Source organism: Podarcis cretensis (assembly GCF_951804945.1).
Source record: "Podarcis cretensis genome assembly, chromosome: 14".
Lineage (NCBI taxonomy): Eukaryota > Metazoa > Chordata > Lepidosauria > Squamata > Lacertidae > Podarcis > Podarcis cretensis.
The window spans coordinates 15,916,966-16,158,262 of NC_137183.1; the positions used below are offsets into that span (position 1 = coordinate 15,916,966).

At 42.6% G+C, this 241,297-nt stretch overlaps 5 protein-coding genes and 3 long non-coding RNA genes across 18 annotated transcripts; 4 read left to right on the forward strand and 4 right to left on the reverse strand.

Moving 5' to 3' along the window:
* Positions 1 to 8,240: 8,240 nt before the first annotated feature.
* On the forward strand, positions 8,241 to 48,240 carry SPPL2A (signal peptide peptidase like 2A). 3 transcript variants are annotated; one of them, XM_079954265.1, is made up of 16 exons: positions 8,241 to 8,885; positions 14,250 to 14,369; positions 14,937 to 15,119; positions 16,246 to 16,329; positions 19,641 to 19,774; positions 20,879 to 21,027; positions 24,002 to 24,098; positions 27,101 to 27,202; positions 27,591 to 27,672; positions 28,994 to 29,068; positions 30,241 to 30,297; positions 30,627 to 30,680; positions 31,080 to 31,179; positions 33,411 to 33,488; positions 33,590 to 33,750; positions 41,917 to 42,098. In XM_079954265.1, exons 1-16 carry the CDS (start codon positions 8,358 to 8,360, stop codon positions 41,962 to 41,964), a joined length of 2,052 nt encoding a protein of 683 aa, XP_079810391.1. In that variant the 5' UTR covers positions 8,241 to 8,357; the 3' UTR covers positions 41,965 to 42,098. The 3 variants fall into 3 exon arrangements, with proteins under 3 accessions (XP_079810391.1, XP_079810390.1, XP_079810392.1); XM_079954264.1 differs by lacking the exon at positions 41,917 to 42,098 and adding an exon at positions 45,319 to 48,240 and having other exon boundaries at positions 8,247 to 8,885; XM_079954266.1 differs by lacking the exons at positions 30,627 to 30,680; positions 41,917 to 42,098 and adding an exon at positions 45,319 to 48,240 and having other exon boundaries at positions 8,247 to 8,885.
* On the reverse strand, positions 47,299 to 49,729 carry LOC307203556. The gene is made up of 2 exons (XR_013833288.1): positions 48,861 to 49,729; positions 47,299 to 48,400 (listed from the first exon to the last, which is right to left on the reverse strand). It is a non-coding gene; the product is annotated as an uncharacterized lncRNA (long non-coding RNA).
* A 485-nt stretch (positions 49,730 to 50,214) lies between these two features.
* Positions 50,215 to 66,051, reverse strand: LOC307203529. 2 transcript variants are annotated; one of them, XR_013833248.1, is made up of 4 exons: positions 65,965 to 66,051; positions 60,003 to 60,083; positions 52,821 to 53,835; positions 50,215 to 50,438 (listed from the first exon to the last, which is right to left on the reverse strand). It is a non-coding gene; the product is annotated as an uncharacterized lncRNA (long non-coding RNA). The 2 variants fall into 2 exon arrangements; XR_013833249.1 differs by lacking the exon at positions 65,965 to 66,051 and adding an exon at positions 65,626 to 65,645.
* A 32-nt stretch (positions 66,052 to 66,083) lies between these two features.
* Positions 66,084 to 140,067, forward strand: TRPM7 (transient receptor potential cation channel subfamily M member 7). 2 transcript variants are annotated; one of them, XM_079954149.1, is made up of 40 exons: positions 66,084 to 66,262; positions 93,204 to 93,283; positions 94,859 to 94,897; positions 95,830 to 96,028; positions 96,824 to 97,037; positions 97,850 to 97,974; positions 99,471 to 99,642; positions 102,428 to 102,602; positions 102,855 to 102,978; positions 104,207 to 104,279; positions 105,664 to 105,764; positions 106,479 to 106,613; positions 108,148 to 108,201; positions 108,730 to 108,870; positions 110,300 to 110,434; positions 111,019 to 111,299; positions 111,900 to 112,128; positions 113,275 to 113,430; positions 113,523 to 113,666; positions 113,774 to 113,902; positions 114,574 to 114,858; positions 116,388 to 116,562; positions 117,332 to 117,458; positions 118,243 to 118,427; positions 120,875 to 121,007; positions 123,353 to 124,464; positions 126,384 to 126,460; positions 127,839 to 127,898; positions 128,087 to 128,183; positions 129,431 to 129,498; positions 130,418 to 130,455; positions 131,376 to 131,401; positions 131,796 to 131,846; positions 131,926 to 131,991; positions 132,635 to 132,918; positions 134,116 to 134,198; positions 134,327 to 134,532; positions 135,934 to 135,985; positions 136,433 to 136,539; positions 138,144 to 140,067. In XM_079954149.1, exons 1-40 carry the CDS (start codon positions 66,260 to 66,262, stop codon positions 138,272 to 138,274), a joined length of 6,072 nt encoding a protein of 2,023 aa, XP_079810275.1. In that variant the 5' UTR covers positions 66,084 to 66,259; the 3' UTR covers positions 138,275 to 140,067. The 2 variants fall into 2 exon arrangements, with proteins under 2 accessions (XP_079810275.1, XP_079810276.1); XM_079954150.1 differs by having other exon boundaries at positions 66,094 to 66,262; positions 123,353 to 124,056.
* Positions 140,068 to 141,838: 1,771 nt separating this feature from the next.
* USP50 (ubiquitin specific peptidase 50) lies at positions 141,839 to 152,414 on the forward strand. Its single transcript, XM_079954368.1, has 7 exons — positions 141,839 to 142,105; positions 143,647 to 143,847; positions 146,569 to 146,764; positions 148,507 to 148,713; positions 150,655 to 150,797; positions 150,959 to 151,091; positions 151,940 to 152,414. Exons 1-7 carry the CDS (start codon positions 142,053 to 142,055, stop codon positions 152,129 to 152,131), a joined length of 1,125 nt encoding a protein of 374 aa, XP_079810494.1. The 5' UTR covers positions 141,839 to 142,052; the 3' UTR covers positions 152,132 to 152,414.
* A 560-nt stretch (positions 152,415 to 152,974) lies between these two features.
* On the reverse strand, positions 152,975 to 187,668 carry USP8 (ubiquitin specific peptidase 8). Of its 3 annotated transcripts, XM_079954216.1 has the most exons (20): positions 187,497 to 187,668; positions 179,906 to 180,105; positions 179,282 to 179,426; positions 178,735 to 178,820; positions 176,244 to 176,394; positions 175,289 to 175,340; positions 173,809 to 173,953; positions 172,343 to 172,505; positions 171,213 to 171,357; positions 168,502 to 168,734; positions 166,605 to 167,213; positions 164,261 to 164,350; positions 163,669 to 163,749; positions 163,083 to 163,345; positions 161,583 to 161,795; positions 159,395 to 159,605; positions 155,381 to 155,617; positions 155,084 to 155,226; positions 153,821 to 153,953; positions 152,975 to 153,639 (listed from the first exon to the last, which is right to left on the reverse strand). In XM_079954216.1, exons 2-20 carry the CDS (start codon positions 180,007 to 180,009, stop codon positions 153,454 to 153,456), a joined length of 3,390 nt encoding a protein of 1,129 aa, XP_079810342.1. In that variant the 5' UTR covers positions 180,010 to 180,105; positions 187,497 to 187,668; the 3' UTR covers positions 152,975 to 153,453. The 3 variants fall into 3 exon arrangements, with proteins under 3 accessions (XP_079810342.1, XP_079810343.1, XP_079810344.1); XM_079954217.1 differs by lacking the exon at positions 187,497 to 187,668 and having other exon boundaries at positions 164,261 to 164,347; positions 179,906 to 180,101; XM_079954218.1 differs by lacking the exons at positions 164,261 to 164,350; positions 187,497 to 187,668 and having other exon boundaries at positions 179,906 to 180,101.
* Positions 187,669 to 194,434: 6,766 nt separating this feature from the next.
* LOC307203527 lies at positions 194,435 to 197,894 on the reverse strand. 2 transcript variants are annotated; one of them, XR_013833246.1, is made up of 2 exons: positions 196,412 to 197,894; positions 194,435 to 196,064 (listed from the first exon to the last, which is right to left on the reverse strand). It is a non-coding gene; the product is annotated as an uncharacterized lncRNA (long non-coding RNA). The 2 variants fall into 2 exon arrangements; XR_013833247.1 differs by having other exon boundaries at positions 196,384 to 197,894.
* Positions 197,895 to 198,114: 220 nt separating this feature from the next.
* Positions 198,115 to 223,836, forward strand: GABPB1 (GA binding protein transcription factor subunit beta 1; the record flags this gene model as incomplete). 4 transcript variants are annotated; one of them, XM_079954343.1, is made up of 9 exons in its annotated part: positions 198,115 to 198,258; positions 205,407 to 205,514; positions 206,814 to 206,981; positions 207,675 to 207,869; positions 208,847 to 208,994; positions 209,385 to 209,498; positions 211,381 to 211,566; positions 213,781 to 213,896; positions 220,805 to 223,836. In XM_079954343.1, the coding sequence occupies 8 exons, from the start codon at positions 205,407 to 205,409 to the stop codon at positions 220,955 to 220,957; spliced, it is 1,188 nt and encodes a 395-aa protein (XP_079810469.1). In that variant the 3' UTR covers positions 220,958 to 223,836. The 4 variants fall into 4 exon arrangements, 3 of the variants coding, with proteins under 3 accessions (XP_079810469.1, XP_079810470.1, XP_079810468.1); XM_079954344.1 differs by lacking the exon at positions 198,115 to 198,258 and adding an exon at positions 198,443 to 200,114; XR_013833220.1 differs by lacking the exon at positions 198,115 to 198,258 and having other exon boundaries at positions 220,805 to 221,826; positions 221,969 to 223,836.
* Positions 223,837 to 241,297: the final 17,461 nt, after the last annotated feature.

Below are 241,297 nucleotides of genomic sequence, written 5' to 3' on the forward strand. Positions count from 1 at the left end.
AAAATCTTTTTCTGCCGTTTAAGTTGTCCATGGCTGATTTCCTGTCCTGTGATAAAAAGCCTTCTGTTTCGACCGCCAAACCTTTCAGGGGAGCATTTGCAACCGTTTGGCACCATTTTTGAGTGAATTGCCGAAAGTCAGATTTTTGATGAAATTGTTACCCCGGGGCTTAGGGATTTTTTCAAAAAAATCTTTTTCTGCCGGTTAAGTTGTCCATAGCTGATTTCCTGTCCTGTGATTAAAAACCTTCTGTTTCGAACGCTAAACCTTTCAGGGGAGCATTTGCAATCGTTTGGCACCATTTTTGAGTGAATTGCCGAAAGTCAGATTTTTTATGAAATTGTGACCCCGGGGCTTAGGGATTTTTTCAAAAAAATCTTTTTCTGCTGGTTAAGTTGTCGAGGGCTGATTTCTTGTCCTGTGATTAAAAGCCTTCTGTTTCGACCGCCAAACCTTTCAGGGGAGCAATTGCAACCGTTTGGCACCATTTTTGAGTGAATTGCTGAAAGTCAGATTTTTTAATGAAATTGTGACCCCGGGGCTTAGGGATTTTTTCAAAAAAATCTTTTCCTGCGTTAAGTTGTCCATTGCTGATTTCTTGTACTGTGATAAAAAGCCTTCTGTTTCGACCGCCAAACCTTTCAGGGGAGCATTTGCAACCGTTTGGCACCATTTTTTTGCACCGTCCAGGTTTGAATAAGTATGCCGATCTCACCTCAATTTCCTTTAAGAAGATGGTGTCATTCATTTAACGATTGATATCAAATGCCTCATTTGTTGCTGTTTTAAACATAATTTTTTATTGAAATGTTTGTACATATGTGTAAATGTACTGCTCAAAGACATCTGCAGAGTTGTGACAAAAGGAAATACTGGTAATACTGTTGAAATCACTGTTCTTGAGTACAGGTGCTGCCACAGTTCTGATGTTCATTAATTATCCAGTGCAGTGGTCTTAAATACTTAAATTAAAAGGGCTGTAGTTCAGTGGCAGAGCGTCTGCCTTGCAAGCAGAATGTCGCAGGTTTCAATCACTGGCGGCATTAGGTAGGGAGAGATTCTTGCCTGAAATCCTGGAGAGCTGCTGCCAGTCAGTGTAGGCAATACTAAGCTAGATAGACCAATGGTCTGACTTTTATGGCAGCTTCTTATGTTGTTCCTAATGGCTGCATTACTGATTGGGTAGTGTTGTAGATCATTAAATGGCAAACACAGCACAAATGAAATTGTACCGATTTAGATCAAACATGACACACATATAGTCATACCTCAGGTTACAGCCGCTTCAGGTTGTGTTTTTTCGGGTTATGGACCGCCGAAACCTGGAAGTACTGGAGCGGGTTACTTCCGGGTTTCGACAGTCACACATGTGCAGAAGCGCTAAATCGCACTTTACGCATGCACAGAAGCACAGAATCGCAATCCGCACGTGCACAGACGTGGGTTCCGAACGTGCATCCCGCACGGATCACGTTCGCAGCACGAGCGTCCACTGTATACTAAAACATTTTTGTTTTGTTTTTTTAAAAGGTATTTATTAAAGTTTTAAGAGGTACAAAAAGAAAAAGCAAAAAACATCATTTTAAACAAAAAACAATACAACACATCCCAATAGATAAAGAAAAAAGGATAAAATACAAAAGAAAAAGAAAAATAAAAATAAAAGAGAAAAAGCAGAGAATTAAAATCCATTCAGCAAAAAAGAAAAACAAAGAAAAATACAGCAAATCTTCCCATTACTTATCTTTCATTAGCTTATTTCCCTGACCTCCTCACACCTCCCTTTTTTGCATTCTAGATCGATTATCCATTTCAGCAAATCCTTTCCCTCTTTTCAAATTTTTGTCCTGTAATTTATCTTAATATTAATATAGCTTTACTTTCCCTCCTTTCACCAATTAACAGTCTGTTTTTTCCTAAACCTTTGTAACATTTCTGCTAAAATCACATAAAATCATTCCAACATCATTCTAACATTCATTAATTTTACAATGTTTCTGTAAATAGTCTTTAAATTTCTTCCAATCTTCCTCCACCGACTCTTCTCCCTGGTCTCGAATTCTGCCAGTCATTTCCGCCAGTTCCATGTAGTCCATCACTTTCATCTGCCATTCTTCCCGGGTGGGTAAATCTTGTGTCTTCCAATATTTTGCAATAAGTATTCTTGCTGCTGTTGTGGCATACATAAAGAATTTTCATTTTTGAAAATTAATTTTTGTTTTAAATGTTAAGGCTGCCTCAGAATGAACAATGGTGTTCCATCAATATTACGGTAGATATATCCATGATTATTACTACAGGTAAAGGTAAAAAGTAAAGGACCCCTGGACGGTTAAGTCCAGTCCAAGGCGACTATGGGGTTGGGGCACTTATCTTGCTTTCAGGCCAAGGGAGCCAACGCTTGTCCACAGACAGCAGTTCAAATCCCCGTGACAGAGTGAGTCCCTGTTGCTCTGTCCCAGCTCCTGCCAACCTTGCAGTTTGAAAGCACGCCAGTGCAAGTAGATAAATAGGTACCGCTCCGGTGGGAAGGTAAACGGCATTTCCGTGCGCTCTGGCTTCTGTCACTGTGTCCCGTTGCACCAGAAGCAGTTGCCATGCTGGCCACATGACCTGGAAAGCTATCTGTGGACAAACACCAGCTCCCTCGGCCTGAAAGCGGAGATGAGTGTCACAACCCCATAGTCTCCTTGGACTGGACTTAAACATCCAGGGGTCCTGAAATATACTCAGAGTCGCGAAATGATTTCATGCTCTTTATTCAGCTCATAGTGGTGAGGAGGAATGAATGTAAGTCCCCTCAAAGTATCTGCTTTATATACATTATTTACACAATGGGCTGCACATGATTGGCTAACTCCGGAATTCTACTGTAAGCCAATCAGGTTGTGGATTCACTTCTATCTGGAGCATGATTGGGTAGTTCCTGCCAACCAATCATACTGCTGCATTGTTCTAGGACCAATCAGACTGCTGCATTCCGAATCCTATTGTTCTAGGACCAATCAGACTGCTGCCTTTTGGATCCTATTGTTCTAGGACCAATCAGACTGCTGCAGTTTGGATCCTATTCAACTCAGTACATAACACCCCTCCCCTCTAAGTTCCAGTCCTGCCCGGGAGGTCGCATTCATAGTCCTCGAGGTACGCCGGTGGCCTACGTGTGCGTTGCGGCCTGGGGTGTTCCCTGGTCCGGGGTTCAGGTTCTGGCTCGTGTTCCAAGGATGATGGCTGTGATGGGGCTGTTTGGTCTGGTGCAACCGGCTCGCTCAGTCGTGGTTCTGGTTCCGGTGTCCTTTCGGCCTCGCAGGTCCTCTCTGTATTTACTGATTCTGCCTCTCCTGCTGTCCCCTCGTGCTCTATGGGCCTCACTACCCCTCTGTTCCCTTGGGACTCCTCTGCCCTTTCCTCCTCCTGGTTTTCTCCTGGGAATCGTCGCCGTATCTGGTCGCAGTGGCGGCGCCAGCATTGCCCCCATCCGTTAGCACCTCATACGACACGGGGCCAGTGACCCTGGTGACTGTGGCGGGTACCCATGCAGGGCCTGCCCCAAAATTCTTTGCGTATACTGGGTCCTGGGCCTCGAAGGTCCGGGGGTTCCTGCCTTCCCCCACCACTACCTCATCCTAAGCTCTATCGGGGTGAAGGCGGTCCAATCTGATTGCAAGGCGCCGACCCATTAGTAGTCCAGCGGGGCTCCGGCCAGTCGTTGAGCTGGGGGTGCTGTGCTGTGCTAGGAGGAATGTGGCAAGGCGGTACTCCCAATCCCCTTGCATCATGCGGCGAAGGGTGTCCTTGGTGGTCCGCACCATGCGTTCTGCTTGGCCATTGGTGGCAGGGTGGAATGGCGCCGAACGGATGTGGCGGATGGCGTTCTGCGCTGTGAAGGTTTGGAATTCTCCTGACGTAAATGCAGTCCCGTTGTCTGAGATGAGAGTGTCAGGGAGCCCGTGGGTTGCAAACAGCCTGCGTAGTACCTGGATGGCTGCGGACGTAGAGGTGGATGGTACCAGTGCGACTTCCAGCCATTTGGTGTAGGAGTCCACCACTATGAAGAATGTTTTCCCCTGAAAGGGGCCAGCGAAGTCCACATGCAGGCGTGACCATGGTGCTCGGGTGGACTCCCAGGACTGGACTGGGGCCCTTGGGGGATCTGGGCGGGATTCTTGGCAGGCCTGGCAGTGTTTGACCCAGGCCTCTATCTCTCCGTCGATCCCCGGCCACCACACATAACTCCTGGCCAGGGCCTTCATTCTTACTACCCCTGGGTGTGTCTCGTGTAGGGCTGTGAGGACCCTTTTGCGGAGGGGCTGGGGAACAACGACCCTGCTTCCCCATAACAGGCACCCCTTGTGGGCCGACAGTTCATGTTTGCGGGTTGTGTAGCCAGCGAATTCTGGCCCGGGGCTGCTGCTGGGCCATCCCCTCCACACCCAGTCCAGGACCCGGGAGATGACCCTATCTTTCTGGGAATGGTGTGCAACTTCTTGTGCCTGAATGGGGCGGTCGGGAAGCAGCTCAAGGCTCATAACCTCTTGTGCAGGTGCTGGGTCGGGGCCTGTTTCTGGTAGCGGTAGCCTGCTGAGGGCGTCCGCATGGCCCATCGCCTTCCCCGGACAGTGAATCAGTGCATACTGGTAGCTGGCAAGGAAAATTGACCACCTGAGGACGCGAGGAGACAGCACTTGGGGGGTCTGCTTTTCAGGGGCAAACAAGCCAAGCAACGGCTTGTGGTCAGTCACCACGGTGAAGGGCCGCCCGTACAAGAAATCATGGATTTTTTTTACTCCCTTCACGATTGCCAGACCCTCCTTGTCGATTTGCGAGTAGTTCCGCTCGGTTGCGTTGAGTGTCTGGGAAAAGTATGCCACTGGTACCTCTCTTCCATCCGGGAGTTGGTGTCCCAGGACAGCGCCAATTCCATAGGGCGAGGCGTCGCATGCTAGCACCACCGGCAGCCTCTCGTCGAAGTGTGCCAAGACCAAGTTTGAGACAAGCAAGTCCTTGACTGCCTGGAATGCGGCCTCCTGGCGCTGACCCCACACCCAAGGGGCCCGCTTGTCCAGGAGTCTGTGTAGGGGCTCCGCTACCGCCGCCTTGTGGGGAAGGAAGGAATGGTAAAAGTTCAATAGTCCCAAGAAGGCCTGAAGTTCAGTCTTGTTCTTGGGCGCTGGGGCATCACAAATGGCCCGTACCTTGTCCCCAGTCGGGTGGACCCCTTCTGCGTCCACCATAAATCCCAGAAAGTCCACCCGAGGCACTCCTAGTAGACATTTTTCCCGCTTCACCTTGAGACCCGCCGTCTGGAAACGGTGCAGAACGGTGCGGAGGCGGTCCTCAAACTCCTCTGGTGTGGGCCCGGCAATCAACACATCATCGAAGAAGGGGGTGACGCCAGGAATCCCTTTAAGTAGAGAGTCCATTAGATTCTGGAATATGCCTGGTGCCACGCTGACACCGAATTGCAGCCGCTTTACCCTGAATGCTCCTCTGTGCGTCACAATCGTCTGTGCCTCTGCTGTGGCCTCATCTACTGGCAGCTGTTGATATGCTTGGGCCAAGTCCAGCTTGCCAAAATTTTTTGACCCAGCCAGGGTGGCAAGGACATGGCTGACCACTGGCACTGGGTATGCGTGGGCCGTGAGGGCCTTGTTTATGGTACATTTGTAGTCTGCGCAGATGCGGACTGAACCATTAGGCTTGACGGGTGTGACAATTGGGGTTTCCCAGGGGGCATTAGGCACCGGCTCCAGCACTCCTTGCTCCACGAGCCGGTCCAATTCCTCATCTATACGGGGTTTCAGGGCGAACGGGACCCGGCGGGCCTTGAGCCTGACCGGTCGTACTGCGGGGTCAAGCTGTAGAGCAATGGGGGGGCCCGTATACTGTCCCAATTTCCCATCGAAAACCCCCGGAAATTCCTTGCATATGGCGTCCACGTCCACTTGTAAGCTAGTGTGGTTCACCCCGGTGACGGCTAGCCCCAGTGGTCCAAACCATGCCAATCCCAGTAAGCTAATGTAGGGGCCCTTGACCACCAGCAATTCCAGTTGCCGCGTCCGCCCTCGGTATTGCACCCTGAAGGTCCCCACCCCCATTGTGGGGACCTTACGTTTCTGGAAGTCCCGGAGGGTGAATAGGGCCGGCCTGAGTTTGGGACCCCCAGTAGGACACAGTTTCCTTAAGGTCCTTGCCGAGATTATGGATAGAGTTAAACCCGTGTCAAGCTCCATGCGGCATGGGGCCCCCTCTATCTGTACGTCAACAAAAATTTTCTCTACGTTGGGGTGGGGCAACTGGTATACCTGGAAGTCCGTGAGCTCTGTTGAGTTGCCTTGGTGCGTTGGGCCCCGGGACCTGGGGCTCTTGGATTGGTCATCTGATGCCTGGCGTCGGGTGGGCCGAGCCCGACACACCCGGGCGATGTGTCCCAATTTTCTGCACTGCCTGCACTCTGCGTTGCGGAAACGGCAGGTCCTCCTCTCGTGACTTTCTCCGCAGCTTGCGCAGCTTGCGTTCCCTCCTTCTCGTCGAGGCAGCTGTGGTATGTGGGCTGCTTGAGTGTGCTGCTGTACTCAGTGCACTTCCTCCCTGTCAGATCCTGAGTCGTCGGTGAGGTCTTCGTGGTGGACCCTCGGTTGGGACGGCTGGCTCGGCCGTGCCTCTTGCATCGACCTCTCAGCAGCTTCCGTTGCCAGGGCCTCCTCCAGAGCAACCTGGAACGTTAGGCCCTTCTTAGCGTAGAGGCATCGTTGCAGCTTTTCATCCTTCAGGCCACCGACGAGGCGGTCATGAAGCATGTTCTCCAGCTCTGAGAAGTTGCAGAACCGGGTGGCTTGGCGGAGAGAGGTCACAAACCCAGTTATGGTTTCCCCAGGGGCTTGCCGCTTTGCGTAGAAGGCATTTCTACGAGCCACCACTGAGGGCTGTGGCGAAAAGTGCCCCTTCAGCTGTTCCATTATTGTTTTGTATGGAACAGTAGCGACGTCTTCAGGCGCAAGGAGAGCCCGGGCGATTTCAAACGTCTCCTCTCCGCAGACGCTGAAGAATATTGCCCTCTTCTTGGTGTCTTCTTCATCGGTGACCCCTTTAGCTTCTAGGAGGAAGGTGAAACGGGAGGCGTACGCTTCCCAGTCTCCAGATGCTGGGTTGAACGGTGAGAAGCTGCTGTCGGTTGCCATTCTGAGTTCCTTGTGTCCCGGAGCTGAAGCCTGGATACACGGTGCGAGGCAGCGGTGCGGCAGGTGGCGGTGCTGCGGTGCTGTGTGTGGCAGTCAGCTCAGCGGGATCCCACCTTCGTCGCCAGTGAAATATACTCAGAGTCGCGAAGTGATTTCATGCTCTTTATTCAGCTCATAGTGGTGAGGAGGAATGAATGAAAGTCCCCTCAAAGTATCTGCTTTATATACATTATTTACACAATGGGCTGCACATGATTGGCTAACTCCGGAATTCTACTGTAAGCCAATCAGGTTGTGGATTCACTTCTATCTGGAGCATGATTGGGTAGTTCCTGCCAACCAATCATACTGCTGCATTGCTCTAGGACCAATCAGACTGCTGCATTCTGAATCCTATTGTTCTAGGACCAATCAGACTGCTGCCTTTTGGATCCTATTGTTCTAGGACCAATCAGACTGCTGCAGTTTGGATCCTATTCAACTCAGTACATAACAGGTCCTTTACCTTTACACCCAGAATCACCTACACAAACATGGGAAATCATAACATTTCTTCTCCTTCCTGTCTCGAAACTCATGCTTGGAGCAGTGATTTCAAATGTAACATTTGACTGTGTAACCTGAGTACCATATAAATCCACTGGATATTAGTAGATTCCAGTAGGGCAGGACCACACCTGGGGCAAATGTCAGGCAACCTGGAATGTCACATGCATCCAAAAAGGGCAACATTGAGCGCATGATTACCAAATATTCTGAGTTTTACTAGCCTCAGCAGAACATGCATTCCTCCTGTCCAATATAAAGATTTGGCAGGGGAGCGGGGAATATTACACTATTAAAACAAAGACCAAAAGACTTGTCCTTGGGCCTTTTGAATAATAATAATAACTCTTTAAAATTTAAAAATCTTATGCCCCACTCATCCTCCCAAAAGGGAGCTCAGCTGGGCTTGCAACTTAAGAAAATATGGGGAGGTGGAAAAAAAAGGAGAATTTCAAGTGTTTTTAAATTGTGAAATTGGTCTGGAGAGGTTTCATATGGAGCCATACACCTAGTACCGCCTTGTCTCCCTTACAAAGCGAAAGGGAAGAGACACTTCGGTATTAGGCGCGTGTTGTTTTGGCTTTTGGGCAACTCTGAACAGGCGCAGGAACCCCGCGAGGAATTCTGAGTATGCTCAGAGAACCGTCGGCCGCTCACACTCGCCCCATTTCCTTCCCCGACAGCCGCCAACCCGCGGGGCCTCAAAAAGAAGCGGCCGTCTCTTTCCCCCCGCTGCCCAAAGGCCTCGAGGGCTGCCCGAGAGAGAGACCTTCGAGACATCTTGGGCTTCCCCTCAGGCGGGCCGCCTCTCCCCGCGGCGAAATCCCGCCCAGAAAAAGGCGACCCGTTTGGGACTCGCCGCCTCAAGACGGCCGGGCGAAACGAAAGGAGAAGCGGAGGAGCTCGGCGGCGGCGGCGAGGAGGAGGGCGGCCGGCCGGCCTCGCGGATACGACGAGAGAAACCGGGGCGTGATTTCCTGTGGGTCTGTTTGTGAGTTAAGAGAAAAGAGAGGCGCGGAGGGAGGAGAAAGGCCGCAAGGTGCTGCGAGGGAAGAAGACCCGTTTCCAGACCCGGCGGCGGCGGCGGGGAGTCGAGGAAGGAGGATGGGGGCCGCCCGGCTGCTCCGGGCCGCCCTTTGGGGCCTGCTCCTCCCGCTGGTAAGGGGTTTGCCTGGGCCCGGAAGCGGGCCTCCGAAGCAGCGGGCGCCCGTCGTGCTACTCCGGGGTGGCGGTCGGGGCGGCTTCCTGAGGGAAACATGGGGAAGCTGCCCTAGCGAGGGGCGTTTCTGAGGGGCAAGGGGCTCGGTCCCGTGTGTGTGTTTGTGACACTGGGCTCTTCGAAAATGCCTCGCCACGTAAACAGAATCACAGCCCGGGACTAACGAAACGGTGGCTGTGGGTAGATCTGAGGGGTGGGAAGAAAAAAGAAACCTCCATGGCTATTGGTAGGACGGGGTGAGGAGCAAAGCGGTCCCGTGGCCATTGCCGGCGCTCCCGGCTTGCCTCCCTCCTCCAGGGGCACCGGATTGGGAACTGAATGTGGAATTAGAATCAGTGGTTCCCAACCCTTTTATTTTTTTTTGCCATGCCCCACCTCAGCACCTCTAAAATCCTGATAGCTCCCCCTCCCGTGACATATTATTCTTATTATTCAAAAAGGGAGCTCCTATTTGTGTGGAGGACGCCTAGAAGGCCATTCACTGTTAATAACTCATTCTTGAATTGTCCCCCTTAAAAATCAAATTGCCTCCATGTTGGGAACCACAGAGATCTGATGGGAGATGGTGTGGATTTTATTTTTATTTTACCTGGCTGTTCCTATGAATTCACAAAATGCCTCCAGTTCTAGTAGGTAGGACTTGGTTATGTCAATCAAAGATTCCAGGAGGTAATGATGGGTCTCTGTGTAGACGTTTGCTGTAGGTGTGTACAGTCATACCTTGGGTTACAGACGCTATGGGTTGTGCGTTTTCGGGTTGCGCACCGTGCTGAACCCGGATGTACCGGAACAGGTTACCTCCGGGTTTTGCTCTTGTGCATGCGCAGAAGCGCTAAATTGCACTTTGCGCATGCGCAGAAGCGCCAAATTGCAGCATGTGCGTACGCAGACGCGACACTGCGGGTTGCGAACATGCCTCCCGCACGGATCACGTTCACAACCCGAGCGTCCACTGTAGATGTGTGTGTATGTACAGTGGTACCCCGCAAGACGAATGCCTCGTAAGACGAAAAACTAGCAAAACGAAAGAGTTTTTCGTTTTTTGAGTCGCTTCGCAAGACGGATTTCCCTATGGGCTTGCTTCGCAAGACGAAAACGTCTTGCAAGTTTGTTTCCTTTGTCTTGCAAGTTTGTTTCCTTTTTCTTAAAACCGTGCATTCACTTCGAGGAGCAACTCATAGCACGCGGTGTGGTAGCCTTTTTTGAGGTTTTTGAAGACTTTGGTGATTTTTGAAGCTTTTCCAAAGTCCGTGCTTCGCAAGACGAAAAAATCGCAAGACAAAAAAACTCGCGGAACGAATTAATTTCGTCTTGCGAGGCACCACTGTACATGCACCCTGGCATGATCTCATTCAGTGGCTGTCGGGATAACCGCAAGTCCAGGAAGCAGGTCAAGTTTTATCCTTGCCCCCCCCCAATGTCCCCAAGTACAGCATTCCCTCTCCCCTTAGAAAAGTGCTTAAAGCACCCCCCCACCCCGCTTTCAATTTTGTGAGGGAAAGTCAAAGGGTGCAATTCACACCATTAGGTTTGGGAGCTAAACTTGCTCCTTGCCTTTGGTATCTGCAGGCAGGCATTGAGAATTATGCCTGAGACTTTATCTGCATCACCCCAACCAAGGTTGTGCTATTAATGTGATGCAATGGCTCTTAGATTGTTACCAGGCCTAGATTTGTATTTGCAATCACTAATGCGGTTTTAAATAAATGATTTATTTGTTAGTTAGATTTCTGCAGCACCCTTCAACTGAGGATCGCACTGTGGTTTACAGTGTAAAAACACAAAAACACATAAGGTAATAACAATAACACCACATGCACTTTAAGATTACTTAGCCAATGACCTGGGAAGAAGAATGTATTCACCTGGCATCTAAAGATACGTAATAAAGGTGTCAGGCAAGCCTCCCTGGGGAGAGCATTCTACAAGTCAGGAGCCAACACAGAAAAGGCCCATTCTCATGTTGCCGCCAGCCGGACTTATTGTGCAGCACAAGAAGAAGGACCTCAGTTGATGATTGTAGGGTCCAGGTTGGTTCATATGGGGAGGAGTGTTCCTTGATGTATTGTGTCCTGAGTCATTTAATGCTTTCTAGGTCAAAAGTAGCACTTTGACTTGGGCCCAGAAATTGGAAGCCAGTGCAGTTGGGCCAGGATTGGTGTTCTATGCTCAAACTATTGCCACTGAAGTTTCAGAACCATTTTCAGAGGCAGCCCCACATATAACAAGTTACAGAAATCTAGCCTAGACATTACTAGAGTATAGACGACAGAAGTTAGGTTATCCCTCTCCAGATAGTGCAGCTTGGGCTACCAGCCAAAGCTGATGGAAAGCACTCCATGCTACCGAGGTCACCTGATCTTCAAGGGATCCTGAAATAACCCCAAGCTATGGACTTGCTTCTGCAGAGGGAGTGCAAACCGATCAAGAGCAAGCCACATCCCATTCAAATGGTCTAGGGAACCCCCTACTAACAGTGCCTCTGTCTTATCTGGAATGAGCTTCAGTTTGTTGGCTGTCATCCAGTCCAGGCAAGAAAACGGTCCAGCACATCCCATGCTACACCTACAGATGTAAAAAAAAAACAGAAGTAAAACATCAGGAAGAACTTTCTGTTAGTAAGAGTTGTTTGACAGTGGAACAGCCTTCCATGAGAGGTGGTGGATTCTCCTTCCTTGGAGGTTTTTGAGAAGAGGTTGGATGTATGTTCTGGTTGAGATTCCTGCTTTGCAGATGGGTTGGACTAGATTAGCCTTGGGGCCCCTTCAAACTCTACAATTCTAAGATTCCTTTATTCTAAGTAGTGCTGTGTGTCATCATACTGGAATCTTGTTTGGGAGTGAGAGGTTAGGGGGGAGTTGCAGGTGAAAAGTTTCAGGCGTACTACTCTTCTGTTTCTGAGCTGCAGCTGCAGCTTCTAGTGAAAAGTACAATTGGGAGGAATACATTCTCTGAGAAGCAGCAGTTCTTGCTTTTTTATTACACACATTCTTTATTGTAACATGAAATTCTGTCCTTGGATGAGTGTTAGAAATAGGACTTGATTCTGAAATATTAAATAAGTGTTTGCTGAAGCTTTTTAAATACTCTGCAAATCTGTATGAGGCAATTGATCCTTGATAAGTATTGTTACTATACTGTTACAATCTGAGAAATCTGAACATCCACAAATACCAGGGGTCAGCAAAATTTTTCAGCAAGGGGCCTCTCCACTGTCCCTCAGACCTTGTGGGCGGCCAAACTATTTTTTGGGGGGTGGGGGTGGGGGAGGAACGAATTCCTATGCTCCACAAATAACCCAGGGATGCATTTTAAATAAAAACACATTCTACTCATGTAAACACACACTGATTCCCGGACCATCCACAGGCCGGATTTAGAAGGCGATTGGGCCAGATCTGGCCCCCGGGCCTTAGTTTGTCAACCCATGACTAATACTGTTGGTACTGTTTTCATTTCATCTTTTGTGCAAACTGTGTTTGGCCTATCAAATCCTTGCTTCTTAAACGAGGGTATGTTCAAGTTCTGTGCACCTTTGCGCAAGCCTGGAAGCTGCAGTTGACCATGGTTTCCTGTTATGTTTGGACCAGGAAACTATAGTTAATGGCTTCTAAACAAGCCAGGATTTCAAAGCATAGTTTAAAGTTATCTTTGTTTGGAAGACCTTAACAGTAGTTCCTGTTTTATGCGTAATGGGAAGCTCTGGTTATCCTTGTCTTGCTGGTTGGTTTCCCATTTCACGCCAAGGCAGGAGCATAGGTACATGAAAATCATGCTTAATAATCCAGGATTTTATGGTCCCAACAAGGAACTACAGTGGTGCCCCGCAAGACGAACGCCTCGCAAGACGAAAAACCCGCTAGACGAAAGGGTTTTCCGTTTTTCGAGGCGCTTCGCAAGACAAATTTCCCTATGGGCTTGCTTCGCAAGACGAAAACATCTTGCGAGTCTTGCGAGTTTTCTCCCTCCCCCCCCCCTTTTCTAAGCCGCTAATTCGCTAAGCCGCTAATAGGGATGCTTTGCAAGACGAAAAAACCGCTAGACGAAGAGACTCGCGGAACGGATTCTTTTCGTCTTGTGAGGCACCATTGTACTGCAATGCACTACTATATGTTGGGCTGCCTTTGAAAATGGTTCAGAAACTGCAGCTGGTGTAGAAACGGTTCAGAAATTGCAGCTGGCCAGTTGTTGACTGGGGCAGGACAACCGGAACATGTAACACTGATTCTGGAACAAATGCGCTGGGCTACCAGTGCTCAATTCAGAGTACTGGATTTGACCTAGAAGGCCTATGCAGCTCAGGACTCCAGTGCTTTCCCCAGGAAGACATGCCTGGCACCATCTTTTTCTATTTTAGGCACTAGGAAAGGATTTTTCTCTTTACTCAGGCTTTTGGCTATTAATTAGAATGGTGGAATGGGATCAGTAAGCCCTGATGTGTTTTATCTGTTTAATTGTGCTTTTTAATTTTCATTGGATGTTCTTAAATGGTTTTAATATAAGTCACCTTGGGTCACTGTGAGAAAAACTACTAACAAATATAATAACTCAATGAAATTAACGTGTATCAGTTTATCAAGTATAGGGATTTGGATTGTTTCACCCTTTTCTTCCTGTCTTTATTTGTTCATGTAGAAAACTTTTAACCTGCCTTTCAATACACACACACACAATACAGGGATCAACAATCAAATCAGTAAAATATCCATAATAAAATAAATAAAGAAGCATATACAGTGGTACCTTGGTTTAAGAACAGCTTAGTTTATGAACAACTTGGATTAAGAACACCGCAAACCCGGAAGTAGGTGTTTTGGTTTGTGAACTTTGCCTTGAAAGCAGAACATGTTTCGCTTCCTGTTGAGTGTGTTCCCTTTGTCAGTTGAGTCCCCCGCTGCTATGGGAAAGCATGCCTTGGTTTAAGAACGGACTTCCAGAACGGATTAAGTTCGTAAACCAAGGTACCACTGTATCAGTAAATATGTGTCAGGCTTATGCAGATTTCATAGTGCAAATTTCATAGTTTTTAATATGTTGTAGATCAAGCACATGCCAATGTTAGAGTCCCTTTCCCTCATGTTCTTAACATATTAATCTTTCAGTTTTTTGGGGGGTGGGAATCTGAGCTGTATGAAAATGCTCTGAAAGGCCCTGCTGTGTTCCTAGTATTGGGATCCTAGTATTATGCTTTTATAAGAAATGATTTGGCATTGCATAATCTAAAACCCTTTCAAAATGATGCTAGTCAGCATTTTCATTCGTATTTTAAAGTGGTTAATGGAAAAAATCTTTTTCAATTATAGGTCAGCACCGGTCCAGGAATCTTGCATGCAATTCAGATCGATAATCCTCTGTTAACAAAGGACTACTGCATATATTATAACTCTGAGTGGACCTCCCTTCCTAGTGCCTTAAATAACATTGTAAGTAATTATACTCTTGTATTTCCTAAGAATCGAGTGACTTTTCCTTGGGAAAATATGTCACAATCATTCACATCCTAATGGCACAATCTTTCTATCTAGACTATGCCATGTATGGTATGGGTGTGCCAGAAAAGGCCCTTGAAGTAAGGCTAAATCTATGTGTGCAACAAAATGTAGTGAGAATGAAGTGGTTTTGAGGCCTGAAAAAGTAGAATGGTTTCAGATAATAGTTGCAAAAATTCCCCTGGTAAATGAAACTTGCTGCAAACTGATGACTAGTCTGGATGCTGGATTAGAGTTCTACATGCAAGGAGTGTTAACGTGGGGAAAACACGTAGAAACAGTATCCCATGCCAGCAGTCTGAGTGGTACAGTATATACAATATTAAACTAAACCACTAAGGTGTCTGGAAGTACAGTTTCTTTGCTAATGACTTTTCAGCTTCATAGTGTCATGATCTTTATTCCATCTGTTTTCAGTAAATAATAAGGCTGTTAGATTAACTGCTTCAGCTATATTACAGAATTCTCTTGCACTTCCAATCTTTTCCTTTTGCATCTTAGACGTATACAAGACTGGAGATCTTGACCCCCAAATTGCTTTGCAGTCCCTCGGATGCCACTCATGAAACTGTCAAGGACAAAGCAATCGTTGTGTCGAGAGGAAACTGCACTTTTGTAGAAAAGGCAGAGATCGCTCAGAAACTCGGTGCTAAAATGCTGCTCATCGCCAGTGACACTGGCATAGTAAGTTCTAATAGACATGGCTGCTTTTGCATGAAAATGTTTTGCTTAAATTGTGGCGATTGTTTTTGTCGCATCACTGTGGGTTTCATTAAGGTGGCGGTGTTTTTCCCCTTTTTGAATCCGAGATGGCCATCTCACAGTAATCTAGAACTTGTCCAATTTTATTTGGCTCCTGAGGGCCCTACCAAATCTTAATCTAGGGTTAGGACTGAAGGGGCAAGGCTTCGGTCAGTTGCAAAGCAGTTCTATATTTTTGTGGCCATCATCATAAATACCCTTTCCTTCTTGCTGATATTGACGGTGAGAACTGAAGAGGGAAAATATTATATGGGTGATGGCGACAGATAAAAAGCTGGTGTACAAAATGGCACTCATAAAAAGCACTCCTGGCACTGCCAGGCACTTGTGCCTCTCCAGACAGCAATGAGTCCAGGACTGACCCCAAGCTGCACACCTGATTTTTCAGGTGAGTGCCATCCTGGACTGGTTGCATATAGGGCCGTAGCTAGGGGGTGGCGAGGTGGGCCCCCACCAGGCACACAGGTGATGTTAGGGCACAAAATCGGCTTTAAAATATGTCCATAAATTTAAAACAAAATAAAAGAAAAAAAATTCCTTCCAGTAGCACCTTAAAGACCAACTAAGTTAGTTCTAGGTATGAGCTTTCGTGTGCATGCACACTTCTTCAGATACACTGAAGTGTGCATGCACACGAAAGCTCATACCTAGAACTAACTTAGTTGGTCTTTAAGGTGCTACTGGAAGGAAATTTTTTTCTTTTATTTTGTTTTGACTATGGCAGACCAACACGGCTACCTATCTGTATCCATAAATTTAGATATTGAATATTGCCTCATAAGAAATGGTTTTAAATAGAGAGTGAATTGGAGGAGAGGCAGAAAGAAGAGCTAATTTGTCTGTGGCTAGGGGGCGCAATCTGGATTGTTCTGCCAGGGGCGCAAGATCACTTAGCTACAGCTCTGGTTGCATACCATGATCCAGATCTGCCATATTAATATGCAGTAATATGTAGTATAGGCCTAGGGATAAGACAGAATGTTTTGATAGACTTTTAAGTAGAGATTCGTTCAGTAAAGCAGATGCATTATGAGTGTCCTTTTTCTAGGATACTCCTTATGGTAACAAGACTGCAAACATCACCATCCCAATCACACTTGTAAGCAATGAAGATATAATCAATTTGAAAGAGGTAAGTACTTTTCTGGATTGCTTCGGAAAATGGGAGTTGAAACGGGTTTGGAAATGAGATATTTTGATTTCACTTCTGGGCCTCTGTGGCCATCACACAGGGTCCCTGGACGTTTGACGGTCTATTGACCCTGTGCCACCACTGTGACTGCTTTCTTCGCTGCCACCAACCCGTTTCTCACGGGCACACACGGAGTCCAGACAGTTGTTAACATTAACAAATAATCAAGTTTATTTTTATAAGCATGAAAAAGCTTATGGTTTCAGTTAATTTTTCTTGGCAGTTTCTTAATCTTAGTTTCTTTACTGACCCAATGTTACTAACAACTTCAAACTGATTATCCCAACTAACTATCTAACTCCACCTAACAATTCCTCTCACTCTCTCACAACACAGCTCTACCAACCCACAGACTCCCTCTTCCTTCTCCAACTCCCAACTCTCAACTGACTTTCACACAACTCCCCCTCTAACCCTAACTCCTCCTATCAGTTTCCACTGGCCAATCACATCACACTCATTTTAACCCTTTCCTTATGACCCACCTAGGAGACAAACGCCCATACTCTTTCTTCCCTCTTCTCCCCTCTTTCAGTACTTGGTCAGGTGAAATCCAATCAGATAAATACACTTTTTGCAGCATCTCGTTGTATCTCCTTTGCTCTTTTTTCAGTTTCTGATTACTAGGATGGAAATTCCATAGATACTTTGAAGTCTCTGAAAATACCTTGCTATGTTGTCTTGACTTCAGTAACTTGTTTTTTATCTGCTCTGATATGTTCCTAAAAAGGAAAAGAGATGCTGGATGAAACATCTTTTACCAAAATAAAGCACCTTAATCAAGGGCTGTATTCAACTCATTCCTACGCAGAGTTGAAATCAGAGGTCATGACTCACTCATTTCTTTCAATGAGTCTAGGACTTAGTTGGATACAATGACAATATTTGTGCATTATTTTCTTCTCTGACAGTTACTTGACTAATTTCCTCTTCTTTGTTTGTCTTTATCAGCATTAATTTTTACCACTGTGTGTTCATTTTTCATTAGAACACTTGCGATCAGAATGAAGGAGCATGATGTACTTGGTTTATTAAATGGCCATGGTAGATTATGCTTGCAGCTAAAATCCTCTTTTTTGCATCTTATTTTATTCATTTTGTGTTGCTGCTTTTCATACAATGGTGATAAAGGTGGGAGGCAGTTTCTTAGAAGAATACAGTGGCCTGGTTTGCACATTGCACTAAGTGACACATGGCTTAGCACAGAACCCTGGAAAGGAGATTGTGGCTACTCCTCCCCAGTCATTTTGCTGTTCTGCTGTACTGAGCTATGTTTATGCTAAACTAAGCCATGCTAAACTAAGCCAGGATTAGTTTTTCATACAATAATGATAAAGCATGGTAAGCCATGTTTAGCATGTTGTCCGAACCCTGGTTCATCAGTTGGTTCTCTTCACACTAACCACAAACTGCAACCAAGCTTTCTCCTATGATTTATGTCTCATGATTTTGTCGTCTGTGTGTGAAGGAAAAAACTTAAACACATTGCAGAGTTCCCAAAAAATAGACCAGAGGCAATTTCATCCAGCAGAGCTTTACTGAGCTCCCGGTGGAGTACAGGATCAGGTTTAAGGTGCTGGTTTTAACCTTTAAAGCCCTATACGACCTAGGACCCTTGTACCTACAGGACCACCTCTCCTGGTATGTCCCACGGAGGACCTTACGGTCTTCAAACAAAAACATCTTGGAGGTCCCAGGCCACAGAGAGGTTAGGCTGGCCTCAACCAGAGCCAGGGCTTTTTCGGCTGTGGCTCCAATCTGGTGGAACGCTCTGTCACAAGAGACTAGGGCCCTGCGGGACTTGACATCTTTCTGCAGGGCCTGCAAGACAGAGCTGTTCCACCATGCCTTTGGCCAGGGCACAGCCTGACCCCCTCCTTTGGCAATCCTCGCAGAACTCTAGCCCAATGGTTGCCATTGATCTGATTTGAACTGATTTTATAATGAAATGATTTTAGAATGTTGTATCATTTTACTGTTGTTAGCTGCTCTGAGCCCAGCTTTGGCTGGGGAGGGCGGGATATAAATAAAATTTTTTACTATTATTATTACTGCTACTGAAGGCAAATGAGCATAATGGTCACAAATCCAGTTCATTCAGGACTGGCACAGTCCATAAGAAATGCAGTTGCAACAGACTTATCTTAAACTTAACAATAATTTATAAGACTAAACCTTAACACTATGGCACACAGAACAGAACACCACATCAGAACAAAGACATAGAAAAAGAAAGTGAGTTCAGGCTCCTTCTGGCCTTACCAATATAGTCAGCATAACCTTGACAGAAAGGATAACAGAACCAGTTTAAACCAACTGTACTCAGCTTGAAGGAATAACCCAAATGTCAGAAACCTCCTGCTTTCACATAGACAAGCTTCAAGAACCCTCTTGAATTAAGCAGAACAGGAAAGATCTCTACACGTCAGATTCGTCCAGGAGAGCTGAAGCATGAACCTGGGTTCAGACGACACACTAAACCAAAGTGTGGCTTAGCTCATTGCAGCACAGCAGCAAAATTATTGGGGATGAGTGCTAGGCATGCCCTCCGAAAGGTCTGGTGGGGCCTGCTGAGGCTGTGACAAACTCCATTGGGCCCTCCTGCTGCTATGATGGGGAGGGCCCAATGGAGCCCACCTAGCTGCGGAATATTGAGGGGGGCTGGCCCTCACATTAAAATTTTTGTGGATGCCCACGGCCACCCAGAGATGGTCTGGTGCTGCACGCTTGCATGCCAGTGTTAAGCCATGGTTTGGCTTAGCCTGACATGCAAACCAGGCCAATGGGTGAAGATTGAGCTGTGAATAGTTTTGTTGCTGCAGTCTTCTACATTCACATCATGAATGAGACTTGCTTCTTGGTGGCCAGTGTTTTTGTACATTGGAAAAGGGTTTATTCTCTTTCCTGATTTTTTTTTCATGTTCTCCCTGCTTCTCCACTATGTCCTTTCTACAACCTTGTGAGGTAGGTTAGGCTAGCAGGGCTCAAAGTCATCCAGTGATCTTCATGGGGTTTTGAACCTGCATCTCCTCATTCAAAACTAGAACCACCCTAGCTCTTTTCTTGTTCTGGCTGTTTGATGTGCTACAGATGACTAAAATATGCACCTGTAAGCAGGTGGGTTGGTAAAGGAAAGTGGACTTCCTTGCAAGGCTATGTTTCGGAATATCCCAGAATCATGGTCAGATATTGAAATGTGAAGCATCTCCTTTCAACAGACATCTCTAATCCGATGCTTTTATAATTTCCAGGATCTTGGAAAGAATGTGAACGTGACATTATATTCACCACCTCACCCAAAATTTGACTTCAGCATGGTGGCTATCTTTCTAATTGCTGTGGTCTCTGTAGCATTGGGAGGCTACTGGAGTGGAATGGCAGAGCTGTAAGTTTCCTTGGTTTAACCTTAATATATTTAAAAGTTCCTGTTACTGGACAACACATTTGCTGCTACAAAGGCAATTTTGCTTTGTGTGTTTGTTCTCTCTTTCTCTCAAACAGTTCCAGTGGGGATCTCTCTTTCTCTCAAACAATAAATATGTGGGATCAAGGTCCTGGTCTATAAGTTGTATGGGAAGAGCAAAAGATGGTGAAAAATCCATTGATTTGCAACTGGGCAATAGACAGTAGTTAGAGCGTCTTTCAGGTAGAGCTCAGAGAGACCTCCGTCTGAAACCCTGGAGAACTGCTGCCATCCGATGAACAAGATGGAACACACAGATTTCCCAATAAATCCAGTATCCTGTTCATGGATGATTCCATCTGAGCAGGACAACCAGCTGGGTACAACTCATTGTGCCAGAAGCATTCCCGTGGAGAAGGCCCAGTTTGATGGTAGACTTGTGTGGCTTTGCTAAGGGCCTCCAAAAAGCATTATGGTCCACAAAGTCTGATTGGACCAAATTAGTAACGCTGCCAAGTGCACTGCTTAGAGATGAGCTGAGTACAGAAAGGAATCTAAGAATCTCACTAAAGGTGATGTTTATTCAATATAAATATGCATCAAATCTATAACTGATAATTACTTGATTTTTAATTTTGTAGTGTTTTCTCCATGGGGACACTTTGGGCACAATGCCTGGAAAATACTGTTGGCATTGAAAAGCCACATGGACTGTTAAGGAATAGATTTCCTGGAAAACCTCTGCAGAATTTCAAGTCTGATGCTTCTTATGGGCATTTCTCCACCAGAACAACTAGAAAAAGCATTCCTATAGGGAAGTCCTAAGAGCAGGTGTCTTTTGTGACTGAAACATATTAAGTTCATATTAATACTAATGAATGGACTAATAAATATTAAGCTCTGCATATGCCATAAGATAAATATATATTCATTCTATGAACCATGATGTAATCTTGCTGAATGTTGCTTAGTTGAGATAAGCCAATCCATTACTAAAGCAGAAAGAAACACCCACATATTGACCTATGTTGAAAATGGTAACAAGATGCAGTGAGAGCCTATAACTGCTTCTGTTTACCCTCACAGTGAGAGTCTGAAGCGGTCTTCAAATGATGGAAACAGTGACTCATCAGAAAGTGAAGAAAACGTGGTTTTAACTCCTATGACTGCTGTTTTCTTTGTTGCCATCTGTTGTATTATGCTAGTCTTAATGTACTACTTCTACAAATATCTAGGTAAGGAGACATTTGGATTTATTCTGGTCTGACTTTCTGAACTTGCCATGCCTCTTTAAGACTGCTTCCTGCTAAGTTGGTAGCCTTGGGTCCGGGTTGCAAGTGGGGGCTTGATGATTGAATGCCCCATAAAAAAAGAAAGAAAACATTCTGGCGAGACTTTTTCCTGATACGCTTCATTTCTTATAGCGAGGGATTTATTATTATTATTATTTCCTAGTGTTTCTGGAGGAGTCTGGAGTGGTTCAAGCTTACAAACTCAGTGAAAATTGGAGCCCTGCCTCAATTCAACACTGAATTTATATAGTTTTATTTAGTTCTACGTAGGATGCGCCTTCTGTTCTCCTTCTGTTTGATTTTATACAGTGGTGCCTCGCAAGACGAAAAGAATCCGTTCCGCGAGTCTCTTCGTCTAGCGGTTTTTTCGTCTTGCGAAGCAACCCTATTAGCGGATTAGCGCTATTAGCGGCTTAGCGGCTTAGAAAAAGGGGGGGAAAGCGGGAAAAAATCACAAGACTTGCAAAACGTTTTCGTCTTGTGAAGCAAGCCCATAGGGAAATTCGTCTTGCGAAGCGCCTCAAAAACGGAAAACCCTTTCGTCTAGCGGGTTTTTCGTCTTGCAAGGCATTCGTTTTGCGGGGCACCACTGTATATGCAAGCATATTCTCTACTTTTGCCCACAAGGAGGCTGTAGCTCAGTGGATATTTTTATAATAAATACCCACTGAGCTACAGCCTCCTGGGGTGGGGGGAGAGAGAAGATGATAGATAGATAGATAGATAGATAGATAGATAGATAGAGGTAAAGGGACCCCTGACTTAGCGGCTTAGTCATGCTGGCCACATGACCCGGAAGCTGTACGCCGGCTCCCTCGGCCAATAAAGCGAGATGAGCACTGCAACCCCAGAGTCGGCCACGACTGGACCTAATGGTCAGGGGTCCCTTTACCTTTACCTTTTAGATTCCAATGTATAGTTAGCAGAGAAAAAAAAGTTGCAGAATTCCCCAAAAATAGGCCAGAGGCAATTGTATTTCATCCAGCACAACTTTACTGCTACTGAAGGCAAATGAGCATAATGGTCACAAATCCAATACATCCAGGATTGGCACTGTCTAGAAATCCAGTTGCAGCAGACTTAACTTAAACTTACAATAACTTTGTAAGTCTGAACCTTAACACTAAGCATACTCTGTACAGAACACCACAACAGAATGAAGAGAGCCAGTGTGGTGTAGTGGTTAAGAGCGGTGGACTTGTAATCTGGGGAACCGGGTTCGCATCTCCGCTCCTCCACATGCAGCTGCTGGGTGACCTTGGGCCAGTCACACTTCTCTGAAGTCTCTCAGCCCCACTCACCTCACAGAGTGTTTGTTGTGGGGGAGGAAGGGAAAGGAGAATGTTAGCCGCTTTGAGACTCCTTAAAGGGAGTGAAAGGCGGGATATCAAATCCAAATCCAAAGAGAGATAGAAAGAGAAAGTGGTACCCAGGCTCCTTCTGGCTTTTCTTTTATAGTTAGTATGACCTTGACAGAAGAGATAACAGACCCAGTTTAAGCCAGCTGTACTGAGCTTCTCTGAAGGCATAACCCAAACATCACAAAGCTTCTGCTTGTTTCTTTCACACAGAGAAGCTTCCAGAACCCTCTTGAACTAAGTAGAATAGGAAAGATCTCTACACATCAGATCAATACAGTGGTACCTCAGGTTACATACGCTTCAGGTTACAGACTCTGCTAACCCAGAAATAGTACCTCGGGTTAAGAACTTTGCTTCAGGATGAGAACAGAAATCGTGCGGCGGCAGCGGGAGGCCCCATTAGCTAAAGTGCTGCTTCAGGTTAAGAACAGTTTCAGGTTAAGAACGGACCTCTGGAACAAATTAAGTTCTTAACCCGAGGTACCACTGTACTTTCTGCACTAAGAAATGGAAACTGACAACAGGAAGGAGATAGCAGTATGAGAGAGAAGGGGAGAAGCAACTGTCAGCCCAAAGCAACACCAAACCAGGGCAAAGCATATTTCCTCAGGAAAATGCGTAAACACAACAGTGGCTGCAATCCTAGATATACTTACTAGGAACTGAAACGCTGACCTCAGTGGCAGCGTTTACTTCTGAGAGCACATGCTCAGGATATTAGCCAGAGAGTGTTTGTGTATGGTAGAAGCATAAATCAAAATAGACAGACTTAAAAATGTAATAACATCCCAGAGGAGGCAATGTTACATTTCATACTTACATTCCATATTACTAAGAATAAAAAAACAAAATAGTAAGAGATACGAGTGAGGTGAAGAAAATGAGGCAAAGGTATCTGTAAAAGGAAAGCAACATTTGAAAGAGCACAGGCGTGAATTCCAGATTTTCATAGATAACTGCTGAAAACCGGTGTTGTGGACTGGTATTGTTAATATAATTAATGAAATTCCACCAAGCCACATAAGGAGGGCTTTGCCCTGTATAACTCTTAAATTCAATGTTACCACAATGCAAGGTCCAAAATTTCTAGGTTTTCCATTCTGAGCAATCGAAAACTGCACAGCCATTGGTAAAAAGATTAGAAGTGCCTTAGCTCTGGTGTCCATATTTATGTCTTCAGACATAATTTGCAGTGGTTCGGTCACAATGTCCGTAATTTATTTACACTTCGTTCCAAAAAGCATTAGCCAATGGACACTCCCACAATCGGGGACAGTATGCACCCCTGCTATTGCAACCTGACCAGCACACGGGAGTAAAGTTGGGTGATATTTGTGAGATCTGAACAGGTGCCCTGCACCTTCATTATATTTATTTTAGGATATGTTTCCAAGCATGATACAGACTTTGCTGGTCTAGTGGTCCACATAGTCTTCCATTGTGCATCATCAATAATTCCATCCAGTTTGGCATGAACAATCTTTCCCCCCCCCCCTTTGAATAATTTGTAATGGCATGCTTGTATCCAATGTATCCTTATTTCCTTTTTTGTCCAGTGTATGCCGTCATCACAGTTTTCTGCCTCGCATCTGCATCAAGCCTGTTCAACTGTCTTCATGCCATAGTTAGAAAAATACCTTATGGGCAATGCAGGTACAGTCCATAGTTCCATATGACTTTCCTAAATAGCTTTGTGGCTAAGAAAAATTATGTGATTTGGCCAGGCTTTTGGCTTGTAAAATGAATGCTTTCCTCTTGTGTCTCACTTGATGAGTCGACTACCCAGTCGTCATCCTCTCACACCTCCACTTGCTCCCCTGATTCCATATCCTTCTGTTTCCCAGCCTGCTGTTATTCCCCTCTTTCACACAATTAATCTCTATATCTCCCTCTCCAACACCTCTTCCTCCTTTCATCCTGCATGCACATGTGAGCTTGTCTTCCCTGTTCCTCAAAAATCCATCCCTTAACCCACCTTTCCTCTCCAGCTGCCACTCTTCTCCCCTTTGCCTCCAAACTCCGGGAGTGTACTGCTGTTTTAACTTTCTCTCCTTCTCTGCTTGTGACTTCCTCCAATCCAGTTTACACTCTTTTCAATCCACTGAAATTGACCCCAGAAAAATTATTTCTTGCTGCAAAATCTAATAGTCTCTGTTCAGTTCCTCTGCGCTTGATACAGATGGTCTGTTTCCACCACCCCTTCCTGCTTGACTCCTTTAAGCCAGAAGTCTCTGTGATGTTGTCCTCACCATGTTCTCTTCCTATCTGTCTAATCATTATTTCAGTGTTTATGTAGGTGGAAGCTCATTTCCTGTTTTCCTTCTCTTTGCTGTGACTCAGAGAACTGTTCTTGGCTTTTTGCTCTTTTTTCTCAAAATTCTCATCAGTAGTTCCTATATGCACATGACACCCAGCTTTCTGTCTCTATTTCCTCGCTCCAATCCTACACCTCAGTCTTACCAGATTTCTGTTTGTATGCCATTGTCCAAAACTCAATATGCCAAAGACTGGATTTCTCATCTTTCATCCCAAGCCCTTCTCTCCTTATCCATTATGTTACCATATGCCTTGTTGATCAGGCATTCAGCCTAGGCTTTATATTATATTCCTCTCATTTGCTCTCCCTGTTTACTCCATTACCAAGGTTCATCACTTCTCTCTTTATCCCCTCAGCAGAAACTCTGCTTCATCTTCTGGCCGTCTGTTGCTAGACAACTGCAACCTTCTCTTTCTTCTGTGGACTCATCTTGGTCCCTTTATGCCAGGCTTCCTCAACCTTGGCCCTCCACCTTGTTTTGAGACTACATTTCCCACCATCCCTGACCACTGGTCCTGCTAGCTAGGGATCATGGGAGTTGTAGGCCAAAAACATCTGGAGGGCCGAGGTTGAGGAAGCCTGCTTTATGCTACTCTACTGCCACTGGGCCCATCACTTCCTGGCAAATAGAAGGGGAAGAAATGGAGGCAGTGAGAGATTTTACTTTCTTAGGCTCCATGATCACTGCATATGGTGACAGCAGTCACGCAATTAAAAGACGCCTGCTTCTTGGGAGAAAAGCGATGACAAACCTAGACAGCATCTTAAAAAGCAGAGACATCACCTTGCCAACAAAGGTCCGTATACTTCAAGCTCTGGTTTTCCCAGTAGTGATGTATGGAAGTGAGAGCTGGACCATAAAGAAGGCTGATCGCCGAAGAATTGATGCTTTTGAATGATGGTGTTGGAGGAGACTCTTGAGAGTCCCATGGACCTATCCTATCCATTCTTAAGGAAATCAGCCCTGAGTGCTCACTGGAAGGACAGATCCTGAAGCTGAGGCTCTAATACTTTGGCCACCTCATGAGAAGAGAAGACTCCCTGGAAAAGAGCCTGATGTTCAAGGAGAACATTCAAGGGCACAAGGAGAAGGGGACGACAGAGGACGAGATGGTTGGACAGTGTTCTTGAAGCTACCAGCATGAGTTTGACCAAACTGCGGGAGGCAGTGGAAGACAGGAGTGCCTGGCGTGCTCTGGTCCATGGGGTCACGAAGAGTCGGACACAACTAAACGACTAAACAGCAACAACTGCCAAACCACCTTTCATGTCACTTTGATCACATGATGCTTCTCCTTTAAACCCCTGCATTGGCTTCCTTTCAATTCCCAGATCCAACATGAGTTCCTTGCCCTTGCTGTCAGAGCCCTTATCTTATATGTTTGGATCTGCCTGCCAGAACACCTATATAATGCCACCTCTTTCTTCTTCCAATTCCTTCTCGGTATGGCCAGAGACTGAGCTACGAATCAGGAAGTTCCTGTTTCACTTCTGCCATGAGTTCATTAGGTGACCTTAGGCAAGTCATTCCGGCAGCTGCTTCTCTTCCTCCCCTCCACCTCCCACCCAAACCTGCAACCTGGGGGCGGGATAACTATATTTATCGGGTTGCTATTAGGGTTGCAACTTGATAATACACATGAAGTGCTTTGAACACTCTGCAAGTATTAGAAGTTATTACTAGAGGAAGCTGCAATATGCCCGTATTTTTCACTCTATAAGATGCACCCGACCATAAGACGCACCTAGTTTTAGAGGAGGAGAACAAGAAAAAAAATATTATCTCCCTCTCTGTGCAGCGCCTCTCCAGCAAAGCGGGAGGAGAAACGGAAGGGGCTCTGTTTCTCCTCCCGCTTCGCTGAAGGGGCCATAGTTATCAACCTTCCCTTTTTTTGCGGGAAATTCCCTTATTCCAGCGCCATTTCCTGCTGCTATCCCAGATTGTTAGATATCCCGTAGACTGTCCCCGGGACGTGTGAGGCTGCTGATCCCTTATTTTCGAGGCTGCTGATCCCTTATTTTCAAATCTGAAAGTTGGCAGCTATGGAAGGGGCGCTGCGTAGCTTTCCCTCTCTGCGGACAATAATCTCTCCCATTCCTACTTAGAGATGCTGGAGGCCAAACCTGGGACTTTTTGCGTGGAAGACAATTGCTCTGCCTCCGAGGTACGGCCCTTCCTCATACACAAAATATACTTTGACTGGAATGCAAAACCCCCATAGAAAATTGCTCTGCATGATGCCTATAGCTGGCAAGCTGCCCTTGTTGGTATCTGTTGGAGAACTAGATGTATTATTTGCTGTATTTATAACATATTCTTGTCCCGCTTTATTTTTAGGTTTCCATGCTGGGACAGATGCCTCGAAGTGAGACTCTTTTTTCTCGCTCTAATATGCATAACGACATCTGTTGTTTGGGCAGTGTTTCGGAATGAAAATAGGTATGTGAATAGTTCCCAGATTCAGAATTGAAATGATGAGAAATGCTAGCTTTGTTGCTTTCTAAATCTGTGTTGCCTTCAAAATATTTAGGTCAGGGTCCAAATCCTGCATAGACAGGCAGGCCTTTCCATTCTCTCTTTCCATCAGATGTCTCCTTTCCCCCTTCTCTCCCCTTGTCCACAAGCACTGCATATGATGCTATTGCATGAGCCTCTTTGAATCCTGGCCTTACAACCCAATCCTATACATTTTTGCATCAAAATTAATTGCACTGTTTTCAAGGGGGTTTAACTTGTAATAAGTGAGTTGAGGATTGTAGCTTTATGTGCAATATTTTGTCCCTGTGTTTTACTGCAACAATTTTTTTTAATTCTTTTTTTGTTCTAGCTGGGTATGGATTTTGCAAGATATCCTGGGAATTGCTTTCTGCGTGAACTTTATTAAAACACTCAAATTGCCCAACTTTAAGGTACAGTAAGCTTTCCGTCTAGCTAAAATACACAAAGAACACCAATTTCAGAGAGTGTGTGCAGTGTTGGACTGCAGAAAAGGTTGAGTCAATTTTTGCAGCTTAAGCTGTGGTTGGCTAGAGCATCCGATGGAAGTTGACTGTATCAAATATAGCTCCCAAACCCCATCAATTTCTTTTTAAAGTGCTACTGGCTCAGTTTTTCAAATCGTGGTTTGGAGGGCTGGAAATGACCTTGTAGGCTCATGTGTTTATCCTCTTCCTCATGCACCATCACTTTCAGTTTCTTGTTTAGAGCTAACCATAGTTTGCCATGATGTTCAGATTGGCCAAGAATGATTTGTGTTTCCATCCAGACCATAACGACAAACTGTGGTTAGCACTAAACAAGAAATTAAAAGTGAAGAGGGAAGCAAAAGAGAATGTACGAGCTTGCAGTTAGTTTTCAATCCTCTGGACAATATATATTAAATACATACGCTAGATTAAAAATCTGGTAGCAGGGTACGCAATGTACAGTATGTGTGGATGCAATTCAAATAATGGGAATACCAACTACTATTACAAAAATATCTAGTTCTAAGTTGTAGTCCTAAACGTAAGTTTGGGAAGTGAAATAAAAAATGTTTTGAAATTACTTTAGACTTTTATTGGATAAAATAATTCTGTTTTCAAAATGAAGAATTGCTAGTGTAAGCTGAATATTGTTTCTTGTATTGAATTGTATTTATCCTTTATACTTAAACTTTCTTTGATAACCACACTAAACCACACTAAATGGTGGTTAATTCAAATATCAGTGGAAGCTTCCAGTTTCCTCCTTGTGGCCATGCTAGAGGAGGGGGATCTTTTCGGAGATGCTTGATGCATTCTCTTAACACTAGCTAAACCATTGTTTAGCTCTCCAAACTAAGCCAAAGTCTCAGTGTTATGGGCACAAGTTTAACGTGCCTGACTGAAGGAAAGGAAAGGAAAGGACTTCTCTAGTGTTTTAATCTTACTTTCACGGGATCCTGACTATTGTTGGGTACCAACCAAACATGATTTTAAATAATCTCCTTTCACTTTTGAAATGGTGGGTTATTGAACTTTCTTGGCAACTAGCCATAAGTTTGTTCTAGCCATACAGTTCATACATAATGCTAAGCCAGCTTTCACTCAGGTTTGTTCTGGTTGATACACATTGCTTTAAACAATGGTTTAGTGTTACAAGCAAATGTTGCCAATTTATTTAAATAGTATGATGTGATTGTGCTATTTTTGTAAGTGTTAATGATTGCTCATGAGCTTTATAAAAATAACTCTTTTTTTCATTCTCTAGTCATGTGTTATTCTCCTTGGTCTCCTTCTTGTATATGATGTGTTTTTTGTCTTCATCACACCATACCTTACAAAAGTAAGTATGCAGGTTTATAACTATTTTTTCATTAAAGCACACCAATATTGTATGTATTAAAGTGTATTTTTTAATTTTTTTATTTTTTATTTTTACTTTTCAGGTTTATACATTTCATTAGTTTTACAGTCAATTTAACATTTCAAAGTTTGACTTCCTTCCCCCTCTTTCTGTGGTTCCTTAAATGTATTTTTTAAAATATCTCTTGCATATCCAAATTCATCTAATTTGCTCATTTAATTATCTACTTTAAATATATACCAGAACCAGAAGCAGTATAGAGTGTGCATAGAAGGTTTGTTCCATTTCAAAGATCTGGGTAAAGAGAATTGTTTTTACCCTGTGCCTAAATGAGACCAACATGAGGGATAACTGAGCATCACTTGGTAGTTAAATGCACCTGAAGAGAGACCTGACAAAATAGGAGACAAGTACTGGGAATCACTTGCATTTTTATATTTTAGAAATTAAAAAACCTGGATTCTAATGAGAGTGAATCCTAAGATTATTCTGAGCAGTTCTAAAGTAAGCCATGAAGCTTTGGCTCTTGCAGAGTACAGTCTAGAGCCTTTGAGTGGCACTGTGATACCACAAACTTAGAATAACTTCCCAATGTTGTGTTCTGCATAACTCCTGCAAGATAGGCTACAGGACCCCTGATTCTGATTGCCTTAAAGAAACAACCAAATTGTCTTAGTGCCAAAACACAGTAATGTTTGAAAAGAAAACAGAGTTAATACCCACGTTTGAAACTACTTCTTTTAACACATTGAAGTTCAAATTGTTAGTTGGCCTTTTCCAGTGTTGGCGTCTGCTTTTGATTCTTCTGCATCTGGTGAAATTTTATTAAATTTGCACGGTTTCAAGCTTATTTGGAAATTAAACCTGCAGCAGGATTTATACCCAATTCTTCTGCAGAAGTCGACTTTGGTTAATTCTGCTTTTCAAAAAATTAGATCTCTTTCATACTGATCTGTACACTTGGGTTCATGAACCGATTCTGTTTTCTTTTCGTGCATTCTGTTTCACACGGAGTTGCTGAGGAATGTACTGCCAAAATACATTGTAAGAGGATTACATTAGATTCTGAATGTTTAAGAATATAAACAATTAAACCCATGTACTTGCTAAGTGAATGATTCCGTATCACAATGCTCCATTTAAAATTTCAGAGTGGAGAAAGTATCATGGTTGAAGTGGCAGCAGGTCCTACGGACAGTGGTGAAAAGGTAAGCATATAATCATTTGATAAATGCATAATTTATACTCATGCTATGTAAGGAATTATCATATTGTGTTTTCATTGCTGCTACTGCATTGAGTTTGCACTAACGCAGAATCCGGTTAAAGTTTAGCACTTTGCTATCCTTTTGACTCTCGTTACGTGGGATAATGAAAGATGCGCTTAACTCTTTCAAACCAAAGGGAATCTAAAGTGCTGCACTTGGCCTGAATTTTGCCCTAAATATTTACGTGCAACATGTTCACAGAATATAGCCATTTTTTCCCTACCTTCTTTTAAAGTATTAAATGCTTGTTGACTTGGGTTTGATCCTAGAATGATGGAAGCTTGGTGGAAGCCTCTGCTGGGCGATCAGCTCCTCATGAGAAAGTAAGGATTGTATTTAAAATCCTCTGAAAAAGAATAGCATTTGGGATTGGTGGGAATCTCGACTCTCTGTCTCTCCCTTTCCAAATTTATTTATCCAGGGCCTGGATATCAGTGTTCCCCAACCACCCTTAAATTCAGCACTGTTTTTCCTCATTTCATATGGTGCATTTTCTTAACATTCTTGTGCGTAGTGTCTGTTTGTCATCCATATGCATTGTCCTTTTGGTTTAGATGCTTGGTCATCTTTTATACGCTCAGTATCTTGGTTGCTGGTATCTTAGATCAAGTCCTTTATAATCTGAAGTTCTATGTAAACTAGATGAGTAAATAGTTCTGCTTCCTTTCTTCAGTGCCTTTTGGCGTTGACTTATGTGGGATTTTGAAAACACTCTTTTGCAGTTGCCAGTGGTAATCAGGGTGCCAAGGCTGGCATTCTCTGCAATGACGTTATGTTCAAGACCATTTTCATTACTTGGGTACGGTGACATTGCTTTACCAGGTAAGTGACTATTTTTCATCAACTAAGATTAACTCAGCATGATGACCAAATGGAAAAACAGAGAGTTAAGAAATAATTACGTAAAAAAAGACTTCTCAAATACCGTAGAACTGAATGTACCATCTTTTTATAACAACAAAAGAATTTTTTAAAACCCAAATAGCTTGATGAATGAAAAGTAAACAAATAAATAATAAACTGCGTGAAAAGGATAATAGTGGCTTTGGAAAAGAATGGGAACCTTTTGTGACTTATTCGCAGAAACAATGTAAAAGTATGGATTCTTTGGCAGGATTTAAATAAACATATATAATGTAATTTACTGCCAACCTAGCAGTTTGAAAGCACAAAGTGCAAGTAGAAACGGAAATGGAGGGAAGCCAAGGGGGAGAGGGGAATTTATAAAACAATTGTTTGGTTAAGTTGAATAATGTATGGTATATGTATGAAAACTAATAAAAACTGTGCTGGCAAGGGCTGGTGAGAGTTGGTCCAAAGGACCAGGTTGGCAAAGGCTTCTTTAGCCCCATGAACTGCTAGCTTCTAAATCATTCTGTCTTAATTTTAAATATTTTTAAAACAATTTTTACTGGATTCTTACTCCATGGGTAAGAATCTTTTGACTTCTTATTTTTTTCAAATTACCGTATTTTTTGTACCATAACACTCACTTTTTTCCTCCTAAAAAGTAAGGGGAAATGTCTGTGCGTGTTATGGAGGGAATGCCTACGGGTGGCATGCCTACGGATTTTCCTCCTCTAAAAACTATGTGCGTGTTATGGTCGGGTACGTGTTATAGAGCGAAAAATACGGTAACCTGTTTTTCTGTCCATGGAAACAGAAAGTGACTTACAAGGATAGCAAGAAGGAGAAGGAAGTCTAAGATTCAAGTGTGTTATAGCAATATGTGCAACCATTTGGAAGTGGGTGGGATGTTTTTAATGTATTTATTTTTCCTTTTGGTTTTAATGTACCTATGTGAGGTTTATTGTCTCCTTGTTTGGTTGTAAATTGCTTCGGGTTGCCCTGGACAAGATAAAGTGACTGCCAAATAAAATAAATAAAAATGCCCAGACCGATAGCTAAACTGAATCAATACCTGTGACCAGATACATTTAGTTAAAAGAAGCTTTTCAAGGGTAAATGAAGAACTAATTCATTGCCCCCCACCCCCTGCCAAACGTACATTCTTCCTACTGAAGACAGGCATTTCATTTTCAATTGATGAAAATCAACTGCTCTCATCTGCCTAGTAACTATCAATAGATTGTTTGCTACTTTTTCTTTTTGTGAAGATAGGCTTGGGCTAAGGTGGAGAGGTGAAGTAGTAAGGAGTAAGTAGTAGTAAGGAGTAAGTAGTAGTAAGGAGTAAGGTGAAGTAGTAAGGAGCAGTGAAAAGAAAAGGAGAAAAATGGTTCAAAATGCAGGTTCCTATTTTCCACAAAACTACCGTAGGGCTGGTTGCTGAAAGACCCATAATGAGCACATTGTAAATAAATTCCCTCTATAGGTTAAAAAGTTGTCCATTAAACAGTATCTTCTAAAATTAATTTTTAAAAATCCAGCCAGCTAAAAAAACCAGTACATGGTATCCCTTCTGAATGGGTGATGATAATAACAATAACAATAACAACAATAATAATACTGTACTCTAGTTGTAAATTTAGTTGTTCAGTGGTCACATTTTTAGGAATTTTTTGAAATATCAGTGGGAAACTTGATTTAAATTTGTGATTTAAGTTGGGCTTTTTCTTCTTGCTGATTTTAAAATAGGGTGGTATATAAATTCAATAATAATAATAAAAATATAATCATTATTTAAATCAGTGATTTAAATCAATCCATATTGGTGGTAGCTCCATGGTGGGTGCTTGAATAAAGGTAAATGGGGCAAATCCTGCCCTCTTGTAGCCTTCTAAAACAGTAGCTAAGGGTGTCTTCACAAAGGGGAGGGGAGCAAGGCCCCCAGCCCCTTTTGTAATCCTAGGACAGGCACCCCCAAACTCAGCCCTCCAGATGTTTTGGGACTACAACTCCCATCATCCCTAGCTAACAGGACCAGTGGTCAGAGATGATGGGAATTGTAGTCCCAAAACACCTGGAGGGCCGAGTTTGGGGGTGCCAGTTCTATGATTTCCTATTCATTAGTATAAGAAGAGGGGATAGTGATTTTGCTGGCTTCGTTTACTTCCTGACAAATATTTCTGACCTATAATTTTGTGTTTTTTTAGGTCTCCTGGTGGCCTATTGTCACAGGTTTGATGTTCAGACAAGCTCTTCCTCTGTGTATTTCATTTCTTCCACGATAGGTAAACAACTCTAACTCTTAATGGGGCTATATCTACAGTGAAGCCATGAACATACTAGGTGTATGTTACTCAACATCTCTCTTGTTCCTCTCTTTCTACAGCTTATGCTATTGGCATGTTGGTCACATTCGCGGGCCTGGCGCTAATGCAGATGGCACAACCAGCCCTTCTCTATTTAGTGCCGTGCACACTAATTATGGCCACGTTAGTTGCTTTGTATCGCAAAGAGATGAAAAAGTTCTGGAATGGCAACAGCTACCAGGTAGGCACAGTGCATTTTGGTCATTATGTGTTTACTTTGTCCATTAAAAAAAACCATACAGATGGCACACAGATGCTGACATCACACAAATACTTTTGGTTCATACATTTTTAACAGATGGATTCTTTTGGAAGATGTAGCTCTTGCATGTTGCATGATACAAAATAGGGAATTGAGACAGTCTTTTTTTGTTCACGTTAGGGTGTTTGAATTTGCATTTATTTGAACACCTGGCCCTTCCCTAGACTAATAATTGTTTAGTAACAATAACAGCTTGCTTTTGTGTCTCTTTCTTTAGGAGTAATATAGCCAGGTGTAAGGAAAAATAGGAAGCATTTTCCTTCCCTATAGTGAAATTGACAAAGGCCTAGTTCTTATTGAGATGATGCATTTGTGTCTGGTCCGTACCATTGCAGACTGCAGGTGGGGGCTCACATGGCTTGAGTGCTCCTTCATTCAGAAATATTCCCTCCAGATAGAAAGGTAATGTGTTAGGGTTCAGGTTTATATAGTTTTCTTCATGGAGGACTTTCTTTTGCTTTTCTTTATTTCTTCCGTTCTGTACTGCCTCATATTGAAAAGTTTCTAGCCAATTTGAAATGCAAAATCCATAAAATCAAACAGCCATGCAATAAGAGCTTTAGAGTGGCAAATAAAATGACAGTCAAAAGTCAAGGGTTTAAAGGAGCCGGGATGTTTAAAAGGACTGGTTTGAATAAAAAGATTTTTGCCTGTTGTCTAGAAGGTGTGTCTGTATCCAACGCTAGTCCTACTCAGAGCAGATCCATGAAAATTAACGAACCCTATTCAACCCAGGGAGTTTTACCCAGCGTCATCTTTGCTAGGAAAGGTATTTCACAGTTGGGTCACGATTGCTGCAAACGTCCTTTCTTTAGCTACAACATCGCTCCCTTCCATTTTGAAGTGTAGTTGCAGCAGGGTGTTGGCTAATGACCATAATGTGCAGGCAGGTTGGTGTGGGAAGAGGTGTTCCCTTAAGTATTTTGGTTCCAAGCCATTTATGAGTGTGAAGGTAAGCACCAGGGATGCAGGTGGCGCTGTGGTTTAAACCACTGCGCCGCTTGGACTTGCCGATCGGAAGGTCGGCGGTTCGAATCCCCACGACGGGGTGAGCTCCTGTTGCTCAGTCCCTGCTCCTGCCAACCTAGCAGTTCGAAAGCACACAGTGCAAGTAGATAAATAGGTACCACTCTGGTGGGAAGGTAAACGGCATTACCGTGCACTGCTCTGGCTTTGCCAGAAGTGGCTTAGTCATGCTAGCCACATGACCCGGAAAAACTGTCTGCGGAAGTGGACAAATGCCGGCTCCCTCGGCCTGTAAAGCGAGATGAGCGCCGCAACCCCAGAGTCGTTCACGACTGGACTTAACTGTCAGGGGTACCTTTAGGTAAGCATCAGAACTTGGTGGGCTTCGAAGGAAATAGGTAGCCAGTGAATTTAGTCTGAACCCCAAGCTGAGCTGTGCGATTAATCTTAACTATGATTTGTTGGAAACCATCCAACTACAAACCATGGATTGTGGAGCTGCCTTATTTCAACAAAGAATACGTTGAAAGGCAATTTAGGAGCTAGTTGTCGTGCTAAGCTGTGGATAATTCACATTGGGAGTAAAAGCTTGCAAACTCCTTCCTACTTCTTGACCTCAAGCCCAAGGCCCACCTAGGCACGTTCCTATCCCAATAAACTATAGTTTATTGTGGTGTCCAAATGCAGCCAATGAATCATAGAACTGTAGAATTGGAAGGGATTCCGGGAGACATCTAGTCCAACGCCCTGCCATGCAGGAATCTCAACTGAAGCATCCATGACAGGTGGCCATCCAACCTCTGTTTTAAAACCTCAAATGAAGGAGAATCTGCCACCTTTCAAGGGAGGCTGTTCCACTTACTGCCGGGAGGTTTTTCCTGATACAGATCTTTTTGCTAGGGGATATTAAATCCAGAAGCCTCGTCCTACACCTCTCACTGCTGCTTTTAATGGCTTGGTTGCAGTACTGGTGGCTGCCATGTTCTAGGAACGCACAGTACTAAAATATAAGACCACAACATGCTACTAATTATGATGGCTATGCAACCGCCATGTTCAAAGGCAATATGCCTCTGAATGAATGAATATCTGTTTGGTTATTGGTTAGTCGGCTGATGAAGCAGAAAAATTGCAAACTATCTAGTGAAGACTGATCCTTCTTTCCATATTTAGAACGTCAACCCAAGAGGTTCAGCTTCATCCAGTGTGTGCTTTATAGGCCTTTTTAAATACAGCTTTTATGACATCCCGTATGAGTTCTGATTCCCAGAGTCTGTGTGAGTCAAGGAAGCTCTGGTTACTGTCTTTTCAGAGAGTACTCAAGCATAAAATTCTTTGGATTTGAATGATGTTTTTGCCTTTGTTCGCTACCGAAGTTTGCTCTAAATACTTCAGCCCTAGTTCCTAGCTAACAAAAGACCACTCATACCTCAATAAGAAGCTTCATTATTCCGAAGTATTATGTTGCCATAGCGATTGTTTCATATGCTTTTCTCGGCTAGCTCCTTTTTGAAGGATTAAAATTGCTCTGAACTTTGGACCTTTGTGTCAGCTTGACTTCCCTTGGAATGAAAAACGCAGACTTAAAATTTGGGAATCTGAGTGCAGTTCAAATATTGTGCACAGATTAATGAGACCGTTGCTCCGGTCTTGATGCACGCAGCTTGAAGAATTGTTCTCATTATATTGTACTCCATCTATCTTGACCTTCAAAAAAAGTGGTGAGGTATATATATTGATTGTGTGGCTCAGCAAGCTTCAACATGCTTTCATTATGTCATGAGACTTAAAGGCATTCATGTACATTTTTTTTAAGGGGAAGAGGGGCAGCACTTCAATATTGTTTGTGCTCTCTCCAGATGGATTGTAAAGATACTTAGTCCATTTTTTTATTAGGCATATAGGAAGTGTTATACTGAATCTGACCATTGGTTTATCTCACTCACTCACCAGGAGTGGGGGACTTTTTTGGCTCCACAAGCCAGATCCATATCAGGATCTGCCTCCCGGCTCTAATTTGTTGCTATTCACCCGGCAGCTCAAATAACGTCAGGTGGCTTGGTGCTTTGAAAACCATTTTGCATTGAACCAGCTGATAAAACGAAGGGGAAAAACCTCAGTCACCTGCAAGGTGCTGTGAAGTCCTGACTTCAGAGTGCAGCAAAACTGAAAAGGTTTGAGAGACTTCCCTATGGGGAGCTGTTTTGCACGCCCAAATCAAACTGGATGGACTTCTGCTCACATCAGCTGTTAACACAGGAATGTTACTCCTGCTCAGCACTAGGTTTGGGTGCACAAGCGAGCTCTCAGCAAGGAGCTATTATGTGTATCCAAATCCAAACCTCATATCAGCTGATTGCACTAACCCAGCCCTAAGGAGGGCTGACTTCTCTGCCTATTGGCTGATGCGAGGGAAGCTCAATCCTGCTTGATTCAGCTATCTCGTGCATCTGGACCGAGTAAGAGTGACCTACCGCATCTCTGCCGATGCATGGGAGTACAGTCCTGCTTTGCCCAAAATTTCAGAAGCTCCCGGCAAACAGCTGGCCGTTGGGTACTTTGGAAGCTGCACAAGGGGATGTGACGGGTGCTGCCTATTGGCTGAAAGGGACTTTGCAGATGCTGCCAAGGACTGCTCTTACCTGCACCATGGCTGACATCAGAAAGGCATTGCAGATCAAATGAAGAAGCTGGCAGGCCAAATTTGTTCACAACTGACAGTGTATGCTGCCTGGCAGCAGCTCTCAAGGTTTTCAGAGGGAGTCTTTCTTCATCCTACTTGGAGATGATGAATAAGAGTTTGAATTTGATATCCCGCTGTCAGGGGTTCAGGAGCAGAGACACAGGGGAGAGAGGAAACGGAGAGCGAAGGGGAAGAATCTGAGGGCAGCGTAGGGGAGTATGACAGTGGCCGCGAGAGATTCCATGAGCTTCTCCAGCGATTCAGAAGATTCCCAGAGGGGAGCGCCGATGGCCAGGGCAAGGGGGGTCCCAGGGGGGACACACCAGAAGCAAGGGGCTAGCGGGGACTCCCAAAGCAGCAGCGGGAGATCAGGGCCAGTTCCCCCACCAGAGCGGAGTGGGGGGGAAGATTCCCATGAATCAGGGCCAGCGTCTCCTCCAGTAGGGAGAGAAGATGAGTCAGGGCTGGCCACGCCTCCATCGGAGAGTGAGGGAACGGAGGGGAAGTCAGGTCCAGCTACCCCCCCCCCCCGAGGGGGGAAGAAGTGACAGGAGCAGTGAAACGGTCAGAAGGAAGGTTGCCGGCTGGGCGCGCGCGCCAAGTTCAAATGTACAGGCGCGCGGGACAGCAGAAAACCCGGATTGGGAACCAGGTCCTAAAGCCCGCCGGAGGCAGGGGGAAGACTCAGGGGACTCAGCGTCAGAAGAGTCTAGAAAGGGCAAGACCCCAGCGGACAGGAGGACCCAGAGGAGGAAAGAGCAAAGGAAGAGGTGGAGCAAGGCTAGAGTCTTAAACTGGTGTCTGGGGGGAGGAGATTCAGACGGAGCTTCAGCGGTCTAGAGTTTAAGACGTAGGGCTGCACGCCGCGGCTTTGAAATCGAAACTGCGTTTCAATAAAGACTTTTGTATATAACAACGGACTGGCGTTGGTCCTTTGTGAGCTGGGACCTCGGGCAGCTCTGACACCCGCTTTATCACTACCCTAAGGAGTCTCAAAGCGGCTAACAATCTCCTTTTCCCTTCCTCTCCCACAACAAACACTCTGTGAGGTGAGGGAGGCTGAGAGACTTCAGAGAAGTGTGACTAGCCCAAGGTCACCCAGCAGCTGCATGTGGAGGAGCAGGGAATCGAACCCAGTTCACCAGATTACAAGTCCACTGCTCTTAACCACTACACCACGCTGGCTCGCATTGAACCTGGGACCTTCTGGATTCTCCACCCCATTCTAAAAAAAGATCCTGAGCGAAGTGAATTATTATCGTTGTGTGATAGATTTTTTTTTTTTTTTTTTTGGTTGAAAAGTAGAATACAAATGGAAATAATAACAGAATGGAAACAGTTCCCCGATCTCGAATTGCTGCATGGCAAACATTCTGTGCCATTCACACTCCCAGCGGTGGCACAGCTGAGGCTCATTTAAGGTTCCTCTGCAAGTTCCCTGCAGGGTTGGATCAGGTCCCAAATGTGCAGTGTAAAATGTGACTGTGCTTGAGTTAAAACTCACATGACACAAGCTTTCTAGAGTCAGCTGTCCCTAGAGAGCTTTTTACTTGTTTTGCACTGTTCTTCTTGTGTATTAAAAACAAGTGGCTCTCGCCAAGGCAATGAACTCCTCAAGAATATGCTTGTCACAAGGCATAATAAGCAGTTCATAAAGATAGATAGATAGATAGATTCTTTATTGTCATTACACAAGTGCAACATTGCACAGTGCAACGAAATTGGATGTCATCCCTTAAAAAAAAAACAACAAAAGCAAAACAGCAACAACAACCAAACAAACCACATTCCAGCCACACCCACACCCACACCCATCAAACTCCCAGGTCACACTATCGAGTTACAGCATTCAAAAAGGCCACAGCTCTTGGATAGAAACTATTTTTCAGTCTATTTGTCCTTGACTTGATGTTTCTATATCTCCTGCCAGAAGGCAGTAGTGCAAACAGACTGTATCCCGGGTGAGATGCATCCTGCAGGATGTTGTTTGCTTTCCTAAGACAACGGGAACCGTACAGTTCTTCCAAAGATGGGAGAGGATGACCAATAATCCTTTGGGCTGTGGTTATGACCTTCTGGAGCACCTTCTTCTCCCTAGCTGTACAACTGGAGAACCAAGCACAAATACAGTATGTGAGAATGCTCTCTATGGAGCCTCGGTAGAAGGACACCAGCAGTTTCTCACTCAGATTGTTCTTCTTTAAAAGTCTGAGGAAATAAATTCTCTGCTGAGCCTTCTTCACCAGAGCAGTGGTATTTGCGCTCCAAGTCATGCCCTGATCGATAGTCACTCCCAAAAACCTGAATTCCGCCACCCTCTCCACCCGTTCCCCGTTGATATACAAGGGCTGAATGACCGCCTTTTTTGTCCTGTAATCCATCACCAATTCCTTGGTCTTAGCTGTATTAAGAGCCAGATTGTTCTCTCCACACCAAACACAGAGCCGCTCCACCTCGTCCCGATAGGCGGACTCATCCCCTCCTGAAATGAGCCCCACCACCGTAGTGTCATCAGCAAACTTGATGATTTTGTTGCTGGAATAGATGGCTGTACAGTCATACGTATAGAGAGTAAAGAGCAGGGGACTCAACACACAACCCTGTGGTGAGCCGGTGTTAAGGCTAAGGGCTTTGGACATATGTGACCCAAAGTGGTCAACAGTAGCATAACAGCTGTGAACTCCCTAGGGAGATAGGCTGGTCTACATTTAACAGCTACAAATTCCAAATCTGGTGAACAGTGACTGCCCACAGTCTTAGAATTTTTAGACCAGCACTTGTTCACATATACACACAGCCCCCCTCCTTTGGTTTTTCCGAAGTCCATGCTTCGGTCATGACGATGTACCGCACAGCCTTCCAACTGAATAGCTATGTCTGGTATGGACGGTTGAAGCCATGTTTCAATGACAAATAAAACGCAGCAATCTTTTACAAGGCTGTTCTTTGCTGCCTGCAGCCTCAATTCATCCATTTTGTTGGCAAGAGATCTCACATTAGCAAGAAATATGCTAGGGAGTGGTGGTTTAGATGGACTCCTCTGCAATCTTACCAGGACGCCGGCCCGACAACCCCTCCTTTGCCTCCTGTCTCTACGCCGCCTTCGCCTCCTCCCTGGAGGCATAGTAATCCATGGAGAGCCCGGTGGCCTGGCTACTCCCACAGGAACGGTATCTGGGCGAAAATAATCAGCTCTTACAGCTTGTTCACACTGTAACCCGACCTTCAGAAGTTCCTGCCTGCTGTAAATCTTTCTTGCCCGGCCAGACATACTCAGAACAAGTAAAAATAAACAAAAACAAAACGCTGAAAAACAAAGGGAGAGCACTAAGCCACAGCGTCTGTGCGCACCGCCATCTTGGCTGACAGTTGATGACAGTTGATAGATGATAGATCTAAATAATCAGCTCTTACAGCTTGTACACACTGTAACCCGACCTTCAGAAGTTCCTGCCTGCTGTAAATCTTTCTTGCCCGACCAGACATACTCAGAACAAGTAAAAATAATAAAAAACAAAACAAAACGCTGAAAAACAAGGGAGAGTACTAAGCCGCAGCGTCTATGCGCGCCGCCATCACCCAAATATGTGACCCAAAGAGAGGTAGTTAGCACATACTATCCTGAAACCTTTGTAGAAAGGTTTGTGTCAGGAAGACCTTGTTCAAATAAGTGTATTGTTGCTTCTAAAACATTGCATACTTCATTTTTTCCATCAGGGCAGAGGTGTATGGAGGCCTGAGACTTTCCTTTCTGACAGGATACAGAAATGAACGTCTGGCCCAGGGCCTTAGTTGCCTGTTGACCTTGACTTTTGTTGGGTTTCTCCAAATCAATGTTATTCAAACCTTTCGAGGCCATATCTAAAGCACTATTATACACTTTAACAGACATGGCTACCTCTCCCCCAAGAATCCTGGGAACCGTAGTTTGAGTGCTGAGCGCTGTTAGGATACCCCCGTTTTCCTTACAAAGTTACAATTCCCAGAGTGTCTTCACCAGCACTTCCTCTTCCCAGGGAACTCTGGGAATTGCAGCTCTGTGAGGGGAACAGGTGTCTCCTAATAACTCTCACTACCCTTTGCAAATTGCATTCCCCAGGACTCTTTGGGGAAACAATGACTGTTAAAAAGTATGGTGCAGATATGATCACAATATTTTGCAACTGTCCGGTCTTGAGGTTACCAGGAACAACTATGCCTCTTCCGGTAGCAGAATGTGGTCCCATCCAGAACAGGTAATGTCTTCAGTTCCCGGTCCAAGGAACTGCCTGTCCACATTTCCTCCCGTTTTGCTGGAACTCAGCCTTAGCTTACAGACCCTTATCCAGCCCACCTCTGTATTCAGGCACCGGTCCAGGACCTGCACAGCTTCTTCTGACTAGTGCGGTACAGAGAATCAAGAGATTAAATTGTGCGTGATTTATGTTTTATTCTAGACTGAGCCGGCATTAATAACAACGCCTCCAGGCGAGAGGGCAGCCTGATAAGTCAGCCTAAGTGCCAGTGAAGGGACTAGTTGAGGACCGCAATTTGAGGCTTGTATTTAATTTGCACTGTTTTCTGTATTTATATATTTGGATTGAATGCACACCTATAGTTGTTAAGAGTGCCCCGTTACTCGCCTCGACAGCATAAAATAGCTATTCTGAACAGTTTCAGTGATGTAAATCAGAACCTATTCAAGATGTGGACTGGTTAGGTTGCTGCTTTGTTCTGCCTCCTATTCAGCCCTGCCTTAACAATGACACCATCATGTGAATCAGCCCAAGAAAGCATAGAACTGTTCAGAAAGCCTTGTGGGAATGATCTATATTCTTAATGGGTTAAAATCCTGAAATGGAAGTGGAGGTGTTGGCCACACTCCAGTCTCGCAGCTAGACTTGAACTCGGTTCTGCAGCATGTATAAATTATGCAGCTTTAACATGTCCTTATTTTATACAATTTACTTCCGCTTGGCATGAAAAAAAGAAACTATGACTATGAAACTATGACCTCTAGAAATGATACCCACAATCCTCTGTGCTATCTTTGATTACCATTTTTTTCAAGCCTGTGTTGAAATTCCTAGAAGGAATTTTGTAACTCAACATAAAAGCTGGCTCATGGGGTGCTGATTTCAGTTCTCAGTACAGTTCTGCATTCTGTGGTTCTGCAGAACTGGGCAATCCATACACATCCGTAGCTCAGTTAAACAAAACATTCCCACTCGCCCATACTACTTGGGTGTGTTTTGTTGATGTGTTTAAGTTTTAGCAATCATCTGATCATCCTCCGGCCTACCTATGTTTATTTTTGGCTGGAGTTGGCAGCGTGACTTCTCAGTCTGCTTTGTGTTTCAGTCCTGCCAGTACGAGAGTCCAGTGACATTAGATTAGATGTCATTGTGCAGCCAAAAATCTGCTCTTCAAATAAGACCAGTGAAGTGCTTATCTCCATAGGCCTGTTTGTACTGTCTTCCAAATATGTATGGTATTAGTTCAGAGGGCTGCATGTACCCAGGCTTCTCAAGCATGATCTTTCTGCACTGTTCCCTGAGGTATGCAAGCAAATGTTTTCCTTCTGAACAACACTCCTTGGCCATCTGTTTGGTAGCGTTCCTTAAAATTGCCACTGTTGATCCTAACTCCCCTGAAATAGCCTGATTGTAGAAAGGAATTTTGCAGATTGCCATAATTTTGAAAGGTAGAACAAAATCCATGAACCACTTGCTTTTGAATTTCATTTTGACAAGCCCATTGAGTTTTTGATCCATGTTGAATGGTGAGCTTCAACATGGGGAAGTCACAAGAAGTGGGATAGAATTATAATTTTGTGTTATGGAAATGCGGTTTTCTGGTTACTTTCGATGGCATTTTTCTTTCTTTCTCCAGCTTGCCCATTGGAGACAGTGGAGGAATCTAAGTCTTTATGACAGCAATGATTGGGACAGCAGTGTGGTCTCTCCCTTGCAAAAAAATAACAAAATTTTAATTAGTAGCAACCAAGCTAGGAGTTCATGAGTGGGTCTTACTTCATGTGGGAAATGTGATTGATTTTGGTTTTTAAAAACTAAAGGTTTTGGTTTTTAGTTTAGCCTTAAAACTAAAGGTAAGCCAACTAGTTCCATATGTGACAAAGAGAAGCCACACAATTACTGGCATAGTCTATACTTTTGCTTCCTAAGGCGGCATCATGTAGAAAGAAGCCTCCCAGTTGTTGTAGTGGCTTTGTTTCTAAGGAGCTGTACCTCCGTTACCTGCTTTCCAGCATTCGCCATGCTTTGGACAAGGAGAGATGTTGTTTACATACCCTCAAGGCTGTGTTGTTTTTCACTCTCCCTTTTTTTTCTGGGGGGAACAAGAAAATGAAAAGGGGACAAACTGTGATTGCCTATTAGCTAGTTTTGGACCAGCAGCTGCTCAGATGCTTGTTTCCCCATGATATGTTGTTAAGAGGCAAAAGTATGCACTGGACTGAATATTCAAATCCCTCCCCAGTGGCACATGTCTGGATTCTGAGACGATTCTCCTGCAGGTCAACTGCAGACTGAAACTGCTTCACACTTGGCTCTGACCCAGCGTACAATAAATAGCAAATCCTGGCTCTGAACGGGCAACATGACTCAAGTCCACTCCACTTCCGTACCTTTAAAAAAAGTGTTATGAATTACTGCACATAGGAAAATACTTGACTCATTAAAAACACATGCTTTGCTTGCTGAAGTAATTGATGCATGGCAATATTGCCTTAAGCTCTTCTCTGTTCTTTATTTGCAATGTGAATGACAACCTATGTCACTCATATCACACAAGCATAGCTAACCTAAATGTCTTTTATTTTATATTAACACCCAGCTACCAAGTTGGCCCAAATGTGGGTTTTTTTGCCTCTTTTGATTGCAGACTTCCTGGCAGATATATTAATAGATAGTGTAAAAGCCCTTTTTGATGAAATCATTCTTAGTTCTTGTTTTTCCCTTAGCAGTAGACAGACATTTGCCCACTGCAAGGAAAATAATAACCCATGCTAACTATTTACTTTCTGGGGAGTCATGGGTTTTCAATTCCTCTTTCCACACCCTGCCCCTCCAACCCAAAACTCTAAATCATTTGCTAACTTTTTAAACTGGACAGCTTTCCCTCCTTTCGTATTCAGTGTGGATCAGTCAGGGGTTAGCATGACAACAAGTATGGATATCTCATAGCTTAGATGATATATTAGGAATCCATTGTGTGATGTTTAGTAGTTGTAGGGAAGTATGAAGATTTGCATCACACTTTTTCTAATTTATGCAGCTATCTGCTAATTTTCTATATACCCAGTGGCTTTAGACATATGAGTAATATGTCCTTTTCCTTTCTGCTGTTGGTTTTTCAAACACTTCCAACATTTAGGAGGTTTATCTGAGCTATCTGAACTTCTGTAGTCCACTCTTTTAGAATATTCATTCATTCAGCCTTTATTGCCACAATCTTTCAGAATATTGTAGTCTGATGAAGGAGCTAAAAATTTTCTGCTGAAGATTCTCATCAACTCAGTCACTCTCACACTGAAATGTACTTCTTGGAGCAAGGGACTAGCCGGTTTCCATCTTTATTGCAGAACCACCAGCACCCTCCTACAGAACAGGTTTTCAAAAACCTATAGGAAAATTTCTAATGTGCACTTGTGGGAACATTAGATTGCAGCCCAGGACATAGGATACATTCTTTAGCTAGATTTTTTTTAATTTCTTTGTTTGCTGCCCAAGCTTGGTTCAGTTAAATACCCTTGTATCTATTACATAATCGTTTTAACAGTTGCTTCGAAAGAGTGTGCAAAGATTTTATTGCTAATAGTGTACTTGCTCTATTATCAGGTGATGGATCCCATGGATTTTGCTACAAATGAAGAAAACTCAACGAGAGCCAACGAACAACGTGAAAGACAGTAACAGGGCACCTAAAATAATGTATTGAGATTTTCTAGTCAAATATAATAAGAGACTGGTCTAATTTTTAAATTGGAATATTTCTTACAATTTATTATGAAAAGAATTGCCTTTTTTTACACTTGCACATATATTTTTGTGAAACGTTTACTGTTGATGATGCTATCACATAAAGCTCTTATTTTTTCAAGTGCCAAACTAGATTCAATAAACCCTGTGCCTTGTTTACTTCAAAAGCCTATGAAACAGATAGTATTTTTTACATATTGTCCAACTTGCTGCTGTGTATAAGACTCTCTGACTTAATACTTCTTTAAAGGTGTCTAGCTGCGGAGTGGCAGAATCTAGAGCCATCTTGCACAGATTCTTTCGGTAGCAGTGAATAAAGAATTATAATTTGGTTGGACCATAGGTAACAGTGCAATTGTAATAAGGCATGGATTGCCACAAACACAGTGTGAAATATGAATGGTTGAGGGTTAAAATGAGATGGTCTCATCATAGCCTTTTAACTTAGTTCTTGTTGAAGATGGGCAGTTCTTTCACTTCTATCACAACTGTGTTTTGACTCGGTTTATATTCTATCTTTTCAAGTGGGTTTATTTTCTCTGCATAGTTTTGTGAACAGCAAAACAGTTTAAAATAATAAACCTAGAACCAAGAAAACAGAAATGCTCTCCTTTTATTTTAGAACCTAAATTAATGTTTAAAAAGCTTACTTCCCATGCCAGGGATTCAGGATTCTTTTTGAAAATGCCATTAACCCCTTGTTTCAGTAAGGAAGTAGGTCACCAATAATGATTGTTCATCGGCTATTATTCATAAATGGCTATCCTGCTTTAGAGGAAGAAAATGTATGAAAAGCAAATGTAGTGTTCATCCTTATTGTCACTTTGGATTTGGAAAATATTTCACAACTATGACAGCATCTTCAAAATCTTTCTTTTTGAAAGCTGTAATGAAGAAAAAGCTCCAAGTTTGAACAGGCACACATTTTGAAACCAAAGATACTTGGAGGATTCTGCAACAGACTGTTGGCAATGCCTTAGCCGCAGTTCAGAAGTAGCCAGAAATCATGAACCTAATGAGGAACCTAACCTCTTTTATGAACCAGAAAAGGAGATGGGGATATTGTGATTTTAAACTAATCGCGGTTCCCTTTTATATCTGAACTTGAGGAACGGTGGTTTGTATAAACTGTGGTGAGAACAAGCCAGGATCTGAAAGCAGGGTTTGATTCTGGCTTCTTTTCACTAATCATAGTTTAAAGAAGGTGCAGTTCCTCTAGTTCCGATGTCTAAGGAAATAGATTTGGCTAAAATCGGAAGCAGGAGCATTCAAGAGGAGGAGAAGGGGAGGAATTGTCTTCAGGACCAAGACTCGCTATGGCTTGTTAATGCAGCAGAATTCCGTGGCTTCGTCTTACATTTGAAGGCCCTATTCTGCAAAGCGGTTTAAATGTCCCGTCTACCCCTTTTCAAAATGATTCAGTACTTAGAAGGCCTCCCTCTCAGGTGTTTTCCTCCATGTCGTAGTAATCAAATGGAGGAAGAAAATGGGGCCTTACCAGCTAGCCTCACTTTTGTAGCCTTGGCCTGCTATGTGTGGCCAGTGGAGCTGCAGGATAAGGGCCATGGCCCTGCGTTCCTCCTCTACAGAATTAAAGAATCTAATTTTCTTAACTGCGGGCACAATCTACCAATACCTTTCTCCTACATAAGCTCCACAGCAATGAACGGAAGCTTGACAGAACTACCTTTGTAATATTCCTCCTTTACCTCCGGGGCATTCCCAGTAGAGAGAGATCTTTAATGATGGACATTTTTCATTATCCGAAGCTCGCCCACAAAAGGACTAATTGATACAGGAGATGCATTTGAAGTAACCATGGCCACAAAGTGGCTCTCGGATTGGTGATTTACCAATCAGGTTTACAAGCCTGGGAAACTTGAAGCGATAGCCGCTGAGCTGTCTCATCCCATCCCAAAATATGAGCCGTCAGTTTTAAGTTATTGTTTAGTCAACTAATTCGAACACCGGCAGATTTAAGATCTTACGCTGATTGTAGTGAACAACAGAATTAGCCTGAAACATCCAGCTACATTGTGGCCACAGAAGGCTTTTCTCCCTTAAAATGGTCTCTGACTTGGAGGGGCTGAGCCCAAATGGTAGTTAAAACTAACTAGTTTTATTTCAAGTCATGAATGCATGCAGTGAATATGAGAATTTTCTTAACTTGCCTTAAAAAATTGGGAATATAAGAATCTGTCTTTTTACATTACTTTGATGCTGTGTAGATGTAAAATTAAGATTGAGAATCTTATCTGTAGAGGAATATCTCATTTAATCATTTCTAAACATTTCTTGGATTATATTCTGCAAGACGTACAGTAAATGAATTTTTGGGCAGGATGCTTATCATCAACATATACTTTTGCTTTTTTTAAGGGGTCTGTTTGCTCAAGTCATGATTAATATTCAAGGGGTTCTCATGTGCTGGAATTGATTTCAGGGTGTTAACAATATTTGCTTGGATTATTTTTAAAAAAGGATAGTTTAGCTATCATCTACTGAATAGGATGCTATTAATCTAGTTAAACAGGACTGGTGTTGGAAGCTTTGACTAGAACATTAAATGTTTAAAAAATTGGTTGATTTTCTACACTTTATGAGCCTTAATAACAATAACATATTGCTTAAATCATAATGCCATTTACAATAACGATCATTTCTGATAACAACCTTCTTTCTTGCTTTACCTCTGAAACATTGTACATTAATGTTTTTAAGAATGTTATAATTTAGAATATTTGGTATTTAATAAACTTTTCAAACAGGTTGAGTACCATACCATTCTTGTATTTCTTTCCTGGATTAAACATTAAATTAAGGCCTGATTCACATAAACCATACAAATAAAGCGGTACCATGCTCCCTATTTAGTTTCTTTGTGGGCTGTTGTTGAAGACTTTTCCAGTCAACTTTTAAAATATGGTTATGTTTTAATATGCTGCTGCTGGCTTTGAATGTTTACTTTTTAAAAAATGTTTTCCTTTTTTTAATGCCTAACTACATATTCTGGTCACTATCGATTTGTTTTAATTTTGTTGCAATGCATTTTCTTGTGTTTCATAAACAGCTTCCAAGAAGCATGTTTAAAAATAATCTACTAAACAGAATCGGATATAAAACTATGCAGACTGCAAATACGGAATTACATGGCGGGAATTAGGTACATGGGAAGAAATATCAGTGCATGTACAAAACCGGGGAGTTACTGAAATGCAGAACAGATGTGAGAGATGCCCTTTCACTTCCTGTTTGTGTGAGCCAAGCCTAATATTCCAGCAGCAGTCAAGGAGTATATGCATGACTGTGTATACACCCTGCATAGCTTCCCTCCAGAGAATCCTAGGAACTGTACATGGTACCTCGGGTTACATACGCTTCAGGTTACAGACTCCGCTAACCCAGAAATATTGCCTCGGGTTAAGAACTTTGCTTCAGGATGAGAACAGAAATCGTGTTCCGGCGGCACAGCAGCAGCAGGAGGCCCCATTAGCTAAAGTGGTGCTTCAGGTTAAGAACAGTTTCAGGTTAAGAACGGACCTCCGGAACAAATTAAGTACTTAACCCGAGGTACCACTGTAGTTTGTTATGGGTGCTGGGAGTTGTAGCTCTGTGAGAGGTACATTACACTTCCCTGCATTTGGGGGGGGGGGGAGCCAAGTGCTCTATATGTGCTTTGAATGTATGGGGTGCGTGCAGCCAGGAAGACTGAAGCCTTGGAGAAGGTGCATACAAACGTACCATTCTGAAAGCAGCAGAAACACTTTAACTGCTCTATAAACATATGTACTACATCTGCTCTGCGACAATATGCTCTTTAAAAAATTGTTCTGCAGACTTGAACGGAGAAGATCAGTCTGCGGTGGGTACCAATTGGTTAGTGCCGGTGACAACAAAAATACAAATTCCTTCTCTGGAACAGTTTCACAGATTTATTTTATACTAAGGGCTGTGCCACTGCTTGCACAGGACCCTACCATTCACCCCACATTAACCCCCTAGAGCGTCTCTTTCCCACTCCATGCAACTACTCAGCTCACTTTTCATCATCTTCCCAGCCCTGTTTGCGTGACAAGGCCCCAGGCCCCATAGTTCCCTAACGTATAATAAACACACATGGACATGATGATTTAGGTTAATGGGCAAAAATAGACCACAACTTTATTGGTTACAGATGTGAGTGGTTTGACACTTGGTGGAACCAGACTATATCCTAACTCCTGCCTGTCTGCAGGGAGTCACACTAAAGGTAAACCACCAGCAGGGGGAGCCCTATACCGTATTTTTTGCCCCATAGGACGCACTTTTTTCCCTCCAAAAATGAAGGGAAAATGTGTGTGCGTCCTATGGGGCGAATGCAGGCTTTCGCTGAAGCCTGGAGAGCGGGAGGGGTCGTGCGCACCGACCCCTCTCGCTCTCCAGGCTTCAGGAAGCTGTCCGCAAGCCGTGGGAGTGCTGCGCGACTTCGCGGAGAGCTGCCTGCACCCCGAAGCCTGGGGCGTGCTGAGCTCCATGCTTTAGGCTTCTCGCAGCTCTCCGCTAGCCGTGGGAGAGCTGCGCAAAGTCGCGCAGCTCTCCCACGGCTTGCAGATAGCAGCCTGTTCTGGGGGCTGGGGTCGGGGGAAGCTCAGGCTTCCCCCGCCCCAGCCCCACACCTGGGGGGAAAATAAACTTTTTTTTCTTTATTTCCCCCCCAAAAAACTAGGTGCGCCCTATGGGCCAGTGCGCCCTATGGGGCAAAAAATACGGTAGGTCCCCAGCGGGTCCTGGCATGGCCCTAGCCCACGACCAGGCTTCAGACAGGATCCACACTCACCTCTCTGTCGCACTCAGGTCACCTCCATTTGCATTTCAGCTTCCAAGTTATGGGTTGACTCCGCACACATATTCTGGGAGTAACCAGATTGAGGCACCGTATAAAATCTGCTTCACAGCTTTTGCTGTGTTCACTCATATTGCTGCTGGAACAGATTCACCTCCTTTTGTGAAGGGGAAACAAAATCAAAGCAATGCTCTTACCGGGTGCCCTGCTTTTGCCTTTGCTAATTTGTCAAGCGCAGTCCATTTGTTGACAGTGATGAAACCAGATCCTGAAATAGCTGCAGAAATCAACTTCTTCTAATCTGTGGCTATCCATGGCCCAGGAATACTTGGCCTTCCTTTTTGAAAACACCATTACCTTTGACTTCACAAAGTTAATAGTTATATTTCCTGCAGTCATCTCCAGTGAGCAGAGCCCTAGCTGGCATTGTGAGATTAAGACAGCATCATCTGTGCATAAGAAAATTTAAACTTTGGTAGTGGTGAGTTTAGGAGGGTGTGAAGATGCTGAGCCCAAATATGTGGGAAGATTGGCCAAGTATAAATAAAATCAGCAAGGACACATCCTTGCCTAACTGCACAGGTGGAAAAAAGTATGTCAAATCCAATCCAATATAAATAAAAAACTAAAATAAAATAGTCCAATTGTCTTCCAAATTGCAATAATTTTTTGTTTTGGCTTCCCACGGTCTGAATTCCAAAGTGCTTTCAACATCACAGTCCTGCCTCTCATCATCATCAATGTTTTTCATAATTCCATATCGCAATTTTATCCTCCACGTTTTGTCTCTGGCTCTGTGATCCTCATTCAGGTCAGAAAACAGATACTTATTGGAAAATTAATAAACGCTTTAAAAAGAAAAAAGTATGTCAGATAAATGACCAAAAAACCCCACACCTTTAGTCCTGAATATTCTGCAAGGTTGTATGGTTTGCCATCATTTTCTTCAGCCAGCATGGTAATTCTAGTGCTTCCTTTAATCTTGAGCTATGAAACAACTCCACAAGGTGAAGCTGTGGCAGGAACATTCAACTTGGAACATTTCATTATTTGTCTCCACCCAGGACTTCAAACATTCCAGCTTTTAGCAACAATGTGGAACAAGTTAAAATGGAAAAAAACCCAAATTGGTTTCAATGACCTTGTTATCCTGTGCACCACATTTCATGTTGCTATTAAGACAGGGTTTCGTACATGCACTGATTTAACAGTAACAAGAATTTGTGATTAAAATTCAGGTGCTATTTATGCTTGAGTGGTCTGCCTTCAGTGGGAATAGTCTCTTGAGGGCTGTAATTTAAGGACAATAAGGTCAACTAAGAAACAAGAAATTAATGCTTTACCATCTCTCAAACACAATTAATTTGCAATTTGAAAATGTTCTCCTTTAAAGATGCCCATTAGCTTTAAAGATGGAAGCATAAATAGGCAGTAAAATTGGAGAGCTACACAACGTAAAGGTTATTTTCCCACACTCCCAGCAGGCTACATGAAGGAACCCAGTATTTCTTTCGCCAACAGTGTTGTAAAGCTTGAAAAATGAAACACTTGACAAGATTAGTGTAGCTTAAAAAAAAAGTTTCCAACATATAATAAATGAGGATTACTGCAAGTTTTACAGAATATTTCAGTAGGCATAGGAAGTTTTAAGGCCTAATTGGATGGTCGTTAATAGATCTGAACTGTGGATTTTACTGCTGGGTAGAACATTTAATGTATCAGGAAATGCAAACATTCTAATCCTACAAAAAGTACTTGGAGAGGAGAAGACCAAACAAAAAGACAAATTAGGATTATAAATGTTGAAGGGGGATTTAGCTGGACAGAATTGTGGGACGGCATCTTACAATATGTCAAGAAGGCGAACCTTTGGCCCATCAGATGTTGCTGTACTACAATCCCAGTGGGTGGGGATGATAGGAGTTCTAGTTCCACCACTTCTGGAGGGCTGAATGTTCCCCCGTCCTGCGATATGTTTGTAAGATCTGGTTCACTGCAAAGTGCAAACCAGTTTTGGAAAAGGTGAGGCTGAAAAGCCATAAACGCAGACGTCGAGAAAGCAATTTACGTGATTGCAACTGCCCATACTATCTTCCTGATTACTGTCTGATTTACACTTCATAAGCACACACCCTGTGAGTTCTTGTTTGAGACTTCAGCTTAAAAGTGTTTGGCCTATAGCAGGGGTGCCCAAACTTTTCTCAAAGAGGGCCAGATTTGATGAAGCAAACTTTTGAGCTTTTTTTTTTAGGAGTGAAGTTGTTGAGCTTTTTGGGGGGATTTTACCCCAGGAAATAAACTGCCACAGGGGACAGATTAATCTGACCGGCAGGCCAGATTAGGTCCCCAAAACAGACTTTGGACATGTCTGGCCTATAGGAGTAAGCTTTTTAAGAGGCATGGTGGATTTGTTCCATTATTTCTTCAGTGGGAGATATTTGCCGCAATAACAAAGCCACTGTCCTTGTTTTATATTCCCTGTGATTCGGGTGTAAAACTAGGGCTGTGACATGACCTCAAAAGTGCTCCTGCGCCACACCTTGACAGAATCCAGATGGCAGGAACCAAGTGCATCTCCATACTCATTTTGATGACTTGGTCGCTCCATCAACCCCTGGGAACAAAAAGTGACAGATAAAGGCATTACTTTCGTCACACAAGATAGTTTTTAACTTTTATGACTCTGAACTTGAGCGTCTAAAGTGCTCAGATGCTTTATAAGAATTATTCTGAAAATAAAGCCCCCTTTTCCCAACGTAAAGAAAGAAAACCCTTCTGTGTTTCTGGCAAGATTGCCCCTTGTCCCTGTAACACATTTATTTTAGAGGTTTTTCACTGCCTGCAGTAGTTTTATTGCGGCGAGATCAAGTTACAACCGGTTCAGTGAGCTATCAACCCATGAGATAAGAGGTACCCAGGCCAATTTGGTTGAGATCAAACTGATACCGCATATCACCTTCACGAGTAACAGGAATAGAGCAGTGCACACAATTGCCCGAGATTATGTCCTAATCAGCACGTTTTTCAAATTTTCTACCTCCGGGGAATCAACCCTCTATTGACTTTTCTGCTGAGAACCTCCAGGCCTCTCCCACAGAAAAACCTTTTGCCCCAGAATCCTTTGTGATGCCTATTCTTTGATAGAGAGAGAACATCCCTTAAGTACTGTGTAAAGTGTTTTGTGTTTCAAATCTCCCAAGTTCCTCAAGGAATTCTAGAAATCTTCCGTGGGGAGCTAGCTTTCTTGAAGCGGACGCTTATCTTGGAACAGAAAGGTGGCATCCTCTTTGTTGTCTGACCTTCACAGTTGTTCGCCCACCACACCCTTCTGGCTGCGCATTGCCGGGGATGATTAGGTCACAGTGGGATAAGCAGTCTTGTAGAAAGGCTTGCTCACTTTTACTGATGTTCTCATTGAACCATAGGGTTCCTCTGATGACAGTATGAAAGCTGCTGATTCCTTGGTCCCCATACTCACCCCACTTCCTGGACCATGGACCACTGGAATATTGCAAACCACAATTGTTTTTCTGCACGTTACAGCAATTGGAATTCTATAGAATTAAATTTCCAGTACAATAAAACGCAATGTAATAAATTAAAGAAGTAATAAAATACAATTCATATTAATATTTAGTGCAATGGATGCACTAAATGGAGTCTTCCAGTGCTCCCCCCCCCCAAAAAAAAAATGTTTAGGGGTACTCTCATTTTCCTACTCAGATTGAAATACTGCTCCTTAATGAGGCCAAACTTAGATTCACAAAATGTTTAGGGCATAGGTTGCCAAACTAAGGCCCAGGGGTCGGATGTGGCCCAATCACCTTCTCAATCTGGCCCGCGGACGGTCTGGGAATCAGCGTGTTTTTACAGGAGTAGAATGTGTGCTTTTATTTAAAATGCATCTCTGGGTTATTTGTGGGGCATAGGAATTTCGTTCATTCCCCCCCCCCCCAAAAAATATAGTCCAGCCCTCCACAAGGTCTAAGGGATAGTGGACCGGCCCCTGCTGAAAAAGTTTGCTGACCCCTGTTTTAGGGGTTTGCGTACCCCTGTGTCCCTCCCAGAAAAAAAGCACTGGATTCTTCCATCCTGCCTAGTCAGGTTTGTTCCCCTGCTTTTAGCTCTTTAGTCATCTCTTTTTACAAAGAGGCCATGTACACATTAGCAGCCTACAATGTGGCGAAATTGTTTTTTTACCACTGTATATCAAGTTGCATTTGCACATTGCTGTACACACCAGATAGCAGAGTGAGGATGTCTTCGCCCGCTGTGCATTAACGTTATATCTGCAACCTCGCTCCCCAAATTCCTATTAATGAAGCTGTTATCTGTGCATGCACAATGGCTGTCTTGAATGCACACACATTGGCTTAATTGTGGCTTATGTTTTGAAAGTGGATGGAAGCTGCTTTGAGGGGAAACGTATCAAACAGCAGAATAAACAGTAATGTGTCCATAGCCCCAGAATGTTAGGGTTGGGCATGGTGGTAGAAGGACTCCAAAAAACCATTTAGTCCAAACTCATGTAACTTTAAGGTTAAAGGTAAAGGGACCCCTGACCATTAGGTCCAGTTGTGGCCGACTCTGGGGTTGTGGCGCTCATCTCGCTTTATGGCCGAGGGAGCCGGCGTACAGCTTCCGGGTCATGTGGCCAGCATGACTAAGCCGCTTCTGGTGAACCAGAGCAGCACACGGAAACGCCGTTTACCTTCCCGCTGAAGCGGTACCTATTTATCTACTTGCACTTTGATGTGCTTTCGAACTGCTAGGTTGGCAGGAGCAGGGACCGAGCAATGGGAGCTCACCTTGTCGCAGGGATTCAAACCGCCAAACTTTAAGGTTACATGCTAATAATATATTCCTTCAGGTTGTCCATACAGCTGAGCTATCTAAAATAAAATTTGTTTCCTTCATTCACAGCTGACATAGGCCACATCTGGAAACAAGACAGATGTCTAGAGCTAGGCTGCCATTAACACAAACAATAGCAGGAAAATATGTAACAGAGACCTATAAGGGAGTTCTGAACTAATTCAGCACCTGAATTATCTCTGCTGGTATAACTACAAAAGGTGGGGGGGACGGGACGACAATGCTGGAAACTTTTTGTTGTTGTGAGTGATTGGATCCAGTTATTGCAAACCGAGAACTTCGATTTCAAGCATCGCATCTCTGTACAAAACAACTGCTTTCCGTAATGCTGAAGCAGGCGTCTTTGTAAGAACATAAGGAAAAGAAGAGTGCAAATGTGTTTTTAGAGCACTTGAGGCCTTGGGGCAAGGGCTGCAGATCTATGGTAGAGCATCTGCTTTTGAATGCAGAAGGTCCTAGGTTCAAACCCTGGCATCTCCGGGTAGGGCTGGGAAACCCCGGAGACCTGCTGCCAGTCAGTGTAGACAATATTGAGCTCAATGGACATTAGTCTGACTCGGTATAAGGCAGCTTCTTATGATTCTCTGTACTTGCTTGTACATGTTTTTATCCATATGTTCCAGTGGGTTCAATGGGTCTAACTCATAGACGTGCAGGAATTTCAGCCTCAGGAGCATATGGACCCTCTGAAGAGCAAACTGCACACAAATCAATAACAAGTTCAGAGGGAAAACAAACTATTCCCAGGTGACAGTGTGTAAAGGACAGTTCGACCCTGTTTTTGTTATAATCACATCTTGCTGAATGGTTTGGCGATTGCAAATGTTAATCTTCAGACACACACACAGCGTAAAAAAGGGAGGAGGAGCTGGAATGGTGACACTTTATGACAAATGTATTTACAAAAGCACTATGCCAAGTTGACAGTAATTATGACATTTATGAGTGCAAGGATAATACTGGTTTGGGTTATTATATGTTCAAGAGGTCACATTGACATTTCTTGCAGATCACCTGAATATACTCTTGCACTGGGGTGTTACTTAGGGGGGTTTTTTGGGGGGGGGTTGTTGCCATTATTGATATTTTTTTTTGTATCTTTATTTTAGATCTTACTGTGATATATGCTGAAATTGTTCAATTTGGTTGTGTGTTTTTTATGTTTTATTTATTGTATATGACTACATTTCTTTGAACTATGGAGGGGTAGCATACAAATAAAGCTATGTATGTACGTATGTATGTATGAAGAAGAGGGTGGGAAATCTCTGGATAAAAGTGGTTTTCAAACCTGAGTGACAAAACACTCTCCTCTTATGTGATTTTCAGGAACTGGGAGTTCCAACAGTGCAGGTAGAAAATACGTGGCATCCATATGTCACTGGCCAGGCCTCTCTGAGCTCACGGCTGCCCCATTTCAACTGAGCATGGGATCTCAACACTGGTTTTCAACAGATGGGTCAGAAACCACTACCAGGTCACAGCCTGATAGCTGCAGCAGCACCACCACAAATATATACGATATGGGTCCAAATGCATGCTTGGGTTCAAGCTAAGTCTGGGTCTGAAAAGGTGGAAGACTACTGCTCTAAAACAAATCCAATGATTTCATGAAACATGGGAAGATTGGTGATCATGGTCAGCAAAGTGTCTTTCAGGGAAGTTTGTCTGTCATTAATATTCTTTCCATTAAAAAAAGCCTCAACAAGCTGCTGAGAAAACCTATTTCAGCTGTTAGAAGGGTACTGCAAATTACACAATGGTTTCTGAGATAAAACTGCAGCAGCGTGTTAAGACTAAACTACTACTAGTATTGCCATCATTTGTCATAAACTCCAAGACGCAGAACTAGTCTCATAACAAGACTTGTGAATTAAAGTGGGTTGAGTGATAATGGTTTGTCGAATGCCTCTACGTGAGATTCCCTGTCAAGTATGAATTTAAGTCCAGTAATGGAAATCTATACCACGTTGTCTAGTGTTATCCTTAGAGCAACCTGCAAAGGACATTAGATTGCCCTAAGGTTATTCAGGGAATTTTGTAGATGAAGGGAAGACTTGTTACCAAGTTCTTACAGCCACACAACGCTTTGCCTATTGCACCCAGGGGCAGCTCGTCCTGTTTTGCCGCCCGAGGCAAAATGGGAAGGTGTTGCTCCCCTGTTGCTTCTACACACCCCCTGCACTTGAAGCCTGTCTGTGATTGCGTGACTGTGGTGGTGGCTTCTGGTGGGATCTCACTGGGATGTGGAAGCCACTGCCGCTGCTTCTTCTCATTTCTCTGGCAGCGTTGGGGGCAAGAAGGGTGCCCACCACCACAACCATGGGAGAAGTGAGAAGAGGTTGTGGCGGCCATGGTGGCTTCCAGTAAAATCTCACAAGAGTCCTGTGAGATCTTGCCAGAAGCCAAAGCTGCTTCTCCTCGCTTCTATTGGGATGGGCGAGCCCAAGGCAGTGCTGTAGAAGTGAGAAAAAGCGGTGCTGGTTTCCAGTAAGATACCCAGTGGTGGTGTATTGCTTGTGGCGGCACTGGAGAAGTGAGGAGTCCTGGCGGCAGCAGTGGCTTCTGGTCTTGCATTAGCCCTGTGAGATCTTGTGGAGCTCTTGTGAGATCTCACTAGAACCTGGAAGTTGTTGCCACTTTTCACTTCTCTAGTGGCAGCGGGAGTGAGCTCATGGGGTTCTGAGCACGTGCCACACCTTGGATTTCCCCACCAGAGGCAGCTGCCTCAGTCCACCTCATGGACAGGCCGGCCCTGATTGCACTTCAGTGCCTGAGTACGATTCTGTTTGAAACAGGGAGGTAACCTCTATGAGGGACACAGAAACTGCACACCATTAGTTTAGGTGATGTGGGGTGGGGAACCAGGCCCAGCCTGAGACATTTGGGCCCCTGAAGCAAACCACAAAATGGCACACACCTCCCCACCAGGGAAGAATGAAGACGGGGAATAAAGATCTACATTGGGATCTGCTGCCCTTATGGATACTGCTACCCAAGGCAGGTGCCTCACCTTGCCTTGTGGGTGGGCCAACCCTGTGGGGAACCTATGGCCCTTGAGATATTGTAGGGCTACAACTCCCATCATCCTTGACTGTTGGCCATACTGGCTAGAGCTGATGAGAGTTAGAGTCTAACAACATCCAGAGGGCTGCAGGTTTATATAGAATACTTGTTTTGTTGTGAAGGACAGCTAATTTTTAAACACATTAGCTGCAAATAAACGATGTAGTGTTCATAATTCAACTATTCTGTTTCCTTTCAAGCTCCCTCCTGTTGGATTGCTACCAGATGCTTAAAACATGACAGGTTTGAAGCTATGTGCATATGGAATTCAACCCTTCCCCACCGGACCCTTGTTTTGCTTCGTTAGGGCCCCAACCTTACCAACTATGTCTCAGCCTGGTCTCAAGCATGCAAACAGCAATTAAATGATCTACCACAAATCCCTGTGGCTTTACTTTATCATATGGTGTTTTATCTGAAGCTGTAAATTGTGTATGTGCGGTGGGGAATGCCTCAGTCTAATCCAGTGGCATCAGTAGCAGGTGACTCTACTTCTGCAAAACAGAGCCAAGCATACACTTTTGCTATATTCACAACTGTTCTTTAAAGTGTCTGATAATTAATGCAGCATAACGTGGTATGCTGGCATGTAATTTCTAAAGTGGCTCCATGGACAGGATGCAGGATCTGCTCCAGGTATGGTTAGTTCTCTTAGTTCCTAACCTAGCAAAAATAATTTAATTCTAATTCTAACACAATCCATTGTCTCCAACATGGGGATTAGTCACAGCAGTACTATCATTTATTAGCACAACTTGCTGCTGAGGGAGGGGGAACATTACTATTTTACTAACTGTGCTTTGTAGACAGAGGCTGTGTACATACTCCCATTTACTCCGCACCCAGTGCCCTTCCACTGAGCTTCTTGGGCTTGCCAATTGGAAGGTTGGCGGTTCAAATTCCTGCAACGGAGTGAGTCCTCATTGCTCTGTCCCGTGTGCCCTGGCTTCCGTCACAGTGTCCCATTGCGCCAGAAGTGGTTTAGTCCTGCTGGTTACATGACCCGGAAAGCTGTCTGTGGACAAACACCGGCTCCCTTGGCCTAAAAGTGAGATGAGCGCCATAAGCCCATAGTTGCCTTTGACTGGACTTAACCGTCCAGGGGTCCTTTACCTTTTTTTTTTGCATGCGACAGCCACAATTCATATTCAAATTGAGAAACAGAATGACCTAGTTGCGTTTTAAGCTGGCAATGTGCACACAGCCTTAAATTTCCTCAAATCAGCAGATCAGTTACAGTGTACCTGATGGCTTATCTCCTGGGAAAATTCCAGGAAAGGTGTTTGTGCTGTATTGGGCATGTGATTCCCTTTCCTCTCACAGCCACCTCCACTTTTACGTTCCCATACTTACACTGTATCTAATTATTATGGAAGGTAAATGTCTGTTGGTTTCGAAGTATTAATCACCAGGAACTGATACAACACAATTTAGTAGGTATGCATAATGATGTATAATGATGCATCATTTATTTTCAAAGGCACAAATTGTATGGGCTGGGTAAAAGTCAATGACGCTTTTGGTATAATTGATATGCAGGTAGATTCCCTGCTATGCTGGCAGACTAGAGGACAACCATTAAATTTGTTTTCAAGAGGAGTGACTGAAATGTGTGGATCCCCCAATCCCCCACATAGTGCATTATCTCAAGTGTATATAGTCTGCGTTATTCAAGGATATTAAAATGGAAATATTCTGCTTATTAAACTAGTCATCCCCAAGCTGTTTGCTAGCTGCGAACATGCTGTGAGAAATAAATAAATTAAAATCCTGGTCTTGCCTGCTTCCAATCAGCCTCCACTGGAGTGCATGCTATAGTGCAGTTGGATCAAATATAGTTTTCAAATACAGCCCACCCAGACTACAAATAAAACAGAATATCAAGTATGTAAGTTCACTGAAAGGTAGAAACAAATAAAAAGCAAAAAGCAGCAACAGACTGTCAGTCAGGATTTCTTAAAACGTTTTATCCCCAGGGCTGAAAATTACTGAGATCTACCAATGAGAATATGGAGCCAGTCTGGAACCAGACACCAAAGGGAGTAGATGGAGGCTAATTTCGCATAATTAGCTGGCAATTGTTGACATCCTCTTGATATCTAGTATCAAAATCTTATTTTGAAATGGCATAATTTTTTGCTACAGCAATTTCCTTGTTGCCTGGACGTACACTGTTCAACTTTCCTCCAGCCAAGTACAGATACAGTACTGGCTTTAGAAATCTCATAACTAAGGCCATACATTTAAAGCACATGATGTTTAGGTGCCCAATGAAGACATTTTTAATCAGGAAGTTTTTCCCTGAGGTGTAACCCAGTCATATATGGAAGATCACTTTTAGATATGATTTTTTAAATAATTTGAATGGATGGTTTTATTGCTTTAGAGTTTGTTGAATTTATTTTATTGTTCTTAAGAGTTTGAGGTTTTTGTCCCCACCCACCATATTTACCCTGTAATCTGTTTTAATGGCTTCATGCCAGGAACTGGTCTATACATATAATAATTAGTCCCCCAAATCTTAAAAAATATTTTAGGTCTTTCTGTCTTCTATGAATTTGGTGGTATAAATGTGTTTGATTTATTTTAAATATCACTGGCTGGCCTTTACTGCACAAATTTATTCTATCTGTTGAACTGTGAAGAGTTACAAGTGGATTTGAGTAACCTACTTTTTATTTTTTAGATGAGTAATTCTGACTTAGAATATAAACCAAATGCAACTGATTAATTGATTTGTCTGTTGCTGTGGGATCATGTTATAATTTGACTGAAAATGCTCTCTCTCCTTGTCTCCTTGAAAGAAGCTGGTGACCCAATATTCCAGGCTGAGATTTGGGACAACAGAGATGGCACTGGGTTATTACTTTTATCTATGGCTCTAGATTAATAGCGTTCCAGTTATTTTCCAAACATGAGAGAAGAGAATGTTCTGATCCTGATAAGTTTAAAATAACAAAACAGGGATGAGACCAAATTAGCTATAATGTATTTTTTGTTCTGGTTGAGTAAGCTCACAACGAAGGCAGTGAAAATAATCATTACCCATAGCCCAGCACAGAGGTATAATGTGCTAGAAATAATGAACTGGTTTTCAATGCATACTATTTTAAACTCACTTTTGAATATAATTAATGCTATAGTTTAATGCACATTTGGAACATATGGATACACCTGAAGGATGTGATTTATTATTATTATTATTTGCAGGTTTATAAGCTTCTTTACAACCATGTTCATAGCTTGTGAACAATGGCAATAATCTCATAACTTTGACCTTGTAACCACTTGGCCAGTGTTGAGGTGCCAATTTTTTCAGCTTTTAAGTACGACCACTTTTAGCCTATGGTAAATAGTCATGAGAGGCTTCTGCCAAAAGGCCTGATCATTACTGAACATGCATTTGCACATTTTTAAAGTAGGTTGAGAAACAAGGCAGTAAACTAGGATGTAAGCCAATGGGGGAAGCTGCAAGGATTGCTTCACCATGGGCAAAATTTTGGAAATGTCATTCAGATTTATTTTTGCTTTTGGAATTCAAAGAACTAGTTTTCCATGAGGAGCTTGTCGTTAACCTAATGGAATTATGAACAACTGACCATCTAGTAGTGTTGCAAAATGCTTTAAAAACTCCTTTCTGTTTCAAAATCCAGCTTGACATGCAATGGGGGGCGGGCGGGAATTGCTTAAAGTGTGTCTAAAGCCTATTTGGACTAATAAAACGAGTTTCATTGATCTTTGGATCCAGCCCTATGTATACCATTCTTCATTTCCTATTCCAGTTAAGTTTAATGAATGAACTGAAAAAAAAACATTATTCCAGTTAAACAAGTTTATAAGATGGCAAATCCTTCTGCCCATCAAAAGCTTCCTTATACAGTAATTTTAAACATTTATTTGAACTCCTGTCATGTTGTGCAGAAGCAAGTTGCTAAATATTGATGCAAAATATTTCCTGCCCTGAGGGGCCGAGTGTGTGACTTTTATAGTACTCTTAATTTATTTTTGTCCATGGACATGGAATCTGAAATCTGATCTCTCTACTGGCAGTGTAAAAAAGAAAATTAGTGGTAAAAACCTTGCGGACTTTATTGTTTCTGAACAAGAAAGTCTGGAAGAGTTGGGCTTAGCGAGCTTCAACAGTCTCTGTTCTGAGCATTTGTTTTGAGCACTGATGGTTAATAATCTGGGTTTATGAGCCATTTTTTGTAAATAAGGTGAATCCTATACACTGAAATAGTCCACTGAGTTCAGTGGGGGGTTACTCCTAAGTAAGTGTGCAGGTTTGATTTCTAGTCTACAGTTCTCTCTCATGCAATGTAATTCTTACGTCTACGAGCCAAATGGCATACACTCCCGTTTGAGGGACACCTATTTCCTTATTTTGTTGCAATGTTAAAATGTCATTCATTTGAAGCACGGCAATTTTGATTGAATAACATTTATTGTTAGGATTGAAGGGGGAGTCCCCTCATCACAGATAAATGGTAAATGACTGGCGTCTAAGGGGTGCAGCATTCATCTCACTTTCAGGCTGAGGAAGCTGGAGTTTGTCCACAGACAACTTTCCGGGTCATGTGGCCAGCATGACTAAACCGCTTCTGGTGCAACGGGACACTGTGACAAGTGCCAGAGCACACGGAAACATCATTTACCTTCCCGCTGCAGTGGTACCTATTTATCTACTTGCACTAATACTTCGTATCATATCATATACAGTTGTACCTTGGTTCTCGAACATAATCCGTTCTAGAAGTCCGTTTGACTCCCAAAACTGTTTGAAAACCAAGGTGCAGCTTCCAATTGGCTGCAGGAGCTTCGGACTTTCGGCTTCCAAAAAATGTTCAAGAACCAGAACACTTCTGGGTTTTCGGCGTTTGGGAGCCAAAACGTACGAGTACCAAGGCATTCGAGAACCAAGGTACAACTGTATATGATACGATATGATATATCATAGATACATACGATATAGGGTATCCTATTTATTTTGAGTTTCAGGGTCACATAAATTTACTTTGGAGTCCAGGGACATATTAACTTTAGTTCTTTTTAAGTGTAGTGTTTCAAACAAATTTTGGAAACTATTAATCAATGCTAGCATCATACCAATCTTCTATTTTCAGCATTTTGAAGCTGCCTTTTCTCAAAAATATTGACAAGGTGGTTTGCAAAAACCAAACACCATAACAAAATGTAGAAGCATACAATAAATCCATAAACATTGTACAAACTCAGTATTGAAGAGGACATTAAAGCCTACGGTTAAAAATTCTCATCAAGACATCAGGCCCAAAATAAAATAGTAATTATAAGAGTAATAATAATAATAATCTTCTATTTCATGCTGACATATTTACATTGCTCGCTGAGCATACAAAGTAGCAAAATTTTAATAAAAAGAAAAGGAGGAATTTGTGCCTAATTAAAAATTAAAGTAAACTTAAATAATGTTCAAGACTGGATTACTACAATGTGCTGTGTGGAGCTTTCATTGTATTAAGTGTGGAGGCTGCAGGTAGTGTAGCATGCTGCAGCACAATTGCTGACAGGAGTTAACATAGAACACCTCTGCTTAGGGACCTGAACTGGTGGCAGATGTGCTACAGAGCCAAGTTCAAGGTGTTACTATTAGTATTTGAAGCCCATAACAGCTTGGGACCAGCTTGCTTGTGATATTACCTTACCCAGTTTATTCCCACTCAACTGCTTTGATCTGTGGAACTGGCCCCGTTGCAGATGTCACTTAATTCCTGTTCCACATTTCTAAGAAATTGATTTTTTAATGTGGCTGTACCCACGCATTGGCACTCCCTGCCTACTGACACCAGGCAGGTGCCTTCACTATACTTTTTTGGCACCTGCTAAAAACATGTTTGTGTGGAACATGTTTTAATCTGGTTTTTAGCTTACAATTGATTTTACTTAGGTTTTAAATAGTTGGTTTTAAGTTTCTTTACTGATAATTTTACTGTTTCATTCTTTTTGTAAAACACTGTGAGGTTTCATTACAATCAAGCATTTTTAGTGTATAATGCATGAAGCAGGCTAAACAGGATTGCTTTGTACCGGGACAAACAACAGGAGAAAGTGAAGCATCACATTTTAAAGGCTCTAAGGGGGCGGGGCGGGGTGTTGCTCTGTACATGTTGTTAAACACCAGAGACTTCTGTAACTTTATCCTCTGCCTAACAGGCAGGCATTTAGCAGGTGAAACTTTTCCTGGCATGTCTATGAACGAGCCTGTACCATTTCAAACAACGTATTCCGAACAATGCATTTTTTAAATGTGACTGTGAAGTTGCTTTGAATTGTTTTGTTTAACACTGTGTTTTAATAAAGGTATTATTCTACACAACTTTTAGAAGACATCTGAAGGCAGCCTTGCATCGGGAAGTTTTAAATGTTTGATGTTTTATTATGTTTTCATATGTTTTGGAAGCTGCCCAGAGTAGCTGGGGAGACCCACCAGAGGGGTGGGGTATAATTATCACCATCACCATCATATTTTAAAAAACTGATTTTTTCAAAGTTTAGAAGTGTCAAGTAAGAAAAAAATAAAACACATAGCCCTTTGGCTTCCCTCCTTCCCCTTTTGTGGATCCTTGTGTTATAATTATTCCCCCTGCATCTCTTTTAACTTTCCAATTTTTACTAACCCTTATTTCATTTTTTTTTAGCTACAAGTTTTACATCACCCCTGCTAATGAATTTAGTTGTTTAAAGTAGTTTTTCAGGTAAATTATATACTTTCCCCATTATTATTATTATTGTTATTATTTGTTACATTGACTGTTAATTAAGTTCCTGGGACCTTAGGGTGAATGGGAGCATACTAAGTTGAAATGTAAGAAGAGTGATAATAATAATAATAATAATAATAATAATAATATATTGTAAAGAAAATTACTACTACTACTATTTACTTCTAGCTTCACTCCTGCCACCCCGTCCCAAAAAATTACCTCAGTTATCATTATTATTTACGAATGGCTCTTCTAGCTTCGCTCCTGCCACCCCCCAAAATCCCATTATTATTAACATTATTATTATTGATGAAGGGCCTTTCTAGCTTTGCTCCTGCCACCCCCACCCCCCAAAATCCCCTAAGTTATTATATTTAATATTATTTTTACGAAGGGCCCTTCTAGCTTCGCTCCTGCCACCCCCAAAAATCCCGTTATTATTATTAACATTATTATTATTATTATTGATGAAGGGCCCTTCTAGCTTCGCTTCTGCCATTCTATCCCCAAAATCCCGTTTATTATTTTTTCTTCTTCTTTTTCCTACTACTGTACTACTACTACAAAGGGCCCTTCTAGCATCGCTCCTGCCACCCCACCCCCAAAATCCCCTCAGTTTGTTTATTTATCTATTATTATCATCATCATCATAATCACTACTACTACTACGGAGGACCCTTCTAGCTTCGCTTTTGACACCCCCCCCCGCCAAAAAATATTCCCCTCAGCGACCGACCCCTCCTGCTCCCTCTAAGGCGAGCGCGACCGACGCGCAGCTCGTGAGGGAAACGCAGGCCGAGCCAGGAAAAGGCGGGAGAAAGGCCGGGCGGGGCTGCGCGAGCTGACGCGGCCACGCCGCTGCGCTCGAGCCGGGCCAGTCGCACAATTATGAGAAAGAGCCGCCAGGCCGCTCCTGCCGCCGCCGCCGCTGTTGCTGCCTTCGCCGCCGCCGCCGCTGCCGCCGCCCTCCGCTCTGGATCCCCAGCCGGAGTCTCCTACCCCGAGCCTTCGCCGCTGCTCCGGCCGCCCCCTCAGGCGCGACTCCCCGCGGGCCCAGTTCGGAGCGACCACCTCGCGCGGCGGCCTTCTCTCCTCCTCCTCCTCCTCCTTCTTCTTCTTCTTCTTCCCGCCCGGCCCCGCGCAGCAGTCGCCGCCGAGCTCAGCGCCGATAGATGGAGACAGGCCCCGCCACCGCCGAAGCCGAACCACGAGCAGGAGCAGGAGCCGACGCCGCCCGGCGTGAGGAGAGCCAGAGCCGCCGGCGCCGAGACCCCGTTGCCCGACCCTGAGGAGAATGGTGAGGGTGGGGGAGAAGAAAGGGAAGCGAAATGGGGGCCGCGGGGGGGGGTGGGTCTCTCTCTCTCTCTCTCTCTATTGCCTGGAGCTGAGGAGAGTTTCCCCCGAGGAGGGCGCCATAGCCGTCCTTCCCAGCCAGGCGAGGCGGCTCGTGGCTGGGAGTCGGGCTTAGCCCCGGAACCTGCCCCTTCGCGGCTCCAATAAATCCGCCGGGAGCCCTTGGAAGGAGCGAGATGGGGGTCGCCGCGCAAGCAGGTGGCTTTGAGGGGGGGGGCAAAAGGCTTCTGGGCCCCTGCGCCACGTTCCTCCTGTTAGAAAGCGGGCGATCTTTTATGGAGATCCGTGGCGCTCACGGCACTTTTAACAGGAGTAACGGTAGCAGAGAGAGAGAGAAGAAATTATGGGTTCCTGCCCCGAGGAGCATACAAAAGAAAGCAGGGGTAGCAGCCCCAACGTGGTGCTCTCCATATGTTCTTGGACGCCTGGCTCCATGGCTAGTGGTCGAGATGATGGTGGGAATTGTAGTTTAGAGTATTATTTTCGTTGGCTGGATGGTGCCAAAGGGTGTGAATGGAAGGCACTTAGGGCCCTTAAGGAAATCCACAAACGCCTCCCTGATCCTACCACAATGATGGGAACTGTAGTTTAGAATATTATTTTCGTTGGCTGGATGGTGCCAAAGGGTGTGAATGGAAGGCACTTAGGGCCCTTAAGGAAATCCATAAATGCCTCCCCGATGCTACCACAATCTCAGACAAATCGTGCACCCCAAGACTTCAGAAAACAGTAGTAAAGGGGCATAATAAAAGGTAACAAGGCTGGGGATTCCTCTTTCTTCCTCCTCCCCCCCCCCCCATAGTGGAAAAGGATAGGTTGGTCTATTGTGCCCATTAGGCATGATAGCCTTGGTTGGGTTCAGAGGGAGAATGCCATTAAATGCCATTTACTGACCACTCTCAGCCAAACCTACCTCACAGGGTTGTTGTGAAATTAAAATGGGGAGGAGGAGGAAGAAGAAAAACATTGTGTTAAAAAAAAGTCGGTTACTGAGACGCAAGGGCAGGAGAGTTAGACTTCTTTGGCTTGTCGCTTGGAATGAGATGCTGGACAAGAAGGACCTTTGGTCAGACCTGACAGAGAGTTTCTTATGTTAACAAGTCCCTCCCCTCTTAAAAAAACATTTGATTTTCAAACTGAACGCTTCCCACATGAAGAAGATCTGCATAGCATATTGAGCCATGGGCTCATGGGCGTGGGCAGGAGGGGCAGCTGTCCCCCCTCAAGTAAATAAATAAAAATATTTGACTAAAAGTAGAAATTGTAGAAAGATTTTAACAGATTTTTCTGAGCACTTAGGGTCAAAAGAAAGTAATTTAAAACAGCTGTTGTTCAGACATTTCATTCTGAATATGCTAGACAGAACTAGACAGAGGGTGTTGACAGGTGGATGTCCCACCCCCCTAACATAAATCCTTGCAATATCCAGGCTATTGTTACTCCTGGGGTTTTCGTTTGTTTTTTAGTTAAGCAGTTCCTGGAAGTGACACCTTACTACAGTATTTCCATAGGATGTGACTCCTATGGTGTCTTAATAAATCAGAAAGAGGCTAGCATGCAGCCTTTTTTGTAATCCCCATAGATACTATCACAAAAATATGCAAAGCGGATAAGCTTTATCTCAGTTCACCATCACTATGCCTGCCAATCCCACAGTCTACCCATTCAGATGCCTCTAGCATGTAAGGTAGCTAATTTGATATGGGGAGGGGGAAAGGAGGCCACTGGGCAGGAATTCTTAAATATTGTGTACTGCAGCCCCCTCCCCCCTCGCGATAATAGACCACCTTTGCTGTTTGCATGTAATGCTCTTTGATATATCAGGATAACAATTTAAGGTACCATATAAAGTAGGGGTGTGGAATGAGGTATTGTTGGAACCCAACACCCATTAACAATAGCCAGCATTCCCAAAATCTGAAGGTTCCCCACCCCTGACATAAGGGATGGGGAGAATGATAAGCAGCATCTTACAGCTGCCCATAGACACACTCTTAGTTCTGCAGAAGACAAACCTGTAGACACGATACCCATTATTTCCTCAACGAAGTGTTCTCTATCTCCCTGGCTTCCATGTTACTCCAGACAGCAGTGACTTACTGATCCTCTTACCTCCACAACTTCCTACCACGTACAGAGATTCATTAAAAACATCTCTTCTGCCACTTCCGCTCCCTTTCACATATCTGCAGCTAGGCTTCAGCAGGTGTGTATAAAGTGGGAGTGTGGGAGTTGGGTGGATTCTTTGGCATTCCCTTTTCCTGGCACCTGTGATGGCTATATCCACAACAGTTGGGGGGGGGGGATAGGCACATTTTTAAAAACAAGGCCATCCAGATTTGAACACACACCTAGTTATACATCACAGCTCAAACTGGGATTTCTTGCGAATCTTAATGCACCACAAAATTGCACATTTGGAATAGTCTTGAATAGTATCTGTGGATACTGGACAGCTCTTGGAGATTCATAAAAATTGATCACCCAGCTTTTGTAGGGTGCCTAACTAGGCCCCTTCACTTATCATCCCATCACTGGAACTAGTACAATCTTAAGGTCCTAAGATCAGCTCTTCAAGTGCCAAAATATGTTTCAAATGCTACACTATGTCTTGAAACAAGTTTTGTAAGAGCAGAGGCTAGGGTGTGAATGGCCACACAACTTCTGGCTTAGACTATCCTTTTACTCATGTGGCCTTGCTTCCCTAACTTTAAAGGATGGCTTTCAAACAACATGGAAGCAAGCAGTGGTAGACAAAATGCTAACTCTAGGTCTTATCCCACAGCTTTTACTAGGCATGGGCTTTGAACAGGCCAAAAAAACCCATTAAACAGTGTGTGGTTGAGATTGAACATCAGTCAGATCTAGCCAGATCCCCAGATTTCATCATTAGTGATACCAGTAGGTATCTAACCACCTCAATGCATATTTAACTAATTTGAAATACCAAAACAGTGAAGAGCGTTCAGTCTGGCTCATTGCCAGGCTCTCCCTTCAGCCATCCAGGAAGGCCATTTTAGGAAGACGCCTTATGAGGTGAGAAAATGCCCCTGCAGCTCTGAGCACATAGAAACAATTGAACATGTTTTTATCCAGTATTACACAAACATACGTGCTAGGTTTATCCTGCCTATAATACACAAATTTCCAGGGACACATAGGACAATTCCATATCTCCTTACTGCTCCCAAGATATAAATCCTGATATAACATATTCAGTTGCCAGATACTGTGCTGCTATGATTGACATATGTCAGACAGCAGGTCTAAAACTGAAGGTTTGATTTACATGTTTTACATGTTTTTATCTTATGCTGGTCTACTGTGAGAGTATGAGTACGTGTTGCCCTATTGCCTATCTAGCATGTTTTGTTTATGTATGGAGGTGCTTTTATCTTATGCTGGTCTATGACCATAATAAAAATTTGGATTGGATATCTGTGACAACAGCTCCGAGCTTATGCTGAAGTGCGTGTTTCTGTCCAAGCAGAATATAATGAATATAATGCTTCATGCTTTAAGCAAAACATTTAAGCAATTACTAGCAATATTTTGTAAATACCTATTCTCAGTTGAGCTTGAAAGGAAATTTGGAGGTTTCGTTCACTCCTTGGTAAGTTCAGGCCTCTTTTTATGCTCTCCTAGGACTTGTTTACACAGTTAAGGTTCAGAGGTAGTTGGACTGCCTCAGGATTGTCAGCAGAAAGGGCATTTCAGCCGTGTAACCTTTCTGTCAGGTCATTCATAGGTCATTGTGCTTCTCTCTGAAGCTATCACTCCCCCACTAGAAAAAAACAATCCGTCTGTTGCTTTCGGGTGGCGCTGTGGGTTAAAGCCTCAGCGCCTAGGGCTTGCCGATCGAAAGGTCGGCGGTTCGAATCCCTGCGGCGGGGTGCGCTCCCGCTGCTCGGTCCCAGCGCCTGCCAACCTAGCAGTTCGAAAGCACCTCCGGGTGCAAGTAGATAAATAGGGACCGCTTACCAGCGGGAAGGGTAAACGGCGTTTCCGTGTGCGGCTCTGGCTCTGGCTCTGGCCAGAGCAGCGATGTCACGCTGGCCACGTGACCCGGAAGTGTCTCCGGACAGCGCTGGCCCCTGGCCTCTTAAGTGAGATGGGCGCACAACCCCAGAGTCTGTCAAGACTGGCCCGTACGGGCAGGGGTACCTTTACCTTTAACCCTTGAAGAGTCCTTGATGGGGTGGTTTACTCTCTTCAGTCTCTGATCTACCCCTTGAGTGTAAATGTTTATACATGTTTATGGGAAACTTAATTCAATAGGCCTTACTCCCAAATCATGGCGATTGCACTGCAGCCTGGAATAAATGAATAATTTTAAGTAGGGGAGGTTGCTCCAGATTAGGTGACCATGCAAATAGGAGTTGCAAATTATTACTCTCCTTAATTCAGATTTCTGGTTATGTTAAATGATCATGTGTTAACTTGGATAGCTCAGTTGGTAAAGAATGAGACTCTTAATCTCAGGGTCATGGGATTGAGCCCCATGTTGGACAAAAAGATTCCTGCATTACAGGTGGTTGGACTAGATGATCCCTGTGATCCCTTTCAACAATTCTATGATTCTATGATAATCAAGAAGCATTTTGAAAATGGTTTGTTTTCATTCTATTTAGGTGAGTTTATTTAAATGTATGCTAAGACATGTGATACAAAACATACCTTTAAGCTATGTAAATATTAATTATGTCTTTCTATTGCCAGTAGCTCAAGAAAACAACAATCATAGAACTAGAAATCATATTCTTATAGATGTCTGCTGCAGTCATATGTGATTGTTTAATTTTAATTAGGTACTTCAGCAATAAAACTGGCAAATTGAAAATATTGTTTGAGGTGACTTTAAAATGTTACATTTTATTTACATTTATTTATTTATCTGTGGAAATTGAATTTCTTGGGTGTGTTTCTTTAAGAATTTCAGAAAAATGAATCTTGGTTTTTACTGTGCAGATACTAAGATTAGTTACTTGTATTGTGTCAACTATCTGTCAAAGTCAGTACAACTGTTACATAATGCTTCTTTAAGTTTTTGATGTGTATCTTGTTCTGATTCTCAAAACAGTTACAAAGTTACTGTTCTATTTTTAGAGTTTTACAGTCTTTAGTATAGGCAGCAGCTGTTTTAAGTGCATTCAATATGTGCGCAACTGCACGCACACACATTGCGCCAAATCTGGAAGTGACCCCAAAACGGGGCGGGGCGGCCTTATGGGGGTCCCCCCGAGATACGTGGGGGTCTGGAACGTAACCCCCGTGCAAATCAGTCACTGCCTGTAGTTGATTTTTTGTTCTCTGTCCTCATGTTATTGGAAACAATTTAAAAAATAACCTGTTTATGCTCTGTGTAGACAGTTGCTTCTGGTACAGTCTGATAAAAGACTGCGCAGCAGACAGCTTTAACTGTAACTCATTTCAGTTCTTCCTAGTTTACTGCACTCTGCTAGGCCTATGTCATGTTGTGGAAAGAAATAATTTATGGGAAAAGTGCAGATTCCTAAAACAAACATGAATGGTCTTTTGGTTTAAAACAAACCAAATGGTGTTCCTTGGAGTAGTTACACTTTTAAGTTATATCTAAGCTGATACTGTAGTTTCTTTGTTTGTTTTAAAAGGCATCAGCAGACTTGATGATTGCAGTTTGCATAAAATATCTATGCTTCTATTAAGTTTGTATTGCATGAATGGGTTGTGTTTGCACTGAGTAGACGTCAATCCAGGGAGCTGCAAAACCCATAGGAAGCAGTCCATGACTACCTTAAGAGCATGCACATTTCTTCAGTGTGATTACAAGTGTTTAACTTGTAAGTGGGAATTGGACTGAAGCCACTTCTTTTTTTGCAGTTTGTTTATAAGTTGCTATACTTGGCAAATAACATGTTCCCCTGTTTCCTTAATAGTATTGGGGACAATGCAGAAGAGAGAGAGAGACAGCACCTGACGGCCCCCTCCCCCCTAAATACAGTCATGGGAAAAAGAAATTCTTTGAATTCTGTGATTTTACATATGAGAACATAATAACAATCACCTGTTCCTTAGCAGGTCTTAAAATTAGGTAAATACAACCTGACATATGACACCGTGTCATGATTTATTTAACAGAAATAAAGCTGAAATGGAGAAGGCATGTGTGAAAAAGCAACTACACCTTGTGATTCAGTAGCTTGTAGAACCACCTTTAGCAGCAATAAGCTGAAGTGATCATTTTCTGTATGATTTTCAGTCTCTCACATAGTTGTGGAGGAATTGTGACCCACTCTTCTTTATAGAGTTGCTTCAGTTTGTTGAAGTTTGCTGGCTGTTTATGCACCGCTCTCTTAAGGTCCTGCTACAGCATTTCAATTGGGTCGAGGTTTGGACTTTGACTCGGCCATTGCAATACCTTGATTATTTTCTTTTTTAGCAACTCTGTCATAGATTTGCTGGTGTGCTTGGGATCATTGTCTTGTTGCATAATCCAATTTCAGCCAAGCTTTAGCTGTCAGGTGGATGGCCCCACATTTGCCCCCAGAATACTTTGGTATATGGAAGAGTTAATGGTCGACCCAATGACTGAAAGGTTCCTAGGTCCTGTGGCTGCAAAACAAGCCCAAATAATCACCATCATGCTTAACAGTTGGTATGAGGTGTTTGTGCTGATAAGCTGTGTTTGGTTTTCACCAAACATGGTGATGTTCATTATGGCCAGCATCTCCACTTTGGTCTTGTCTGTTCAAAGGACATTGTTCCAGAAGTATTGTGGTTTCAGATGCATTTCAGATGCAGTTTTGCAAACCTAAGTCATGCTGCCATGTTCTTTTTAGAGAGAAGAGGCTTTCTCCTGGCAACCCTTCCAAACAAACTACACTTTTCCCATCTTTTTCTAATTGTACTATCATGATCTTTAACATTCCACATCCTAACCGAGATGTAACTCTTGGGTTTCTTGCAATTTCTCTGAACATTGCACGGTCTGACCTTGGGGTGAATTTGCTGGGATGTCCACTCCTGGGAAGATTGGCAACTATCTTGAATGCTTTCCATTTTGAATAATCTTCCTCACTGTTGAATGATGAACTTTAAATTGGTTGGAGATGACCTTATAACCCTTTCCATGGTTTCATGGGTAGCAACACTTGCTTATCTAAGAGCATTGCTGCTGTCTTTCCTCCTTGGCATTGTGTTAAAAAACACCTGAAAGCTCCAGACCAGCAAACTGCTGAAATTTCAGCTTTTATAGAGGTGGGCACACTTGCTGATGATCAATTAAGCAAGGGCATTTGATTAGCTGTACCTGTCTGCTACTTAGTCACTTAATTCTTATGGAAGCAGTAATGGGGTGTACTTAGTTTTTCACCCATGGCTTCCCCATTTTGGTTTTATTTTTTGTTAAATAAATCATGACACAGTGTAATATGTCATTCATTGTTGTTCATCTGAGGTCGTATAGGTGTTTCCGTGCGCTGCTCTGGTTTGCCAGAAGCGGCTTAGTCAGGCTGGCCACATGACCAGGAAGCTGTACGCCGGCTCCCTCGGCCAATAAAGCGGGATGAGCACCACAATCCCAGAGTCGGCCACGACTGGACCTAATTGGTTAGGGGTCCCTTTACCTTTACCTTTTAAGACCTGCTAGGGAACAAATTACTATTATGCCCTCATATGTAAAACTATAGAATTCAAAGAGGGTGTGCTTTCTTTTCCCCATGACAATAGATACAACCTGAAGAAGAATTTTGCAGTTCAAATGTTTCTTATCAAATTTTCAGTGACGCGACTTTGGGAGCGAAGGCTAACACTATTGAAAACAGAATCTAGATGAAAAACTATTTTGACATACTGAAACACTGGGCCAAAAACCGACATAATGAAATTCAACAGGAATAAATGTTAAATATTGCATTTGGGTACCAAATCAATCAATAAGTTAATTAAAGGGAAAAGTACAGGATGAGAGAGGCCTGCTTCATAACAGTACATGTGAATAGGATATACGTCTCTTAGCTGATTAGCCAGTAGAGTGATATGACTGCAAAAAGAGCTAATGCAGTCTTAAAGGTAAAGGGTAAAGGGACCCCTGACTGTTAAGTCCAGTTGTGAATGACTCTGGGGTTGCAGCGCTCATCTTGCTTTACTGGCCGAGGGAGCCGGCGTTTGTCTGCAGACAGCTTCCGGAGCATGTGGGCAGCATGACTAGGCCACATCTGGCGAACCAGAGCAGCGCACGGAAACGCGTTTACCTTTCCGCCAGAACGGTACCTATTTATCTACTTGCATTTTGACGTGCTTTCAAACTGCTAGGTTGGGAGGAGCTGCGATCGAGCAACGGGAGCTCACCCTGTCGCGGGGATTCGAACCGCCGACCTTCTGATCGGCAAGTCCTAGGCTCGGTGGTTTAGGTTACATTATTAGAAGCATTGTGTCCAGATCACAAGAAGTAATATTTTCAACTATTACCAAGCTGCATCTGAAGTCTATGTCTGCTTCTGGGAGCCATCTTTTAAGAATAACATTGGCAAATCAGAATGTGTCAAGGATGACCTGGATACTGAAGGGTCTGGAAACCAAGTCCTATGAGCAACTGTTGAAAGAGTTGGGTATGCTTAGCCTAGAGGAGAGAGGGTTGTCTGAAGGGTTGCCATTCAGAAGTTGAAGCTGGCTTGGTCTGTGTTGCTCAAGCAGCCTTCTTAATTATTGGGTCCCGTATATTGTTGGACCAACTCTCATTATCCCTTATATTTGTCTAAGTTGGTTGTGGATAATGGGAGTTGTAGTCGAACAACAAATAGGGACCTAAGGTTGAAGAACTCTGTTCTATAGGTCAGGACTAGAACTAGTAGGTTGAGATTACAAGGAAGATTTCAGTTAAACATGGAAGCTTCCAAATGATAAGAAGAGCTATTTGGCAGTGGATATTTCTGGCTTGGGAGGTGGTGGGTTCTCCTTTTTTGGAAGGCAGTAGCAGAGGTTGAATGGCCATCTTTCATCAGTGTTAGGAATTCAGATATACAGTGGTACCTCGAGTTAAGTACTTAATTCGTTCCGGAGGTACGTTCTTAACCTGAAACTGTTCTTAACCTGAAGCACCACTTTAGCTAATGGGGCCTCCTGCTGCTGCCGCACCGCCGGAGCACGATTTCTGTTCTCATGCTGAAGCAAAGTTCTTAATCTGAGGTACTATTTCTGGGTTAGCGGAGTCTGTAATCTGAAGCATATGTAACCTGAAGCGTATGTACCCCAAGGTACCACTGTACTGTATGAGCTAATAGCCAAATGGCACCTTAAACCTAGGTTACAGTTGCCATAACAGAATATCTAGGTGCCACACACCCCCAGTGATGATTTGTTGTTGTTATTGTTGGTTTCATTTCTATACCACTTTAAATTTTACAGAAAAAAATCTCAAAAGTGGTTTGTAATACATTAATATATTTTTATTGTAAACACCAAATTAAACATGTATTAACAATTTCTGCTAAAAATGTGTCACTCATGTGAATTGCCTACTAATTCATGCTTCTCAAAATAATAAATAAAAAGTGTTGCTGATCCTCCCCAGAAGCAACTAGACGTTCTGTTTTGGTGCCCACAACCCAGGTCCCAGAAGCCATTTGGCTCCTAGCTTTTCTGTCCCAGTTTCTATCACTGCTCACTGGGTGACTTTGGGCCAGTCACAGCTTCTTAACTTACCTCACATGGTTGTTTTAGGAATTACTTGAAGAGGGGGGACAACCATGTACTTTTTGGAGAAAAAGATGGGGCATCAAAGCAGTAAATGAGCTCTCCTGCTTACCTGCTTAAGAAAGCTGGAGGAGCCATCCAGATGGAGATATCACTTGCCAACCTGGCATCCAGAGTTTTCCACGTGGTTGAAATTGGACCCATGCCAGTTGCAAAATGCTCCTGGTGCCTGAGGAATTTTGAACACTGTCTCTTAGGGATGCTGTAATTGTATACTGCATTGTAGATCCTTTATTGACCACCAGATGGTCTTTAGGGCCCCTTCCAACTCAAATTCTCCTATATAACACTGCAAACTTTGTTTGATCTTAATAAAACTGGTATTTTTCACTCCCTTTGATCCCCCCCTTCATGGACCACTGTAGATACCTTCTTTACATCAGGGAGATGTTGAATGTTAATCAGAATTCTTTTTCAAGAGCAGTTGTATGCAGTGGCAAGAGAGAAGGAAGTTTAAATATTTTGTTTATGTGAAACTGAGAGTGAGTAGTATTGATTGCCTAGTGTGAAGTGCTGAGTGTTTTGCAAACTTTTCCTTCCAAACAACAGTTCTGTGGGTAGGGCAGTATTATGGTATTTCCTTTGTCCCTCAGATAGGGGCAGTGAGATGGTGCTATGTTCACAGTCAGCCTTTAGTGGTTTTGATTCAGCAGAGATTAGAACCTACCTCCTGGTCTGCATGTGTTATTCTGTCCATTAGATCGTGCTTGCTGTCTGTATTTGATCTACCAAACTTTATCTGCTTGGTTTTTTTTGGGGGGGGGGGAGGGGGGAGTCATTTCTAACTACTTTGGCTGTAGCATATGCATTTTGCTTTGGCTTATTGGAACTAATATTTGGCCTGATGAAGACTTTTAATAATGAAAGCAGGCAGTGAAATTGACTCATTGCAGATTAAGTAACAGTCATCACTTAACAACTTCTTCTTGAAAGAGGCTTGAGCTAAGGAGTAGATGTTAGGTTAGAAGTAAAGTTGTGGGTAGCACATTTTAAGAAAGCTGTTGCATGTTTCTAGTCTAGAACAATTAAACTTTAGTATTGCATTTGAACAGTTTTTTCAGTCACTGTTTGGATTTGAAACTGCTTTCTTATTCTGAAAACAAGTCTCTGCAGGTTTCCTAAAGTCCTTTTACTTAGCCCTCTTTGTGGGGTGTAGGGAATCAAGCTATAAAAATTGAGCTATGTCACCTTAGTAAATTCACTAAGAGCTTAACTGCAGAGCGTAACAATCCACTTTAGAATAACCAAACAGATTCAAATGTAGAAATGGCAAATGGTTCCTGAATTGTATCACTCACTAGTGTGTTGTGCATTGGGTGGGGTACTGAATGTTGAAATGCTCTGCATTACAAAACAAAGAACACTACGTGCTCATGGATAGCTGTATTCCAGGAAAAAGCATTGGCCCCAGCAAAATGTTTTGAATGATGTGAGTAGAAACTAATAATTGTTGCTCTCCTTCTTTCTTTACAATTGCTGAGCTACTGTGCACTGTCTTCTCCCTCCTTCCCCATACTTGTATATCACAGTGTTGAGGGCAAGACGTGCAGCATTTCTAGTTTATTTTTTCATAGACTTGTTGTTGTTGTTGTTGTTTAGTCGTTTAGTCGTGTCCAACTCTTTGTGACCCCATGGACCAGAGCATGCCAGGCACTCCTGTCTTCCACTGCCTCCCGCAGTTTGGTCAGACTCATGTTGGTAGCTTCGAGAACACTGTCCAACCATCTCGTCCTCTGTGGTCCCCTTCTCCTTGTGCCCTCAATCTTTCCCAACATCAGGGTCTTTTCCAGGGAGTCTTCTCTTCTATAAGCATGCTTTAGGAAGCCAACCCCGCCTTCCACCCTCCCTAAATTCCCCCTGTGCCAGGATGTGTCTGCACTAGTGGAAGTTCACACTATTTGTTTCCCACATAAACTGCTTCAACTGTGTTACCTATTTATAATTGCACAAATGACCAAATTCTTCAGAAAGTTATTTTTTAAAAAAAATATTTTCCAAGATTATCAGAAGTCTTTGAACCTGCCCTTAAAAGGAGATGAACTAATTATTTCTTCCTTTCTTCTCAAGCTGGGTTATCAAGTTCACTCCACTGTTTCTCAGAACTCATTCGGCACCACACCTTAACTAGGTAAGGTTATACCCAAAGAATTTGACCTAGGCACTTCCTGCAACAACTTTCATACCCAACAAAAGTTTAACCCAGAGTAATTTTTAACTCAAAGTTTAATATTAGGTTTCGTTTTATCATAATTCACAAATACTTTTAATAAACAATACAAAAATCATACATATTTTTGGCTGCATTCCCTCTTCCATGCAATTGGGCGATTTATAACAGAAATATTACTGGACTGTTACCTACTCTATTAGTGTCTGTCAGTGCTTTGTCTCATTAGCTTTTCACTTAAAAGTGCCCCATGATAGCAGTTTCTAACTTATTTCTTCAAGTATTAAATTTTGACTAAAATAAGTATGTGTTTCTTTTCTTTGAGTCACACAAATTGCTCTCTTTTAAGGAATAATGTGTTGTGCCTAGAATGTATGCAAATTCTAGAGGATGTGGGTGAGCTCCATCATGAAGACATGCCGGTATCAGTTATGCCGGATGTGCTGATCTATCTTGCTTTGTTCATGCTTTCCTTTTTTCACGATGATCTACATACCTATTGTAGGTAACTCTAATAATATTTAACTTCATGGTAAATTTATGAATGAATAGGATATTATTTAGGGACGCGGGTGGCGCTGTGGATAAAACCTCAGTGCCTAGGACTTGCCGATCGTATGGTCGGTGGTTCGAATCCCCATGGCGGGGTGAGCTCCCGTCTTTTGGTCCCAGCTCCTGCCCACCTAGCAGTTCGAAAGCACCCTTAAGCGCAAGTAGATAAATAGGTACTGCTTTATAGCGGGAAGGTAAATGGTGTTTCCATGTGCTGTGCTGGTGCTGGCTTGCCAGAGCAGCTTCGTCACGCTGGCCACGTGACCCGGAAGTGTCTTCGGACAGCGCTGGCTCCTGGCCTCTTAAGTGAGATGAGCGCACAACCCTAGAGTCGGACACGACTGGCCCGTACGGGCAGGGGTACCTTTACCTAGAATATCATTTTAATGGTGATTACTGTTTTACCTCTTCTATATGTTGATATATTGTACAAAACAAACAGTCCATCCGGTCACACTAGCATTATCCTGTCATAGGGAGCTTCTGGACTTTTTTCCTGAGTTCATGTATACCCATGCATACCTTGTGTCAGGACAAGGCCCGGTCTTGACTCAAGACATTCTGCTACTAGAAGCATAAAATTGGCGCCCCTTCCTCATTCCACATACAAAAGCCAACTCAACTGGCAGTGGAATCTTATGACTTGATGACTTGATATCTATCTTTTGGGATTGCTTGGAAATGTCGCCTTTCACTCCCCTTGCATTTGTGGTCATAATAATATGAGGGGGGGGAGGCTGGTTCATGTCATTGACTTGATTGGACTGATTTGCCATTGACTACCGTATTTTTCTATGTATAAGACGATGCTTTTTGCTAAAAAAAGTTAGGCAAAAATTGGGTGTCGACTTATACACAAATAGTGAATGCAGAGGGGGGACGTGCAATTAATTGGCAGCAGTGATTGGGCAGGTGATTGGGGGCTGCGGCAAGGCCGGCTGGCAATTGGTGGCTGTGATGAGGTGGGCTGTGGCAAGTGGGCGGGTGGGCTGTTGGTGGTGGTGAGCGGGCAGACAATTGGCAGCTGCGTCGAGGTGTGTGATCGGCAGTGGCTGTGGCATGTGATTGGCAGTAGCAAGCAGGCAGGTGAGTGATTGGCAGAAGTGACCTCCGTCCCCCAAGCTAAACAACTTAATTTCTTAATTTTGGGTTAAAAAAAATAAGGGGCGTCTTGTGCACAGAAAAATACGGTAATTGTTGATGCTGGCATCTGTCTGTCACAGGAGACAATGGAAGAGTTCACCTTTGGGGGTAAAGGCAAACTGTTGGACAGTTACAGCACCTGCTGTGGCTGTAGAGACTGATATGGGAGAGATATTTAATTGCAGGTGGGTCAGATGAAGGTGTCTGGTTTTACTGCTACATTTGCAGACATCTTTGTAAGACAGAGTTAGTCTGCCAACAGGCCAAGTGCCTGATAGCGGTTTTGCAAGCCAGTTGACTTTTGCTGAGGAGTCCTATTTGAAATGATCATGCATACTCCTTTATTCAAGCTTTGTACTTTGGCTTTAAAAAGTGCTTTTGTGAACTATTTAGTTTACTTTGCATTTGCTTTTGGTGTTTGCCTTTGGCATCTAATCCTGTGCTATATTTCTGTTGTTAATAAAATAATTTAGTTAATAATCTGATTTTAGCCTGGAACAAAGCCCTTCTAAGTCTTAAAGTGGTACCTCGGGTTAAGTACTTAATTCGTTCCGGAGGTCCATTCATAACCTGAAACTGTTCTTAACCTGAAGCACCACTTTAGCTAATGGGGCCTCCTGCTGCTGCCGCACAGTTCTGTTCTTATCCTGAAGCAAAGTTCTTAACCTGAAGCACTATTTCTGGGTTAGCGGAGTCTGTAACCTGAAGTGTATGTTACCTGAAGCGTATGTAACCCGAGGTACCACTGTATTACTAAACTCCTGTCCTAACATGGAATATTTCATATTTGAGTATTGTAGCCTTTGCTGTTGCTTCATTGTATGCAGCACTCTTCCCTCTAAAAAGCATCTTTCTAAAAAGCAGTGCTGTGATTGATTTTTCATTTCACATCAGTTCTGGAATTTCTCAATTTTCTTTTCCTAGTGAATCTTTCTAGTGAGCTCACAATTTGCATTTCCTCAAGTGCAAACTAATGACATCTCAGTTGAAATCATTGGGGTTTTTGAAGAGCCCTGCTAGATCAGGCTGATGGTCTACTATCCTGGTTTACACAGTGGTGTGGGAAGCCCGGGTGGCACCCATGACAGACCCTCAACATTCCAAATATTCCCACCAGTGCCTAAAATTAAAGGTCTGTTGTCTCTATTGTCCTATGCTAATCTCATCATATTGCTGCTCAAAAGTTTATTCTTGCCTAGTAACTTCACCCCTTTTAGCTTTAATCACCTGTGTTTACCCCACAATTTTTGTAATGACATCTTCCAAAGTTTGGGGGTGTGTGGAATCTAAATAGCAGTCCATAAAGTCTTCACGTATCCTCTTGGAAAGTCAGCTGTGCTTTTCTACTTCAAGAAACTGACACATGATGATTGTCCAGTAGGTGGCTGAATTCATGTTTAGTTCACATTTTGTACTATTCCAACCAAGAGAGTACTTTTCTTATCTAACATGTTTATATTGGGAAATGTGCAGTTTTGTAGTAATTGACTTCAAAGTAAACATGCTTCATATTGTACTACTAGACCGTAATCCTAAGTATGTTTATCTGGGAGTAAGTCCTGTTGAATTGCATGAAGCTTTCTTCTGAGTAAATATGCAAAGAATAAGGCTGAAAATTATATAATATGCACACTGTATATTATACAATACTATATGATATATATGTGATATATATATATATATATATATATACATGATATATATGTGGGTGGGTGTGACCACAGAGAGACAATAATTACAAATGTGTGCTAATGTGAAAACAGCTTTTAAAAACACTTTGGAGGACTTTCAAAACAGCCAATGCAGTTAGTCAAGCTATTTTAGTCTGGCTGGTAATTTACTAGGAAAAATATCACATACTTTTCACCTACCTTGTAGCCTAAGGGTAGAGTTTCATGGTATTTTATCATCCTCATTGCCTGTTTTTATTCTGGCACTGTGAAGCTAACAATAAAAACAAAGCCAGAATAAAAATATCATATACATTTTGTATTGGTTGTGGCAGCAGAACAGGATATATCTCTATCTATCATCTATCTATCTATCTATCTATCTATCATCTATCTATCTATATATACGTGAATTACACTCAATTTGAGAAAGTCATTGTCAGGTCTTAGTAATACAGGTCAGATCTGCCTCCTCATCCACAATCAAGTCATGGATGAGTGAGGTCTTACTCCGAGCAAACTGGGTATTCAGCAGCAGCATCCACAAACGAGAGCTGGCTGATAGGCCAACCTCAGTTCCCCAGGTTGGAGGAGGGGTTGACACACAGCACAGTCACCAACTGCCTGTGACATGTGCCCCTTACTTGGCCTGCTCCACCTCACACCTCCCCCTACCCTGAACCACTGTGTTTGCCCACCTCCCAACTGCTCTCCCCAGTTCTCCTCTTCCCAGGCATGTCCCACAAAAACTGAACTTAAAAACATACATATGCATATGTATATACATACACATTCATTCATTTGCACCAACTGTTTCGTTCTGTCTCTAATGTAGACACACACAGTCTCTCACTGTAACCGCTCGCTCATTGCTATCAGGCTTGGAAAAGCCCATATGAAGCTTTTCCAAAGCTAATTTCAGCTCAGGAGCAAGGGACAAGGATGAGAGACTTTAGCCTTGAATGGGAGACCCCATGGGCCATATCAGGCCCATAGGCTGTCAGTTCCCTGTCCATGATATTTTCTAAACGAGGCATTGCCGGGAATAAAAAACCTCAGGGCACAGGCCCATCACCCAAATTTGCGTCTATTTGAATATGCTAATTTGTGGGCCTGGATTCAAATTTAGGCAAACTTTCAGAGGGAGAAAACAGAGTTTTTCTGAGAGTTTTGAGGTATGGTACCAGCAGGATTTTCTGGACTCGGTGTGCTGTATGTGGATTGTAGCCCCCCCCAATCTGTTCGCAAGAACTGATGCTTAAGTACATATTAAAAGTAACTCTAACTCTTTCTGACACAGTCCTTTCTCACCCAAGCTATCCGTTGTGTGTACTTCAAGTCCTCTGTTATCCACACTTGATATGCAGCAACTACAGATCAACAAAACTGGAAAGCAGGAAAATGCCCTATGTGCAGAGTTGATAATTCAAGCAAGTTAGACAAGTTACACATGCATATTATATAACTGAGCAATCAAGCATGCAAAAAGCTTCCCAGAAAAATCCTACCATTTCAGAGATGGGAACATAACACTTAAGCCTGAGAGATGAGTAATGTAAAAATTAAAAAATCCACACCTCCCTTTTTGAATTCCATATGGTGGTGACAAACATCAGGGGAATGCTATTATCTTTATATCACACATGTAAATTTTCCATATAGGGCAGCTGGATGCTCTTTTATCTGGCCCATTACTCAAATGAGTTCAGGGTAGTGTTCATGTCCCCCTCCCCCGTGCTCATTTTGACAACTTTGTTAAAACCCAAGGGGTGAAACTACCTGACCCATGATTGCTCACTAAGTTTCATGGTCCCACAGTAAGCTTCCCCATCATCACTGTGCTGCCCTCCCCATCTCTACAGTCACTCAACTTCCTCACCCCCCCCTTGGCTTTACAAGTATGGGCTGAGAGTGCCCCCCCCCACTTCACATACAGAGCAGATGGTGCTGCTGGGAAAACTAAGATGTTTCTTAATAAAGGGCAGGAGATCTGGGCTCTTGGGCCTCAAGCCTTTTGGGCTCCCCACTAGCAATGGGTTGCATCCAGCTAAGTACTATAGAGAGTAAGCTTATTGGAATAAACCGAAGTTAGTCATGTTCATCAATTTTAGTGGATCTTCTCTGAGTAGGACTAATGTTGTGTTGAAAAGTGCATTTTACAAATGTGATGCTAGATTGTGATGGTGAACTATGGCAAATTCAATATATATTCCAAAACGTTTTTTAAAAAAGCATTTTCACAACTTTTTTTATGTGTCTAGATTTCACCTTAGCCACTCTCCTGTTTGTTGTATGTAAGAGCTTAGCAGATAACAGTTGAAGCTGTCTGGAGATGGGAAAGAAATGTAGTGACCCTTGCTTTCAAATTTGACACCTGCCAAGATATATGGTGTGGTATGGTAGGGTATGGTAATCTGGGAAATGTGCAGAAATATTTGAAGTTTCTTTTGCTGTCCATTTAGCTGGATGATAAGTCTGTCTTGGTACAGGTGATATAGAATGATAGTTAAAAAGGTATTTGCCCAAACAGAGTTACTTCAGCTGCCTTGTGTCTTCAGCAAATGAACATATAGCTTTGTGTGAAGCTGATTTGTTTCAGATAAACAAGAGTTCAATAAAATGAATATCCTACTTTAAAAATGCATGCTTTTCGTTGGTTGCATATTCATTTTAATTCCTGTGTCAGACAAAATGATTCAGAGGTGAGTAGGAAGCAAAGGTATGACTCAGGCTTTTAAAGCTGGTCATGGCTCATTCAGTGAATCAGGAAGATTTTAAAACCCCTTTAGGCCTTTGAAAGAGGATTTGTATTCTTTGAGATGGGAATTCACTACTTGGCATAGGAATTTTTACAGTTGCCATAGCAGTGAGCAAGAGTAAGCAGGAGTAGTAGTATTTCTAAAACTAACACTAATGAGGATTATTTTATTTGAGAGTAAATTACAGCTGGTCAAGTCTCGAATTAAATAAACAGTGAAGGATTAATGTCGATGACCTTTTTATGCTAAAGAAGTAAAGATAGCCATGCTGGCCCATATGAAAAGTTCCAAAATTTATAGTAGGACAGTGTTGAGATTCAGTTTAATGTTGTCATTGTTGTGCAGGATATTTTTGCTGCACAGGCAGTTAGTACAATCTGAACAGCACTAAACAGTATGTTCTGCTGCCCAAAAGCTGCCCAATGGATTTGACTGCTTCTCTGTGTTAAAAATGTGGTTCCCATCAAAGGAATGGCTATTGTACTAGAGGTCTACCACAATTGGATCGCACCCATTACTTTTGTTAGGCCAACCAAAATGTCTCAGAAGTTTTTACTGTAATGTTAATCAAAATAGTTCTTGAATGGTAAGAGTTTTCAGGTTTCCAGCAGTTTGCAAAGTTGATTTTTGGCTCTTGGGTTTTGGGAAGTTAGAGTTTTTAATTGCTATATCTCAGATACTATTGTTTAAATGTGTAGACGTTTCCTTTTTTCCATTTTTAATTTGTACACTGCCTTTCTATATTACAATACACAAGGTGCTTTACAAGTTGAAGAAAGAACAAAAGATATAGCCGAGATCACACACCTTAGAACCATGGGATCCAATACAAAAAAGTTGTAATAAAAACATAAATAACTTATATCAAATATAATATATCCATTAGAATATAATAATACACAATAAAATTAGCCCAAAATATAACTCAAATTATTAAACAGAAATGGACTCTTAACAAACAAATAATTACTAAACTATTATCAATAAAAATAACATCAGGTCACAATGCATAAAATTCCACAGTGCATACAAAAACATGTAAAAGGTTCAAATTGAGAAACAAAGACACACAACTTATAAAATTGTTAAATAAATAAATCTGTGAACTCTTTCTCTCTTCCCAGCTACTTCTGCGGTTCTTAAAGTCATGGTCTGGGAGAGGCCGTGGTTCAGGTTGACTTGATTGAGGGTGAGGGAGGTGAGGCTCTTTTGCCCTTCACTGCTCTTCATAATACATAAGGTCTGTGGTAGAAAGTAAGCAAGACCCATATTTTATTTACCAGACTGATTGAATGAAGGGGTGCTGATTCACTAGCGGCCAAAAAGATTGTGAAAATCTTTAGGAAAAGTTGTATTTCTGAGGTTTGATGGCTCATAACATCAGCCTTTTTAAGAATAAGACCATAAAAAACAATATAATTACTTATCATTAGAAAGACAATGTAATGCAGAATAATGCAACAAAGTGTTGAATTATCTTTATTCTATCAAATGTTACAGCCAAATAAAATGAATTCTACACAGAAAACCAAGATAACTTTTCACCATTTCTGTTAGTACTTGGTGTGGAGCTAGTTCATGTTTTATTTCATGGAAATAATAAAAATAAAATAAAATTTAAAAAATCAGAAAAATGTGATAAGGCATCAGATGCAAGCAGGGTTAATAAAGATATGGGACTCTTTAGGAATTAAGAATACTATACTAATATAGTATACTTTATATTAATCGGCAGTTTGTTTATAAATGAAGGGATGCATTATAAAGCCTAATACATAAATTATTTTGTGCAGCTGGTAGAAAAAAGAAGCGCAAGTTAACAGTGGAGACATTGTGTCTAGTAATTCAATTAGTATTTATTCTCATGTGTCTGACAGCAATTCAAGTAACTAAAGAAGCATAGTTATTAACTCTGATTTTTTATTCAGTGAAAACAAGTACAGTATAGTAGCCCTAGGAATGTCCTTGAGCCTGACATATTTAAGCTCAAAGTCCAACTTTGTTATGGACTCATAGTAATATGTTTTGCTTATATGTTGTGTCATATTTTTCTCATCCTCCATTTTCCATTCATAAAATGAAAAGAATATAAAGTCCTGCACAGAGGAGTTGTGGTTAAGAGGATTCTTTCCCTCTTCCCTCATTGTTGGTTCTTTATGGTAGGGTAAGGGAGAACATACATCAGGCATAGGCAAACTCGACCCTCCAGATGTTTTGGGACTACAACTCCCATCATCCCTAGCTAACAGGACCTGTGGTTAGGGGTGATGGGAATTGTAGTCTCAAAACATCTGGAGGGCCGAGTTTGCCCATGACTGACATACATACTAATAAAAACAGGACATCCCTTGTTTGAACAGTGAGGGAGAAGTGCACCCATTTCCAATCTGGCCAGACATAGATGTGAGGGGTGAGAAGAATCACTCAAACAGGTCCTTGTGTGTAAATAAAAAGCTTACTGTCAGGATGGAATACTTAATTGATACTGTATCAGTTTTGGATTATTAACTCATTGTGTACTTTTAGCTAGCTGTTTATGGGTAATGGTTCTGGGGTAAACTTGCCAGACCTGCTGTTTCAGCTAACCACAGGAAATAATGGGACAGGCCAATGAAAATTTTCAAGGGGGGGGTATAGTTATAAAAATAAGCTGACTTCTTATTGTCAATTTTGTGAAAACAAGTTTAACTGACATTCCCCCTGCCTCTTATTGTGCTTCGCAACGTCTCAGATCTTACTGTTTGGAGAAGAGCTTTAAATATAGCATGCTGCATGAGCTGGCTAGCTAGTCCTTCTTTGTCCTGTTTAAGACTTAGTAATTATAGAAATAGGTAACTCTAAAATTGCAATGAGCAAGGGAGTGAGACGTCTGTTGGGGTTTGTTGAAGTCTAAATGTTTAAACAATTCTAGGAAAAAATATAACGTACCTTTATCCTTCCATCATTTTTTGTATTACAAAATGAAGTAAAGCTGTTTTAAAAACAGGACCAATCTTCAATACTCCTTCTAAAGGTGTCCGTTTTAGTTTTTAAATAAAACTGGGATTTTCTTAGGAAACATACTCCTAAAAACGTAAGTTATTCATGGGAAGCTTGTACATGCAACCTTTCATAAGATAACCTCTCAGATAAGATCTCCTGTATTAAGGGGTATCTCAAAAAGTGAAGTAGATTTTATATTAGAGAGTTCTTTTGCAGCTGAATTTGAACTATGAAGCAGCATTCATTCATTCATTCATTCATTCATTCATTCATTCCTTTTGCCATTGCAGAATAGGAGTTTAGAGGTAGTGATTTGAATTCAGAAATGGAGGTGCATAAATGAAGGAAATATCCACTTGCACCAAGACTGGTATCTCAAAAGTTTGCCAATTCCTAATCCTTGCTGTAGCAGCCACCACCACATGTTATGCTGTTCTATATGGTCCCAGCCCCAAACCTCTCTATGTTGCTTTTTGGGGAGGATGCACAATGAGGTAGAAAAACTCCATTCTGTGAGCAGAACTCTTCTCATGACCATTGGGACCCAAGCCAATAAGGCATAAGCTTAGTTCACATATAATTCTAAGCCAAACCTTAGCTTTATGGTTAGCTAGGCTTAATGTGGACTGGAGTTCCCTATTAACCACAAAGCTTTTTCCAGAACTCTGGATAAAAGCAGTTCATGTGCCCTGATATAATCAAAGTCAGTTGCTACAGTAGCTTTTACACTGATATATGATACATACATTCTGTTTTCAGAAGAATAGCTTTCTGGAGAAAGGTGCACTTTGAATCAGGAGCACAACACACCGGGAGAAATATGCCTGATAAACATAATGCATTCTTGAGGCATCCTCATAGGTGTTTTAGGTGTGCCTTTTTATATATTATTCAGATCTAGTTGAGAACAAAAGTAACTTGCAATCAGTGTTGTAAATTTATGTATGGACAGGAAAGAAAGAAAGAAAGAAAGAAAGAAAGAAAGAAAGGCAGCTGGCGGACTAATTTGTATGTGTGAACTTGGTGTGCTATAATGTCTACCCCAGGTGCACAATTTCTAAAATGAGATTCATTGGCTGGAAGTGATGATAGGAAGATAAGGAGAGCTATGCTTGGAATTTTGGCCTTCCAGCTATTGCTCTTGTACTGTGAGGTGTTACAGTCAACTAGGCATGGGTCACAGCTTAGTCCCATGATCACCATGTGCTTGGTTAATAAAAGTATTTCTTTCAAGTGAGCAATTTATTATAAATAGTGGAAATTTGTGGATTTATAGTAAATGCTTAGTAACAGTCTGTTGTAGAGATCTGTATATCACGATAACTTGTAGTTTGTTTTAAAACACTGCAGGCAGAGCTGTTACATATTGTCATGCCATAGTAAGCTTTAAATTAACAAAATTAACAAAAGATTGTGTCACACTTGCGTTGCAGTGCTTTGTATTTTAAATTTCTGTTTTAGATGTACTTACTGGCTGGGTTTGGGATATATGTTTTTTACCTATAGTACACATAGGAAACAAAGTTAAAACATAATTTTTATGTGTATATCATATTTATGTGTGTGCATTCCCCCTAATAAATGAGTAAATAGCTTTAATATACTGGGAATATTTTCTAGCATGTTTGGGATCTGTACATTCACATCATACTTTTTAAGGTGCAAGTTGGTGTGGAACTGGAGTAATTTACTGTTGTGTGTCTGAAATACAGTATATGATTGAGACTCAGCTGCAAAGTGCCTGCTCAGTCTGTGCAAGCCCAATTTTAATCCCACAATGCACCCCTAAACCCTTTTCCCTCTGGGTTTCTGAACAACGACCTCTGAGGTCACAATCCTGTTAATTGGCACCAGAAACCAGGGGTGTGTGAGGAGAAATTGGAAGGAGCTGTTGCATTCAGAGGAATTGGTGAATACAGATGTTGTACTACAGTGCCTTGTAGATTCTGGATTGCAGGGTCAAGGAAACCTAAATTCACATAAACATGACATTCCCTCAGTGAACTCACAGTCTCCTCCCCATTGGGAGGAGAATAATTGGGAAGCTTGTGGTCTGATCCTGTCTTGTCATGTGTAGAGGTTTGGGTGGGGCTCTGTGTGGATGGAAATTAGTGCCTCACCCCTGCTTTGAATCCGTGGTGAGAAAAGGAAGTCCAGATAGTGTTTTGTTTCTTTTGCAATACTTTGGGCCCTTGTTTTCCTGCAATCACAGCTTCTCTTCATGGGTTCATGGGAGTAATAAGTTCTCTTTTGCGCTTGATTAAGGGTAGTATGGGGATCAGTAATGCTGGCCACAGTCTTCAGTGGCACTTACCAAGTAAGTACATAAAAGATTTACTTACCCAGTGGGATTTATTTCTGCATAAACATAATAGGATTTCACTGACTGCAGGAGGAGAGAGAAACTACTTTGCCCAGTGATGCCCTTTTGGTTCTTTCTCTTAAGCATAATCTGGCTACTGGAAACCTCTTGCAGTTACTTCTGCTTCTGTTACTGAATTGCCCACTGTTTCGCTACATGTGGTACCCCAGGTTACATACGCTTCAGGTTACATACGCTTCAGGTTTCATACTCCGCTAGCCCAGAAATAGTACCTTGGGTTAAGAACTTTGCTTCAGGATGAGAACAGAAATCGTGCTCCGGCGGCACGATAGCAGCAGGAGGCCCCATTAGCTTAAGTGGTGCTTCAGGTTAAGAACAGTTTCAGGTTAAGAACAGACCTCTGGAACGAATTAAGTACTTAACCCGAGGTACCACTGTAGTCATTGCTGCTCTTCTAACACACAAAAGCATTGTGCCATCACACAACAGTGCTTAATATGCGCCACTCAAATTAGGTGGACTTTGTTACAGAAAGTGAAAAGGGCAGTAGACTTATGGGAATAGCTTCACCTAAATGCTTCTGGATCAAACATCTACTCAGATTGCACGATTGAATTATTGTCCTACAGCATGGGTGGGCTCTAGCTGGCTAGCCAGCCATGACAAATCTTCAGTTGCTGTTCTTGGCAGCCACTTTACAGACTCATTAAGTGTCTACCATGATTCATGAATAGTGAATATTTTGGAATGGTTGTACAGTTGTACCTCGGGTTAAGTACTTAATTCATTCCGTAGTTCCATACTTAACCTGAAACTGTTCTTAACCTGAAGCACCACTTTAGCTAATGGGACCTCCTGCTGCTGCCGTGCCGCCGGAGCACGATTTCTGTTCTCATCCTGAAGCAAAGTTCTTAACCTGAAGCACTATTTCTGGGTTAGCAGAGTCTGTAACCTGAAGCGTATGTAACCTGAAGCGTATGTAACCCGAGATACCACTGTATATTAAATATTCAAACATGGATACCAGAACATAATACTTTGGTTAAATATGGCAGAATGTGCATATTAATTTTGATGGATTCTGAAGAATCCCATTTTCTCTTACAGAAGGCTTTTAAATTTTTAAAAGTTTTGGAGGAGAATAGAATACTTGCTTAGAGGGAAAACACCTGAAAACATTCACTTTATTCAAATGTGATAATAGGATGGTACCTGTAATGCTATGTTGAATTATTTTAAGGGCTGATCTCATCCGGCACTTTAGCAGCATATAACCTGTCATCTGCAAAACCTTAAATTAAAGTGAACTGAGCGGTATAAGATTGCTTCTCAAAGGAGACTGCTAGTAGTTGTTCAACATGAATTTCTGCAAAGAAAAAATAAGATGGACCTTGTATCTTGAGCAGGTACTTTTTAAAAAAATCGCTAACTGGTTTTTAAAATTTTAACATTTAAGCTTAATACAGTTTAAACAAATAAGGTGCCTTTACATAGAACAAAATAATAATAATAAGGGATGCAGTTTTACAGTTTTATAGACCTTTGTTAGCTTAGTTTGAAATATCAGAAATTATGCTCAGTATTTAAATCTACTATTCTAAATAATTTTCTTGAGGAAAATTAACTACTGTAATTGTTTTAAGGACTAAATTGCTGATCTACCAAATGTTCTCTACTATTGTATTACGTTACCTCTTACTTTAAATGAACTGAAGGCACTGAAGTCCATTTAATGCTTATACTTTTGTTTGCCACCTTCAAAAGCTTGAAGTCAGCAGGCATGTATCTATAAAGATAGTTTGAAAAGTCTTTCTTACCATTAACACTATGGTATATACTTATTACTTGTCTTGTATTACCTAATTAACAATACCTTGCTTTGAAAGTTTGGCAGAAGAGAAAGGAACCTATCCAAAGCATAGATCAAAAAGAAAAGCATAGATATGAAGAATAAGGTTCTTGAACAAAACTGCAGTGTTACTGGCTTGAAACCAGTTGTAGCATTACTTGGGTCCAAAAACATCTCATGGAAGACTTGTTTTACATCTTGTGTTGAAGTATAGAGGGGCATGAAACTAAATCCACAGATTTTCTTTTGCATGTGCAAGAGCTTATAGAAGCAGAATAATGAGAACTGTTCTAGAGCTTGCTTATTATAATATTGGACAAACTCTTAGAATTCATTTGGTCGTACAGCTGTTCATTATACACTCCTCAGCGCAAGACTTTTAGGGCAGCTTTTATCTACCCAGAGGTAAAGTTGATAAATTCAATGATGCAGATTATTATTATTATTATTATTATTTATTTTAAATTGCAGTTCAAAACTTAGAGTAAGCTCAGGAGATTTTATAAGTGGGTTGGCATCCACATGTTTCTCTGTTCAAGGATTGGTGGCAACTCTAAAATAGATATTTATGGACCTTATTCTTTGATAGATATTCCAAAAACTATTTTTTCGCAGGGTCATAGCACTAAATAGTGTGTGTTTGTTGTCCTTTTGTTTATTCCAACTCATAAACAGCTTAATCAAAACTATTTGTTTATACATTTTATGGGGGTGTTGTCTAGAGTTAATGCTGTAATCCTGTACTCACTCACATAGGATGTTGAAAGAGATTAATGGAACATACATTTCATAGAGGATTTGAAACCAAATAAGTTCTTTCTTTCTTTAGACAAATGTATAAATGTGGAATAATTTTGAAGTGTTGTCCTTAGCAACTTTAGCACTAGGTTCTTCACAGTATCCCAGTGGGATGTGTACTGCCCTTTTATGTTTGTTGTCCTAATATTCATAATATGTATTATCACTGAAAAGATTTTGTCTGAAAATTCAAAATGAATAATATTTTCAAGAATACTTACTAAATATTTATTGGAAAGCTGTGCAATTACACCTTTTCTTTCTGAAGTAAAGCTTAGCCATTTATGTATATTATAAATCCTTTGCTTGCGGGCAGTGTCCCAAACAATTCAGTAGACTTCTTCCAAAATAAAGAAATCATGCCAGCTTCCTCATGAAAGCACTCACACCTGGAGGTTCAATTACTTTATCACTAGGCCGGGAGAATCTTTGATAAACTCATATCTCAGTTCTTTGCCTCTCCTCTACAATGAGATTGTCCTTTTATCGTATTTTTCACGGAGGAGTCCCTTATATCTCACAGCTGTAGTTGTAAAGTTGGTGAGTTCTGTAATCAAAGTAAGCAGAGCTCTTCTCTCACACTTCTTATGAATAAACCCGGCTTCAAAACCTTATAGCAATATAACTCTATAAGAGAGCAATGAGTTAATTAACATTTTGACTGTGCAGGTATTGCCATAACAAACATGAAAAGGTGGTTTGATGAGGCTTGATTTCTCTAATCTCAAAGACAGGCCTGCATAATGGATAGAATCTATGTATGTTTGAAAACATACATGGGGGGGGGGAGTCAGGGAGGCATTGTTTACTCTTAAACATGGGTGGTAGATCCCATGAGAAATAGCTCTCTGCAGACTGTATAATATCTGACATTGTTTTTGCATGATCCTGAAAATACCTTGTTTTACAGTCCCAGAAATCTTGGATAGAAAATACTTTCAACAAACGGGAATGTGTCTACATTATACCAAGTTCAAAGGATCCTCACAGGTAAACTAAAAATGATGGAAGCGGAAGGTTTAACTTTCAAGTATAAATTATGTGCTGTGACCATAAGGATCGTGCTCAGAAAATGAATGTTCTACTCTCTTCTCTCCAATACAGCCCCCTGCACCTGCCTCAAGCTTCTCCTGAGGAATTGGGGAAAACTTGAGCAGAGGAATCTGCAGATGATTTTTGGGAGGTGCAAGGGACTGCAGTGGAAAGAGGACTGGAGGAGTTGACCTTCAGTCTGTTCTGAATTCAGTACAAATTCTGAGTAAAAGTAAAATTTAGCTTTTAAGGTTTTGTTATAATTGAACAGGAGATAGCTAACATTTGTTTTGGTTTGTGAAATATGTTGAAATATATATTTTGCATTCTTTGAAGCCAAAGGACCCTGCACAGGTTTTGCTTTGATCAAACTGAAACACATGAAAAATTTGTTGATATCAAGAACATAAACCGGGAATCCGTTTTGTTTTGTTTTTGTTTTTTTAAATGATTTACAAATATAATAAAACTAAGAAAACAACAATAACAGTACTTCCGACCCACCCTTGTTAATTTGGGACATTTCCAAAATAACAAACCATTTTGTTTTGTTCATTTGTAGCACAAATCCCATCTGGCATCACTATGCTCAGTTGTCTGCTGCCTTACATATATTTTACTGCTGCGGCTGATCTCTGTGTTAAGCAGACCTGGGGTTAAACATAAATTTTTCAAAAATGCATTTCAACACAGTGCAATTTGATGTATCTTCTGAAAGTGCCATTGATATTTTTAACACTGAGCGCTGGATTGCAGCTTCAAACAACTGGAATCTAGTTATTCTTTTCCCAGGGTTTATAATTATCTCTGGGCATTCTTAGTGGCAGCAGTCCCTTCCAAGGAAAATCAGGCTGTACCTCTCTTTACCTGCATTTTGGAAATGCATAAATACTTTTTTTCAAAACAGGCTTTTGGCTAATAGTTTTATGAAGATTTTATGCTGTTGTTCGTAACTCTTTTCTGCAATAAGTTTTTGTGCTGCTTTAAATTGTGATTTATTCACTTACATTATTGTGAGCTGCCCTGAGCTCCCTTTGGGGAAGAAGGGCAGGTTATAAATTAAAAATAATGAATAATTATAACTAAAAAAAGGTATTAAACATATTTTAGAAATTATTTTTAATTTTTTCATAGCTGTCAAAAGATCTCCAAGTATTGAGGGATTTGTCCCAACAGTGAATTTCTGTAGACAGTAAAATCTTGCACTTTTATCATATGTGCATCATATCTGTATTCTATTCTGTGTAACATTACAATGATATATCTTGCGTACAACTATGAGCAGTCATTTTTCTATTATTCTCTAGACCACCTTCGTGCAAACAAAATCGCCCTCATAAACAGTTACAGTGCTTTCTTCTTAAGAGGCATATCCCAGAATACATGACAGGACAGTAAATCATTTGTGGTGTGAATTACAGAAAGTAATAACAAATATATTAAGAATAATCTCGGTCATATTTAGTCATAAATTGGATTTAATAAAAAGTACAGGAAAAATTCTAACTTACTTTATTGTATTCTTAATCATAGATGCCTTCCAGGATGTCAGATTTGTCAGCAACTTGTCAGGTATGATTATGTAAGATGAATCAATTATGTATCTCTTTTGAAAATACTGTTTTAATTATTTGACATAAGTAAAACATCAGAAAGCTGATGGTTCTGTAATTTGTTTAGAAATGACTGGAAGCAAAAGACAAGTAAAAATGTAAAGAAGATTTAATTAAAACATGGAAGGATGTGGGTAGACAAGGGAAACTGGATATAAGTAGACCTTTCACCAGTGCTGGTAGTGAAAGGTATGTTGACCCTTAGCCATGGCTTTCTAGTTCTTGGGTGTTTTATATTTTCTACATTACTATTATAAGTCATCCTATATACCTTTGCTCTGACTTTTCTTATGTGAACTGCTTACCAGATAATGTCAAAGCCTTCTAGCAACTAAGAAACACACACAAAAATATGACCAAACATTAAGTTTCCCCCGCTCTGCCCCTCTCCCCCTGAAACAGAAGATTAATGTATAAGATTTGCCACAAGCCTATGTGCCTAAGTCAGTGGGTGCCAGTAATCAGAGTCTTCTTTTGAATACCATATTTTGATAAAATTGTCCACATCAAATGTGCTGTTCAATGCATGCACACTTTTTGTCAGTTTTTCAGATAAGACATTTGTCCATACGTTCTGTTGCTGTTTCATTGTGTGAAAATGTGCGAAAAGTGATGAGCTCCTTGTAAAGTAAATTGAGTTGATCTTCTATTTTTCTATGCTCTGACAATATTTAAAGGATTTAAAGACAACTGGTTCAGAAATTTTGCCAGAATCGTGCAAATCAGCCTGGATAATTACTTTTTTAAAAAAAACACAAAGTGCACAAAACTATTAATAGATATTTTCATCCTAAATTGATGCATATCCAGTACTGTGAGAATGGACATCAGCTTATGCAATTACCTCTTGTGTGTTTCCCCAATTCCGCAAATTGTGATGATTATCTGCAGGTGCTGTTGTGGTCGCTTGGTCCGCCAACATGCTTGCTTTACTGCCAGCCTTGCCATGAAATATTCAGATGTGAAACTGGGTGAAAATTTTAATCAGGAGGTAGAAGAGTGGTCTGTAGAAAAACATACTGAGCAGAGTTCCACAGATGCTTATGGTATCATAAACTTTCAAGGAGGCTCTCATTCGTATCGAGCTAAGGTCAGTATCAAACGTTCCATATATTGCTTAATGGTAGAGTGGAATAATATTGAAATGAATTTACAAGTGACTATGAAAACATATATCTAAACATGAAGGTAGTAGCATGTAAAGAGATGAGTGAAGTCAAGGTTCCAAATGACTTATTTGCACTTTACATTTTAAATTTATGTTTATGTCCCCCACCCCAAATTGAAGTAATTAGTACATTCTATTATTGTTATTATTAACATTATTATTACAATTTTCACACCACCTTTCATCCAAACACAAAAATACATACCATAATTTTTAAATTAATAAGTTACAGAAAACAAGTTACAGATAGATTATTGAGGTTGCAAAGTTGTTATATCAGTCACATCTTTTAAAACACAATAAAAAGAGAACATTTGAGCTACCTGTGCTATACTGCTTGATTATTTTTTATGGGAAGATCAAACCAATTAACACACAAATAGCTTAATGTTAATTGGAGTTAAATAATATTGACTAAGACACAAAATATTAACAAAGTGTCTATGTTACAGTGTTCACTATGGAATCACCCTTTTGACAAAATGTTCAATGCTTTTGCAGTGTTTACAAATAAAATAAATCGTGTAGTGATTAGGTTTTTAAATATCATTATTGTGACATATTCAGAATCCTCTGGCAGTTCTCTAATTCCCATTAGAAATTTTCATGCATTTGGAATGACCTGTGAAATGCCTATTTACCCTTGCATAAGTATGGTTATAATTTCCTGATTGCATTATTAAAAAAGTTTAACCCTTCCCAACTCTTTTTTGTTAGTATGTGCGGTTGTCATATGACACCAGACCTGAAGCCATCCTACAGCTTATGCTTAAAGAATGGCAGATGGAACTGCCCAAGCTTGTTGTTTCTGTTCATGGAGGGATGCAAAAATTTGAGCTTCATCCACGCATCAAACAATTGCTTGGTAAAGGCCTTATTAAAGCTGCAGTGACAACAGGAGCCTGGATTATAACTGGAGGAGTGAATACAGGTGAAGTCTTGACTCTAAATATACTTTCCACTTCACATGCACTTGAGACACCTGGATATCATCTCCGTATGACTATTTTGATGTCAAATTGGCATCAGTATGATTGCAGTCTGCATGGCCATGGGGACAGCAGGCTTGGAATCATCAGGTGTCATGTTGGAAATGACATACATCCACATTGCCAGAAACTACCCCATATTTTCTGCCAACTAAAGTGGAGCTGCTTATGCTACAGATTCAGAGAGAATAAAGCTACTGAAGGTGGTACTCATAATTGGCTTGGAAACTTGTGCTCCAGCTCAAAAATGTAGGAGTTGAAAAGGTGCCCTTCATGATGATCTGATTGATAACTGAATTTTGGATAAGCAAGCTATGATGTGACACATTGGAACTGTTTCATAAGAAATGCCTTGTTTCAATCCTGCAAGCTTTTGAACTCGGGCATTGTTGAGGGTGTAAAATGCTTACTTTAAGAGTGTGGGTTATAGAAGCACTTGCACACATTGACATCACAGATACACATTATAGGCTCAGTTTCTTTTGGCGAGCCCATTCATGTCATTAGGATTTGTTTGTAATTAGGAAGGCTCAAAACTTAACCTTAATGTTTACACATTTTTACAAGTCTTTCTATAATACAGTAAACATTGGTCTTAAATGTATTTCAGTGCTAGTTGCCTTCTAAGTTGAGCAAAGTGGTTTTTGCTTTTTTGCTAAAGCATGATGTGAACTGAACCATTGGGTTCAGTAGATATTTGCCACAGGTAGAACATACATTTAGTAACACTACAATATTCTTTGATCCTGAACAGGAGTTGCAAAGCATGTTGGTGATGCCCTCAAGGAACATGCCTCTCGATCATCTCGAAAGATTTGCACTATTGGAATAGCTCCATGGGGAGTAATTGAAAACAGAAATGACCTCGTTGGGAGAGATGTAAGTTTGCCCATTTATTATTGTTGTGCTCTCAACAATGAAAAGAAGAAAATTTGTAAGTACATTAAGGCTTTGATCAGAGTTATTCAATTCATGAAGTAAGGTTGTGATGCAAATAGGAAACTCTTTTTGTGAAATGGATGTCACTTCGCCATCCCAGAACCATGTACACGCACGCCCCGCTTTGTGAACACGTTATGTGAAAACTCAACTACCTAAACATGAGGAAATTGTGCCCAAACCTAGCCATATAACTGTACAAACGTATACAAACAGTTGGGTGTGTTCTGAAAGAATCTCAGTGAAATTAAAATAACAGCTTTAAAGAAACTCATTTAGTCCTCTTGTTTGTTTTTTGCATTTAGTGTGCCATGTTCCCTGTCTCTTTTCCTCATTTCAGTTCCAGCTACATCTCCCTGCCAGCGGCACCATCTCTTCCCTTCCCTTCAGAGCCTCCCCTTAAATTTGTCTGCAGAGAAGCTTCTTGTGAGGGAGCAGTGCCATGCAGCATCAGATCTCAATGCTTAACAGCTGTTAAGTAGAAGGATCGGATCCTGCATGGTGCTTCTTCATGAGCAGCTTCCCTTGTGTGCAGAGAACTGTGATCTCCCCGCCAGCCACACCAGCTCTCTGCCTCGCCTCTGCCTTCCTACCCTACTGTAGTTCTTACTGTGCTGCTGCTTCATGAGCAGCTTATATGCAGACAAGTTAAGGGGAGGATCTGGTCCTACACACTGTGAGGCAAAAAGAAAGAAAAAGGAAGGAAGGAAGGAAGGAGACGGGGAGGGCTGGGGGGCGGGGTGGGGAAGATGTTGGGCTGAGGAAAGGAGCCAGAATGACTGTACACAACCAGCAAAAAAACAAGAAAATGACTAAATGACTTTCTTTAAAGCTGTTACTGTATTTTATTTTTGCTGAGATCATTAAGGAAAGTAATTCTCTCAGAGGTGGGGGGCGGTTATGAGCCATGGATTTTTTGTCATTTCTTCTTGGTCAGGAAAACACTGGGGTTTTCCTTTTAGGAACAATTGAAATCAGTGGTTTGCTATGTGAATGCTCACCTAATGAACCAATTCTGGAGAGCAGATTGTGTTTGCAAAATGGGACCTGCGTACATAGGCATGCCAGAATCAATCCAGTCTACTTAAAAACAACCCTGTCTGGAAACTTTGAAAACCTCAGTCTTCCAATGAGATATATTAGAGTAAAAACCATCCTAGCAATGATCTTTGGTTGCTTTTTTTCTTGCCGTGCGCTTACCTCATTGGGATTTTAAAGAATAAAGAATCCCAATTATGAATAAGATTAATGTGTTGATACTTCCTGGTATTACAACTTATTTCATATGGGAATGAAGCAGAAATCTGCAGCTGATGGATAAACAGATCATTGACAATTGGCAAATGAAAAGGGAATTTTGAAGCCTGCCACATTTTGGAGGGAGGGAATCAGGTTTATATCCATGCAAAGGTCTTTTTGTTTTGTTTTATGTTTAGGTTGTTGCTCCATATCAAACCCTGCTGAATCCTTTGAGCAAACTTAACGTCTTGAATAATCTTCATTCCCATTTCATACTGGTGGATGATGGAACAGTTGGAAAATATGGAGCAGAAGTGAAACTACGAAGAGAACTGGAAAAAACAATTAACCTGCAAAGGATCCATGCACGTATGTGTGGACCATGATTAACTAATTATGTGGTGTTGGCCCTTTTTGTTCTATATGCAGTGTGGGGGTTGGAACTTAAGCTGGTAAAAAGTTGCCTTGACTTGCGTTATTTAGGAAGGGAGCTGGGATTGCAGGTTTCACAGCTTCCCCGTATAGAAAATTAACTGCCGCTAGAAAAATAGCAAGTCAGGGAGTGCTGATTTTTCTCATTACCGGGGCTTGGATTATTAAGGATAATTGAAAGAGGCACTCTCCACCCTGCCACTAGAAGTAGTACCTTCCAGGAAAAGCTTTACTACTTCATTTGATTCTCCTGGTTGCATTTTTTTATTATTATGATTGACTTCCCATCATTCTGCATTGCCACTATCATGGTAGTTTAATGAAATCTAGAGTAATCCCAATATAACCAATGCTTGAAAAACAGTTAAAAACAGTAGAATGGTGTAAGCATATAGTAGTAAGAAAATAATTTCAACCAATGTAGACTTGGGTAAATAAAAATATATACTTGCCTAGTGCCGAAAAAGGCATAATAGCACCAGATGGGACTCCTGAGAAGAATTCAGGAATTGGAGGTAGACATTGAAGGGGAGTAGGTGATCTTTTAGAAATCTGAGTCTTAAGATAAGATATGTTCCCTCTGGCTTGTTCTGGTCAGTGGTCTATCAGTGGTATTTTTGGCCAGTAATTTTTTTTTTCAGAAATTCTCAGAGGCAGGCCCCTGAACAATATGTTGCAGTAGTCTTAAGTTGGATATGACTTGGAAATATATAATTGCTTAGGCCTAGGGGTAGGGAAATATGTGACCTTCCAGATCCCATCAGCCCCAGCCAGCAAGGCCAATGGTCAAGACTGATGGCAGTTTAGTCCAGCAACATCTGGAAAGCCGCAGGTTCTCAATCTGTGGCTTAGGCTGTCTTTGCCCAAGAGGAGTCACAGCTGGTTGACCAGCCTTAACTATTGAAAGAGGCTTCATGCCACAGATGCCATCAACATCAAGATTCGGGGCCAGATGTAACAACACCTGCAGGCTGTGAGTCTGATCCTTTAGGATGCAGTCTTGTCAGGAATACCCGCCCCCATCCAATGCATCACACACCAATATCTCTGCTTAAACTGTATTTCATTCCTTTTGAGATTGAATCCTCTAATCGGTTTCAGACATAATAAAGGTGCACAGCAAATAATAAGTGTGAGTGATTTGCACTTCTAGTCTTACTTGCACTCTATAACAACAGAAATTCTTCTCTCTTTGGGGGCAAAAGTTATTGTGAGCATGAAACGCTTAGATCTGTGTGTGAATAACATACGGAAACCCTGACCTTTTTGTACTAATCTGTGTTGCGTCAGTCACAGATTAGCTGTTAAGCATCATTTGTACAAGCTGGCTTCTGGGGAATATAGTACATCTACTCCCAAAATGTTTTTAAAACCAATGATCCTGTTTTGACTAGGAGTTGGTAAAGAGAAGCTTTATAGTGCTTCCGTATTCTGTATTTGTTGTAACTATGGGCTACATTTTTACTGTGTACAGTTATTATGTGTTTACAGCTTCTCTTCCATTTGTGTTTATGCTGACACAGTTGGCTGCAGTTTAATTAGGCCTTTGAAATGTGTAAACCACACTTTAGCCCTTGTGTATGATTAACAGTATTAAAATGTGTGCTACTCAGCCTCTTAACTTGTTTGTGCAATAGAAGGAATAAGGTGAGTCTAATATTATGTTAGAGGGACGTGGGTGGCGCTGTGGGTTAAACCACAGAGCCTAGAACTTGCCGATCAGAAGGTTGGCGGTTCAAATCCCCGCAACGGGGTGAGCTCCCGTTGCTCGGTCCCTGCTCCTGCCAACCTAGCAGTTCGAAAGCACGTCAAAGTGCAAGTAGATAAATAGGTACCACTCTGGCGGGAAGGTAAACGGCGTTTCCGTGTGCTGCTCTGGTTCGCCGGAAGCAGCTTAGTCATGCTGGCCACATGACCCTGAAGCTGTACACCGGCTCCCTCGGCCAATAAAGCGAGATGAGTGCCGCAACCCCAGAGTTGGTCACAACTGGACCTAATGGTCAGGGGTCCCTTTACCTTTTTAATATTAAGTTAGAAATTTTGAGCAGTATTTATGCTTACCGCTGCTGAGGAAGATTAGTTTTTGGTGAAGATTTGTATTCATAGTTAAAATGTATTGCCCTTGAACTACAGAGAATGACTTTTTTGTATATTTTGTATTCACATTTTTAGTTCCCCAAAAGACCTTTCCAATTCCTTTACTTTGGTAGGGCAGTTTCTGCAGTGTGACTGTGTGTGCCTTCAAACCATCACCCTAGGCAGATGCTGAACAAATGTTTGATAAAGTGTGGTCAAATGTTTGATGAGTTCTTGGACTCATGGAGAGTTGCTGAATAAGATTTTCACGTGAACAGAGTGAGGAGCTTCAGTGCTTTGTATAGTCCATATCCCCTTCCCATGACTTGGACGAGTAGAAAAACTGTGCAAAACAGTCAAAACCATGAAATAAATTGTATAAAATAACAAATCCTGCAATTCTGCTTAATTTATACAGGCTGCATAATTGAGCTTTTCATTGCAGGGCTTAGCTTAGCATTTTTAAAGAATAACACTTTTGTTCTAGATATACAAAGCCCTGTGAGTAGCTCCAGTTCTTTATAAACATTCTTTGAGTATAAGTCATTTTTTCTGAGTTGAGTTTTAATGAACTGTGCTGTGCTTATTCTGAAAAAGACATAATGAAAAAAGAACTGCATTTTTTTTTTTTACCTCTTTTGTCTAGGAATTGGCCAGGGTGTCCCTGTGGTTGCACTCATATTTGAAGGTGGCCCCAATGTTATCCTCACAGTTTTGGAATACCTTCAGGAAAACCCACCTGTGCCAGTGGTGGTTTGTGAGGGAACTGGCAGAGCTGCAGACATCCTAGCTTATGTATATAAACAAACAGAAGAAGGAGGGTAAGTATAGGAAGCTGCCTTTTGCTGAGTCAGAACATTGGTCCATGTAGCCCAGTATTGTCTTCTCAAAATAGCATCTGTCCAAGGTTGTTTTCCCTGCCCCCCTCTTGCTACTTGAGATCTTTTCAACTGGAGTTGCTGGGGATTAAACCTGAAACCTTGCCCTCTAACTCCTGAGTTACACCCCCTCCCCTTGATGGGAAGAATACTTCACATGGTTGCCTGTTTCAATTGATTCTTGTTTCGTCTCAGGAATATCCCTGATGGAGCAGAACCTGAAGTCATTTCAACCATCAAAAAGACATTTAATTTTGGTCAGAGCGAGGCAGTTCATTTGTTCCAGACCTTGCTGGAGTGCATGAAAAAAAGAGAACTTGTGAGTAAATCTCTGCATACTATACCATGACAATAGGGTTGTGTAGTAACACTCTTTAGTATTGTACTTTTCTGAATAAATGTTTGATTTAAATCACACCAGCTATGACAAATTAAAATAGACTAGCCTTCCCCATTCCTCCACACCTTGCCGTCCTAGGGCCAAGCTCCAAGGTTCCAAAGCAGCAATGACAATAACTTAGTTGGATGCAACCCCACAACTTGATGCCATGTCTGAGCTGAGCCTCGTTTCTTTCTAAAAAAATATGTTTACGCTTTCCTTTTTTCCATTGGGTTGATATTTATTTTTTTCTTTCAGTCAAGATCCAAAGATCTGTGTTGTACCTGCAGATCTTGAATAAGTGTATTATCAAAACCAATGAAGGTTTTCAAAAACCAAACATAATGCCAATCCATTTTGTGATGATAGCATATTGTGAACCCTGGAGTAGGTTTCGGCTTTCAGACTCCCTATTTGTCTTATGTGTTTCAATTCCCTCTCTTCTTGGTTTATGAAAAGCTGTCATTTGCTGATACATCTGAATTAGCAAATTAAAATTTGTGCTTGCTGTGCAATTGCTATTTGATTCTGTGATGCTGATTTCTAACACTGGCTTGCAAGGCAAACACAAACCATGTCCTGTGATTCATTTGAAACAGCAAAGTATCGTGTTTTCTTGTTTCAAACAAAGAAAGGATGGAGGGAATTGTTATATAAAAATTCAGATCTAACTGTAGGCTCATGCATATAAAGCTTTGGTTATATTTGAACCACTCCACTGCAAGATGAGTGCCGCAACCCATAGATGTCTTTGACTGGACTTAACCATGCAGGGGTCTTTTACCTTAAATGCTTGTCAATGTGTGTAAATTTTAATTATATTGATGTGTTGTGAGGCACATGGCATTAACTTTTATTTTAATTGGAATTTGCTAAGCTTTAAATGGTGGTCTCTGAATTACATGTGTAATAGTACTATATTAGTAGTACTATTCTGCAGTTGTTAACTGTAGAATAGTACTGCTGGTTATTAACTGCAGTTAATTATTCTGCAGCTTCCTTATATGGTTTTGGAATTCTGTATATACAACAGCAGATTATTTTAATGCATTTTCTTCAGTTTTGTTATGGTTTATGGCTAGACAAATGAACTCTTACAAATCAACCATATGTAAAGGAACTATTATGAGATTGAAAACTGCCCCCCCCAATATAATTTTCAAAACAGATCACTGTGTTCCATATTGGATCTGATGAGCATCAAGATATTGATGTTGCAATCCTTACAGCGCTGCTAAAAGGTGAGTTTTTGACCTTAAAAGCATATCATAATTAAGCATGCACTGATTGTTTTTGGGGTGGGGACGATGGGCTTTCTGATTGGACTGCTGGGAGTTGTAATCACTCAGCATCCTTGGAGCACCAGGTTGGCTACCACTGGTTTGCATAGTGTCATCTCATCCTACATAGCCATTTCAGTATAGCTTTGTGATAACTTCATAAAACTCTTCCAAAGTGAGTGCATTGCTTTCTGGATCTGAATAGGCAAACACTTTCTCCCCTTTTCACAGTACCATCCAAAATATTACTGGAGACATTGTTGTGGTTATTTATTATTATTATTATTATTATTTATTTGATTTATATACCACCATTTATCAGAAGATCTCAGGGCGGTGTGCAACATTAAGAACATATTTTAATGAAGCATAATAATAAAAACACAATACAAACCATAATAATAGACAGCATGATAATAAAATAATCATAATAACAGTCCTGCCTCACACACACATTTAACAGGCCGTAGTTTATTTAATAGATGAAGGAATGTTTTTGCCTGGCACCTAAAGTCATGTAATGATGGCTGCCGGTGAGCCTCTCTGGGGAGAGTATTCCACAGATGGGAAGCCACCACAGAAAAGGCCTGTTCTTGTGTTGCCACCTTCTGAATCTCTCGGGAAGAGGAGGACATAGAGAAAGGCCTTGGTTGACAAGCAGAGTCCAGGTCAGGTAGCATGGTGAGAGGTGGTTCTTAAAGTATTGAGGTCCTGAGCGATTTAAGGCTTTATGGGTCAACACCAGCACTTTGAATTGGGCCCAGAAACTGACTGGCAGCCAGTGCAGTTGGGCCAGGATCAGTGTTATATCCCCAAAACATTTTGTTCTGGTGAGCAGTCTGGCCACGGAATTTTGCACCAGCTGAAGTTTCCAAACGGTCTTCAGAGGCAGCCCCATGTATTTACTCATTGCAGTAATCCAGCCTAGTGGATTTGGCCACAGAAGTTAGACTATTCCTGTTCAGATAGAGGCATCTCTGGCCACCAGCCAAAGTTGACAGAAGGCACTCCACACCACTGGGTGTTACTTCCTTCTTCTTAAGAGGGAGTGTAACTCCTTCAAGAACAGGCAATCCCCCCTCCATCCAGTCTAGGGAGCTACCTACTAACAATTGACATAAGCTTTCACAAATTCTGCCCATTTCAGCTCTGCTTTAGTAATAAGCCACAATCTGTAGCACTCTAAAAGAGGGCATATCTTTTTTCCAGCAGATATGTTCTATTTTACCATGAATTGTATAGGCTATGCATTATTTCCCTAGCATAAGGTAAGGCATGAAATCAGCTGAAAACAAGAATTTTATGGTGAACAGGTTTGAATCTGTTTTCTGTGTTTGTTTTCTAGGCACAAATGCTTCTGCGTTTGACCAGCTTGTCCTAACACTTGCGTGGGACAGAGTTGACATTGCCAAAAATCATGTTTTTGTTTATGGACAGCAGTGGCTGGTATGTAGACATGGTTGTTCATAGCAGTGACTTATTAATAAGATGTTGAATTATTGTTAAGGAATCGTCTGTCAAAACCATAATGCTCTGGTGTAGACAGAAAGCTTCCTGATCACCTAATCATACAGTCTCAGACACTTTTTGCCTTTCCCTCTCCTGTGCAAATTGCCCCCTTTCCCTGTTTGGAGCAAATTATATTTTGCAGACAACTGTACTTAGTGCGAAGATGAGTACTAAGAGCATAATGTGAACCAGCAAGGTGCTCAACAATCACGTTGCAAGGTGATTGAGCAGGTGTGGTTGCCGTGCAACTTCAGACACTCTTGGATCTCACTAGTAATTTAGGCCCATTTCAATCTGGTTTCTGATCTGGATTTGGCACTAACACTGCTTTCGTTGGGGAGAAGAACAAGGAAGTGCAACCCTGTTAGCTCTTCTGGATTTCTCTGTGCTGTTTGTTATGATTAGTAGTGGTATCCATTTAAACTAAGTGTCTGTGGTGGGGATCATGAGCATTTCACTGCAGATACAACTTTCAGACTTCAGTTGGCACAAAATAAAGTTCCTTGCTGCAGAATTTGACTTCAATCTCTTAAGAGGTGTCCAGATGCATAAGGCACAAAACAACTTTCCAAAATATATAGTAGACTTTGGCATACTAGTTTTCTCATTTCTCATATTATTTCAATTTAAGGATTGTCTTTATTTCTTCAGGTTGGGTCTTTGGAACAAGCTATGTTAGATGCCCTTGTGATGGATAGAGTTGCCTTTGTGAAACTTCTTATTGAAAATGGAGTGAGCATGCACAAATTCCTTACAATTCCCAGACTGGAAGAACTTTACAACACTGTAAGTGGATGTTAATTCTTATTCTTATTATTGTTATTAATTACACCCATTAGTTACTTTTTTGCCATGTCAACAGAGTGATTTGCAGTATTTTAAAAGCAAGAAACCCCCTATACATACATTAAAACCAACATTTTTAAAAAACTACAATGAAATATCCCACCTACATGAAAAGGCAATAGATAATTAAAAGCCAAGTGCCCAATTAAAAAAGAATTGGTTTTGCCTGGCACCTAAAGATATTTAATGATGGCACCAGATGAGCCTTTCTGGGAAGAACATTCCGCAAGCAGGCAGCCACCTGTTTTCATGTTGCCACCCTCCAGATCTCCATGGAGAGGGCACACAAAGATGATGATCACAGGGTTCAGGTCGGTTCATATGTAGAATAAATATAGCAACAACAATTCTCTTAAGATTCCCAAGTTGTATTTCTATTTCATTTATAATTTTCATATAAAAACATGCATTCAAAGTGAAATACTGTTTGAGATTGATTTGGGTAACAATTGAGGGAGGTGTTTAATGGAAGGTTGTCATTTTTATATCAGTAACGGTACAGAATTTTAGGTGTAAAACATGAGCCTTCATTCTGATTGTGCAAGCTTTTGGAGCACGCATTGAAGAAAATAATATTATTATCCTGCATTCAAGAGCTGATCTCAACCAGCTTATGATGATGGCATTGAATTTACCTGTGGAAATTGAAATGCTGATTGCATCTTTTGGATATAAATAAGTTTATAGGGAATTTTAAATTACGTCTGCCTCTTGATGCTGTTGAAGCGTATGCTGCTGTTGCTAATTTTGCTGTCTGGTCTTTGACCACAATAAAGATTTATTGATTGCATCTTTTGGAAGGGCCAGATAGTTGACATTTCTTTCACAAGGCTAATAAGTGATAAAATCTAGCTCAAGAGAAATGAGTGTGTTTTGAAACAGCAGAGGACTGAGAAATTAGATTCAAGGGATGCTAGACAAATTAAGGAAGGGGCCAGTACTTGCAAACCCTCCTCACACTTTAGATGATTAGCCCCAAAATTATTGAGGAGAAAGGCTAGGAGGGAAATTACAGCTGCTACTAAAGCTTTCCTCTGCCAGTTACTGCCTTATTTTGGGTTACGGATTAAACCCTTAGGGAAGGATGGACATCTCTTACTGACTCACAGGATTCTTCTAAGTGTTAACAGCTAAAAAGCTGTTAATTATCAAAAGATCAGTTTTTATTTTCATGTTTGCAGGGAAGCATAGACTTTATGCCTGGTGAAAGCTTTGGTTAGGTAGAGCTGTTCTAGAAGTATAGCAAATTAAATTGTTATAGTGCTTCTCTTGGTGTTTTTTTAAAACAGCAGTCAAATTATTTAGTCATGTAGAAGATAGTGCTTCTGTTATAATTTTAAAAAATACTGAGTTATGTAGAACCTGGATAATTGAAAAAACAACAACACAATTTTGCAATCTGTCATTCTACTACTTTGTTTTGTCACATGCCTCAGTGTATCTAAAAGTCTGCATTCTTCTCTTCTACATCAAGAAACAAGGCCCAACAAATCCAGCACTGCTTCATCTTGTTCGAGATGTCAAACAGGTAGGGCTCTTGCTAAAATACACAAACAAGAAACTACGTTTTAATTCCCCTTCTCATATAGTCATTTTACTAATAACATTTTAAGCACTTACTGTGGTGTGTATAGTGGAGAACTTGCTTTCGGGTAATTTAAGAATTTTAGAACGCCATTTGCAAAAAAACTGCACTTTGCTTCATGTTCAAATGGATGCTTGTCCATAGCTACATATTGCTTCATGTCCTTTCTGTGTTTGAAGGAAACCAAGGACCTCATACACAGAAGGAGGAACGGCATGCATCTGAGCTGCTCCAGATACTCCAACCATAGTTTGGTGTTGCATCTAAATTGAGATGTGGAGTCACTTTGTTAGTCCATGTTGCCCACCTAGCAGTGAGATGCCCAGGTGTCTTTCCCTAGGGGGTGCTTGGGACTGTACACAGAACCACTTCCATGCAAAACATCCCTCACTCTCTTTTTGCAGAATGACATCATGTGATACAGAGATTGCAGCATGTATTAGTGCTAAGTTAATACTGTCTTGTCCTCAGGGAAACCTTCCTCCCGGATATAAACTCACTTTGATTGATGTGGGGCTTGTTGTGGAATATTTGATGGGAGGAACCTACAGATGCACCTACACACGAAAACGCTTCAGAGTGATATACAACAGTCTCAGTGGCAGCAACCGGGTATGTGGTTTCTTTTTTCTTTTTGAAATAATGCATAAAAGGTAGTACAGTGGTACCTCAGGTTACATACGCTTCAGGTTACAGACTCAGCTAACCCAGAAATAGTACCACGGGTTAAGAACTTTGTTTCAGGATGAGAACAGAAATCGTGCTCCGGCGGCATGGCTGCAGCGGGAGGCCCCATTAGCTAAAGTGGTGCTTCAGGTTAAGAACAGTTTCAGGTTAAGAACGGACCTCCGGAACAAATTAAGTACTTAACCCGAGGTACCACTGTATTTAACCTTTTTAAACAATTCAGTTAATGTAAAATAACAGCAGCTCATTTCTTAGACGGGTGTTTCTCCTAAGATCTCTAGAGTGTTTTGTGTACTTGGAACTGTACCTATGTATGCATGTTTGCATCTGTCTCGAGACATGGAGTGCACTGCCTGGGCCTGCAGGTGTACTAAAATGCATAGTAGTTGTCATGGATTGGTTAGACACAGGAATGGTGGTAGGAACCAGCTTGAGAACCACCAAGGGAAGAAGGCTCAGAATATAGGGAGTGGGGTGGGACGACGACGAGTGGTCAGAGAGAGAAGACAGTGAAGAGAAGGTGTCGGAAGCTGAAGATGTAACAGGGCTTAGTGCACTAGGAGAGTCTGTGAAACAGAGAAGTCAGGAATCAGAGGCAGAAGCTGAAGCAGATGAGTGGAAGAAGGGAGGTCAAGAGGCAGAGATGAGTCACGCTTGCTAAGAGTCTCAGGTTTCTTCTCCTGCTGCGACAAGCTCCCCTCCCCCCATGACTCCTAGAACCAGGAGAGACATGAAATGGGAGGAGCCCTGGAGAGAAGGAGACATAGATGGCTGTGGGGCGCTAGGGACCTTAAGTCTTGGTAACTGATTTCATGGAATATGACCTACAGGGAATGAGCTGCTCTGCTCCTTAGGTCTGTCACTCAGCCAAGTCTGTGGAGATAATGTTTTTTTCTAATAAAGAGTTAGCTCTGACTTTGACGTGTGCAATTTACTGGTTTGCTTTCTCTGTGACAGTATCAATAGTAATATACTGGACATGATCGAGCTGCACTTAAGTGCTTCGATTTTTGCTGGATTGTGCCCAAAGCATTTTGCATTATTATCTCAACAAATATTAAAATAATATTGCAAGCTGCGCCATTATCATTCCAACACTGTAGATGGAGTCTGAGAGACCTTGAACTGCCCTAGAGGCTTCTAGGAAGCTTGTAATCGACATGAGAGTCGAACTGAGACTCTTCACAGCTTGTATTCTCACCACTATGCAAAAATAAGCTACTTTGTCTTGGCTATATACAAATATTTATGGTTTTGTCCTTCAGATAATGAGTTACTGTGTATCTCAATGATTTCACCTAATTCAGGCACTGTACTACATTATAATCATGTTTTTCTGTTTCCCCACCACCAGCGGTCTGGGCGAAATGCTTCAGGCAGCACCCCTCAATTGCGTAAAAGCCACGAACCTTTTGGTAACAGGGTGGATAAGAAAGAGAAAATGCGGCATAATCACTTCATCAAAACTGCCCAGCCTTACAAACCAAAGGTATGAGGCACACAGCTGCCCTTGAAGGAGATGAAGTTGGAACAGGGCTCTTGTTTTTGTGATGTGATCTTGGCATGTACGGAGGTGTATATAAATAGTGCATTGTACTGTACTTCTTGTAACAGCCTTTAAAGCACACATGCCATAATTGAAATTGGAGATGCAGAAGTGATACAGATAATCACTATAATTGTAGCAATTCCTTTTCTGACACATGCAAATGATCTGAGAAATTTCGAAAGCTAAATGAAAGTTCCTTATCTCTGATTTTGTGGCCGTGGAACCTTGCTTGTGTTTTCCCCTTTTTCTTCGGAGATGCTCGCATAGCATTTCTTTGTAGCAAGGTTCTATCACAGGCTAAAATTATCTTATTTGTGGGTGGAGCTGCTAATTTATGATATATTTACTTCGGTTATTTTGGTGCCTTTCTTTGAACAATTCTCACCTGAAATAATACCTTACTGGTGAGTTTTTAAGAAATATCTGATGTCTGAGTACCACATTTCACTGTTGTATTTTCTCTTTAAACCTTATAATTCTAGCTGTCCTTGTAAAACCTTTAAATTACTACCTTTTTTTTAAAGGCCGATAACACTTCAGAAGAAGGAAAAAAGAAGCAAACCAAAGATGACATAGTAGATATTGATGATCCAGAAACGAGACGTTTTCCTTACCCTCTGAATGAGTTGTTACTGTGGGCAGTACTAATGAAGAGGCAAAAAATGGCTCTTTTTTTCTGGCAACATGGTGAAGAATCCATGGCGAAAGCCTTAGTGGCCTGCAAGCTATATCGTTCAATGGCCTATGAATCAAAACAAAGTGACCTTGTTGACGATACCTCGGAAGAACTGAAACAGTATTCAAAGTAAACATTCTACTTTGTTAAAATCCTTAAGACAAATTTCAGCTTCTTGTTTCATAGTAGTTGCTAGAAGCTAATGCTGAAGATGCAGAAATCGAAGAATGTCAGGTTGGGCTTTTGTAGATGACGGAGTTTAACCACAGTGCCATATGCATTTTTTCCTGTTCATTTCCCATAGCTGTTATCCACTTGCCCTTTTTGTCTGTTCTGGCTGGTTAATTACAATCTCGTACTAGCTTTTCTAAAATTGCAAATCCTTTTTAAAAGCCTGAATTATTTTTGTTCTGGTTAGATGTCACTTCCTGAAATCCAGCAACAGATAACTGGTCCAGGGAAATCTTGGGTATAGATGCAGAAGGTTGCATCAGGTACGCCTTTTAACTCACTCAGAGTAACAGGGAAGTGCTGAGATGAAACCAATTTTCTTTTTGGCCATACAGAGTTGTATCCACGGGTGTCTCTCTTACAACAGTACTAAGCAGGTGCTTCCATTCAGTTCAGGAAGTTCAGTGTTTGAAGTCTAGTATGGGTGAAAGAATTGGCATCTTTAATATGTTTGTGCATCTTTAACCTTGTATGTCTTGTGATTTTTGCCCCCCACAGTGAGTTTGGGCAGCTTGCAGTTGAGCTATTAGAACAGTCATTCCGACAAGATGAAACTATGGCTATGAAGTTGCTAACTTACGAGCTAAAAAACTGGAGTAATGCCACCTGCCTTAAACTAGCAGTGTCTTCACGGCTTCGCCCTTTCGTAGCTCATACTTGTACACAAATGTTGTTGTCTGATATGTGGATGGGAAGGCTGAACATGAGGAAGAATTCATGGTACAAGGTAACTATAGATAATACCTTCCTTGGAATCCATTTTTGCTGTTATTTTAGTAATACTTAAGTGAAAGGGATATGTTGAAAGCATAGTCATGCAAAGTTTTCTTCACTGTAATCTTTATGTAGGCTAAGCAAAACAGCTCTTTAACATAATCAAAGTGAGAGGTGATACTGGAATGAACAATAACTTTTTTTTGATGCTTTATTATCTTTTTTAAAAAAGGTACAGAAATGTAGAAGGCAGAAACCAGGCAAGTAGCCCTTAACCAGAGGTGGATACTTAGATCATCATGAGAACTAATCTACTACTAAAAATGTAGTGGTGAAACATTAACAGACTGAAACCCCCTTGTAAAATTGAAATGTCATTATGCTTTCTACGGGTAGTAAAGTAAAATTTGATGTAGAAACTTCTTATTTATATTTTAGTAGCTGAAGCTGAGCAAGTGAGAAGGCTTAACAGAATTCAGACAAATCAGCAGGATGTGAGTGGGTGTAGGTTTTCAGAATGGCATATGTCAAGTAAGCCATATAGTCTGAATTAACAATAAGAGGTGTGTTTCTCTTTGTATACTGCACTGAAAATTTGCCCCACTACGCTAGAATATAATAAGAAAATGATTATGTAAAAGTACAGTGTTGATACAGACCATCCTCAAGCATCATTTTAAAGTATGATGTGCTGTTGTCTGTCTTGTGTTCCAAGTTGTCATCTCTAACTTGCTTTGCTAGTCAACTAAGAGTAACACTCATTTTATGAAGGTGGGTGGGTGTGCTTCAGAATCTATGATTCTTCAATGGCATCAGGGAGATATGCCTTCTGCAGCCTCTACATAGTCTAATACTGATAAAAGCATTAGGATGAGGGGTAGAAATCTATTTGAGCACATTTTGTCTAACAACTTTTTAGAAATTGCAGATATTTTCCCCTCAAGAATATTATGGAATGTTCTATGTGTATCTGTAGTAGTTAACTTTTTTAAAAACCTAATCATTCTTCTACATCTTTTACTTGCTACCTGACAGATTTTGCTGAAATGTGGGAGAGGGGGGAAGAGGGGACTTCTGTGTGCTGGATAGTTCTGATTTTTTTATTATTAGAAAAACGGGAATTATTTTGTCTTAATAACGTGATGTTCACATCTTACAGGTAATATTGAGCATCTTACTTCCCCCTACCATACTAATGCTAGAATACAAAACCAAGGCAGAAATGTCCCATATTCCACAGTCTCAAGATGCACATCAAATGACTATGGAAGACAGTGAAAACAACTTTCAAAACATAGCAGAAGAGATACCAATGGTAATTCTACACACAAAGACTAACACGTTTTTAACAACGAAGACTAACTTTACTCTCATACATGATTTTAAAATGTGTTATTTTAATGTTAGGAAGTGTTTAAAGAAGTAAGGGTCTTGGACAGTACAGAAGGAAGGCATGACATGGAGGCAACAGTAAAACCCAAGAGGCTTCCCATTACGCGAAAGTTTTATGCCTTCTATCATGCACCAATAGTGAAATTCTGGTTTAACACGGTGAGTTTTTTGTTTCTATGTTTTGTTTTGGAAAAAGAACTCTTTTTTTTGAAAAAAACAACAACTACTTTTCTTAATATTTATTTTCAATATTTTACTTTTTATAGTTGGCCTACTTAGGATTTCTGATGCTTTATACATTTGTGATTCTTGTGAAAATGGAAGAGCTGCCCTCAATTCAAGAATGGATTGTCATTGCATATATTTTCACGTTGGCTGTTGAGAAGATTCGTGAGGTATATTTGCATTTGTAACGTGCGCTTTAATGCAGAAGAGGATTTAAATATACTTTCAAGAGTCGGCATAAATACGCTGTGCAAAACTTGTTGCCCTCCACATGTTTTTGGCCTACAACTTCCATCATCCCCAGCTAACAGGACCAATGGTCAGGGACGATGGGAATTGTAGCCTCAAAACATCTGGAGGGCTGATGTTGAGGAAGCCTGTGGTAGGGTATTGATGCAGTACTCGTTTTCTGCAAGTCATATGTTGTAAATTGGGGGCTTGCCACATGCTCTTTCCTCTTCCGTTTTGTTGGATTCAAATTCCTTTCTCTGTTTATTAGCTTTTAGCATGATGAATGCAAGCCAGAGTCCCTCATTACTGTAGTTCAGGCATAGGCAAACTCTGGCCTGTCAGATGTTTGGGACTACAATTCCCATCATCCCTGACCACTGGGTCCTGTTAGCTAGGAATGGTGGGAATTGTAGTCCCAAACATCTGGAGGGCTGGAGTTTGCCTATGCCTGCTGTAGTTCATGGAACCACTTCCTACCATGGCTCCAGTCTTTGATTTACATTAAACTTGTTTTGTATCGATGTATGTACATAACTGCTACCTGCTTTTTAGTGCCTTTTGATGTAAGACAAAATGAACTGTGCCCAATTTCTCATTATTTTTACAACAGATCTTTATGTCAGAGGCGGGCAAGATCAGTCAAAAGACTAAAGTGTGGTTTAATGATTACTTCAATGTCAGTGATACTGTAGCCATTATCACATTCTTCATTGGTTTTGGACTAAGATTTGGAGCACAGGGAAACTTCAGTGAAGATACTTACAATTCAAATTATGTTTTCGTTGCTGGAAGGCTAACTTACTGCCTGAATATAATCTTTTGGTATGTGAGATTACTGGATTTTTTGGCTGTAAACCAACATGCTGGACCTTACGTCATGATGATTGGGAAAATGGTAAGCTTTTTTCCCTACCAAAATTAAAATTGTGGTGTGTGGGATGATGATGATGATGATGATGATTTATATTCCACCCGATACTCAGAGGTCTCAGGGTGGCTCACAGAATAAAATCAAAATATATAACCACAAAATACATAATCAGAATAAAAACAACAACCCAATAAACCCCCTCTCCCCCCAAAACCCACATTTTAAAAGGGCATAGGATATCAATCAGTTCAACCAAAGGCCTGGTTAAAAAGGAATGTTTTTGCTTAGCACCTAAAGGTATATAATGAAGGTGCCAGGCGAACTTCCCTGGGGAAAGCATTCCATAGATGGGGAGCCACTGCAGATAAGGCCCTGTTCTCATGTTGCCACCCTCCAGACCTCTCGAGGAGGAGGCACACAAAGAAGGGCCTCAGAAGATGATCTCAGGGTCCAGGTAGGTTCATATGGGAAGAGGTGGTCCTTAAGATATATTTTATTTGCAAACATTTCAGAAGTGTTGTATTTTACAGTCATGTGAAACAGGTATTCCACCAATGAAGATGGACAGCTATGTATTGGTTTTTCTAAGGCAGTTTGCTGTATGTGTAGAAGGAGGACAAGTGGAGAACAACAAGAAGCCACAATGTTGGCATGTGGAGTATTTCACACCATATGATCAGTTTGAAATATTGTAGCAGGAAGTTCCACAAGTTCGCCAGTACTCCACTGCTGTAGGCACTCAGACATTTACACAAAAGTTTCTCTAAGTTTATTGGGAACTTAGCAGTTGAACACTGAAGTCACAGATACATGCTGCTGTTTCAAAGACTGGCCTGTCCCTAGGTGCTTGTTAAAAGGGGGAAATTAGCTGTGCCTCAGAGAAGAGCAGGGATATTGCAGATGCATGCATCCGATTGGCTCAGTGATTCTATGATTCTATGATTGGGGTGGGATGCTCTTCACAGTCTTGCCCTAATTCTTATGGAAGTTACAGTGCATTTCTGAGGAATTCAGAAGGGAAATAAAGTCAAAATGGAAGTTCAGAGTGGCCACTTGCCCTCCCTAAGCCACTCTTCTTGGAATTATATTATATTATATTATATTATATTATATTATATTATATTATTAATTTAAAAGTTACCCCTTGGGATGGGTGGAATGTAGAGATTATTGTGATTGGCTGTGCTGATGAATACTTGAGGTTCCCAATCCCTATGGTTGTAATTCATGGGCAGTCATTTAATTTTATCCTGATTCTAATTTTTAAGCTGTATTTTAATCAATTGTTTGATCGTGCTTTAATGTATTTGATATTTGATGTTAGGCCACCCTGAGCCTGTTATTGGCCTGGGAGGGCAGGGTATAAATAAAAATTTACTTACTTACTGTCCAAAGGTGATTGACCAGTGGAGATGGACAAAAACAAGTCCAGAGTGCTTCTAAATGTGTTGAATATGAATGTCAACAACAAAGAAGGGGTTGGGCTGTAGTTTGGAGGGCTTGAGTGAGGGCTCTCCACTGTTTTAACTGTCTCTTAACTCTGTTTTAAACAGGTGGCCAACATGTTTTACATTGTAGTAATTATGGCACTTGTGCTGCTTAGTTTTGGAGTCCCTAGAAAGGCAATACTTTATCCTAATGAAAAACCATCCTGGGTTTTAGCAAGAGATATTGTCTTTCGGCCCTATTGGATGATCTTTGGTGAAGTTTATGCCTATGAAATTGATGGTAATATATTTTTATTCCTTCTATTTATTAGCAGGTGAGGGGAAATTTTTCTTGTGTCTAAAGAGCACAGAGATGGGAGGGCTAATCTAGAATCTATATTTCATTCATAATGATTTTATTGCTTTATTGATATATTTTTTAGCTGTGTTTTATCTAGATTGTTGTATTGTATGCCCCACAGAGTGTGATGAAGTATTTCATAAACCTTTCTAAATAAATAAAAATGAAAGCATTATTCTAATGTATGTAATATTAAGGTATTATTTTAAACCAGGGGGGGGAAAACCTAAAATAAAAAACATGTTTAAACAAATTTAAAATCTCTTTTGATTTTTAAAATTTTAGTTTTTCATCTACAGTGATGCATGTATTTGTTCAGAATATGATAACAAAATTATTTTGGTAAACATGATTTTATTATGGAAAAGTGGGATATACATTTAATAAATATGGAGGAATTTTATTTTATTGAAAAGCTTTATTTCTTTTTCATTTTGAAGGGCATGAACTGAAAGACAGTTCTTAACTGATTTAAATAAACTTTCCAGTTGCTGAGGTTGGAAGTTTGGGTATTTAACGCCCACAGACCTGTTTTATTCATAAATTTTCTGTTAAGGGCTAAGCTTTGCAGCGGCTTCTGCTACTTGTGTGTTGAAAAAGTATAGGTGATAATATTTTGTTGATGCGCTATAAAGAGCTTTGCTTCTAAGTAACAAGTAAACTGCTAAATCTTGTCAAAAATTTCTTTTTCTTTTCTTAATCTGCAAAGTATGTGCAAATGATTCCCAAACAAACATACCATGTGTTACTGGAGCATGGCTGACACCCTTCCTTCAGGCCGTCTACCTTTTCGTGCAGTACATTATTATGGTCAATCTTCTCATCGCCTTTTTCAAGTATGTTTTTCACATTTTAAGTTGATATTAAATCAGTGCTTTAAAAAGTAGCTTGGTGATTATACGGCCATGGGGTACTCACTGCATGCATCTTCATCACCTGTACAGCGATAACTGACTACCATAGTACATACACTGGTAACCTCAAGGTTGGATTACAGCAATATGCTCTTTGTGGTTTGGAAGCTCCCCCAGTGCAAAATATGGAGGCCAAATGGCTGGTGGGGGCACATGACCAATAACATGTGACACCATCGTTAAAACATACACACCAGCTGCCCTTCTATGACCAAGCCTTGTTGAAGGTCCTTGTATTAATTTACAAAGCCCTGAACAACTTTGGTCTACGGTACCATAGGGACAATAGCTGAGATCATTTGCAAGAGTGTCAGAAGAATATGTAATGTTCTGCCAGCAGAAATTTAGCAGGTGCCTCTTTTTTGAACCTTTAAATGCCTGCTGAAATTTTTTTCTCTGCTGAAAGTCTTATGCAGGAAATAAAGAAAACATACTCCCGTAATAGTTAGTTGATGGTCTCTGATTTTTTAAAGAATCCATGTTTTTATTAAATATATATATATTATGGTAAACTGCTTATTTTATGACATAGTGGTGTATTTTTTAATAAATAAAATAAATGTGATAGAAGTTATGCTGTTTGTTTGTTTTGTTTGTACTCTCTTTTAATATTTGTACAGAGTAGAATGTAAGATCATTGTTGCTAGTTTCTAAGATGATCAAACTAAAATGTTTGCCTTCTTTATTCTCTTCTCTTTTTGTTTAGCAATGTATATTTACAGGTGAAAGCAATTTCCAACATTGTATGGAAATACCAGCGTTATCATTTTGTTATGGCATATCACGAGAAGCCGATCCTGCCCCCTCCTCTTATTATTCTTAGTCATATGGCTTCCCTATTCTGCTGTGTATGCAAGCAGAGAAAGAAAGACAAAACTTCTGATGGGCCAAGTAAGAACAAACAAAAATATGCAACGTTGGGTTGTTCTTTGCATTATGTGAAATCCAGGGATTGATAGGAGCCTGGTTTATGTGTAGGGCTTATGCAAAATCCCACCCCTCAGTTCACTGCCCCATTAGTGGATGGCAAAGTGGGAGTGGAGGCTCAACAATTTGGGTGTGGGTGTGTGGACAGAATATTTTGCCTTGTTTTCAGGATTGGGGCGAACAGGATGCTGCTTAAGAGAACTTAGGGTGACAGCACATTTTTTTATCTCTGCCCAACCACTGCTACAAAAATGCTTTCATTATACAGTGGTACCTCGGGTTACAGACGCTTCAGGTTACATACACTTCAGGTTACAGACTCCGCTAACCCAGAAATAGTGCTTCAGGTTAAGAACTTTGCTTCAGGATGAGAACAGAAATTGTGCTCCGGCGGCGCAGCGGCAGCAGGAGGCCCCATGAGCTAAAGTGGTGCTTCAGGTTAAGAACAGTTTCAGGTTAAGAACAGACCTTCAGAACAAATTAAGTCCTTAACCCGAGGTACCACTGTAAGTGGAATTCTTAAAAAGCTGAACAAGGACTTGTTCTCACCATCACTGCGGACATCTTTGATAGTTGGGAAGGACCTTGCGCATCCATGTCAACCGCCTGACAATACCAAAGCAAAACCAGCTGCCCCTACAGAGGAAGATCTTTTGCATTTCAACTTTCAATTGAAGCCAGCATTGCGAAGGGACACTTGCACTTATGGCAAGACCTTCTTGTGGGTTTGCTGTAAGTGCAGATCCCAGCACTGTGCAAGTTCCTGATGGGCAACTCTGTAGCGCAGCAGATTTCCGCAGAGTTGCTGACAGCACCAGTCTGCTTATTAGCACCAACATCAAAGCTCCCTTGCCAAGAACTATCAGGAACAATTTAAAGATTCCCCATTGTTTCCTGGTAGCTGCTTTCCCACTTGTCAGACACCTGATATCACATCGGGACTTGGGCCAGACCACCTGTGGGCAGAGGATCCCAAGCCTGATTAAGAGCTTCTTTTGTGAGCAAGTAATAGATATGTGGGGAAGGGGGTTTGAAAGTGGTACCTTGGTTTCCAAACTAAATCTGTTCTGGAAGTCCATTCTAAAACCAAAGCGTTCTAAAACCAAGGTGCACTTTCCAATAGAAAGTAATGCAAAATGGATTAATCCGTTCCAGACTTTTAAAAAGAACCCTTAAAACAGCAATTTAACATGAATTTTACTATCTAACAAGACCATTTCTGGGTTAGGGTTCATTTTAGGATTGGGTTAGTGTTAGGGTAAGGATTAGAATTAGAGTTAAGGTCAGTGTTGTTTTATGTTTTCTTGTGATTTTGATTCATTTGCGGGCGGTTTGCTTTTTTCAATTTGTTGTGTTGCTGCCTTTTCATGAGTTTTTCAAGTTTGCTGGCTGCTCAGCTGGAGAGGTGCAGGCTCCGTCACACTTTTCCATTGAGGGGTGCGTGCCTGCGTTCACCTCGAATAGAGAAGTTTAAAGGAGCATCGTGTGGCAATGCGGAGACAGCCCTCCCAGCAACTATTCCACCTGGCTGCCTTTGGGTGGTGCAGGGGCTCTGATGCTGAGGTGGGGGCTCCAGCCACGAACCCCTCAATGGAAAGTGTGACAGAGCCTGCACCTCCCCAGCTGAGCAGCCCGATCCAGCTCCTACTCCCGTGCAAGCAGGAACGGGGGCAGGGATCTCTCAGCTGGGAAGGGAGGCTTCGCGCTCCCCAGCTGAGCCGCCACGAGAGATACCCACTCCTGCTTGCACCATTGAGGGGTTCGTGCTGGGAAGGGAGGCTTCACGCTCCCCAGCTGAGCTGCCCCAATTCAGCTCCTACTCCCATGCAAGCAGGAGCAGGGACATTCAAAACGGAAGTGTGGCCCTGAAAAAGCAAGTGTAACACTCAAAACGGAACAGTTTGGATTCTGAAAAAAGTTCACAAACCGGAACACCTACTTCCGGGTTTGCGGCGTTCGATTTCCAAGTTGTTCGTTAACTAAGCTGTTCAAAAACCGAGGTACCACTGTACTTTAAAAGTATATGAATAGATGTGTTAGTAACCCAACAAACAACCATTTTTGGAGGTGCATTATATTCTAGTGTACCTAATTTGGGGAAAGGGAAAAAACCCCAGATACAGTGGTACCTTGGGTTACAGACACCTTGGGTTACAGACACTTCAGGTTACAGATGCCACTAGCCTGGAAGTGGTACCTCAGGTTAAGAACAGTTTCAGGTTAAGAACAGACCTCCAGAACGAATTATGTTCTTAACCAGAGGTACCACTGTATACTTAAATCCAACACTCATAATGTGAGGCCCTTGGCTACGGGAATACTCATTTCCTTGGTTTTTTACTGTTTTTACTTCTTTTCTGCAGTGGTTCATTAGCAAGCTTCTGAAATGGATTGTTTCTTTCATTCTCTAGAACTGTTTCTAACAGAAGAAGATCAAAAGAAGCTTCATGATTTTGAAGAGTTGTGTGTTGAGATGTATTTCAATGAAAAAGATGATAAATTCCATTCTGGAAGTGAAGAGAGAATTAGAGTTACTTCTGAACGGTATGAAATAATAAGGAATGACCGTTTCAACCTTGTTCTTTTCAGTTTTTCCAGGAATGATTGGAACAGCTAAGTGAATAGCACATTTTCAGTTACTTTAAAATCAAACTCCGATTTACATTTATCATAGTAGATGTTGACCAACAGCAGCCTGTTTTAACATGTGGACCTTTGATTGGCAGGGTCCATTATAAAATTATCTAATTGCAGACCAGTAGCCATTTTAGTCTGTTTGCATCAAAAGCAACACAGAGGCCACATTTGAACACAAGCTTTCATGGACTAGAGCATACATCATCAGGCACATGAAGCATTATCCTCATTTAGCAGATCTCTGTTGCATACTTACAGTAATCTCCCTGGTCTGGTTCACAGGTCGCTCTAAGCCAAACCATGGGTTCAATCAATCAAATGTTTATTCGGCTTTACGCCCATCATGAAACACAACACAACAAAACAAATCAAATAAAACAGCGGATTCGTACAAGCCACAAGTAGTATAACACAGTTCACAACTCACAAGGACAAATATTAGCCAATTCATAAGAAAAGTTTAAGATTAAGATTAAAATTTTAAAAAATTTGCACTACACTAAAATCAATATCTGATGTCGTTATAGAAAATTCTTATAACTATCAATAATCAGCTAACATTCCATTCCGTCTCTTGTACGAGAGGATGGCTGTTAGGAATTTAGCAACCTGTAGGGTAATATAAGGATCCACATCTTGAAGAACCCAAGCAAGCTGTAGGTCTACTGGTTTGTCAGCCATAGGCTGGATTATGGAGTTTAGTATGCTAGCACGGGCTGAACTGTACAAAGGGCAGATAAACATAACATGACGTAGAGATTCAGATGTTTTCATTTCACAAGCACACATTGAAGGGACTTGGCCCTTAGTGAATCTATGTCTCAGCACGTTTGTTGGAAAGACATTAAACCTAGCTCTAATGAAGGCATATTGGTGAGACGCGGCCATAAGCGATGTTAAGTAGGACGGAGTGCGGTAGATAGGGGTTATGCCGAAATTTAACGGCGAGCAGACTCCACCACCAGCTACGAAATTTTGGTATAGCTCCACATCATCCAGCCTTTGATTTATACACCTTTTTGCCACATTTAAATCCAGTTTAAGCAATTCAGTGGGCGAGATCTCATAAGACAGCAATTTGGCATGGATTTTTCCTGACCACAAATTTGTGAAGTCATCTCGCCACATGCATTGAATGAGATAGTGGTTCGGGAGTTTATGCCATAGGGATATCCAATAAATCAAAACTCTCCTCCATATAACTAACTCCACTGACGGGATCTTCATTTCTAAGCGAATAGCCGCATTACTTATGCATGTTGGTAATTTTAAAAGTCGACGTAAGAATTGGCTTTGAAGTGACTCTAATGGTGAGAGGTTTGCAAAGGCAGCCCATAAAGGTGCAGCATAGGCCATGGGTTGGTACAGAATGCATGAGCTCAGGGAGAGGAAATCACTTCGCTCTTCCCTGGTCATTCTGCTGCTGAGCCAACCCATAGTCTGGCTTAGTATGTTGTTGGGACGTGGGCTTGTTTAACTATTCTGGGCAAACTACTGGGCAAACCTTGTTGATTATACAAATTGTCTTCAAGACTGATTCAGTGATCTGATCATGCCTGATGCAGGGACACAACACAATTTCTTGGTGGGAGTTGATTTGGAAGGATGTAAGGGTGGGACGCGGGTGGCACTGTGGGTTAAACCACAGAGGCTAGGACTTGCCGATCAGAAGGTTGGCAGTTTGAATCCCTGCGACGGGGTGAGCTCCTGTTCTTCAGTCCCTGCTCCTGCCAACCTAGCAGTTCGAAAGCACATCAAAGTATAAATATAAAGTATAGATAAATAGGTACCGCTCCAGCGGGAAGGTAAACGGCATTTCAGTGTGCTGCTCTGGTTCGCCAGAAGTGGCTTAGTCATTCTGGCCACATGACCCGGAAGCTGTACGCCGGCTCCCTCAGCCAGTAAAGTGAGATGAGCGCCGCAACCCCAGAGTCGGCCACGACTGGACCTAATGGTCAGGGGTCCCTTTACCTTTACTTTAAGACCAGAGAAGACGACCAGACCAGTAAGGCAGAAACACAGTACACAACCTTCGGTATGGGTGGGTTGTTACCAAAGAATCATAGAATTGCAGAGTTAGAAGGGACCCTGAGGGTCATCTAGTCCAACCCCTTGTTTTATGCTAACGGACCTGTAATTATTTCACATGGCCTACTTGTGATCTTCGTGTGTTTTGAGAAGTCCTTGCGTTCAGTGAAAAGTCTGATTCTCTTTTTTCTCACCCAATGGTATCTTCTCCCTTCCCCTTCCAGCGTTGAGCAAATGTGCATCCAAATCAAGGAGGTTAGTGACAGAGTCAACTATATCAAGCGTTCCTTGCACTCTCTCGATACACAGATTGGCCACTTGCAAGACCTCTCTGCTCTTACGGTGGATACTTTGAAAACATTAACTGCCCAGAAGGCTTCAGAAGCTAGCAAGGTTCATAATGAAATTACACGAGAACTGAGTATCTCAAAGCATTTGGCACAAAACCCCATTGATGACGGTCCTTTAAGATCTTCCATGTGGAGAAAGCACAGCATTGGCAATGTATTTGGTTCTTCTTTTCCTCAAGGAGGCCTTGAGAGTAATAATGCTTTACTGTGCAACATTTCTATGCAAGATGAAAGAGATTCTGGACATAAGATGACTGGGCCCCCCAAGAGGGATGAATTCAACTTTCCAGAGGCAGGTTCCTCGGGCAGTGCCTTAATTCCAAGAGCTCTATCCCCCCCAGAACTTCGTCAAAGAATACAGGGTACAGACTCATCGAAATGCGTTCAAAAGAATAAAAAGACGGGCACTTCGCTAAACAGCATGCCACATCTAACATCTTCGACAGCTAAATTTTTCGTTAGCACTCCTTCTCAGCCCAGCTGTAAAAGCCAGTTAGAAAGTACCACAAAGGACGACCAGGTTATAGTCCTTAAGGCTGCTGATGGAGAGAATGCTGTTGAATTTGGTGCATTTGTGGGTAAGTATAACACACCAAAATCTGTACTTCCAAAAGTTGCTATTGGTTGCCATGACTCTCCTGCTTCTTGCTCTGTTAGCCTTGCTACCACCTCCCAGCCTTGTATTGAACCTGGAGGATGTGTTAATCATGGATTTATTTATGAGGAAAGTTATACTAGTGCTGAGAGCTACACAGACAAATGGAATCCTCAGTCCTCTTTGAAGCTGAAGAAGAACGACGCCAAAATTAAATTACAATTGACATCTGCTGATGAGGTCAGAAGTGACCCCAGTAATGATCTGAATGGGACACTGGATACTGAAGAACCTCCTGGAAGCATTCCAGAAACAGCACAAAAGGGTCATGATTTAAGTTCCAACACCACTGTACGTCTTCAGAAACTATGGATCAAATCTGAATCTCAAGGTTTGATTTATCAAAAATTGTATGGGAACTTTAGCGGAATTTGGTTGCAGGTGGTGCACTTTGCTTTTAACCTCTTCACTTCCGCAAACTATCAAAATGTTTCTTTACTTTGTAAATCAGCACTTAACCATTTTGGTGTAGATTCTGTTGTTTATTCAAGTGGTGTTTTAACTGGAAATTTTTTTGCAAAATGGTGGCAGATTTTCTGTTTGTCAAGACAATGGAAGGAGAGGTGTGCTAACAAAATACTTTGAGTTCAGTTTATTCTGGACCAGGCATGCACAACCTGCAGCCCTCCAGATATTTCTGGACTACAACCCCCATCAGCCCCAGCCAACATAGCCAGTGATCAGGGATGATGGGAGGTGTAGTCCAACAACATCTGGAGGGCTGCAAGTTGTGCACCCTTGATCTAGACCATTTCTAAGGTAAGAGGTTTTTTGCCTCAGTGGCTCAAAGTGAGCATGAATTGTCTTTTTATCTTGCAACATGATAACTTTTTAAAGATTACATTTAATTTAAACTTGTCAATGTTACCAGAAAATTCATTTCAGACTACTCCAAAAGTGCCTTTAGCCATGTAAAGCCAATTAAATTTGGTAGATTGTTTTCACGCCATCCTGTTTTATTTCTGGGACCCCTGATGTCTGTGCAGTGGAAGCCCTTAAATAGGACCTTAAACATGTAGACTCCTGATATGCCCCATTGCAATAAGCATGTAAGCCTCTATTCAAATATGAATAGAGGCTTCAGGAAGATCTGAGGATGTGATATGCATGCGATTACAATCTTTTACTACAAGTTTGAGTAACATCTGCCTGAGGCCCAGATCTATTCTGAATGGACTTTATTTGTAATATTTTTATCTAACTTTTGCTAGTGCTTTTAAGCTACCAGATTTGTGTGTTTAATAGTTGATTCCCCATTCACATGTTTTGAAAATGGCTGTAATAATTGTAAATGTATATTTTTAATTAAAAAATGGGAGTGGGGAGAAGTTAGATACAAAGGCTCAAGATCAGGCTGTTTATATTTACTTCACTAACCACACAGCTGAATAATGGCACTTTTTTTTTTTTTACTGTGGCAAAAGGTTTGGTGCCGGGGTGCCTTCTCATTTATAATATAATCTTCATCCTTAATGTTCAGTCCTGTAGAATTTTGGAGACAGAGGAGTGATAGCCCTGTGAAGACATTCAGCATATATGTGCAGTGGATGATCTCTGTGATCCCCAAGCTCCATCCTGGCTCTACCTGCCATTGGTTTCACCTTTGCATAATGTTTTACATGTGAAATGACAATGTGCATAAACCTGAAATCATGATTTGTGCACCTCAGTTCCATGTAATTTACAGATTCCATGATTCAAGCCTATATGCTTTGGCCCCCACGTATGTATGTTTCTATGCAAATATAATCTAGTGTAAAAATGGCAGGCAAGGAAAGCTCTGCTCACTACACAGGCATTCTGAATGTTGGCATAGGTAAATTATTTTGAATGGGTGTGAGAAAGGGTGAGAAAGAGAACACCATAGGCCATGTCATTGTTGTTTTCTTACATTTTGAGGGTGAAGTTTATATTTTTAAAATCTATTGTGTTGAACTGTGCTTTTTCTACTAATAGCTACATTTTGTAAAAATACTGATATCCACACTGCATGGTTCTGAAAGCAAATAACACGCTCATGGCTTTGAAACCAGGGTAGTGGTATGAAATATTTCCTCTGAAATTGTTTCTTATGTCATCACTTATATGTAGGAAAAGCAATAGTTCCTCAACCTACCATTAAAAATGTCAACTGTCCTTCTATATACTTTTCTGATCTCAGCAGTATCCTTAATCAAATTTGCATCTGTTTGGTGCTTCCCCTCTAAAATCTGCCGTTTTATTTCTGTTCCTATAATGGTGTCGCCAAAGGTCACAGGGACAGCATGGAATTGCAACGATTTAAAGAGACTGTGGCTAAGAGCAAAGAAAAAAGTGATGATATTGAGGTAAGAGGGAGATTGCGGCGGAAGTTGAGCAGTAGCCCAAGCCAGGGTGAGAAACCTTTTTTCAGCCAAGGGCCACATTTCCTCATAGGCAGCCTTATCAGGGCCACATGTCAGTGGTGGGTGTGGCAAAAGTGTGTCTGGCTAGACACACAGCATCCAGGCAAGTGAGAAGTACTTATCATACCCCAAGGGCACATTCCAGCCAGGTGAAATAACCAGTGGAAGGCACAGATCAGGGCTAAGTGAGCTGTGTGGCTTGGGAGGAGGGGAGAATGATCTGGGCCGTGTCCTGAGGTCCTAGTCCTAAGCTGATACAGGGACAGATAGGTAGCCGTGTTGGTCTGCCATAGTCAAAACAAAATAAAAAAATTCCTTCCAGTAGCACCTTAAAGACCAACTAAGTTACTTCTTGGTATGAGCTTTCGTGTGCATGCACACGAAAGCTCATACCAAGAAGTAACTTAGTTGGTCTTTAAGGTGCTACTGGAAGGAATTTTTTTATTTTGTTCCGATACAGGGAGTTCACTTAAACTCAAATCTCAAATACATGTGCATTCAATCACGTTACAGGATGGTTTTCAGTGGTGTTAACTAAGCAGGCGCCTGTTCTACTTTGTCATTATAAGTTTGAGCTGCTAGCTGAGTAGTCCCAGGTTCAAAGACTTAGGTGGCGGGGGAATTATATCTCAGAGGTAGTGGGTATATATCCTGTACAGAGAAAGCCTCAGGGTCTGATCCTGTCACCACCAGTTAAAGGAATCAAGACTGCCTGAGTAGTTAGGGCTGGGTTAAATGGATATCCCTGAGTAGTCAGGGATGGGTTAGATCTGGGAAAAAGCAGCTTCCTATGTTTCAGGTTGCTAGGAAGCACAGCATTTTGGAGAGCATCAGTACTGTACTCAGTTTTAACTTCATGATAGATCCGGCCCAGACAGCATGGTGCAATCACAGTGTGTACCCAGAACTCCTAATGTCCTCCCCTGTTCTCTAAAGCATTCTTTTGTGCAGTCTTATAGCACAAAGTACTTGAATGTTTTCTGTAAGCAGCTTTGGGCACAGATCATTGTGGGAAAGTGGCATATAAGTTAACTCAGTCAAACAAACATGGCAGTGTGCAGGAAACTTTGACTCGTGTGAGCATGCATGGACATCAGAACACAAATATGAAATTTTAGACCAGGACTAAAACCTGCAGATGCCAGCTTTGGAGTGTTTCAGCTTTGAAGTAAGAGCTCTAAAATAACACTTGTAGGAAAACGGTCTCCCCAAACCCTAATTTCTTGTTTCTGGCCCAGAGTTTATGAAAAGTTTGAGACTTATTAAAGCCACTTCACTACTAACCTAAGTTTAAAAAGCAATTTATTGATACCTTCTATAGGAGCAACAGGAAGATTTCAAAAAAGCAATTTTGGAAGGCATCGAGACAACAAAGCAACAGGTATAACTTTGCCATTTGTGTTCCATCTCTTCATTGTTGCATCAAATAGCCAGTAACATTTGAATATTCCTTCAAAAAGCAAGTGTGTCACTTCTTAAGTACTGTATAGTAACTTTCAAGTGGTGACACAGATAAGATTATTTGAGTAGAGTTGTGAATTATAACATTATTATTTGTTGAATACACAGGGTGGTAGTAATGCAGAAGGCAACCTGAGGCCTGTCAGTTCATGTGGTGGTTTTACCGACTACCATAGAAGCTCATTAGCAGCACTATCAGAGCAAAGTAAGTAAACACATTAGTTTCTGATCTCTGAATTTTCTGAACTAATACTAGCATACAGCATTTTTTCCTTTGTGCCATTTCCTGTATTTTCAAAACTGCTTTATTTTACAAAACACAGCCATTGTGGCTAAATTTGTCTGAGGGAACTGGCATTGGAGAGAGAGGGGCTTCTTGGTTCTTTCTTTCTCATTTCTTTCCCTACTGAAAATTGTCCTCCTACTGACTTTATCCCTTCTGGCTAAAAGCTGCCGCTGCTCATGTCTTTTCCTGCGAGTGCAGCTTGGTGGGAGTGAGTTTTGGTGGGGAAAAGAACAGGGGCGTGAGTGGTTGAGGCCTTATTACCCAGCCGTCAGTGCCTACTTCAGATTGCAGCCTCAGTGATTGGATTCTGTAAACAAACCATCCCTAAAAATGTGGAATTACATAAATGCATAGTTGCTCCATCATCAGTCAATTAAACTTTGATTGATTGGGGAGCAATGTGAACTGGCAATACTGAGAGGTGAGAGTGGCACCCATCTTTGCTATTTAAAAAACTTGTCTTCCTTCTAACAGTAGCTTTTGACTGATATCCAGACAGCTTCTTTGAGCATGTTAAAGGTTTTAATGTCCACGGCAGATTTTTTTTAAAAAAATTGCGCAACACATAAACTTACGATTCTGTGCCCCAAACAAACCTTTGAAGGTCCTTTAACTCGCTCGGGTGGTGCTGTGGGTTAAACCACAGAGCCTAGGACTTGCCAATCAGAAGGTCGGTGGTTTGAATCCCCGCAACGGGGTGAGCTCCTGTTGCTCGGTCCCTGCTTCTGCTAACCTAGCCGTTCGAAAGTGCGTCAAAGTGCAAGTAGATAAATAGGTACCGCTCCGGTGGGAAGGTAAACGGCGTTTCCGTGTGCTGCTCTGGTTTGCCAGAAGCGGCTTAGTCATGCTGGCCACATGACCTGGAAGCTGTACACCAGCTCCCTTGGCCAATAAAGCAAGATGAGCACCACAACCCCAGAGTCGGTCACGACTGGACCTAATGGTCAGGGGTCCCTTTACCTTAGTTTCAAATGAGTTTTGCCATGTGCCCAATATGTGCGTCTGAAGCATAGTCTTGTGATTCTCTGTATCCAAGCCCATGTATGTGTATGAAAGCAAGTGTATCTTGCTTTCCCTGCAGGATCTTGGACACATATGTTGAAGAATTGGTAGTATTTGTTGACATGTCAAAAGGTGGCCATTCTAATTGCAAAATCATTTTCCAGTGCACAAGAGCAGAAGACCATCGGTTGAGGAGCCTCATCAGGCAGATTCCAAGGCGGCCTTACTCACAGTGAGTAAAACAAAATAACAATGCATACAATGTTTCCCCTCAGTGTCTGTGAAAAGAACCCAGGAAATACAAAAATTGAATCATAGTAGCAATTGATAGAAAGCAGTACAAGGCAACACAGTTCACTGTCCATCACAATTTAGTGTGACCTGCTATGGTAGTACAGGTAACTCACAACTTATGTGCATTTAACTTGTGCACATTCAGCTTTCTATACTTGGCAGTTAAAAAAAAATAGAAACAAAAGGGGACAGGCATTCAGGAAAAGGAGTCTTTGGAAACCCCACCGGCCATTGAACCCAATGTGTTTTGACTATACACGATTTTGACTTTACACCCCATAATCTCCACGTAAGTTGTGAGTTGCCTGTAGCCTCCAAATTGGCAGTTTTTTTCTTCTCTTGAAATGTGCTGGGCAAATTTGTCCTCTCTAGCTCTCATGCTTAAGAGTAAGGGTTGGAGGTCGACAAGAGCGAATTGTAATAGGTCTTCAAGGAGAAAAGAATGGACTGTGTCCATATGGCATTTGATTGCACCTTCACACCACCTTTTTGAGTGCTGGCAGAATGTTCATGCCATTTCTGCCTGCACAGCTAATAGAGCCTGCTCAAGTAAGCAATTTACATCACCAAAATAGCCCAAGGTAAGGCAGGTAACCTGTCAGGCTGTGGCTGCATTTGCTACATAGTTGCAATCCTAGTCTCTTTATCCAGGCACTTCTGCTGAACAGATTGTACAATTTCTTTTGACCAGCAGACTTAGCAATGCTTCAGAAGCATATTGAGGCTGAAAACATCTTCACAATTAATTTTTTTGAGGGAGCCTTGTAGTGCTCTTACAAAAGTCTGATATATTGCTTCTAAAACCATCAGTTAAGTTATGTACGAAATAGGTGCATCTCTCTCTTTTTTTCTTGCAGGATTGGTTAGCAGGTCGACCGTCGTATAGCAATCAAATGTAAGTAAAGTCTAAATGGCAATACTCAGAACTGTCCAGGTATCTCCAAACTCCCCAGGAGTTGGGGAGGCATTGAGTGAGCTGCAGTTTTCTCCCTGTGTGCCAGCACACTGCACATTCACTTTTAAGCCTGTCCGATTGTTGCTGGGCAGTTAGACCATGGGAGGAGTCATCTAATCTATCTGCCCACCCGTTCCTAAGCAACCCTGATGACCTGGGCATTTATCTTGTTGTGGTTGTTCTTGAAGGGGGATAATTGAACCTGATGTAGCCAGTTTGAAACACCTGGCTCGTAGCCTCATTAAAGAGCACTGCTGCAGCACCCGTCGCCTTCACAGTAATTTTAAGTCTTCAGAGTTGTTTTCTCTCCCCTCCCCTGCTCTGTTTGCTGTTCATTTGTTTTGAAGGCATAGAGGTTGCAGTATTGGGTCTGATGGGTGATTGGGCTTAGGGTATTACAAGCAGGGACAGCAGGTGGCGCTGTGGGTTAAACCACAGAGCCTAGGACTTGCCAATCAGAAGGTTGGCGGTTCGAATCCCCGCGGCGGGGTGAGCTCCCGTTGCTTGGTCCCTGCTCCTGCCAACCTAGCAGTTCGAAAGCACAAAAGTGCAAGTAGCTAAATAGGTACCGGTCCAGCAGGAAGGTAAATGGCGTTTCCGTGTGCTGCTCTGGTTCACCAGAAGCGGCTTAGTCATGCTGACCACATGACCTGGAAGTTGTACACCGGCTGCCTCGGCCAATAAAGCGAGATGAGCGCTGCAACCCCAGAGTCAGCCACGACTGGACCTAATGGTCAGGGGTCCCTTTACCTTTACCTATTACAAGCAGAGCAAAGTGACCAGAGCAATGAAGTTGAGTAATAAAAAAACCAAGAGGTACATACAGAATTTGGGTTGAGTGCAATTTCTGTCTCTTGCAGGTCTTCTGAGGAAGATGCACTGAATGGTAAGCTGCTGATAACTTCGGTGTTGCCATAAATTTAACATGTTGTGGGAAACTAATGTATGGCTGCCAAAGATGATGTTGATGGAGGTTTGTTATGCATTTTAGTGCCAACAGCCCTTATTTAAGGTTGTAATCATTACAAGACTCATTTAGGGAAAACCCCCTTGGTGCTTGTGCTCTTCTCCAATCTTAGAGCATCTCATCATCATTTTCCTCACCATAAGAATCACCATCATCATTTTCCTCACCATAAGAATCACCATAAATGATCAAGGTCTTGCCTGTGAGCCTAGAGTGCTTTTTGTTCTTTGTCATTACCCTTTTTTAAAAACCAGGATGCATTAAATCACGAGTTTTATGTAAAAATATAACACTCCCTTCCTTTTTTCCAAAGGAATTGCCTCTCCTTTTAAACCCATCATGGATACCACCTACTACTATTCAGGTAAGTGTCCAAAACTAGGTTGCAAAATAATAAAAAGTAGAAGCGTCATCTTCTTCAATGAATTTCTCTGTCTTTTCAGCTGTTGAAAGAAATAATTTGATGAGGTTATCGCAAAGCATACCATTCACTCCTGTGCCTCCAAGAGGTAGGAAAACGTATTGTAGCCTCTGGAATGATTTTCAGATTTTAATAATATTATTCCTTAATCGTCAAGCTTAATAATAATAATAATAATTTTTTATTTATACCCCACCCTCCCCAGCCAAGGCCGGGCTCAGAGCGGCTTACAAGCAATAATAAAAACAAGATGATTACAACTTAAAAACAAAATAAAAAGGCAACATTAAAATAATGGAACATTAAAATATTAAAATGTAGCCTCATCGCAGGAGGAGAAGGAAAAGGAAAAGAAAAAAAAGAGAAAAAAAAATAATTAATAGTGATAGATCTGTTTTTCACAGCACAGGAAAATAGGCAATAGTTCACCATCAAAATTCTGGGGATAGGTTGGGGAAATGTATACTGAAGCTGACTCTTAAAAAGCTAGAGTCCCAAGCCTTTGTTGCTAGTTTTTAGCAGTAAATGGAGAAAGGTCTCCAAGTCAACACAGAGGATTCTATTGTATCAAAAGCTTAATAATTGGTTAGATAATTGATTATGCAAAAGTCTGGCTATATCTTCTCTCCATTGTCCGAAAAAGGTGTTCACCAGTACAGTATAAATAGACATTAAGTCAACGTTACCCCAGGCTTAACTGCATTTCACTTCTTTGTGCTGTGACATTACAGGCGAACCAGTTACTGTGTATCGTCTTGAAGAAAGCTCTCCCAACATCTTGAACAACAGCATGTCTTCCTGGTCTCAGTTGGGTCTCTGTGCCAAAATAGAATTCCTAAGCAAGGAGGAGATGGGAGGAGGCTTGCGACGAGCCCTCAAGGTGGCCTGCACCTGGTCCGAGTATGATATTCTGAAATCAGGCCACCTTTATATCATCAAATCTTTTCTTCCGGAAGTTGTCAATACTTGGTCAAGCATTTACAAAGAAGACACAGTGTTACATCTCTGTTTAAGAGTAAGTTGTTGTTCTTGCTCATCTAGTACATATCCACCAGATGCTTAAACATGTTTAGCAGTTGGATACTGTTGGGACAAACAAGATACATCCCTTCTTTCCTTCACTGTCCTCCATTGACAACACTGCCATCTACCCTCTTGCCCAACTTTTGATCATTGGCTTTCTTTTTTACTCCTCACTCCATCTCTCTCTCTCTTACTCTGCATATTCAGTTGCCAGTTATGTTGCTTCTCCCTTTAAAAATTTAGAAAAATACATTGGTCACATCAGCAAAACTTCCGGTCATCTGTCACTTTGACTGCTACAACATTCTGCTCTCTAGTTTTCCATTCACACCTTCATCACCTCACTTCTTCCCAGCACTCTGCTGCCAAAACCACCCATCTTTTTATCACTCCCAACCATATGGCATCCTTCCATAAATCCTTATGCTCATCCATAGCCTTGTCACCCCATCTCTTGCTTTTATATTCCAACGCATCCCTGCATACGGCCTTCACTGTCCAAAGGTTGCTGTCCAAAGATTTTCTGCTCACTCCAGCAGCTTTGTCCTTTATCCCTTATACATGGGGCTGCATCCCAGAATTCTTCCATGATACTACCTCTCTTACTTCTTTCAAAACCCTCCTCCAAATTCACATTTTTCTGTTACGTCTTTGACACTGTCCCTAGTCTCTATATCCCAATGCCACTAAGCCTAACTATGAATAACTGCAAAAATTACATTTGCTTCACTGTTTTTCCTGCTTCCGTTTGCCTCCCTCTTTCTCCTTTGTGTTGATTTCTAAATTGTAAGGGACCTGTGCTCTCATTCTTTGAAAAGCACTGTGTACTTTCATCGTACTGTATAAAGCAATAATGGACCACAAAGGTAGGAATTTTCTGCCTATTGTCTTAACTACTTTGTATGAATATAACAACACAAAAATGTACCGTATTTTTCCGTGTATAAGACTAGGTTTTTCCCCTTAAAAATCATGTCAAAAATTTGAGGGGGTGGGTGTCTTATACATGGATAGTAAAATACACAATATTTTCTTAAATTGGAGTCCCTCAAAATAGGGGGCGTCTTATAGACAGAAAAATACGGAAATTAGAAGAAAAAAAATGTAATACAGTTCCTTGTGTTTCTTCTCCATGCTAGAGGTTTATCTTGAGTAAAGTCTTTGGTGTATGTTTTTTTTAAATCAATAGGAAATTCAGCAACAGAGGGCTGCTCAGAAACTCACGTTTGCATTCAATCAGATGAAGCCAAAATCTATTCCCTATTCTCCAAGGTAGGCATTATTACATCTTCAAATGTAACGTGAAATAATGGAACAAAAAGGAATTTCCACACCAGAGTGCGAGGCTAATGAATCAGTGGTTCACACAGTGTTTTCGTTCCTATGTGTTTTCTTACAAGGTTCTTGGAAGCATTCCTCTTATATTGTCACTCAGCTGGCCAGTGGTTTGCAGTTGAGGAGTGCATGACAGGAGAATTCAGAAAGTACAACAACAACAATGGAGATGAAATAATTCCAACCAACATGCTAGAGGAGGTCATGTTAGCCTTCAGCCACTGGACATACGAATATACTCGAGGAGAGCTGTTGGTCCTTGATCTGCAAGGTAAATGGGTGTGTGTGTGGATGTGACACAGAGGTGTGTGCTGTAGTAATGGCACCGGAAGCTTGTGACTTGCACAATATGGATTGTCATCAAATTTCATTGTTGCCACAAGAAAAGACTCATTTTTAAAAAATTAATTTTTGTTATTAAAAAAATTCAACATTAATACATATTACGAATATACAAACAAACATACATTTCATACAATCCTTAAAAATATTCATACATACCCACACTCAGTCCCACAGATACTTCCTTTTCCCACCACCATCCCTCACCCCTCACCCCACCCTTGTGTTAGACTTTCAATCTACTCAATTGCAATTTCTCTCCATCCATACTCATACTTGCATGTCTCTCTTCAATCTCCTGTAACCAACTCCACTTACCATTTTCTCTCCTGTATTTAGAATACCTTGTTCTTCTTTGGGGGGGGGGGGGCATTCTGCAAACAGTATGATGATGATGATGATGATGATGATGATGTATTATTCATTTACTTACTCACTCACCTTTCACCCTAAGGCCCCAGGATAGGTTACAGCACTTTAAAATACATCATTAAAAGCAGATTAAAGCAAATTATAATCACAGAAGTAGGGTGAGTACTAAAACTACACATCTCAGATGTAAAAGGCTGGGGTAAAGAGGTAGGTCTTCAGTATTCACCAAAAACTGTACATTGAAGGTACAGACATAGCTCTGTAGGGAGGGACTTAGGGACTGCCACAGAGAATGCCATCTCCTGGATCACCCCCCCCCCCGAGATGGTCACCTGTGCTGTTCTTAAGATGCAAGAGGGACTGTCAGGATGGATGCAGTCTTTCAGATACAGGCATCCCCCCACTTAACGCACAATCAATTTGCATGTGACTGTGTATACATGCAGCGTTTGGAAATAGATAGATTGATAGATTCAGACCAGGAAATGTTGGGAGAGAGGTGGCAAGTCCTTGTGGCTCATGAGGAGACCCTTCACGGAGCCTGAGGAGGACTTCAGTGAGGGAGGAGAAAGCCCCAAAGAGACTAGAGGTTCAGTGATGCTTTGTTTAGGCTTCTCAGCCTCCCCGCCTAACAGCTGATGCGTGCAGTCGCACAGCAGCAGCTGCGTTTCTGCACAACCTCCAGTTGTCCACAGAACTTCAACTCTAGTTGAAGAGAGTTGTCTGGAGAGAGAGCTGCACAACAGGAACAAATGGCTTTTCAGAGGGTGCTCCCCACTTACACAATTTTTACATATGCACGGGGCGCAGGGCACAAAATGTAACCCCCGCGTAAGTAGGGGGCACCTGTATTTCAGCTGTTCAAATTCTTCATCTGCTATAATTTCTCTTTTTATGTTAAAATTACTCTTGTGCTACTTGGCTAACAGGATAATAACTTCCTTTGCTTCTTGTGAAGGTGTTGGAGAAAATTTGACAGATCCTTCTGTGATAAAAGCTGAAGAAAAAAGGTAAGCAGTGCAAAATTCCTTTTTCCTATGGCCACATGTGGCAAGCGTGGAGGGCTGCCCTTCTGCTTTAGGTGTACCAATTAACAGATACCAAGGACAGATTTATGATGAAACTTTAAGTTAGCTTACCTCTGTGATTTTTAAGGACACCATCAGCAGCAAATTTTCTGCTGGGAATTGCCAGTGTGATACTATGGGAGAGCATTCCTTTCTTACCTGCATAATTAGGATTGTATTCAGTGCTAGTCCTATTCAGAATAGAACCATTGAAATGAATGAACCTAAGGTTTTCCAATGTTCGCCAATGTCAGTGGATATACTTTGAGTAGGACCAACAATGGATACAACCCAAAACCTCCCCCATATCTAGCCAAGGGGTGATGACCACACACACAAAAAATCATGTTTGGCTGTAGGTATTTTTTTAATGTGTGCTTTCTTTTAAAGGTCAAGCGATATGGTATTTGGTCCTGCAAATCTGGGAGATGATGCCATCAAAAATTTCAGAGCTAAGCACCACTGCAACTCATGCTGCAGGAAACTTAAGCTTCCAGGTAAATAGCAGCCCCCGATTTATGAAAGATAACTTCTCTCTTGTAGCTTCTACCTATGATAAATTGAATTTTACATTGATATGGGGGTAAGGCATTCTTTCCACATAAAATGGATGAATTGCTGGAACCAAGCTGAGCTTCATTGATCAGTTGGACCTCATTGGATTGCTCTTGCAACCTCACGAGGAAACACTTATTTTTCTCTCCCAAAAGAAAATCTGCCCCGAAAACTAATTCTTTCACCTTTTCAGTGGGCCTGAACTCAATACCTATAACAAATGCCCTAAATATATTGTTGCAAGGAAGAGAAAAAATGGCTTTATTGACCCTTTTTTTTTGGGGGGGGGGGGAGGAACGCCTTCTGCCCTGTCAGCTAGAAGCCTCTGTATGCATCTCAGTGGCTTTTATTAATTCTGTGAACGATCAACTCCAAGAACCCAATTTCCTTTCCATGGACCTGACGAGCCCTAAAAAATTGTGGTAGGTAGTCAGGCACAAATTGTCCTGAAATTACCAACCTAGGCCTAAAGTCACTTGATAGATTGATATCATATGCAAGTTGTGCTACACCCAGAGGCCATAGTGCAGGCTGAACCAGAGCTGAGCAATTTATAATTCAAATATTTATTTTCTTGAAAAAGTTTTGGTACTTGGCAAAGTGACTAATACAGGTCTTTTGAAGGAAGAGAGGAACAAACCACACATCAGCAAGGGCTTCTTTTCTGCCACTATAATATTATTATTATTATTATTATTATTATTATTATTATTGCTGTTGTTGTTGTTGTTATTATACATATTTATTAAGAGGAATTGCCTTGGAAGTGTGTTTACAAAGGGACTGTTGTTCTCCCCTTTTTCTTTCAACAATGCTGAAGCCTATACACTCTGCTAGAGCAACATTTCCCCAACCTGGTGCCCTCCTGTTACGTTGGGCTGCAGTTCTCATCAGTCCCAACCAGCATATCTGTGTTGGCCAGGACTGATGGGAGCTGGAGTGCAAAAAATTTGGAGAACACCAGATTGGGAAAGCTGCTGTAGACACTTGACCTTCTCTACAGCCTGGATAACTCAGCTGGTCAGAGATGGTGTTGATAATGCCAAAGTTGCAGGTTTGATCCCTGTATGGGACAGCTGCAAATTCCTGCATTGCAGAGGGATGGACTAGATGATGAATATAACAACACAAAAATGTCCCTTCCAACTTTACAGTTCTATGATTCTGCCTGTTGGGAAATCTGACTGTGGCCCAGCCAGGCACAAGATGGCCAGCATCATAAGGGCAAGTCTGTGGGACAACCTACCCGCACATCCTTTGATATCAGACACCTTGCCTCTACCACCCAATAATGCCCACTGGACAACTGTGGGCCAGTCTTCAAAGCTCAGAGTTTTGCACTGGGAAGAACCTGAAGGCCTACCTTGCCTGTATAACTCTGGCAGGACATTAATTCGCCTTCTCTCCTTATTTTAGAGAGGAGCTCTCATTTGAATCAGAAGTAAGGCTGCTAATTTGTATATTCTCTCTCCCTCTCCATCTTCCTCTCCCCCTCTTCAACCCAACTGTATCTGTGGGATTTCGGGTGGTTGTTGTTTCCCCGTAGACTTGAAGAGAAACGACTACACACCCGATAAAATCCTACTGCCTCAAGATGATTCTCCAGAACTGACCATTCGGCCTGGGAGCTGCACCAAAGAATCAGACTCTGCCAGTTCCAGTCACCTCATGCTGTAAAGATACGCACAGCTCTCTTGCTCTAACCAAACCCTCGCAGAAGTCACGGGGTTCGTTTGCCCTTCATCAAAACAAAGGCCGCATGAAAAAGGACCAAACTGTTTTGATGGCGCTGGTACAGTTAACTGTCCACCGTTGAGTGGCCTAGCATAATGTGGGAATCACCTCTGAAGGAGTAGCTGGCAGCTGCTGTTTTTTTTTATATAAAAAAAAGGTTGAATGAAATTAAGTATTTATGAAATAGCTTTTTAAAGAGGCGTTTTAGCAGAAGGATAACTTAACATTTTACCTTGGTCCATGAGAGGGGGCCTTTCCTCCTCTTCATCCTGTAGTGCAATATGCCCTTGACCAAATGATGTTTTTCTTTTTGTGCTGATGGTTTTTAAGGCAGATGGTTTGGGGGCTTTGTGGCAGCTGGTTTCTGTCATCTGGCTAGAGAAACGGGAGGGAGCACCCCCCCCCACCTTCCCACAGACACCGAAGGATTCCTTTGACACTTCTCAGGGTGTCTCAGATAATTGCTCTCTCTGCTCAGTGCCATGTATGTTTTATGTGGCTCAATGGAACGAGGCTGCTCCTAAGGATCTGTCCATATTTAGTTAACGCCAGTAAGCTGAGCTGCAGGGAGCGGGAACGCCTGGTTCCAAACAAGAAGTGATGGCTTGTCTCCTGCATCAGGATTCATCCTCAAGTGTGGAGCCAGTTCTCTCGGGATGGATGGGATGGATTGCGCATAGTGAAATCCCTCCTCCTCCTGTGTCGTTGTTGTTGTTTTTTTTAAAACGATACATTTCAGTTTTATCTAATCACTGTCCAATAGTAGTAAAGTCGCAAGACAAGTCTGATCACATTTGTATAACAGAACAAAACAGCTGGTCTTGGGTAAGACGCTGCCTTGTAAAATGAGCAGGTGCGTTAGGGAAGTTGCTATTACTTGTTACATATAATGGCCGCTTCAGAAGTGTTGCCTTCCAAAGATCTCCTAAAACCAGTAAAATAAAGCTGAATGTATGCGTCAACCTTTGGGGGCCTCTTCTGATCTTATCACAGCAGTGTTGGAGCTGCTGCAGTCTGGTACCTTCTCACGCCATTTGGGTAACTTTGGAAGTCCTGGGCCATGGGGCAAGAGTCCTGGTTGGGACTGCTCGTCTTGCCAGCGCTGCCTCGGTTTCCGGCGGGAGCAATGCGGGCGTAGAAGTGAGCTGCAGAGTGAACTTGTCCCCTGGGACCAGTGCTTTCCAACCTCAGCTTTTGCGGTGCTGTAAGGACCAGGCCTGTTGTGGGCTCCACACCACCGCAGGGACGTAAGGAGCAGCCCCTTAGTTGTATTTAATATTGTGTGAAGACACCTTTTAATGTAATATTATATATGGTACTTATTTAAAAGAAAAGGAACTAGGATGAATTTACATTATGTAATGTGTGGGAGATTGCAATGCAAACTTTATGCCAATAAAATGTCATTTTCCTGTCCCAAATTTGTTGAATATTCAACAAGAAGAACCTGTTGTCCAACTGAATTTTCATGCTGCAACTTTTGTTTGTTTGTTACATAGGTACTAATTGTAAATTTTAATTGAACGGCATCATAACGCCCAGTAATTATTCTTTTTTAAAATTCTGTAGTGTATCTTATAGATACAGACATTAAGGCACGAACACAATAGCTGTTTAAATGGTGGTTTATGTTGCTGGGGGAGGAAAGGTATAGTGTATTAAAGATAAAAAACTGTATACATTTTGTATATCAATAAATCTTTAAACAATCCCAAATAAATTTATTCTTGTTTAGACTGGTGAGCTTCTACCTTTATTTGATTTGATTGATCCGGGGAGGGAGGGTCAGAGGGAGGAAAGGAACAGGTAAAAACTAATCTGTTGATTTGAGAATAATTTGGACTGCAAGAATGGCCCACCAATAGAAGTATATTTTAGTAAGTAATGTGCAAGTAGTGTGACTAGCCAGCTGGGGCTACTTTGAGAATCAGGTGGAGGTCAGTGAGTCATCAAGTCTTAATACTACTGTGTAGCTTTTGTTAGACAGCAAAATGACTTGGGTTAGCCTCGCAGAAGCATTGAACTATTGACAAGCTGGAATGTGTGCAGAGGAGGGCAACCATGATGATCAAGGATCTGGAAACCAAGCTGTATGACGAATTGTTGAAGGAATTTGGTATGTTTAGCCTGGGAAAGAGGAGACTGAGAGGAGATAGGCTAGCTATCTTCAGATATCTCAAGGGCTGTCACATGGAAGAGGGAACAAGCTTGTTTTCTCCTGCTCTGGAGGGAAGGGCGCAAACCAATGGATTCAAGTTACAAGAAAGGAGATTCTGACGAAACATCAGGAAGAACGTTCTGACAGTAAGAGCTGTTTGAAAGTGGAATGGTCTCCCTTGGGAGGTTGTGGACTCTCCTTCTTTGGAGGTTTATAAGCAGAGGTTGGATGGCCGTCTGTCATGGATGCTTTAACTCAGATTCCTGCATTGTAGGAGTGTTGGGACTTGGTGAGCCTTGGGGTCCCTTCAAACTATGATTCTATGATAATGTAACCAATACTCTACCAAAATAATCTTCTCTTCGAAGCACCTTCAGTGCACTCTGGAATTTATGACCTGGGAGGCGAACTTGCCAGGCTGTTAATTATCTGGTCAGTTGGAAAAACCTGTTTCTGCTCATCAAGGAACTTGGGAGAGTGCTTGCAGGTATTCAAGGAAGAAAATAACTGTCTAGGAAGAGAGCTTACACCAAGCCAGGAATCTAGACCAGGGTGGATATAATTTCAATCAAATCAGTTTAAATCACTAGTAAGTAAGACTTGATTTGAATCAATTTTTTAACAGAAATACTCATTCTTGCTGGTATAATCTTAATATTTACAACCAGATGCAGATTTCATTTTTGGAATAATAAATTTTCAGAGTAGTTTTTACAGTTATATTAAAAATTACTGATTTGGTTATACTATTAGAAATACATAGATAATTATGAAATTATTGTGAGGTTTAATAAGTTAACTGTTTATATTTGGACAACGTTTCTGCTGTACTTTATTAGAAGTAGAAAAACAATAATTTTCCTTTTTTCTTTTTTTTAAACTTAGACTGAGTTTTAGCACACATGAAAAACTTAAAACAAATCCTTATTTCCTGTTGGATAGCCTTTGGACTATAATGTAACTTAAATAGAAAACTATCTTTAGAAAGATTCTTCCTCCAAAAGCATTTTATTTTTAAAAATCCAATTTAAATTTTAAAAAACTGATTTTTTAAAATTATTTTTAAAAAATCATTTATTTTTATCCACCCTGAGCTAAACCCAACTTGGCTATGGTCCTGTGCTGTCAAACCTGAGCATCATGAGGAATTAGAAGGATCTCACAACCCCAAACAACTTCATTAATAAAATCTGTTGCCCAGGCATCCTGCAGGAGCTGACTCACCCTTAGAAGGCAACTGACTAGAGTCCTCTCTGAAGACGTTTATGGTTCTAGAACCGCTTGGCCCTTCTAGTTAGGAAAGTCCCCAACCACCATCCCCTAGCAACAAGGGAGCGTGCATTTATGATGCTGGAAGAATCCGTTTTGGAACACTGGGGAGCAGTGCAAAGAGTCATCAGGATAAGCCCATGTATTTTGGGTCCTCTGAACAGGCGTAAGATGAAGCAACGTGATTGCACAAGGAAGCAGACCATCCAAGTGTCAAAATGAAAAAGGGGTGGTGAACGGGCCGCCAACCCAACTCCATTGAGAGCACCACTTAGTCTTCTTGCAAGCCTGCAAATGGCTTCTAGGTCAACAAAGATGCCCGACAACTTCAATATATACCATCTACTGTGAGTTTCTGTTTTATACAAACCAATTGCTAATTAATTACCATCTAACGACTGGGGAGAAATCCCTGCATTTTCTCTTTGTTCCTTGAAGAACTGAATGTTGCGACCAGCAAATAAGCATCAGGACAGGGAAATGGTTTCCCTGCTTTTTATCTAGAAAGTTTGCTTGGACATTAAACATTTACTCATGGTGCTGGAAAGACTCTAACATTGACCTTTGGGTGAGGACCAAGCCTATTTCCAACTTATTTCCCCACCCAGTGCTTTACTGCTTGAACAGTCCGTCAAAAATGAGCATCATCTGTGAAGATCATGTTCTTGTGTTTTGCTGGGCATATACTCAGGGATGTCCTGACAACTGACACCATTCCAGAGGGTGTACAATCTGACCAAACAGTTGTTGTTGTTGTTGTTGTTTAGTCATTTAGTCATGTCCGACTCTTCATGACCCCATGGACCAGAGCACGCCAGGCACTCCTGTCTTCTACTGCCTCCCACAGTTTGGTCAAACTCATGCTGGTAGCTTCGAGAACACTGTCCAACCATCTCGTCCTCTGTCGTCCCCTTCTCCTTGTGCCCTCCATCTTTCCCAACATCAGGGTCTTTTCCAGGGAGTCTTCTCTTCTCATGAGGTGACCAAAGTATTGGAGCCTCAGCTTCAGGATCTGTCCTTCCAGTGAGCACTCAGGGCTGATTTCCTTAAGAATGGGTAGGTTTGATCTTCTTGCAGTCCATGGGACTCTCAAGAGTCTCCTCCAGCACCATAATTCAAAAGCATCCATTCTTCGGCGATCAGCCTTCTTTATGGTCCAGCTCTCACTTCTATACATCACTACTGGGAAAACCATAGCTTTAACTATACGGACCTTTGTCGGCCAGGTGATGTCTCTGCTTTTTAAGATGCTGTCTAGGTTTGTCATTGCTTTTCTCCCAAGAAGCAGGCGTCTTTTAATTTTGTGACTGCTTTCACCATCTGCAGTGATCATGGAGCCCAAGAAAGTAAAATCTTTCACTGCCTCCATTTCTTCCCCTTCTATTTGCCAGGAGGTGATGGGACCAGTGGCCATGATCTTAGTTTTTTTGATGTTGAGCTTCAGACTACATTTTACCCTCCAGCCTTTCGCATGATGAATTCTGCATACAGTGGTACCTCGGGTTACATACGCTTCAGGTTACATACGCTTCAGGTTACAGACTCTGCTAATCCATAAATAGTGCTTCAGGTTAAGAACTTTGCTTCAGGATAAGAACAGAAATCGTGCTCCGGCAGCGCAGCAGCAGCAGGAGGCCCTATTAGCTAAAGTGGTGCTTCAGGTTAAGAACAGTTTCAGGTTAAGAACGGACCTCTGGAACGAATTAAGTACTTAACCTGAGGTACCACTGTATAAGTTAAATTAACAGGGAGACAATGTACAGCACAGAGACATAGTCGGGTATATATGAAAAGCAATGTCTGAATGCACTTGATAAATGTAAAGTCTTTGCTTTTGTCACAATGTGAACGAGGCTTGTTTGACTATAGTTTGGCTTTGGGAATACAGCAAGGGTGCCCTTCCCTTGGAGAGTTCGGACGAGGCAATGGACAGATCCGACGACGAGACAAACCCCCAATACCAAGGACTAACTGGTCTGCGGAACTTGGGCAACACCTGCTACATGAATGCTGTCATACAGTGCCTCTGCAGCGTTTCCCCGCTGGTGGAATATTTCCTCTCTGGAAGGTATACAGCATCGCTAAACAAGTAAGTTAATGGCCTTGCTCTGCTTAATTTTGGTTGTCCGAAGATCAGAGCCTGGACTGGCTCTGGGACTGAAGGGCTTGTTGGCAAGGTGTCTCTGGAGAGCATCCTCCTTTCTGACCCACTTCCACTCTGGGAATTAGGGGGAAGCCCATGGCTACAGCACTTCCTCCTAGAGATGCCTCATTGATTCCTTACTTTATCTCAGTATCGGCATGGGCGTTTTAGTCAGGGAGGACAAGAGTATGTCCCCAGTACTGAAGTATTATTGGGGGCCGTTCTGTGGAGGAGCCTTGCCCTTGGAGGATTTATAGCATGTTAGAATCCTAAGTCAGGGGTCAGCAAACCTTTCCAGCAGGGGGCCGGTCCACTGTCCCTCAGACCTTGTGGTGGGCCGAACTATATTTTTTTTTGGGGGGGGGGGGGAAATATGAACAAATTCCTATGCCCCACAAATAACCCAGAGATGCATTTTAAATAAAAGCACACATTCTACTCATGTAAAAACACGTTGATTCCTGGACCATATGCGGACCAGATTTAGAAGGTGATTGGGCTGCATCCAGCCTCCAGGCCTAGTTTGCCTACCCATGTCCTAAGTCCTCACTGATATACAGATATGCACCACCCTCACCTGTCCTATAGAGTTTATGTGCGAAAGTAACCATGCCCCAATGACTCCTCCCATTTCACCAGGTTTCTGTTATGCATTCTAGACCTACCCTCTCCTCCTAAGAACAAGCACCCCAGCTCACCTATTTTGGCTCAGAAGCTTCTACCGTTGGTACAGTGGTGCCTCGCAAGACGAAATTAATTCGTTCCGCGAGTTTTTCGTCTTGCGATTTTTTCGTCTTGCGAAGCACGGACTTTGGAAAAGCTTCAAAAATCACCAAAGTCTTCAAAAACCTCAAAAAAGGCTACCACACCACGTGCTATGAGTTGCTCCTCGAAGTGAATGCACGGTTTTAAGAAAAAGGAAACAAACTTGCAAGACAAAGGAAACAAACTTGCAAGACATTTTCGTCTTGCGAAGCAAGCCCATAGGGAAATCCGTCTTGCGAAGCAACTCAAAAACTGAAGAACTCTTTCGTTTTGCGAGTTTTTCGTCTTATGAGGCATTCGTCTTGCGAGGTACCACTGTATAACATAAAACTGTAGAGTTTGAAGGGACCCCAAGGCTCACCAAGTCCCAACACCCAGGCAATGCAGGAATCTCAGCTAAAGCATCTATGACAGACAGCCGTCCAACCTCTGCTTATAAACCTCCAAGGAAGGAAAGTCCACAACCTCCCAAGGGAGACTTCCACTTTCAAACAGCTCTTCCTGAATCTCCTTTCTTGTAACTTGAATCCATCGGTTCGAGTCCCACCCTCCAGAGCGAGAGAAAACAAGCTTGTTCCCTCTTTCATGTGACAGCCCTTGAGATATTTGTGTGGGAATGTTTAGGGATGCAGGGGAGGATATATTGTCTAAGATATCCTATCCCAACTTCTCTTTACAAGTTCAACAAAATCAGCAGAGTTAACATTCCCCTTTTTTAAAAAAACATACACGTAGCAGATAGCTTGCTCAGACTCGCTAGAGTCTCTGTAAGTATTTCCTGGTATTTCCCCTGTTTAATCCCTCCTAAAATAAGACGCTACACAGTCTTCTGTAAAGTATAAAATGTTGATTCACAAGTAATCATCTGTTCACACAAAGGTTCCCAGAAGGCAGACTTAAAAGGTTAGAACATACAGTGGTGCCTTGCAAGACGAAAATAATCCGTTCCGCGAGTCTCTTCGTCTAGCGGTTTTTTCGTCTTGCGAAGCATCCCTATTAGCGGATTAGCGCTATTAGCGGATTAGCAGCTATTAGCGGCTTAGCGGCTTAGAAAAAGGGGGGGAAAGGGAAAAAACTCGCAAGACTTGCAAGTTACACATAGGAAGTTTCGTCTCAGTCCTGGAAAGCAGGAAGTTCTGGCTGGAGGACTGAGACAACCTTCATGTCTACTCTAGCAATGTTGTGTTTGACTGCACCTGATTCTTACATCCCACAATTTGAAGATAGCTATCCTATCTCCTCTCAGTCTCCTCTTTCCCAGGCTAAACATACCAAATTCCTTCAACCATTACTCAAAAGGCTTGGTTTCCAGACCCTTGATCATCTTGGTTGCCCTCCTCTGCTCACGTTCGTATGCATGGTGTGTCTCCTCCAAATGTCTTTGATACCTCTCTGAAGGCTCATCGATACTTCCATTTGCCCCGCCGCTTCCCTCAGGAAAAGCTCCAACCACATACCCACAACTTTTGTCCAGCAGGCAGATAGTTGTACCCATGACATTCTGCACTGGAGACTGTATCCTTGCTGGTTTTCTCCCTGCAAATCTCTCATTGTAGGTTATGTTTACTTTTAAGCTTGGGCTTCAATAGGTCAAAAAGGGCAGAGCAAAAGAAGGCTTTGCACAGCTTAAAAGCAATAATGAAAAAGACATTTTCCCAATCTAGCAAACAATAGACGGAGGCTTATCATGAGGAGCTACTACCCAAAGGCAAAGGCTGCATACACTTCAAGCTTTACTCAGTGTAGCAAGTGAGATGTACACGTTTTGCTAAGATGCTTTGAGCCGTTGGGTTGCCTACTGAATTCTAGGAGCCATTGGGGATCGTACTTTTTCCAGTGTTAACCATGATGGATGATTATCTTGTTCAAAATGATCCTGCACTGCCCTGTTAATCTCTTAAGGGAGGATGGAGAGATAGCGACTGCTTTTGCTTATTTGATGAATGAGATGTGGCTGGGGGACTTTGACTGCGTGTCCCCAGAGGTGTTCCGATTGGTCATTGGTGAGCGATACCCAGCTTTCATCAAGAAGACCCAGCAGGATGCCCAGGAGTTTCTGATTTATGTCTTGAATGAGCTGCATGAAGCTCTCAAGAAGGTGAGTCATGGAGTCGAATTCAATTAACCAGCCCCACTAGCACCGAAGCCTGTGCAAGGACTTCCACAAGCAGACTAGGGCTTTCCCCCTTTCCCTCCACCTGCACCCCTTAAAATCGCCTCTGGCAGGTCAGGAAAATCCCCAGAACATCACCTGGGGGAAAGGAGATCGTTCTACCTGGCAATGTGAAAAGCTTGCACCGACAGAATGATTGCCAGAGTGCTACGTTGAATTCCTCTCTGTCTTTATAACTTGCCACTCTAGCTGTCCACTGAATTCTCATCTTTTGCAACACCTTGTGGCAATGAGTTCCACAGTCAGATTAAGACGGTGGGAATAGTATTTTTGATTTCAGCAGTTTGTCTTGTACTTCATTTAGAGCTGGTTCACAAATGCTGCTCTGTGTGTGCTTGTCTGCAAATCACCCCCTCAATACCATCCTTTTCAGTGTAACAGCTATGAGACGCTAAATGCTCTCAGTCAAGTGTTACATAAGCGTGTGTGAATGTTTCACTGGGTAAACTATGATCTGGGGTGCTTTGGGTGAGGTTTGAGGAGCTCTGAGCTTTCCCCCTCATGCACCACAATTCCCATATTTACTTCCTGAGTGGGTTGGGATTTTGGGGGTTTTTTGCAACCCAGAGTTTGCCTGTTTCCTCTGAACTAGATGAATATGATTATAAATCCACATTCAATCTTTGGCTTGCAAGCATGGTTTGTGGACATAACAATTTTTAATTGCAGTGCACTTTTAATTAGTATATAGGTGACTCTCGGCTTACGGTTGGGTTGCATTTTGGGGATAGTGTGTAAAGCCAAAATTGTGTATAGTCAAAACACATTAGGTTCAGTGGTGGGTGGGATTGCCAAAGTCTTTTTTCTCCACCCCATTTTTAATATTTTTTTTGCCATAAAACTGAATGCACACAAGTTGAATGCATGTAACTTGCGAGTTAACCCGTACTGCCTATACACACATGCTGAAGAAACAACAGAAATACAACGAAGATCACACATCTTATAACAATCTGATCCAATATAAGTCATAATAAAAAAGACTTAAAATAAGCACCTACTATTCAATAAAGCAATAGTCAATAGTTTATTTTATTTATGCCACATTGGCTCTTCACTCTCAAGAATTGCAAAATAAATAAATAAATAAATAAATAAATAAATAAATAAATAAATTATAATCAATTAAAAAGAGTAGAAAGTCATAGTCTGTCAAGAGCCAGGAATTAAATGTTGGGAGGGACCACCCCATAGCCCAGGCTCCTATGGCCTCCTTATGTAATGCCAAATAATTTCCTTCCCTTAAAGAGGAAAAACAATACAGGAATCTATACTCAACATTATTTTGTGATACAGCCAGAAGCTTAGCAATAAATCATTCAGTTCCAGCTGAGACTTCAATGAGCAAATTTATAGTGGAGACTTTATGCATATAGGAAATGGTAGAGGAGATTGGAGGGAGTAATTACCTGCAGCCAAGCACTTGTTTTTAATGCATATGGGAATAAATGTAATTTAAAAATCTGAGCCATCATTAAAAACCCCCGAAATAAAGGAATCGAGGCCTAGCCCTGAGACTCTGATACGGAATCCAAATGGGATTGTTATGCTTTTAACGGCAATTTCTTGCTGTGACCGAGGATGATTTTGAAGAAGACTTTTAGTTACAATAGCAAGCGGGAGGGTGGAAATATTGTCTGTGACACGGCACATCTCTTCCCTTGCAGACAAGTAGGAGAAGAAACCAGGGGACCTCATCGTCTGCTTGGGAATCCAGGGGCTGCGTCGGCGAGTCCTCCATAATCACCCGGCTTTTTGAAGGACATCTCAGTTATGACATCATGTGTTTGGAATGCCAAACGACGACATACAAAAACGAGATCTTCACCGTATTATCTCTTCCCATCCCTTACGAAACTGAATGCTCCCTAGAGGTATTAGTTTCTCCCTTGCTGAGCAAAGGTGCCTGAGCTTAAGCCCAGCTCAAATTGTTGCTGCAATGTTGATTTTAACCCTCTTTAGGCAACTTGCCTGCAGGGCTGGAAACAGCCAGCCTCCACTTGTCAGAATGCAAGCCCATCGGTCCATAGTGTAGAGAATCTATCTGCCTTGCAAGCAGAAGGTCCCAGATTTAATCCTAGGCATCTGCAGGTAGGGTTGAAATCCTGGAGAGATGCTGTTGGTTAGTGTAGACCAGGGTTTCCCAGACTTGGGTCTTCAGCTGTTTGGGGACTACAACTCCTATCATCCCTAGCTAGCATGACCAGTGGTCAGGAATGATGGGAATTGTAGTCAAAAAAAACCAAAACAGTTGGAGACCCAAGCTTGGGAAACTTTGGGGTAGACAATGTACCAATGGTCTGACTCAGTACAGTAGACGTTTGGGTTGTGAACGTGATCCGTGCGGGAAGCACGTTCGCAACCCGCCGCGTCACGTCTGCACATGCACGGGTTGCGATTCAATGCTTCCGCGCATGCGCTTTGATTTAGTGCTTGTGCGCATGTGTGACCACCAAAACTTGGAAGTAACCCATTCCGGTACTTCAGGGTTTTGTTGCATCCGTAACCCAAAAAAAACACAACCTGAAGCGTCTGTAACCCGAGGTATGACTGTATAAGGCAGTTTCCTATGCATAGCTGTCAACTTGCAGATTTGAAAATAAGGGACCAGCAGCCAAAATAAGGGACCTGCAGCCTCACCTGTTCCAGGCACTCCAGTCTTCCTGTCCTCCTGCAGTCTGGTCAAACTCATGCTGGTAGCTTCGAGAATACTGTCCAACCAACTTTGTAACCAGAGGTTCAACTGAATAGAATCTGAATCACATGCACCACAAGGCCTATGCAGCCTCAACTTAAGATGGCTCCCCAGCCTGGCTTTGCACTGCAAAGTTTGCAGCAGCACGTGCAACAAAATGGCGTCCAGCGTTCAAAAACCCCCTCAGCTTGCATTAACTAGCCACACACAAGGCATGCAAGCTCCACCCCCCAGTCATTCTTAGACTTCTTATTGGGTGAGCAACACAGCCAAGCAACACAGTTGGAGCCTCCCTCCTCCCTGGCCGGCAGGGAGGGAGGGAGAGGAGCTGCTTCCTTTGAAATTTAAGGGACATCATTTAAGGGACATTTAAGGGACATCCATCAATAAGGGACAGCAGCGGGACATGGCGCTGGAATAAGGGACTGTCCCTTCAAATAAGGGACACTTGACAGCTATGTTCCTGTGTTCTTCCTATGCGTTCTTACATGGTAAACGGGAACATGACTATGGGTCATGCTTGTCCTGAGATGTTGATCGCAGGTAGAAGGTCTCTCTCCCTGCAGTGATGGGTTGTAGTGTTAAATAGCTCTGCAGCTACACAAAGACAAATCTTTGGGTAGCTAACCTTCACAAGTTAGATAATTTGTACGCCTCTCTTCAGCAAGAGTGACTCACAATCAATCCGTTAACACAAGACAGTCCCTGCCTCCTGACTGGCAATCTGAAAAACATGATGCACAAGCGGAAAGGGACAGGGAGGGGACAGTGGGGGAGAAGCAAACTCAGGTACCAAATCTTAAATGGTAGATCTCATAATGACCAGGTGGCATAGGAACAGCTCAGGGCAAGGAGGCGCCTGATCGAGCTTGGCTTGTGATGCAAATTGGTGGAAGGAACCCAGCTTCCCACCTCGCCTATTGAAGCAGCTTGATGGAATGGCTATTGCCATGTGACAGAGCCTAATGGAGCTAGTCTTTCAGCAGAGCCGATGGAGGAGTTCTGCTTTTCTGCAATTACAGAGCACAGTCTGCAGGTAAGTTAGTTATAGTGGTTTGACATGTTGACTAATAATTCCACCTCTTCCCCCCCCCCAAATCCCCACTTTTGGGGGGCCCAGGAATGCCTCGAATGCTTCTTTCAGCAAGACATCTTGACTTGGAACAACCAAATTAACTGCTCCTGCTGTGGGATAAAGACAGATGCCGCTGTGAAAGCCAGCATAGCGAAGGCGCCCAAAATAGTTATCTTTCATCTAAAGAGGTACCGTTCTTCTTATTTACAGCATCTCATGTGCTCTCCAAGTGGCTGTGGTGCAGGTCACAAAGAAACGGTTGCTGAAGATGGGAAAGGGGGAATAATTTGCCAAGTAGATTGGGTAAACTATTTGAAAGTGATTTCTGATTATGATCATTTATTTTCAGGTTTGACTGTCAAGGCAGTTACAAAAAGAAACTGAAAACCGACATCTACTATCCGTTAAATAACCTGGATTTGTCCTCTTACATATATCCACTCTTTCGGAAAAACCCAAAATACAGCTTATTTGCTGTGGTGGTAAGTGACATAGAAGACTCTATTCTAGTGCATATAAGTCTGTTGGTCCAACACACTCCTGAATCACATCAAAGCTGGAGAGTGATATGGTAAGAAAAGGTGAGAGGGGAAGGTATGGCGATCACACACAGGGCCCCTGGACGTTTGACGGTCTATTGACCCTGTGCCGCCACTTCGATTGCTTTTTCCGCTGCCACCACCCCGTATCTCACGGGGACACACGGAGTCCAGTCAGTAGTTAACATAACAAATAATCAAGTTTATTTTTAAATGCAGGAACAAGCTTATGGTTTCAGTTAGTTTTTCTTGACAGTTTCTTATTCTTAGTTCCTAACTACTCCAAACTGATTATTCCAACTATCTATCTGACTCCACCTAACAATTCCTCTCACTCTCTCACAATACAACTCTACCAACCCACACCTAAACCTCCCTCTTCCTTCTTCAACTCCCAAACCTCAACTCTCAACTCAACTAACTTTCAAAACCTCCCACTCTAACTTTTATTCCCCCCTTGCATTCTCACTGGCCAACCACATCACACCTATTTAACCCTTTCCTTATGACCAATCCTAGAAGGCAGAAGGTGATGACACTGTCTTGGGAAATGGGGGTACTTTGGGCTCTTCAAAACACATCTCTCTAGCCTATGATCAGGGAGACAGGTTGAAATTGCCACCGGCCTGCTGGCTAAGTGACCATAGTCAGATTACAATTTCTTAATGTGCTGCTTGCAGGGGGAAAGGGGTGGTAGTCATGAAACCATGCCTACCAGGCTTAGCTCCTTGGAACAAATGAACAAAATGCTCTTTTGGTTACTTTTTGATTGACTGCCATTATTGTTGCAGAACCATTTTGGAGATCTGGATGGTGGCCACTACACTGCGTACTGCAAACACCCTCCCACCCAAAGCTGGTACAACTTTGACGACTCTCAGATCAACGAGATCCCAGACCCTTCTGTGCAAACGTCTGCAGCTTATCTGCTGTTTTACAGCAGTCAAACTTTCTCTGTGCCGGTAAAAAACCAAAATGGCTAGGAAACGCACTGAAAACCATCGCGTACATAGGATGCAGTGGTACTGTTAGCAAACGTTTCCTGACCCGGGCCGGCCAGGTTTCGAGTCATCTTTAAGGAAGAGGAACCACATTTCCTAATGCCTGCGTTCAGGCTGTAACGTGGTATTTAAAAATGGGATTGTGAACAGCTTCTCCCTTCAGCGAAAAGACAGGTGCCAGACATGAACTCATTTTCAGTAAGCTTTCGGAGAAAGCAACAAACCGCTAGATAAATAAAGTCTTCCTGGGCAGCCAGAGTCTAAAGGAGTGTTGTTTTTTATTATTACAGAATCCAAGATGAAATATAATTTTAAATGGGTTATATACATATGCATATATGTAGCAGACCTTTGAGACCCAGGGACACAGATCCACAAGCCTTAAAAGGGGGAACAGACACTCAAGACAAGTTATTAATAAGCTGGACCAATTATGGCCCTGTCAAGAGGAGAACTAATGACAGCAGGCAGTGACCGCCTTCATCCACTCAAGTTGTACCCAGTAAGGCTCATGCAGGGCAACATTGCCTGCCCTCCCATCATAATACCACTTTTTGGGATCTAGATGGGATTATTTTCACAAGGTATGAGGGAAAGCCGAAAATCCAAACTTGTCAAGTGTCCAAAACAGGCAAAGAAGTTCTTTAACAGGCCATTGTATTTTCAAATAATTGCTTCAATAAGTTATTAAAAAGGAAAATATCAATTCTGTAATATATACATTTTAGGGTGTGCAGATATCAATGCCATAGCTCAAACAAAAAAATACAGCTGTGCTCTTATCTGTAAGAATGAAGATATTCTAGCCAAAACAAAAGCAACCCCTTTTCTGTTCTAGTGGTTCTCAAAGGGCCACATACCTTTATTATATACATACTTCGCATGTGCAAGTCTGCAATCAATATGTACACATACATTCCTACCTGTTTACATCATTCTAAGATATTCACAGTAGAATCAAGCTTAAGGTTAGTGTGAAAAGGCATAAATGTGGGAGACGAAAAAAGATATTGTTGGGTTCAGGGGAATTTTAAACCCATATATTAATGACTTTTAAAAAGGGCTAAGCTAGATTTATCATTTTGGAGCATTACTAAAAATAAGTGCTTTCAAAACTAATTGTTCCATATTATTAAACGGCAGAGTTAACAATTTTTGGACTAAGCAATAGCAATAACAGACACGTCAGCTGAGAAACCGCTGCAAACATCTTCTTCCTCAGCAACGGACCTTTTACTCATCACAGCTCAGCTCATTAGAGGATGCATTTACAAAAAAGACACCAATATTCTTCAAATGTTTCTTTATGTGGCTATATCGGCGGTTCGCTGTTCAAAAGAAGTGTAAAGGAGGATATAAGCAGCTGAGGATTTCACAGAGGATGCAGAGATGTCCGAGACTTCATGATCATCAAACTTAAACCATCGCTGTTTGGCAGCATTTTTGCAGTAGGCTGTGTAATGTCCTCCATCCAGCCCTCCGTAATGATTCTAGACAGAACAGGAATGAAATTAGGGGACCGCAAAATGTTATTTGGCCCGAATACTTCCCAGTACTCAAAAATCAAGGCATAAACTACTCCCAAGTGCTACTGAAAAGAATAAAGCCTTCATGGGGGAAATGTAAGTAAACAACACTAGATAAGATTCATAGCTACACAAAATTACTTACAGATACTGCAAACAGGTTATATCTCTTCAAGTTACTCTTTGGGCCAATAACATATTGCGATAAGTCAAGGTTTTCCAATGGGAAGTCCACTGATGACTGAAGCTTTTGCTTCCACCGTCCATCGTAAGAAAACCTAGGCATGAAAAGCATGAAGAATTACATTAAAAGCTGAAAAGATATTACGGAAAAAACTAAAGCAAGGATTTCCACACTGCTATCCATTGCACATGTTATGCCACCATACTGTTTTGTTGCTTCTGTTTTGTGTTTTAATCTCGTGAACCGCTCTGAGATCTTCTGATGACGGGCAGTATAAAAATCTTATAAATAAAATTAAAATAAAGCAAAATTTCCCAAAGTGTCACCTCACAGACCAATTAGTTGCTTATGTGACCAAATAGCAGGATGGCTTAGGATGAATCTCACATCCTGAAAATCTCTTGCTTTTGTTTAAGGAGTTCCCTGGGTATAATTAAACCTACTCCTTGGTTTAATTAATTTGGTCGGCAGGAAACCAGGTCATATTGCCAATGTAACATGCAAAGCAGGGGCAAGGAATGTTTTCTGGCTGGCAGGCCAAATATTTATCTCCCCACCAGTGCTGGGCAAAATTTGACAAGTGGGTGGAGCTGCCCACCAGTCAATCACCCAGCACCACTATGATTCTGTGCATTGAAGCTCCAGTTGTCAGGACTTTAAAATGTAGACTAGTTGAAAGTCTTTTTGCAAGAAGCCCTGTGGGAGTTTTAAAGAGCAATGCAAAACTGTTTGCAAAAGGGCTTTCAAATAGCCCTGCACTGTGCTTTGGCTGAGCAGCCAAGACAGAATTCAACCCCACCCATTAGTTGCCATCACCATAGGAGGGATGTCAGCTGACTAGGTGTGGGCTTTGAGAAATTGCATTCTGGGTTGAATTTGACCCCCTGGCAGACAAGACTGGCCTGCGAACCAGAGTTATCCACCAAAATGTAAAATAAGCCCATAAGAGACTCTGAACGCATTACATTTCTCACATCAAAATACGTATGTTATGTATCCTCCAACACTACCCCATGCAAATATATATTTCAGAGACTACATTTCTGAACATGAAACAGAAGCAGCACCAGGTAGGGCCTGGAATGTCTCTGACATTCCAGAGAGCTGCAACTGAACCAAATGGACAACATGAAACAGCTCATATGTTATATTAAACAACAAAAAAAATCACCTTAGAGCTTTTAGGAAGGCTAAATAATCTGTACAGTTACTTTTGAGTCTTACCGCTTCAAGTGCACTAACAAAACAGGAGGCAGCTTCCAGATTTCTAATTTTTTCAAAGAATCTCTTCGGGTTTTGCAATGACTACAATGAAATCTATTGTTATCCGTCAGTTTTTCTTCTTTGGAGAATAATCTAAGGCATTCCTGGGGGGAGGGGGGGGAAAGCAAAAACAAAACACAACCTGAATTCAAAGGTTTATAGCAGAGGTGAGGATTTATAGGAACAGTTTTGTTGAAAGAAAAACTGGGAAAGTTAAACATTGTTAACTAGTGACCTAAAGTCACTCATTTGACTAACCTGTAGGGTGCATTTACTGGTAGAGGCAAGTGGCAAGGACAAATGCATAAAAGCCTCAAAGGTCCGAGACTTTTTGTGACACGTAAGACACTGAACTGTGGATTTGAACTGGCCTTGGAAGAGAGCAACGATAATCGATTCATTGAGCAGTTTGTGTTTGTGCCAGGCAAGTTCCGCTGCTTTGAAGTCATCCAGATGGTCGTTATTTTCTTCTTTGTAACGTTTTCGGTTGTCAGCCTGGAAAGTTGGGAAGTTAAAAAAAAATGCTTAAAGCATACAGGAGACACATGAAGGTAAGTTTTACAGACAGGAACATCATCAGGTGGAGCTATGGAAAGACAGAAGGAAGGTGATAATGCTAAACATGCAAACATTGAAACAGATTCTTTGAGCACCCTGGCTACGTTGTGCTATTACTTTTTTTCTTGGCCAGAAGAATGGAAACCTTCTGCCAAGAGTCACAGACTGAAAGCAATTATTTGTACATGCGAGAACAGATGGATAGTTTTCTTTGAATCCTTTCGTTTGCTTTTCTTACCACTATTCTCCTTTTCTCTCATGTGTTTGGCTTATTTTGCTACTGTTGTTTTATCATTACAAATATACGCTTTACGTGTATGTAAACAAAAACCCCCAGCAAATGCATCTTTTGAAAAAAGAGACACATTTCTTTAAGGGCCACATACCAGCAGTGAATAGGACCCTGCTTTCCCTCTTTCTCCTCCCTCCACCCCCAAGGGAGCAGCTGCCAGGCAAGTGACAAGATTGCTCTTGATAGAGATCTGAACAAATAACTTGCAAATACTCCTAACTTTCTCTCTCGTCACTTGTTTGGTTCTTGCCCCCTTTGCCCTCCTCCTCTACCTCCGACTGCCCTGCCCGCTACAACAAGCCTCCCAAGGCTTACAGCGAGCTTTTAAAGCAGGTGAGTACCACCAAACCCCATACTGAAGATGGCATGGAAAGCTAGGGCTGAGCAATTGGGGTTGGGGGTAAAGGCCATCTGGAGAGAACATGGCAAAAGCAAGATTCAAACTGGTGATTCAAATTGGTAGCTCAGCTCTTTAGCTACATTCCACACCAGTTTGTACACTATCTACAGTTGTACCTTGGTAGTCAAACGCCTTGCGACTCGAACGTTTTGGCTCCCCAACGCTGCAAACCCGGAAGTGAGTGTTCTGGTTTGCGAACGTTCTTTGGAACCCGAACATCCGATGCTGCTTGCGATTGAGTGCAGGAAGCTCCTGCAGCCAATCAGAAGCCGCGCCTTGGTTTTCAAATGTTTTCGGAAGTCGAACGGACTTCCGGAATGGATTCCGTTCAAGAACGAAGGTATGTGTGTGTGTGTGTGTGTGTGTATGTATGTGTGTATAAGATCAACTGAATCATGCCATCCCTGCTTGTAATCTAAAGGAAGTTCTCAAGCTCGGGTAGCTACAGGCTTCCTAACTGAAGTTGGGGAAAAGTGAAGATGGAGAATTCAGTTGGCAACATTCTCTTGTGTCTTCTCTAGTCTACCTGCAGAGGGAGGTCCAACTCAAAAGTTTGTGAAATGTTGAATAGAGTCTACACATACAGCGGAATATGGCAGAATGGACCATAGCACTTAATTGCTGCTGGGATATCATGTTTCTTAACGATCCCTTTAACACATTTTAAGCAGAATATGAGCCCAAAAGGCAAAGGGATTTCTTATTATACTAACTTTCTATTTGAAGTAAGGTGTTTTTTTTTTGGGGGGGTGGTTAAGTGAGGGAGCGTTTCAGAATGGTGTTCCCCCATCTGCAGTCTGAAGTAGCACAGTCCATTCTGCAATTTAATTCTGCTGTGTGTGTAACCTAACTAAGAAATGGCAGTTGCAATGGATTGGAGAAACGAGACACACTCAAATAAGGTTGTAACCATAACCTCCTTTTTGCAGACCTTTTGTTTTAGGAACAGAACACTGAATAGTTACAGTGGCATCCAAGAGTGAAATGAAGAACAGGTTTTTTTTCCTATCACACTCATGACATGGCAAAACAAACAATAAATCTATGTACTAGACAGAAGATGGATAATAAAGTTTTGGTTTACTTACTCTCTAAGAGGACATCATAGTTTTTGTAAAAATAGGAAGGAAAAAAAAGACTGAAAAACAGATCTTGCAAAAAAATATATATCCAGTTATTACATAGCTAATTTCAGGAAAGGTAAGCTAGATGAGGATAACATGATGGACAAACCTTTTAAAACTGAACTTAGTTAATAAGAAAATAAATCCTTCAAATTCAAAAGGAAACTAGTATAGTTGTCCTTGACAGACTGTGCCCAATTCCTTGATCGTTACAAACTGGATATTGCAAAGCAGTTTTATACTAAATTTCTTGGCTATATTTATAGATGCTTTCTCCTAAAGTAATTCTGCTTAGAGATCAGTTAAGCTGCACACATCTGCCTCTGCATTAGAGTTTCTCATTCTTTAAGTGGGCATTTTAGCAGAAAGAAACAATGATGAACTCGATGGGGAAAAGAGTGAATATTTTGCTGTAATTAAGGATCTTAGGGCTAGCATCGGTTTGATTAAATAGAAAGGCAACCTTTCTGGTAATCATCTCAACCAGGAGTTCCTAGAATTTGTCCTCATCAGTACATAAAGAATGGTGCTTAAATACCCCTAGTATTTGTCTTCATGCTACTTGGCACATGCAACATAGGAGTGGGGCTACTCTGCACAGTCCCACTTCCTATTTACATGTTTATTTTACACATAAGTAGAATGCCTGAGTAGGGCCACATTCTCTATAAAAAGCATGAACGATCTCATGATTTCTGCACCAGGTTTCCGCTTTTAGGAAACTGCTTAATGAACATAGACATTGTTCTGCTGCTGCAGGTCAAAAAGTCTCATCTGATTTTGTATATCATCTGTCAACTGTATCCCAGCTAGATAACCCTGTGAAGCTCAAAAGCAAAGCATCCTCTATTGTTTCTTTACAAAACCTGGTTCTAAAGAGCTATATGGAGTCAATATGGCAAACTGTCCCTCCAAGGGGGGGGGGGGGGGTAAAGACACAAAAGCAGAATCCAGAACAGCTAAACAAGGACTGATCATGCTCAGTGGCTACAGAATTTTGAGTGTGTTAAACTATGGATAGGCAGCAAAACAAGACTTTGTTAGAATGTCGCTGAAGATTAGGTTGGTAAGTCTGTAAAAAAAACCACTGTAAGATAAAATGTATATGGTGCTCTGTTAAAACTGAAAATGCATGGGGGGGGGGGAACCAACAACAGAATGTTGAGTGTCTGTTGGAATTAAAAATGGAAAATGGGTGTTTGTAGAATAGAATGGAGCAATCTAAAAGGCAGCTGGTTGGTTGGCATGCTAAAGAAAAGTACTCGACACTTTGACATCTCGTTGGAGGTCTCACTTGCTCATTGGTCTATGTTAATAAACATCAAAAATCCCATGGCAAATATAATTATGCAATGAGTGAAGAAATACTTTTTAAAAATTTACAGCCAAAGCAGTAACAACTGCCCACTTTAGATTTTAGGTCAAACTAAGTGTGATGTTTGTCATGTAGTCTGCCCAGGTGTGCTTGAGTACTTCCTTACTCGCTTTAAAAATATATATCCCATTTTTCACCACCTAGGCAACTTCACATCTGAAGGCAGCCCTGTTTAGGGAAGTTTTTAATATTTTATTGTGTTTTTAATACTCTGTTGCGAGCCGCCAGAGTGGCTGTGGTGACCCAGTCAGATGGGCGGCATACAAATATTATTATTGGTCTCAAAGTGACTTACAACAATAAAACATGCAGAATTAAAAACCTAAAGAATTTAAATTCTATTTAAAAAGCAAAACAAAACCCAAACACTTCAAATAGCTTGTAAAGGCAGAAGTGCAACCTCCCCTTTCCCCTCATGGTTCAAACAAAAGAGTAAGCACAAAACCTTTTGGTTGGGGGCCGGGTGGTTAGCATGTTAAATTCTGAAACGAAATGCTTAATTTTCACCAAAAATCAAACTTACTTTATTTAAATCTTCATGTAGACCATCCATTAAGAACAGAAGCAATTCTTGAGAGTCTTGCTGGCTGTACCCTGCAAATTGGTCATTGATCTTCCCAATAGTAAATTTAAAGTCTTTTGGACTGATATATCTGTATTGTCCAGTCCAAAGAGCTTTCACGATAATGCCAAACTCCTCAGCAATTTCACCTTTGTGCCCTAAGAAATTTGACCTGCAAATAACAAGAGAGTTTAATGGCTGACACCATTTTTAGAGACATAATTATCTGAAACAAACAGAATGCTGTCACTTGCATGTTTATCCTTATTCCCCGAGTGGAGCAATATATACATCAATAGTAAAACACTGACTAAGTGAATATATTTTGCCTACTTTGGAGAATGCTGTATGGCCCCTCGCCTTCAAAGAGGCCAGGCTGGCTAGAACATGGAAGAGGGTATTAAGAACATAAGAAGAGCAGTTCAGTTCAGTTCAACATCCAGCTAGTTCAGAGCTTTGAGGACTTAGTCACTTGATCCAGGGACATATCTATTGGCCTATTGCGACCTCTTTTTCTTAACGGTGTCTGCTCCTGCTCAGGCTGCACAGAAAAAGCAATTTGGTTCCAGAAATTCATTCTGATTGTGCAAATAAAATATGACTGATAGAATTCTACAGGATGGGGTAAAAAGGTAAAGGTAAAGGGACCCCTGACCATTAGGTCCAGTTGTGGCTGACTCTGGAGTTGCGGCGCTCATCTCGCTTTATTGGCCGAGGCAGCCGGCTTACAGCTTCCAGGTCATGTGGCCAGCGCGACTAAGCCACTTCTGGTGAAACAGAGCAGCACAGGGAAACACTATTTACCTTCCTGCCGGAGTGGTACCTATTTATCTACTTGCACTTTGACGTGCTTTCGAACTGCTAGGTTGGCAGGAGCAGAGACCAAGCAACGGGAGCTCACCCTGTTGTAGGGATTCGAACCACCTTCTGATCGGCAAGTCCTAGGCTCTGTGGTTTAACCCACAGCGCCACTTGCGTCCCTACAGGATGGGGTATTAGGGTGCAAAAAACAGTCCAGATCCAATGATCCCCAGATGGTGGAGATGTCAGGTCCCATCCTGGTGCCCAGACATCTTCACTTGGTGGCAAGCAGTTGAAAGCCAGGTTCAAAATGTGCCTGGGGCCTGGCTAATTTCGAACACTGCTCACACTGATCAAACCGCATGACTACAGAAAGCTCTCTCCTCCCTTGTGACTCCAAGAAACTCTTCTTCTTCTTTGGTGATCACTCGTAGCCAAGTTAAGATTGTCTTCCATAAACACGGTTTTAACAATGAGTCCTTAAGTGACTGCGGAGGCCAATTCTGGATCCACACATCCTTCCACAGTGGGGACATTGGTTTCCGGGCGGGAGTTGATCACGGTGTAGATTTGCCAAGCGTGCCTTCCTCTTAGCACGTTTCTCCCTTGCGTCCCGAGTTCGGGTGTCTTCAAAGCCCATGACACCTTTGGTAATGGCTGTTCTCCAACTGGAGCGCTTGCAGGCCAGTGTTTCCCAGTTGTCAGTGTTTATACTACATTTTAAAAGATTTGCCTTGAGAGAGTCTTTAAAGCTCTTTTGTTGACCACCAGCATTACGCTTTCCATTTTTAAGTTCGGAATAGAGTAGCTGCTTTGGAAGACGATCATCAGGCATCCGCACAACATTGCCCCAGGCAGCGGAAGCAGAACAAACCATTCTCCACTACAGGGCCCAAGATGTGGAACTACCTGCCCCATGAGATCTGCTTAGCTATCACTTGGTCACACTGTCCAGAAATGGGCTTTGCCTTGTTTGGCTGATGTTATTTATTTTTTAGAGCTGATGCACATTAATCTGCTGTATTCCGTTTGATGTTTTGTTGTTTTCATATTTTGTTTCGTACTTGCCTTAGCCGCTTTTGAGATAAAAGGAGCAAGGCGGTAGATGTAAGAGTAAATAAACCAAACCTAGATTAAAGATAAATCATGTCTATGGCTATTCAGTTCCTGGATGGGAGATGCCTTGGAAAGACTATGCCTACTGCCTTAAGTTCCGAGATAAATGTGCTAATAAAATAAACGACACTATGATTTCACTAAAGCAGCATATCTAAATAGATGAAACAAGTTTCGCACTCAGCTGTGTGTTAATGGAAGCAGTCAAACAAACAAGCAAATAAATAAATACCGGTTGATATCATCTTGATACAAGTTTCTGTTGAAATAATCAGCCAGGTGCGGTGCATTACACAGGCACTGTAACACAGAGTTCATATAGCAAGTGTTTCCCAAATTACGGAGGCCGGTCAGAGCTGGTCCCATTCCACCAAATACAGGGTTGAGATTACGAATCTGAGACGCAGAGAGCCTTGAGATTTCAGTTTTAGGATAGCTTACTGGTCTGTAAGGAAAGAGGTAATATTAAAGAGTGAAATGTATTTTCATGCTTTTTTAAAAAAATCCAAGCCGCATTCGTCTCTATGGTGTCACTAGCATGTCTCTCATGAATCAATGGAACAAAAGTGTTTTTCCAGAAAACTGAGGGAACAGACAAGTATGCGCTATATAATATTAATTGTAGCCCTTTTCATTTTAGTGAGGTGGCAACGACTTTTTTCAAAAAAAAGGTTTAAGTGCTTTTGTTACATATGCTACTGCAAAATTTTACTTTGTAGAGTAGAATATTAATACAGATTAATACAGATTTAACCTTCTCTGTCTGCTTGACTCTCTTATGAGACTTTAAAGTGCTTAACTTTGTCTTGATCATGCCCAAACTCATTCAGATTATAAATACTAAAGGATACTTGAGAGTCTTTGTGATACCTTGCTCCTTTCAGATAACAAGGTATCCTTGCCCTAGCAAGCTGTAAGTTTTAAAATAGAAACATCAGGCTTTCGAAGGATGGAAATGAAATGCTGAACCAATAGTTTGTGTGTGTGCTAGGACCGAGTGATATCACCAGCTAAACATCACGATATACTGATATACATCACAATGTCTGAAATAACGATGTAACTACATAGCAACTGCTACTACTTAGGGGTCAAAAACTGATATGTTTTTACTTACTGTTACCATATTGTTACAACTGTTATTTTATAGTACAGAGCAACAGGGGTGGCAAGAATCAGGAGAGAAGCGATGACTGGCTTTCCCCATATCACAATTTTTTACATAGCGCACGCACACACACACATACATCGTGATTCACGATGTATCGCCATGTCAGATATTATGAAGCCGATATCATGATGTGGACTTCAAACTTATTCTGGACAATATATTGAAACAACAGCCAGTCGTATGTGGGTGGGCATGTATATGTGTGTGTTCATACACACACTTAAAAGGCTTGCATAAGATTTGTTCTAACAAGCTTTTATGGGAATAAACACGTCTCTGCAATATCCACATTGCGCATGTGCGGGGGAACCTTTGCCCACCCCCAGATAAAGAGAAACTCCCATCAGCTCCAGCAATCATGGCTAAGGATGATGTGAGTTGTAGTTCAGCAACATCTAGATAGCCAAAAGTCCCCCACACCGGACATGGTGGAACATAATCACACAAATGGCAAACATTTCTAATCCTTCACATATTTCAGTAACTGTAAAAGACATTTTTAGCAGGTACCCTAGAAAATCAAGTCTTATAACACTGTTTGTGAGTTTCCAGCAGACGTACTTGTTCTCACGGTTGATAGTAGGCTTGACGGTGATTTTCTTTGTCTCTTCCTCTTGAATGGCCTGGGTTATGTCTGGCGAGGAGTAAGAGCGCTTCAATTTGGAATGTTCCCTTTCCCGCTGATCAACAGCCTGAGTCTTTGGTTTATGTGTTGGCGGGGTCGATGGTGGAGTGGCTGACTGAGTCATTTCTGGTGGATACATGTGAACTGTATTTGTTGGAGTGTGGTAGTAACGAAAAGTCCCGGTGACTGGCTCCAGAAACTTCACGTGACATGTGCACAAAGAGAAAAGGGAGCAAGTTATATGACAACTTCAAAGATTGCACAGTCACTTTTGAAATTCGTATTTCTTTCCCAGCATAACCCAGATGGAAAAGTATTATAATGGCCTCTAGAGTGACGTAATATTGGCATATTATTGGCTTGTGCCACTCTTCTCAGTCTTATAGGTTTAACTTCTGGGTCCAATTATATGGCAATTACCATATTTTTCTGAACATCCAAACAGCAAATATAAAAATGGGTTCAGCGCAAGAGTGTTCACAAGCAGAAAAAACCCAGAACATCAGAAGATATTCTACTCACCTTGACCCAACCAAGTGGAAGTCCTGGTATTATCCTCCCCATCTCCTCACTCCGTGCCCTTGTTAGTGGCTCCCGCTGAGACTGAAAAGAACAACACAGATCAAAACTGTGGGTCTTAAAAGATACATACCTACTTTGGCTGTCCTCAGCATTTTGCAGGCTTTCTGCATAAAGGAGATTATGTGTTTTAAAAATTCACAAAGTTCAAGTTATCAATCAATGTTTCGGGCTAGTGCAAAACACCATCCTGTTGCACATTCAAAAATCCAAGCACAGACATGATGGTTACTTCACACTACGTTAGATACAAGCCACTGTATCTATTGTATTCCACTAAGTCCTACTCAAAGCTGACCAACTGAAATTACTAAACCTAGGTTAGACATGTCCATCAATTTCTATAGGTCTACTCTGAGAAGGACTACCACTGGCTGCAACCCATTATTATTATTTATGAAAAACAAAATATTGAAATGCATTTTATGAAATGTAACACAAACAGTTACATGACAACGAATGTAAATTGAGGCCATGTTATGACATCGGCACTAGGTTTCAGCAGCTAGACACAGACACCTCACAGTGAATTTACTTTATTTTTTTCAGAGTCTTGTTCAGTATCATCTCTAATGGCTTCTGGCTTTTGGGTGTCTCTTTCTGGTTGTCCTGTAACCCCAGTCTGCTGTAAAAGATTTTGAAAGAGAAACTTTCAGTTTTCATTAATTAATTTATCAAGCTCCAAAACGCCTCAATGTTAGTATAACATGACTGCAATACACAACAGAATCACATAAAATAGCACTTTACTCTGGATGAATTGCTACGGAGTACAAAGACACCCAAAACAAAACACTGATGAATTTGAAGATGTATTTCAAAGTGAAAATTGTTAGCTGCGTGAATTGTATACAGTGGTACCTTGGGTTACATACGCTTCAGGTTACAGACTCCGCTAACCCAGAAATAGTGCTTCAAGGTTAAGAATTTTCCTTCAGTATGAAAACAGAAATTGTGCTCCGGCTGTGCGGCAGCAGCAGGAAGCCCCATTAGCTAAAGTGGTGCTTCAGGTTAAGAACAGTTTCAGGTTAAGTACGGACCTACGGAACGAATTAAGTACTTAACCCAAGGTACCAATATACGGTGGTGCCTCGCAAGACGAAATTAATCCGTTCCGCAAGTCTCTTCGTCTTGCGGTTTTTTCGTCTTGCGAAGCACAGCTATTAGCGGCTTAGCGGCTATTAACGGCTTAGCGGCTATTAACGGCTTAGCGGCTTAAAGAAAAAGGAAACAAACTCGCAAGACGTTTCGTCTTGCGAAGCAAGCCCATAGGGAAATTCGTCTTGCGAAGCACCTCAAAAAACGGAAAACTCTTTCGTCTAGCGAGTTTTTCGTCTTGCGAGGCATTCGTCTTGCGGGGCACCACTGTATAAGGAATATAACTTTCTAAGACTCACACGCAACTAGCCAAAACTGCCCTGTAAGAAAATTGCTCCAAAACCTCTGGATTCTCAGCCCTTGAAAAATTCTGCTGAACATGCTTGGTATCGCTGCTAGTGAGCAGTTCATGTTTCAGTCAGATATTTGTGGGGGTTTTCCCCCCAACGAACATTATGTCCAAGGAGAACCCTGAACATGTGGGGGTTTCCCCCCAACGAACATTACGTCCATGGAGAACCCTGAACATTGCCAATCTTAGATCTTCTCATCTGAAACATCTCTTAGTTCCTCAGGGATTTTTTCTCTTCCAAGAAAGCAGCAAGTCATGATCAGTAAAAGCGATCAGTAAAAACAACAACAACAATGGCAAGCCATTTCTATATGTATCTGCTTTTGTGGGGGTGGGGAGGAAGAGCAAAACTCCTTAATCAGCAAATCCTGTAAATGAATTGGTATTTCACCCGTGTTTTAGTTTAAGAAAGGATGGTAAAGCTGTGGCCAGTGGGCCTTACAGCTTCCAGGAGGGTTTTTGTGGCCTGTAGAGACCACCAATGTTTTATTGTGGCAAGGATTAAAAAACAAAACCCTCTGAATCACCACTGCCTTCCTTTTTAAAAAAACAACAACCCCTCTGCTGTGTTTTCAGCATCTGCTGCCTTCTGCTCTACAAAACACCTAGCAATCACTTCTGTGCTACTCTAACCTTATGCAGATGGTTGAAAATGTGGAAAGGTGGGTGGCTTAGTGCCTTCTCAGGAGCCCTGAGTGACATGATAGGTTTACTCACCCCTCTACCACATGCAGCAGAGTAGTGGGGATGGGTGTGTGGGAAGCCCAATGTTCCTGCTGTGTGAAAGGTTCGCAGGAAGGTTTCCTGTGCGAGATAAAGAAATCTATGGGAGCTTCATTAAAACCTCTCAAGCCCTTTCCCTATTAAGGTAAAGGTAAAGGGACCCCTGACCATTAGGTCCAGTCGTGGCCGACTCTGGGGTTGCGGCGCTCATCTCGCTTTATTGGCTGAGGGAGCCAGCGTACAGCTTCCGGGTCATGTGGCCAGCATGACTAAGCCGCTTCTGGCAAACCAAAGCAGCGCACGGAAACGCCGTTTACCTTCCCACCAGGGCGGTACCTATTTATCTACTTACATTTTGACATGCTTTCAAACTGCTAGGTTGGCAGGAGCAGGGACCGAGCAACGGGAGCTCACCCCGTCACGGGGATTCAAACTGCCAACCTTCTGATCGGCAAGCCCTAGGCTCTGTGGTTTAACCCACAGAGCCACCCGTGTCCCTTTCCCTATTAGGAATGTGAAAATTCACTAGTCTGCCTTTCTCCCTCCACAATTCACCTCAGTTGGGAACTTGCCTCCTGATAGGGCTGGAGCTGAAACAGTATAGGTGCCTCTCTGGCTTTGATAGAATTACTCATTTTCAGGGGGTAAAGGGAAGACTCTTTAGACAAAGCAGGATGCTTGCCTTTTATGCCCATGAATTGCTCACCTTGCCTGAGCCAGAATCCACCCTCATGGACGCCCGGGACTCCTCTGCAAATCTGCGTCTCTGCATTTCTGGTGTCCAGGTAACCTTGTCTTTTTCACCCACAACAATTTTGTCAGTGTCCGGTTTTCTGATTTCAGGGGATTCATTTTCGGTTCTGCTTCCTTTTTTCATGTCTGTGAGCTCCTTGGGCGCATTCTCCACCTCTTGCTTCTCAGCTGCCCCTTTGTTGGCTGGCTGGTCTTTTTCTCCCTTCTCTTTATCTTTTGCTTTCTGGAGGTGCTCCCTGCCTTCCTTCTCCCTCTGCTCCTCTCTCGCTCTCTGCTCTTCTTCTTGCTTCTCCTGCCTCAGCTTCTCCCTCTGTTCTTCCTGTTGCTTCTCCTGCAGTTCTTTTTCTTGCTTGCTTTTTTCCAACTGGGAAGCCTTTTCCGCTGGTAGGTGGCCTTTCTCCTCTTCTCTCAGACTGGCCTTAGCATCCAAGGGAGGCTTTGTGGAACGATCTGGAACCACTCTGCCATTTGAAATGAGCTGCTTGCCAATGGTTGGGCTTTCAGCTCTTGGCCTGTTATCAGCATCTGGTATTTTTGCTGAAGGCTTTTTTGTACGATCAATCTGAAAGGGCCAAAAAGTTAAATAGACATATTTTGGTAAGATTTGCAAGCTACGTTCCCTCAAAGATCACTTAGTGCCAACATTCTCTACTACTCACTTTTATGGTTTTACAAAGGTATTTCAGTCTGGGCAAAAGTATTTATTTATTCATATCCTGCCTTTTCTCCTGAAGTAACCCAGGGCAGCAAACACGTCAATGGTAATATACAATTTATAAAAACAGTTAAAAACTTCTTTAAAAACCCACACGATCAACTGCTTTCATAGCTAAGAATTTCAGGGTTGCCAACAACAGATCTTTCAGCCACAAAATGCACTGATAAACAGGAATGTTTTTAGACCCTTCTTAAAAGTTAGTAATAAGGGAGAATATGCTACAACCCTAATGCAAACTTGCACACAATTGGGGCGGGAGGAATGATGCTTGTATGGCCTAGCCAGTTTTATTTGAACATGGGTTTTCTCCTCATCCTGGGAGATTAAATCCTCAGTTGCCCAGAATCGGGTCTTGCTGTAGTGAGAGAAGTGAGAAAGCCCCATCCTCTTCCCAGGGAGAACCTACAGGGGTGGTTAGGTGAGAAATACCTGAACACGTATTTGTAGTTGCGGACCATTTGCATTTCTAGGATGAACAATTCTCCTCCCCTAAATGTTATTCATTAAATTTATTAAATACTTCCCATATAACTCCCAAAAGCAATTTAAGTAGGAAAAATCCCCACACATAAATTTCAATCCAGAACTGATAAAATCTGAGACAAAAATCTCCACTCAAACAACTTGTCTTCAACTGTCACTGGTGTGATTTTTATGGCTCTGCTGCTTATTATTATTGCTTTTCTGAGTATTTGTTTTACTGTTTTAATGGTCTTGTTATCTGCCTTGGAAGCGATAATGCTGAAAAGAGCATTGGAAATTTCCAAACAGAAGCCAATTTTGAATGCTTCCAAAGGCTTTTGTTGTGCGACTCAAGTAGGTTTGCTCTGCCAGTTAAAGACAATCACCCAGCAGGTTACACAGGCCTAAGGTTTATGATTTTTGTCCATGCAGAACAAGGTCTTTTCTTCCCCAACCAGTTACCAGGGTCTTTCCTTCATATTTCTTAGCAAGGCAGCTGAAAACATTTACAGGATAGCTATTTCACCTTGCAATTATTGTATTACAGTGCAGGCCTTTCCTTTCTCTTAGTACTTCAGAAAAAGCAGGCTCATCCTATCAGTAGCAAAAAGGTGGCCCTGTTATGTCAAAGTCCAAGTAGAAAGTTATTTTCTTGCTAAGAATCACTCACCTGAGGAATAATCTTTACTGCAGACACTGGTTGGACTATGGCAGGTAGGTTTTCAGACTTAGCAGGAGTAGCAGTTGATCCACAAGGAGCTGGTGGTTGAAACGTGTCCACCCTCTCCTCTTGATCATTTGCAATATTAGGTCTTTCGGTAACTTCCACCACAGAAGGTTTTACATGGACAACAGGAACTGGAGATGGAGCTGGTTCTTCCAAAGATGGGTAAGTAAAATCCACTGGAACATGAAAAGAATGTTATGTTTTTGTTTTCAGAATTTTTTGTAGGAGAAATAATGTACGTTTAAATGAACTGTTACCCAAATGTGTCTCCTCCTCTGCCACAGTCAATATCCGTTTTGGAGGAACACTTCTTGGTTCTGCCCTTTTGAGAGATTACACCAGGGATGGAGAAACTCCAGCGTGCAAACTTATCCTGGCCCTGCCAAGGGCGTTTCCCAAACTATGCCCACCTGCTGATGTCACTGGGGATGCCGGTTGATGGGTAGGAAAACAGGGGTTTTCTCTCCCAATATAGAACAGGATCACCCAGCCTAGGGAGCAGGATTTAATCTCCACTCATTGTCTGATGAGTGAAGATTAAAAATGGGAGGCAGATTGGTGCAAGATTGGGTACTGCCCCTGCGGCATGATAGAGGTGGAAACCGTCCTGCTACGATGCCGTTTTTACAGGGATATACACTTGGTTTTTATCACCCCTGTTATACAGAAAATTCCAAGTGGGAATTTAAAATCTCTGATAGAGGACAAGGATCCAGAGATCACGTTAAAGGTGGCCAAATTTTGTGCGGTTGCCATAAAACTTAGGGAACAAGCTGTGCTATTATAAAGACTAAGGTCTTAGAAGCAAATAATAGATAATATTGTAGAGATTAAGACTTAAACCATATTCTAACTGTGGCCATAATTGTATTGTTTATCGTTACATTGATTGTTAATTTAAATTTAATTTTATTGTTTCTGATTTGTATAGTATGGTATGTGAGTCTAGTCTGGGACCGTAATAAATTCAATTCAAATTCAAGATTGGGTACTTAAAAGGGAAGGGAGAAGGCTTTTGCAAGTCTCTTCCCTCATCCCATCTTAAGTCCATGATCTCAAGCAAAGACAGTGCTGGAGAAGCCCCCTCACTGCCTTTTTTGCAAAACCCACCTCAAACAACAGAGAAGGGAGAAAAAGAGCCATGTTTCACAAGCAAAGCATATCCTCCAACAGTCCCCTGATGAAAACTGGGAGGCAAGAGCACAGTACTAAAAAAGTACATCTTTTGGGGCTGCACTCTCTCCCAAGTCAACTGATTTGTGCAAGAGCATGGCACCACTCTAAGTGCTGGCTTGTCCCCGGGACATTCTGGGATCAAATCAGAAGCCATGGTTTCTGTAAGTCTGGGAATAGCCCGTTAAAATAGGGACGACTGGAGGGGATGGCAAAGGCAGAGTGCTGGAGAAGTTCTCCCCATTGTCTTTGCTTGCGAAACCCATGAGAGGCATTTTGGCAGGTGGATAGCCTCGCCCACCTGTCAATTACATGACGTCACAATGACACCATGTGGCTGTCAGGCTACCTGTCAAATTTGGCCTGCAAGGACCTGACGAGGATCTGGCTCCTAAAGCCAAAAAGGTTCCCCAATCATAGATTAAACAGACAAGTACCCAAGACAGGACCTTTGTGGTGATGGCAATGAGATTGCTATAAACCCTCCAAAGGAGATCCACCAGGATTTTTTTAGTTTTTAGATATCTGTCCAGGGCCATTTTTATTCAGCTTGCTTTTAATCTATTGCTTCAGTCAGAGCCTGCTGTTTTACATTTTGTTTTTTTGTAACTGTGCACCTCTATGCTTTATTGCTTTCACTGTTTTTAAATCTGGTCAACTGCTACAGAGGATTAAAGATATGTCAGTGTAACAACCATTAGGATCTACTATTTAAACTTAATGAAATACCAACTGACAACAGAGTGAAACCAGTTGCAGATTTATCATGTGTTCAATGTGTAATACCGTGGCCGTTTGGTCTTATTTCAATTTGGATTATGTCCTCCAAAAGCTCCAAGTAGGTAAGGACATTTAGGCAGCAATTCACTCTCCTACAAGCAATCACCTGAAAGTGATCCATATGAACAATGACAAGCCAAGCCCTCAAGAAACAGAGCTGTAGTGAGATTATTGATATCTAAATTATAACCTTCTTGTCTCTGAAGCAGGTGGTAAGATCATCATAGGTCATGAAATATATTCCCACCCTGACTTTAAAAAGACAGTTCACCTGCAATAACAGTCCCGTGCAACAGTCTGAATATTTTTTGGGGATCTACAAATAAGTAAGTAGGCTTAGAAACGCAATCTGTGCAGCTCAATCTTACAGGAGCTTACTTGGAAGCAAGCCCCACTGATTTCAGTAGGATGTACTCCTGAGTAAGTTGTGGACAGAACTGCAGTACAGTGGTACCTCGGGTTACATACGCTTAAGGTTACAGACTCCACACAGAAATAGTACCTCGGGTTAAGAACTTTGCTTCAGGATGAGAACAGAAATCGCGCGGCAACAGGAGGCCCCATGAGCTAAAGTGGTGCTTCGGGTTAAGAACAGTTTCAGGTTAAGAACGGACCTCCGGAACAAATTAAGTACTTAACCCGAGGTACCACTGTATTAAGGAAGCTTTTTCTTTAGATCAGAAGGTCTTTTTAATACATACAAGAGACAGAAACGGCTTCATTCCTGTCATGTTGCGGTGGAGTTACTTTGGCATTTGTTGTATACTGGGGATAGCAAAGGAGCCAGTTCTCATAACCCCCTTCCAAGACCAAGGGCTCATTCTTCAGTACAGCTTTACTTTCCCACTGGAAGAGAAAGACAAAACATTTTACAATAAGCAACAGAACTTCCAAAGTGAAGCTCATATTTATCAAAATCAGGCCATGTGGCTAGATAATGCACTCTGTGAAATGGGAAGAGATGGACTGTCTTTTCCTTATTTTTACAACAAATATACATTTAACATAGCTTATATAAAAATGGCGGATAGAACAGAACAATGTAGTTGTTCTGACATTTGTTTATTATGGGGCAGTTTATTCTAAATATTTAGACATTTCAGTACACCACCTCAAAAACCTCAGTATCTGTTTAGAAATTGCATACTTGAGGCCATTTTTACCCATCTACATTTATTGCCATAACATTTTGTTTTCTATTTGAGGAAGGCTAAAGTCATGTTAGTCTGTATCTATTTCACTTTGGAAAAAGAATAAACTATATTAGTACAATCAACTAACTTAAACTTAGGAGAATACTACAATACCACAGCCCCTTCATTCAATGGCCCAGTGAAATGTAACACTTAACTATGATTGGTTGCCTTAACTTTGGGTTATGATCCCAGATGCAAAGCAAAACCATGGTCATCTACATTTATTGAAAGAAACTCTTTCTTAGCAATATAAAACTACGAAATAAATCCTAAATATTTAACTGAACCCTATCTCCAAAAGGCATGAAAGATCCTTTACCAATGTTTTATTGAGGCACAGTTAATTGCCTTAAAACTACAGGTTCACATTCTGGTTTGTGCTCAATTTTTAATCACTGTTTAGCTATTCAGAGATAACATTTAACTATTGTTAAGGAAAACAAACCATCAGCAAATGCTATGTCTACATGGGACAGTATCACTTATGGAAATTTATGCAGACTTAAGTTAAATAGTAAAAGATTGTGTCTGTTGACAGAGCTACCAAAACACAGCCCTCTAAGATACAGAATTACATCTACTGGGAATCTCATTTATCAAGGTAACTAGAAAAAAATAAACCCGAGCATGTTCACCTTGAAAAGGGCATCTTTGAGGCTCCGCAGAGGTGTTCCTAATTGCAAGTCTTTGGCTGAACTAAACCAGTCAAGCAGAACAACATAATCAACTTGTCCTCTCTCCTTCCATGGTTCTTTAGATGTATCTGGGAGTTTAGCCTCAATCCTGTTAGCAGTGACTCTAAAGTTTGAAGCAGTAACATAAAAGATAAGGGGGGGGGGGAGAGGAAAGGGGGAAAAAATAATTCACAAAGTGCAATCTGTCATTCAACTGCAGGAGGAGCGGTGGCAGCAATCAATTGCCATCCAAGGGGACAAAGGTGACTACACAATAAAATGCAGAGTAGGCCCAGGTCGCCAAGCCTGACATCACTCCGTTACATCTTAACAAGCAGGGCCGGCCCTCCCATTAGGCAGAGTGAGGCAGCCATCTCAGGCACTAATTTGGGGTGTCATAAAGAGAAATTAAATGTTTATTTACTGACTTATTGCATTTCTATTCCCAAGGAGAGACATGTGGGATTTTCTGTCTCAGATACAAAAATGTTGGCTATTTTACGTTACTAAGTACCTTGATTATTATTTTTGGCAGGGGGCATATTTGCTGTTATTGCCTCAGGCAGCAAAATGTCTTGGGATGGACCTGGTAAAGCCTGGAGACTTCAATTCTGGAAGTGACACTTAGTGCCACCTGGTCTAGTAGGCTTCTCACATAAACCAAGTGTGCAACCAGAAACATGCACATTTCCATTTCACATTGATCTCTGGTGACCAGCTGTTGGATATTTGATTGAATGCAGGGTTCAGCTGAGCTGAGGTAGGCCCTTTCAAACGGACCAAAAAGCACAGTAGTGAAAACAATAAGGGGAGACAGGGGAGCCCAAGCAGTGACTTGGCACATACTTTCCTCCCCATGGACTGCTTGATGCCAAACTCCCTTCCCTAACACCTACTTATCTTCACAAGCTTATTGCCAACAGTCACTGTCACCATGGCATTATTGCTCCAACCATGCTTAGTACCGTATATTACAGAGGGCTGTAACCAGCTAGGTCCTACTCAGAGTAGGCCCACTGAAATTAATGGACCTCAGTTAGTCATGCCCATTAATCTCAATGGGTCTACTCCGATTAGGAACAGTACTGGATACAACCATTCTCGATTGTCTACTCCTAAGGTTCCAAGACCAAGCCTAAGTATTGCCTCACAACCATTTTATACAAGTGATGTCAATATTGCTAAGCCCTTTTAAAGGTCCATTTAACTAGGGACCATCAGCATATCCCATGTCCTAAAGTTCCGTAGACCAACTAAGCACCTTTACAAAAAAGAAGTAGTCGTCAAGACTACTGTGTGTACTTTAGGCCTTTTATTGTAGCTGGACAAACAGGTGTTCCATATTTTCTCCATTCTACTCCTGATAAATGGTAAACGCTTAATCGGTACACAGTCTTAAGACTCTGCTAAGAAAGTTTATTCCATACCCAGGACTGATAGCTTCTTCTGGAACGCAGACAGAGTTTGCAATGCAGGACTCCTGGTAATCCTTCAAGCACCGAGCATCCATTATCATCAACTTAATGCTTTTGTCCATCATCATTTTAAACAATTCCTCTGCTGTGATTGTTCCTTGGGAGACAGAAATTACTTTTTTTTTTTAAAAAAGCTGATAGATCAGAATACAAACGCTTGTTAAAGTTCTTTTTTAAAAATAACTATTAATGTTTTAAAGAGATGATTTTCACTGAAATATGCTTGTGAACAAGTATAATGCCAGTAGGGGCTGCCAGGGAAGCAATGCATGAGGAAGCTTGGCAACAACAACAACAACAACAACAACAACAATAATGATGTGGGCGCAACTTTAAAAGCATTGGTTTTGGGAGCATCTGTCATGCTGAGAATCTACTTGAGATTTCTTACATTGCAGGGGGTTGGACTGGATGACCCTTGGGGTCCTTTCCGACTCTACAATTCTTTGATTCTATGGATTGGTTTCCCCAATGCACCTGCACCAGGCCAGGTTTTCCGCTGCCTTGTCCCTCACTCTTAGCAAGTGGCAGCAATGAGCTGCATTGGGTTAGCCAGGAGATCAACACAGCCCCACCATTGCTGCCCTGTTGGCCACAATCACTTACTGCACTTAGTGAAGCCACTTATTTCATATCAAGGGAAATCCAGACAAGAAGGAGCTGAGAAAAATCTATTCCCAGCAAAGCAGTCAAAAGAGCTGCAGGCAGAGCCTTTTTACATCCCTATTTCACATGACTTGCCTATCCCTACGAGGGGGCGGGGCTTCACTCCTGGTTGTACTGGAGGCCTCCCACACACCTCCAGAGAACAGCTGTTGTTAAAATGGGTGAAGATGCCCATAAAGAAATTGCAGAATGTAGGTGCACAGATTTCTGAGCGGTATCTTACAACTTTCACGCTCGTTGCTTAGGATCGCCTACAGCCATACCACCTCGAACATGCCCAATCCCGTCTGATCTCGGTGGTTGGTTAGGAACAACCATGCATTATAGCCCCATTTTCAAATCATAGTATCTTTTTATCGTTACCCTCCGGAACACAAAATGTGAACGGGGTGAAGATAGCACATACAGATCTTATGTAAAGTATCCATTGCAAATGCTAAAAAAAATTACTTGAACCGAGATACGGAGGAGCATTCAGGCAGACACTTCACCATGGGGAGCATTTATGAGCATTTATTTTGCTCTCACCTCTGGGTCAAATTCCATACTTAGTGATAGAAAGGAATTCCCTCCTAGGTCTATCTAGGCAGCCCCACATGAATGGGAGTAGTTGGTGAGGAGGAACAGCTGCCTTTCTTGTAGTGACCCTATGAATTGACTTATTTGAGTCATTTAGACAGGAGTGATCTACAGATAAATTCCTGTTCTGTTTGTAGTCTCTACTGTGGAGAGCAGAACTGAGGATTAATGGAGAGATGTCACTTACCGGTTTCAGGCTGATTCTTTATTTCTGTTGAACTTTTCTTCTCACCATTGATCTATATTATGTTAGCGTTTAAAAAAAAAAGGATTTTCAGCAATTAAAAATGCATTAAAAGCAGCTGTTTTTATATTCTTAATTCACACATACACAACTTTCTGAAGTCAGTAAGGCTGCAGTCCTGTTCCCACTTACCTGAATGTAAGCCCTATTAAATTCAACAGGATTTACACCTGTGATTAAACCAGGCCTTTCTAAAGCAACCACTCTTGTCAAAATGGCAAAACAGAAGTGGCTGCATAGATTTATGCAGACCAATCATAACACAGTACAAGGTAGCCTTCTGCCAGAGTTGAAGTTAGTAAGAATTCCCCCCCCCCCCCCGAAATTCAGACTGGGGATTTTTGCTTTCACCTAGCTCCATTTTTTAGTTCCCTGGAGTCGACAGGTCTCGAGGCATGTATACGCACTGCTAAAAATCCATTATCTGAATTAAGTGCCTTAACAGGGACAGGATTTGGTGATCATATGGTATTTTCCAGCCTTTAGCATCAGTCTAAAGAAATTCAATATTAAAGGTCCATCTCAACTTCACAGCTCAAGGTAGACCAATGATATACCCACTTGCAACATGAACAAAGAGCCACACATCAGATCGCTCAGTTTAGCAGTTACAAGCTAGAATGGTGATGGCCTTTTAGGGCCTGAGTAGGATTTAAAATAGACAACCTTCAGAATTATTCAACAGGATAAGCCTGTTGAATATATGAAATATTAAGCACAATGTATTTAATGAACAGTACACTTAACCCTAAGTAACCGCTAAGTTTTATTTTCAAACTTAAATAATCTAATTTTAGGTGCTGCCAGATATAAGCCAACTCCCCCCACCTCCAATATTCTAGACTAGATTTTTTTGTTTACAACAGATAACATTTTAAGGATTAAGTGTCCCAATTACCATTTGATTTTTTCCTTTGGGATCTGATGAATCTTCTGAAGAGGTTTTGGTTAAAACTTTTGCATCATCTTTCAATTCCTGCTTTTTCAACTGTTGCTCCTCTTGCCTTTCCTTTTCTTCCAGTTTCTTCCGCACTTCGGCTTCTTCATATCTAGTTTTAAAAAGAATTACAATTTACAAATTGCTTTTTTCATTGCAAGAGATTGTTTTGTTGGCACTTTCTGTTAAGATGCCCGAGTCTCTGGTGAATGAAGAAAGCCAGTCATTGCTGGGTTAATGCCTCCAACAAGCCTAGGCAGGAAACTCATTACGTAACTTGCATGTGTTCCTCATCCTCTTTCCCAGGAGACATCAGTAACACTTTTGACCAAGGCTTTGAAGGTCCTGGTCAGTGACTGGCTCTCTTCATCCACCAAAGAAGGCAAAGTGAACCATTCTCCTGGAGGACATGGGAGCCAGTCACTGCTGAGACCTACCAGAGCCTGCCTCTAGGTGGGGAAGACTGTAAGTGCTCACTAAACACATCAGCCAAAGCCTGATAATCCTTAAATCTTTACCATCTGATTGCCATTTGGTTTTCTGGACAATAGACCCAAAACATCATGCATCCTTTTACATGCTGCTTACTCCGATGGACGCAAGAATGGGTTTGAAGCCTTAATATTCTACTAGAAATGCATAGCAAGTGCTATTTCGAAGCTGACAAAAATGTAAGATCTCTATTGTTTTAAATATATTAAACAAACACAAAATCACAGTTTATAGGACGGTTTGTCGGAATAGCGTATGTATGTGAGCATTCCAAATGTGGTGAGTAAACAAATGTAACTAATATTCTCACTTGGCTACAGAACAAGAATAGCATATTAAATTCTGAAAGAAGACTTCAGAAACTGATGTCTGAGTAATGAAAATTCTATTTTTTTTATTTAAAGGAAGTCAGATAAAAGACTTCATCTGGTTTCATCAAGGCAGAAGTCAACCGCTCTGCCTCCTTCTTATAGATACCATTTAATCACCACTTGCACATTAATTAAATTCTAAATTCAGTTATTAACTGCTCTTGTACCACAGGAGAACAGAAAAAACAAAACATGGTACTACTAGAGCTTGACGTGGAGTCTGTTGTAGAAGCGTCGAAGAAAGAATTTGGATTATTCCCAAAGTATTTAATTCATGAATATCTTGGGAGCATTCCAAATACTTTATCGTACTGTTGCCCTTGAAAAACAAGGGCACATTGTTTCTTTGGAGGAGTAGGGGACGCCTGACTGATATCTGTGCACTGAATGGTAGTTATGCCACTACATTCGGGGGTCTGGAAAACAGGAAATACTATTTAAAAGATTTCTTAAGGAAAAGCACCACAGTATCAAAGGCCCAGATGAAATGCCATAGCTCTCCTACAAAATTGTGTGGGGAACATAAGAAGCTACATGTGTTTTCCTACACATATCAGGTCACATTTTCATCATATTTATAAAAATAAGGAAAAATGCACTCTTACAAGGTTATAGTTGTATTAAAGGATAATAGAATTATTGAGACAAAACGAAACAGAAGTAGTCAATAGTTTGGTATGAGCTGCAGCTTAGTGGTAGAACACATGCTTTGCATCTAGAAGGCCCCTGATTCAACGTATGCCATATCTAGGCGAGAAAGTTGATTGGATAGCTGCCAGCAAGTCAAGAATACTTAGCAAGATGGGTAATGGTCTGATTCTTGTGCAAAGGCAGCTTCTTATGCTTTTATGGCAAGCATGCTAAAAGTTCTAAATAATATGAGCCTGGATACTTCTCATTTGCACATTTAAGATCTTCCTCTTAGGTCTTCCTCTGTGTGCCCCCTATGTCTGAATTACAATGGTTGGCCACACAGATCAGGATGTTTTCAACTGCAGCAGCAACATTGTCAAGCCACTCCTCTAGGGATGCACATCTCCCTTCCTTCCTGTTATTTTTAAGGCAGCTGGCCAAGACTGTCATGTTCCAGAGTGCTTTTGGATTTGTTTAATATTGGATATGGCTTTATATCAATTGCTGCTGCTCATGCTTTCATTATTATTGTGATGAACTGCTGCTGATTATTCTAATTTCCCCAATCTTCACCAATTGCTGGGGGGGGGGGGGGGGAGGAAGGGAGAGAGAGAGAGAGAGAGAGAGAGAGATTGGGAATAGCATCCTGAATGAGCTGGTCTAGGACTCCAAGTTTCTGCTACGTGTCTAAAAGCCAAGGGCTAACACTATAGCAAGCCATGAATGCAGCACTGTCATTTATAAAGATCATAGGAGATTCAAGTTCCACTGCAATCGTTCTCTCGTTCACTTACAGAGGTACTCTATACTGAAACATTTTTAGCCTCTTATTGAGCTCTCAATTAATGGCAAATGTTGCAGGAGGAATGCTTCTCTGTGCTTAATAAGGAAAAATACGGTAGAAGATAACAAAAAACCAAGCACACGTATTAACATTTAATGCTATTTAAGCATACCTGAGTTTAAGGCTTTCTGAAAGTCTTTCAGCTTCTTCAATAGCCTTTTTTATGTTTGTAGGTCCAAGCATTGAATGAAAGTAATCCTGAAATTACAAGAGGCATAAAACCATTTCAAGCAGTGTACCATTGTCCAATGTATACAGAAAAAATCCATTAGTCATGATCTTTCTGGCACTATGTCATAGATGAATAATTGACAGTTTCAAATGGAGATTGCAATGAGTGGCTGCTCTCCCTCTTGAGATTCCAGGTCTGAACTTACAGGAAATGAGTAGTCTCATTTCTGACATCAGAGCATTATTCTGAATTTACAGATCTTACAGAGCGAAGGAGCAGAGACAACTGCACCTCCAATGTCCATCACAATAGTGGATTATTGCCATGCGCTTTGGTGCCTAGTGCCCAATGCAAATTTTCACCTATGGTGTCCCTGACGGAAGTGTTTTACTTTCTCCAATCAGTTGTTTATTATCTTGAATTTTCAGATGCAATATTTAACTTTACACCAAAATAAACATAAAACTACTCATAACTGGATACCTACTTGTTGCTGTTTGAAATCTGTCCTCTTCTTAATAAGATTATACACAGTCACATACTTCATGTAAAGTACATAGGCCTTCTCTTCATCTCTGTCCAACCGGCACTCCTCAGCTGCTTTGAAGATCTTGAGGGCACTCTGTACATAACTTGAAATGGAGGCAAAGAATTCAAAATCACAAAAGTTACTGGATTGTCATGAATGCAGACTACATACTGTTGTACTGTTTTATTGTTGTTAGCCACCCTGAGCCCGGCTTCGGCTGGGGAGGGCGGGATATAAATAAAATTTATTATTATTATTATTATAAAAGCAGAACTTCCACCTACAATGATAAGCTGCTTTAAAGAACAAATGTATGAACAAGCAATTTTCTTTCTCAAAAGACAAGTCAGTGTTATTTTATGATCTACCTTTAAATTATTTTCTGCAAAAAGTGCTCAGCTTCCTTAAACATTAACTCACCTCCTGGAACTTTACAACCAGGAAAGTGAATGATACAGCACTCTTTTAAAGTGTGAATGTTGTTTTAGCTATGTGTATGAAGCACAATATCTATTAGGACATATTTTCCATTAATTCCAAGAAACAAGATGAAGACTAAGTCAACTAAGCAAATATCCATACCTCTTAGTACTTGTTTTATCAGCTTTTACTTCTGTCTTTTTGTTAAGATCTTTCAATGAAGTGCAGAGGTATAGGTCTTTAGGTACAGATGCTACCGCAGGCATGTTAGTATATAGATATGTCTCCTCAGGAGGATGCTAAAGGCTTCAAAGGGATGTTATAGGTCTTTGAATTACTCAGCAACCCTGGCTGTTTCCTGAAAGAAAAAAAAAAGATTTCAAATGGATCTTATTAACAAATACAAAGACACATCCTTTGACCATTTTATGAATGCTTGCCTACAGAAACTTTAAAAACACGAACACAAGCGTGAAATGACTTTTGAAACAGTTCAAGTAAAACCAGGGCTTTTCCCTTAGAAAAAGAGGTGTTGGTACTCTAGGGTAATTGAGCACCCCCTGCAAAAAAAACCTCACTGAATAGAACTCTATTCAACCCTACTGCTTTCTCAAAAAACACCAGGTTATCTGTTTCAGCTTCCAGGCATGCATTTTATGTGGTGCAAAATTATCTGTGAGAAAATGTACTCACACAAAAAAACACACACAAAAAAAGGATGAGCAAAAATACTGGCAACAAGCTCTTTTCTACAACCCTCACCATGAAGACATAGTCCATTTTCACTCCATCCAGTAATATACATACGTACCTTGTTCAATTAGTCTCAAGCAGGTAATCTTAGCTGTTTTTTCTCCCACTCTGTGGATTACCAATAACAAAGACTTCATATCCTGGAAACTTGAAGCCTTTTCTAAATATAACTTCAAGGTTCAACACGTCATGTCATTATTTTTTCTCCACCACCAAAGCAGCACATTGTGATTAGGTTTTGCTGAGATTCAATGCAGTATTGCATTAGGTATTATCCAAACAGAGAGAAAAAAACTCTTATAACATTACTATTACTAAAGGCTACTAACATCTGCAAGGTCATAAAAATACAGCCAGCTTGCTCACTGTTGCACAGATAACAGGCAGATGAAAACAATTCCCATGGCGACCGTGCATCCAGTGTTCATGGGAAGAGACGTTAAATGAAGACATTGGTAATATCATAAATATTCCCCCCCCAAATATAGACAATAGTTGCATTTGAACATCTGCACGTATGTGTGAATTGGGGAAACATATATTTTGTGTTTAACTTCCCCCTTTTAAATTATCAATTTACTTCATGTGAGAGCAAGATGAAGTCATGCACTTAAATAAGCTTTTTGTTTTCATTTGATTTAATAAGTATATACTAATTACATTCCATTAGTATTCCAGTAATTTTTGTTTTAGATTGTTTTAGTATCTGGATCATATGATTACTTCCACTGACTACACCAATATTATGTGGAAACCTGATCATAGCCTGTTTTAAGTAACTATCAACACACAAGTACCATGAACTGAAAGGGACGCGGGTGGCGCTGTGGGTAAAAGCCTCAGTGCCTAGGCTTGCCGATTGAAAGGTCGGCGGTTCGAATCCCCGCGGCGGGGTGCGCTCCCGCTGCTCGGTCCCAGCGCCTGCCAACCTAGCAGTTCGAAAGCACCCCCGGGTGCAAGTAGATAAATAGGGACCGCTTACCAGCGGGAAGGTAAACGGCGTTTCCGTGTGCGGCTCTGGCTCGCCAGAGCAGCAATGTCACGCTGGCCACGTGACCCGGAAGTGTCTCCGGACAGCGCTGGCCCCCGGCCTCTTGAGTGAGATAGGCGCACAACCCCAGAGTCTGTCAAGACTGGCCCGTACGGGCAGGGGTACCTTTACCTTTACCTTTACCATGAACTGGGTCTCAGTAATTGTTCATACAGTGGTACCTCTGGCTGCGAACGCCTCTGGTTGCGTACGGTGTGGGTTATGAGCTCCGGTAACCCCGAAGTAGCTGCTCCTGGTTGCAAACTTTGCCCCAGGATGCGAGTGGAAACTGCATGCCGGAGGTGCGTGCGCAGAGGGAGGCGCACTTTTGCTAATGGCGCCTCAGGTTATGGTTCGTTTTCGGTTACGAATGGACCTCCAGAATGGATTCCGTTCGTAACCAGAGGTACCACTGTATTTGCAAAACAGATATCACAGAATTGTGGAGTTGGGAGGGATTCCAAGGGTCATCTAGTCCAACTCCCTGCAATGCAGGTATCTCAGCTAAAGCATCCATGACAGATGGCCATCCAACCTCGGCTTAAAAACCTCCAAGGAAGAAGAAAGCACAACCTTCTGAGGTAACTGATTCCGCTGTTGAACAGTTCATACCATCAGCAAGTTCTTCCTGTAGTTCAGTCAGAATCTCCTTTCTTGTAACTTAAAGCCATTAGTTTGGGAGCTACTCCCCAGTGCAGGAGAGAAAAAAACTTGCTCCATCTTCCATTTGACAGTCCTTTAGATCTTTGAAGATGGCTATCATATTTCCTCTCAGTCCCCTCTTTTCCAGGCTAAGCATACCCAATTCCCTCAACTGTTCCTCATAAGGCTTGGTTTCCAGACCCTTGATCATCTTGGTTGCCCTTCTCTGCACATGTTCCAGCTTGTCAATATTCTTCTTAAAATGTGGCACCCAGAACTGGATGTGGTATTCCAGGTATGGTCTGACCAAGGCAGAATAAAGCGGGACTGTTGCTTCCCTTGATCAGGATACTATATTTCTGTTGATGCAGTCTAGAATAGCATTAGATTTTCTGCTGCCGTATCACACTGTTGACTCATCCTAACCTTGTAGTCTAAATCCCCTAAATCCTTTTCAGATGTACTACTGGCAATCCAGGCGTCCCTCATCTTATATTGGTGTAGCAGGTTCTTCCTGCCAAGTGCAGAACCAGACATTTGTCCCTATTGAAATTCCTTTTACAGTGGTACTTTGGGTTACATACGCTTCAGGTTAGACTCTGCTAACCCAGAAATAGTACCTCGGGTTAAGAACTTTGCTTCAGGATGAGAACAGAAATTGTGCTCCGGCGGCGCGGCAGCAGCAGGAGGCCCCATTAGCTAAAGTGGTGCTTCAGGTTAAGAACAGTTTCATGTTAAGAACGGACCTCCGGAACAAATTACCGAGGTACCACTGTATTAGTTTTGGCCCAGTTGTCTTCTGCTACACTAGCTAACCCTCCCAGCTTGGTGTCTTCCACCAATTTGATGAGCATCCTCTCAATTCCTTCGTCCAAGTCGTTTAGAAAGATGGTGAACAACAACAGGCCCAGGACAGAACCATGTGGTACACCACTTGTCACTTTTTTCCAGGATGATGAGGAACTATTAGTGAGCACTGTCTGGGTTAGGTCAGTCAACCAGCTACAAATCCACCTAATAGTTACCTTGTCCAGCCCACATTTTGCCAGCTTCTCCACGAGAATATCATGGGACTTTGTCAAAAGCCTTATTGAAATCAACATACATGAAGTCTACAGCATTCCCCTGATCCACCAACTTGTAACTCTATCCAAAAGAAAAAGAAAAGAAAAAGAAATGGGATTTGTCTGGCATGACTTTTTTTTGAGAAACCCCTGCTGGGTTTTAGTAATCACTGCATCCTTTTCTAAGTGCTCATAGACTGTTGAATTATCTGTTCTAGGACCTTACCTGGTATCAATGTCAAGCTCAGCTGATCAGTCGGTAGTTACCTGGGTCTTCTTTTTCCCCTTTTTTGAAGATGGGGACATTTGCTTGCCTCCAGTCCACCTGTTCTCCAAAAATTCTAAAGCATTATAAACAGAGGCTCTGGGATTACATCCACAAGCTCCTTTAGTACCCTTGGGTGCAGCTTACCAGGCCCTGGAGATTTGAATTCATTTAAAGTAGCTAAGTGTTCCCTTAGCACCTCTTTTCTTATATTGAGCTGTGGTTCCCTCCTTAAATCATTTATTCTGTTATCACCAGGTTGGGCACTGCTTTCCTTTTGGGTGAAGAGGCAAAGTAGGTGTTGAGCAGTTCTTCCTTCTCTGTCCCCAAATAGCATTTCTCCATCTTCTCCACACACAGGACCTACTACTTGCTTGTTCTTCCTCCTGCTTTGAACATAGCCCAAGAAAGCTTTAAAAAACATTTTTAACTTCTCTTGCAAGCCGGGTCCACCTGTCATTTCGCCCTGCAACTGTTGGCCACCTATGTATACTCTTCCTTTGTGATTTCCCCTTCCATTTCTTATACATACCCTTCTTAAATCTCAGGTCATCTGTAAGCTCCTTATGCAGCCACACCGGTTTCCTTAGATGCCTCTTACTTTTCTTTCTTGTTGGAATTGTCTGCCTTTGTGACTTCAATGTATCATCTTAGAGAAACGCCCATCCATTTTGGAGTCCCTTCCCTTTGAGTATTTCTGACCATGGTATCACTTAGTTCCTTAAGTTTTTTGAAATCAGTCTTCTTAAAATCCAGAGTGTTTTTACAATTACACCCAGCTTTCCATTGGTTCTATTTCATGAATCCCAAGAGACCATGATCACTTCCTCTCACGTTTCCCAGTACTTCCACTTTGTCAAGTTAGTTCCTCCCTGTTAGTGAGGACCAGGTCTAAGTTGTTGCTTCTTCCACCTTCTGGTAAATGAACTGTCAGCGAGGCAATTGAGGAATTTGTTGGACCTTACGTTCTTGGCAGAGTTTGAGTTCCCATAGATATTGGGGTAGTTGAAGCCTCCCATGACTACTGTATCTCTCATTTTTGAATGTCTGGTAATATGCTGTAGGAAGGCATCATCCAAGTCTTCAGTCTGGCTTGGAAGTCTATAGCAAACAGCCACAGTAAGGTCACTGTTGCTTCCCTTTCCTACACTTTTTACCCATATACTCTCAATTGGCCTTCCTTCATTATGCCCTTTCCTTCAAGTGTGTAGAAGCTGGTGTTAAAAGTAATAAGCAGTACTACAATGTTCTTACCATTTATTGCTTGCATTTACACATGAACTGTCATTAACACATAAGCACAGGAAGAGGAAACAAGGATACACTTCCTACATTCCCCACATATATACTGTGTCGTAAGACTGAGGAAGAGTCAGCTAGCAAAACCAATACAGTGGTGCCTCTCAAGACGAAAAGAATCCGTTCCGCGAGTCTCTTCGTCTTGCGTTTTTTTCGTCTTGCGAAGCAAGCCCATTAGCGGCTTAGCGGCTTAGAGCTTTTAGCGGCTTAGCGGATCAGCTGATAAGCAGCTTAGCGGCTTAGCTGATAAGCGGCTTAGCGGATCAGCTGATAAGCGGCTTAGAGATTTAGAGGGCGGGGGGGAGGAAAAAAACCCCGCAGGAACTCGCAAGGCATTATCGTCTTGCGAAGCAAGCCCATAGGAAATTCATTTTGCGAAGCACCTCCAAAACGGAAAACTCTTTCGTCTAGCGGGTTTTCCGTCTTGCGAGGCATTCGTCTTGCGGGGCGCCACTGTACCTCTACACGAACATAATCAGACAGTCAACAAGGTAGGTAGAGTATCAACCAGTCAACAATCAGCTCTGGCAGAGTATAAATATTACAAATTCAACATCCATCTTTCTCCTGGCTACTTTATCCTTCGGTATTTACACAGTTGCTGATATATATGTTTTAAAGTCCATGATATTCCTATAACTTCACTGACTATAGTCTCCCATGTGAACATACCACCATGTACTCATGCTCCTAGAAGCTGTATGTCAGAGCTTTCCAAACTTTTCATGTTGGTGACACACTTTTTAGAAATGCATCATTTCGTGACACAGTAATTCAGTTTTACTAGCAAGGTAAAAGTAAAGGGACCCTATGACCGTTAGGTCCAGTCGCGAATGACTCTGGGGTTGTGGCGCTTATCTTGCTTTACTTGCTTAGCATGACTAAGCCGCTTCTGGCGAACCAGAGCAGCGCACGGAAACGTCGTTTACCTTCCCGCTGGAGCAGTACAGTGGTACCTCGGGCTAAGTACTTAATTCGTTCCGGAAGTCCGTTCTTAACCTGAAACTGTTCTTAATCTGAAGCACCACTTTAGCTAATGGGGCCTCCTGCTGCCGCCGCACCGCCGAAGCCCGATTTCTGTTCTTATCCTGAAGCAAAGTTCTTAACCTGAAGCACTATTTCTGGGTTAGCGGAGTGTGTAACCTGAAGCGTATGTATCCCAAGGTACTACTGTACCTATTTATCTACTTGCACTTGACATCCTTTCGAACTGCTAGATGGGCAGGAGCAGGGCAATGGGAGCTCACCCCGTTGCGGGGATTCGAACCGCTGGCCTTCTGATCGGCAAGCCCTAGGCTCTGCAGTTTAGACCACAGCGCCACCCGCGTCCCATTTTACTAGCAAACCGGAGGTTAAACTTTCCATTTTCCAGGCCCGGGAGGAGCACAGGAAGCATTTGCACAACACAGCTACACACGGCAGCTGACACACTTAACGTGTCGCGACATAAAGTTTGGAAAGATCTGCTGTATGTTCTCGTGCTCCTAGAACATGTACGGACATCCCAAGAACTTGCCACATCTTATTGGCACAATTATCCAATGGTGTTGGCTTCTGCTTAAATTCAGTCTCAACACATGGAAAGGTTTGGGAGGCATTACTCACTGTAAATCCACAACACGCAAGTTAAAACTGTGAGCACATACTGCTTACTTCACAGAACTACTTCCACACTTGAATTTCCATTACTCATGTAAGACAATTCTGCATCACTACAAATGCATGTGAGGAAGAGGAGCCAAATACTGGAACGTGACACACACTCACCTACAGGTCAGATCCTCCATGTGTGAATTTCATCATGGGTAAAGTCACCCCAATGAATATTTTGCAGGCTTCCTACTGGCCTTGTTTGATGTTTTATTGTGTTTTTAATATTCTGTTGGGAGCCGGCCAGAGTAGCTGGGGAAACCCAGCCAGTTGGGCAGGGTATGTAGGTATGTATAAATATTTTTATTATTATTACTATTACTATTATTATTATTACTATTGTTGTTATTATTGTTGTGTTGTTGTTTTTTTATTATTATTATTATTATTATTATTATTATTATTATTATTATGTGTACACCCATTTTTGTTTAAGCATATGCTTAGAAGGGCATATATACAGCGTGGATGGGCCAAACCGGCATTTGAAAACACGCCTGTAACATAAAGGCTCCAGGAAAAGGGCCAGGGTTGGCTGCGGTTCCCTGCTGATCACGCGGGGGAGGGGTGTTTTAAACTCGAGTAACGTGTGAATGCAACCTCCCAGGTCACTCACCAAGGTGACATTTTAATGGACATCGGTGTGTGTGTGGGGGGGGAGATGACTCCCGCGGTTCCCCCCTTTATTTCCCCTTTTTCTGCTCAGAATGGATTTTCTCTCAATTCCTTATGCCTCCCGTCATCTCGCGGCCTCCGCCCATTCCCACCTCACAACCCGAGTCTCCCCAACGCCGCCACCCCGGGCTCCTCCTTGCGGGCCCACAGAAGGGCCCCTCCTCCACGGCCAACACGGACCCCGCCGTCTCGTGTGAGCCCACAGACGCGTGTCGGGTCTCCCCCCTCCGAACCCCCTCCCCCCCCGCCAGCAAGCCTCGTTCTCCGGGCTCCAGACCAGCTTGCCCACCCGGGGTCCTTCCTGAGGTAAAAGAGGGCAGGCCGCTCCGCCTCCAGGACGCCTTTCTCGGCCCTCTCGTCTCCAGCGCACTCACCGCTTCGGGGGTCTCGCAGCAGCCGCAGCCGTCGCCACCACCTCTTCCTCCTCCCTTCGACCCGGCCCAGGCCCATGTCCCAGAGGCGAAACGGCGGAGGGAAGATGGGCTGGAGGACGGCCTTCGCTTCCGAGGCGGAACTGGGCTGAGGCGGCGGAGAGGCGGCCCGTGGGCGGGGATAGGCTCGGGCCCAGCCTCCCTGGCAAAGGGGCTGGGCTGCGGGAATGGCTTACTTACTGGTAGGGAAGCGTGTGTTGGGGTCGCCGACTGATAAACAGCAGCCACCAAATCTTTATTATTTTTTTTCTTCAGGGTTTCAAGAGCCTATATATGAGGTGGGGAACTTGATGGACTGGGGTTTGCCCGTCTTTTCTCTGAAGGATTCGCCTGCCAAAAATTTAGTCCTTCTGGGAAAGCAGAGCTGCTTTCTTTTGTGAATTATAATAGGGACAGAACTATCGGTTTTTATCATTAGGTATAAGCTAAACAAGCTATAGATTAGGGCCCCCCTTTTGTGGGGGCCCGGAAAAAAGGGGGAACCTAGATGTACACTTCCAAAATATAAGATAAAAAACAAATAAAATAAAACCTACATACAGCAACAGTGTTTTGTTTTGTGTAGACTCCTACGATGCAAGTAATGGGCCCCACCTGCTAGCCTGCTCCCTAAAATATCACTGGTTTGCTAATTTCTATCTATAGGGTGCCTACACTTTGCAACAATTAGTTTGATAAAATACATATTTTGTTATGTGCAAATGGCTTTAGATACCTATTAGGTCCATAAATTACCCCATATAGCGTATATTCAACACAAAAAACAGTGGTCATTTGTTGTTGACAAAGGACAGCTGGACATATAAAGGGCCCTATTACCTTCAGTAGCTTAGGGCCTCATCAAACCTAAATCCTGCCCTGAGTAAGGTTAAAGCTTACTGGGAAATGATATACAAAGAATTGAAAAGGATGTTCAAAATAACCTTTGTAAAAAAAACAAAACCAACAGCTTTTTTGGGGGGGGGGAATTATAGGGACAGAATTACCTAAAATGTATAGAAACTTATTCGCCCCAAAATTTAAAGCAGCAGCAAAGGAAGAATGGATGCAAAAACTTCTGGATTATGCAGAAATGGCAAAACTTGCTGGAAGAATAAGGAATCAAGATAACAAACTCTTTATAAAAGAATGGTAATGGTTTATTGAATATTTACAGATCAGTTGTAAACAGATGAGAACATTGGCAGGACTGTTGTAATAACATGCAGTTTCAGGAGAGCATATATTTTAAAGATGAATAAAGGAGCAAATTAAGTTAATTTGGAGTATGCATAAGATATTAAAAATAAATTTAAGGAACCACAGAAAGAGGGGGTAGGAAGTCAAGTTTTGAAATGTTAAAATGATTGTAAAATTAGTGAATGTATAAACCTGAAAAGCATAAATAAAATTAAAAAAGCAAGCAGACAGAGCTGCTTTAAGCAGCAAAAGGCAACCGTCAGATACAGTATGATATACTGTAGGCTTTTTTGTATTTATGCTTTTTATGTTGTTGTAAAGCACCCTGATGTTTTATGAGGAAGGTAGATAAGTTCTTTGAGAACTTCTAAAATGTTGCTTTTCGCTTTCCAGTTCTCCAATAATTAAAGCAGATGCTGGATTCCTGTGATATAATGAACCCACAAGCTTTTGGTAATGCCCTGTTGGTGTAGATGGCCGAACTGTCCATGCTGTGCAACTTTTTTTAAGATGGCAAACTTTCTGTTTCACCTGTTGCAAAATAACTGAACAAACTCAAAGATCTGAGCTTCTTGGAAATAACCAATACATTGCATTTTTTCTATTCCAGAAAGTCTGCCCAGTCATTTTGCTAGTGAATCGCCATCTCATAAATAAAACTTATAAAACACTTTGCAAGCCCCAGCATACTTCATAGTTACTTAAGTTAGTTGGACTAGTTGTTGAGCAAACGTATTTAGATTGGAGGCTTACTAATTCTCTAAGGGACGCGGGTGGCGCTGTGGGTAAAAGCCTCAGCGCCTAGGGCTTGCTGATCAAAAGGTCGGCGGTTCGAATCCCCGCGGCGGGGTGCGCTCCCGCTGCTCAGTCCTAGCGCCTGCCAACCTAGCAGTTCAAAAGCACCCCCGGGTGCAAGTAGATAAATAGGGACCGCTTACTAGCGGGAAGGTAAACGGCGTTTCCGTGTGCTGCGCTGGCTCGCCAGATGCAGCTTTGTCACGCTGGCCACGTGACCCGGAAGTGTCTCCGGACAGCGCTGGCCCCCGGCCTCTTGAGTGAGATGGGCGCACAACCCCAGAGTCTGTCAAGACTGGCCCGTACGGGCAGGGGTACCTTTACCTTTACCTTTAATTCTCTTTGGTTCCACAATAGGCTTCTGCACTCGGGATTGCTCTGTAAAATGGGTGAAAAGGGTTACTTTGAATTGCAAACTCCACAGGAGAACTGGGTGGAGAGGTTGAGTCAACAAGAGGGATATAGTGGAATTTTTAAGTGGAGGCACAAGCTTTGTGCTATTTTGATTATAGGAATTTGCTTTCAGTCTTATCTTTGGGACTACAGTACAATGGCAGGGTGTCCTAAACTCATATTCTTTGTCTCCTCGCTGCAAAGCTACATAAGCAAAGTCCATAATCTGACCGCCAAATAAAAATAGCAGAGAAGTGTTAGGAACAGTTTGGGAATGGAGAAGGCATCTCACATTGAAATTTTATTTTCACCCAGCAATGTTAAAACATCATTAGGGTGAAGCAGTTAGTGGCCCAGAGTTCATCATATGATCCCTCTCATTTAAGAAATTAATACCACTTTACCAGCCTTCTCAAATATTTCCGTAATTATTCATACTGTAAAAGTAAAACCTGAACGAGAAACTACGTTCAGGTTTTATCTTATAAAAACACACCAGTCTTGCTTATACAAGCAGCAGCAAAGCACATTATGGATTCCTTTCTCCTTATGAAATGTTACCAAACAGGATGCTCCATGGTATTATAAAACAGCGGTTATAAAACAAGTAATCAATCTGTAGCATGCCTAATGGCATGCATAAAGATAAAAAAAGGTAAGGGACCCCTGACAGTTAAGTCCAGTCCAGTCGCAGCCGACTCAGGTTGTGGCGCTCATCTCGCTTTACAGGCCGAGGGAGCCGGTGTTTGTCTGCAGTTTTCCCGGGTCATGTGGCCAGCATGACTAAGCTGCTTCTGGTGCAACGGAACACCGAAACCAGAGCAGCACATGGAAACGCCATTTACCGTCCCGCCAGAGTGGTACCTATTTATCTACTTGCACTTTTGGGCGTTTTTGAACTGCTAGGTTGGCAGGAGTTGAGACTCGAACCGCTAACCTTCTGATCGGCAAGCCCAAGAGGCTCAGTGGTTTTAGACCACTGCGCCACCTGCTTCCCTATGGCATGCAGTGTTATTCAAATAACTGGCACTCTGCAGCACAGTATAAAAAACTGGATGGCATTATCTAGATTTGGCAAGCTACTTCGCAGGTTAAAACAAACATAAAATGCTATAGAAATAAATAAAAAGAAGTGTAACAACTAATAAAAATGATTCAAAGCAACTTACAAACACAACAGAAATACTAAAACCAGGCATAGGCAACCTTGGCCCTCCAGATGTTTTAGGACTACAACTCCCATGATCCCTAGCGAACAGGACCAATGGTCAGGGATAATGGGAACTGTAGTCTCAAAACATCTGGAGGGCCGAGGTTGCCTACGCCTGACTAAAACCAATTCCAATAAACACCATAAATAAAAACCTGAAAAACGGGATATTTTGCTAACTGTGTTGCCAAAGCTTCAAATTGCTGTTACGGGATTTTGTGTTTGGGCACGTAATGAGCTGAATGTGATTTATTTGGATCTGTTAATGGGAAAATATATTTTTGTTTTTAAATGTGTTGTAATTCATTTGGAGATTTGTCGCAAGTGACCAAGAAGTCTAATAAATAATAGAATCAAGTGCTTCAAAGGAAAAAATAAATGAGATAAATGGCTGCAAAGATGTTGTTTATCCCTCCCTGACTTTTCAAAAAGCTACCCAAGACTGTCAAGCCCATAGTTTTTAATGTAATCAATTTTTTATAATTTACAGCTAATCTTGTTTAGGAATCAGTAATTCTATTGTCAAGCAGAAGCTCCCTTATTGTACAGCATTAGTTCCATTTGGCCAGGTTAGGAGAAGAACCAGTAATTGGAGAACAAAGCTTTAAACTCTACGAACAAACATTTTGTCCTGCTCCCAACTACCAGTAGTTTCCAATACCAGAAACACTTGTTCCATTTGCAGAAATATCTGTAGGAACAATGAAGTTGAAGAAACAATACTAAACTGTCCCTTCGATGTTTGGCAGGTGTCTGCAAGATCTACACTGCATTTGAAAGAGCTATCTCATCTAGGCAATGAAACCTCTTCCTTGACACTGATGCCCCATAGAACAACCCCTACAAATTTGCTTATGGCACGTTGTTTAGTCATTTCACATTTAATGTGTCTATGAAACCAGTTAAGAAATTTACACCCATTAGTGGGTGGGTGGAACCTATCTCTTTCCACCTCCCTCTCCATACCTGCCCTCTCGTTTTTTGACAGAATTACAAGCCTGGTAGATGAAGGGAATGCAGTGGATGTAGCCTACCTTGATTTCAGCAAGGCATTTGACAAGGTGCCCCATGATATTCTTGTAAAGAAGCTGGTAAAATGCGGTCTTGACTATGCTACCACTCAGTGGATTTGTAACTGGCTGACTGACCGAACCCAAAGGGTGCTCATCAATGGTTCCTCTTCATCCTGGAGAAGAGTGACTAGTGGGGTGCCACAGGGTTCTGTCTTGGGCCCCGTCTTATTCAACATCTTTATCAACGATTTGGATGATGGACTCAAGGGCATCCTGATCAAATTTGCAGATGACACCAAACTGGGAGGGGTGGCTAACACCCCAGAGGACAGGATCACACTTCAAAACGACCTTGACAGATTAAAGAACTGGGCCAAAACCAACAAGATGAATTTTAACAGGGAGAAATGTAAAGTATTGCACTTGGGCAAAAAAAATGAGAGGCACAAATACAAGATGGGTGACACCTGGCTTGAGAGCAGTACATGTGAAAAGGATCTAGGAGTCTTGGTTGACCACAAACTTGACATGAGCCAACAGTGTGACGCGGCAACTAAAAAGGCCAATGCAATTCTGGGCTGCATCAATAGGAGTATAGCATCTTAGAATCATAGAATCATAGAATCTAGATCAAGGGAAGTAATAGTGCCACTGTATTCTGCTCAGGTCAGACCTCACCTGGAGTACTGTGTCCAGTTCTGGGCACCACAGTTCGTGTCCAGAGGAAGGGCAACCAAAATGGTCAAAGGCCTGGAAACGATGCCTTATGAGGAACGGCTAAGGGAGCTGGGCATGTTTAGCCTGGAGAAGAGGGAGGAGGTTAAGGGGTGATATGATAGCCATGTTCAAATATATAAAAGGATGTCACATAGAGGAGGGAGAAAGGTTGTTTTCTGCTGCTCCAGAGAAGCGGACACGGAGCAATGGATCCAAACTACAAGAAAGAAGATTCCACCTAAACATTAGGAAGAACTTCCTGACAGTAAGAGCTGTTCGACAGTGGAATTTGCTGCCAAGGAGTGTGGTGGAGTCTCCTTCTTTGGAGGTCTTTAAGCAGAGGCTTGACAACCATATGTCAGGAGTGCTCTGATGGTGTTTCCTGCTTGGCAGGGGGTTGGACTCGATTGCCCTTGTGGTCTATTCCAACTCTATGATTCTCTCAGTTCTTTCACCACTAATATAATGGATAATGTTAAACTGAACCCAAATCCTACGTAGCCATGATGCTTATTATATTACCTTGGGCTAAGCCTACCTCACAGGATAAGTGGAGATCACGTGACACCCTAGCTCCTTGGAAGACAAAAACTGCAATACAACTCATTAACAGGATAGCTCATGGAGAAAGAATGGCATACAGGGTATTATATCAGGTAAAGGTACCCCTGACCGTTAGGTCCAGTTGCGGATGACTCTGCGGTTGCGTTGCTCATCTCGCTTCATTGGCCGAGGGAGCCGGCGTACAGCTTCCAGGTCATGTTGCCAGCATGACTAAGCCACTTTTGGCGAACCAGAGCAGCACACAGAACGCCGTTTACCTTCCTGCCGGAGCGGTACCTATTTATCTACTTGCACTTTGACATGCTTTCGAACTGCTAGTTTAGCAGGAGCAGGGACTGAGCAACAGGAGCTCACCCCGTCGCAGGGATTCGAACCGCTGACCTTCTGATCAGCAATCCCTAGGCCCTGTGGTTTAACCCACAGCACCACCCGCGCCCATCATATCAGGTAACATACTGGTAATTTAATGGTACAGTGGTACCTCGGGTTACATACGCTTCAGGTTACAGACTCTGCTAACCCAGAAATAGTACCTCGGGTTAAGAAATTTGCTTCAGGATGAGAACAGAAATCGTGCTCCTGCGGCGCGGCGGCAGCAGGAGGCCCCATTAGCTAAAGTGGTGCTTCAGGTTAAGAACAGCTTCAGGTTAAGAACGGACCTCCGGAACGAATTAAGTACTTAACCCGAGGTACCACTGTACTCTGAAAGTACTTTCTATTGCTTTTTGCTTGCTTTACAAAAACAAAAAACAGAAGCTAAATAATAAAAGAGATACGGTTGAAGTAAGGAAGTTGAGAGTGAGTTTTTCACTACTTCCCAAAAACATTTGTTCCCAAAGACGGAAAGAGTAAGGTTAGACTACCAGCAAATTTTATGCTTGTAGGGAGTTTTCAGGAAAAGGAAACGTTAGGAAAGCTTGGAATACTAGGGAGTTACATATACTGTACCTACATCCATTTAAAGTGAATCTTTTCCACAAATTAAGATTTTCTGCCCAGTCTCTAAAACACTGATTTTTAGAACTTTTATTCCTCAAGCTCAATTTGCTTACTTACTTTACAATAATGAACAACTCAAATCCCTGATGCAGGTATAAGACGCTTGTGGTTCTCCATAGTTGGGATTCAAACTCCCATTAGCCCCAGTCAGCAAGGCCATGATCAGGGATTAAAATGGTAATCTAGTAACATCTGGAGGGCCACAGGTTACCTACCCCTGCCCTGAAAAAATCTTCACAGTAAGATACCTTTTCTCATGCCAGTTAAAGTTCTGATTTACTCACAATATTTCCTTCCTATAGTGGTTTTGCAATTGACAATAATGTGGTGGCTCCTTGTGTGTGGAATGCTCTCCACAGGGAGGCTCATCTTTGTTACAGATCTTTAGGTACCAGGCAAAAACATTTCTCTTCAACCAGGCCTTTGGCTGTTAACCCATCTATTGTCTTTTACTATTATTTATTAAATTTACAGTAACTGGGATTCCCAGGCCATACTGTAAAAGGCCCTGTACTATCTGGAAAAGCTTTGTCAGACAGCATAGTGAGGATGCAATGGTGGCAGTAAAGTATGCCTTCTTTGCTGCCTTCACTGACAAGGAGTAGGCTTGATAATAAGCCCTCAGCAGTGTTCAACTGCATTCAACTGGAGTTTTCCTCCACTTGCGTTCAAGCAATCTTCCAACTTGTTTCATTGCTCTGAACTCTGGAGTATACCAAGGAGCCAAGCAGGCTCTATGAAGCAGGAGAGCCTTTTGGATATTTCACAAGTTGGCCAAGGCTTCAAAAGAAACAGCTGTCTTGTCAGCTGGAAAATCTCCCCAAGCTGTCTGGAACTCAACTGAATCCATCAGCTTCTGAGTGCAGACCATCCTGCACATTCATCATTCATCTTGTTTTTTGTTGATAATTGTTAATTTCTTGTGGGAAGACTGATGATAAAATTGCACTGCTGCAACTATGTCCTAGTTACCAACTCACAATAGTCGTACCTTGGTTTTTGAGTTCGAAAACCAAGGCACAGCTCCCAATTGGCTGCAGGAGCGTCCTGCAGCCAATCAGAAGCCACGTTGGATGTTCAGTTTTCAAAATAATTCAAAAACCGGAACTCACTTCCAGTTTTCAATTGTTTGGGAGCCAAAATATACAAGTACCAAGGCATTTGGCAACCAAGGTACGACTGAAGTCAGAATCTCTTTTTTTAGTGTGCACTCATTTTTTTGGATTGGCTCCTATCTGTACAGCCATGATAAACATAACTTTTTATGTTTCATTTTTCATAACAGAAAACAGAGACAGGTTCATAAACCTCTTGGCCTCCGTAATCACTGCTTCAATCCCCATCACTCAAGCTCTTTTGCTTTCAACTCCAGTAACTTTCTCCCAGTGATCATGGCTCTACAACCTCTATGATACAGTAAATCAGGTATTTCCATTATTTCTAATGTGTGTTTTTCTACTGAGCAATGAAGTACATTTTTGCACAGAAGCAGCTTCATCCAAAGTTACTCAGAATTCACAGATTTGTATGCTGAATAGTTGGTTTGCAGATTGTGTCCTTGATGGTTCATGCTGAATGATACACCTTTTTTTTTTGTTGAAGAGACAGGTGATCTTCAAATTGTTCCATTGTTTTGTTATCTCTAAAGGGAAAAAAGAGTACTAATCAGTAATGTAACCCGTATACTTGGTACAGCCTTATTAATTAATTGCATCAAATAATGCAGCTATATCACCCACTGTAGTGGGTTGGGATAAATAAAACATCTGCATTGTTGTAACTCACATGGATACACTCATGTCAGCCTTAATAAAGATGTTGAATTCAAGATCCCCTACATAGCCTTCAATCTCTGGATCTCTGCCTGAATCCTTGAAGCCGACATTACCATGCCATATCACATAATGGTTTGGGTCTTATCTGAGAACAGCTAAACCTCTGAAAGCAGTCATTATTTTTACCTGCACTAGCTAATGCAACAGAAGATACCATTTGGATTAAAAGTCCATTCCATTCAGCAACCTGTTCATCAAAATGCAGGGTTTCAGACTTAAGGTCCTACACCAGACAGAAATGAGGACCTGGTTTGCAAGTGGAAATGTAGGGCAAGAGAGGACTAGAAGAACAGGACAAATGTGGGCTGCACAGTTTATGCGGTAAGCACCTGTTTTTTTCACAGAACAGCATCAGGTTAGTTACATTGGATGAACAATAGAAGCACAGCTTTGCTGATGATACTGCAAGAATCACAAAAACATGTTCATAGGCCTGGAATCAAGATACCAGCAGAAAAATTATGAGATCAGAAAGGAGTAGAAAAGCTCCTCATTTCTGGGAGTCTGTCTGCACTTGGCTTGCAGCCTGCATTCACTACTGACCCTGCAGGAATATTCTGTTCATTTACAAAGCACAGTGGAAGCTGTCATGTGGCCAACATAAAGCACTCTGAATCTTATAGGAAACTTACTAAATACAAAGTATATTTTATTAAATTTACAATATATTTTGAAACGTGGTTTGTTCTGAGCTGCCCAGAACACAATGATTGCAGTGAATTGACAGGGCATGGTTTCTTCATAAAACACACATACAATGCTCCCCACCCCATTTACCAGGCTTGATGAAGACTGCTTATTTTGTGGGGTCCTAGTAATGGTATTACCCCACTATTCCTTTTTTGGATTTTCCCTAATTACAGTAAGGCTGTGCACACACCATACATCCAAAGCACACTCCAGCCTCTGTCGAAGAATTCTGGCAAGTTATTAAAGGTATTGGGAATTTCAGTGTGTGTGTGTGTGTGTGTGTGTGTGCACGCGCGCAAACTTTTCCCATTATTTTTTGGGGGGGGCGGCGTGCTTTGCTTGAAATGCATGGCTGCGCACACTGCCCAACAGAGCTACCCTACTTATTTTCTAATTTAAGTTTATGAAGTGGCTTTCTTTCACCTACAATCCTATACAAACCTACTTGCGAGTAAGCCATACTGCACCGAGCAGCATACAGACACAAGCTTGCTTTTTTAAATTTTGCACTCTCTCATACGTTGCCCTGGAAACGAAACACACTGGAACATATTGAGGTTTGCACAGGATCTCACTGCGAACTCAAGGCCCACTCCTACACGTGTCTGCTCAGAAAGAAGACCTACGAAGCTATTCCTAGGTAGGTGGCATGGGACTGCAAACTGAACATTAATACTCCTCTTTGGCACCTCTTGACTTACTATCCTAGAGCTGAAAAAGACCTAATGCCCTCAGTGAAGCGCCTGTTGAGGAGCCTAAACACGCCTCCACTACTGAACCCGTCCCCACCCCCTCCGCCGTTCAGGCGGGAAAAGAAAACCCCCAACGGCAGAAGATGGCGGCTCCCTTTCTCGCCTCGTCTCCCCCTCCCTTCTTCCGGGCTCTGCGCGTGCGCCGTGCGCCTCCTCCGCCGGCCGTATCCCTCCGCCGCTTCCCCCCTCTTTTGTCCACCGACCGTTTGTGCGGTAAAATAATCCCGCGCCCCGATGAGGGCGAATGCGCCCCCTCCGGTTCGCAAGCTCGGGGGCGCGGCCCCCTCCCCGTTTCCACAAGGGGAGGGTGTTCCTCAGGAGAGGCGCCTCAGCGCGGCCAAAGTGGGTCCGCCGCGCTGGCTCCCCCGCCCCCTCGGGCCTCTCCTCCTTCCTCGCTCGCCTCACTCCTCCTCACCAGAGCGGCCGCCTGTGTCCTTCCGCCGAGCGCGCGCGGGGACTTTTTTGTGGGGCTTTTGGGCGCCTATGAGAAGCGGCGGCGGCCTTGGGCGCCCCTGCTCGTCGTGCTCGTGGGCGGCGGCGGCCGGGCGCGGGCAGCACGGTAAGCGAGGCCTGCTCCCTTCCTCTTCCCTTCCTTTCCCCCCACCTCCAATGGCCGGGCCGGCCAAGCTTTTCCAGGTCAGTCTGCGCCTTTTTGTATAGGGCCCTTGTTACCGGATGTGGAAGTTGATCTCTTCTTCGCTGGTAAAAAATAATTCCACTTCCCCCGGAACCCGGCGCTTACCGCGGCTCCCTCCGCTCCCTTCAAGCGCCCAACCCAGCCAGGATTTCCTGTCGGGGAAAAGCGGGGACGGGAGAGGCCTTCCGGGGATCTGGCGCTGAGGGGGGCTCCGCCTGAGGGAAATGGAGCCGGCGGGAAGCCGAGGCTCCCTGCGTGAGGGCAGAGGCAGGAGACGGGGCGAGCTGGCGAGCGAGGCCTTGGCCGAAGCTGAGCCGCGCGAGCGACTGCCCTTCGTGCCCACACTCGCGTTCAGCTGCCGTTCACACGTTCCTTCGAATCCCGACCCGTGTTTATTCTTGAGCATGCGCTGTTCCGCGCGTTTGGGCTAAAGAAGCCTCGGCCCCGGGGAGCTGGCTGTGAGCGGGGAGGCCTGCCCTTCCCGCCCGACGCGGGTTGCATTTTGAGGCAGGGTTTGCTCCTGCTGAGAAGGGAGCGCCTCTCTGGGCGGCCCCGTGGTGGCCTCGGGCCCGCCGGTGCGCCTGTTGCTTGGGAACCCGGCCTCGTTAAACCCACCCACCCCAGGGAACGTTGGGTTGTGCGTAAGCGTGCGTGAAGTCGGGGCGCGGGCTTACTCGGGAGTAAGACCGCAGTCCTGGGGAGTGAGCCCCATTGAAGGCAGCCGGTGGCTCTGTTTGAGTAGATATGCAGTTGGGATCGGGCTGCTCAGGATCCACTCTCTCGTCTTTTGGTCTCCTCTGGAGCAAGCGGGCTTCCCGTTGTGTGACAAAAGTCCTCCCTTGCACCTTTTTGAGTAGTGGATTCAAACACTCCCGAGGGCGAATGGGTGGCTGTTTGGGGGGAATGGCCAACAAAACATAACATCTAGTCGCCTTGGAGTTTCATTTTTTGGACACCCCCCTCTTAGGATGAATTTGCCTCTGTTCCATGGGGCAAATGGTGTTGATACAGTCAGTGTTTTTTTTTTTCCTGGGGGTACACATACCCCTAAACATTTTGTGAATCTATGTTTGGCCTCGTTGAGAGTCAGTATTTCAATATGAGTAGGAAAATGAGAGTACTGCTAAACATTTTTTTTTTTAGAAAAAAAGCATTGTATACAGTGACTGCTGCATAAGAAGAGTAGCCTTCCTCTTCCCATTGAGTCCTGCCAGATGCCACCGCTCCCTGAAGTGGTAGGCTTCGCTGTGTAAAAGCGTGTAAAATTACCATTGGATCTTTCCTGTAATTTTGTAGAAATCTCTCATTCTGAAGTGACATGTTTGTTTCCGTATCTTGTATCCGAGCTGCATATTCACTCCATTTGTGCTGATCGCTACGATGAAACACAGCGAACAATGATGTTTTAAACCTGATGTATTCATCTGGAGTAAGGCCAGTGTTTGCTCGATACTTTGAAACCTTAAAATAAAGTTCTTAATCTGAATTGAAGCTGATGTCTGCTTTTATTAAGGATAACAGGAAAGCAAAGCGAGTCCATTCAAGCCTGATGGATAATTTCTAATGAGTTATAACTAGGACAGTTGTAGCTCAGGGAGTACCGTGGTTGTAATGAATTCCATCTGTTGGCACCGTCTTTTAAGACACTGCCAAAACAAGAAACACGTATCATCTAAAAAAAACTTTAAAAATGTGTGCTGACTGTAGCACTTAAGCAACACCAGCCTTATATTTAAGTGCCTGCCTGGTCGCCATAGGAGACAAAGAACTGCATACAGGTGAGTGCATGAAATTGCACTCAAGTGAATGTGTGGGCTGGCAGAGGCGGCAAAGGAAATACTGCTCCTCTGTGCCCAGCACAGAAAGCAAGTGGGCTTCCAGAAGAGAAAAGCCAGCTCCTCCACTCCTAGCACAGAAATGCAACAGGTTGCTGGAGACATGGAGCACCCCATTTCTTTTCTGCCAGCCCCCAACCAGGACGTTCTTGCTTGCAGGTTTGTAGCTTTTGTGCCCTTCCTTAAAAGGCCAAGGGGATGCAGGTGGCGCTAAAGGTTAAAGCCTCAGCGCCTAGGACTTGCCGATCGAAAGGTCGGCGGTTCGAATCCCTGCGGCGGGGTGCGCTCCCGCTGCTCGGTCCCAGCGCCTGCCAACCTAGCAGTTCGAAAGCACCTCCGGGTGCAAGTAGATAAATAGGGACCGCTTACCGGCGGGAAGGTAAACGGCGTTTCCGTGTGCGGCTCTGGCTCGCCAGAGCAGCGATGTCACGCTGGCCACGTGACCCGGAAGTGTCTCCGGACAGCGCTGGCCCCTGGCCTCTTAAGTGAGATGGGCGCACAACCCCAGAGTCTGTCAAGACTGGCCCGTACGGGCAGGGGTACCTTTACCTTTACCTTTACCTTAAAAGGCCAAAGTAACATGGCTGTTGATGAAAACACAAACTATTCTCGAAATAATTGTTCTATTGCCATAGTTACACCATATCTTAAACAAACAAACAACCAGAGTTGGGATCCAGACAACTTGGCATACAAACAGACCTAGGTTTAACTCTTTGCCTTAGCATTTAAAAGAGTTTCAGGTAGCTTTGCTTAGGTGAGCTATCCTCTTGCAGGAGACACAGAAATAGGCTGAAGGGCCAACGGTCCATGCAGGTTCATGCCCATTTATTTTGGGGATGGAAAAGTCCTTGCTTTTTGAAGGAACAAGGCAATGGATTCCATATGCTTTTTAGAATTCCAGGCACATGTTTGGGGAAGGTGCTGTGTACCATGAGTTTGGACTCCCCCTCTGCCCCTCCCTCCAAATTCACATACTACACTTTTGCAATTTCCCCATCGTATTCTTGTTCCTTGTCTGTGATATAAAATCCAGTTCCGCAGCTTAAGGAATCTCGCATATAGGCTGTGGCTATTTGAAAGCTGCTTTGAAGGGCTACAGGTTTCTTATAAGTAGCTCATAAACTGCACATCCCCAAACTGGAAAATAAGTAGTTTCTAATATGCTCTTGATGCTGATGTTACGCTCCTAGATTTAATATTTTCAATGAGATAAAAGGTTCTGTTTCATATACTCTTAGTGACAGGCAGTACTGACTTTTGTCAAATTTAGCTTATGAATTCTTTCACATGGGGGTATACGTCCTTGTATTATGCACAAATTATAGGCCAAAACTCTGTAGACTACCTTGTATGAAGTGCATAGACAGCATTTAAATACATAGAGAAGTCTGTTCCGGTGTGTTATGCTTCCAGTTCTGTGTAGTCTGCTCTGAAGAATGTAAACTAAAGGCTACTTTTGAACTCATAAGAACCGTAGATACTAAAAGTTGACATAAATTAATACAGTATACAAATTAAAGGGAGGGACCATATTCTGTGATAAGTCTAAAAAAGCTGTTGAATAAAACAAAATTACTAATCCAATTCCATAGACAAAATCATTTACATTTAAAATGGTCAGTCATGGAGGTGAAGAATCTTGTCAGTTGCTATGGTGTTAATATATGGTATGACACTGTTATAACATAATCTGGTAAGGTAGTAGTTCTCCACTAGATGGCCTCAAACCATTTCTTTTGATTATCTGTAACAAAAGACTAATTTTAATAAAGTCAATTAGAATTTAGTCCCCGATTATTCACTAGCAAAATCAGATTTTAGCTATTGACTACTGTGAGAAGAGGAATCAGGGTTAAGAATTTTTAGGATTTCTAGTCTGCTTCCTCTCTGTTGATGTAGGTCACAATTTAAGGGGGGAAATGCATGCATACAATAACAAAGCAAATATATACACAAAAACATGCCAACCTCTACTGCATTTACAGCTGCTATCCTGGTTATCTAAATCCAGCTCTCAAAGTTAGGCTGTTTTGAAAGGATGCAGGGAAGTCTGCAAGGGAATGAGGTTTCATGGAACGCAATGGTGATTGCCCTAGGATCAAAGACAGGAGCCTCTAATGTACATAGGGCTGGAACCATTCATGACTTTGTAAATAAATTCACCTTTGTCCTTGGATTATTATAGTGGCTAATGTAGATGTTGGGGGGCCACTGTAACATGCTCCATCACTGCATTTCGTTTCAGCTTAAATTTCCAGACAGTTTTCAAGCACAGTTTCACTAATTGTGGCTTAGGTTTGAGGTATTAAGTAATTTACAACAGCCAGTCGATTTGAACTGGAAAGAAAAGGCCTCAGACTTTGCACCCATTAGAATAATTATCATGGTCGTCATTATTTAACCTCCTTCCATACACAGGTTTCAAGGTGATGTACAAAATTCAGTAAAATTGGTGCAAGGCACTCCTTGTCACTGCAACTTTTCTCAAGATTCAGGAGCCGGACCGGCACAAGACACTTTCCACTTGAGATGGGCACCCACCTCCCAACCTCCTTTCCAATTTGCTTTTTGAAATTAGGTTGATGCTATGTTAGCAGCAACCTGAGGCTTTTGGGGCTCTGAAGAAGCCTCACTAGCTGCTTTTTTGCACCAGTTGGCTTTGGAGATACGGCAGTGGTGATGATGGTAGCAGGTGGCCCTAAAAGCAGTGGCTTGGGTGGGTGCACATGGCTCATGATTGGCACAGTTAAGGAGCATCCCAAGCTTCTATGAACCTTAATGATGAGGTGCCTCTGAATAATCAGGAGCAATGGAAGTTCCTAAATACTTAGGTGGATTCAGTTGGTTCAATTGGCCTTACTGTCATTTAATTTTGTGCCTGATTGTAGCTGGACGGTAGCTTGAATCTGATGGGAAGGAGAAACAAAAGTTGAGTGCTCTTGGCATAAAGATAGATTTGTCAGTGATTAGTTGGGTTTATTTCTGGTATTGCATTAGAACAGGCATAGGCAAACTCAGTTCTCCAGATGTTTTGGGACTACACCTCTCATCATCCTTAGCTAATAGGACCAGCGGTCAGGGATGATGGGAATTGTAGTCTCAAAACATCTGGAGGGCCGAGCTTACCTATGCCTGCATTAGGATATTTTTTTCCTGTTCTTTAGGACAGTGTGTAACCTTCATTCGTTCAATTTATTTGTATGCCGCTTTTCCGCAAAAAATCCTGCTCAAAGCAGCTTACAACAGGAATACATTTCAAACAAACACTACAAAAACAATTTCATAATAACATAGCCAAACAATAGCAAATATAATAACATACCAAAAACCACATTTCAGTACTATAAATATAACAAGATTACTTAAACATGCAGCATCCTGTAGAAAAAATAACAAGGGAGCTTCATCATTTCACCTTAGTCCTAGAAACACCCCTCCCATGATTTTGCTCACAGTTAGTTATAATTCCTTACATTTAATTTGCATATGAGAGAGTTTGGAGTAGGCATGCTATTATTGTTGTTTTTATATCATTTATGAAGCCAAATACAATGCCTATTTACTTGAAAATAAATCTTTTATGAGTTTAGTTGGACTTTGCCCTAAGTAAGTTTAGAATTTCTTTGATATTCTTTGTTAATTTTATCCCTTTGGATCTGATCAATTTTGTTTTAAACCATATTTTCATTCTAAGCCGCTATGTATGGTTTTTTAAAAGAAAAGTATATTAAATGTTTTAAACATTTAAAAACTCTTTTTCCAAAAAACCTTACCCCAAAACCACTCAAAGCAATTTAGAGTAAAAATATATTAAAAACCCAACAAAGGGATAAAAATCGCAATTAGAATAAACACCTCCCAAAATAGTAATTAAAAGCCACCATCAACTCACCACAAAACCCGGGTAGAGAGGATCACCCCCTTTCTTTTATAGCTAAAAGATTCCAAGACTGCAGCGATAAAGGCCCTGCTCCTAGGTGTCATTTTTCTAATCTGACCTCAGTAAGGTAGAAGAGCACATGCAGAGCAAGACCTGATATCATGACTGCAACTGCTGCATAAGCCAGTCGTATGGCCCCTTAGATATGTGTGCCCTATGCTGCTAAGGGGTTTAAAGATCAAGACAAGCAGTTTAAAGAGCTTCCAAATAGTCCAGAATATAAAGCCATGGTTTAATGTTGGTTTGCAGATCTTGGCTTGTGGAAAGGCATTAACCATAGTTCTCAGTTTAGACGTACCGTATTTTTCGCCCTATAGGACGCACTTTTTCCCCTCCAAAAATGAAGGGGAAATGTGTGTGCGTCCTATGGGGCGAATGCAGGCTTTCACTGAAGCCTGGATAACGAGAGGGGTCGGTGTGCACCGACCCCTCTCACTCTCCAGGCTTCAGGAAGCTATCCGCAAGCCTTGCGAGTCCGGCGGGAGTTCCTGCCGGGCTCGCAAGGCTTGCGGGCAGCAGCCTGCAGCCCGAAGCACGGGGCGCGCTCTGGAGCGCGCCCCGTGCTTCGCGCAGATGTCTGCAAGCTCTGAAGGCTTGCGGATAGCAGCCTGTTCTGGGGGCTAGGGTCGGGGGAAGCTCGGGCTTCCCCCGCCCCAGCCCCGCAGCTGGGGGGGGGATTATTTATTTATTTATTCCCCCCCCCAAAAAAAAACAACGAGGTGCGCCCTATGGGCCAGTGCGCCCTATAGGGTGAAAAATACGGTAAGTGGAAGCTAGAGTGAACTGCAGCTTCTTAGTTTCTTTGCTTGCTCTTGCAAAGGGGGGGGGGATGAACAGGGGTGGGGGAGCAAGGGGCTTCATGCTACAGTGGTACCTCGGATTAAGAACTTGATTCGTTCTGGAGGTCCATTCTTAACCTGAAACTGTTCTTAACCTGAAGCACCACTTTAGCTAATGGGGCCTCCTGCTGCCGCCGCGCCGCCGGGTGATTTCTGTTCTCATCCTGAAGCAAAGTTCTTAACCCAAGGTACTATTTCTGGGTTAGCGGAGTCTGTAACCTGAAGCGTCTGTAACCCGAGGTACCACTGTAATGCATGAAGCATGTCTCAGCTTCTTAAGACAGGATTTGTTTGTGCCAACACAGCAGCCACCATCTAGTCAGCCTGCATCTCTGTTTTCAGAATTTTTTCAATGATACATGCCACATTTTTAAATATATGTCCATTTATTTCATAACTGGCATGTTGAATGAACCTTACAGTAATTCTTTTTCATCTGAAATCTTTCACCAGATGTCCCTGGTAGATTTGGGAAAGAAGCTTTTAGAAGCTGCACGAGCAGGACAAGATGACGAAGTTCGCATTTTGATGGCCAATGGTGCACCTTTTACTACAGACTGGGTAATGGAAACATCTTTTATTTGTTTGAATTGCATGTTTTGCTTTTCTGTTGGCCTTTTGTATATATTTCTGAGAGACTCACTGGATTAGTGACATTTGAAATAAGTGTATAACATCTGGATCCAAATTGTGTGACGAGAACAGGTTCTGCTCAATTTCATGCTGGCATCAAAGGGTGGGATTCAACTAATGAGTCCCACCAGTGGAAACCGATGCAAGGACTTCTGTTTGTGAAACAGGGCTATCTCTCTCCCCGCCTCCTCATGCCCCCTAAAATTGATTTGGGGGGTGGGAATCAGGAGAATCCTGAGAACAGCATACAGGGGGAGGAAGTTCATTCCAAGCTGGAATGAACAAGCTGGAATGCTTGTGCTGACAGAACGTTCAACAGCATAATCTTGAATTCCTCCCAAAGACCCTGAAGTTCCAAACCAGCCCAGTACGGGCAGCCTCAGTATGAATATTGAACTTCTCCATCACCACTGTTCTGGAGTTCTCCAACACCAGGGTATCTTGACCAGCTCAGCCAGTAATGATGGTGGTATTAATTGCCTGACTGCAATACTACATACAGTGGTGCCCCGCAAGACGAATGCCTCGCAAGACGAAAAACTCGCTAGACGAAAGAGTTTTCCGTCTTTTGAGGTGCTTCGCAAGACGAATTTCCCTATGGGCTTGCTTCTTGTGAGTTTTTCCCCTCCCCCCCCTTTCTCTAAGCCGCTAATAGCCACTAAACCGCTAATAGCGCTAATCCGCTAAGCCGCTAATAGCCGTGCTTCGCAAGACGAAAAAACCGCAAGACGAAGAGACTCGCGGAACGGATGAATTTCGTCTTGCGAGGCACCACTGTACTTACTATTTAAAATCCCATTTATTCAAAGCAAGAAAAAAGCACAAATAGTTATTTAGAAAATGTAGTATTGGACTGGCTATTTATGAATCAAATTTTATGAAATGCAGGAGTAACTATATGAGTAAGCAGGGCAAAATCAGTCACTTCAACATCAAAAGTTGAGAAGAGCTTACAAATCTGTGTGAGTTTAATGAAAGCCTCTTCCAGCAGCATTTCTACAGGATCACCCTTAAAAGTAAATAAATAAATAAATAAGAAAGCCTCACCCTAAATGCACTTAAAAAATAATAATTCATGGCACTCAAAATTAAATATTTTAAGGAAGGGATGCCGTTAAATTAGAAGAGTATAAATATTCTGTGTGTTCAGAACTAGAAGATAGATGGAAGTTAATTCTTAGCCTGATGTTTGTTTGTTTGTTAACTGTGCTATATATTGTGTTGCAGCTGGGAACGTCTCCTCTTCATCTAGCAGCACAATATGGGCACTATTCCACCACTGAAGTGTTGCTTCGAGCTGGTGTAAGTCGGGATGCCAGGACCAAAGTGGACAGAACTCCATTACATATGGCAGCTTCTGAAGGCCATGCAAGCATAGTAGAGGTGTTACTTAAGGTAAATATATAGCTATATGCACATTTTGTGATAACTGTTCATAAGCTGAAAAATGCTCATTTGCTAGTTGATGCGAATATGACTTTTCATTATCAGTGGCATTCAAAGAAGCCTTCTAATAATATTGCTTGGGCTCAAAGCATGCCACAAAGGTAGTTCCTTGTGCAAGCTGGGGTTTTGGGTCCTCCACCCTAGAGCCCCTCTCCCCCGCCTCCCACCAAAGCCATAGGGTTGGAGAATGTGGTGTACAGACGCAGAGCAAACTGCCTTGCACTAGATCAGGCCATTGGTCCATCTAGCTCACTGACTTGGGCCAAAATTTCAGTAAGTTTTCCCTGCCCTATCTGGAAAAGCTGGGGATTTAACGCTGCATTTAAATTCTGTGCTGCGCCATTAAGCTACTTCAGTGGAAAGCATGCACACTGTTTCCCACATATTGCACCCAGCCATAAGCAACAATGGTACATTGTTTATACAGAGATGGTACATTTTAGTTAACAAGTGACTATATTTATTGTCATTTTAAAAAAAGTCCATGTTGTGTATGCTTTGCTTGATTGTTACTGATCATGAAATGGCAAATACTGTAGAAGGCTGCAGGACTGGAAATAACTATTAAATGGGCTGTGTCTTTCAGTTTTTCAACTCTTGATGGAAATCTGAAGTAGTTTGTGGGTTTTGTTTTATTTGTAGCATGGCGCTGACGTAAATGCAAAGGACATGCTGAAGATGACTGCTCTTCATTGGGCTACAGAACACAATCACCAAGAAGTAGTGGAACTCTTAGTAAAATATGGAGCAGATGTCCATACGCAGAGTAAATTTTGCAAAACAGCATTTGACATCGCTGTGGACAATGGGTTTGAAGACCTGGCAGAAATATTACAGGTAACTCAAAACCTTCTTCAACAAAGTCTTTCCTGGACCTCTGTAAGAATGTAAGAGCCTGCTAGATTAGGCCAATGAGCCATCTAGTCCAGCATTCACAATGGCCCCCAGATGCCTGTGGGAAACCTTAAGCAGGAGCTGAGCAAATGAGTATTCTCCTCGCCCCCCCCCCCCGTGGTTTTCAGAAACTGATATTCAGAAGCATTACTCCCTCCAACCGATAAGTTTGTTGACTGATATCCACTTCTTCTATCACAGCAGGCGGGTTAAACCACTGTGCTGCTTGGGCTTGCCGATCAAATGGTTGGCGGTTCGAATCCCCGCAACGGGGTGAGCTGTTGTTCGGTCCCAGCTCCTTCCAACCTAGCAGTTTGAAAGCACACCAGTGCAAGTAGATAAATAGGTACCGCTTCAGCGGGAAGGTAAATGGTGTTTCTGTCCGCTGCTCTGGTTTCACCAGAAGCAGCTTATTCATGCTGGCCGCATGACCTGGAAAAACTCTGTGGAAGCGGACAAATGCTGGCTCCCTCGGCCTTTAAAGTGAGATGAGCGCCGCAACCCCAGAGTCGTTCGCGACTGGACTTAATTGTCAGGGGTCCCTTTACCTTTTTATCCACTTCTTCTACTTGGTCATCGTGCCTTTACTGATGTTCTCACCATATTCATTCTACCTAACGTTAGTCTGGTGCATGTCCACAAAGTTATTTGAATTTACCTGAGTTTAGGTATCAATTGCATTTCCAAATGTCTCCTTTATTTTCTGTGAACTATACTGACTCCTCCTCTTCCTCTTAATTCATTATCTGCCTTTCATTCTAAGGTCCCATGACAGTTTAAAAGTAGTTCACAGTTTCTTTAAAAAAAGAATAAAATGTCAAAATACAGTAGTACAATAACTATACAAAATCTGAGTGTGATGGCTTTTCCCCCCTAATGAAGGTGGAAATAAGATGTTCTTGTTGCCTGTTCTGTCATAGATTGCAATGCAGAACCAAATCAACACAAACCCAGAAAGTCCCGACACTGTGACGATACATGCAGCAACGCCTCAGTTCATCATTGGACCTGGCGGGGTAGTGAACCTAACAGGTCTGGTATCTTCTGCAAATACATCATATACATCAGGTATTCAGGTGTACAAGGGGTTGGGAATGATTTGTACACCTTATTAAGCAAAATGCTTAGGAATAAAATGATGGTAAGCTTTCAGCAAGTGCATCATTTGCCCTTTAGTTTTTTCCATCATCCCCCAGTTCAGACTTTTTTAATTGCTTAAAGTTTGGCATTGGAATCGTCCTCCTTTCTTGTCCCCATTCGTTCCAGTGGAATGTGTACAGGAAACTAAGTCAGCTACTAAAATGGATGGGAAGTTTGCTTGTGTATGAGTTATTCAAGCACATGTCAGGCTCTGGATTTGCAGACAAGATGATGTCTTTGTACATTACATTTGAAAGGAATATTTATGCAACCTGCTGACGTCGTTTGTGGTTTGACTTTTGTATTATCTCCTTGTAGATGATACAGGAGTGTCTGCTGTCCAGTTCGGTAATTCCTCAACTTCAGTACTAGCAACTTTGGCTGCCTTGGCAGAAGCTTCAGCTCCATTGTCCAACTCTTCAGAAACACCAGGTGAGGAAAAAATATTTGGATGTTAAAACAGGGATTCACATTGTTATTCATTCATTCATTCATTTATTAAAAATAAAGAAAACAGACAAAATTTCATCTCCTTCACAAAATCCTGAAAAAAAATTAACATTCTTCTTATAATAATGCCATTTCTATGAAGGCAATAATGGCAATCACTATTTGAGCAGAAAAATCATTATAAATAGGATTGCAATTAATGGCAAAGATGAAAGCTTCTGACTTGCGTCTCCATTGTATTTGATGTCTGATCTTTCTGACATAAATCATGCTCTAAAGATTTTGATAGAAAGCCTTCTGGTGTGCATCCTGTCTTTTGTGAACTTCAAAGCTGATTTTAATATAACTGCTTGAATGTAAACATAGCTGCTCGAATTGCTGCTTTTTGTGGTTCAGCATTGGCTTTTAATGATCTTTCTCCTGTTAAAACCTAAAAAAGGTAGTATGGCCAATGTTAGTTTGAGACTAATAAGTACCCAGAAACAGGATTTTGTTTAATGCTGAGTGTTAAAATAATTTCTAAATATTAAAATTTGCATTTCTCAGTATAATAAGGTTACCCATGTATCAAACTCCAACTTTCTACCCATTGAGAAAGTACCTGGAAATGGCAAAACATTTTTATACTAGTAAATCCACTTTGCTTTATGTCAGGTACTAATATGAAACAGCAAATAAATGTATTTCCTTGTATCAATTGTGCTAGGCATTCAGGTTTAGAAAACTGTAATCTCCATCTTTCGTCTTTGCCCCCCTCTTACCCCAAATTGCGGTGATTTTTATTATCTTTTGGTAGTGACATGATGGGTTTACAAAACTTGGGCATGCCTTGTATATGAAAAAGTGGTTTAGCTGCTCCTGCACTGAAGTTAGCTGTAAGTATAAAGTGTGATGAAGGGGGAAAGCCCCCCAAAGAGCCTTTCTCAGCCTTTTCTTCACACAAAGGTGTTGGAGAGAGAGGTTTGGAAGAGCGAGATCTTACTCTCTCCTAACTGAGTTGAGCACAATGACACTTCCTCCTAGCACATTAAACCTTGGTTAGATTTGCATCTGCCCTTATCCACCTTTAAACAAATGTTTCCCACAAAAATACTTAGGCTAGAATAAATCACAGACACTTGACTTTCCAAATAAGTGGAGATTTTATTCACAGTTTCCAGAAGTTACAACAAACAAGTAAAATAAAGAGGAAAAAAGCTTCCAAATGCCATAAAGGAAAGCACTTGGTTTCCTTACAAAAAGGATCGTGCAATTTTGGAGTTAGCAAAGATACAGGCTATAAAATCTCATTTTTGAGAGATTCAGTTCACTTGGTTTTTCTTGGAGTTGGGAGCCGTAGCCGCATGGCCCCTTGCTTATTCCAGGAAGCACAAAGAAAAAATGACTGTGAGCAGGGAGCCGAAAACCTGCTAAGCCACACCCACTTGCAACCTGAGCTCAGGTAAACCCTTTCATGCATGCAGTTGTGAGTCAGTAACTGTCTATTACAACAGAAGGAACATAGGAAGCTGCTTTAAATGAGTAAGACCATTGATCTATCTAGCTCAGCATTGTCTACACCAACTCACAGCATTTCTCCAGTGTTTCAGGCAGGAGGCTCTCCCAGGGGATGCTGGGAATTGAACCTGGGAACCTCTATAGACAAAGCAGATGCTCTATCTCAGATCTACAGCCCCTTCCCATAACAACACAACCATAACCATAGTGCAAATTGTATTTGTAAGACAGCTAATAGGATTTAATAAATCTAATAAATAATAAAGGCCAGCAGAATGGTTTCTGCAAATGGTAGGTATTTAACTTTTTAAAAGCAAGTTTGTCAATAAGCATCCTGATTACTCTTATCCTTTTTATTATTTAACAGTTGTGGCTACAGAAGAAGTAGTGACTGCAGAATCTGTGGATGGTGCAATTCAGCAAGTTGTCAGTTCCGGAGGTCAACAGGTTATTACCATAGTAACTGATGGGATTCAGCTTGGAAACCTCCATTCCATTCCAACTAGTGGAATGGGTCAGCCCATTATTGTGACCATGCCAGATGGGCAACAAGGTGAGCTGAAAGGATATGTAAAATGAGGACTTCAAATCCTCTTCTGAACAATGCATATAAACATTTTTTGTTTTGTTTTTTTGCATTCAACTCAATAGTCACTCCAGGCCACAATTTTTTTTTTTTTTAAAAGGGGCAAAATGGGAATACAAATGGCTCAGGAAAAACAGTAGCTTTTAAGGGAGCAACCAGCAAGTATTTAACATTAGGGGTGTGCTATAAATCAATATTTAGTCTGATATCGAATAATAGATCAAATCATGATAACCGTTTTTTTAAAAAACGACCTTGCAGTTTATTGCAGTTTGTGTGTGTGGTATTCAAAAAAAGCACAATATTGTGTGTGCAGCCCTTGCTAACTGTACCTCAGTCAGTTCTTCCCTGCCTCTTGCAGGGGCAAGAAATCGCTACAGTAGGCTGACTCAAATACAGTGACTTGGTTTTCAAATGTAATCCGTTCCGGAAGAACGTTTGTATTCCGAAATGTTCGAAAACTCAGTACGGAAGCCTCAAAATGGAAAACTGAATAAGAAATCCATGTTTTCTGTTTGACTTCCGAGGCGCATTTGAAAACAGAAACATTTACTTCCGGGTTTACAGCATTTGAAAACCGAAATGTTCGTCAACGGCAGGGATCAGCAAACTTTTTCTTTGGGGGGCCAGTTCACTGTCCCTCAAAACTTGTGGCGGGCTGGACCGGGCGCGCACATGCCTTGCCTCCCTACCTCAGAGACAGTGCAGCTGAGATACCTCCACTCACTGCGTTCAGACGGAGCGGGCTGGGCTGGGCTGGGGAGGGGGCGCCCCACCAGTGCTGGGTCTCAGCTTGCGCAGAGGGGCGCAGCCACCCTGCCGGGAAGGGCCCCTACCCCAGGGTGTCCATGACCATGCTGCTAATATGCCACCGCTGAGCAGCACAGAAGAGTTCTCCTCCTCTTCCTCCCTCCTTGCAGGCTCTCTGCTCCCACTTCTTCCTGCCCCTTCGCTTCTTCTCCCTTTTTGGAGCTAGACGTCAACAAGGCGCCCTGCCCTGCGCCTCGCCCCGATTGGAGCAGCAAGTCTCAGGAAGGGTCGCCATTGGCCACCGTCTCGCGTCAAACCGGCCAATGGAGGGGAGGCCTGAGGTTGCTAAGGCTTCAGATTGGCCAGTGTTGCAGAAGTCTGAGCAACCTCAAAGCATGCTGGGAGTTGTAGTTCGGGGAGGGGTCACAAAAAATGGTGCCCCCCCCAAATTGGGAAAAATTGGTGATCACGCTGATCCAAGCGGCAATTGCAGAACCATTTGCGGGCCGGATCCGGAGGGCAATTGGGCCGGATCCAGCCTGCGGACCATAGTTTGTCGACCCCTGGTCAACAGAGACGTTCGAAAACAGAGGTACAGTGGTACTTCGAGTTACAGAGGTTTCAGGTTACAAATGCTTCAGGTTACAAACTCCGCTAACCAGGAAGTGGTTGCTCCAGGTTAAGAATTTTGCCCCAAGATAAGAATGGAAATCGCACGCCAGCAGCGCAGCGGCAGCAGGAGGCCCCTTTAGCAAAAGCACGCTGCAGGTCAGGTTAAGAACTGTGTCAGGTTAAGAACGGACCTCTAGAACGAATTAAGTTCTTAACCTGAGATACCACTGTACCACTGTATCTCCAAGCTCTCTGAGAAACAGAGCTCAGAGCACCAGTTAGCACTCACTGTCAGTCTCTGCTGCAACAGAGCAAATAGCTACAAGTTGCTACAGCAAGCTGACTAAAAAATCGCCTTGCAGGCTGACTCAAATATTGCCAAGCACATATCGCCAAACAGAACTTTGAGAAACAGCTCTCCATCTCCCCAGCTGGCTTCCCCCAAGGCTCTTGCTTAAAGGCTCACAAGATGTTTCTTTAGCTCAGACTGCCCTGCAATGCTTCTCTCTGTCTCTATCTCAGAATAAAGAATCTGAATAAGAAATCACTCAAATCTCTTGTGGTTTAGCAAAGCATCTGAATTTAAACGGCATTTCCATGCACTGGCACTCGTCACGGTCCTCCGTGTGCCAGAAGTGGTTTAGTCATGCTGGCCCATGACCTGTCTGTGGACAAACGCCGGCTCCCTCAGCCTGAAAAGCGAGATGAGCACCGCACCCCATAGTTGCCTTTGGCTGGACTTAACCTCCAGGGGTTCTTTTACCTGAATGTAGCATGTGTAATCTCCATATTTCTGATACAAATGTATTTTAATTCAAGTCCTTACAGTACCAGCGACTGACATTGCTGAAGAAACGGTGATCAGTGAAGAGCCTCCAGTCAAGAGACAGTGTATTGAGATAGTTGAAAATCGGGTGGAGTCTGCAGAAATAGAAGTAAGGAATTTGTTAGCTGAGTTGTTTTATTCAAATTTTCTAAACTGAGTGTTTATTTTCATCTTTCTTAATAGTTTTTTTGTAGTACCACAAAATAAGATATTTATAACTGCATTATATGTTTGTCTCTGATATATTTGTTATAAATGTCACATTGCATGTGGTTTGATGGCCTTAAATATAATAACAGTTTTTCAATGACAAACAAAGATTTGGTGTAAATGGAGAAGCCAAGAAGAAATATTTTATTTAGATTCCCCCCCCCCCCAAGATGATATTATCCGACCAAACTTATATTTATACTATTTATACTATTATGCATAGTATACTAAAGTTTTGGTATAAAATGTCATAGATTTTCTCCCTGAAGTTCTTCTTGTTTATATTTTGTATAAAATGAGGACACTCTTGAACCCATGTGTACATTTATATCAGCAGCTTTACCTGTTTGTGGTCAAAAGTCTACATACATCACAACTGTGATGAAGTTAATGTTAAGTAACTGTATTTTCAAAATTATGTATCATAAAGATTTTGTTCCTTATATAGTCTGAAAAGTTGCTTAATGCAAATTCAGTAAATAAGTTTAGTTATCATCTCAATTCCATTATACCTTCATCATTCCAAGGTTTGGGCTTTAGTGCAGAATTTTATTGCTTTTCTTTGTGATACAGGCAAAAATGTATTCCTACAATAAAAAACCCATCAACAGTCTTTTTACACATTATCACCCTGATTTTCTTTTCATTAAAAGGTTTCTCACTGAGAATGTATAATGGACTCTGTTGTCATGCTACAGGAATGAATTAGATTTTAAAAATACAGCTGTCCATTTAGATTTCTTTTGAAAGTTACTGTATTGGCCCACATATAAGCCACTCCCCCCCCCCCCAATTCTGCCAGTGAAAAGTTAAAGTGCGGCTCATATTTGTGACCTTATGCCACCAGCACGGCTCATTTCCCAGAGAGCAGCCCGGGAGGAGGTTTGGGAGCAGTGGGCAGGCTGGGCACCATTGCCCCATGCTCCCGGGCTGCTCGGGGGGGGGGGAACAGCTCCCCTTTGCCGGCGACCTCCCCCCTTCCTCCCTCTTCCCAGCAGCTCAGGGGAGGCTTTGGAGTGGCAGGCGAGCTGCATGCCGTTGCCCCGTGCTGGGGGTGGGGGAGCCGCACTACTTTGATGGCAGCCAACCCCCCCCCCCAAGCAGTCCGGGAGAACGGGGGAATGTCTTTTTTTCCCCACCCCCCTGAATTTTGAAGGTGCAGCTTATTTGCGGGTGCTGCTTATATTCGGGCCAATACGGTACATTTTGACTGTTTAATTGAGGTGGAGCATTCCTAGACTCGGTAAAATAAGTAAAATAAACCTCTGCTTGTGTGGTGCTCTGCATTGCTACAGGAGACGATGCCTGCTTTAGAAAATTGTTATTGATTTTCTTCTTGTTCTCCCACTCAAATCATGTGTCCCACTTCACTATGGAAAAAATGGCATTCTGCTTTTACGTATACATAGCATACTTTAGATATACTATTATTTTTAGAGTTACAAGCTACCATCAGTGTGCAGGGTACTTTGCAGAGTTTTATAAGCAATCTACATTTTGACAGTGGTGAAGACAATATGGAGAGAGAAGGGATGGCAAAGCAAGGGCCACTTGGGATGGCACTGAGCAGCTGTGCATTTAGGTTTCATTTTAGTGAGGGATGCAGATTAACATATTCAGACAAAGGTTCGCCAGGGAAAGTGAGTACAGTGGTGCCCCGCAAGACGAATGCCTCACAAGACGGAAAACTCGCTAGACGAAAGAGTTTTCCGTTTTGGAGGTGCTTCGCAAAACGAATTTCCTATGGGCTTGCTTCGCAAGACGAAAATGTCTTGCGAGTTCCTGCGGGTTTTTTCCCCTCCCCCCCTTTTTCTAAGCCGCTTATCCGCTAAGCTGCTAAAAGCCGCTAAACCGCTAATAGCGCTAATCTGCTAAGCCGTCAATGGGCTTGCTTCGCAAGACGAAAAAACTGCTAGACAAAGAGACTCTCGGAACAGATTCTTTTCGTCTTGCGAGGACCACTGTACTGAGGATTTGACCACATATTTGTCCTCAAGGAGGAAGGTATAAGCAAGAACAAATGGGCAGAATTGTTGGAGAGCAAGAGACCTTTGAGCAATCAGAAGAATAGACTGACCAACACTTATCAGGTACCTGAATTGCTAGTTTTTGAGTGCTGGAGCACAATTCAACTGGATGATAAAAAAATTGACAAGTAACAGGAAAAGAATTTGGAACACAAACCATAGATAGGATGGACTTGTGCCTCAGTCCCAAATATATTTACTGGGGACTAAATAAAGTTAAGATTAATAAAGCTTATTCCCAGAAAGTATGATTGGGATCATTCTGTAAGAGAAAAAGGGATATCATCAGAAGGAAGAAGAGGAAGGTTATTATTTTTTACCCTGCTATTTCATTTCAACAAAACAGTGTTTACAGATGGACCTTCTTGGTCCCTTTTATATTGTACTACCTAGTGATTAAAGTGGAAACCATGGCTGAAATTAGCTTATTTATATTTTTTAAAAATGGAGTCCTTTAAAGAGGAGGGGAAAGGCTTTTGCTTGTGTAAGGATCAGAACAAAGCTATTTCCTAGGCAATTATTCTTAATAAGGTGGAAATGTTGCCTTTTGGCTCATGTAAGATCGCAGCATGTCATGAGCTGGTCATTTGGGTTCACCAAAATTCCAAGCTGGATATTTTGTAGGATGGAGAAAATTTCTTTTGCTTTTGAACTCAAGTGCTTTTTCTTGACCATGAAACTGTTCTCTGTCATCAAATGAAAATGGAATAGGTGGCTTGGCTCAACATACTTGACTTTGTTGAATTATTTGTCAAATTAAGCAGGGTGGGGGGAGTCAGTCAATCCAGTCACTATTTAAAGAGCAGTGCCCTTTGTGTGTGTGGGAGGGGAACACCCTTAGAATAAAAGTCCAAAGTAAAAATTCATGACAGATGTGTTCTTCAAGAGAATAAGAATGTTAGCAAGGAATAGCATTATGTTATCCAGCTGCACAGGAAACCCTCACATAATAATTGCATTGTGTGACTAATGTAACAAGCGAATGCTGTATCTTCATGTTGAAATGGGAAAATAATTTTGCCATCAGTGGGAAGAGAATCAAGCCTGAATTTTTTTTAGTGCAAACCCCTGCAGCAGTACTATCCTACCGTTTGGCCCCTGTTTTCTGTCTCTCAAATGCCTTGCATAGTGTCCTGGTTCAAGAGGCAGCCCACTTGGTCCATAGAACCTCTGCAGTTAGCCTTCTGAGATAGTGGCCTTGCTTCTCATGTAATTTCATCTATGGCTGTCTCTCTGGTTCTCAGTGGCTGCTGCCAATCAATTTCCAGGCACAACATTTAATCTATGTAAAATGCTGTTTCACAAAAGTAACTATGTAACAGCCCTGTAATTTGAATATTTTTTTAAAACCATGCATTTATTTAACAGTATTACTAATGTTTTACCTGATAAAAACAGACGGTCTTGTAGCCTGTGCCTGGAAAACATCAAAATATGTCAAACACTTTCTCCCTCAAGCTTTCTTCCTCAAGCAGATAAAAAGTTATTATTGTCTGGGGGGAAAAACCAAACACATTTCCTTACCCTGCACATGTAATAGAGAAGACAGGGGTACCAGCACTAATTGCTGAGAAACGGCAGATGAGAGCTCCCTGGGGGATGGGGTGGGCAGACTGGTACATGGCAGTGAGCTCAGTGCAGTTCTGGTACTCGGAACAAATCCCTAGGCTCAAAATTCTTACATTGCAAATGTGTGTCTTTTGCATCAGTCGACAGATATGGGGGTTCTAATAAAAAACAACACAGAATTGATCCTGCAATCCCCAGGCCTGTCCGCCAAGGCTAGCAACTAGTTTTACTTGTGAGCCACTTTGGAGAAGTCAAGGTATGAAAGGAAGAAGAGCATCTTCCAAGTTAGTCACCCTTAGTTTGCAACTTGGAGAACAAGACTTAGAGTACTTGTCTCATGCCTGGTCTCAGTCTCTCTTCCCACTACTTTTCCTCTGGAAAGAATGGAGGGAAAAAGGAGGTTTGGGCGAGGGACTGAATAGATAGCACCCTTTGAAATAAAATTCAGGCACTAGTTACCTATTTCATAGTGGTTGTGATAACGGAATGAGAGAACAGCATATTTTAACTATCATGTTAGAATAGCCCTTAGGTGGTATCATTGGGCAACCAGCTGATGTCATAATGGGGACTCAGCAGGCAGAAGAGCCATGACCTTTCTGGTTGCTGGATATTGCAGTATAGTAGTGTTCAACATCCTTGTGCAAGGCAGTGGGAACTTGGGAGACCTTAGAAATTTAGCCAACTAAATTCTACTCAGAGTAAATCCATTGAAATCAATGTATCTGAGTTAGTTGTGGTCATTAATATCAATAGATCTGAGTAGAAGTTAGTTGGATAAAATGTGTAGTGATTTTATGTTATAAACGTCCTGAGACCTATGGGTATAGTGCAATATACAAATTTAATAATAATAGTAACCCAAGGTTCTGAGTTCCATCTCCAAGCATTCCTACATGAAATGACACAATATATTGTGTGTTCTCCATGGACTTCTTTCATGCAAGTTGTTTGGGTGGTTTTGTAGCCCAATAATGGAAGGTTGTTGGCCACAGATAAAGGGCATGTGATACAATAGAGTGGAAAGAAATCTAAAGAAGTATAACTTTGAATAAAGAGAGGAAAATTGTGTTTAAGTTCTCCTGGTACATTTTAGCATTCTTACGCACTTGCTGCTAAAGTTTCAGTGTGCTGGTACAGGTCTGTGGGGTCAGCAAGCTGACTTGAGTGGAGGAATTCAGACTTTTGGTTTGTAGACTGTAGACATCTATCTTAATCCAAAACACGGTGAGATAGCACACACAATTCTAATCATGTGATGGACAGAGGGGATGTTCCTGATCGCTCCATGACGCCTTTTCCATCACCATCCTTGTTGCTTCCCAGAGATTGGCGGCAAACATCTGCAGCAGGGAGCTTCCGCTACCTGGATAGCCTCCCCACATGACTTGTGACCCCAGAAGATCAAGTTTCTCAATTGTATAGGAAGCCTATACACATAAGAAAGTCTCATGGCTAAAGTTATCCCCAAGTTAGCTTAGACCCTTGCCTTATATCCACCAGCAGTCATGCTTTCACTGTTGTGGATCAAAGAGAACAACAACTACTAGACTTTTAGAAGACATCTGAAGGCAGCCCTGTTTAGGGAAGCTTTTAATGTTTGATGTATTACAGTATTTTAATTTTTTTTGGAAGCCGCCCAGAGTGGCTGGGGAAGCCCAGCCAGATGGACGGGGGTATAAATAATTTATTATTATTATTATTATTATTATTATTATTATTATTATTATTATTATTATTTTATTATTAATTTTGTGGAACTCCTGCCTGGCTGAGATCAGGCAGGCCACGCTCCCTGTTGAGCTTCTGGCGTTTAATTTTGGCAGGCATTTTAAATAAGCTTTCTTGATTTCAACTGGCTTGACTTTATTGTATGTTTTGTAAGCTTTCTGTACACAGCTTAGAGACTACAGACATGAGTTAGAATGCCTGAATAGGGTTTGCTAATCCCATTGATTTCACAACATTTCCAGGAATAGAATAGAATAGAATTTAAGGATTTGGGATTCAAAGGCAAATACACTTTCCTCCACTCCGTCGTCCTTCTAACACCCATCTCCATTTGCCGTGTTACAACATTATTAGAGGATAAAAAGGGAAGGGACATAGGTAGGACCAGGCATATGCAGCCCTTAGTTCCTTGGAGAATAGGCATTTAAAGATGTTTTATTCTGTTTAATATTCTGTTGGGAGCTGCCCAGAGTGGCTAGGGAAACCCAGCCAGATGTGCAGGGTATAAATAATAAATATATTATTATTATTATTATTATTATTATTATTACTACTACTACTACTACTATATACAGTGGTACCTTGTTTCTCGAATTTAATTCATTCTGGGAGTCTGTTCAATGCCTGAAACGGTTCAAAAACGAAGGTGCAGCTTCTGATTGGTTTCAGGAGCTTCCTGCACTCAATTGGAAGCCGCGTCGGACGTTTGGCTTCCGAAAAATGTTCACAAACTGCAACACTCACTTCCTGGTTTGTGGCGTTTGGGAGCCAATTTGTTTGGGAGCCAAGCCGTTTGAAAACCAAGGTACCACTGTAGATGTAACAAAATAAATGTGTAGGTCACTAACTCAGGAGAGAATTTGGGGAGAGGCATAATCTTTGGATGATGAAATAATATGCATTTGAAAAGGTTTATAATCGGACACATGGAGGGGAAGGTGGGAAGTCTAGAGATTCAGAGAAATATCCAAATATGGACATGTATTTTGTATTGTTATAACTTGTAAAATCAAATAAAAATTATTTCAAAAAAGGAGAGCTGTTTGTAAGTAGAATTTGTAACAGAAGAATTAAAAGTAGCTGTTAAAACTATTAAGTGGAAAGCTAGATTAACTTCCTTCTTCTCCAGACTTAAATATTCTGTTGCTAAAATTAATTGCAAGGCTATGTTTGTTAACAGCTAGCCAATTGGTTATATAAGGGATCTTTTAAAACTAGCCTGTTCCCATATTTTATGCCACATACGTCAAATTGTCTGACTTTCTGTGATATCATGTTCCCTTATTTAGAATATTTTAAAATTAACTACGGTATTTCCCCTCTCCCTCCTCTTCAAAGAATAAGCTCAAGGAACATGCCAGAATTCCTGTATATTTGTTCTTCAGATACAATGAAGTGGCGCTTTTAAACAAGTGCAAACCAGCCATTGATTCATTTTTCACACAATTTACCTATACCTTTCTGCGTTTTGTTTTAACAGGAAAGAGAAACTTTACAGAAGCAGCTGGATGAGGCAAATCGGGAAGCGCAGAAGTACCGCCAGCAGCTTCTGAAGAAGGAGCAGGAGGCGGAAGCCTATAGGCAGAAGTTGGAGGCAATGACCCGCCTCCAGACTAACAAAGAAGCTGTCTGAATGGTTGAAGCAAGCATTCTGTCAAGCCAGTTTTAGAACACAGCAGTACAATCTGGACCTACGTGTCGCATCAGCCGCAGCCCCGGGATTATATGCTAGAGAAGATGCTACAGGTTTGAAACTGGACTTAAGCCATGAGTTCTGGTGAATTTCTTGTATAATAAGTAAACTCAGAATTTAGACATTTTGTGCAAAAAAAGAGAAAAAATATTTAAAAAGAAATACTGTAAATAGTTGTTTTTTTACAGTTCCAAAATTAGTTGCTGAATCTTTTTGAAGGGATCCACAAACATGCAAAGGCAATGTCTTTGAGACCTTTTTAATTTTAGTACAAAACTGCTGAAATACAGAACAGTTTTAAGGGTGATAACTGTTGATTTGAACTGACGGTGTGAAAATGAATTATGTGATGGAACCAGTCCCGAAGGCTAGCAACTTAGACTTCTGAGTTCATACATCTCCTCATGAAAATCCTTTGTACAGCTTTAAGTAGTTGTCCAGAGTCTCTGAACCCTGCCCCTCCCTTTTTTATTTAGAAAAAGTGTAATTTTTTATATTTAATTACTGTTATATTCAAGTAGATTGACATGTATATGAAGCTGATATTTTTTAAACTTTTCAGTTTGTACATATGCTGCATGTTTATATCTATATATATATCTATATATAGGTATATAGATATATAATTTCTACATACAACTTACAGAAGTATTTTTCAGGAAAGAAGAGCAAAAATTATGAGAAAAAATGTCTAATCTATAGGTCATGGGTGGGGAGACAGAAGCAAGCTGGTGGTTTGTTGTCGTTTTATGCAAGTCCCATTTCTTGATGAAATGTAACTTGAGGGATGAGAAAGAAAACCAAGACAGGTTTGTATGTAAACCAGCCTTCGCGCCAACCTGGTGCCTTTGGATTGTTTTTGGATCACAACTCCTATCACTGCCAGCCATCTTGACTGTGCTGCTTGGGGCTGATGGGAATTGTAGTCCAAAAACATATTGAGGTCACCAGGTTGGCACAAAGGCTGATGTAATATATGGATTATTTGAAATTTATTCCACGTGGAGCATGAAATCACATTTTTAGCGTGTCTAGCAAATCTGGGCCACAAATCCACAGGCGGAGACCAAGTTGCAAAGCAGTCCAGTTAACTTTCCCTCTCCTCCTATGCTGCCACCTTAACTTTGCAGGCTCTTAACTTTGCTTCACTTCCAAGCATTACAAAGAAGGTGGCTGCGATTGTTCTTTGCGATGGGTGGAGAGGGGTTGCAGATTCCCCTTTAAAGTATCTATAGGTGAATGACACAGAGCTGTACGGCATAACATGATTCTTATTGACCGAAAGCAAACCCGAATGAGCTGAGCTCATTGAAAACATTTGATGATATCTATGCATGCAGGTGTCTCTATAGCAAAAGGTGGTATCGCATGAGCTGCACAAATTTCCGAAGAGGGTGGAGTTATTTGACAGGAAGGAGTCCAGATTTACAACGGCATATAGCAATTCACTTATTTGTGTGTAACACGGGCACAGAAGTAACTTGGCTCAAGCTGAACTCGAGCTATTGTCTATCTGGTGCAGCAAGAGCATAGAGGTTGCGCAGTGGAGGAGAAAAGGTTAAATTGGAACCATGGAGAGAACTGCTGCCCACACTCCAACCTCTTTTCGCTCCTCTCTCGTCTTTCAGGACCACGACTTTCTTGTAATAACAGTATAAAGAAATATAGGAACGCTGGGTGCAATAGCAGGGCTCTTCTCCTCTGCAAGCCCCTTCAAATTAACGCAAGAATGCAGAAGATGGAACTCTTGAGCAGCTTGGATTCACTTTACGTAGAAACCACACAGGTGAAGCCCCACGTTCTTTCATTCCCTCTGTTCCACCGCTCTTGCGATCTCTGCTCTTGCTTGTTTCAGTGGAGCTTGCAAAGGGAAACCTTTGAATTTGGATTTCTTCACTTAAGATCTACAGTTGAGCAACAACATAAATATATACGATGAGTTGATACTGTTGTTGCCTACAGTTGTTTCTGATGGCTAGGATTATGTTTGAATTTGTGCAGCCATCAAAGATAGGATACATAGCACTTCCAGCGTACAACACTGTATCTTTTTGAATCTTTGTAATATCAAGAAATAGGGGGCAGCCCATAATCACTATTACGTTTGAGAATATCGGAGTGTTGTCACATCCCGGGGAAGTAGTCAGCACGGTCCCAGGAACTGGGGTTGAAGGGGAAATAGATGTAATCTCACATACCAAGGACCTCACAACTCAAGTCTGCTTTACGCATGCAGCAAGAATGAGAGGTAGAACAGACTGTACCACTTCCGGTTGCAGGTGGAGACTGTCATTTTTTAATGTTCCCTTGTGTTGTTTTTTTTTAAAGAAAACTTGCAAGAAGAAAGCTAGCACATTGGAGGGAATGGTGCTGATCCACCCTTGTCTGCTAGTTTTCTACTTGCAGGGGGCTTTTTAAAATTTATTTTTACACAGTGGAATGTTCAGAAACATGATTGACTTTCTCGGGCAGTACAGCCTTTTCTATCGCACCGCCCTGCTGCAAGTGTAGAGCCAGCCAGAGTGCTTCAGAACCAAGAGCAACATTCAGATACCTGTGGCTTTTAGACCTTCACTTAGACCATACTGCCTTAAAGATTACTGAGTCTACATTGCGTTACACTTCAAACTACTGTGCAGCTCCTTTATTTCAGAGTATACTTTGTATTTGATTTGTGCTTTGCTGTGTCTGTTTCAGTGCTTTTATGAAAATGTATAACTTTATAAAATCATCTAGAAGATGACCTATACAAAATAATTGCCCTTAAAACTGTACTCTGGCCTACTTTTTCTATTTACAATTAAATATCTTTTCCACAACTGAAGTGTCAGTTTACTTTTTAAAAAAGAAGAAGACGTTACAATAGATATCCAGTGGTGTTGATGGCTGCACTTTGTTATGCTTGCATTACCCCCTCAGCTATTCATCAGAGGTCTGGTGTTAGAATTATATAGGTGGCTGTCAACCCATGACACAGGTAAGCTTTCAAAGCCTGGGAAAATGCTGGGAGGAAGATTTTTAGGATAACGTATGTCACTGGCTACAATGGCTGGAACAAGCTCTAAGATGACTTTGTGAACGTCATTTCTGCAAGGAACAAATGAGGTTTTGCTTATAATTGTGTACTGATGGCACTATACTCTGTTGCAACCACCCCATGTCTCTAGAACAGAGCTTCCCAAGCTTTTCATGTTGGTGACACACTTTTTAGACATGCACCATTTCACGACACAGTAATTCAGTTTTACTAGCAAACTGGAGGTTTAACTAGCCACTTTCCAGCCCCGGGAGGGGTGTTCGTATGACACACCTGCACACTGCAGCCAACACACTTAGTGTGTCGCGACACACAGTTTGGAAAGCTGTCTTATCTGTTGGCAAGGTAGGACGAGCAAGAGAAATTATTTTCCCTTGGGGCGGGAACTCTCTCTGATTGCCACCTTTGGAGAAACAACATTTCTTGTAATCAATCAAATAGTATACATTGATTAAGGCAACTATACTTCTTTATAACAACAGAAGGCAGAGAAAGACTCTTGGGGGAAAAAAAGGGAACTGACAACACCCCTCGGGCCCTGCTAGTCTTTGTTAGACCCGTTGGCCTCAAGTGAAAGCAGAGTTTCTGTTATTTAGAATTGACTTAGGGAAGTTACAATGGACACTACAAAATGTGCAATTAAGTTATTGTACTGATACAAGTTCTTGTATCAGGTGACAGCGAAAACTGCAAGGTTTTTAGTGGGGGCAATTAGAATAAGATCTATTATTTGATTATTGATGTAAACCCCCAAAATGTATTTTCTATAGTTAAGTTTTTACCTCTACCTTCAGTACATTTCATTTTATTGCTATGGCTAGTGGCTGATGCAAATAAAGATTTTGCTGCTGCTGCTGCTGCTGCTGCTGCTGCTGCTGCTGCTGCTACTGCAAGATGTTGTGATGGGCAATAGCTTTTAAATGAGGATTAGACAAAATTCTTGGGGGATGGATTGCCGATTACTGCCACTTACCAAAACTTAGGAAACAGTCTTGCAAAAGTCCATCTAACTCAGGTGTAGGGAACCTTTGGTCCTCCAGGTGTTTCTGAACTACCACTCCCATCAGCTCCAGCAAGCATGGCCAATGGCCAGGGATGATGGGAGTTGTAGTTCAGCAACATCTAAAGGGCCAAAACTTCTCCATGTCTCATCTAGCTTAATATTATCCACACAGCTCTTCAGGATTTCAGACAAGGACACTGTGGTCGCTTCCAGGTGACCTATTTATTAAGCATTCGTTCTGATTAGTTTGCAAGGAAGTTTTAAGATGCCTCAACCAACTGTTGCCCTACACTTTCCAATGCATTTTCTTGTCACTTCCCTTACTACAAAAGAAAAAGGGCGGAAGCAGGTTTGCTGTGGAAGATCACTTGTATTTGCTTAACCTGAATGTGGTGGTATGAAATGGGATCCTACCTGAAAATAGCAATCTCAAAGCCCACTGTTGCCTCTGAATCCCAGTTGCTGGTTGGCAACAGTGCAGTAGAACTATTGCCTTCAAGCCCTGTGTTCTGTCTTTATTTTGCTAAGATACAATATAAAATAATATGTTGAGGTCTGAAAGCCTCCAACCACATAAAATAAAAACCAGCAGAAAGGCGCACAGCTTCATCTCAGAGGAAATCCTTTGGGAGGTACATAATTCACACAATTCTTATATAGCCATATGCTCTTGAAGGTGACTAGCATGGGTCATTCATTGATAGACTTATTTGGGTTAAACCACAGAGCCTCTTGGGCTTGCCGATCAGAAGGTCGGCGGTTTGAATCCCCGCGACGGGGTGAGCTCCCGTTGTTCAGTCCCAGCTCCTGCCAACCTAGCAGTTCGAAAGCACATCAAAGTGCAAGTAGATAAATAGGTACCACTCCGGCGGGAAGGTAAACGGCGTTTCTGTGCGCTGCTCTGGTTCACCAGAAGCGGTTTAGTCATGCTGGCCACATGCCCTGGAAACTGTACGCCTGCTCCCTCGGCCAATAAAGTGAGATGAGTGCCGCAACCCCAGAATTGTCTGTGACTGGACCTAATGGTCAGAGGTCCCTTTACCTTTACTTAGCATGGGTCTTTCATTGCTAGACTAATTTGTATAAGTTATGAACATTCGCAACATGCTTAAAATGTCTCTCTCTCTTTGCCAATCCAGACACGTTGCTTGAGCTTCAGTGTAAAGTGCAATTTCCCAAACCTTCATATATCATTTTTGAAGGCTTATTCCCTTAAGTCCTTCCAGAATCTGGCAGTTCATGTTCTTCCTCCTGCCAGTGTATAATGGATCTTAATTATTCCCACTAAATAAGTTCAATAGAGCTAGCTTTCATAGTCCCCCACCTCCCTGTTTGCCTACTATCTTTGAAATTTCAAGAAAACAGAACCTCAGTGTTTAGAAGCTTCTATGTAATCCTACCATGTGGGGAAAATACCCTTTCCCTCTTCATCCCTATCTGGCAAGTAAGTAAGTAAGTAAGTAAGTAAGTACTTTTTGTCCATTTGTGCTACATAAATAGGTGTAAAATAGAACTTTTTGCTTGATTTTTAAGGATGTTTTTCTAAAGAGTGCTAATGTTGTTTGGGAATTTTTCCTACACAGGCTATTGTTCTTCTTTTGCAAGTCCCTATTAGTTTCCCATATACAAACAATTTTAAACCCATATCCTCTTTAATTAATATGGTGGTTATCAAAAATCCAAGTGAATGTAAAATCATCACAACCCAGCAAAGCCGAATGAATTACACACAAGACCCAAAGACAGAGGCAACAATGAACAGCGGAATACCTTTATCTCTGTTGATGGCTTTTTCTGAGAAATGAAATGGTTGGGTTTTTTTTTTTAACCAGATCATGACAAAACATCAGGAATGGAGGGAACAGATAAAATTTGCAATACATGTTAAAACTGGCCTACAACCGCCACTGGGCCATCATTGATGTCAAATGACAGTTGTGACTTTTTTGGTCCTTCAGCTTATTTATTTAAAAGCATTTATAAACCACTTAATGTTTTTAAAAATTCTTAACCAATGCATGATATAAACCAATATGCAATATTGTATAAAAAATACAACAGAGAGCCAGTGAAACAGTTTTTAGAAGCATATAAGATCATATAAAAATTAATAAAAGGAATTTGTGGAGAATACAGAATCACAAAACAGGGCCCGGTCATATGGAGGGAGGAAAACCTGGGCCTAAAGATCTGTCATTACAAGAAGTCAGAAGGAAGTGATGCTGATAAGGTAAAGGTAAAGGACCCCTGGACAGTTAAGTCCAGTCAAAGGCGACTATGGGGTTGCTGCGCTCATCTTGCTTTCAGGCCAAGGGAGCCGGCGTTTGTCCACAGACAGCTTTCCGGGTCATGTGGCCAGCAGGACTAAATCGCTTTGGGTGCAAAAGAACACCGTGACGGAAACCAGAGTGCACGGAAACGCTGTTTAACTTCCCACCGCAGCAGTACCTATTTATCTACTTGCACTGGCGTGCTTTCAAACGGCTAGGATGGCAAGAGCTGGGACAGAGCAACGGGAGCTCACTCCGTTGTGGGAATTTGAACCGGCAACCTTCTGATCAGCAAGCCCAAGAGGCTCAGTTGTTTAGACCACAGCGCCACCCTCCAGGAAGCGCTTGCCGCTTCTCCTGATACATGTGTATGGCAGCAGGAAGAGCATTCCATGGTACGGCAGCAGGAGCGGAAAATGTCTATTCTGATACAGTAGTACCTCGGGTTACATACGCTTCAGGTTACAGACTCCGCTAACCCAGAAATGGTACCTCGGGTTAAGAACTTTGCTTCAGGATGAGAACAGAAATTGTGGTCTGGCAGCGTGGCAGCAGCAGCGGGAGGCCCCATTAGCGAAAGCGGTTGTCAGAGCCACCCTGGGTCCCAGCTCACAAGAGACCAAAGTCCAGTCCAAGTTATATACCAAAGGTTTTATTGAAGATCATTGTCGTCATTACATCCAAACTCCGTGGCTCCACATCTGTTACCCTTAGATGTTAGAAGTCCCCTCTGAGTCCGTCCCTCCCCTGCACCAATTTAAGAGGCTTGTGCTGCTCCACCTTTTCCTCTCCTTCCTTTTCCGCAGGGTCTTCCTGCCCCCCTGTGTTCCCTCTTTCCGGGACTCCCCAGAGGCTGAGTCTTCTCCTGCCTGCTGCCCCCTCCTTCGTGCTTTAGCACCAGGCTCCTCCCCAGAGCTCTCCCCACTTCCGCGCGCCTCCACATTTGAACTTGGCGCGCGTACGTTGCTCCTGACCTTCCTTTCAACAGCCACACTGCTCCCGGTACTGCTTTCCGCCCCTTCCGGCAGGACGTCTTGCCCCGATCTCCTTCCCCCCTCTGCTCCTTGTTCTGTTCCTCCCGACACACTGGTAACTCCACCCTCTTCACTCCGTTCCGGTGGAGAAGCAGGTCTCGATCTCCAACTCCCACTGGCGGTTCCCCCTACGTTTCCCTGCTCCTGACTGCTTCCCCCTTGGGCTCCCCTTGGCTTGACCAGGGGGGCTCCCTTTTGGGAATCCTCCGATTCACTGGACGGACTCATGGACCATCTCGGGTCATTGTCGTCCTCTTCCTCGTCAGGCTGGAATCCTTCTCCCTCACTCTCGGTCTCCTCCCTCCTCTGCGCCTCTCTCCCTGAACCCCTGACATCCATCCCCCCCTCGAAGCCCCCCCTTCCCCCCTCCCCCCCATCGGGTGCGGGTTGTGGGAACTGCAGCTCCTCGGAGGTAGATGCAGGATACAGTTCGGCTACGTCCATGACCTCTGCTGGCAGCTCGGTGTACGTGTGTTCGAATTCGGGTTCTTCACCCAAAATGTTCGCAGTTCCCTCTTCCATTGCTACTTCGTCTGGTGCTGCCGGCCAAGGCCCCTTCAGCCATTTCTTGCGCCAGGCTTCCTCTGGTTGCTCATCCCACCAATAAGAGGGCTCTGTGTCCACCCCCGAACACGATCCCCTGGGCGAGTTTGAGTTCGGCGTTCTTTCCTCGGCTGAAGAAAAGCCGTGGAAAGTGCTGCCTGAACATGTGGGGGTAAAGAGCCAGTCATCGAAGTACTCGGCTGGCATGGGTCTATGTGGGAAAAGGGCATGGAACTCGTCCTTTAAAAGAGGTTCGTCTAAAGCGTAGTCCGGCACCCACCCACTGGCACTGACTGGTGCACCCTCTCTGACTAGAAAGTATTCTATTCCCTCTTCCCCCCATCTCGAGTCCAGGATCTCTGTGACCTCGTTGAGTGGTTCGACCCTAGGCGATCCCTCCCTCCTAGGTGACTCTGTGCGTGGCTGCGGTACTGTTTCAGACTCCTGAAACCTGTGCGGGGCCTTGTAGGGAGTGAGCACCGACCTATGAAAAACCGGGTGGACTCTGGAACCCTCGGGGAGGGCCAGTCGAAAAGCCACGGGGTTGATCTTAGCCTCCACCTGGTATGGTCCTAGCTGCCTGTGCCCTAGCTTCTTCTTGGCCAACGACTTGGTTGGCATCGCCTGGGCCGCTAACCACACCCAGTCCCCCACCTGGATGTCCTCTCCCACTCTTCTGCCTTTGTCTGCCTGCACCTTATATGCTTGTTTGGCTAGCTCCAAATGTCTCCGCAGCTCCTCGTGCACCTCTTGTAGTTCTGCAGCGAACTGGTCGGCCTCTTGCGGCTCCCCCTCTCTTGGTGCTACGAACCCCGGGAAGGTCCTGGGATGACGTCCATTGTTCGCGAAGAACGGCGTCACCCCCGTCGACGCATGCTTCGTGTTGTTGTAGGCAAACTCCGCCATCGGTAGGTAGTCCACCCAAGCTGTGGGTCGCTGATTTGCATAACATCTCAGGTACTGCTGCATGATCGCGTTGACCCTCTCGGCCTGGCCGTTGGTTTGTGGATGTCTTGCCGACGCTAGGTTGATCTTGACGCGCAGGATACCTAGGAGCTTCTGCCAAAAATTGGAAATAAACTGGCGCCCCCTGTCGGACAGGATGGCCCGCGGCAGCCCATGCGCCCGGAACACGTGGTCGATGAAGAGCTTGGCGGTCTGTTCCGCCGTCGCCACCTTCGCGCAGGGAATGAAGTGCGCCATCTTGGTGAACAAGTCCACCACCACCAGTACCGCCGTCTTGCCTCTGGAACTGGGCAGGTCAGTGACGAAGTCCAGCGCCACCCTCTCCCACGGTTGCTGTGGTGTTTCCAGTGGTTCCAGCAAGCCCGCCGGCTTCTGGTGTACTGGCTTGGACCTCTGACAAGTGTCACATCTGGCGACGTACTCCGCTACTTCTCCTCGCATCTGGGGCCACCAAAAGTCCCTGGCCACCAGTTCTATTGTCTTCTCCCTGCCGAAATGGCCCGCACTGGGAGCGTCGTGCAACTGCTGCAGAACCTTTGCTCGGAGCTCGTCGCTCGGCACGTAGAGGGCACCCTTGTGAGTTAACAGTCCGTCGCGTAACTGGAACTCATCGTCTCTCAGCGAACCCCTACGCAGCTCCTCTATTTTGGATTGTGCAAACTGATCTACCTGCAACGCGCGTCGCACTGCGTCCAGGTCGACAGCGATGGCAGCGCACGCCCACGCCTGCGGTGCAAAAATGTGCCTGGCTGCTATTGGCGCCGCTTCCTCAAGATATTGCGGTTTCCTGGAGAGCGCATCGGCTATAACGTTGGAGTCCCCTGGGACGTACTCTATCCTGAAGTCGAAATCCGCGAAGAACTCTGCCCAGCGCATGTGTCTTTGGCTCTGGAGTTTCGCCGTGCGCCAATACTCTAAATTCTTGTGATCCGTGCGGACCTGCACTGTGTGCTTGGCTCCAATGAGGAAATGTCGCCACGCTTTGAACGCTGCGTGAATGGCTAACAGCTCCCTGTCCCATATGGTGTAGTTTTGCTCCGCTTTGCTGAGCTTTCTGGAGTAAAAGGCACCGGGTCTCCAGTTTCCATGTGGATCTTCTTGCAGGAGTACGGCTCCAACCGCTCTGTCTGACGCGTCGGTCTCTACTCGTATGGGCTTGCCTGGATTCACGTGCAGCAGCTGCTCCTCGGAGGCGAAAAGGCTTTTAAGCTTCTGAAAAGAGCGCTCCGCCTGTTCCGTCCACACGAACCTCTTTTTCTTGGAACTGAGAGTGTCCGTGATCGCTGCCGTCTCCTTTGCAAAACCTCTGATGAATTTGCGGTAGAAGTTGGCGAAGCCGATGAATCTTTGGACTTCCTTCCGATTGCGAGGGCTCTTCCAGTCCAACACCGCGCGGACCTTGGCGCTGTCCATGGCCAGCCCCTTGTCGGACAGCTTGTAGCCTAGGAAATCCACGTCCGTCACATCAAACTGGCACTTCTCTAACTTGGCGTAAAGCTTGTTCTCCCGTAGTCTCTGCAGGACTTCCTTTACGTCCTTCTCATGGGCCTCCTCCGTTTCCGAAAAGATCAGGATGTCGTCGAGGAAACACACGCATTTCTTGTATAGAAGTCCCGCTAGCACGTGATGCATAAATGCTTGAAAGACGTGAGATCCATTTTGGAGACCAAATGGCATCACTCTGTATTCGTACGTGCCCAGAGGCGTGAACATGGCCGTCTTCCACTCATCGCCCTCCCGGATGCGTATGAGGTTATACGCTCCACGCAGATCCAATTTGGTGAAGATCTTCCCCTTCCTTACGGTTGCCAGGAGATCATCTATCTTGGGCATGGGGAAGGCCTTGGGTTTGGTCTTACTGTTTATGAATCGATAGTCCACAATGAGTCTTTTTTGGGGCGTGTCCTTTTTCTTTACAAAGAAAACAGGACTGCCCCCCACCGCTTTCGATTCTCGGATGAATCCGCGCTTCAAATTGTGCTCTATGAACTCCCTGAGTTCTTGCATCTCGTCCTCAGACATGGAATACAGCTTTGCAGTCGGCAACTGCGCCCCTGGCACCAGGTCGATGGCACAATCATAAGGCCTGTGGGGCGGCAACTGGTCAGCTTCCTTCTCGCAGAAAACCTCCAGGAACCCCTCGTACTTGCGGGGTACTGCCTGCACCATGCCAAGTTGCAACTGCTGCTCAGCTCCCTCCTCCTGGCTGGACTGGATGCAATGTTGAGCACAGTACGATGAGCAAAAGGTGATCTGCCGTTGGTACCACGCTACAGCAGGACTGTGTCTCTCCAGCCAACTCATGCCTAATACTATAGGCGTGTCTGAAAGGCGGGTGACATTGAAGCTGATGACTTCTCGATGATTTCCAATCCTCATCACCATGGGAGGCGTCTGTTGCACAACTTGTCCTCCTAGCAATTTCCTGCCATCCACCGTGACTACGTTCAGAGGTGTTGTCGCTGGCAGAAGCGCTATGCGATGCTGCTTGACAAAGTGCGTCCCCACAAAATCTGCGTTGCTCCCAGAATCAATCGTGATGGGGACTTCCAGGGTGGTTCCATTCGGCAACTGAAGTGTTGCAGTGAGCTGCACCGCTGGCTTGGGTGGTAAAGGGTCTGTGCGTTGCAAAAGCGCTGGGGACTGCTCTACAGATTCGCCTGGCTGAGCCCCAGCAGCTCTGCCTCCAGCCAGGCACTGTCGTTTCCCTGAGGTTGCTCTGCTTGCATCATTTCTGCTGCAACAGTTGCTAAAGCTGCAGTGTGTTTCTGCAGCCTCTGGGGACACTCTTTCGCCATGTGCTGTGCACTGTCGCAAATGTAACACTTCCTGGTCCCTCTAGGAGGCTGTGCCTTTACTGCACCGGAAGCTGGGGCTCTGGCTGTTGCTTGAGCCTTAGCACCACCAAGTTCCATGGGCTCCTCCCCCTGCCTTCCCAGTGGCGAAGGATGTGACTGACTGAACTCCCTGGGGATGAAAGAAGACGTCCTCGCTGGTGGACGCACCTGACGTTCTTCCTCAGTGTGCCAAGGACGTCCCTCGTGCCTTATCCCAATCGCCAAAGCCCTCCGCACAAGCTCCTCCAGGGTCTGGGGTCTGTCTCCCCTGGCAAGTTCATCCTTAATGGGACCGCTGAGCCCCTCCCAGAACAAATCCCTCACAGGTGCACAATCCTTCTCCCAGCTTAGCGCAGTCAGTAAAGCAAAAAATCTGGAATGGTACTGACGCACAGTGGCTTTGCCTTGCCGCAATCCAAAAATTTCCCTGCGTGCAAGATCCACATCTACAGTTGACTGGAAGCAGGCATCCATTGCTTTAATGAATTCATCTGCATCGCGGCGGGCAGGGCCATCTTCACGCCACAAATTGCGCAACCAGTCTCTGGCCGGCCCATGCAAGTGAGAAACAATAAACCCCACTTTCTCCTCCTCATCTTTAAAGTCATGACGAAGCAAGTGCAATGCATACAAAACGTCTGCTCTGAAACTGGGGTAGTGCTTCAGGTTCCCATCGAAGTGGGTGACTAGGCTGCCCCCCCTCCGTCCAAGTCCAATCCCTTCTGATCTGGACCCTGGGAACCCTTCCCTGCTTGCACGTTCCCACCTGGTTTGCAGGTCCTGGCAGCGCTTCTCCATTTCGTCATGCTTCTTCTGAGACGCAAGGACTGCAGCAGTGAGTTCGGAAACTGTAGTTCGCAGAGCTGTCAACTGCTCCTCCGCACTCATGGCTGTCACCGTTCGTGAGCTTTGCAAAAAAAAAATTTTTGCGTTCTTTGGAGGGGACTTACTGTCAGAGCCACCCTGGGTCCCAGCTCACAAGAGACCAAAGTCCAGTCCAAGTTATATACCAAAGGTTTTATTGAAGATCATTGTCGTCATTACATCCAAACTCCGTGGCTCCACATCTGTTACCCTTAGATGTTAGAAGTCCCCTCTGAGTCCGTCCCTCCCCTGCACCAATTTAAGAGGCTTGTGCTGCTCCACCTTTTCCTCTCCTTCCTTTTCCGCAGGGTCTTCCTGCCCCCCTGTGTTCCCTCTTTCCGGGACTCCCCAGAGGCTGAGTCTTCTCCTGCCTGCTGCCCCCTCCTTCGTGCTTTAGCACCAGGCTCCTCCCCAGAGCTCTCCCCACTTCCGCGCGCCTCCACATTTGAACTTGGCGCGCGTACGTTGCTCCTGACCTTCCTTTCAACAGCCACACTGCTCCCGGTACTGCTTTCCGCCCCTTCCGGCAGGACGTCTTGCCCCGATCTCCTTCCCCCCTCTGCTCCTTGTTCTGTTCCTCCCGACACACTGGTAACTCCACCCTCTTCACTCCGTTCCGGTGGAGAAGCAGGTCTCGATCTCCAACTCCCACTGGCGGTTCCCCCTACGTTTCCCTGCTCCTGACTGCTTCCCCCTTGGGCTCCCCTTGGCTTGACCAGGGGGGCTCCCTTTTGGGAATCCTCCGATTCACTGGACGGACTCATGGACCATCTCGGGTCATTGTCGTCCTCTTCCTCGTCAGGCTGGAATCCTTCTCCCTCACTCTCGGTCTCCTCCCTCCTCTGCGCCTCTCTCCCTGAACCCCTGACAGCGGTGCTTTAGGTTAAGAACAGTTTCAGGTTAAGAACGGATCTCCAGAACGAATTAAGTACTTAACCCGAGGTACCACTGTATTCCTATGGACAGAATACCATAGACAGAATTTCCCTGGCTGACTGCAATATCGCAACCATTTGACGGTGACTCCAACAGTGTGACTGGTCGGCCACTACCCTTTTTGAAACAAGGCATAAATCGCATCCGGCGTGGTTGGGTTGAAAGGACTAGATCACTGACAGTCTATGCCAGAGGTTTTCAACCTTTTTGAGTTTGCGGCTCCCTAGACCAGGGGTCAGCAACCTAAGGCCCATGGGCCAAAAGTGACCCATGGAGGTTGTTTGACCAGCCCACAAGCCAGCCCCGAACCGAGTTGCCCGCTCGCATGCTGCGCTAAACCGGCACACACACACATTCGATCCGGTCCACGGAGAGATCTCCGCATGACCGATCCAGCCCAGGCACGATAAACCTTGCCGACCCCTGCCCTAGACCAACCATATTCTTTTTGCGGCACCCCTGTGGGGCTCAGGAGCCAAGTTACAGGGAACCAGGCAGAGGGCCTTTTCAGTAGTGGCACCCGCCCTGTGGAACGCCCTCCCACCAGATGTCAAAGAGAACAACTACCAGACTTTTAGAAGATATCTGAAGGCAGCCCTCTTTAGGGAAGCTTTTAATGTTTAACAGACTACTGTATTTTAATACTTTGTTGGAAGCCGCCCAGATGGGCGGGGTATAAATAATAATAATAATAATAATAATAATAATAATAATAATAATTCCCTGCCTGCAGGGCTGACAGCCCCTCACCCTTTTTCAAACATCCTCCATCAGCCTCCTCTCCTCTTCCCTCTCCTAGGGAATCCTCTGGGCAGCTGCTGCCGCCGCCCTGGTCTCTGAGCTGTTTCTGGCTCCCACCCCATAGAGAGGGACCATTCGCCTGCGGAGCTTATAGTCAGGGCTGCTGCAATAAACAGCTGTGCAAGCCTTTGGGAGGCAGAGACGCGAGAGGGCATCAGAGGTGGGAGGGAAGGAAAGAAGGACAGAGGCCAGTTGCCCGCAGCACCCTTGACCATCATTCAAGGCACCCTGGGGTGCCATGGCACGCTGCTTGAAAACCACCTGTCTATGCTAACAACAGGAAGCCAGTCGATTCACAGACAGAGCGGAAGCCATTCAAGAGCATATGCTAGCTTCCCAAGGCTTTGAGTGCACAGAGCTTTTTAGCAATTAACCAAAAGACTATTTCCATTCATGGAGCTGCCTTTGAGCAAACACGCCCTGAAACCGTAGCTTGCGACCCATTCCACCCAGAGGCAGGGTAACTATAACAAAACTGTTGCTTGCATCATGTAATATTTGCCAGGGGTGCATTCTGAGCCCCCTCATTTCCTCTGTCCCTTTTCTGCTTCTGTTTGTTCATTCCTCCAATGAATGAAAAGCTCTTGGCTCACAGTGAAATGGTTTCGGGACTAGAGATACAAAATAAATGTCACGTCCAGGGTTTATGACGTGAGATCTGAAAACATTTTGGAATAAACGGTGGCTTCCTATTTATTCTTCCAAATTGGATTTGGAATCGCTCTTTTCCATGGTTTTGTAATCTCGCCGTTTATATACAATCTGATAGTTTTTTTAAATAGCTTATGTTTTTCTCAATGGCACACTTTCTGGGAGCCTATTTTACCAAACTCTTCAAATGAGGGAATATCAGTGAGACTATGTGGAGCGTATGGCATAGATCACATCTTTGTTGCCATTTGAAGAGTCTTCAGGGACCTATGAAAATGTGGAGAAATGGCTTATTATTATATATATATATATTAAAAAACATGCTTAAAAGTATAGCGTACAAAGACTACAACAAGAGAAAGTCAAGCTATAACTGGATATATAGATCTTTTAGTTATATTATTTGGTTACGTTAAAGATTTTGTCTTGGAAGGAGGTAGAGAGATAGTAATAATAGCTGCCCACATTGCCATCAGCTATAACAGAAGAAAAAAGAAACAAACCCACATTGGAGGTGTTAAGTTGTGGGTTGACATAGCAGACGACACAGCAATTTCTCCAAAGCTGCTGACTGCAAACAGCTCAGCCGGCCTGCTTTTATAGGCAGCCGGCTGTCAACATTGTAGCAACAACAACCCAGAGTTTCCTGCCTAAAATAACTGACGTGGACCTGAGTGAAAATATAGCTACAGACCTGAGTGAAAACTATATACAGTATCCCCGTGCTGGCCCAGGGTGAAGCTTCACTACATAACAGGAGGACTGGATTTTAAGGATGTGGGAAGTGGTTCAAGCAGTAAAGCTGACAGAATAAGATTAATTGAGAAATTGAGTTTGCTTGTAACAAAACAAAATAACGTTGAACCATATGCACTGTTAGGAACACTGGTTAACCATACAGAAAACTACTGAAACAATATTTGCATAGTGGCATTCTGCATATGTATATGATTTACCCCATATATAACGATGATGATGATAAAAGTTAGTAAACTCTCAAATAAAACAAACCAACAAACAAACAAACAAACAAATAAATAAATAACTAAATAAATAGAGACATACCATAATCTGTCATGGCTGCCTGACCAGCTCCAGCTTTTGCAGAATCTGACTGTGTTCTCACATCACGAGAAACTGGGATTCCTGACTTACTAGAAATGAGCCATTTGCTGGTGCAAACAATAGTTTCTTCTTTCCTTGGTGCGAGTGAGAAGATCTTTCTAGAAAGGGTACATTTCCAAGCACAATTCAAAGTGTTGGTGCTGACCTTTAAAGCCCTAAACAGCCTCGGTCCAGTATACCTGAAGGAGCATCTCCACCCCCATCATTCTGCACGGACACTGAGGTCCAGCTCCGAGGGCCTTCTGGCGGTTCCCTCACTGCGAGAAGCAAAGTTACAGGGAACTAGGCAGAGGGCCTTCTCAGTAGTGGCACCCGCCCTGTGGAACGCCCTCCCGCCAGATGTCAAAGAGAACAACAACAACTACCAGACTTTTAGAAGACATCTGAAGGCAGCCCTGTTTAGGGAAGCTTTTAATATTTGATAAATTACTGTATTTTAATATTTTGTTGGAAGCCGCCCAGAGTGGCTGGGGAAGCCCAACCAGATGGGTGGGGTATAAATAATAAATTGTTGTGGTTGCTGCTGCTGCTGCTGCTTCCAAAGCAGCCAGGATCATGCCAGGACAGACTGAGGGAGATCTGCCTTCAAGGTTGGTCCACAAACTGTGGCTTATGCAGGACACAGCAGGTAGGTTGCGGAGCAGAATAAGCTACTGTGAATTTGCAGCAGCATTGTAAAAACAACTGCTCTGGTTGTTTACTACCAGGCCAAACCTAAAGTTCTATTCTTGATTTATGAAGCTATCAACCAGGGATGGGGAACCTTTGGTCCTCCAGATGTTGCTGGACACCAGTTCCTATCAGTCTCCCAGTCTGCATGACCAATGCTCGGGAATGATGGGAATCGTAGTACCACAACATGTGAAATGACACAGGCTCCCCACTGCTGCCCTAAACAACTTGGGATTATTGGGCAACAACTGGGTTATCTGAATGTCTCCCGTCTCCCGTACGGTCCTGCCCTGTTCCCAATGCTATTTAGCATCTATGTCAGGAATGGAAAAAACAAGGGCCACATTCTCTTTTAAGTAACCTCCTGGAGGCCACATCCTGGTCGTTGGGGCCAGGTGCAAAAATGAGCTGAGCAACAAGTGAGAACTTCACCTTTGTACTGTAGGCAAGTTTCTATTTCCAAGCTCAACAAACATTGTAAGTTAATAAATCAAAGCAAATAAGTAAAACCAGGATTTTTTTCCAGCTGGAACTTGACAGAATTCAGTTCCGGCACTTTCCCAGTGGCTGCCATTGCCATTCTAAGAGAATGGCGTTCATGGTGAGTTCCAGCACTTCTTTTTCTAGAAAAATAGCACAGAGTAAAAGCAAAAGAAAAGAAAAAAGCTAAATGGAAAATAAAACACATATCACAATGTATCTCCTTGTACTTTTATCCTCACTCTTTGGTTCTTGGTGTCTTTCTTATCAATACTTCTGTCTTCCCTGTATCAAAGTATCACAACTACATGATATGGCCTATCAGTTGTGCTTCTTCAAGTATCTAAAGAAAACAGAAGCATACCTCTCAACTGCTCTGATTAAATCAGGACATCCTGTTTTGGGGCGCCGTAATTTAATATGGGTCATGTGACTCACACGGGAGTGTGTCCCTGAAGATGTGCGTCCCGGTTTTTCGCTGTGGCATGTTGGAGGGTATGCAGAAAGTATAAATAATAAGGGGAGTTGTGATACAATAAACTTTATTTCCTGGAAATCTCCCTTTTAACTTATTCTTGGTATACTACCCCAAAAAGAAAAAAAAAACCCCAAGGGTATTAGGTTTAGAGATGCGGAACAGCCTTTCCCAAGTTAGGTCCCTCCAGAAGCTGTTGCCTTCCACTTATTTCAGCTCCAGGTAAGCGAGTGTGTGCAGAAACTAGCTTATTGCAGAAATAATAATAATTTATTATTTACACCCCGCCCATCTGTCTGGGTTTCTCCAGCCACTCTGGGCAGCTCCCAACAGATTATTAAAAACACGATAAAACATCAAACATTAAAAACTTTCCTAAACCGGGTTGCCTTCAGATGTCTTCTAAAAGTCAGATAGTTGTTTATTTCTTTGACATCTGATGGGAGGGCGTTCCACGGGGGGGGGGGGACCACTACCGAGAAGGCCCTCTGCCTGGTTCCCTGTAGCTTCACTTATCGCAGGGAGGGAACTGCCAGTGTCTGGGCTGAACAATGAGGGTGGAGATGCTCCTTCAGGTATACTGGGATGAGGCCGTTTAGGGCTTTAAAGGTCAGCACCAACACTTTGAATTGTGCTCGGAAACGTACTGGGAGCCAAAGAAACCCCTTATTACCCACACTCCTTAAACCCACTTGCAAGGAGGACAGAAGGACCATATCTGTTATGTAGTGAAGTTTCACCCTGGGCCAGCAGGGGGATACTGCATATAGTTTTCACTCAGGTCTGTAGATAGTTTTCACTCAGGTCCACGTCAGTTATTTTAGGCGGGAAACGCTGGGCTGTTGTTGCTACAATGTTGACAGCCGGCTGCCTATAAAAGCAGGCCGGCTGAGCTGTTTGCAGTCAGTTCTATTCCAGCTTACAAAATAAAGAGCTACTTGGAGAAATCGCTGTGTCGTCTGCTATGTCAACCCACAACTTAACAATATCATTGGCATATAGCAGGAGAGAGGTTGGAATACTATTTGATAAAGAAGTTGGAATGCTATTTGATAATTTCCTATCTGAGGTTTGGGTATGAAGCCTTCTAATGAGACAAAGCAATCTGCCACCAATACGTGTGCATTGTGGGAAATCTCTCTTAAACAAAAATGTGCTGTGATGCCCATGTCCCACTCATATTAATGATGCAAACTTTTCCAGAGAATGCCCCCGTTACTTCATAATTCATTGCAGTCGTGCAAGAAGGTACAAAGGCAGAAGTGATCTGCTTTACCAAGAAAATCTAGGCAAAAAGCTCCATCAGCAAAATATAGTGAGAAAATTTGAGGACTTCCACTCTCCTCCAAAAAAACAAATGTGAGCTTTAGAGAAGTGATTTTTCTCTGGATTCACAGAATTATGGAGTTGAAAGGGACCTGGAGAATCATCTAGTCCAACCCCCCATATGCAGCTGTCCCATAGCAGAGATCGAACCTGCAACCTTGGTTTTATAAGCACCATGCTCTAACCAACTGAGCTATACAGCAGTGGAATATAATGGGACAAACGGTTACATTTCACCTTTGCATCTTTTGTAGTCTCCTTCTACCAGCTGATACTACTGACATTAAAAAAACCTCCTGCAGGTTAAATGCAAATACCATTTAAGATCATATCTTGCCCTGTAACTGACAATGACAAAGCTGATATTAAGCTAGTCTACTATGCCAGTCACCAATTTGCACAGCAGGAGAAGAGACGCTTGGAAGAATTTGGTGCTGTGATTTAAACCATAGAGCCTAGAGCTTGCCGATCAGAAGGTTGGTGGTTCGAATCCCTGCAACGGGGTGAGCTCCTGTTGCTCGGTCCCTTTTCCTGCCCACCTAGCAGTCCGAAAGCATGTCAAAGTGCAAGTAGATAAATAGGTACCGCTCCGGCGGGAAGGTAAACGGTGTTTCCATGCACTGCTCTGGTTCGCCAGAAACAGCTTAGTCATGCTGGCCACATGACCCGGAAGCTGTCTGCAGACAAACACCGGCTCCCTCGGTCAGTAAAGCAAAATGAGCGCCGCAACCCCAGAGTCGTCCGTGACTGGACTTAACGGTCAGGGGTTCCTTTACCCTTTACCTACAACATTCTTAACCCATTTTACATATTATAGGAAACCAAGAGAAGAGTTACAACCAAACACATTAGATATATACAGTTAAGTGCTTAATTCGTTCCGGAGGTCCGTTCTTAACCTGAAACTGTTCTTAACCTGAAGCACCACTTTAGCTCATGGGGCCTCCTGCTGCTGCTGCGCCACTGGAACATGATTTCTGTTCTCATCCTGAAGCAAAGTTCTTAACCCGAGGTACTATTTCTGGGTTAGCGGAGTCTGTAACCTGAAGCGTATGTAACCTGAGGTACCACTGTATATATATTTACACAGAGAGAGAGACAGACAGACAGAGACAGACAGGCAGACAGACAGACAGACAGACAGACAGACAGACAGACAGACAGCTTACTGTTATAAAAAGTTTTGAGTCTGCGTGCAACCTTACAAGTTGTTTTGTCTTTTGTAAACTGAAAGCATGATAGTCCTTTCAGGGAGCAGCT

Bases quoted from the DNA above. Each gene is read 5' to 3' on its own strand.
- USP8 (XM_079954216.1), bottom strand. From the start codon at position 180,009: ATGCCTGCGGTAGCATCTGTACCTAAAGACCTATACCTCTGCACTTCA. The intron at 176,395-178,734 runs GTATGCTTAAAT...TTTTAAAACTAG, and splicing joins TCAGAAAGCCTTAAACTCAG to ATATGAAGAAGCCGAAGTGC. The intron at 168,735-171,212 runs GTATGTATTAAA...TTCATGTTCCAG, and splicing joins TGAAGCCGTTTCTGTCTCTT to TGGATTTTACTTACCCATCT.
- TRPM7 (XM_079954149.1), top strand. The intron at 106,614-108,147 runs GTAAGTGGATGT...TTCTACATCAAG, and splicing joins TGGAAGAACTTTACAACACT to AAACAAGGCCCAACAAATCC. The intron at 131,847-131,925 runs GTAAGTGTCCAA...CTGTCTTTTCAG, and splicing joins TACCACCTACTACTATTCAG to CTGTTGAAAGAAATAATTTG.
- USP50 (XM_079954368.1), top strand. From the start codon at position 142,053: ATGGCTTCTAGGTCAACAAAGATGCCCGACAACTTCAATATATACCAT. The intron at 142,106-143,646 runs GTGAGTTTCTGT...TTGGGAATACAG, and splicing joins TTCAATATATACCATCTACT to CAAGGGTGCCCTTCCCTTGG. The intron at 150,798-150,958 runs GTACCGTTCTTC...ATTTATTTTCAG, and splicing joins GTTATCTTTCATCTAAAGAG to GTTTGACTGTCAAGGCAGTT.
- SPPL2A (XM_079954264.1), top strand. From the start codon at position 8,358: ATGCTCAGAGAACCGTCGGCCGCTCACACTCGCCCCATTTCCTTCCCC. The intron at 8,886-14,249 runs GTAAGGGGTTTG...TTTCAATTATAG, and splicing joins GGGGCCTGCTCCTCCCGCTG to GTCAGCACCGGTCCAGGAAT. The intron at 27,203-27,590 runs GTATGTGAATAG...TTTTTGTTCTAG, and splicing joins GTGTTTCGGAATGAAAATAG to CTGGGTATGGATTTTGCAAG.